This window comes from Mirounga angustirostris, unplaced genomic scaffold (assembly GCF_029215605.1).
Source record: "Mirounga angustirostris isolate CCGP_5_RB_7025 unplaced genomic scaffold, mMirAng1.0.hap1 SCAF_4, whole genome shotgun sequence".
Lineage (NCBI taxonomy): Eukaryota > Metazoa > Chordata > Mammalia > Carnivora > Phocidae > Mirounga > Mirounga angustirostris.
The window spans coordinates 42,345,234-42,633,591 of NW_026991712.1; the positions used below are offsets into that span (position 1 = coordinate 42,345,234).

General features: G+C 38.5%; 1 protein-coding gene and 1 long non-coding RNA gene across 2 annotated transcripts; both read left to right on the forward strand.

Moving 5' to 3' along the window:
- The first annotated feature begins 35,793 nt into the window (after window positions 1-35,793).
- On the forward strand, window positions 35,794-148,151 carry LOC123860512 (uncharacterized). The gene is made up of 6 exons (XR_008507661.2): window positions 35,794-35,973; window positions 116,923-116,998; window positions 122,418-122,511; window positions 124,213-124,303; window positions 144,348-144,449; window positions 146,318-148,151. It is a non-coding gene; the product is annotated as an uncharacterized LOC123860512 (long non-coding RNA).
- Window positions 148,152-153,813: 5,662 nt separating this feature from the next.
- Window positions 153,814-155,010, forward strand: LOC123858582 (cytochrome c oxidase subunit 7B2, mitochondrial-like). Its single transcript, XM_064587444.1, has 2 exons — window positions 153,814-153,834; window positions 154,729-155,010. Exons 1-2 carry the CDS (start codon window positions 153,814-153,816, stop codon window positions 155,008-155,010), a joined length of 303 nt encoding a protein of 100 aa, XP_064443514.1.
- The last annotated feature ends 133,348 nt before the right edge of the window (window positions 155,011-288,358 follow it).

Sequence of the window (288,358 nt, forward strand, 5' to 3'; positions counted from 1 at the left end):
ATCAGTGAGATCATATGATAAATGTCTTTCTCTGATTGACTTATTTTGCTTAATATAATACGCTCTAGTTCCATCCACGCCATTGCAAATGGCAAGAATTCATTTTTTTTGGATGGCTGAGTAGTATTCCATTGTATATATACACCATATCTTCTTTATCTATTCATCTGTTGATGGACATCTAGGCTCTTTCCATAGTTTGTTTATTGTGGACATTGATGCTATAAACATTGGGGTGCAGGTGCCCCTTTGGATCACTACATCTCTATTTTTGGGTAAATACCCAGTAGGGCAATTGCTGGGTCGTAGGGTAGCTCTATTTTGAACTTTTTGAGGAATCTCCATACTATTTTCCAGAGAAGGCAAGCTTTTTTTTAAAGATTTATTTTATGTATTTAAGAGAGAGAGAAAGTGGGGGCAGGGGAGGGGCAGAGAGAGAGGGAGAGAGAAACTCAAGCAGACTCCATGCTGAGCTTGGAGCCCCATGTGGGGCTCGATCTCATGACCCTGAGATCACGACCTGAACTGAAATGAAGAGTCAGATGCTTAACCAACTATGCCAGGTTCCCCAGGAAAACAAACTTTAAAAAGAAAAAATTACTGTCCAATTCACATATAAATGGCAGAACTGGGCTGTGAACCCAGCTAACCCTGGAAGCTCTACTCTTTTTTTTTTTTTTTTTTAGAGCTGGGGAGAAAGTGGGGGCAGGAGGGGCAGAGGAAAAGGGAGAGAGACAGGCTCCACATGAAGCCTGATGCAGGGCTTAAGCTCACAACCCTGAGATCATGACCTAAGCCCAAACCAAGAGTCCTACTCAGTCGGTTACTGAGCCACCCAGGCGCCCTGAAGCTCTACTCTTTTAACTCTATCATGTTTCATTTTAACCTAACAAATAGCTTATTTTCCTTTTTGGTTCTCTTTCCAGATATCCAATGCCTCTCTGATTTTTGTTTTCCCTGCTAGTTGTGGAGATCTATTCCTGAAGTCTGACTATAGTCCCAGAAATAAAGCCATGGAAGAGAGAGGGGGCCTGTGTGCAGACCCTAACTGGAGAAAGTCGGTGGGCAGTCCTTAGAGACCCCCTTCTCCCTCCTAGGCTAGAGCCCAGGCTACACGGCCCCTGACCCCTCACCCGCCCCCTGATGCAGGGCAGTCTCCCTCGGCTTCTCTGCAGTGCCCTGAATCTGTAGATGCTTCACCCCCACAACCTCAGGCCCTCCTCCACCGTCCTCTTCCCCTTCCAGGGCCCAGTGCTTTTTTAACCTAGTTCTTAGTAAAAATGACTGTTGATGTCCACAAATTCAGATCTAAAATCCTCATGGCAATGGAAAGAGACTAAATAGATGCAGTCCCACCTCCCAGAATTTCAGGCACAGGGAAGAGAGGTGGAGAAGGGGACCACTATATATGTAATGATTGAAAGACCCGTCTTCATGTGTCCTTTTACAAGCATGTTTCACATCGAAAACCTGGTTTGGTGAAGACCGAAACTTCCTAGAGTTTGAGGCTTCAGGCCGAAAAAAATTCCCCACTTCATCATTTCAGAAATTTGAAGTTAAATGGAGCCAATTATCTGCCTCTCTCTTTCTCCCTCTCTCTCTCTCTCCACACACATACACACAGTCTGTATCTGTATAATATCTAGGTATATAATTTGTAAAATTACAAATCTCTATATAAATATAGATTCTACATAAATATAAATCTATATATACAATTTGTAAAATTATAACAAAAGGACTCTTATCCAGCTGGCTTTATCCAACTTAAAATGTGCCATGTGGGCTTTAGAGGAGAAATCAGGATGAGATGTTTAGCTGAGGTCTTTTTTTATACTAGAATAGTGGAATTAAAATCTCATTTTTTTGAAATGAAAAAAGGATAGATTTTCATCTGTCTGAGATAATTTAATATACCCTACCTGGAGGCAGAGGAGAATGGAGAGAATGATTCTTCTAGTCATTTCTAGCTCTATAATTATATTTTCCGAGGGAGAGAATAAAGATTCCTGCTGCTCTACACATTATTATACATTTTGAAGAGGATTCAGAATTTAATATTTGTCAGTCAGCCACTTTCCTAATTTTATGTCTAATTAGCCAAGAAATTGAAGTTTCAGAAACATACTTGATTTGCCAAATTCCCCTATGTATTTCAATTCACAAACATTTAGTATGTTCCTTCTAGGTGTGAAGCACTTTGTTGGGGAGCCAGGGAAAGAGGCTGAAGGAAGAGGGCACGGGCTAGTCTGCGCATGTCCAGAGTCCAGTGAGGAAGGAGGACGATTCAAAATGAGTTGCTAAGTTGGAGCTATTGTCCTTTAACAGAAATGCAGAGGTGGGGTCACTGCATTTTTTGAGGTGGGAGGAACACTGAGGAAGCTTCACAAGGAGCTGATGTTGGAACTGAGTCGGGGGTAAGCAGAACCTCACACAGGGTGCCTGAAGGGAGGAAGGGAGGGGAAAGGAAGGAAGGAAGGAAGGAAGGAAGGAAGGAAGGAAGGAAGGAAAGAAAGAAAGAAAGAAAGAAAGAAAGAAAGAAAGAAAGAAAGAAAGAGAAGAAAGAAAGAAAGAAAGAAAGAAAGAAAGAAAGAAAGAAAGAAAGAAAGAAAGAAAGAAAAGAAAAGAAGGGAGGAAGGAAGGAAGGAGGGAAGGAAGGAGGGAAGGAAGGAGGTGGGGGGAAGAAGGATGGAGGGAGGGATGGAGGAAGGAAAGAGGGAGGGAAGGATGAAGGGAAGGAGGGAAGGAAAGAAGGAAGGAATAAGGGAGGGACAGAAAGAAGGAAGAAGAAAGGAAGGAAGGCAGGCAGGCAGGAAGGAAAGTTTCTTTGAGGCACCTCTCCACTGAGACCTTCCCCTGGCCTATCGTGACTAATGTTCATCTATCGTGTCTACTGTGTAGAATCTGGGGGCTCAAGCATGAAAGGCCCCAAGCTCTGCTGGGTTCTTCATTTCCAAACTACCCCATGATTACTTCCCACCTGCACTGCTGATAAGGAGGTAGCACAGGACTCCGCGCTTGCATCCGATCTGGGTGTTTGTGAGTGAGGGCTGTACTGCATGCCACAGGCTCATGGCCCCCTAGCCAGCATGCTAGCTCGCAGGAACCCCAGCACTGCAGTGAATTCCCACGGAGAATGCTCTCCTTCTCCCAAGACTGCCTTGTCTTCCAAATCTCCAAAAATAATAGTACTGTTTCTGTCAAAACTGCTATTTCCGTAGAGATGAATCTTCCCTCCCACATTTGTCTTATTTTGCAGGACATTGTTAAAAATATCTTTTCATAACTAACTAATAGTATTTATTTCTCCATTTCACAAGCTTGACTCTCAAGGGTATTATAATGCTGCAAAGGACGAATGTTTTTTTTTTTTTTAAAGATTTTATTTATTTATTTGACAGAGACAGAGACAGCGAGAGCAGGAACACAAGCAGGGGGAGTGGGAGAGGGAGAAGCAGGCTTCCTGCGGAGCAGGGAGCCCGATGTGGGGCTCGATCCCAGGACCCCAGGATCATGACCTGAGCCGAAGGCAGTCGCTTAACCAACTGAGCCACCCAGGCGCCCCAGGACGAATGTTTTATGGGATTTGTTGCAAACAGACCACAGCCCCACGCTCAAAGCCAGCACTCATTTCCGTGTGAAGGCCTTGAATTTGAACCTCAATGCAGTTCACCTCCCTGTGGCGTCCTAGCCACCCCTGTCTGCTTCTGGTGCTCAGACTGGCCCTCTTGCCTGCAGCCAGTTGTCAACTAATCCTTCTGGCTGTGAATCCTCAACTGGAAATGTTGCCTTCTGTAGAGACACATTCTAATGATGGAATCACAGGCACAGCCATGGGCCTAAGTAGAAGCACGGTTGGGAAGGAGCTGCTGGCACAAGGCTGGACTCGTCCACAAGGAGCCTTAGCCCACATCCCCCAAAGGTGGTGGGTGCTGCCTTCTCTGCACCCACAAATACCTGTCAAAAATGTCTGGACTTTCTAACTTCTAGGTGCTGATTATTGGTGGCCTCTATGAATGAATCCCTTCCCCCACTTTTCTTGGGTCTCCAGATATACAAGCATCTAAGACACTGTTTCTTAGTTACAGACAAAATAGAGGCTCTTAAGCTATGATTTTCCTCATCCTTCTGCTTCTCCACTTCAGAACATCAGTCTCTGTGTCCATCTGAGCATTTGTCCTGCTCCTCTGACTCCTTTACCCAAAGCGAGCCCGTCTCCCTGTGTTCTGGATTCCACCCCATGCCTCTTGTTTCCCTGAGTTCCCTTTCTTGCCTATGACTTCAAAGCGTCCCTCTCTGTGTTCATGGGAGTCCTTGACATCACACAATGTACAAATCCTTCTTACCTGAGAACCTGGCTTCCTCTCTGTCTTCAAGTCATGACAAGCTGGTGTTCTTCCTCTCCAGTCGGAGGTAACTTTTCTTTCTAACACCACTGGTAATCCTCTGATGGCCAATGCCACAGATACTTCCCAGGCATCACATTTGATTTCCCTGCAATATTTACTGCGGCTGATGATGCCATCCTTCTTAAATTTTCTTGATTTCTTCGTTGAACTCCTTGCACTCCTCCTTGGTCTTCTTTCCAGGTGTCTCTTCTTCCATAGCCCATTTCTCTTTAGTCCTTCCTGGGCTCTCTCATTTATTCCCAGAGCTTAAAATCCATCTTTCTGCTGTTGACTGTGAGCCCACATCTCCCTCTCAGACCTCTCTCCTATGCCCCAGATATGTATGCTCAGATGTGTGATGGGCATGTACACCAGGCCAATCCAAACACCTCAGATTTGCTCCATCCCAAAGTGTGTCTCCCCCCACTTCAACTCCCTTCACCTTACCCTCTCTCCTGTATTTTCCTAAAGGTGCCAGGTACCACTATGCACACATGGGATTCCTGGATTTATTCCCTGCCTTCACCCCACACAGCTAACTGAATGATAAGTCTTATCAGTTATACCAGCCCGTGGGTCCATGCTCTCTTCTACTTCCTATAGCTCTGCCTGATCCAGGCACCCATCAGTTCTTATATGAATTCTTCGTGCTGCTTCCCATTTCTAAGCTTGCTTCTCACTACCCCTCTACCACAAACACCATCTATCCACCACAAATCTGAACATGTCGATGCTCAGTCAGAATTCTTCAAGGTCCTTCTTGGCTTAGAACAGGGAAAGCTTTGGTGCATGGGCCTAATGTGGCCCATCTTCTGTTTCTGTGCAAACAAAACTCGTGTACAGACTCAAATCTTCTATTGCATGAAAGTAGCCATAAACAATGAAGAACACTTGAGTATTTGTGAAAGAGAGTATAGGGTCTGCAAAACCTAGGATATTTCCTGTCTGACCCCTTTACAGAAAATATTTGCTGGCCCCTGGCTGAGAGGATTAACCCAACCTTCTTAGCATAGCACAAAAGACCCTCCAAAATATGTTCTCTCTCTGCTTGTTTAGATTTCGTGTTCTTTAACTTTCTAATAGAAAGCAATGTTGGATTTTTTTTTTTTTTGTACATGAGGTTATGTAACATGATGATTAAAGGTGGGATATACGTCAATGATACCTGGATTGAATCCTGGCCTTGCCACTAATTATCTGTGTGATCTTGGGCAAATTACTTAACCTCTTTATGTTTTAGTTTCCCCATTTGCAAAATGGAAGGTCCTGATTCAAACTTTTCCTAATTCAGAGAACTTTGGAAATATTTTATTTGTCTGTAACATAGAGCTAATGAGATTGTCTTTTGGGTGATAGTTCATGGCAGTAAGCTGTACCAAAATGTATTTTTGAGAGCATTAAACATTAAACTATTCCCACTTGAATACATCAACTCTCTTATCCCAACTGATTTATCTGACATTTGGTAGGAACAGAAATTCACCTGTCAATGCAAAAGGCAAAGAAGTGAGAAAAAAAGGGGGGGTATTTTTGAGGAATTTTAAAATTTAATGGAAAAGAGAAAGACTCCCTCTTTAAAAAAACAATTATTCCACCCTGTATGTGAATGTTACATAAACTGAGAAAGACCATGTATACATAAACTGTTATGTTTAGACTTCAGTGCTCACCCTTATCTGATTCTCTTCATCTAATTTCTGGGAGAATGATAACTTTTTGCCCTTTTACAGTTAGGTAAGATCTTGCGACTAGTTTGGTCGATAAGCTGGACCACTCATTACTTCCTGGTTGAAGCACTGAATTACTGGTGGGAGACTAGCACTTTCTTCCCATGCTGGACAGAACAAAGAGGACAATATTCCAGATGGTACATCTACAAGATGGTGGCACCTCTCTTAGCCTAGATTACTGAGTCACTATATGGGGGCAAGTGGCTCTGGAGTGTTGCCTGGACCCACAATAGATTTTTTGACTGTGGGCAATGAACTTCAACTGGATTCAGTCATAGAGATTGAAGAGTTTGTAATTGCACACAACCTAGTCTATCTTGGATAATGATTCTATAAGAGAATAATGCCTTTTTCTCCCTTCATGCTCTTAGACAGCAGAATTAAGTGGATAGAGCAGGTTTCCCAGTACTAAGTCTTGTGTGGGGCACTAGAAGGAGTTGTTCTATTGTTCTATACTGATGAGGAAGGGCCGCCCCTTTGTGATCGACTCCTGGTTGTTTTCCCTCTTTTAATTAGCAGTTTTTGTTATTGTACTTGGGAGGCGAAGCTTTAGGAGCAAAGGCCATGGCTTTAATGATAAATGCCTCCTCAAACATTTCTAACCTGAAAATAAAATAACATAAAACCTCTCAAATGAATGTGGGAGCAAGCTGCAAATGTCAATTCTGCCATTGTATGGATTTAAAATCAAATGTAAACAATGTTTGAGGAAACACTGACCTGAATCAAGTCCTTTTTTTCACACTAGTAATTAGTTCTCCAGCAGCAGGCTCAGGCTGAAAGCTGGGTCGGTGCCCCTTTCCCCTAGGAAGCCGAGAAAATTCTCACTGCAGCCAGACCACAAGACAAGGCCCCTGGGGATGTTGTCTGCCGCGGTTGCCTTTTGGCCCACTTCTGGTAAAGGGCAGGTTTCTTGGCAAATGCACCCCTACCTTGATTTGCAGGGAGTGGATAGAAATTCTTTCTTTCTTCAGTGTGGACAGTAACAGAGTGGAGAGGCTTGAGTAGGGATGATGGAGGTTAATATTCTAGAAATCAGACGGCAGACATAACCAACATTGGGGATGTCGGATATTTTAACTAAAAAGAAAGGTAAATGGCCACAATATTATAGACCTTTGTTCATACTCTGGAGCACAGCACAACTATTAAGTCAAATGATCTGAGAGTTTCTTATTTTGATTTTTATTCTGCAGCTTCTTCAATAATCAGAACTTTTGATAACGCATTTTCCTGATTCATAAGGCAAACGGGGTAAGGATGGATGTTTTTTAAAAAATTTGAGACTGAATGACTGGTTTACATTTCCCACAATGAACATCATCTCTTTAAGTCCAAGAAACAGATACCAAATGGTGTGTAAAAAGTACAAACCAGCTAATACATGAGAACTTTAACCTCTGGAGCTATTACTCAGAGCTAGAAAATTCAGACATGTCCTTGTGAACATCAGTGCCATTTCCAAGTTTATTTGAGAGCCTTTGGTCAAGAAAACATTTTCAGATCATCAAGATTATCTTCTATGTTTCAAATTCACGGAACTAAAAGAAAATAAGACTCTACCTAATGAGGTGGAAAAATCACTTAAAAATCAGATAAATACCAAAGACTTCAGTATTAACGATTTATTATTATGGTATTCACTAACCTTAGGCAGGCTGGATATAAATGTTCTCTAAAGTGCTAAGTAGAAAGAATTTAATGATTTCAGTTTAATTCCCTGTTGCACTGCAGTCCATTCTGGAAAGAAAAAATAAAAACCATCAACGTACATTATATTAAAGGTCTGAGTCTCAAAAGGAACTCTAATCTTTAGCTGGAAAAACAAAGTATTTGAAAATGCATCCTGAGTCTAGTGAAACTTCATTGCTCTGGAACAAGTCTGCTCTTATCAATGGCCAGTTCCTCTGTTATGACAGTAAATTAAAATACCATTCTTCGCCTTAACAAAAAAAATGAATAGGAAGAATAAGAAATTTAAATGACTTTGCTGAATCAATTCTTTGGCTTGTTTTTCATATCTTCTTCCTTTACTGAGGCCTTAAATCTGATATCCTTTAAATAGGCAGGACAGAGAAGAAAATGGCTCTTACCTGTCTGCTTCCCTTTCTCTCTCTCCTGATGCTTCTGGTCTTTGTTCATCATTTTTTTCAGGTCATTACATCCCTTCTGGATTAATTTCTTTAATATCCCATTGGCTGGGCTGCCAACACTCATTTCTTCATTACTGTTCTTTGCTTAAGGGTAGCAGTCGTTGAATCCTCTACCACATCCCCTTTGATCTGCCTTGGATTTTTTTTTTCCCATAACATCTATTTCTTTTTCCTTCTTTGTTTATCCCAGTGGCAGAAAAAGAGGATTAATTATTTCTATGAAGCCAGCACTTCTCTTTGTGTCAAAGTGCTGGCAAACAGAATACATTTGTCTCAAGAAAGAACGTTTCTCCATCGGTTGCGATTGGGGGTTCTATACATTGGACGTTGGATTCACTGAGGGCAGGGTCTGTGTTTGTGGATTCTCTTGGCAGAGCCAGGCAAACAGTGACAAGTATCTGCAGGTCGAAGTCCAACTCCTTAATAAGTCTCCTTGTCTCTAGCCATATGTGCCTCCAAACCCATCCCGGAGTAATCTTCCTGAAACACAAATGGAATCTGTTATTTCCTGGCCCTGAACATTTCATGGGCTCTCCACAGTCTTCAGATGATACCCGAACTCTTTAGAATTGCATGACTAAAAACACTGTTTTTCTCCAGCTTACTTCATATCTCCCCATTCTTCCCACCATCTATTACATTTCAGCCCTACTGAAATAGATGGGTTTCCAGACAGAATAGATGGGTTTCCATCTCTGGGCTTTTGACCTGTTAGTCTCCCTCTTGGGAATGCCCTCCCCTCCTTTACCTACTTGGCAAAGTCCTCACACTTTTTAGGACTCAGTCCAAGGTCAGCCACTCTTTGAACCTTCTCGCATTTGCCCAGGACCCACAGGGACACTGCCCCCAAGGCACTTTATGTTCTAGTCCGGTGTCGGGCTCTTAACGTTTCATGTGAGTGTCTACTTGCCCGGATCATCCACTAGGTTTTGAGCTGCTTGAGGATAGGATCTCCGTCTTATTTATCTTTTGGATCTCCATGCCCTATTAAAGAGCCAGTATTATCATAGTGGCTCAGAAATATTACATGCTCAGATAAATGAATGAATGAATGAGTGCGTAGTAAAATAACTCAATATTTCTCATTAGTTGCATGGCATAAATTATAAATCACTCTAACTTTATTTTTTTTTCTGGTTGGCAATAAGAATATTCCCACATGCATGTATTTAGTAGTTGTTATTATTCTGATTCATTAAGATGCGTATTTTGAATAATATGAATTGATTATATACACAGCCTGAATTTATCAGGAAATTGTGGCTTCCTTTTTTTTTTTATAATTTTATATAGTTTCTCATCCTTTTTCTTGGTAAGCCACCCTTCTGTTGGTTTTCTGTAGAGTAAATAGGATTTGGACCTGTTCACTTTAAGAATGTCCTCTTTCCTTCTAAATCCCAAAGAAAAATTGCATCAGTGGTCTGAATTTATCAAGATAGCATTGAATTAAAAATTGGGGTCATACTATACATACACAATTGTTTTCCTACATTTTCTATATTTCATTTTATTGTTTTGTTGTGAGCACTGTACCATGGTATTAAATATTTTAGGTAAGTATAATTATCAACTGCATAATACATCAGTTTTTGGTTGTACTCTTTCTTCATTTCTACAGTCATCACTTACTGCAGTATTATTGCATTGTGTGTGTGTTATGTGTATACTTTTGTATATAGGTTTGCATATTTGTACTGTATTGCAATGTAAAACATATTTCTTATTATAGATTAGGATCCAAAAAGTTTGAGAGCCAATGGCTTCCTTATAGACTAGTTCTGAGACCACCTATTCCTCTTTAATATTTTTTCTTACAAAGGCAGATCAGGTTAAGATGAACCTCAAGGAAGGCAACTTTGAAAGGTTTAACAAATATAAAATTTGTGAGTAGAAGTTAGAATAGTCCTACTGTAGAATTAGGTGAGGAAAGTCCTACCAGAGAATAGTCAAACATGTGATAGATAAACATATTATGCTTGATTTCCTTGTGTGACTTATGGGAGCTGTACTCATTATTTTTAACTTCACTTGCTCTACCTACATTAGGTCTCTTGTCTTATTCTACCTCCCTAAGTCCCTCTCCCTCTGCCATTTACTACAGCAGATCGGGGACCCCTCAAATGAGGAGCCCAAGGCTATAGACTCAGTTCAACACGGTCAAGTGTTGTTTCTACCTTTGGCCAGCAAGCCTGGGCCCTCTGCTGTCCTTCCCACAGTGCTCTCTGTATCATCAAAACTGAGGCATGTCTTAGGAGTGAGAAGTTTCAATTAAGGAAATCAGGGTGGCGGTCCCCAATTTTAAGAAGTCCATCCTACCTTCCTGCACTGCAGTATGATTCTTGATTCAGAAGATGGATAAATTTCAGAATCTTACATCTTATTTTCCTGCATTAACACCTAGCACATCCCACAGACACGTGGGCTGGTAAGTCCTCTTGTGTAAGTTTTCCACAATTCATCTTTGTGATTCACCATTTCTAATGTTAGTAATTTACAGTAATGAGCCATGAGCTGACACCCAGGCTGGATGAGACAGAGGCAACGTTCAATCTACAACAAGTGGCAAAGAGTACTTGAGGGATACATTCTCTGCATTCTGAAAGCATCTTAATGATCTTAAGTGCTTTAGATGTTTAGAGGAAGTTCAAAGGCACTGAATCAATTGTGCATCATTAAAAGAATACAATACATAAAACTTGGGAGCTGGAGGAGTGGTATGTATTTTCCTGTTTCAGAGACTGCAGAGACTGAGGAGGTAGAAAGCTGGGAGACCGTTGAAGTAATGCTTTTGTTTGCTGGAAGCATAGGGTAAATGCATGTTTCCTTATGTGTTCGTGGCTGGGTTCCAAATGGGCCTAGGTAAGACGAGTGAATTCAGGCATGTTTGGGAATCACGGAACCTATCAATCTATTGTTTTTCTTTTTTTCCAGATGTCTTTCATTCAGCAAAATGCCAAACTCTTCAGCTGAACACTACTTCATAATTAATTTTTAAATTGATTCATATATATGACAGGATGGAATTTACATATTTCCAAAGATTTTTACATTTTTTACAATAAGGGTGGTTGGATAACTTTGGAACTGTGTCTCTTGTAACAGATTACTTATTTTGTGATAACAAGAATGAAAAATGTGTAATATTGGAACATAAATATTGTCCATTGCATGCAGATGGACACCCCTCAGTTCAGAAGGTCAATTTCTTAATATAAGAACACAAGCCATTAATTTGATGAATTGCATTTTCCTTTCTCTCAGAGTAGGCTTTTTAATATGAGTCCATTATTGAATAGGGGAGAGAATTCTAGTGCCAGCAACCTCCTGCCAGCTATTTTTAGATTCATATTTATGCTTTCCTCTAGTACCCACGGAAGGCAGCTGAGTATCTACAGAGTGGGAGAAACATGGCCATTGGCTTCAGACAGCACTGAGTTTGATCTTGGCCTTGCCGCTGATTGGTTGAGTGGCCCTGAGCAAATTACTTCACTTCTTTAAGACTTATCTTTCCTCCCTTGTGGAAAGAGCACAGTAGGGTTTCTGGCTGTGCTTCTGTGAGAATTAAATGTACGTGCAAAATGTTGAACATAAGGCCTTCTGGAAATTGTAGCAAGGGGCTCAGAGATGCTGCCCTCATTACTCTCCTCAGTTGACAGTGCTGAGATGGATGTGGAGGTGGGCTGCTTTCCTCACCTTGGCCACTGTTTGCTCCCTGACTTGCCACCGTTGACTTGTTTTCTAGCCCAGCCCTATTGCAGTTGTGCCCTTTAGATGTCAGCCAGGCCTAAAGCCTATTCAGAGTCCACTGTGTCGCCCTTGATGGCCACATGGCAAAGCTGTCTTCTCTGGAGATCCTAGAGTTTTCCAACTCTACTTTCTTTGCCTTGCTTTGTTCTCCTCACCGTGCATCTCCCGTGCATGCTGTGGACAATAGTCTTTCCCTTCCTGTGCTGAAGGACGTGGTAGTCTGAGAGGGAATGAAGTCCTTGTGTAAAATACATTCTTGTTTCTCTTTTTACATTGGTTCCATGCCCACAAGTATTATATGGGTAATGAAAGCATGGAAGTCGGAATTCAACTGTGTCTGCCTGACAGACAGACTGGAGACTGAATGCAGAAGCAGAGATTGGTGGAAGTCTCTCTTGCCTACCAGTGGGTCAACGTTTTCTCACAAAGCTGGTCTTTTTTTCTTTTGTCAAGAGATCAGGGATGCCTGGGTGGCTCAGTTGGTTAAGCGACTGTCTTCGGCTCAGTTCATGATCCCAGGGTCCTAGGATTGAGTCCCGCATTGGGCTCCCTGCTCAGCAGGAAGCCTGCTTCTCCCTCTCTCTCTGCCACTCCCCTTGCTTGTGTGCGCTCTCTTTCTCTCCCTCTCTTTCCCTGTGTTAAATAAATAAATAAAATCTTTAAAAAAAAAAGAGAGAGATCACACCTAAGAGCAAGGTCATTCTTATGATATGATATGATTAGGTGATTCTCATCATTCACAGATTCCATCTTTGTGAATTTGCCTACTTACTAACATTTATTTAACTCCAAATCAATATTCTTGTGCCTTCCCCATCATTCACAGACATATGCAGACTGAGAAAGATGTGAGACCCCACTGAGGTCCAACAAGGCATCTCTCTGTTTTTGTCTCTGTCTCATACAGAAGGGAGCAGAGAATGGAGACAGGAGGGGGCTGTGCAGTGTAGTATGAGAAGCCCTGGCTCTGGGGCCCTTGGACCGAGTTTGAATCCCAGCTCTAGCATCTGTTAGGGGAGTGCCTGTAGGGAATTCACTCAACACTTCTGGACTTCATTTTCTCTTTTGTAAAATAAAGAAAATAGAATCCACTGATCAGAGTCGTTTTTAGGATTTAAGATTATGATCTATGTGATATAGCTGTATATGCACATATATACCTCCAAGGAGCAATGGTTCAGTATTCACGGATTCAGTGTTTGTGGAGACTTTGTAAAATATAACTACCACAAATAATGAGAATCAACTGTTATATGTATATTGTGTGTGTGTGTGTGTGTGTAAATATTTGTCAATATTACTCTTCCAATCTACAGTGGAAGAGTAGATGGGAAATAATAACTAGACCTTGGATTCAGTTCCATTTCTATCAATAGACTCTACTGATGTGTGGACTGAGACAAGTCACTTTACCTCTGTGCCCTATAGATTCCTGATATGTAAAGTTAGGGTCAATGTGTCCGCCGTCCCCATAACAAGAAATAAAATGAATTTAATGGTCATGAATTTCCTTAGTAACTTTTAAAGCACCCTAAAAATGGAAGGTAGTGTTTTTATCTGGCTCCTGTCCTGGAAGCAGGCGCCATCAGGAGGCTGGAATGGTGATTCTGCAGGGTCTCTAGTCTACAGCAGACTGTTCTAATCTAGAGTTCATTTATCCCTTGATTTGTTTATTCAATCTTTCAATGAACTTGTACTGAAAATTGAGCATGTGCCCGGGCCTATGCAAGATGTGAGGGATACAAATGAATAAGCAAGACCCATTTCTCGAGATGCTTACTGCAGGAGACAAACATGCTATCTGGATTCTAGGATAGGGGTATACCAGGCTCCCATTCTTATACCAGGCCCAAATTCTTCACATGGCCCTGGGTCTTCATCTGACCATGCCAGTTGCATATGTGTGTGTACTTGTGAGTGTGTGAGACTGGGTATGAGTGTGTCCAGGGACAGAAATGGGGATGTAAAAATCCCCTGACATTTTCTCTAGGTGCAGTCTCCTCCATGTTCTTCTTTCATTCACACTCATCCCCTTGGAGTCCCATGGAATGAGCGGTGGTTTCTCTGGGATCTTAGTCATAATCCCCCACGCTACAGATGACAGTTCCTGAGAGTTAAATGCATCAGCTGAACAAACTGCATGCACTTCAGATGTGCTCTGTGGGAAGCATGTTGGGTCCTTTTTGTGTTCAAAACCCAGAGACCCCAGGATAAATAAACCCACTAACATGATTCCCTATGAGGAATCATTATGTGTCTCACAACTTCGATTCTCTGATACTGTATGAAAGTAATTCTTAGATAACATGCATGTATAGGAATCCCCCTCAAGTTGTTTTAAGGGTCTATAATTTTGCAACTGCCCTTTCAAATTGTCTTGATGATGGATGTAAAATAGGGAGAAAAATTACAGACTTCCTTGGAAATTGCTTTGACACAAGATTTCAGTGGACATAAAACCGATCTTAAAAGGGCTACCAGAAAACACAGTAATCATATGAGCCAAATCCTTTCAGAGAGAAGGTCTGGAGTGGTGAAATGGATATCCTAATTTTTGGATTGTTAGTGTGAAAATGTAATGCAATTTAGTTACAATACAATATACTTTACATCTCTTCCTCTAGCCTTCTCTTTGGTTTCTCCCTTATCAATTTGACTAGTGATTCTAATCAAACTATCAGCACGAATCATTCATTCATTCTTTCATGCATTCATTTATTACTAAGAGTGCATTAGAAGCCTGTAATGTTCAAGGCACTATCAGGACTAAAATTCCTTTCCTGGAACATGTCCTGTGGGGATAAATGAAATAGATAACCCGATGCGTAGCATTTTTCTGGATAGTTTTTCAATATTACATGTTTATTAAATTCTAGTAGACTCATTCACTTCTATTAAAGGTCTCAAAGATTTTTCTCTCAGTCTGTAAAAGGTAAAATCACCTCAGCCAAAGTATAGTGGGGGTTTCTGTCCTAATAGCTTTTAAGTTCAAGCTGTCCAGCTTCCGGCAAGATAGTGAGGAGGTTAAGAACGTGGGCTTTGAAGTCAGACTGCCTGGATCCAGACTCTGGCTTTGGTGTTTTTCTACCTGTATAAATTTAGGCAAGTTACCTAACTCTTTTACACCTCAATCTTATTATCTGTAAAGTGGGAATGATGATATCTACTTCATAGGGCTCTTCTGGGTATTAAGTGGGAGGTCCTATAAAGCACATAGTAGAGCAGCTGACTCGTATTAATCACAGTAAGTACTTGTTAGATGTCAGTTGTTATTGTTGGTATTATATCATGGAAGCCATTTGTTTGATTCCTGGATTGATTTGCTAGCACATTGGATGTTCTCTGCCAGAAATTTTCCATTTCCACTAACATGACATATGATGTTTGTTTGGATAGAGCCCACAAGTTAATTACTGCTAACGTCATAAATGCAAGGGTGCAGCTATGGGATTGATGGGCCTTACGTCCTTGAATGAGGGTTGGGAAAGATACATCCTGTATCCATATCTCTAGGAACAAATGTACTAAACTACCAAGACTGTGGCTAGGAAAATGGAAACCTAAGGAATAAATCTGGTGGAAATTTCACTTGAATTCTTAAATTAAGGAATAAACTGGTGGTTTTTACAAACTTAGACTTGATCAGAATCACATGGGAGATTTTTAATAATACAGATTTCTGAGCTCCAATTAGGACCTAATGAATTGGAATTTCCTGGAATTTCTATTTAACAAAGAAGTTCCCACCAGTAATTTGCATGCAGCTAGCCTGACACCAGCATGTGAGAAGCATTGGTTTATGTTGTAGTGAGTGGTTGATATCTAAATGCCATTATTAGGCAGACATTCTAGACCAGGTAGAAGAAATTAATTTCAACCTTAATTTGGTTTACCTTGAGGGAATCCTAGGGCCCCTGTGCTCTCACTTCTGGACTGGTGACATCAGGGGACGGAGGAGCAAAGAGGCACATTGAAGGGCTCTGTAATTTGAGTGGCTATCCTTTGTTCTCTGTGAATCCTTGGAACTCCCTCCTAGAGCTTAGAAGAAGAGGCCTCACATCTCACCCTTTGACAACAGTTCCTGGGTTTATGTGGAAAGCCTCCAGCAAACATGCAGCTCATGGTTATAATACCTGGTTTTTCAAAAACAAAAACAAAACAAAACAAACCTCCAAAACACAAAACACCGGGAAGCTGAAAAACAGACATAAAAATTTAAAACACCAGCACAGAGCAAACCACCATTGCCTCAAGAAAGCAGTTGGAGGCTTAAACATTTTAGACACTACATTTTGTAAGTGAGATTGTGGCCCTTTTTGTTTCGATGCTAGAAAGTGCAGAGCCAAGTTTACGGCTCACGTCGCACAAATACAGTTTGGGATGTTTTGCCAGGAGTCTCCCTCTTGGACTCTTCACATGATTTTTCCCACCCTTATTTATAAAACTTTATCATTATTTCCTCAGTGAGGTTTTTTTTTTTTTTTAAAGATTTTATTTATTTATTTGACGGAGAGAGACATAGCGAGAGAGGGAACACAAGCAGGGGGAGCGGGAGAGGGAGAAGCAGGCTTCCCGCGGAGCAGGGAGCCCGATGCGGGGCTCGATCCCAGGACCCTGATGCGGGGCTGGATCCCAGGACCCTGGGACCATGACCTGAGCCGAAGGCAGACACTTAACGACTGAGCTACTCATGTGCTCCCCCGAGTGAGGTATTTTTAATCCTCTTCTACTACATATGGTACAATGCATATAAAATCATTTTTGGAACGAGTTGGGGATTTGAACGTAGAGATATATATATAGTAGGCAGTTGACACCTGAGATATCATTTCTGTCCTAATTTACGCAACTTAGCAGTCAGAGAGTCATAGAGACATAAAACAACCTGCAGCGTGGTTTTCTAGGTGCTCTGAAGGTGCTGTGGACGCATGCTGGTGGTTGTCCACAGTGGAGGAAGCATCCCCCATTTGCCCAGGAACAATTATTCTGTGCCTGTTGTATGCCAACAATTCTCTTAGGCCCCGAAGATAAAAACTCCCTGAGCCCCAAGGAGTTCAAGTCGATGGGGAAGACAAATATGGAGGCAAATAACTATGCTATAACGTGATTCATTCTAAAACTGAGTATGTATAAAACGCTGTGAAAACACAGAGGAGGGGCAATTAATTATATCTGGGAAAGGAAGTCTCAAGGAGAGAGCGCTACGGAGAGGTGATGACATTTCAGCTTGATCTTGTGCATAACAAATGACTTCCTATAAGGTATTTTCCACCTGTTTTGAATTAACTAAAATGATTAGGTCTTAGAATTTATAAAGGTCATCTCTGCTAGAATGGGAAAAGTGGATCACTCTTGTAAAATAACCATTTAAAAGGCACCAGCCTGATTCTGGATGGCTACCAGAACTAATCAATGCTAAAATGCAGGAGAAAGAAGGTTTTTGAAACTGAGATGGGGATTTATTTGATAAAAAATAGCACTAATAAATAATTGCATGTAATTAACTACAAGCAATGTGATATCAAATAATTATGTCTTCCTGCTCCAGCCACAGTGCCTTTTAGTTTGTGTTTGAATGACTGAGGCAAAGCTACAGGGAGAAGCCACGGACTAAGGAGACAAATAGGAGCGCGGCCAACGCTCATGACGGAAGTGATGCTATATGTGCTCCCAGTCCGCTTCGTTTTCTCCCTGGGTCCGTTGTGAAGCCCTGTTTTCTCTTCTCTTTCTTTCTCTTGCTGATATCCGTCACTTCCAGAACTGGCCTGTAAAAATCTTCCACGCTTGATCTTTGACTCTCTCACTTTCCCTTCCGTGGAGACCACAAGTGAAAGACAGGGGCATCGGGAGACGGACGGAGCTTGGGTCCCTTGGGCACGCCTAGAGGAGGGCTTGCTCGGAAAGCGAACCAGGAACGTCCACACTGGCTTCTGCCTGAGCGAGGGCGAGTCGTACGTCGTGCAAGGCCGCTGAGATTGCGATTCTTTGTTATACAGTGGTTAGTCTGTGCTCGCACACCCTTCATGAGATGATGTCAGCACTTTTCCTTTCAAGTTACCTTCTTTCGAAGAAGAAGAAGAAGAAGGTAGCGGGAGGGGAAGAATGAAGCGGGGGAAATCGGAGGGGTGGACGAACCACGAGAGACGATGGGCTCTGAAAAACAAACAGGGCTCTAGAGGGGAGGGGGTGGGAGGATGGGTTGGCCTGGTGGTGGGTATTGAGGAGGGCACATTCTGCATGGAGCACTGGGTGTTGTGCACAAACAATGAATCATGGAACACTTCATCTAAAACTAATGATGTAATGTATGGGGATTAACATAAGAATAAAATTAAAAAAAAGAAAAATTGGATAAATTAACATTAAAAAAAAAACAACAACAAAACAAACAAACTGGGGGTTCTAGAGGGGAGGTGGGTGGGAGGATGGGTTAGCCTGGTGGTGGGTATTGAGGAGGGCACATTCTGCATGGAGCACTGGGTGTTGTGCACAAACAATGAATCATGGAACACTTCATCTAAAACTAATGATGTAATGTATGGGGATTAACATAAGAATAAAATTAAAAAAAAAGAAAAATTGGATAAATTAACATTAAAAAAAAAAACAACAACAAAACAAACAAACTGGGGGTTCTAGAGGGGAGGTGGGTGGGAGGATGGGTTAGCCTGGTGGTGGGTATTGAGGAGGGCACATTCTGCATGGAGCACTGGGTGTTATGCACAAACAATGAATCATGGAACACTTCATCTAGAACTAATGATGTAATGTATGGGGATTAACATAAGAATAAAAAAAAAAAGAAGAAGAAGAAGAAGGTAGCGGGAGGGGAAGAATGAAGGGGGGGACATCGGAGGGGTAGACGAACCATGAGAGACAATGGACTCTGAAAAACAAACAGGGCTCTAGAGGGGAGGGGGTGGGAGGATGGGTTGGCCTGGTGGTGGGTATTGAGGAGGGCACATTCTGCATGGAGCACTGGGTGTTGTGCACAAACAATGAATCATGGAACACTTCATCTAGAACTAATGATGTAATGTATGGGGATTAACATAACATAATAAAAAAAAAGAAGAAGAAGAAGAAGGTAGCAGGAGGGGAAGAAGGAAGCGGGGGAAATCGGAGGGGTGGACGAACCACGAGAGACGATGGACTCTGAGAAACAAACTGAGGGTTGCTGGAGTGGGGGGTGGGGTGGGAGGGATGGGGTGACTGGGTGATAGACACCGGGGAGGGTATGTGCTCTGGTAAGCGCTGTGAATTGTGCAAGACTGTTGAATCTCAGATCTGTACCTCTGAAACAAATAATGCAATATATGTTAAGAAAAAAAAAAAAGAAGAAGAAGAAGAAGGTAGCGGGAGGGGAAGAATGAAGTGGGGGAAATCGGAGGGGTAGACGAACCATGAGAGACGATGGACTCTGAGAAACAAACAGGGTTCTGGAGGGGAGGGAGGTGGGAGGATGGGTTAGCCTGGTGGTGGGCATTGAGGAGGGCACATTCTGCATGGAGCACTGGGTGTTGTGCACAAACAATGAATCATGGAACACTTCATCTAGAACTAATGATGTAATGTAAGGGGATTAACATAAGAATAAAAAAATTAAAAAAAAAAAAGAAAACTAATACAAGAAAGAAACAAGGTAGAGACTCCCTTGTTTATGGCATGTGAACTCTAATTTCCTGCTGCCTCAATGAATATTTTGTTATGTAAACTGAGGTAACCACTGTAATCAACTATTATATTGCAATCCTTTTTGTAAATCTGCTCTTCACTTCTCCTAAGTTGCAGATTCTTGACCAATGTAAAATAAATCCACCATTTATTGGGAAAAAAAAAAAAAAATAAAGTTACCTTCTTTCACCCCCCTCCATCCATCCTCAGAATCACATAACACATGGTGGTTAATTCAATACATGTTTACAGAATCTATGAAGTAAGGTTTTCAGGCATTGAATAAGGTTGGTACTGTAACTCCAGACTATCAAGTATGCATAAAATAGGTCCTGAAAATAAGCAGATCTCACTTCTCAGAGGAGCTACGTCACGTTGGCTGTGATTCATGTAGCACACGTGTGGGACTCCTTGAAGTCTGAGCCCCTGTGTCAGGCCCAGGGCACACACGGAACGTAAGGGGAACATGTTCCGCTGTCATGGCTGTGAACATACTTGGAAGAGGGCCACCCAGCATGTAAAGAATGAGTCGGGTCACTTGTCCTTAGTCCTCAGAGGCTTAGATTCGTTTGGCAAAGCAGTAAGGTTTTTAAATTAGCTGTTTCCATGTGTGAGTTCTGAAGTTATTTCTGTGACATTCTAATGTACCCGAATGAACAATTTATTCAATCAAGAATATTTTGTAAGCATCTCCTGCATTTCAACTAGGCATTGCTCTAGTTATTGGGACGAACACAGTGAACAGATGGGCCCCTGCCTTCAAGAATCGTATAATCTAGGAAGGAGAAAGAGACATTTAAAATATAGTGATGAGTGTTTTCGTGGAGGCAAAACAGAGTGTGTTGCATTTATTTTCCACATTTTCTCTTCTTTCTGGACAAAAAGATATGTTAATACTTCTGTTTTTTAAAACCAAAGCAACACCAAGAATTTTTCTATGTGCAAAATCTAATTTAATTACTAAGGTCTGTAAATATGTTTTTTCTCCTTGGTCATTATGGGTGTGGTATGGGTAGAGAGTTGGAGTTAGTGGAAGGGGTATTTTTGTATTAAACATGCTGATTGATTTTGAGACTCTGATGAACCATGTATATGCATTTATCTGTGAATAGGTGGCCATTCATAGGTCTCTATGTAGGAGCCACAGATATACGAGAATTTCCTTTTTTATCGCTATCACTAGGTTGCTCAGTGGCAAAGGCCTAATTAATTCCTGGAATTAGTTAACTCCTTAATACAATGTCAAAAATAGTGAATTATTGAACCTGCAAGTATGTCTGGTTTTCTTGCATTCAAATTCCCATGTCTCCAGTGTATCCCTCGCATGGCTCTGAGATTCATTTCCCCAAGCTCATCTCATTGTACCTATTTACCTGTTGAAAACACCCTCAGGGGCTCCCACTGCTTATTGAATTACCCCCTACTGCATAGTAGCATTTCATGCCCTCCCGGTCTGCCTCATGTAGATTGCTAATCCCATTCTTAGAGCACTCTTCTGGTCCCTCACTGCAGGTGCAAAGTCCTGAATGTTCTTTCAGTTCCACATACCTCTTAATGCTGTTCCTTATTCCTACTTCTTTACAGTATCCCAAGGCTGTCCCTGGACTCCTCACCCAATGTGCTTCTTGAGCGCCAGTTTCCTGCAGAAATGCCTATTTTCAGGGATTGGAGCTGGAGTAGGGTGGCTGAGCTCAGCAGCCACAGACTGGTCACCAGAGGAGACCGCTCCTGTGCTGTCAGAGGGCATCTGTGGATCTTCAGATAAATGACAGAAAGGAGGACCTTCTTAATTCCACCCTGTCTGACCTCTCCCTAGAGGGTCTCTGACAGTTCCTTAAGGTCAGCATCTTCTGATCTGCTGTCTTCCAAAGAATGGGTGTGGGGGGATAGAGGTTGAGCCAGTGATGCCTAAGGAATCAGAATCTGGAAGTCTAGCCTCTTCCTTATGGCTGCCATCCATCACCCGCCTCGGCAATCATCTGAAAACTTTAAAATGCAGAATCCAGGCCCACAACAGACCAACCAAAGTACATGAGTGGTATAGCTCAGACAGCCACAGTTTATTTATTTTTTATTTATTTTTTAAAGATTTTATTTATTCATTTGAGACACAGAGATACAAAGAGAGAGAGAGAGAGCATGAGCAGGGGGAGAGGCAGAGGCAGAGGGAGAGGCAGGCTCCCCGCTGAGCCAGGAGCCCAATGTGGGGCTCGATCCCAGGACTCTGGGATCATGACCTGAGCTGAAGACAGACGCTTAACCATCTGAGCCACCCAGGCGCCCCAAGACAGCCACAGTTTAAATAATTATTCTGTGTAGGTGACTTAAGTCTGACAGCCAGCCTCTACAGATGGGCACAGTCTGTGAGAAAATCCTGGTATTCGTCCCATTACTGCCACTCTCAAAGTAAGGGTTAATTGGCTTTCATTTTTTGTTTGTTCACATTAGTGTCTGGCCTCCTGGCTGCCGTGTGGATAGCAGGAAAATGGAGTCCAAGGAGTGGGGGAGTGAAGGCAAATCAGGACCATACCTCCTTGTGGGGACTGTCCTTGACAATCACAAGGAAAGGAGTACAGTATTATTTTGGAGGGGTGGGAATTACACGAATAATCCTCAATGTCCACTCATGATTTTCCTGAGCATTAGGTACTGGGCAGGCAAACGTGAAGGGTCTGCAGACCCTGATGCCTCCTACTTCATGTCCCCACCCCTATCTTGTCCTATTTCCAGAACCTTCACCCTCATCTCTCAAGCTTGGCGACATTGCTATAACCAGTGCTGACATATTGGAAGAATAAAAAAGAACATAGATTGTATTTATTTATTGTTCCTTTCTAAGTTTTTCCTTTTGCATGAGTTTTATAATGTATATGATACATAGTGGAACATATATATTCATAAATGAAAATACATACGTTCGCATGATACATATAGTCACTTTCTTTAACTGATCCTGTATACCTTTAAAAAAAACCCTCACTATCAGCTATCCTGACAATGCAGCAACCTGATCCTCTAAGTTATAACCAACCACTGGCTCTTCTTTCCCAATGACTCTCTAAGGTCTGGGAATTTTGTATTTTGGACTCTCCCAGGGCTTTAATGAATTTCCTTTTGATGCTTGTCCAATGGAACGAGCATTGCTATTTGACATTTTGAATTTTTCATTTCAGTATGTGACCTTGTAGGGTGTTGTTTTGAAGTAACCAAATCCTGATCTTAATCTTGTGAGTTTAACCCTTGCCTGTTTCTCTGCCAATGTCATGGCCAATTAAATGCTTTGGTAGTCACATAATGCACCAGAAAATTAAAGCTGATCCTCAATTAAAAGTCCATCCTCTTCCACCTGTGACCTAACTCAAATTATTTTGTGTGACCTTACAAATTTGAGATACACAAGGTTTATATTCTTAGCTTCTTGAACCTCCACCAGTTAAATATATAGCAAATACCTGTCTCTCTCTATAAAGTGCAGCGTGAGTGTGTGTAATCCAGAGTCATTTAATTTCTTTTTAAGTTGGGCTCTTTTCAGTCCAAGGATCATTTTTTTTCATAATAGATCTAAATTTATACCAGTTGGTACTATTTCCAGGACAGCCTTGTCACTGACATAAATCATCTCATTTCAGCAGCTACAGTAAATAATTGGGCCCCTGAGACATTGTTTTCCATCTTCTCTGCAGAGAGCTCCCTACAACCTCTGGGTTCTCCCCCGGGTGTGCAGGGTGAGGGTGCCGTTGCCTCTGGCCTTTTCATTTATTATTTATTTCATTTATGGCAGGACTCAGAACAAATTGGAATTGGCAAAAAAATGGAGAGAGAGTCTGTGGAATGATAATGTCCAAGGTTCTCATGATTACCAGAAACTGTGGGCAGAGCAGACAGGGAGTAGAGAACAAGAGAAACACAAAATGCACTATCATTTCAAATCAGAACACCTAAGAAAAAAATACTTGCAACTGTGTGAATTGTGACGTCTTAATAACAAAAGGCTGGTCTAATAAAGTTTTTTGTGTTGTTTTGTTTTTAGAAGTCAAATGTAGCTTTCATGGCTAGAAGGCCAGGCGAGTGCTGGGTCCAGGCCAGGAGCTCCAGCAAGAAGGTGACAGACTTGCAGTATTGCCTCCCTGGGGCTAAACTTCTCCCCTGTAAGCCTCAGTATTTCAGGTAGTAAACACCCAATGGATTGATTACTTTTCCCGGTCCCTGGAGTATGAAAGGGTCAGCTCACCACTAGGTTGTAATAAAGCTTCCTCCTTGGTTTCTGGTTGATGAATACTTTCCAGCTTTTGCACAAAGATTAAAATTTGCTACAATAGAACTTGATTACATTTCAGTAGCTTTTTATCATACAGCTTTCATCTTGGACCAGTTCTTAAAACAGGGAGCCTTTAAATGATATGATCCTGATTGATACCAAGTAGGATTTTACTCAAAGGCAGCCCAAAATGTGTAAAGTATCTATCTGGCCTAATAGCCAAAACAGAGTAAATGCTTAATAAAGGAAATCTCTCCTGTCTTTTATTATGTGTGTGTGTGGTGTTTGTGTGTGTGTGTGTGTGTGTATCCGTTCTTCCAGAATTTCAGAGTTTGAATAGATCCTAGAGGTCATGTAGTCCAATGATGTATAACCTCAGACACAATAATAGGTAGGTATTGTTTTTACTTTTTTTTATTAAGTTTCTAATTTTAATTCCAGCATAGTTAACATACAGTGTTATATTAGTTTCAGGTGTACAATACAGTGATTCAACAATTCTATACATTGCTTAGTGCTTATCAAGATAAGTGTACTCTTAATCCCATCATGTTTCATCCATTCCCCCCACCCCACCTACCTCCCCCCTGGTAACCATTAGTTTGTTCTCTATAGGTAGGAGTCTATTTCTTGGTTTCTCTCTCTCTCTTTCCTTTGCTGGTTTTCTTAAATTCCACACATGTGTGAAATTATATGGTATTTGTCTTTGACTAACTTATTTCACTTAGCATACTACTCTATAGCTCCATCCATGTCATTGCAAATGGCAAGATCTCATTCTTTTTTATGGCTGGATAATATTCCATTGTATATATAAACCACTTCTTTATCCATTCGTCTATTGATGGACACTTGGGCTGCTTCCATAATTTGGCTATTGTAAATAATGCTGCAATAAACAGCTTTGAATTAGTGTTCTTGTAGTTTGAGGGTAAATACCCAGTCATGTGATTACTGGTTTATAGGGTACTTCCATTTTTAATTTTTTGAGGAACCTCCATACTGTTTTCCAGAGTGGCTGAACCAGTTTACATTCCCACCAATAGTGCTCATCCTCACCAACACTTGTTGTTTCTTGTGTTTTTTATTTTAGCCTTTCTGACAGGCCTGAGGTGATACCTCATTGTGGTTTTGATTTGCATTTTCCTGATGATGAGTGATATTGAGCATCTTTTCATGTGTCTGTTGGCCATCTGGATGTCTTCTTTGGAGAAGTGTCTGTTCATGTCTTCTGCCCATTTTTTAATTGCATTATTTGATTTTTGGTTGTTGAGTTGTATAAGTTCTTTATATACTTTGGATACTAGTCCTTTATCTGATATGTCATTTGCAAATATCTTCTCCCACTCCATAAGTTGCCTTTTAGTTTTGTTGGTTGTTCCCTTCACTATGCAGAGGTAGGTATTATTACTATCCTTATTCTTCAGATGAGGAAACTGAAACCTAGAAAGATGAAATGATTTACAGAATCATCTAGCTAGGATTCAAACTCAGACCTAACTCTGATAACTCTGTTCCTCACCACTATCTTAGATGCCTTTTAGGTCATATTTAAACTCATGCTATCAAGTTGAAAGTATTAGTTGTCTGTTGCTATTTTACAAACCCACCCCAAAACTTAGACGTATAATGGCTTATTTTCTTGCATGGTTTCTGTGGGTCAGGAATTCAGGAGGCTCTTGATGAGGCAGTTCTCACTCAAGGTCTCTTAGGAAGTTGCGGTCAGATGTTGGCCGAGGCTGTAGTTGCCTGAAATCTGGACTGGGGCTAGAAAATTCACCTCCAAGGTGGCTCATTCACATGTCTGACAGATTGGTGCTGGCCACTAGCAGGGGTCTTCCAGTGCTCTGCATGTGGATTTCTTCACAGGGCTATTGAATGTCCTTACAGCATGGTGGCTAGCTTCCCCTATAAGGTGTGATGCAAAAGATCAAGGCTGAAACAATAATGCCTTTCCTGATGTAGCCTTGGAAATAACATACTGTTATTCCCATCACATTCTGTTGGTCACACAGGAAACTCTAATTCAGTGTGTGAAGGACTATATATGGGTGTGAATACCAGGAGGCATGAGTCATTAGGGGTCATCTTGAAGGCTGGCTTCGATCGCAGACCACTACTTACTCTCTTCTTTCATAAGCCCTTTCCAAACCTGACTCTAGTCTAACATTCTTAGCCTTTATCAATCCGTTATAGACATTCAATTAATATTAGCATATCCAATGAACTCAATAAATATTTTGGACCTAGGAAAGTGAAGAAACCCAATTTTTTGAGCTGTTGCTAGAGGAATTACATAACTTGGGCCTTCACCAATGACTCACTTTTTTCCATCTGCCTTATCCTTTTCAGAAACTGCCAGCTTACCTTCCCTATAAGCTTATAATCTAGTGATTGTGTAGGGAACCTCATAACTGAGGCCGTTCCATCTGATCCACTGAGAGACACAAGAATAGGTTTGGCCAATTGGTGCTTCTCAACTAATCAGTCTTCTCGGGGATAATGTCCCTGAGAGAGCTTCTTTAATAGCTTCTAGTCCTAGAGAAAGCCATGAAGCAGGTCTCTTAGATACTCTATTTCAGAGCCAACCATGAGTAAATTCTGTAATGTATAAAGAGCTATAAATATCCTCATGCATTAATAATGCTGGTTGTTGGTATATAGAAATACAGTATAGTGAAAAATGTTTCTTTGGGAAGAAGGCCATTTTATTTGTCATCTCTAATTTACTAACATTTTCCATCCTATACATTACTTAATGAGGGTAAGCCACTGAAACACTAGTTAGGACAGGAACTGTGTTTTTCCAGAAGCGGTGCCTGGTGTGATGTTTAAAAATACAATGCTCTTCCAGTCCCTGCTTCTTTCTTGTTCCAAGGATGTCATTATCAATACTAATATAAATTTTTCATTGCTTGAGCCATTACCATATACTGGGAATAGATTTTTCAATTTTTCAAGTTCCATCGAGTATATTAGCAAAATTATCTGTCAGTGGGCGTGTGATGACGCCAGTAGCATCTCTGATTTTGATTGTTCTAAATCTTTATTTTTACAGGTCTCCAGTAGAGAAAAGGCCAAGGATTTATTTGCAAACCCTCCTCCCCACACTTTCCTTCTGATCGCTTTCTCTCATACCCTTTATTCTCTTGTCTGAGTCTTTGAGAAGATGAATACTAAAAGCAATCTAAGAGAAAGGGTATGTATATTTCATTGGTAAGATTGTGAGCTTTTGCAAATCATGCTTCAGGGTGCTTTACTTTATTATTTTTAATATCCCAAAAGTTAGAGCAGAGAATTTGTTAAAGAGGAAGTTCTTGACCCATGCAGAATCTTACTATGCTTTAGGTACAGAGTCCGAATGGAGCCATATTTTAACATTCAGTGTAGGGACTATTCTGGACTCCTACACAAATGACCTATGGCAGCTTGAACCCTGTTCTTTTGTAATCATCATGAGCTACAAGTGGTATGCATGCCTTTAGAATGAATTTCAGACTTCAGTGTAGGGTGTTATGCAAGAAGAACCTAAGACAGGGTCATGGTGGGAGGGACAAATTAGAATTTATAAGCATTCTTTTTCTTTTTTTTTAAGATTTTATTTTTTTATTTGAGAGAGAGAATGAGATAGAGAGAGAGAGAGCATGAGAGGGGAGAGGGTCAGAGGGAGAAGCAGACTCCCCACTGAGCAGGGAGCCCGATGCGGGACTCGATCCCGGGACTCCAGGATCATGACCTGAGCCGAAGGCAGTCGCTTAACCAACTGAGCCACCCAGGTGCCCCTAGAATTTATAAGCATTCTTAACTGAAAAGGTGAAGTCACTCGGGTTAAGAAATAGAATGATGGGGTCATAGAATGGTAGATTTGGGAGGTAGCTCCAGGATCTGCTTCTCAGTTCCTCTTATATTAGAATGGGGAAAGAGAGGGCAAGTACATGGCCTAATGTCACATGGCTGAAAAGTGGCAAATGGCCCTCAGATCAACATCCTTGACTTTCAGTCATGAACTTTCCCCAATATGTCACATTATTTCAAACCAAAAAGAAGATGAGATTAATTTTCCATGGAATTTGCTTTCTTTAAATTTAGATTGTTCAGAGGTAAAGACTAAGATTTTTTTTGTTTGAAATACCTGACTTGAGTAACTGCACAGATCAGGTTCAACAAATGGTCTTTTATTATTGTGTGTTGTTTATATCTATCCATTGAGCTTGATCTCGCAGTGTAATGTCAGTGGTACTCCATGGTTACATCATCGTGCAGACAACCTGATCAATGGACCTGAGTTCATTAACATCTGTATTAGTTTCCTATTGCTGCTATGAGCAAGTTACTGGCCCCAAACGATTCAACATAAATTTATTATCATAAAGTTCTGGGAGTCAGAAGTCTGAAAATAGGTCTTAGGTGGCTAAAAGAAAGGAAGGTGTTGGCAGGGCTAGTTCCTTCTGGAGACTCTGGGGAGAATCCATCCATTTCCTTTCCTGTCTTCTTCCTCTTTTTTTTTTTTTAAGAGAGAGAGAGAGAGCAGTTGGGGAGGGACAGAGGGAGAGGGAGAGAATCCCAAGCAGACTCCGTGCCTGAGCGACCCAGGCGCCCCTCCTTTCCTGTCTTCTGGAGGCTGGCTGCATTCCTTGGCATATGGCCTTGTTCCAGCAATGGCATCATTCTGACCCCTGCTTCTGTCATCAGACCCCCTTCTCTGACTCTTATACTCCTGCCTCCCTCTTACAAGACTCCTTGTGGTTACTTTACGTTGCTCCTCTCTAGATACTCCAGGATAATCTTCCCATCTCAGGATTGTTACTCACATCTACAAAGTCTGTTTTGCCACAGAAGGTAAAAACTCACGGGTTCTGCAGATTACAACAGGGACATCTTTGGGGGGGCCATTATTCTTTCACATCTAAATTTAATATTCAGTTTAAAAAATTGAGTGTGATGGTGAGATCCTTGCAAGGAGTCTGAAGACTTTAGTTGGAGTCTGATTTAGAACACATCACCTGCATGACCTTGGGCAGCTTACAGAACCTGACCAAGCCTTAGTTTCTTTTTTTTAAATTTTATTTTATTATGTTATGTTAGTCACCATTCATTACATCATTAGTTTTTGATGTAGTGTTCCATGATTCATTGTTTGTGTATAACACCCAGGGCTCCATGCAGTACGTGCCCTCCTCAATACCCATCACCAGGCTAACCCATCCTCCCACACCCCTCCCCTCTAGAACCCTCAGTTTGTTTCTGAGTCCATAGTCTCTCATGGTTCGTCTCCCCCTCCGACTCCCCCCCTTCATTCTTCCCCTCCTGCTATCTTCTTCTTCTTCTTCTTTTTTTTCACATATATTGTTATTGTTTCAGAGGTACAGGTCTGTGATTCCCTAGTCTTACACAATTCACAGCCCAAGCCTTAGTTTCTTGATCTGCACACCAATGGATAGAAATAAGACCCAAAATATATTACACACTTGGTGTATTCACTCATTCGCAATTTTTTTTTTTTTAATTCTTGCATACCTCCCTCATGCCAGGGAGAGTGCTAGGTGCGGAGGACACAAGGATGAGCGAACACTGACACAGGGCCTGTCTCAGGAACCTACGGTCTCATGGAGAAGGCAGTTCTTTATCACATTTGCAGTCATACAATGTATTCTAAAACTTCAGGTAGGACAGCATTCTACTGTAGAGGGGCTTGTGCCAGGGGGGCTGATAATGAAAGATTTGGTCTACGAAGGAGCACGGGGGAGACTCTCCTGAGGCGGTGTTTCCTGAGGTGAGATGTGGAGAATCTGTAGAGGTGAAGGAGGCAGAGAGGGAAGGGAAGGACATTGAAGGCAGAGGGACCGGCAGGTGCACAGGGAGAAGGGAGCCCAGTGTGTGCAGAGGATCTGAAGAAAGGTGTAGTAATGGACCCAGGAGAGTACATATATCCCAGGTACTGGGCCAACAGCTTAAAGGGCATGTTCCAAACACTGGCTTACTTTCAGAGGTGACCTCAGGCAAGTCATTAAACTCCGCTAAGCCTCAGTTCCCACTCTGGTAAAATACAAAGAACAGTTGTAGCTCTTAGGGAGTTGCAGATTAGATAAGAAAATACCCATAATTGCAAAGCACTGGAATTTTAGCAATTTTCCTAATCATTAACTCCTTTATTCTTGCATCAACCTGATGATGTATTATTAACCTTATTTTATAGATGAAGAAACGGAGGCATAGAACATTAAATAACCTGTCCAGGGCATACAGCAACTTAGTAGCAGAGTGGGGATTTCAGCCAAGATCCATCTACCTGCAAGGAGCTGGTGCTTCCCACCACAGTGTCACTTGCCCCAGGGGGTGGCTTCAGGGATAAATGGGATAACATGGGCATTTTGTAAAGTAAATGTAAATCCATAAATAAAAGGCTTATGATTATTCATATTATCCTCCCGACCATTATGTTTCCTTCCATTATTACTCACATTACAATAAAGGGAATGTAAGCTGCCTGAGCTGATTCATTTTATTTCTTCCCCAATTCATTTTCTCTCTAAATAAATTCCAATAAAAGCTACAGAGAACAAGAATTAAGTGAGAGATGCAAAGTGCATTTGTGTCCTCACTGATTCTGTGGCCTTGTTCCTTTTGGTCCGGGTGCCAGAGCTTATTTCCGAAGGAATAGGGAGACAAGAACAGCTTACTGTCTGTTATGCTCTTAGATTAGTAATCAAGTGTTTGGGCAATTAAATATTCTGGTAAATTGAGATAACCAAATTAACCATATGAGGTTTACCTAATTTCGAAGATTTAGAGTACAAAGATATATTTAACACTAAAATGTATATTTAATCTTCCTTTAATAATTTCCGAACCATGCTGGTTTTCTGGATTCCCATCAGTATGTCAGTTATCTTTGCCTTGATGAAGCGCAGGAGTGACTGGCTTAATAGTCATTTGTAGTCTGTAGGACGCCAGAGAACCGTCCCTTACAAGAAATTGTCATAGATTGAAATTTGAATTCAATTGCTTCATTAATTCTGTAAATTTAGAACAATGCAGGGAGGGTTTTGCAATAGTCTCCTTTTAATTTCAGCATTAATGCGAAACAATAAAAAGGTTTATATCTTCAGTGGAAAATCCATAACCCTCAACTGCTTCCCCAAGCCAACCAAACAGATGCAAAATGTAGAGAGAAGGTTACGGATTGTGTTTAGCATTCATCCAGATGTCTGACGATGTCAGAACACAAGTCTTTAGCAATTCTGATGCCAGAACGGTATTCAAGGGCAGATCTATTTTCATAGACACCCACAAAAAGCATATTTGCTTTTTTTGTTGTTGGTCTAAGATCGTCTGGTATTTACGAGGAGTCCAACATGAATCGACACCTCTTAATTTCTGTGATCCTAGATTTCTCATCGCTCCTACAAATTCAAGGCAAGAATGCAACTAACAAAGAGTATGGCATGAATCATTATGATAAGATATATCTGACTGTGAATTTACGGATTCAGAACCTCTGGTCATGGAATAGCTGGGTTTGGGTCTAAAGAAGTCACTGACCGCTTGGAGCAAGGCTCTCAAATTTGGAGCCTGCAGCGTGTCTTCTGCATTGACGGAAACAACTCAGCGAAATTGCTTTCTCTCTTAACAAGCTTCCTCCCGTCACGAAATTCCCTTTGCGATGCTGCAACCTCAATGTAAAAAGGAGAACATGTTCAGATATTGAAAAACTGTAGGCCATTACCTACTTTATCACTCATATCAAAGACACTGAAAAGATAGCACATGTACAATTGATGGATTATTCTCATCATGAAAGTCTGATGACCCCACTTGGGTTTTCAAACAAGGCATTTAATAACCACTGCCTTGTTAAAAGGTAGAAAATGATCTGGCTGGTGGCCTGATAGGACGAGGTTTTATTGATTTTACTGAGGCCCTTGACTTGGGAGATCACAGGCTTCTTAAGGGCAAACTTAAAAGGAAGCATTAAGATGGATGAGTAATTACCTGTGTGATGGATGTCATTCTGTAAAAACATCAGGATTGGGTAGCTTCTCCTTTGGGTATCACTTGATGGGGGAGGGCAAGACCATCGACAGAAGTCTCATTTCAACCACTTTTAGTCCTTTGCATATATATGAATTAGCTTTGTTCTGTTACAAGTATTGGGTATAGATGATTTTAAAGACATAGGCTTTGTTTTATTCATTGAATGTTAGTGTACAAGGAAGAATGGATAGTTACAGGTGCTAGAACAGCTAAATGATGTTTCAAATGTTACTGAAAAAAAAAGAAAGAATTTTAGTGCTCATAGTTCCGAATCTACCCTGGAATAAGGATCTCTGAAGCTTGGGACTCCCAAGGGGCCCAACTGGGCTGGAGACCAAGTCAGAAAAGAGAGCACCGCTGGCTGACTGGGGAAGGAGGTACTAAGTTAGACTCAGTGCTAAGTGAATGTGGAGGCTCCATATGGTGCTGGAGAATGGAGCTGATGATCAGCACTCTGAGCAGTAGGATAGGCATTCAGGACCCCAGGGAACAGAGCTCCGAGTGCATGATGTCCTGTGGACTGGAAGGAAGATGGCTATCTGAGAGATTGTGCAGTGGAGTTCTCAGGCCCCCTCTCCTTTGTCCCTTGCCCTCTTTGAATCGGTGTCCCTCACTGAGTTGCCAAGACTATCCTCAGGGTGGAGAGGGAGTGGAGGAAGAGGATATGTTTACTGGAAACCACTGGGCTACTGAACCTGGGTGAGGCATGACTTTCCTTCAATGTTAAAATAATCATTTATCTATCATTCACTAATTCATTTATTTATCAAACATCTATTGGGCAAATATCATATACCAAGTGCCAGAATCACTATATTGTGTAATAGAGATCGACAATGATTTAAACATGATTATTGTTCTCAAAGAGATTCTAGTTTAATAGAGACAGTCACATATGTAAATAATTGCAATATTATTATAGGTGCTGTCATAGAGAATATACCGGACAGAGTGAAGACATAAGGAAATGGAGTGATTGAATTTTCTGACCAGGGAATGGAGCTGGGATGACTCAGAAAGGACGTAATGCATAACCGAGTCCTGAAAGACGATTAGCCAGGAATGTGGTTTGCAGAGGTGGGCAGATGCCGAGTCATGAGGAAACTTCTCATCAGGGGGTGTCTTTGTGTGGGGGATAAGAGGGTCTTTATAAAAGGTCTGGGGTCAGAGAGAAGGCAGGTATCTGGAAAACAAGGTTTCCTTGGGTGAAAGATTATATGCACTTGTTGCAGAGTTCCTTCCAAAACTCCAAATTCTACCGGGAAGAAGAAAGTGTGGTCTCGATTTTGACATCTTTGTCTGTTTTACTGATCTTGGGCACCTAAGTTTTTGCCTTCTTGTGGGGCTCCCAAATGGATATCATCCCATCGTGTTCATATAATGTCCTGGGCCTCCCCTCTGCTAGGAGGGATGACTTGGCTGTTAGCTAGCACATCCTCCGAAGCCATAAATGAAACCTTGTTCTTTGCAGGTATTTCTGTTGTAGGAGATACTGAATCTTCCTACTCATCCACGCAGACAGGAAGTTTTTGCTCTATATGCAGTTGTGATTCTGCTGGCTTCCATTTTGTGGGTTAAAGAACAGAGTTTTTCTGTATCATAAAGCAAGACAAGTCAGCCACCCTAAGAGCTCACTGTGACATGGGAATTATTTGTAAGATATCATACAGGTTTAATTTGATTTATACTAGATGAAAGCATTACCACAGCATGTGTGAGCTTAGAAGAGGAGAGGAAATCCCTTGCTTTATTTCCTACTTGGAAATACATTTTTTAAAAGGTCAGACCCAAGAGTGAAATCATGGAGGTGAGGTGCTAAAAATATGTATTAATTCTATCATTAAATGAGCTAATCATTGTTATACAAAGAAAAAAATGGATGGGATAGCACTTGGGAAAATAGTCTGCTAAGTATTATAATGACAATATTGCAATTAGATTCCAGCGATGTGATATTACATAGTAGAGAAATATTTGGGAGGTTATATTTCTGTGTAAAGAAGTACTCAACGATTACATTTTTCATTACATGAATTTTTATATATTTGTATACATTGGCTTTTTTCCCAGAGAAAAAATTAATACGTAAGATATTTCACTTTGTTAGAAGCCATCTCTAGTAAAGGACTGTTAAAAATAATGAATGTGTGTGAAGAGTATTTGAACTTTTTTTTCTCCTTGTCTCTTCTAAATGTTATAAAGTATAACACTACCACAGGGTAACCTGTATTGGGAGAGTAAACTACCAGAAATTTCTTGATATCACACAGAAAAGAACAGGGATATCAGAGACCAATTTAATGTATTTCTCTTATTTTCATTATTCCTTTAAATTTTAAGCCCACTTCTCGTTCTTTGGCTTAGAACTTCAACTCCAGTATACTCATGAATTCTTCCCTAATTGTTAATATCTGTGGGGTAGAATTCATCGGAAGGCCTGCTCCTATGGCTGTGATTTAGCTCTGGAAACTAATTCTCTACAATGGTTTATTTCATATATTGTTGATGTGAAATAGTGCATACTGCTGAAGGGCAGATCCTATATTCCAAATGTGTTCATGAGTACTAGTTCATTTCGGAGGACATCTGTCTAATGAACGTGTTTTGGGGGGCAAGTTTTATGTACACTATTTGAATTTGAGCACGTACATTAGTTTTATGAATAAAATTATATATTTTTTCAAAATAGATCCACAAATGTTGGAGTCTTTTTTTTTTTTCAAAGATTTTATTTATTTATTCATGAGAGACAGAGAGAGAGGCAGAGGGAGAAGCAGGCTCCCAAGGAGCAGAGAGCCCGGTGCGGGACTCGATCCCAGGACCCTGGGATCATGACCTGAGCCGAAGGCAGACGCTTAACCATCTGAGCCACCCAGGCACCCTTGGAGTCTTTTGTGTGATGAAAAACAATGTCTCCTAAAAATAAGTAAGGCTTATAAATGAAGGTGCTCCAACTAGCTTGACTGGAAACATTGTGAAGTCCTAGGGAGAGCCCCAGAGACTTTGCAGGAAGTAAGCCTGAACTCAAATATCGGTTCTACCATTTGCATGAATTATGTCATATTACATAACCTCCTAAGCCCCTGATTCTACATCAGTAAGATGGGGTTACTAATATCTAATCAAGGGATATTTATTAAGGTTCTTACCATTGCCAGTCGCATTGTGAGTTTTAATAAATGATAGTTATTGTCATTAAATGTAAATTCATGAGTAGCTTTGGAAGACTATCTTCTCTCCTATGGAGGTGAACTGCCTAGATTGTCTGTAAATATAACTTAGTTTATTTTCAGAATATCCCTGACTTGAGGATCTCTGAGAGACTTGTTTTCATATAATCTGTTTAGGTGGCTGTGGTAATTTCACTGGCAGCCCAGCAAGGCAGTTTCCAACATGGTTGGGAAGTTGACTTGAGCCACATCATGTTGACTTCTGACAGCTAGGGCATCAATGTTAAGAAGTACCAGACCAAAAAAGGAAAAAGAAAATGTATATGCAAATTTAAGTATCATACTCCCAAATGTCGTTACATGACATTCAAATATTTTTCTCACAATGTGTGCTTACTGTAGAAAATTTAGAAAATACCAATATAAAAAAGTTTCTTTTACCCATTATTCAGATGTAATTTATAACTGTTAATATTTCAGTATATATCTATCTAGTTCAGTATATATCTATCAGCATATTTTTCCTGGCAGAAATGGAATCACGCTGAACATATTTCTTTGAAGTATGCTTTTTTGATTTAATGCTTTATTATGATCATATTTTCAAGTCTTTAGAGTACTCTAACATATTTTAATGCATGTATGATATTCCAACATACTTTAATCAATCCTCTCCTTTTGGACATTTATGTTTTACCCAGAACTCCTCACTCTTTGTCTGATTGGTGAGCTCAAACATGGGAAGTCACAGGGAATAGTCGTGCAGCAATTGGACTAAGTCAAGGCAGCAACCTGATCAACCTGTTCACATCTAATTATGTGAGTCTGTCATTTCCTCATTACTAAAGCAGTTTGCTTAGGGGTTTGGGTTACTTATAACCCAACGTGTGGCCCAAAGAACAGCTATCTGGTAATCAGAACTTGAAGATTTTCATGCCTAAGATTCTGATTTTAAGACTTTTAAAATCATAAATTCCTCCCCCCCCGAGCTGAAAATTCATACTAATTCATTTTCCTGCAAGCAAGTGGTACAGCATCTTGGAAAATATGCTAAAGTTTATTCTGCCCTGCATGAAAATGAGCTTATGACCAAAGTATATGGCAATCCATGGATCTTTTGTATCACTGTTCTGGGAGATGCAAACTATCCTTTCTCCAAACAAGTTCTGTTCATTGCTATTCCCCCCTCCCCCACCACGTGTCTTTATTTACATCAAGGCTTGGTTTAAAAAGAATTAGAACTGGTTCCCAAGGGTCCTGGGTTAGCATTCCTTCATCGGCCATTAATTCTCTGTGGTGTTAATAATTCATTAAGTCTCTGTGACCTACTTTCTTTACTTGCCCTCCCTAACTTACAGTGCACGTATGTGGACAAAAGGAATTAATAGGTTCAAAATTTCTTTGAAAAAAATACACAAGTACTATCCATTTATTTTTTATCTTTAGCCTTGTTGTCTTGGAAAACTTCAGTTTCAGTTGCCTAAATTTCAGTAATTGTAAGTCATCCTCCTGTGGAAGGTGACACTTGAGTAAAACACTGAAGGAAATGAGAGATATCAGAGGGAAAGTCTTGCCAGGCAGAAAAAACAGCAGGTGCAAAGGCCCTGGGTCAGGAACATGTCTCAGTAATTGCAAATTGTTCAGGTGGGTCTCTGCTGCCTACCACATGATGCCTACCATTCTTTTTCTCTTCTACTTTGAATCCTTGTAGCCATGTCTTCCATCACTGCTGATACTCAGGCCACAGGTATGCTAAGGACACACATCTGAGCACTACTGTTAGTGCTGTCCTCACAAAAGCCAATGCCTAAGGACTGATGTCATGATACTCTTCCATAGGAACTCTGATGTTTGATTTTGAATGTGCAGAAGATATGGCCATTGCTACCATCATTTGTCAGTGACTCAGATAACACAAGCACCAATCCCACTGAAACATCTCACATATTGTTCTTTGGCTCTAAAAATATTTTCTGTTCCATCTCCCCCAAACTTACTTGACCCTAGCTAATTCTTATTCTTCCTTAAAATCTCAACTTAAATGTCTCTTCTTCCATTTGTAAGCTTCTCTGCTCTGTCCCTGTCCTGTCATTTTTGAGATCATGTATTACTGAGCTCATGTCACTCTTCTGCTCAAACACTCCGGTGGCTTTCCATCAAGTAAGAATAGGTTACATTAGCCTATTGGGTCCTACCTGATAGGCTTGCCCTCACCTTTTCTCTCTGGCCCCACTTTCTACTATACTCCCATCTATTCATTCTACTGCTCCCTGCACATACCAGACATGGTCCTGACTCAGGGCCTTTGCACCTGCTGTTCCTTCTGTCTGGAAAGCTCTTCCCTCAGGTATCTCTCATTTCCCTCAGTGTTTTACTTAAGTGTCATCTTTTCAGGTAGACTGTCTTTGACCAACTTATCTAAAATTTCAATGTACCTCCTTAGTCTCGTATTCCCTTCCCTGATTTATTTGTTTTCCTTTAGAACTAATTACCTTATAAATATATTACACATGTTACTTACATATATTCTCTCCCCACTACTCCCCACTCCCACCAGATTGCAAGTTCAGGGTGGGCAGGGATTTGTATCCTTCGTTAATGTAACTGCTGTATTCTCAGTGCCAGGAACTCACTAATTACTTGCTGAATGATTGAACATTGCATCTATGTATGCATTTCTGTATGCATTTATTTTCTACTTACTTATTAATTTTACTTTGTTTTATTGAAGATTCCTTTTCTCAGGACCCAGGCAGGAGGCCAAGAAGGCTGAGGCAGGGAATGATCTGAATGAGGGTTGTCTTGCTGAGCTCCTCAGAATTGTTACTTACCCCATTCTAAATCATAGTGTCATTCAAGGAAGCTCTTGATTCCATACACCCTGTCCCCATAATCTTCCAGGCATTTTCAGGAACACCCAAATTCTGGGATATAAAGCTACTGAGACCCCTTGTGAATTTAAGTTAATAGAAATGAGTGAACACTCATGTATGGTAGGGATAAATTTCTATTGTAACAAAATTTAGACATAGGATAGCAACTAATTCTGACATTCTCATCAAACTTGTAAAAAGAATATATATTGGGATATATAGATGAAAAAAAAAACCTCTTTCCCTAAATGTTAAAAATTCCTTTAATAGTGAAAAATCAGCACACTAGGTCTTTTATTCCATTTAAAGAAAAAACTTGTGATGCAGGAATGAGAAATCTAGTATGTTAAAACTTATAATAATATATTTTTTAAGGCTTGAACCATAGACTTTTTTGATGGATATGGGCAGGTTGTGCCTTTCAAACAAAATTTTAAAAATTCCTGTGATGTTAGTGGGAAATTGCTCACTACTTTGCTCTTCAAATGGCATCCTTAGCTCTTGAGAAAGATTTTTGAAAGCCTTTATTTGATTCTTGACAGCTGTGCGTTCTTCCAGGCTTCCAGATGAGACTCTATCTTGTCTAAATGTAAATACCTGGTTACTTGACTCCCTGTCATGGAGGGCAGTTTATTCTTTTTGTAGGAAGCTTTGATTTTAAAGAAAGAAGAGACCGAGGGCCTTTCATTAGCAGGCAGGCTTCAAACTGTTTCCAGACCCTGTGTTTACTCCTATAGAGCTGACTTTGTTTTCATGCCCAACAAGTTTGAGAAAGCAGTAAAAGCCATCCGGTAAATGGGTCACTGATAGAGAAGTGGGAGGTCACTCTGGTCTTGCAAAGTACAAAACTGCTGCTCTCCCAGGAATATGGACACCAGTGGGTCAGTTGGGGAGGGCTCCAGCTTCCTCTTTGTCCTGGGCAATTAGGATCACAGGGTATTCAGGTCAGTAGGTGGGGAAGGGCAGCGCTGGGAGGAGGAAGGGTTTTGACTTTGTCTTAACGTCTTGAATGAGGGGACCTTAGAAATGTCTCTAATAACATACACAGGCACACGTCACACACACACTCATAAGGCTATTAAATGCTTCCCCCTCTTTTGGCTGTCGGGGTGGGGGTGGCCTGAAATTGCACAACTGATGCTGTCATTTCTGCAGCACTTCTAGGGAAGTATCTAGGTGTTTCTCCCAATATCTCCACTGCAACTTCCAAATCATAGTCTTCCTGTGTTAGCTGAAAGCATTAAAACCAGAAATTACCATAATAGTGCTATTTACCCCTCATTTCTGGAGCTACTAGTGCTATTTTTCCACTGACTTTACAGAATGCATTTCAACTGGCAGTATTTTTGGTCTGGTAGATGAAACTCAATTGTACTTAAAAAACACGGTTGAGCATTGTACCTGAAGACGAAACCAGCAGGCTTGTCATTTCACAAAAGGGACTTCTAGAGGTTGCAGTCCCTGTAATCGGAGAGTATTTCATTTGGTGTTTGATGCTGTGGACTAATGCCTTATTTCACAGCTAATCATCTCCATGTGCTTATGTAACTGGACCAGCATTTGAATGAAGACCGCGCACTTCACTTCAACAGCGCTACAAACCAGGTGTAAGAAATTTGGTTTTGCTTTATGTAAAAACAGACCTGAAAGTGAGGGTGAGTGGGATATCAGCCCTGGAAGATCTGTACCAAGAGGTTGAAAGAAAATAGTGGTGTGTGTGTGTGCGCGCGCGCGTGCACGTGATAACCCCAAGGTTGTTAGCACAGATTTACTTCATTGATCTTTTATGCTCAGGCATAGCACTTGGAGACTCTCTCTGAACTCACAAACAGCCCTGATTATGGCGTTTGTGACGATGCCACAGGGTCTTTGCATTATTTATCCCCGTCTGCTTTACTCATCCAGCTTTCTGGGAATATTTTCAGATGGAATCACTAATTAGCACATATGTGGAAACTTCTCAAAGCAGTTTGGCCCCCTCCTCATTACTTTTTAATTTTTTTTTTTCTATCTGCCTAATGTATGTCAAAGATAACATTTTACATGGTGGGTCGGGGAAATTTTCACATTGAAATGCACACGTTTTGTGGAAAAAAATTAGTCACGCAGGGGACCTTTTAATATGATCAGAAAGAAAGCAGTTCAAATGCGTACTAATGGAGAATGGTGTTAGTTTGGTCCATAACGTGTTCTATGGAGTATTTTATTAGTTGACCTCTAGGAGAGCTTTCTAAAATTGCCTCAGAAATATGTTAACAGTCCTGTAAACTGTGCCTTTATCGATCAGTGCACATCCTGACTTTGCTAGATTACAGTGTGACCTCCTTCTGCTTCCCAGGCTTTGAATTTTATACATTTTTGGGGCACAGTATTTTCCTAGTTAGATCACAATCCACATGTGTAAGGACATGGGTTTTTTTTGTTTTTTTTTCTTTTTGAAACACCAAGGACTATGTGGAAACGAGGTCTCCAAATTTTTGTATCTCCTTTCCCAGGTTTCTTCCTATCACTCTACATCAGAAAAAGAAATATTTCCCATGTCTTACAGCAAACACAAGGCATGAAATGTGAATTCTTAGGCAATGGCATTTTTAAGATGACAGAAAAATCTAGGTTCAGCCAGAAGAGAAAATATTAATACTGGAAGAACTAAAAAAAAAAAAAAAGAAAAAACCCCGAAAAAACCCATGGGGATATTTAAAAATAAATCATTAAAATAAAACAGATCTCTTAACCAAAAAATGTAAACTTGGCAATGCTATGTTGAATTAGGCAGGATGTTATTTTCTGTGTAACATAGGCCTACCGAATATATATTTTGTGAGTGGAGCCGCAGGATGCGTGTGCGAATCATTGGATTGTGGTCTCTAAGGGATCTGCTACACAGTTTATTTATTACAGTTGCATTTGCTTTCTGAAGAACTCAGTGTAAATGTGGGTGGAAACCCTTCAGAGTGTTCTCTGCAGAAGTCCAAAACACCATCCAAATACAGTCTTTTAGACGGTGCAGTTTAACTTCAGGCATGAAATGTCTAGTCATTTGGTGAAGTGGCCATGTTACGATCATCATCTACAGGATCTAATAAATGATATTAATTGAAGAGATTTTTTTTTCCTTTTTAACCTACTGTCAATGGCTCTTATTGCATTTCTATCTCTAGTATCCTAAAGTCTAGTGTTTAAAGCTTAGTCTGGAATGGGGACTTAAGATTCACTTATCCGCTGTAGTCTTTTTTTTTATTTATTTATTTATTTATTTATTTGAGAGAGAGAGAGAATGAGAGACAGAGAGCATGAGAGGGAGGAGGGTCAGAAGGAGAAGCAGACTCCCCGCCGAGCAGGGAGCCCGATGCGGGACTCAATCCCGGGACTCCAGGATCATGACCTGAGCCGAAGGCAGTCGCTTAACCGACTGAGCCACCCAGGCGCCCTGTAGTCTTTTTTTTTTTTAAGATTTTATTTATTTATTTGTTGGAGAGAGAGAGAGAGCACAAGCAAGGGGAGAGCAGCAGAGGGAGAAGCAGGATCCCCGCCGAACAAGGAGCCAATATAGGACTTGATCCCAGGACCCCAGGATCATGACCCAAGCTGAAAGCAGACGCTTAACTGACTGAGCCACCCAGGTGCCCCTATCCGCTGTAGCCTTAAAGCCTTGCCCAGGTATCTGGGACAACATGTGGACCCATCTTCTATGCCAATTCCATTCTCTGAGAGTGGCAGCCTATAGACTTAGTGGGAAAGTGTGTTGGGATCTAGAAGTAATACCCATAGTCATTACAGTAAGGAATTTGTGATAGTAACAATGCATATGCCAGGCATTTTCCATCCCTCATCTAAAAATTGACATTCAGTTGTGTGAGCTTGCTAACTTAACAGCTGATTTACAGATGAGAAAACTGCACCACATTTTGTTCCAAACTCAAGCTAATTCAAAATGTTCTAAATCTGTGCTGTCCAATATGGCAGCCATCAGCTACATGTGGGTATTGAGCACTTGGTATGTGTGGCTAGTCCAAATTGAGGTACACTGTAACTGTAAAAATACGTATTGGGTTTTGGAAACTTGGTATGAAAAAGAGAATGTGAACATCTTACTAATATTTCTTACATTGTTACATGTTGAAATGATAATATTTTGGATATATTGGGTTAAATAAACTATGTCATTAAAATTAATCTCACCTATTTCTTTTTACTTCTGAGAAATGTGGCTACTAGAAAACTTAAAATTACCTAGGTGGCTCACATTTCTGGCTCACATTATATTTCCATTGGATCATGCTGCTCTCAATTAACATGTCTTCTCTTCTGTCATTAGCTCTAATGTTTAAATATTTTAAACTTTAAAGACAGATTGTGGTTTCTTTTCTACAAATCTGTAGAAAGAAATTGTTCATTTTTTCCCCCCAAAATATTTATTTTCCAGGCTGCTTTATGCCTTTGGGCCTTTGCTCTCATGTGTTCTTCTGTCTGGAATGTCAACATGCCCCCAGCCAGCCACCTAGTAAAAGCCCACTCACTTAGTTTTCAAGATTTACCTCAAGTATCACTGTGGTATCATGCCTAAAATTAAGGCCCAGTACGATGTGCTGTCTTAATGCCTAGTGAGGTTAGCACGGCCTCCAATGGCCTAACCCCAAGTTCCCCTCCTCACTCTGCTCCTGCAGAGAAGGTCCCCGAGCCAAAGAGCCCTCCTTGTCAGGGGGACCAAGCGTAGCTCCTGCTTATCCTTGAGTAGTGGGCTTCACTTCCCTGCCAGCCACAGAATTACTCAAACAAGCCAATCACAACCTCCTGTGGGAACCAGGGGTGCCCCACCTTCTTGGTGCTACAAAGCCTGCCTCCCACAGTCTCGGTCATCCTGCTCCAGAGTGCAAGGCTGGTATGATCTCACATCATATGTGGCATCAGATGCGGCACCTTCCTCCCCCGGGATGTGAGTCCATGTGACTAACAAACTGTTGTCCACCTAGCCTGTCCAGGGTTGGTGTCATGTGTTCGGAAATCCCATTAACCCGAGGGTGGAATCTCTTCCTCACCAAGAGGGTGAACAGGAGGTGATTAAAACAACTGCCTTCTTGCATAAGCCTTCCCTCATCCAACTCTTCCAAGGTAGAATTGGCCATCCCTCTCCTTTGCCATACTCACTGTACTGGGTGTCCCTCTATCTCTTGCTTGCACTCATTTGCTTATGCATCTTGGTCCTTGTATTAGAAACTGAAAGCTGATTGAAGGTAGAAGAATTTCTCCTGTGTGTTTATATTGCTGGTTCCGAGGGCAGTGCTGGTACATAGCAGGCACTCAGTAAATATTTGATGAATGAATAAATTCCGAAAGCCATTGTATAGCTGATGCTGGTATTAGGAATTTCCTACTTCTTAAACACAAAGAAAAAAATTGAATTTTCCTCAGTCTAATAATTGCTAGTGGAGGGACAGGGAGGGTATCTGCTTATGCTGCAATCTGCTAAGGAAAAGAAGAGGTAGTCTGAGGTAATGGGAAGAGAGCTAGTGACTTATACCTCTTCTCCTCCTGAAAGCTCTGTGAGTGGTAGAAAGAAGAGGATGATTTTGGAAATAAATTCAGAGAAACATCATGTACATAAAATTGTTTGATCAACCACACTCTATTTTTTAGGGAACCATAATTTAAATAAAAAGGTATTCTTTTTAAGTCTAAAAGCAAAGAGGGGCGCAGCTGGTTAAGCATCCCACTCTTGGTTTCAGTTCAGGTTATGATCTCAGGGTTCCGGAACCGAGCCCTGCTTCTGGGTTCGTGCTCAGCACAGAGTTTGCTTGAGATTTCTTTTTTCTCTCTCTCTCCTTCTGCCCTTCCCGCTCGTGCTGCCTCTCTCTCTCAAATAAATAAATAAATCTTTAAAAATAAATAAATAAAAGCAAAAAAAAAGTGCTCAGTGTGATTATGGATAACTCAGATTTGTTTCAGAGGAGAAGTCCACGTCCGTGGAGGGAAGAAGCTTAGAATAGGTATGCATTTGGTGGGAGAATGATAGGATGAATCTAATCTCATAGAAAGAACTGGGCTGAATCCAGTGTAGTTGGCAAGCCTGGGCTTGTAACTGATAAAGCTTTTACAAGGCTAGGTCTTGCTCTCAAGCTACTATGGTGCCTGTACTCTAGGGACATTAGGACCTGCAAAGTCTCAGATGGAAGGAGTCCCACTGAATCAGTCAGTAGCCTTTCTCTCAGCCCCTTCCAGGGCCAGACATCTGGTCTCCCACTGCTCCTCTATGGCCCTTGCCCAGAAGACAGGAGGCGCATCCAAGGCCAAAAACCCTGTTGCTCTGCTATTTCTCAGTTTTCTCAAATGTTCCCAGTTGAATGAAACAGTGATGGCATTATTTTCTCTTTGCAATCTGATTCTCTCCTGTCACTTATCTGTACAAGCTGGACTTCTCCAATTAATAAATGACTATTAACAATTAAAAACAATCGAAACTGTAAGATAAAATATCACAGTCTGGTTTAACTGCATTAGAAATTAATAGTGAGATGACTTATATTTTTAAAATGTCAGTAGTCCTAACTGACAGCCCTAACTATCCTAGTTAGGAAGGACTTTCTTTTGTTTCTCATTTTTATCTATATGTATTTTTCATGTTGAATTGTCCTATCCTTTACACAGTTAGCATTATAGTAGATAGTAGATTGTTTTCATGTCTTCACTTAGCAACAACAGCTAAGTGGAGTGGATTGTGGTCTCTAAGGCCATTATATTAGTCTCTAAATGGCTTTGGAGTATAGCTGGTCTCCGGCAACCTTCGTCTGGACTCACTGTTTCCTGACGGAGCTGCCGGGGCTGGGGTAGTATAGGAGTGGAGATGTGGCAAACCAGTAAACATGCCCCCAAAGCCAGAAGGGATTCAGTAGCTGGGCTCTCTCCTGGCTAAGTTTCAGCTCCCAAATACTCTATTTCGCTGATATTCATGGCCTCTGGCCCAGAGGATCTTCAGGGTGGGAAGATAAAATTTGGGGTTTATATGTCTGAGCTTCAGTTTCTATCTCAGCCTGCAGACTGCCCTCCATTTAGAATTAAATTAACTTAAAAAGAGAGTGCAAGTACCTTGTTTGAAAATCTGTTCAGTTTGCATGGTAATCTAATTTTCAGCCCAGATAGATTTGGCCTCCCTGTTGGATAGTGTCTGGTTTTCATTTGCCGGGTGTTGTTCACAAGGTCCCAGGACATTGCAGGAGGCTGCCAACAGAACAGCAGACCTTGAAAGGCCAGACCCCATGCATATTTTTTAACTTCAGAGTCATAAGACTGGCCTCCAGCTCTGCTGCAATTACCCTGGTTTTAAGAAGGAAGGCATGCTTTCTGTTCTGCAAAGCATCTTGTATTATTTTTTAAACATTTTTCTTTTGATACATACCCAAGCACCACACATTTTTCCCCCTTAATTTTTAAACCCACGTACACTTCAAGGGAAATTGAATCCATATGTTTCTGATTCATTTACACACAACTCATCAAAATATTGTTTTAAAAGAGCTAGACTCAAATCCCACAGGGGCTGAGCGGGTTTCAGACTTGGCTGAGGGCTCTCGCTTCCCTGGTCATGCTGGATGTGAGCAAACCCAGCTCTGGTGAAATGGGAACCCTCACGCTTCCCAGAATCGGCATCTTCCTTTGAGGTTCTGATAGAACATGGTGATTTCTTCGCCTGCGGTCGGCTTTCATTTGCACAGTTGCTATGACCCTTGGTTGCCTTAGCCCAGACAGTGGGGAGCAAACCAATGGGAAAAGTCACTCTTTACATCGTTCTAGCCAAATTGGAATGATCAGAAATCTTCTGGGGAGGCTATTGATGTATATTTTCCTGCCTGATTATAGACTCATAAAAATCATGGAGCTGGTAGGGATCTTGCAAAAATCATTCTCCTACCTTCACATAGGCCTCACAAAACTCCTAAACGAACAGTAAAGCTCTCCTAATTATGGTCACCAGTACTGTTAGATAGTAAATGCTGGTTCTTATTTCCTTTTGATCAAAGCTCCACAACTCTCAATGTCAGTAACTCTGTTAAATTTAGATATATATACAAGGTTTGTATGCTTGCCCTCAACTAAATTCTTGAGGTTCCACTAGTTCTCAGATAATGAACTGTGAAATTGTGCCATTTGGTTCCCAATAACCGTTGAAGCGAGCATGGAGACTGGCAAGACAGCCAGCAGTGAGAAGCTTTGTCTGTGGTTAAGAACTGTTCTCTTATGCCTGACTTAATCAGGAAGCTCAGTTGGAGGAATGGTTGAAAGAGCTGTCAACATCTGGACATCTCTGCCATGAAAATTCCCAAGGCGATCAGAGCATAAAAAAACAGTGTTTGGGGGTCCATTCTTCCATTGCCGATACAGAAGATAGGAATAGCGACGTTGCAGGCACCATCGAAAGGTGAGCAAGGTGCCTGAGATGCCCAGAGAGGAGTAGGAGTTACTGACCCTCCAACAGGGTTCAGGACTCCGAACGCAGTACATTTGTTAATTGGCAGGGGGGCTTCCGAAACACAGGGCATCTCTCTCTGCTACCCTGAAAGAACAGGTGAACTTTTCAGTAGATTTTTTGATTAATGTCAATTAATGTAACCGCTCTGAAATGGTGGGGCCTCATTAGTATCAAAAAGTTCTGTGAGTTGGCATTAAAATGGCATCAGACATTCAGCTAAATTCCTGCTTTCCTCAGGGGCCGCCAGCTTGTTCAATTTGCCTGGGGCTTTTGACTCAACAGCCTCTTCCCACATTAAACAAGTGAATCCTGGGCACTCTGGTGGGTTCACAGATCCTGACAGATGTTTCTTCACAAAAACATGCAGGCCCGACATCCCTTGAAAACCTGAAGTAGATGAGGTTCTTTCTCTTTCTTCAAACTTTCTCCACATTGCTCGTTTCCTCATTTTACTCAAATCCATCCGAAGGACTCTGCCGAGCCTGGCCCCAAAATAACATTTTGTGTTATGACATAGATGTGTGGGGGCATTTAAAGATGTGTTTATTCTTATTTTTATTTTTCTCTCAGTTACTCAAGTGTGAGAACTGTTTATTGGCCATGGATTATTCCTCTGGGTGATTCTTTTCTGGCATCATATTATGATCTAAATTTATTATGATTGGGTTGGTTGGTGTAGCTAAAAATAAAAAAGGACAACGGGGCATATCACCAGGGCACACTTTGTATAGGCTCTAGAAAGCAGCTTTTAAAATCAGCTGAATCGCTTAGCAACTGTATTAGAAATGAAACACATCCATTTCTAAGTATTCAGAATCTGGGTAGAGTACATGATTTTCACAAGACCTTGCTATGATCAGGGTGTAGTTAGGCATGAGATTTGTGTCCCAGACTTTCTTTTGAAGAGTACTACTAATAAAAATATCAGCAGCTGCTGCCTTTGGCGCCCAGACATGTGTCCAGTCCTACGCCTAGCACATCATTTACATTACCTGATCAGATCACGACAAGCAGGTGAAGTGCTCATTCTGTAACACCCATTAGACAGATGGGGACACTGAGGCTTATAGGAGTTGAGTTGTTGTCTCGTTTATCCGAGACAACAGGGCTAGTAAATGGAAGAAGAGGGACTCAGATCCAAGCAACTTTGATTCCAAAGCCTATAGAGAAATGAAAAATAAACATGAAATGAGAGAAAATCAAATAAAATGGCCTCAGAAGTAGTAGGCAGTACTATTAATTATACTTTATTTTAAAACATTACATAAGAAAAGAGGACTTTTGGGCGCCTGGGTGGCTCAGATGGTTAAGCGTCTGCCTTCAGCTCAGGTCATGATCCCAGGGTCCTGGGATCAAGTCCCACATCGGGCTCCCTGCTCCTTGGGAGCCTGCTTCTCCCTCTGCCTCTCTCTCTCTCTCTGTCTCTCATGAATAAATAAATAAAATCTTAAAAAAAAAAAAAGAAAAGAGGACTTTTGCAAAAGTTAGGTATTTTTCCTTTTAGGTGACTATCATGCAGAAGAACAGGATGTAGTGCAGAAACCAGCCTTCTGTGACCTTCTCCCTGCTGTCCAAGCCATGCACCCTGTCTTTCTCCCCTGCAGAGTCACCTCCCCTTCCTGGGCTGTATCTTTCTCCCCTGCCAGACGGTATTGCCCTCCGGGGAAGGGCCTGGGTCCTCCGGTACTCCCCGTGCCCGGCACACTGCTTGGCGCGACTGTGTGCCTTTCAGTGGGTGGTTAGTGAACGGGGATATTGAAGAAGCTGAGCAGCTGCCCCTGAAGCCGGAAGGCCGTGGAGAAGAAAGAACAGGACTCTAACATGAGCCATCTTCTACGCCAAAGCAAAACCATCTTTAGGTAAGACCTGACTCAGGCTACCAGTTAGCAGCTCCGGCCTACCTTCCACCGGAACAGCCTCTCTTAGAGGTATAGTTGGTGCCATTTGTCTTTATTTTATTATCAGACAGAGTTTTCCAGCATCTTCCTACGTAGATGGTTTCATACTTTCCCCCCTACTATAAAATAGGTGTGGCTTTTATGGAGAAACTTCTGGCTAACCTTTGGGCTGTGTGGATGCTTAAGAAAATCATCAATGTTTATTAAGAACTTACTTACTTAGACAAAAGAGATCAAAACCCTGCTACGCCATGCTTTGTTCAAAATGAAAGCTGTTGGCTGGTCCCAGCACAGTCTCTTGGTACAATCCAACCGACACCCCTCTCCTTTCAGAACACAGAACATGACACAGGCGGACAAGCAAACATAATTAAACACTGGCCCAGATAGGGGTTTTCTTAATTAGTTGTGAGTTTCTGTAATGAAAATACCTGGAGACTTATCTGACTTCAAAGTCCCACTAAAGCTGTGCTGCTTCTGTTGCTTTGAAAATTTGGGAGTTGAGGACTCCTCGCCTCGTGCTTCTTAATGATGATAATTATATGATATGCTTAAAAGGGCTTTTGATCTTGGCCTCTCAAAGCACTCAAGTGAGGCATCAATTCCCTCAACCCCACTCTGAGGCAGGCCTTCCTTGTTTACGGACAATGCGGGCCGACATGGACGTCACAGGTGTCGCTGCCTCGCAGAGAGACAGCGGCAGCCCCCGGGGGGGTGGGGGGGAACGCACCTTACTCGTTGCGATCTCCAGCCCAAATAATAATCCGCGGGCGTGATGGCAACCCCTCACCCACGTAGGGTGTTTTAGATAGCTTCTAATCTCATTTAAACAGTAACAAAGAATTCTTAAAGGAACCAAGTAACTCAGCACCCACCACACCTGTGGCATGGGTAATAGAATTTCTCACTCTGTCTTTTCTTCTCTTTTCTAACAGTTTCTCAGAAGGCAGGGCACCAATCAGGTGACAGGTGTGCGGAGTAAATCTCATCTCGGGCTGCAAGGAGCGATTCCCTACCTTTCCTGCAGTTCCTCAATCTTGCTCATGAAACAATTGGTAGAGTCCAGCCTTACACATCTGTAACTGATTTGGTTGACTTTGTACCTCGCTAGCATGTTAGCTTCTAGGGTCATCATCCATGGAGCAGGTGACAGACAGACATTAATACCTATTATGGAAAACTGAGTTGAAAGTTATGGAGTTAAAGCTGGGTTTTGGCACCAACCTTTCCAAGGAAATAAGCGCTATCGTGAGCAAGTTGAAGTTGAGTGAGAGTCTCTCCTACATGCAACAGTTTGTACATTTCTTTACCTAAAGTGATTAAATAAATCTTCGATCTGAGCAGATGGCCCACGAGTCTAATTTGGGTGGCCTCTCAAGATCCATACAGAAGAGAACTTGATAGAGTGGAATAAAACATGAAGAGCATCCTTGCTTGCTCATCAGCAGATCCTAGAGTACCATGCCCTCACCCTATTCCTACCTCAGAGGAAGATGACCAAGGATCCAGTGACATCAGGGATGAGTGTTATAAACACATATAACCGGGAACTTTGAGTGCATTGGAAGAGAGGCTTAATGTCAGCAAAGCACCCCCATTTTGCATACCCAGATCCACGGAAAGGCTACAGAATCCAAGAAAATCAACAGCAAAATAAATGAAACAAAACAGAACAAACCTAGATCTTATTTGAGAATTGTTAAAATTAGACCAAGAGTAGCAATGTTATTGGAATTACCTTGAACATCCATATAAAATGTACATTTTTTAAAAAATCTCAAAGACCGTGGTGCATTATTTTCTATGTGGTGAGGGGGTTTGTAAAGTTAAGGAAAAGGAACAGCAGCTGATGTTTATTATATTCTTTTCCTGTGTGCCAGAGTTGTTCTAAGTTCTTCAGGTGTAATCTTCACATAAGCCCTACAACGTAGGTGTTGTTTTCCTGGTTTAGAGATACAGAAACTGAGATTCAGGAAGGTTAACTAACTTGCTAGAGGACAGTGTTAATAAAAGGGCCAGGATTATTACTCAAAACTGTCTGACTCCAAAGCTCACATTCTTATCCAGGAGATTATTCTGCCTGGAGGATGCAATTTGAGTTGGAAGACAGGGGAGCTGGGACCAATAATGTTAGCACAAGAAAAATCCATCGCATCATCTCATATATTGTTCCTTCTATAGAGAGGTAAGCACACACATACAAACACACACACGCGCACGCCCACACATATGCACACAGAAGAGAGAGAAAGACATAGGTCATATCATTATATTTTCTAAGTCTGGGAAGTCTTTATAGATTAGCCTAAGGTCTTAAAGTTATCACAGTGGGTGTTAAATAAGTACTCAAAATATAACCAATAATCAAGCATTAGACACAATAATACAGACACTATTTTTTTGGCCATTCTGGTCTTTAAGAAAGCAAAACCCTGTGTTGGCAAAGATTATTTAAGTTTTGGAAATGAGGTAAATGCAAGTCCTTGCAATGTCACACTGGAACATTCTGTACCAGGCCCTTTTCAGGGTTAAATCTTTGCTTATCTCCTGTTTACTCTTGGTGAGGGCTCAGACTCTATGAAAAGCATAAGTCAACTTCGAGATTCTCATTCGGGAGAGATGGAAATGATCCTGTCCACAGAGTAGATAACCCTAAAGCTTATGACTGTGTTGTCCTGAAGGACATTGGCCAGGTCTGTCTTTGAGCAAACCCATTTTAACACACCTTAGCTGAGTGATGAGATGAAACTCTGGTCCTCAAATTTGCCTTTGAGCCAGACTTACCCCCCCACCCCGTTTCCCTCATTAGCAAGTCAAGTGAACTTTTGACATATGCTAACTTTTTATTTGTATAAGAGTCATGCACTTTTACTTGTTCAAAAATTAAACTCTGATGTCTGACAAAGCTGAGTAGGTGAGTGAGATACATCTGAAATGGGATTTTAATGACAGGTGCAGTACAGAAGACCCCAGATAAATAAAAGATAGGAGATCAGGTACATTAGAAATGCCTTAAGCCTATATAGTTGAGACCTCAACACTAAGCAAGCTTCCATCTCCGCTCGGGCAGGGCCTAGCGTCTTTGCTAGAGAAAGCTGGCAGGGGCCAATATATCTAATGTGCCCCCATTGAAGAAGACGCAGACTTGATATCTAATCTTTTCCCAGGTATGTGAAAGCAGAACAGAGCACACTTCTGCCATCTCTTATCCTCTAAGACTGAATAGATCAGAGCGAGCCTGATGTGCTACATGCATGCCAACGGAGAGGGATAAAATGCTCAAAGTTGTTTCGGGAAGTCAAAGGTCAAATTATTCCGGCAGTTATCTGCGATGATCTAAGTGATATATTTTAGAGAAGTGTTTCTCAAGTAGGATATGTGGCCTGCTGGAGAGCAGCAATTACCCTCCTAATGGACCACAGACTCATCCAAAATGTAAGACATTTTTTGAGTGTGAATGAAACACAGTTCTTTAGAGTTCCTCTTTTATATGTGGCCAAACCTACTTGATAGCAACCTATCAAGTTTTAATATTAAGAACAAAATTAAGACTCACCAGAGTTTACCAAGGACTCAAAAGTAGACTACATCCTGCACTTACTTGGCAATATGTCAATTCTGGGAGAGGAAGGGCTTTGCTCTGTTTACTGCTGTATCCCCAGCACCCAGAGGGATGCTCAGCACAGCTAGTAGGTGCTTGATGAATGAGTATGGACTGAACTATTTGAAGAGATTGGGGCTCCTCCCTCACATGTGCATAGGCGTCAAGTTTTATTTCCCACAATTTTGGGGAAGGATACATTGTTACTAGAACATCCACAGTTCGTTGTGATTTTCAATTGCTGCTGATCTTGCTTCAGAATTATAAATTACTGTTAGTTTGGCTTCATCATGACTAATTTTAGTATGATGTGGGTTGTTTGGCTAACCCTACAATATGTAACTCTGCACATTTGCATCAACATTATTTTGGTCTATAATTTTCCAATAACTAAATTTTAAGGCATGCCTGTGGTGAGTTCAATAATGAATCATCTATATATCTAGAGATAAAACAGATACATGCATCATCTGCCAAATTGTGTTGCTTTCACTAGTTATGTGCTGTCTATCCATTTGCTCTACTTAAATAAAATGCACTATCAAATGTAACAGAAGTACTAGATTATTTTTAACTTTGTGTCATTGTTTTATAATATAAAGCTGTAGTAAGCTTATAATTAGTTTCTGAATTTTGCTCGTCATCTTCTCTCATCAGTCACTGGGTTCCTGAACACTGAAAGTTAGGAACAGGTGGGAAAGGAGGGTATGTGTCCTACCTACGTGGGCCATAGTGTCCCCCGGCCCACCTAACTGTCTGTGTTCACCGAAGAGTGAGAATCACTATTTTGGAGCCCAGTGCTTATGTATGTAGACACTGGCCAAAAGCACCATCTAAAAAAATACCAAAGAACCACAAAGTCTTCAGAGAATCCCTCCAAGCTCACCTCCCGCCTAAATCGATGTTCCTTTTATTAGTTTCCTCAGGCTGCTGTAACAAATCCTCACAAACTAGCTGGCTTAAAACATCAGGAATTACAGTCCTCATAGTTGTGGCCAGAAGTCGAGATCAAGGTGTTAGCAGAAGTGGCTCCTCCATGCCCTTCTCCTAGCCTTTGGTGGTTGCTGCCCAACCTTGGTGTTCCTCAGCTTGTAGACACAACACTCCAGTCTCTGCCCCTGTATTCATGCGGTGTTCTTGCCTGTATGTCTCTGTCTCTGCGTCCAAATTTTTCTCTTCTTACAAGGATAGCATTCATTGATATTCTTTTTTTTAAACTATTTTTTTAAAGATTTATTTATTTATTAGAGAGAGAGAGAGAGAGAGCATGAGCAGGCAGAGAGGCAGAGGGAGAGGGACTCCCTGTTGAGCATGGAGCCCTACACCGGGCCCCACATGGGGCTTGAGATGGGGCTGGATCCCAGGACCCTGAGATCATGACCTGAGCTGAAATTAAGAGTGGCCGCTTAACCAACTGAAGCACCCAGGTGCCCCTCATTGATATTCTTTTAATGACACCAGTCATTGTTTTAGGGCCTGCTCTAATCCAATAGGACCTCATCTTGATCATATCTGCAAAGACCCTATTTGGAAATAAGGTCCCATTTACAAGTAGTGGGGATTAGGACTTGAACATATCTTTCTGGGGGACACATTTCAACGCAACAACATCCTTATTTATTGTGTTTTTTTTCCTGGTTATTATTCTCTTGGCGGTGTGTCTTGTCTTCTTCTCCTTAATTAACCCCTTTTGTACTTGAAGGTCCCTTGGAACCTTCTGGCTTGACCCCCATCCAACACCCTGCAGCCCACACACCTAAGATGGAACTATGCTTATACAAAGCAGGCCCTTGATGAATATCTGCTGGCATGACTTAGTGGCTCCTGAAGTCTCCAAATGATAATTCTCTTATTTGAAAGAATCAATACTCCAGAATGCCCAAAAAATGATCACTAATCACAAAAATGACAAGGATTTAAAATATATTTTAATTTTTTTTTCACTGAAAACAGCCATATTCTAATAGCCATTGGAGAAGACAAAGCATGTGTTGTTGGTCCACTAATACACTTCTCCATGGCTTGGTGCCTCATAAGTTCCCTAAGGCATACCTAATGACCTGTCATATGACATACCTTATTGCATCTTTTTGTTGAATCGCGCTCTAGACAAACTGAGTTAAAGCACATACATGACTTTTTAACGTGTGACTCGAAGGGCATTTTTATTTCTTATGTTCACTGGTATTTTTTAAAGTACGTCTAAGTTAATCTAAATGAGTCTGTTGAGAGCCCAGAGAGTGGCTGCACAGTGGAGATTGGACCGTCTGTAGCTAATTGCCTTCCTATGATCATCAATGTGCATAGAACGTGGATGTTCTTCTTGGAGAAACACTGGCATTCTTCCCCAGGTCTCGTAGAGCCACATGTTAGAGAGTGACCTCAGCAGGAGATTTTTATCAAGTGCATATAGTTATCTTAGTATTTGCCCTTTATACTAGAATTACCTGTTTCTAGTGGTCTGTACACTAATTTTGGAGGTATTTTAGCAAAAGAAATCATGTCATATTTAATTTTGTATTCTTGGTAGAGTGGTGTGTGAGTCGATTAATAACTGTTGAAGTAAGTTCAACTACTTTCAAATACTTTATTACTCTAGATGAAACAGAGCAAAGCATCATCCAGAGGCAAAACGGCCCTCCAAATGTTATTTTGTCTAAAGAAGACAAGATCAAAGAATAACGATTAAAGAAAAGGTTGAAGGTAAAGCCATGAAAAAAGTATACTGGATAAATATGAGGTAAAAGAAAGTTGAGTACAGTATAATACCAGAAACATAGATTTAGTAAAAGCAGTAGTCACATTGAATTTAATTAAGATAGATTATTAGAATAACACAATTAATAAGCTTTATGTAGTAAGTACAAATTCAGGGGCACCCGGGTGGCTCAGTCGTTAAGCATCTGCCTTCGGCTCAGGTCATGATCCCAGGGTCCTGGGATCAAGCCCCGCATCGGGCTCCCTGCTCAGTGGGGAGCCTGCTTCTCCCTCTCCCACTCCTCTTGCTTGTGTTCCCTCTCTCACTGTGTCTCTCTCTGTCAAATAAATAAATAAAATCTTTAAAAAAAATAAAAAAATAAGTACAAATTCAGAAATTCACATTCTTTTCAAGCATATGTGGGATATTTCCAAAAAATTACCATATCGTAGTCCAAAATGTAAATTTTAACAAATACCCAAGAATCAGAATAATTAAGATCACTTTTTTTTACTATAATGGAATTTTACTAGAAATTAAAAATAAGAAATAAACATACAGCCAAAAGAAGGCCATACATTTGGAAACTAAAAAACACACTTCTAAATAATGCATGGCTTAAAGAAGAAATCATTATGAAAAGAAAGAAAGTATTTAGAAGGAAAATAATAGAACTATCAACATCAAGACTTGTGGGATGAAGCTAAATTAGTGGTTGAGGGTTATTTATAGTTTTAAATGTCTATCGAAGAAAATCAGAAAAATTGACATTTACAAGCTAAGCTTTCAACTCAAGAAATTAGAAAAAGGGCGTCACAGTCACTCTAAAGAAAATAGAAAGAAGGAAATATAAATGAGCATAAACTAAAGAAAAAAAATTTAAAACAATAGAAAAGATTGACAAAAGCAAAAACTGATTTCTTTGAAAAGACTAATAACAGTAAGAAACTGCTGGTAAAATCAATCAAGGAAGTAAGTAGAAAATAGCAAGAAAGTAGAAAAGAGTAATGTTAGACATTTAAAAATGAAAAATAATAAATAAAATAGAGATGAAAAACACAAAAGAATAGTATTCACGACTTAATGCCAATAAATTTGACATCAGTTAAATGATTTCATAAAAAATTACAACAATTGCCAAAGTGAACTCAGGAAATACTGGAAAATGTGAATACATAAAGAGTTTATATCAATAATCAAAAACCTACCATGAAGGCGCCTGGGTGTCTCAGTTGGTTAAACGACTGCCTTCGGCTCAGGTCATGATCCTGGAGTCCCGGGATCGAGTCCCACATCGGGCTCCCTGCTTAGCAGAGAGTCTGTTTCTCTCTCTGACCCTCCCCCTTCTTGTGCTCTCTCTCTCTCTCATTCTCTCTCTCAAATAAATAAATAAAATCTTTTAAAAAACAAAACAAAACAAAAACCTACCATGAAAAAATACCAGAGGCAGATGATTTTATAGGTGAGTTTTCTTCAAAAGAATAAATAGCTTATATATTATACAAATTGTTTCTGTAAACAAAAAAAAGCTGGGAACTCTTTTTATGATGTTGTATAACCTTGATACAAAATCCAGACAATACAAGGAAGGAAATTTATAAACTAACCTCATCTACAATAATAAAGGCAATAACCTATATTTAAATTGAATACTTAGTATGGTATGAGCACTTTATGTGCATTGTCTCATTAATACTAGCAACAACCTTAAGAAGTGAGTAGTGGGTGCTATTTTTGACTCTAATTTCCAGCTGAGAAAACTGAAGCATACATTGTCAGAACTTGGCTTTTAATGCCAAAATCATAATTTAAGGGAATCAAATCAAGATGTACACACATACATATATACATAATCTACAATATGAAGTGACTAAAGATGGAAAAACAACTATATTCATGTTGAAAATGAAATATGACACCTGTTATTATCATTAGTGTATGAATCAACATTGTACTAGAAGTTTTTTCCAATATGATAAAATAAGGAAAAGGAATGAAATATATATGAACTAGAATATAAGAAATAAAAATTGTTCACACATGATATGATGGCCTACACAGTAAAACTGAGAGGATCTGCAAACTATTAAAACCAGTAAGAGTCCAGCAATGATGACAGGTATATAAACTATAAATAAAAATCAATGTGTGCCCCTATAACCAGGAATACTAGAACAAAAAACATCATTAAAAAAACATAGCTATTAAAAATCATGATTGTAAAGAATGTTTAATGACGTAGAGCAATGGAAAGATAATGATGATGTCATGTTGAGTGAAAAAAAGCCACACAAAATTTTATTTATTCCTACATCATCATTTTCTTTACAATACATTATAAAACTCTATCTTGCACAGGTTTTGGTTGTGATTCCCTAATATATGGATATGAAGTCCAGTAACATGTCAAATGAGTCATAGGAATTGGTAGGATATTTTTTCTTCCTATTTCCTGCATCTTTCATGTGTTTGTGATGCGCTATATTTTGAAAATGAGTAAAAATCTTATGAAAAAGTTTTAACTGAATGTGCTGAATAGAACCTAAAGAAAAGTCTTGGACAAATGCTTTCGGTGAAGATGGTCATAGTTCTTGAAGGGAAAGAAGAAGACTTAATTGGGATGCCCTTATAAAAGCTGGAATTCCGGTGTCAAATCAAGGCAATGGCTTTGGGGAAAGGAGATTCATTGGTACCCTAATTCCTTGAAACCATTCATTCCCCAACACTTTCTAATGCCTGCTAAATGATTCCGTGCCCTGGCCAAAGCCTGCATTGGAAAAAGAAGGAAATGGTCTAATAATCAAGGTAATTGATAAATCTGTTGTTGGTTGTGATTTAAATTAAGTGTAAGATGGACACAACTGCACCAAATCTACACAGAGCTTTCCCTCTATCAAAGTTGCAAGTCTTAAAAAAAAAAAAAAGATTTCATTTATCCATTTAACAGAGAGAGATTGAGAGAGAGAGAGAGAGAGAGAGCACAAGCAGGGGGAACAGCAGAGGGAGAGGGAGAAGCAGGGAGCCTGACATGGGGCTCGATCCCAGGACCCCGAGATCATGACCCAAGCTGAAGGCAGATGCCCAATGGACTGAACCACCCAGGTGCCCCAAAGCTACAAGTCTTCTAATGGTTTAATTCTCTGGTAGGTACCTGGTCACAAAAATAAATTTATGAAAAACTTTTTAAAATATTTTAAAATATTAAATGAAACACAATCTTACAGGAACTCTAACCCAGTATTTCGCATGGAGATTTTACATTCGGTCCTCTTGCATTGCTGATGTCAGCATGTGGGGCTGGGGTTAGTGAGGAGATCCAATGGGGCCCTCGGTTTAAAATGTGTAAGGGCTGGGATGGTGGAAGACTTTTGTGACGGTAGGATGCAGTGGACGGGAGACCTTGCTTCAGAACACCTTGAGTCTTATTCAGCCACTTTCCAGCTGTGCCACTCTGGGCAAGGCACTTCCACTTTCTAAGCTTCAGTTATCTTACTTGTAAAATGGAGATAATGAGAATACCTGTGCTGCAGAATTGTTGTGAACATTTGACTAAAGAACATAAAGAACTTAGTGTGACCTTAATAGCTTAACTATTGTTACATAAACTAAATACAGATTTCCAACCTTCGTCTGGTAGTCAATTGTCATAGATGGGTCAGGTCATAAAAAAATCTGCCAGTTTAGCGCCTGGGTGGTTCATTCGGTTGGACCACCGCCTCTTGATTTTGGCTCAGGACATGATCTCAGGGTCCTGGGATTGGGCTCCATGCTCAGTCTGCTGAGGGAGTCTGCTTGAGGATTTTCTCTCTCCCTCTTCCCCTACCGCCACCCACTTACCCCACTCTCACTCTCTCAAATAAATTTTAAAACCTTTAAAAAAAATAACTGCCAGCTTAATTGTCCTTTCCAGACACTCCAATCTTCAACAAATTCCCTTTCTCTGAATTTATGTATTGCAATAGCACTCAGAGATCAAACCCAAAGTTCCCTATTCTTGAAGAAAATGAGCAAATCCTGAAGGCTATGTGGACTATATAGTCTTGTTCTCTGATTTAGGTTGAGAGCAGTCTTTAGGAAAGCACTCAGAAACAGGAAAAGTCCAGAAGGTGTGCGCAAGCCAAGTACTGATGAGATTCAAAATGAGGCAAACTGACTAAGCTCAGCTTGAGTACATTCCCAGAAAAGAGAAACAAAGCCAAAGCATTGGGAGCCAGCCGGCTTCTGGAAACAATCTGGGAGAAAAGCTAGAGGTTCTAAATAAAACCGAAAATACTTGGCTGGCTGGCTGGTTTACAGACTGATTGATTTTTGGCCCCAACTTCGAGGTGAATATGCCTCTTTTGGGGACTCCAAGTAGGGTGGGCAATGTATTTCTTTAATAGCTGTCGACTATGAACTTGTTTTTGAAAGAAAAAGAAAAGTCAGTCGCTATCACAATCCGGAAACCAGATTACAAAATCTTTTATCCTCTGCTTATATGCTGCTGTGGCCCTCATGATAATAAGTATGGAATGGTTAGAAGGCGAAATTTTGGGCTGCTGGTCTCTGAAGGAGAGAAGTGAAATCATTGGAATTTTGCAGGAAGCATTCACAAGAGTTCTTATTTTGTTCATCTCCGACTACTTTGGAAGTTGCTTTTTTGCCTGACAAATGGCATTGGCTTTGCACACCCCTCCTCTTTGATAGTTGAGCAAGACACCTTTGACCCTAAGAGAAGCCAGAACCCCAGAGCCATAGGGGAAACCATTCCTGGGATATTAATTACCTATCTGCAGGCATTGGAGGAGAGTGTTGGAATACATACAGTTTTTTGTCTCTGGTTGTATGGACTTAGAATTTAGACTTAGGCAGAAATGAGGAATTTTAAGTGTCTTAGTGATAAAAGTTTTAAGGAAAAGACTAAATTTATCATCATAGGCCAAAAAAAAAAAATCTAAAACATAAAACACGGTGAGGATCTAGAAGACTAAAGAAGAAAAGTCTGAGTAGAGGGAATTTTGTACCACTAACAAATGAGAATATTGAGTGAAAACAAGGACTGGTGTGTTTGCGGTCACTGTCTCCTATATTAGAAGACTTGTAGCTTTGGGGCACGTGGGTGGCTCAGTCCATTGGGCATCTGTCTGTATCCACGTAGACTGCTTTTCCACTTCCTGAAACAGAATGACAGAAGTATTCTTGCCCCTTCCTCAGATCAGTGTATAAATAACTAAAAAATCACTGTGCTAGAGTCCAAATTTACCTTGGATTAATGCCCCGGTTTTTTTGGTGCCCCTTTAAAACAAACATCTGAGAAGACTTGTCTGTGTCCTGTCTTCCCTCCTGTCCTCTCTAGCCCAACCAGATTTTGTTCCCACTGCTCTGCTTCACTTAGGACCCTCATCTTACCAAATCCAGCAGTCTGTTCCCTCTGGGGTGTTACTTGGCAAATCAGCAGCTTGTTCTTGACTGCAGGGACTGCCCTTTCTTTTTTGGAATATATTCTTCTCTGGAATCCCGAGACATCACCCATCTCCTCATTCTTCCTCTTCCTCCCGACATGAAATGGTGGACATCTCCAGGGCTCGATTCATAGTCCTATCCACTGTTCTGTCTGCCTTCTCTTTGTAGAGAATGTATTTCATTGAATCCCCTGGTTTTAAACATCACATAACACTAAGCAATCCCAGTTTATGCTTCTACCCTGACCTTTTCTTGGGGGCACCAGACTCATGTATCCAATTGCCTACTTAAGATCCTCACTTTAAGGTCTCATAAGTATCTCAAACTAAACAAAGCCATAATGGAACTCTTGATCCTTTCATCTTGATTTTTCCCCAATTAAAAAAAAAAACAACCAAAAACTAAATTAGTCACACTATCATCAAACCATTCTCTCCAGCCCAAATCCAGGAGTCATTCTTCCTTCCTCTTTTTCTCCCACTCTCCCATCCAATCCAGCAGCAAGTGGATTGCCCTAAAAAAACATATTTGGAAAAATATATTCTCATTGCCTTCCTACTGTTCAGGTGGGAGCCACCAGCATCTCTGACCCAGACCACGGCACACCCCCCACCCCCCACCCCGCTTCCTTCTTGCTCACGTAGCCTGTTCGATACACAGCCGAGTGACTCTTAAAATGTATCTCAGATCATGTCATTTTCCTGCTCAAAACTCACTGCTTCTCATTTCATTTTGAATAAAACTCGAAATCCTACCTCGGACACACAGGGTCCTGCACAAATTCGTCCTGCCTCTATCTCTGCTCTTGTTTCCTCCCACTTAGGCTTAGGACCCTCCTGTAGACGTTCGACTTCCTGTTGGGGGGGATGAGACACCCTCATGTCTCCTCTGCGGGTCCCTCTTCCTGGAGGACTCTGCCCCCCCGGGCCTTTGCACAGCTAGCAGCGCTCACATCTTTGCTCCAATACCGCTTCCAAAAAGACTTCTCAGGCTGCCCTAGGGAAAGTCGCGGCACGCCCTCTCCTATCGTTCTGTTTAGTTGTTCATAGCACCGTCACTAGCTCAGTTCATCTTTTTTACTTGTTTACTTGTCTTCTTCTCTCACTGGAATGTAAACTCCATGAGGACAGGGGTGTCGTCTCTTTTCCAGTTGGAACCCCTGCATCTTGAAGAATGTCTGGCACATAGCGGTAGCACTGATAACTCGTGGCAGGTATAAGCAAAAAGAGTGCCTCTTTACACACCTACAGCCAACTTTCTCTTTTGTAAGACAGAAACCTTTTTGCAACGCTTAGTGTGAATCTCTGTCCCATCCCTGGAAAAAAATGGGTTAACATCAGGCAGAATGAAAGATCATTTTGTTTTCCCTTTTCCTTGTCACTGCATGCATTAAAGCTAATAGGTAGATAACCAACAGATGGCCAACTTCCAACTCAGAGAAAAAACTCATGACTCGTTTGCAAGTCATTAGCCAAGTGCAACCATGTTTTCTTGTCCGGTGGTGGTTCCGTTACTATCGCTTCCTTTCTTTCCTCTGGTGCTCCTGCCCCCCACTGCAGCTCGTTTGGAAGTTATAAGCCCATAGACACCAGTGGCAGGTGGCTGGGGCTGACAAACCACAGGTATTTTGCCCCAGGGCACCCTGTAATTTAATGTACCAGTAGAACATGTCTACTGATTTATAGATTGATGGATCACAAGGACTGCGAGCGTAGATATTGGGGAGGCAACATCAGAATTCACAAGGATGGCTGTCCTCAAAGCACAAGCCAACATCATTTAATTAATGAAGCGAAGTCCTGGTGCTTCTTTCCACTCAAAGCCAGAACCAAAACAATCCCACAGTCTAACAACCAAAGGTTTGCAGAGCAGAATAAGATCAGGTAGCTTTTTGTCTAAATCACTCTTATGTGTAGATAAGGAATCTAAGGTAGGAAAGTTATGAAACTTACCCAGAGTCACAGACCAGCCCAGACTGCCCACTACGTGTTGGATCACATACGAATCGTTGGACACCATGGTCCCTGTCTAATGACTGGCTTCCACCAGAATGTGTTCCTATTGGAATTCTATGTCCCTGAACTGTTATTCCCCAATCTATACCCACCCCAATATTTATGTCATGTTAACTGTATCAAATACTTTGACTTTGGGTTTCATTAAAATAGACTCTTGAGACCTGAAAGAAATTGTTTGCTCTGGTCCTCATTTCTATAGAACTCTAGTAACATCATGTTTTTCATGAGGTTTGTAAATAAAATCCTTCCTCATAGTGACCTCATGTGGGATTTCCTTCACATTCATAAGCAAAAATAGCTCTGCCGAATTCATCTTTATAAATGATGTCAAGCCAGCCTCCATTTGCATCTGACTAGCTAAGAAGCAGGATGGTGGGAACAGGCGCCCTGGGTCACATCTCAGGGCCCTATCCACTTTTGATTGTCAACATTCACTCGCTTTGTGATCTTAGGAAAGGTACTTAATCTTTCTCTCTGTCAGTTTTCATATTTATAAAATAAGGATAATAATACTTACTCATAGGATTTACAAGGACTAATTGACTTAATGAACATAAAACATTTAGAACAATGCCTGGCACATACTAAGTGCCACATACATGTTACCAAAAAAGGGAAAATCCTTAGATGATGAAATACTTTCCAGAAAGTCTTCATTTTACTGCACTTCAACGTTACTACAAGGAAGGTGGCACATTGTATTTAGATTGACTTTCCCAAGATACAGCCAAACAGTAAACATTACAATTACTGTTTGTAAAGTTTGTAACAAAGTCTGGGACAAAGAAATTTGATTATAAAATTATCCTACTTTTTGCTCCATTACCAAAACCAGAAGTGCAAACATAAGGCAAAAAGCAGCAATTGAGGCAATGTACTAATTATTTCAACACTTAGGAACTCTTTGAACAATTTGGAAATTGAATCCTGTGTAATATTTTAGCAACAATTTAAAAAGCAATAATAATGGATGTTTGCCAAATCATCAGAAGAGTTGCTTTAGTAAAGGAATAGCTTAATATCTGACAAGAGTTGTGGCTATGTTTAAATTTTCTCCAAGTAAGAGTTTAGTAAAATAACACGTAGAATTCATTTACAATATTCTTTTGTTAGTTTGTGAAAACAGGCAACAAGGAAGCCCCATTTCACAGAGAGAGTGTAAGAGGGAGAGAAAGTAAGAAAACTTCTTACACAGAAAGGAAGCTTTTCTAAACTCATCATTTGTGAAAGAATCAGATCTGGGGCTCAGAAAGCCAAGTCGTTCTCAAAAATGATAAGCAGACTTTGACACCAAAATTCCTGCCTTCAAACCCTAGCTGTGGGACTTTAAACAAGTCACTTAACTTCTCTGCCTCGATTTCCTTTCCTTATAAAATGAAGATAATAATAGTACCTATATCTAAGGTTGTTGGGAGGATAGAATGAGTTAATACATGCAAAGCACTTAGAACAATACTTGATAAAGGAGTGTTCCATAAATCTTAGCTCTCATAAATTTATCAATTTCTATGTCAGAAGTTTATTTGTCAAAGGAATTAGGATGAGAAACTACAAAATAGAGAGGGTGGGAGAGAGGAAGGAGGGGGATATAGAAGGAGAAGAAGAAAAGGAAGGAGGAAAGGAAAGAAGGAGGGGAGGTGGGAAGCCCAGCACATTCCAGGATTTCAGAGGTGGTTGGGTTCCCCAGCAGCAGACCCTGTGCCAGAAACTTAAGAATGTGCTCCCAGGAGACCCTGGAAAGAAGAGGGAGGAAGCAGAACCAGATAGGGCAGGAAGCTGAGTGAAGGTGTGAGTCCAGCCAAAGTCCAGTGTGGGCCTGACCCCGCAAGGGAGCTGTGGAGTCTAAATGCCAGTTTGGAGTTTGTCCCAGCTCGGGCAAGAGCTTTCATACTCCTCTACCTGTCAGTCCTCAACTGGCACGCTCCTGCGACATATAACCTCAGGCATTGTTTAAAGCCCTCCATGCAAGCAGAAGGTTCCAGTAGCCCAAGATAATTCTCCAGACTCTCCAGTCCTAGGTGGGGCATTGAGAAGGCATACCCAAAGAGGACGCACAGCAAGGTTGACTTGGCTCTGAGGGACTCAGATGAAACGCGAGAGGGGCACACAGGGTTGGCCCCAGTCATTCTCCCAACGAGAGGCTGGTGATGAGCCTGGAGCTTGAAAACCAGTGAAGGTCAAATGCAAATAGAGGGAAGGCCCAGCTGAGAAAGCAGGTACTGGGCACTCAGTTTTCGTAAGCATAGACACCTAAACACAAGCATGTCGATAAATGCCACAGGTAGTGATCGGAGTGCTTAACGTGGTTTTCACGCTCTGTCAGAACAATGAAAACTTTTAGAAACAAGCAAACCAATATGATGTTTGATTTGCAATGGGTTCATTCTCCCACTTTTTAATAGGCCCAGTTAGGGAGTGGTGTTAATTTTGTCTTGTGTATGGCATGTATGACATTTCACGGGGCGATCTGTCATGCTTCTCACACTCTACATAGTAACAGAACTCATGCAGGCTGCATGTTTTGGGATTTAGGAAGTGGCATCTATATTTACATATTACTATGTATATACAAATATGTATGTGTATGGATATAAATATACGTGCATCTACATACTTCTCATTTGCATACACATACACGGATACATGGGGAGACGTGACACAGGCCAGAGTGCAATTCAAGATGAACTTTCTGGATTGGGCATAGATAGATGGCACAGAGAGATGCATAAAGATGCACAATAATAGATTACGGATGCTCTGCATTCTGACATTCTTTACCTAACCTAGACATTCAGCAGGCAAATTAGAAGAGCAATTAGTATTTTCCTTTACATATATATAAAAAAAGTATTTTCCTTTATGGCCAAGAGTTTCTGGCAAACTCTAAAATGTCAAGTCATCAACAAGGTAAGAAAATCTAGTTTCAACTTAAACTTTTTGCCATCACCATGAAGATGAGATTAAGTTTTACTTCAGTGACATCAGGTGAAGATACTTACGTAAATAGTTTCATCATCAGGGAATAAATATTTCCTTTCCTCCTTCCTTTTCTTCTTCTCCTATCTCCCCCTTCTTCCTCTCTGCCCCCACCCCCAATTATGAACTATCAGAAACATGGTTATAAATATACTAGAGTAGAAGCAGAAGACCTAGGTTGGAATTCCAGCTCTGACACCTATTACTGATGTGACTTGGGTTACATCCATTTCCAGAGTTTCATCTGTAAAGGGACAATAACAACATGGAATAATTGTTAGAATTAAATGAGACGGTATATGACAAGACACTTCATGAACTGTCAAGTGTGACATGGTTGTAAAGTTTCAGGATCACAGTAGCCATCATCATTATCGAGGTCAAAGTGATAATGGGGATAGAAGATAGGCAGCTCCTGATTTTCACTTACTTACATTCTTCAGGTAGAAGCTCCAATATTGTTAGATCCATTCATTCTATCTGAACATAGACAACACTGCGGATTTATAAAATCACAATGAAAAGAAGTATCTTCAAAAATTTGAATTATTTGTAGCATTTTCTAGCATTCTATGTCTTGTTATTTCCAAAGTATATCTGGTAAAAACAGTACCTGTGTCTATTTTTTCCCCCTAACCAGTAAGAACCTTCTGGAGGAGTTATAATTTCAGTATATGCTTAACTAATTTATCTTGATGCAGGCAAATACTCTTCTACTTGCTAGAATCTGATGCAGACAGCAAGGGATTTGAGTGATAGTTTCCCAATATTTGGGGGCTGTGGGGGTTTTAGAAATGGACGTGAACAGTCGCACAAGGTTCAAACACCAAGGATGCAAGGTCCTTCAGTATTTTTTCTGAACTTCTGTAAACTCATCAGCCACCACCCTCTTGCCCTGCTGATTTTCTCAGCCCCAAAGCAGTGTGGTATTGGATGGGCAGTATCTGTGTATACCTGGCCAGACTAGTAGGCTCCTTAACTTTCAATTCCCTCACCTGTAACCGTGAGACAATAAATATGCACCTCACAGGGTTATATGCTATAAATGAAAGGGTTATCTTGGTCCTAGGCATTTAATAAATGTTTCTTCTATTTCTTCTTCCTCCCACTTCGTGCCCTCCTCTTTCTCATTTTTCCCCCTTCATTAAGATTGGTCTTCCGCATACTCACTCTTCACCCTGTATTTGCTCATTTATTTTAAACCCGATATTTAAATCTGTCATATCTGAAAATCAGAAATACTCTAGGATACTCTGGCTTATGACCTAGGTGTTCCCTAGCTGAAGGGTCAGGGAGACCCTGCAATTATTCTTAGAAGAAAGCAACAGTGAATGCTGCCCTCGAAGGTCGAGATCCCTCCTTCAAAGGGCAGTTTGAGTGATGTGTCAGAGAACACTTCTCTTTCTATGCCCAGGGTCCTTGAGAAGGGTGACAATGTTAATAGCGGATTATGAGAAAGCTGCTTGACAACACCAGGGATCATTCCATCCATTTATCTCGTGTCAGCCGTCACCAGTCCCTGGTCGAGTATTGATGTCAGGTTTAACCTTGAAGCATATCCTACTCAGGTGAAAACAATGGAAGGCACTGAGATGAATAAATGAATATGCTCATCATCAGGTGGGAAGGAGAAAAATTTAGAAGACTGTTCTCTGCTTCCTAAAATGTCAGTCAAGAAGAAATTCTTTGGGCTGTGGATGGGATGCCCTTCCAAAGTGTTTTATATGATTTGGACAACTAGTTCCTAGTTCCTCAGAACAAGGAGGAAATGCATTATTTTTGTGATTCCTCCCCTGATTTTCAGCAGGTCTGCCTTAGTTTGTTTGGCTTTGGTCCCATGATTAATGCTATAACAATATTCAGAGAACCATAAAATCTAAGTATTGAAGGGATTTTTGAGGTCACTTAGTCCACTTAGTTTAAGACATTTTTTTCTAAAGCATTTCTGGAAAATGGCCAGGCAGCTTGCCTCATATGCTCCCATAATCATATTCTCCACTATATTGATCCATGATCTGCATCTCATTCAAGAATGGTTCCACATCCTTGGCTTTTAGAAGAGAAAGAAAACTTAGAGATGATGTGCATCTGCATATTTCAATCTTTTTACTACCGGGATCATCCTTCTCTGTCTCCTGTGCCTGCTTCCCCTCCCAAACATACTTTTCTTGAACCATGTTCTCTGGTTCAGGTGGTGGTACCAGCCATTGACCAAGTCAGAAATTTGGCAGACTCCTTCAGGTCCTCTTGTTTGGTTTTCATACCTAACCAGTATATGGACAGAACTCTGGAAATTCTTGACACATATCTGGCAAGTAACATTTCAGGACTTTAGGTATGAAGAGGAACCTAAAATGGAGAGTGGGAAAGAATGGTCAGAGAGGAAGTGAGCCCAGGAAGAACAGGCCATACAAGGCAAAGGTAGAGAGAGTGGTTTGCAGTGTAAAATACTGCAAGAAACTCATTTTTGATGAGGGCTACATGGTGTCTATTGAATTTTGTATTATAGATGTCATGAGTGACTATTATCGAAATTGTTGCTGTGGAAGTGTCCAGTCAGATGTTAGTTCAAAAGAGCCAAAGAGTGTGGAAATAGAGACACAGAAAAAGCTTTAATTCTTTTCACAGGAGCTTGGCTAAAAAGAGAAGTAGAGAGATAGTGTGGTACTCAAATCGAGATATACATAGATGTCTGATATATACTTATATTTGTAATTAAGTTGTGTGTATTTTATGGAAATTAAATGATATGTGTGTAAATCAAATATAAATATATAAATATGCACATATGTTTTTAAATTAGATGAACTTGTGCCCATTTATAGACTGAAGGAAATGGGTTCAAATGAGGAACAGTTTAAGAAGAGAAAATAAAGTATTTGAGGATAATCATGAAAGTAAATAGTAGCTACAAGAGTTGACAGGAGTGAAAATCCCTACTAGTGTGAGGCTGGAGGGAAGGAATAAAAGATAGTATAGATATAGATTATTTGGCCTTTAGCTGAACAAAAAAGAGAGAAATAAATAAATTTCCTATTAATTCTAGAAAAGTTTCATAATTCATATCAGAAGAATTAAATTCTCAATAAGAAAATGCCTTGATGGCCTCTTGGTATGAAAAAGATAGACATCTAACACAGCATGGCCTGGGTGGTTCTCAAACTTTGTGGTACCAGGATCCCTTTATATACTTAAAAAATTGCTGAAGACTCCAAAGAGTTTCTGTTTATATGGGTTATAAGTATATGTGTTTAGCAAATTAGGAATTGAAACCAAAATTTAAGAAATACATATTTTAAAAATTTATTTAAAAATAACAATAAACCAAATGCTAACACAATGACATATTTTTATGAAAAATAATTATATTTTCAAAAACATTAGTGAGAAGTGTTTTACATTTTTGCAAATCTCCCTAGAGTTTCTCCTAATGGAAGACAGCTGGATTCCTATACCTAACTCTACATTAGTTTATTGCAATATCCCCTATCATGCAGCTTCTAGAAAACCCAATATACACTATCGAAAAGATGACAGTGAGAATGGCAAATAATTTCTTAATTACATTACGAAAATAGTTTTTCCCTTACAGATCCCTTAAAAAGGTCATAGTGACCCTACATGTCCCCAGACCACACTTTGAGAACTGATATTCCATGGTTAAACCAAGTTAGAGTGGAATTACTCTGCATCACATATAGAGAGAAAGAGGAATGTGGAGTTTCTGAAAGAGGCATTTTTGGAGAGGAGAGTTAGAAAAATATACCAAGGAGGGCTGGTGTTCAGGATCTGAGGAAGTATTTGGGAGAAAACCCTGAGAAAATGGCATCAAGCTGGGTGGTTAGGGGGCTTGTGGCCAGTAGGAAATTCCAGGTCAGAAGGAATGGCCAGTGAGTGGTTAGGTTAGTAATGTCTAACATTCAATTTTAAGAATAGGTCCTATTGTTCTTGTTCCTAAACTCATGAGTACATGTTTGTTTTACAGCAAAGAATGGTAACCTCGGGAGTGAGAATAGGTTTTTGCGGTAGGAAGAGAGTTTCCGTGTGAACAGTTTCAAGGGATACATAAGCCATCACCACCTTGGTAAACCAATTTGGTATTTATCACAGATGTATAATTGGGGTTAAGATATTTTTCTTTAAATGTCAAAGAAAGATCTTACCTGGGCAGCAGACACCTGGGTATGAGGTAATCAGAAACAGGATGTAGGATCGTTGAATCAGGTCAGGCTGGATTGCCAAAACTTCCTGAGAGCACCAAGCAACGTATCCTGAAAGTGAGAGAGATGGTGACTGAGAAAGTAGTTGAGGAGAATAACAGAGATTTTTAATAGTTGCTGAGGGATATATTAGTCAGTGTGCTATAGAGGAACGGAACCAGTGGGACGTATATATAGAGAGAGACAGAGTGAGCTTTACTTTAAGAGATTGGCTCAGGCAATTGTGGGGAATGACACATCTGAAATCTCTAGGACAGACTGGCAGCCTGGAGATGGGTGGGAGAGTTGATGTTGCAGTCTTAAGTCCAAAGGCAGTCTGGAGGCAGTATTTCTTCTTCCTTGGGAGACCTCAGTCTTAAGGTTTCCAACTGATTAGATGAGGCCCACCCACATTATGGAGGATAGTCTGCTTTACTCAAAGCCTACTGATTAAGCAGTTAATTACATCTAAAAAAATACCTTTACAACTACATCCTAGTCTGGTGTTTGACCATTGACTAGCCAAGTTGACAAGTTGATAGTATTAACTATTACAAGGGCTATCGATAGGTTGGACCAGGGACCAAGAACAAATAAAGGCATGTCAGGTGATAATAAGGGCCCAGATGAGGCTGGGGCCCCAGTTTCGTTATCATTATTCCATATGGTTGCTGGGCTTTTCTCAAGTTAATACATGGGCTAGGAACATGCTGGCTTGGAGCTAAAGAGGTGACCATGACAGAACTTGCTTGCACCCTCATGGTGCTTGGGATTCAGGAACATTCTTAATTTCTTGATTTGAGTCAAGTACAGCATGTACAAAGGGGAAGCATGAAAACCTTGAAAAGGTATCAGTGACAATGCCATGTGAGTTCAGACCTCATTGGAGGCACTGGGCAGGAGGCTGGAGGCAGAGGATCTCCCGATTTCACAATTCCATTAGTCTCTTTCAAGCAACATTATATATTGCCTCAGGTCTCAAACTCATCTTGTGTATCTGTCATGATATGCCCCAGCAAAACCATGACACTGGGCACATGGCCCTTTTCCATTCAGGTAAAGGCTAACTGTGAGGACGGCAGGCATCACGGGGCTGGAATCATGGTTCTAGAATTCAGGGGAGCTCTCCAGAGAACAGAATGGCCCCTGATCACATTAGTCAACATGCTTCTAGGTGAACTGGCAAAAGAGGAAGGAATTGTCAGCGCTCAGGATGAATATGGGAGAAAACAACATGGCGCGTGTTGGACAATTCAAAAAATAAACAGAGGTATTTAAACAGCACCCCTCAGGCAGTTCATTTGGTGAAGGAACATGAGCCTCAAGTTCCATGAGAACTGAAACAATTATCAGCATTGATCCACTGAGTCTTCTCCCCGCTCCATTTTTCTTTCCTTTCTCTCCTTCCACTCAACATTTGAAGATCTTACCTGTTTCTTCTTTGTCCCATAGAAAGAAATACTTGTAAGTCTGACCAACTCTTCGGTCTTTCTGAGCCAGACCAGCATGGCCTGTCCAGTCTCCTTCACCCAGCCAAAAACGGATGCTAGGCCCAGAGCAAGTGGCTCCTTCTCAGTTCCTTCGGGAAGCAATTCATTCCATGAGACTCTTAAGGGATAATCTTTACACTCTTTTCTGTGTGCCCTTCATCATGATTCTATTGTCAGCCATGTGAGTTCAGCTGTTAACTGCTCACTTAAAAAAAATGATCTCTCCCCACCCTCATTTTTCCCAGTAGCAGCCTGACAAGCAAACAGCACCTGCCATTGCTCACAGAGACAAATACAAGAAAATGGAAAACTAAAGGCGCGAAGCATGAGAATCCCACTAACGCTCGATGACTGATCTTGTTAGCACGCATACTGCGTCCTCAGATTTTTCCAGAACCTTAGAGCTCTCTACTGAACAACCCACAAACCCGCACAAAAGCACTTTGGAGCAGGCTGCATAGCACCCCACTCCCCCCCACCCTCTGCCCGGAGCTTGATTGTCAGTCTCATACACAAACCCAGACAATGCTCTCAATAGGCGTCTTTGGGGGAGACAATCTCAGAAAGCATGATAACGGGATTTGTCACCCTGATGTGGTTGCTGTTTCAGCAAGCATTTCAATAATGAAAGAAAGTTTTACTAATTGTAAATGTGAATGAATTTCAGCTGTCTCTTAAAAAAATTCTTTTGGAAGAAAGCCAATTAAGATCATCTGTCTAATGCATCTATTCACCCCCACTGCAACAATATGTCAGTTATAATAGATGTCTCATAAACTCAGACTTCTCAGGACAGGCTGCTGAGCATGCTGAAACAAGGGAGAGATGAGAGCCTCTACCTCCAAACATTTTTGTTTGGAGGTAACTGATGAAACTTTTCTCTGTAAAATTTTAGTCCTTTGGGAGGTAGAGCTAGGGGGTGTTTATAAGAGGCTAACACACCGAGATGGCGTGGGTTTCAGAACAATGATCTGTAGTGTCCAGAGCCAGTCTCCTTCAGCCTGGTGCCCGAACTGTCATCTTGCCAGGGAGCTGTGGAAGCTAGTTGTCAGATCTCGGGCCTGGCTACCCGATGCCTACTGTCTTACGGGCAGACGGGAAGCATTTATGTTCAGAAGAATGCTCAAGTGCCTCCAAACACTGAAGTCGAGGCAATCATGCTGACAAATTCTCTTGCATGAAAGATCTTCACCTGCAAGGATGGAACTTTCTCTCTTACTATGTCAGCTACTCCTCTAGGCTGTTCCACTAGCTGGCATGACTTGTTGAAGGCCAAGCTGTAGTTAGTCCAGTGAGGGCACGCTGGTCTCTTCTTTGGGGTCACTGTCAGGGTACTCTCTGCACTGTGATGTGCTGTGTGTGTGTGATGAACGGCACCTGCTTCAATAGTGTCCCCAGTCTTGTTATTCTGCTTACGTAGCCCTACTACTGACTTTGCCAACGTCAGCGTCACTTCCACCAGCACCATTTGCACGAATACCATGAAACTTGTCAACGTTGTGGCTACCACCCACAATAACATCATTGGCATCCTCGTTACCAGCTCCACCGGAACCATTAATGCGTGTGTGGTGAACTCCATAATGGCCCCCAAAGATACCCAGGTTTTGATCCCTGGAACCTGTAAATATTACTTTATATAGCAAAAGACACTTGGAAGATGTGATCGATGATCTTGAGATGGGGAGGTTATCCTGGATTATCCAGGGCTTCCAGTCTAATCACAAGGGAGATAGAGTTTCTATTTCCCAAATGACACTGACATTGTTCTCTACCAGGGGAAGGAGGAAGTTAAGATTAGCAGCCTAGATATTTGTGCAGAGGTCCTAGATAGTGGTGCCCCTTCTCTTTTCAGTCGCAGATTGTTCTATGAGTATGGTATAGAATTGATTTCAAGTTTACATAAGGCACCTATTCTGGAAGCAAAGCGTAAATAGGTCCTGGCCTATACATTTTTCTGCCTCAACAGTTCAAACCTCAAACAGGAGGTAAAGTCTCCTTTTTTATCCAAATTCCCTTGACCTATGGTTTCAGCCACGCATGGCATATGATTTTGAGAATATTCAGTTGTGGGTGGGTTACATGTATAAAAATCAATAGATACAGGAATGCTGTCTCAGTCTGTTTTTCTTGAAAAGAAACCTTGAGGAAATTATCTGATGCTTCATATTCCCACACATAAAAAGAAAGCAGCTAAGATAGGAAGAAAATCATCAATTTTGTTTATTACCATTGGCAGGATTTACTAACCATCTATTTGCACATGGCTGGGTCCTGGGCAGGGTGGCCTTGCTTTTTTAGAGCTACAATGAGCCTGAATAATTTAGATTAGGTGACTACACTAATTGAATTTACCACATAATTAGCTCACGGTTTTCACTTCACTTTGCCATGCAAATCCTTTCTGAAAGTAAAACCCATTCTAATTTAACTATTTTATAAATACTTCAAATCTAAGCTTGGTCAACCAATTTATATATTTATATAAAGAATATATCTCTTTTGAGTTATATTTTGAAGATTAAATGTAGTATTGATGTGATAATTTATTTTTTCCTTCATAAAAGTACTAAGATTACATTATAAACAATTTGGAGAATTGGCAAAAAATATATAATCTTATGCCTCGGACATAACCATTTGTAACAATTTGACATTTTTCCATTTATTTTTTCCTCTACTTATAACTGTCACATGGAGTATAGGATGGGTGGGTAGAGTTTAAAACACTTAAATAAAATATTTTTAAATGTTTGCATTAGTTTTCATTGAAAATTATGAACACCGGAATGGACACGGAGTTTGGAACTAGCTGTTTGGGTTTATTTGGGTTTAAATCCTGGCTCTGTGCTCACTTGGTGGTTATTTAACCACTTTGAACTTGATTTTCTTCATCTGCTGAAGCAAAGCAACATGATTGTTACACAGTGGTTTATGAAAATGTATGATCTTTGCAGTAGACATTGTTCTAGAGCTGTGCTGTCCAATGTGGCAGCCGCTAGCCACACGTGACTATTTAAATTTAAATGTCTTAAAATTAAGTACAGTAAAAAATTCATTTTCTCAGTTAGTTACGTGTCAAGAGTTCTCTATGTGGTTAGTGGCGACCATATTGGACAGAGGAGATACAGAAAACGTTTCCAGCATCACAGGAAGTTCTACTGCATAGCACTGGTCAGAGCATACCTGTTATGTGAAAAAGAAAGTTGTGCATCAAAACATGTCGGAAGCAGTGAATTAAACAAAGTGAAGCATATTTCTAACCGCAGCATACCTCGCAGCCTTTGGTATGTGTAACTCGGACATCCCAAAGAGTGACATTCTGGCAGAAACTGCTCCCTGTTTGCTAAAACTCCTGGTCTCCCATCTTTTTTTTTTTTTTTTAACAAACATGACCCCAATTTTGTTATTTGGGATTCTGTTTCCTCACTATTTTAAAAAATGTTTGTAATGTGAACATATTACACATATGAGAAAAAATAAATTATTTATTTGGAAAAGATTCTTTGATCTCAGAGAAGGTGGGTCCAGCTCTTGGGCTGAGAGCGTATTTGAGACTCAGTTCTGAAATCCTAAGAGAAATCTGGTACATTTCTGGAAGAATTTTCATTCCTGATGGAAGAGATGGACCTGCTGTCCATACTTGATATAAGCTATAATAATAATTTTTAATTGCCCATTGATAGTATATAGAAATACTACTGCGCGCGCTTGGTATTCGACGTGACCTTTCCGCTCTGGCCGCCCAGAACGCTAACTCCTTCCATTCTTGGGGGGCGCTCTGGCCATGACTCCCCTTGCTGTTTCCCTGGTGTTTGCTGTTTCCCCACAGCTGTTCACCACCTGGCCTCTTGGAGTCTCACCGTGAGATTGTGCAGATGGATGTTCAGCCAAAGACTCAAAGGGACTCCTGTGCAGATCTCTGGAACCTTTCCTTTGTGAAGCCCCCTCTTCTTTGCTTCTCTGTCCGCCGAATTGGTGCCATCTTAGCCTGCTCGTGCTCGTACCCCGGCTCCCACCCCTCCGTGGGACTTCTGTCCTGGATCTGGGCTCCCCCTCTCTGCACCACAATTCAGAAAGTGCCTGCACGCAGAGCCGACTCACCTCCTCTGTCCCCCCTCTCTCAGCGATCACAGTGCCGCGCTGCCTGCTACCTGATGTGAACTGTTGTTTCATGTGTTTTCTTCAGTCTCCTGGTTTGTAGTGAGAAAGCGGGTTTGGTATTAGCTGGAAGCACAATCACTTGTCGACTTTTCCGATGTACACTGTGTTGACCAAAGGGATGTGTGCTGTGTGTTTCTGTAGTTGTTGATGCTTCTGCGAAGGGCTGTTGTTGTCATAAGGGAACTGTTTATTAGCGGCCCTATTAACTTTGTGATAACGAAGCATTGTTTTTAGTATTTTGCATTCTAACAGTATAGTTTTTACTTCTTTATAAGTGCTTTACTATTTTTTAGTGAACATGGGGAACTGGTTTGGGGTTTGGGACGAAAATAAAATGCATTATAATTTTCCTACTTAAAATAATGGGAAATAGTTTCCTTAGCCAAATCACGCACAAGGTCTGAATTTCAGACATGACTCCTGTTAACTCGAAGGTGCCTTGATGTGAATAAGGCATCAGCTGTTCGTGTACCCACCTTGTATCTGTCGTTTTCACAACCATATCCCAAGGACCTAGAATAGTTCCTGGTGCATGGGTGGGGGGCACCATGAAATATTTGTTGATTAAGTGAATGATAGGTGTTCAAGATGGAATCTTCTATGATGATGATGATGATGATTGTAAGTATGATTATTATACAATCTCTTTTGGATATTAGTTGCTATTTTAATTAATGAATCACATTGAACCACTCCATATGCTAGGCTGAGTTAACTAACTTAGGGAGCCATGCTCCTTTTCCATGAGATATTAGAAATTGAGAAAGGATAATATCCAGGCCATAAGCATATTTAGGAGGACTTAGTAAAATATCAGTCAGGTTCAGTGGAGCTATTAATTTTATCATTTAACTAAATATTTAGGGGAATGTCTAAACTACAGTCAGCTCTATCATTGTCAACCTTCTCAAAGTGTGGAAGTGCACTAAATTAATGCTAGTGTAGAGATAAGGACTCATTCTCTCAGGGCCCATGAATTTTTGGCCCTGTCTCACCCCTAACATTTGTGTAGCTAAGGCTAAGAGTACAAACAGAGGCCCACAGAACACAGGTCCAAATGAGAGTTTTATTTTTTTTTAAATTTTATTTATTTTATTATTTTTTTAAGATTTTATTTATTTATTGAGAGAGAAAGAGAGAGAGAGCACACAAGTGGGAGGAACAGCAGAGGAAGAGGGAGAAGCAGGCTCGCCGCTAAGCAGGGAGCCCGATGCGGGACATGATCCCAGGACCCTGAGATCATGACCTGAGCCGAAGGCAGACGCTTAATGGACTGAGCCACCCAGGCGCCCCAAATGAGAGTTTTAAATCAGTTACTAAACAGTTCAATAAAATATGTCCTGTCCTGCTACCTTGATAGGTATATTTATATGAGGACTGGAAAACCAGGTTTGAATTTAGACCCCTCAGTGTTTATAGCCCAAGATAGGGGGTCAGTGTATTCCCATCCCACAACCTGTCCCCTGCTTTTTTCCCCCCACCCGTGGCTCTGTCCTGCCCTATGAGGATTGTTGGATACACACTGGTAAACACCCCGCTTACACGTCTAAGCTCTGGCCACACTCTATACAAACGCCTGTCCCTTGGTCACCCCTCTGGCATAAGGGCATTTACACCAGTGATGAATTGAGACTTCAGAAGCACTGACCCAAGGACTCCTTAGTCATTCGGGCAGATAATTCCTTGGCCTAAGCTTCAGGGACATGATCTGGCAGGGGTGGGACTATGGCTTCCATGTACACCTCTCCCCTCAGTCCAGTACAGTCTTTTCCCTGAGAGAGAGAGAGAGAGGCATGGAACTGGAGAGTCAAAGCAGGCTCTCTAAAGTCCCAGGGCCAGGGTCCCTCTTGGCTGGACCTAAGACATTGGGATTATAAGTATATGGGAAAAGGTAGAAGTTGAGAGGTTAAGCAATTCACAGATGGTTTCAATGGCAGGCACTTCTAGCCATCTGACCAATATCTGCACACCCTTTTTTCCTATAAATAGAACCCCAATTTTGTTTAGGCAGCAATATCCCTAGCTAAGAAGCTATATCTCCAAGAAGTTCTTGCAATTAGGAATGATCATGTACTACGGCTCCGGCCAATGAAGCTAAGCAAATTTTTTTCTGGGGATTTCTGTGAGAGTTTTGTTCTCTTTGAGATAGTCTCTGCCCTTCCCTTCTTGGTGTTTTCTTTTTCTTGTTTGGAACACGTATACGAACTTGAAGGTGGAATGGCATCTTTATAATCATGCAATGAACTCAAAGATGAAAGTCACATGGTAAAGCTGACATAGCAGAAACATGAAAGAATCCTGGAACGTCGATGACATTCACCAGCCTTCTTACGTTAATATAAACCCTTATTTGCTAAGCCATTATAAGCAGGTCTAATAAATGAGTCCAAAGCAACTACTAATAAAATGCAATCAATTGATTTTATATAATCCCTACTCTTCAACAAATGTGTGTGTTTGTGTGTTGCTTTTTAGCTTACACCAATAACGGGGAAATAATCAAATTTATGAATTAAATTTATGAATTATCTTTTTGTCCACTAGATTTTAAGCTCCTTGAACATAGAGGCTGAGTTTTATTTATTATTTTCCCCAGTGCTTTCCACATAATCTGAAATATAATCACATCAATGACACAAAGATAGAGAAGTGTTAAAATTTGAATAAAAAAATTAACTTCTGTAATCTGAGTTATTTCCATTATTTAGGATTTTATTAAATATCTTAGCTATTGTCTTTTTGGTGATAAAGAGGCCCTTAGTATTTAGAATTATAAGTCACATATATTTGCATAAAACGAGTATCCTGGATATTCTTTTCTTTTCTTTTTTTTTTAAGATTTTATTTATTTGACAGAGAAATAGAGAGTACAGACAGGCAGAGCAGCAGGCAGAGGGAGAGGGAGAAGCAGGCTCTCTGCGGAGCAAGGAGCCCGATATGGGGCTCGATCCCAGGACCCTGGGATCATGACCTGAGCCGGAGGCAGACGCTTAACTGACCGCCACCCAGGAGCCCCTGGATATGATTTTCTACAGAAAAAATATAGCACCTTATTGAAAAAGCAGCATACACAATGGCAGAATTTGGAATCTGATAAAGGAGATTTACCAAGAAATATAACTTTCTTTTATTTAATTCATTGTATCTTTTATCTTTTTTTAAAAAGTCTCTAATCTTTGATTTTGCATCAAAGTCTTATTATATATATACAAACACAGAAAATATATCTGTAAGATACATCCATATTTTCACTTGAAGTTTCCTCTGTGTCTACTCAAAGATCCAAATCATTTTTTGAAAAAATAAACAAGATTATTTTCCCTAGTTTAGAAAGTCTTAGATAGTAGCTTAGCAAAGAGACTGAATGACTGGGTTAGGAGTTGGTCAGACTTAACATTTAGATTTTCTTAGCAAGGGTACTTGAATATGAAATCAATTCTTTGTAGAAAGAAAGGTTTTCTTTTTTCATCTTACTTTTCTTTGAAGGGAGCACAGTTGATCCGTCAAATTCTGGTTCCTTTCTGAAATGCTCTTTGTGAACACCTGCCTGCCATAATACTCCAACATATTCAGCATTGTACAGTCAAGATGATACCAACTTGGTATGGTATTCTGTTTCTACTGACATCCACAAGTTTCTTCTCCCCTTTTCCTCTTCCAAATTAAAGGTCTAAGAAATACTGTCAAGTATCATTTATTACTTATTTCCTCAGAAGGTCTGAACAGAAACTATTATCTCCTTCAAATCTTTTGTGCTATCTTTATTGAAAATTTTCAGGGAGAACTGAACCAGTGTACTTACTGTTGACCTCAGAGCTATGGTAGCACATTTTTTGTGCTAGAAAAATATAAAAAATAAAAGAGCTAGAAAGGTACACATTCAAGATTACAAAAGAGAAAAAGCCTACACTATGTTCTGAATAACAAGAATTCAACATGTTGCAGCAATATGTTTTAAAAAAACACTTAATAAATGATGTAATTTCATATTTAAGTCACTATAACCTATGGCATGATGTAAGAATGTTTTCAAAGAAGAAAAACTAAAATAAAAATAAGCTGTTTTCCTATAGGCATAAACATATTAACATCCATAGGAAATTAAGACTAAAGATGGGTTAAATCTTGTGGTAAATATCAATCTTTGTTTTTAAGCTTGTATTAGTTAACTGAGCACTAATTCTGCATCATCTTATACTGGGAAAGGGAAAACTTAGTTGTTTCCTCCTGCTAGGACTGAATGTTCATTTATTCACATACTCATTCAATAAGCATTTTTTCAGTGCCTCTCTATGAAGAGGGTCCTACAAATAAATGCAAAGCCCTGATCTATGAAATAATATAGGTATGTGTAATTCGCTTTGAAGAAGCAAGAGATGACTCTTGAACTGAGTCCTGGATCAGGATGTTTTGGAATTGAGCTAGAAAGGATGCCTGGCCAGACTGGAAACATTGGAGACGAGAGGTGTGACGAGGGTAGAAGAAATAAGGAGTCAATCATTGATTTGCTGTTGGGGGTGCAGGAGAGAGAGAATTCTGGTACCAGCAACTTGATGAGTGGTGTTTCTATTTGTTGAAAGGCAACAGTCTGAGATAGCAGATGATGAGATTTGTTGAGTTCTAATTGCCTAAGACACATCTGAGAGGAGATTCCACTAGGCAGTTGGATCCACAGGTCTGGAGCTCATGAGAGATGGTGCTGGAGCTAGAAGCCTTTAGCAAACAGGCCATCTCTGAAGCCTTCGAGCGATGGCTGCCTTAGAGAGAATGAGGGGGAGAGGAGAGATGTGAAGACTGGGATGGCCCAGATGACTGTTAGACTGGAGCCTAGCATGAGCAAGGAGAGCAGAATGAGGGGCTGGAGTCAGAAGGTCTTTGAATGCCAGGCTGAAGGAACTGGGTTTTGTCTTCTAGGTTCTGTGGAACAATTGGAGGTTTTTATGTGGTTCAGTCGGTTGGTCAAACCTTGGTTTCAGAGGATTAATGGGGAGTGAAAATAGGCTAACGCGAGATGACCCAACTTGGAAGCACCAGTTGAGGCAAGGTACTGAAGATCTGAGTGGAGATCTGGAGAAGGTATGGGGTGGGACACTTTCCAGGGGTAACTTCTCTAGACAGGGTATGGGGGAAGAGCCATGTGACTAGGAAAACATTAAGTACCATTGAAAGGAAAGAACGCTGTGCTTGAAAAGAAGATGGTAGGATGGATGTGGATTAAGGTTTCATATTTAAACACGTTGTGTTGGAGGGGAGAGGAGACTCCACACAGGCTTAGACACCTGACCACACACAGCTCTGACACAGAATGCTGTCAAGGAGGGACTGGCAGAATCCAGTCCTCTGAAGAAAAGCGATAGCTGACTCGGTGAGAATGTTTCCTGCCAGAGAAACACTGCCCACAGTGAGGGGTGTGGAATAAAAGAAGATACATTTAAAAGAGACTCTGAGGAGACAGGAAGTGGTTTGTGTTTCAGTTGTCATGGGATACCTCTGGTTTATAAGAAGTATCAGGAGGATAAGTGACTTTTTTGGATTTATTGGTAACAGTGTTAAACTGAACACCAATCCTGAACTTTGTATTGTTTCCTCTGCCCATGCTTTTAAGATAATTATTTAAAAAATAATTTTCTTGAGTTTTTTAAAAAAATATATTGTTTAACTCAGGTTTGGCCTTCCAAACAGATTTCCTGGTAACACTGTTGAGGACAGACTCATCTAAAAAGCTGGAGCAGTCCTCCAGCCAAGCCAGTTAAAGGCTACCCGTTTCCCACTATCACTTGGGTAATGCACACACAATGCCTAATGTATTATTAACTATTCAAAATGTTCCCTGGTTCCTGCCGGTTCCACAGAACAAGTATGGCAGCCTGCATTGTTTTGCAAAACAGCTTTCAAAACTGGCTCCCAGTTTTGCCTTACCTGCTGACGTTTAAAAATAACAGAGTTGTTTACTCTGTTTTCATTTCTTGGAGCAAATAAAAGTAAAAAAAGATACTGTGAGCATTTGGGTCCTAGAGCCACAGTTGGAGATGATTTTTTTTCTCTTTCCTTCTTGAATTTTTTTTTTTTTTAATGAAAGGTTGTTATTTTTGTTGTTTGGCCAATTAGAGGAGCTGGTGACTGCTACCTACTTCTAAGACCTGATTCTATTATAAAACCTCAGAGGCTAATGCTGCTTCAGTCTTGCCCTAAAGAGACATAAAAGGATACACTTGCAGTTAAGTCTCCCAGCAGATGAAGGAGCATAAACCATTGATCACAATGCGCAATGCTGAAAACTGAAAAGGAATCCAATTTATTTTAAATAAAACTACTCTGTTCTCCAGTGACAGATTCCAGAATCAGACAACAGAAAGGAACTGACAGCAGATGTTTTAGAGCCAAGACACAGAGAGACTGAGTAATAGTATAGAAAAGAAATTGCTTTGAACTTCACCCCTGCTTTAAATACTTCAAATCAATAGGGTCACAGAGCTCTTTAATAGAGTGATGAGGTCTTGCCCTAGCAGATCTGCACAGTGACAAGTTGATGTGCGTCCTAGCAGCAGGGTCATAAAAATGGCAGGCTTCTCCCTGAAAGGGGGCTTTGTGTGAGCGGGGTCCATTTGGAGTGACTCCCCTGTATGGCCACTCTTGAGAGCCAGGCCCTAATAGTCTCCATCTAAATGGGACTGACCTCATGAATTACCTCAGGAAACTTAATCTATAAACTGGCTTCTTCTTATGCAGACTGATGAATTCTTGTTTATTCCTAAATGGCTGTCACAAGACCTATTCATCAAACTCTTAAGGGGGGAAAGGAGGCTCACAGAAACCAGCGTCAAGTGCAGCACCGTTAAATAATCATTAGGCTTCACGGCTGGTCTTGAGACCCACTCCAAATCCACAAAGCGGACTTCTTTTTTATTTTTTAAACTATTCATCAGAACTGCATTTAGATGAGATTCTGACCTGATAAAGAAAAAAAAAAGAGTGCTTTTTGTCACTATCAGTTTCATGGCTGTGTTCTTTCTCTTTTGAGAGTTGTTTTTTTTTTTTAAACAAAAGTAAAAGAAAATAAAGGCAGATGGCCAACTCTTTTCAATATCCGTTTGCTTTATTTGAGCAGTTTAATGTAGTGAAACAGAGTGAAATGTTGCTACTTGCTAAATGGTAAACAACACCATTACCCAGAATTCTGCTGTAGATTGGTACAAAACAGGGTGCTGGTGATTAATTAAACTGTTGTTGTAATTGTAATGCATGATACATAATAGATAGTGTGCCTGTGTATTTTAAAAGCAGCAAATTAGCAAATAATAACTTTCCTACATCGCACATCTCCATTGCTTGCCACTAATGCATAAATAATCAAAAATAAAAGGCTATTATGTAACTACCTAATAAAACGAATGTTTCTGATGTTCACCAATCTGTAAACATGTGCTAGTCAAGCGACACATCATGGCTGCTGCGGGTCACATGCCCCTGCAGGCAAGAGGAAGAATTTTCTCCCTTGTGGACTTCCCGGTACCTACTGAATGTAATGTCCCCCATCCTATTAACAGTCAGACATGTGGTGATCTGCTCGCCATATATTATGTTTTTCTGGGACACCAGCCTGGTTTATGGAAATGGCTGCACAAATACCTTTTATACAGAAAATACAAAATTTTAAAAATTTTGTATTTTCTTGTTCACATTTTGTCTAGTTTTTCACTGTCATAATTTTTTTAAAAAAATGGGAATGTCAGACTGATCATTTCTCCTTCCTGTTCTTTCTGTCTGAAGTTCTCTCACATTCGGTAAGCAAAGAAAGAGACCCAAGAGAAGGTAATTTAGGCAAACAAGTGCAAGCGGGCCACTCGTTTGGGGATGACGGATAAAAATGTGCGATGGAAAGAAGGGGCTATGTGATCCGTATGAACACGAGAAACTTTTAGCACATGGTCTTTTCTCCCTCCCCCTCTCTTACTTAGGCTGAATGATCAACCTTGGATTTCTTTCTTTAACAGCTTCATTGAGATATAATTTAAATGCTGTAAAATTCGCCCATTTTAACTGTACGATTCAGTGATCCTTAGTAAATTTACAGCGCTGTGCAACTATTGCCAAGGTTCAATTTTAGAGCATTTCTATCGACTTCAAAGGAGTCCATGTGCCCACTTGTGGTCAATCCCTGTTCCCACCGTCAGCTTTAGGTAACCACTTATCTGGTCTCTGTCTGTCTCTACAGATTTACTTTTTCTGGACCTTTCATGTAAATGGAATCATACAATACGCAGTCTTTATTGTATGGCTTCTTTTATTTAGCACAGTATTTGTGATGTTTACCTATGTTGTAGCATATATCAGCATTACATATATATTCATGGCTGAATAGTATTCTGTTGCATAGATATCACATCATGTTTCTCTGGTCACCGATTGATGGACATTTGAATATACTTTTTCATTTCTTTTGAGTAGATTCCTAGCAGTGGAGTTGTTGGGCCATATGGTAGATTTATTCAACCTGGGATTTTAGAATTATCTCTATTTGGAAAATGATACTGAATTCTAAGACTGAAGAGCTATCGGTCATTTCTAGCCTGGTGGGACTGGGAGATTCTGGGTCTGCTTGGCTGTCCACCATTTCCACCCATGGGACCACAGCCACAGTCCTATTGCTCACTCTGCTGTTCCCTGCAGTGTGGTTTCCCTTGAATTCCCAAAGGTAAGAGAGAACTCAGGTTTGGTTAGCACTGTTGTTTGGGGGATGTAGATTAGCAGATTTGCATGGATGATAGTTTGGCACACAGTTGTAAGCATGCAGACCGGAGGCGGCACCCCCATGTCTGGAAACGGGGAGAGGTTGGAACTGGTGAGTCTCCTCCTTCGGCCCATGAGCGAACTGCACTAGCACATGGCCGATACAGGAGCTCCCTTATGTGATGCTGTTTGAATGGGCTTTTCTCTATCAATTGCATAAATATATTCCCAGGAGGCCTGGGGCTCCATGTTTCCCACCGCACTCTATCATTTATTCCTGGTGACTAAGGAGGCCTCTGCCTGGTCCAGTGGCTGGGGGTTATTTTAGGATCCATGGCCACCTCTGTGCTTTCTACTACCAACCTTTGGCTTAGAGTGCTGATAAAACACACTCCATTCTACCTACACTCCCTGTAAATAAACACAGATGATAATTTCCCTAAGTGTAGTCTAGCAAAACTCTGATCAATGCTATAAAGCAAAATGTAGTTGATTGCTGCCTGGCATACAAGTAATACATTTCAACACTCACTCTCTTCCTTTAATAGTGTAGGTAGCATTTAGTCAATAAGAACTTGGGGTGTGTGTGCATGCGCATTCGTGTGTGTGTGTGTGTGTGTGTGTATTTATCCTTCCTTTCCTTGCCAGACACAAGATTCTGCTCCCTGCCCCACCGGGGGATTCAGTAGAGCTCAAAAAATTAGCCAAGTGAAACAAGGACATCCTGGGAGCTGAAAGCAGTGTAAATCCCGCAGAGTGAGCTCCCCCAACTTCGGCAGGATTCAGAAGTTTCATGGAGCATAGACACTTCCTGGTGGGAGCTGAGAACATTATGTACACAAGTAACTCTGTTTGCACAGGGTGTGTGCCACGCAAGGTTCTTCCTGCTGAATTTGTTTCTTCCCTGTGACAGCATGATTTTTAGAACAGCGTAAGGGCAGAGTGATGCTTTTACTTACCTAAGACTGTCCAAGCTGGGAGCTGGAATGTGGCACAGAGAGTGTCCTGGGGTGGTGATGGTGGGGCCGAGGGGGACGCACATGCGCACAGAATAGCGCCATTGGGCAGTGGGCAGGGGGACCTCAGTCACAATAATGTCAGGTTTGCAGCACATCCCTTCCATGTGTCTTTCTGTTGCAGCCCCGGCAACGTAACCAAGCACTAGGATGTACTTGGGGTGAAAATCGTACCAAAAACATGAATTAATTTGTTTCTTTGGGTCGGCTGGATCTGAGACTCACGTAAGCTACTCTTGCGCAGAGGAGACTTATTTTAAGAATAAATGTGATGAGAATTGGAAGTGAAAGACCATCCAGAGCCCAGGAAACGCTAAGGGTATATTATTTAGGGACAGCTCAATATCTCGGTCTTAGAGATCAACAGTCTTTCTGTGTGCCCCGCCCATTCTCCACCCATTGCTGACTGGTCAGTTGGTGTGTCTTCTGCAGGACAGAGGAGGACAGAACTTACCTGACTGGCCACATGAAAACCATCATCCCTACTGGGTTGAGTACTTTGCTACAGGTCACCTCATAGATTACTTGCCAAACTGTGGATGATTCTTGAGCTACTTTCATCCCTGTACAGTCATTGGACATTTCTGTGCAAAGCTGGGCAAGCACTACCTTGGTGAATTTGGAATTAAAGCTGTTCTTTGGAGACGGGGGAATAGAATAGGGTGTGGAAGTGGATTAATCAGCTCAGTGTAGAAAGCAAATAAAAGGGGATGGTTCATGGTCTTGTGGCAAACAAGTAAACCAAACAAAAACAGAAACAAGAAAGGATTTGGATTTGTGGCAACTGTTTAAGAATAAATTCAGGGGCACCTGGGTGGCTCAGTTGGTTAAGCCTCAGACTCTTGATTTTGGCTCAGGTCATGATCTCAGGGTTATGAGATCAAGCCCACATGGAGCTCTCTGCTGGGCATGGAGCCTGCTTAAGGATTCTCTCGTTCTCCTTCTCTCTCTGCTGTTCCCCACCTTGCTCCCCCACTTTCTTGCGCTCTCAAAAAGAAAAAAAAAAAGAAGAAGAAATTCAATAAATGTGAACTGAGTTCTAACTTGTATAATACACTGTGTAGGTCCTGACTATGAAGGAAATAATAGGGGAGCATTAGTTGAGTACCTAGTAGTACTAGGAATGATTTGCGCATCTATAAATGAAAAGCCTGAGGGTCAGAGAAATTGAGGCTTGCTCAAAGCCAAACAGCTGTGACCAGTAGTGTCTGAACTTGAACCCATGTTTCTAGGGCTTCAAAGTCCATGCTCTCTACCAGACTGCCTTCCAAAGATGGAAATGGCTGGTCTTCTCCATCTAGGAGCTTAAGTATGAATAGAAAAATAAAAGGTAACTTCCAGAAAAGAAAATTAGTTATCTCTCCTGAGAATGCATATGTCAGAAATATTTTCTATGTGTGAATTTTTTCACTTTTCACTTTATAAGTACAGGAAGCCCAAATGCTCAGTATAGACTGTAGAGATTACTTGTTTAGTATTTACCGTATGTAGTTTTTGAATTTGTTTTCTTGGTGTAGCTGTGCATGAATAGAGCCTCTGACACAGATGTCATCAACTTTGGGATGGCCTCCATCTAATCTGCATGGATTCCATGACTCCACAAAGCTCTGAGCATTTATTATCACATTTTTATTTGTTTAAGAGTCACTTCATTTAACAATAACCATCAATGGCTTTTACATTATCTGAATAAGACAAAATTCTATTGCCACTCTTTATTAACGTAGCTAATGAGACAATTTCTAAATGAGAAAATAATTCAAAGCCCACTAAACTGAAATGACTTTTTAGTTGTTTTTTCCTCTTAAAAACAAGAGCTGTTTTCTTTTAGTAGATATGCAAAACTCAATTTTTCTGAGATAATTCAAAGAATTTGTGTTTAGATCTAAGGTAACTTGTAAAAAAAAAACTCAATGTGAAAAAAATGTAAAAAAGGAAAAAACCTGCAAACAACTGACATGATTCACCTCAGCAGTGTGACCACTATGTCTGGGTGCCCAGATCAGCCTCCCAGCGTGAGCGCCAACGGCAGCTCCTGACTCCTGTATCTCCACCCCCTGGAAGTCCGGTTTCTTTGCTCATCCTGGTGGCTGGGCTCATCTTGGCCTTGTGCTTTTTGTGAGGACTCTGCTCACAGTGGATGTGATGACCTGGGTCCCCTCTTTGCCAAGTAAATAACTCACTAACGATTTAGAGCTATTCTTTCAGTGTCATTGATGTATTTGAAGACTATCCCTCCCCGTGGGCAGAAGGTGTGATTCTCTTGTCTTCTCCTCCTTCCTGTGCTGAATGTGGTGGCTCTGTCTGGAACAATGTTGGAAAGAACTGGGTGCTTTCTTCACATGCTTACATAGTCAGTGAACTAATAATGATCAATTTACCCAACAAGAAAGAAAGAATTTTTTTTCTTACCTAGAAGAATCTGTGCTAAATGTGAGGAGCATGTTGCACACATATTTTCCTACAATTCTCAGCCTGCAATAGTCAGTCTTCATTATATCCTTTTCCAGTTACGATCAATCAGAATGTGAGATTCTCCTAAAGTAGTTTATGCCTAGAGAAACTGTAGTATGTTACTAGAAAACTAGTAACCCACATGCTTTGTTCGTGTGTGTGGAGTTGCTTGAGCTCAAGTCCGGTTTTCTCTCTCAGAGCTTTTTGCCCCAATATTGCTAACTTGTATTAACTTATTTTACAATATTTTATTAGGTTTATTAAAGTCATTTTGATTTATTTTTTAACAATTTTATGATGCTGTGGGGTATTATAAAACTGTGAAAAATATTTTATTCGAATTATTTGTTCTTGTAAACTGTAAAAAGTGGAATGAAAGTCAAAATGAGCATGGAATGGAAATAGTCTGCTTTACTTGGAAGCCAGGTTTTCCTCATAACTGTTGGCTGAGAATAATGTCCTGTGTTCACAAACTTGTTAATGGAACATCTCCATCCCTTAACATTGTATTAATTAATAGAAATTCTATTTAAATTGTATTCCTTCCACCAGTGAAGAATTTTATAGGCATGGTTTCTATATTACTTTTACTGATCTTGACTATCATCATTTTGATTGCAATTATTAGGCATTATAAGAAATTGTTTCTTCTTGAAATTTCTCTAACTTCAAGTTTTAAATTTACTTAGAAAATATGAAAACTATTCTTCACTTTAGTTCAGCTCATTATGGTTTATAAAGCTGTTTCAAATTCAATATGGTATCTGATCCTCAAACCAATCATTTGAGAGAAGTAGATGGAGAGCTTCTGACTTTAAATCCATTAGAGAGTAAGTGTTGAAGCTGAGATGAAAACTCAGTTTTCCATTCTCTGACTTTCATACTCCTCTTTTCTAAGAGTCAATATTATTGAAAAACAGCATCTCAGAGGCAGGGAGTAACTTAACAGTTCCCACACCATCTCAGTCAAGAACCCAGTGTATAGGGAAAGTTATATATACCGACAGTCTGGGGAGTTATCGAGGGAATAACAGCTTGTGTTCCCATTATATGTGTGCAGACTCATCATTTTTGGTCAAAGTTGTAATCCCAGCATGATTTCCCCTGGACGCTCTGGCTCATCTCTCTTTGCTCCCAAATGATCAGTGTTCAAACACCAAGTAATAAGAATAAGCCAAATATAGTTAGGAAGAGAAATTTGCTGTGAAGAAATGTAAAAACCTGTGCCACAGAAGTCCTTGTCCAGAGCTTTGGCTACATTGACAGGATTGATCATACTTTTATTGGTTTCTGCTCCCCCTTAAAAACTTATGAAATCTATCTCATGGGACATCAGTCTTCCCTATTCACAATGATTCAAGCATAAGTTAATAAAGACTTTTTCGTGGGGAGGGTGGCTAGGAGGAGCACTCATAAAATTCTGTACTCCTTCCATGATGGAGTCTTTATGGTCTTAGGTACATAGGTTTAGGCTGAACAGACAGAGACTGGTAGAGACTCCCTTGCCTCCCACCAACACAACCCAATAAATTTTAGTTCCCTGTATTTGACTAGAAATAAGGATAAGATTGAACCAAAATGCAAATTTCCACATGACAGATTTTGACCTGCCGAGAAATGAGGAGTCATTGTAGTATGGCCGAGTAGGACTTTGGAATGTTAATTAATGTATACGTTTAGAGTTCACCAGGACCCCTTGGCTTTTGAGGTTCAGAATCTTAAGTCTCAAGCAAATAGGAAGGATTTGTATACTTAAACGTAACTGTGGGTGAATGTATTATGGGGTTATCCCAGATTGGTAGTGTGGGGGTGTGCGGGGTGGGGAGGAGAACATAAAGGTGAAACAAAAAGTGAGGATATATTGTTGATTCCTGAGAAAGGAGACCTCTCAGCCTAGTTCCTCTACCTCCTGAAGGCAGTATTATAGAATGGTTAAATATGGCAGCTGTGAGAGGGAAGATTTAGTGGGAAATGAAACTGAAAACTTACTTTTATAAAGCACAGAAACCCTTGAGGAGATTATAACAACCAATACCACAAAAATAAACAACTGTTGTTGAAAAGAGACCTGGAATTTGCTGAGCTCACTACCTGGACCAACACTCCGTAGATTAGATTAGGACAAAGGATGCAGTATTTGAAAAGGATGATGATGTCTTTAATTGTATTAATCTAGATATAACTCTCTTTTACTTCCTAGGTCAATGATCAGTTATGGTACCACAGGGTAGCTACTAAACATTAGGTTTTTTCCTATATATCCTTCAACTCCAAACTAACCAAAAAGGAAGAAATTTTTGTCAGTTGGAGTTTTTGGATGCCAGCAGCAGGAAGCGGAATTTGGCTAACTAAAACAGAAAAGGCAATTTACTGCAAGATTATGGGAAAATTTCAGGACTGAAGACGAGGCTGAAAATAAGGCAAGGAGAGGGTGGGAGCCAGGCAGCTTCAAGGGACTCAGGATCATCACTAGTGGAAGGAATTACATGACAGTCTTTTCTAGGCACTATGGCAGGAATGAGTCACATCCAAACATATTCATTCTGTCATTCGGCTCATGATTTGTACTTTAAAGAGAGAACTTGAGTCACACACTTGCCACTTGGATAAGAGAAGAATGAATTTCCCCAACTGACAGTACCACTGAGCTATATTCAATGGTATGGAGGGAATACCCCCCAAAGGAAGCCAGTTCCAGTATCCAAACAAGAAGGACCTGGCGTCACAAAGCCAACCAGCAACCCACATTCCCTGTAAGCTGTATGCCATTTTGACATTAGCGAATAAACAGCAGACATACCTCTAATAGCTAGGGAACAGTTCCACGTGTTTCTGTGCTTTCTGGCTTGCAGATTCCATTTGCACAAAGGATGTCAGAATTGCTCTCAAGTGCCAATTGCCTTTCAGAAGAAGGAACAACTTAACAGATTCTGAGATGCTAAGACTGGGTCTGAGCCAGAGATACTAAGTGCTAAGCATTAATATTTGGCCAATGACCATGAGGTCTCCTATATGAAGTCATATATCTCCTCTTGAAAGAGAGTGTCCTTCCCAATCAACTTGAAAAACAACCCCAACACACCCATTATTTAATGTGCTTTTGTAAATACCTTCTGCTGACAGAATGCTCTTCTGTTGTAAGGGAAACTGCTACTCCTTCGTTCATTGCTCAGATCATGACTAGGAACCTAAATATTTGGAACATCTCAATCCTCACAGTTCACAATTAAGTTAACCCTATGTCTAAAGTAAATGATATATTTTATTTATTAAACTAAATAATCACCTGCATTCATGCGCAAAGAGTAAAAAATGTGCACTTTTCATTATGGTCTAAAATTTTCAGCCTGGAGTGATGACCTGACTTAAATTATGCTTAGCAGTCTGCTGAATTTGGTGCACCCATATACAGGGTCTTTCAGTTGCACTAAAGACCTACCAATTGCTTTCTATATCGATGCATTAATCACTCATTTATTTATACCATTTATTAGAAACCAATTATTATAGAATACTCAAAACTCACTTAGGGACCAATTCATTTAAAAAATCAATTACACAGTTAGGTTGTATAATGTACCAATTAGCCTAAATGATTTTAGGCTTTTGGAAACTATCTGTAATTTACAAATATATCTCACTAAGTTAATAGAAATGATACATAAATAATTCAGCAACCTGCATTTTTATCCACGTAATTTCTTGTGACAGCACTAGCTATATGAGGGTGTGGAAAACACAACTCATTACTTCTACCTACTTCGCTGCAAACAGTACTTGGGGTAGGTGATAGAAATAGCACCTGCTATGGGCTCCTTCCTTCACGTAATCTAATCTGGAGGCATGAAACTAGAACAATTGATTTCAGGCCCAGCTGGAACACAGACACAACATACAGACATATACAGACCCACCCTCAATGGACACATAATATGCACACGCTTGTAGACACAAAGAGCATCAAGGATCTCATCACACCAGGCCAAAGGAGGCGATTCCTGATTATCTGTAAGGATAGGCTGGTAAAACCCAAATGATAATGCAGTTCTCTGTTTCAGCTTCCTGTTTGTATTGCTTCCACTGTGGTATTCTCCACTTTCAGAGCAGTCGTTCAGCTGTGGGTTTTTTTAAAATAAAAATATCTGAAAAAAACCCACCCAGTTTAATAATGTCATTTTATAGTAGTTTCTACTGTGCCCAATTCTTTTCTTTTTGAAAGAAACATAGAAGAATTCACTGGTGGTTGTTGTTGTTGTTGTTGTTGTTGTTTTCAGTTTTGGCACCTCCCCTTATTTCATCCAGTAGAAGTGTTAATGAGAAACTTCGAGCTTCAGAGCAGGTGCTGATGCAACAAGGCAAGAGTCCAAAATCATTCACAAGTTGAGTCATCAGCTACTGGGCCCTGGGGAGTAAGTCCTCTCCCGAGTGAATACTCGAGTCCTGCAATGTCCCACACGGTTTTTCCTCCTCTAAAAGGAATCTGAAGTGAAATGCAAGCCACAGCCAATTTGTAGGAGAAAATAACACCAGATTTATTCAGTGTATGATAAAAACCACATGTATGTCGAAGACAAATTTCATGCTCAGAATCCATGACATTCCTGATATTTTGCTCAGATATTCTATGAAATTTCTGGAATCTTGACTATTTTAACCACTTTAAGGCAGAAGCTACTGTCAAGCACATGGGCCTTGGCACCAATTACCACACCTCTTTGATTTGTTTTTACCTTTTCGGTGCCACAAGAGCTCCAAGGAGACATCTGAATAGATTGCTGGCAATCAGAAAATTGAAATACTAACAAAGTAACCCCACACACTACTCTATTTCCAAAGTAAAACTTGGATTGTTTCAAAATATATCATTTTCTCAACTTTATAACCTAGACAGCAGCAAACTTTCATTTTGAAACAGAAAAAGTGTATGAGGACAAAACAAATCCTAGAGGCAAATGTTTGTATTTGCATACATACATTTTTAGAATCATTATCATTCGTCACAAACAGTTGGAAAGCCTTTTCTAAAATTCAGTCCAGCATTATTTTTCTACTTAAGTGGGTATTTATTTTCAGAGTTTCAAGGTTTTTTTTTTTTTTCTTTTTTTGCCAATATCATAAGGCCAGTTTTTTCTTACTTTTTCTTTCTTCTAAAATAATTAACCAACAGGAATGACATTGGATTTTCCATCTCTTGGTGATACCACAACTATGGTGGAGTCATCCAGTCTCCAAGAGATTTGTCTCATAGAATGTTCCTTCTAGAACATGGTTTCATGAAATGAAAGTTGCTTCATTTTCAATGGGATTAATTTACAGGGATGATGGATACGGTTCAGGGGATAGACATTATGATTGGGAAAATAAACCACCATGAGCTGTTTAGTAGACAAAGTGGAAAACTTCGGAATGAAATCATGCCCTTTGTAATGCTCATACCAAATAATTGGTCATGTTTAGGAATTAAGTAAATAATGTGCTTTTAAATTAAAAAAAAAAGTAGAAAGAAAGGAAGACACCTGGCAAATTAACGAAATATGGGTTGCCAGATCTGCTCCCTTGTCCCTCTTAAATGTGTCTAAAGAACACTGGGTCTAGAATCTCCTTCCATTCCAAGAAGAACTTGGCACTGTGACTCCCAGAACAGGGTTACAATGTCCCCATTGAAAACACTGAATGCTGAGAATGTAGGAGGACCACTGGGGAGAATAGGGGTGGGGGGCAGGGAAAGGAAAGAAAAAAAAAACGAGTCCCAGTTCTCAACCTGCACATACTGGAGCCCCTGGAAATGAGCAGCTGATTCTTTTTCAACCCTGTTCAACATGTCTAAGCTCCCCAAGTCCTTCCAAGGTACCGGGGTGATGACTGCAGTAAGCTGAGACTGGTTCAGGGACTAGTACTTCGTTCCTAAGATTCCCATTTAAAGGAAGTTCGTTCAGATGGAACACCAGAAATATAATTAGCTGAGTAATTCAGATGCAGGTGGTTTTGCTTGAACCACAGATGTACAGACAAATCTGCCCATGGCAAAGCACAGCCATTCCTAGAGGCAGGGAAGTTGTTTGGTTCTCTAAAGTTCCTTTCCAGTTCAAAGGCCCTGTGGCTTCCTGCAGAAGACTAGACAGATGGAAATACCACAGGATGATAAATGGTTATCAGGATTTTGTTATTGTTATCAAGATTTTGAGTGGACACATTATATGCATTGTAACTAGAACCCAACTCCTTGTTTGCCTTGCAGAATCCATAGTCAATAAAATAAGTTATTGCATAGTCAGTAAAATAAGTTATTGCATAGAGAAGAGGGTTTAAAGCATTCTTTTCTAAATTCTTATTTTATGTGTATAGGAGAGAAAAGTATAAAGAACTTAAATTATTTTTTAGTTATTTTCCATATTTTGAATGACTATGATTCAGACTTAAAATAAAACTTCTTGGTGCGCCTAAGTGGCTCAGTCAGTCAAGCTGCTGACTCTTGATCTCGGCTTAGGTCATGATCTCAGGGTCGTGAGATTGAGCCCTGCATCAGGCTCTGCACTGGATGTGGAGCCTGTTTGGGATTCTCTCTCTCCCTCTCCCTCTGTCCCTTCCCCTCTTCACTCCGTCTCTCTCTCTCAAAAAAAATAAAAATAAAAATAAAAATAAAAAAATAGATAAATAAATAAAAACAAAATTTCTAACTTTTAAGTTGGTCAAGTTTACTTGAGCAGCAGTTCTGATTTTCTTTTTTTTTTTTTTTAAAGATTTTATTTATTTATTTGACAGAGAGAGACACAGCGAGAGAGGGAACACAAGCAGGGGGAGTGGGATAGGGAGAAGCAGGCTCCCCGCAGAGCAGGGAGTCCGATGTGGGACTTGATCCCAGGACCCTGGGATCATGACCTGAGCCGAAGGCAGTCGCTCAACCGACTGAGCCACCCAGGAGCCCCAGTTCTGATTTTCAAAAGAATAACAGAAACATTCCTTTCTTTCCTCCCTTCCTGGTTCAGGGTTCAGATCTATACTTCCTTAGTACCTCAAAAGATGGAAGAGATGTGTTATAGCCTGAGGGTTGTCAGATTTAGTAAATAAAAATACAGAATGCTCAGTTAAATTTAGCTTTTATATTTAAAAATGCATAAGTTTTAGTATAAATATGTCCTATGCAATATTTGGGACATACTTACACTAAATTTTTGTGTGTGTATCTGAAATTCAAATGTCATTGGGTATTTTATCTGGCAATTCTGCCTGGCCTCTGCCTGTATTTTGTTTCTGTGAGTGTCTGATTAGACAGACAATGTTTTCTGTGCTGCTTATCTGAGAGAGCTAGTCAGAGAGCTAGTGCTTGTCAGACCTTTACCCCCATCCAAGCTCCTGTGACCTCTGGCTTCTCTCGGACACAAACCATTTTGCTTCCGGTGACAAATCATAAAAACAAGGGGAGGGGCACCTGGGTATGGCTCAGTTGGTTAAGCAACTGCCTTCGGCTCAGATCGTGATCTCGGGGTCCTGGGGTCGAGCCCCGCATCAGGCTCCCTGCTCAGTGGGGAGTCTGCTTCTCCCTCTCCCTCTGCCTCTGCCCCCGACTTGTGCTCACTCTCTCTCTCAAATGAATAAATAAAATCTTTAAAAAAATCAAAACAAAACAAAACAAACAGGAGAGTGTAGGATTCCAATGATAAACATAAAACAACTTGTTGCACTGATATCTTGATAAAATTCTCATTGTTTAGAACTTTAAATACCAGAGAAAGAAAAAGAAAGATCTTGTGTACCAAATCCTCCTCACTACAGCTTGGCCACTGAGATCGTAAAGCCTTGGATTTGAGTCCAAAGTCTGCCACCTACAAGCTGTGTGAATAGAAGCCAGCTATTGAACTCTGAGTCTCAGCATCCCTGCTTTCAAATTGGAGATAATGACAGATGATAATATTAGACACCTCGAGAGGAGGATTAAATGAGATAAAACATATAAAGTATCGAGCACAATCCTAGGACCAGCTATTTCTATTAGGACTTTTACCATCACTACCTTGACAACTATTACTATCACTAACACGATGTGCGAGGCCTTGTGGCAGACAACATGAGGCAGTTGTTAAAGAGCTCACAGGCTGTTTTGGAAATAGACCAGCTCCTAAAGAAATAAAGAACAATACAAGCCAGCAGGTCCTAAGTGCCAAATGAGGGTCACAGATGGATAAACTACAGGAGCTCAGAGGAGGAAGGGACATTGGCCTCATCCCTGGAAGCATATGATGATCGAATGGTTTGTGTCCTACCATTTTCCCCTGGGAACTTTCCTCTTCATGGACACCTTCAAATGCAGATAACTGATTACTTGTTAGAGCTCCACCAGCTGCCTCTCTATCCTCCAATATTACCTGCAATGCCTCAGGTCTTCTCACCAACAAACACAAGTGTTCTCCCTAGAATCACCAATAACTTTCTCCAGGGTGAATTCAAAGGCTGTTATTTCTTTCCATATCCTTCCAAAAAATTGTTTGACCATCTGTTGATCATGCATCATTTTTAACATTCTTTTTAAAATATACTATATGCATTTACTTCCTTGGCTCTCTCTTCTCTACCCTTTGCTTTGAATGTCAGTTCTGTGACTTCTCTTTTTTACTCTTTTCTACATGTTTTACCTTTTAGCTCATTTATGCAAATGGTTACTGTCGCTCATTTTACAGGAATATTTTGTCCCTCCTAAGACCACCCCTGCCCATAAATCACTAAAGCAGTTCAGTCTCTATTATCTAGATTCAGCATAATTGCATAGGATTGAAAGGAGTATATCCCGGTAATGTGGTACACTTATGAGAATATTGGCAAGACTGTAGTCTTATACCAAAGATGGATTCATAAAATTGGAATTGATATAAAATTAGGATTGCATTGAACTGAGTAAGGTTGACAGATGTCCACTCGACTTAATTAATATTTCCAATGTAATTGAATCATTTGGCAAGTTTCCTGGGCTGACACAAAATTCTCCCCCCGCCCAGCCCCCAAAAGTGTATTATTAGGTTGTCACTTCAATAAACATTGAGAAATAGTGAGCTTTCTGTTTTTCTGTTTTCTTTTTTTTTCCCACAGTGACACCTGTTGACCTGCTCCTGTCGTTTTGTGAAGCAGGCAGGCACTGGGGACCATAACAGTAGAACAACAGAAGGAAGTGCAATATTGGAGGTGGTGGAGACTCAGAGAAGGAAGGTTGTGGGGAAGTTTTCTAATTAATCAACATAGGAGTCCTGGAACATTTTTTTTTAAAGGATTTTACTTATTTGTTTGAGAGACCATGTGCACTAGTAGGGGGAGGGTCAGAGGGATAGAGAGAAGCAGACTCCCCACTGAGCAGGGAGCCCGATACTGGGCTCCATCCCAGAACCCTGAGATCATGATCTGAGCCAAAGTCAGATGCTTAACTGACTGAGCCACCCAGGCGCCCCTGGAACATTTTTTTAAATAAAATAAATTGTGCAGCCTTGACTGTACTATAGAAAATAAGATGTTCAGCTACTGAAGGGCAAAGCCTTTCCATAGCACCCATTATGTGTCTGGTTCTCATGGTTCAAAAATAACTATAATGCAAGTCATGACCTTCATCCAAGGTCTCACATGTAGCATGAGAAGATCTTAATGATATTGGACTAATAAAATGGCCTAGCTGAGCAAGATATTGGTTGTTTTACAAAACTAACAAATCAACAGAACTGCGTGATTTAGGTAACCCACTCTAGAAAAAAAATTTTAAAGACCCACCATGAGAAAGGTGAAGTACATGGCTCTGCCTGGGGACTAAAGAGGATTTGGACATTAATGAACAGTAAAGTAGCTACCAATCAACTTATGACAGATCTTTTAGAATTGAGGCTCTACCCAAAGACATAGTTGATGAGCCACTTTCTTCAGTCATTTTCATATAGAAGGTTATTTTTTTTCTTAACAGGATTAAAAATGTCTATAATTCATATAAAGCTTTGTCATTTGTGAAGAGTTTCCTTGCAGACATTATGAAGGGGATAGGGTCAACAGTCAGAGGACATAGGTTTTGGTTTAGACTTTGCCACTTTCAAGGTCATCAGTTTTCCCACCTGGAAAAAGGGAATGCTGATACTACTCAGAATTATTGAGAGAATTCACTGAGTTTGCCTAAAACATTTGTCCATTGAGATGCATATGAGCATAAGGAATTAACACCTCTAGTACCCAAATTATATAAAAATAATTGTTACTATGATAATAAAGTATACTAATTTTGGAGCAAAAAACAAATGGTTTCCTCACATTTGTCTGTCATTCAAGAATGGCTGTCAGTGAAATAAAGGATTTAGCTTATCAATAAATTACATACATATATGTGAGCATCTTGAACATGGCAATCAACAAATACTTGCTAACAGATTATAAGATGACACTGATGAATATTGAGATAAAAATTTCACCAAGTAGCTCTGAAGTTTTTATGTGGATAATATGGAAACAAAAGCTCTGCTTAGCATTATATCTGGATTATGTGACCATTGTGATAGGGCAGATTTTGTGCTGATATACCCCAGAACAGGCTTATCTGTCATTTAAGGCCAACATCCATTATGACTGGCTGATGTTCATGCCATAGGTGATAAATATTTTTAATTTCACCCCTATTTATAGTTATATAAAGATGTTTTCAAAATTGCAAAAATGGTTGATATCTAATACAATCTCACCATGCGTCATCATTAAAGAGATTCACTATTATTTGTTATTTAATTACCTCATGGGAAAGATCTGTGCTGCTATTTTGTCCCATTTCTTAAACAACATGCATAATAAACTTACACAGAACATCTGTAGTTGTGGTAAATATTCCCATCCCATGAAACTTTCTGTGTCTTAAATGTTCTTGTTAGTTACATCTACATGGTCCTAAACATCTAGATGAAAATTTAAAAGATATTAAATAAAAATTATTCAGATGCTTGGAAACATGTTCTATATTTCTACCTTTGTTTATTGGTATTATTCTTTGTATGTGTTTTGGGAATATCTTGAATAATAAATTAATTTCCATCCTCTGTTGGCAAATAATTGTCGATTGCCAAATGTTTGTGGTGTGTTGACTGATTAGCAAATGTGCAAGCAGGTAGTTGTTCATATTGATGATTGGAAGTCACCAGAGGATCACTATTACTGATTTTTCCTTTTGCCTCAGGCTCTGGTATGACTTACAGCAGCACCTGTTGCTGATCCTATGTCATTTGCAATTTTGATATTTTGTTTGTCATGGATTATTTTAAAATTTATTTTGACTGTGTAGCGTTGATGGAACCGTAGACAATAGGTCAATGAAACAGAGTAATGAACCCAGAAATAGACACACATAAATATCTTCAATTGATTTTTGACAAAGGTGCAAGAGCAATTCAAGGGAGGAAGGACAGCCTTTTCAATAAATAATATGAGAGCAATTAAACATCCCAGGCAAAAATAAATGAACCTCGGGTGCCTGGGTGGCTCAGTTGGTTAAGCGACTGCCTTCAGCTCAGGTCATGATCCTGGAGTCCCAGGATCGAGTCCCGCATCGGGCTCCCTGCTTGGCGGGGAGTCTGCTTCTCCCTCTGACCCTCCTCCCTCTCATGTGCTCTCTCTCTCATTCTCTCTCTCTCAAATAAATAAATAAAATCTCTAAAAAAAAATGAACCTCAACTTAAGTCTTATATCTATTGCAAAAATTAATTCAAAATGGAATTAAATATAAAATGTAAAACTACAAAACTTTTTAGAAAAAATCAGGAGAAACCTCTGGAGTCTGGGGTTAGACAGAGTTCTTAGACTTGACACCAAAAGTACAATCCAAAAATGAAAAAAAAATGATAAATTGCACTTTATCACAACAACTTTTGCTCTTTTAAGATAAGTTACAGACTGGGGGGAAATAGGTGCAAAACACACACTCAACAAAGTACTAGTATCTAGAATATATCAAGAATTCTCAAACTCAACAGTTAAAAAAAAGAACCCAATCCGATTAGGAAACGGGCAAAAGACACGACAAGACATTTTTCTGAAGAGGATATACGGAGGGGATATATGGAAGGCAAATAAGCAATGAAAGGGTGTTAAATATCAGTAGCCATTAGGGAAATGCAAATCAAAACCCCAAATTATCATATTACTGCACACCTATCAGAAAGGCTAAAACGAAAAACAGTGACAAAGCCAAATGCTGGTGAACATGGAGAAAATGGACCACTCATACACTGCTGGTGGGAATCTTTAATGGTACAGCCACTCTGGAAAACAGTTTGGCCGTTTCTCAAAGACCTAAACATGCAACTAGCATATGACCTAGTCATAGCATCCCTGGGCATTTATCCCTCCAACTTGAAAACTACGTTCACACAAAAACCTGTACATAAGTGTTTTAAGGGAGTTTACTTTATAATAGCCCCAATGGGAAGCCAGCCAGGGGTCCTTCAATGAGTGAATGGTTTGATAACCTGTGGCATATCCATCCTACAGAATACTGCTCAGCCATGATGTTGACGTATGCAACAACCTGAGAACTACATGCATAATATCTTTCTCTTTGTGCCCGCAAAAGTTCTCTGGAGATGATGTATGCATCTCCAGAGAACTACACTCAGTGAAAAAGAAGAAACAAAACAAAACTTAAAAGGTTATTGTGGTGTCTTTTCCGATTGGATGGGGGCTCCCAAATGTGGTGTGACTTTTGGATGGAAGCAGGTGGTGAAAGGATTCACATGAGGCAGAGCAAAGGAGTAGAAGTTTATTGGCCCCACCACAAGGGAGCGGTGGGCAGGACAGCAGAGACAGGACTGTCTGCCATGAAGCGGTGGGTGGGGGCTGATTTTAAAGGAGGAACGTGAGGGGACCTGTGGAATTTTCTCCTTTTTGGTAACTGTGCCTGGTTGTAAGTAGCCCATTGGTCAGTTAGGGCTTATGGCTATTTTGAGGTGGGTCACCTGCTGGGCCTGTCTTCAGCCAGGGGCTTGGGGCCACTGTAGGCCCTTCCGCCTTGGTCAAGTTTCCATTGCTCAGGCCCTTCCGCCTTGGTCAAGTTTCCATTGCTCAAGGCTGTTGTCCAAAAGCAGCCTCTACAGTTACATAAAGGTGCGATTCTATTCATAAAACATTTTCAAAATGGCAAAACGATTGCAATGGAGAAGAGATGAGTAATTGCCTAGTAATTGCACTTCTTTTCCCTAAGAATGGGAAAGAAGTGAGGGTGACTATAAAGGGCCAACATGAGGGACCCTTGTCCTGATGGAAATGTTCTGTATCTTGACTGGATCAATGGCAATGTCCTGGCTGGGATCTTGTACAATAGCTCTGCAAGAGCTATCATAATTTCCATTATGATAACCACTGGAGGAAGCTGGGTAAAGGGCAGTGGTAGGGACATTTCTTTATATTATTGCTTACAATTGATCTCAACATTGAAAAAAATAATCAAAACCAAATTTTAAAAATATCTGGCATTGAAATATTATTTATCTTGGTCATGGAGTTTTTTGGTGTCCCCTTAAACTTCGCATCTGAGAGGAGTGCCTTTCTTGCTACATTCCAGGGGCAGCTCTGAAAAGTGAGAGCCCCTGAGGGGGAAAGTGGGATGAACAGGAGTGACAAGGACCAGTCCGAAGTTCCTATAGAGTATGCGCTTGCGTATTGTGATAGGATGCTTTAAAATCTTAGGGAAAATAAGGCAAGAAAGAGTGATAGTGGAGAAGACTAGAAACCATGCATGGTTCAGGAAAAGTTGAAAGGCACAGAGATTGGAAAGAGAATCTTCCTCACAGCCCTTCCAGGCGGGCACAAAGAGAAAGAGATCTTATGCAGACATGGATATTTAGAGGAATAAAACAAAACAAGGTTTTTGTTGTTGTTTCTCCCCCTTCCATCGCTCCCTCCCTCCTGCTGTGAATCTTGCCAAGAGGAATCTTCGAATGCTAATGTCTTGGTATTTGACACAGCAGTGATAATTGCACAGTGGCCAATTGATTTCTGACTTGCCCCTTGTAGATCAGCCCTGCGACTTTGCATTCATTCCCAGCCTCAAGGAGGTGATCACAGCAACAGCATAGCCCACCTTCACCCGCCAGATAATAAAGTTTAGTCATGCAGCTTAAAATAAAATAAGCAAGAAGCAGATGGCAAAAGGACAGAATGTAGTGTATTTAATCTGTCCATGTTTGCAAGGAAGCAATTGTCTTCTTAGCTCCAAAAAAAGCAAGACAAACAGGAAAGCATCTTTTTCCTGGGCACATATGATAAGTGTTTAGAGAGGTGATCTGGAGTTTGGGATAATTTGGCCCCCATCTTGCTGAATTCTGGTTCTCAGAACCAGGAAACTGAACTGGTCCACTTCTGGTAGGCAATGAATGCAGCGGGTGGGCGAGGGGAGGTGGCAAAGGTTAGCGGCAGGCTGCTCAGTAAACAACACTGATCAAAACGATCATACCCAAATGAAGCCAATATTGGATCAAGTGAACCTCGCAACACCAGGGCTGGTCATCCATAATAAAAGAGCAGTCAGAACAAATGGGCACGTGTTAAATAGTTCAGTGTAAGCGATTAGGCTGCCGCCACTATGAAAACACAAGCAGTGAAGCAGCTCTCCGGAGCTTACTCCAACTGGCTGGTTTAGAATCACTGCAGTGCTGGAGAGAGGCTCTGGAAAACATGACTGCCTACTCCACACAGAAATCTGGAAGGCTGGCTTGAGCCCTTCGCCTGCAATTTATTCTTATTCCAGTTCAGATGGCGTCTGAGTGTATTTCAGTGATGTGTCCATTAAGTCGTATTGCTGACTGCTAGAGCGGAAGCATCAGTAGAAATCTACATACACGAATGAGCTAGAGCTGGACAGCTACAGCATATGAGGCTATGCAGAAATGGAAAGAAGGGTGACAAGATGAACCAAAAGGAGGTCTAGGCTACTTATGCTTTCCATTATGCTTAATCATATGACAGGGAAACATTCACATAATCTGCATGCTTTTACAAAGGATCCATTCAAATGGAAGGAATTTAGGAATGATCAAGAGGGGAACTGGCAGCTGTAGGTCTGACTCTCTCCCATTGTTCAGCATCTACGTCCTTGGAGAGCGTGAGGTTCCAAAGAGGGGAAAATGCTGTGTGACCTTCCAGTAGGGGAAAAGTATTCCCCTTATCCACACAAGCTGGCTTTGTGCTTTGTCTTCTAGTCCTAGGCTTTGTAATCTACCCCTGGGTCAGGAGCTGAAAGAGGAAGACAATAAAGGACCTCTCATTATATATCTATTCTCACTATTCCAAATCTTTGCCAAGTCCAATACATTTCAGTGTATCTCCTTCTCTGAGTTTCTATCCCACAGAGCAGATAGCACACATCTCAACAATGAGCTTTCTCATGTTTTCATTACCATTTACCTCATTCGTTCATCTGCTTGGCCAACTGGGTCTTAGCACTATAGGGGTAACGTGGCGCGCCAAATAGCCATGGCTGCTAATTTCACAGAATTTAGCATTGGGCAGATTTTAATCAAAGTTCCTTCAAAACAAGGATCTTCCCTGCATTCCCTGCATGATTTCTCAAAGAGAATGGAGTATGTTTAAGTGGTTTCATCTGAAGATAAGTAATCTCAGGAATGCACTGAACTCATCAGCATAGATGGCTCCGAAAGCAGGCTTTTGTTATAAAATTACAGATGCTGGGCACATACTTCTGATTATTTTCTGAGAGCAAAGTATGAGACTTTTTAAAATGGGGTTGTTGTAAACTCGAGTTACATTACGAGCAATACAAAATGAAATGGCACCTGTGGGAACAAAATTAGAGATTGAGACCTGCCACTGACTGTGGTTCTAACCACACAGACAGAGTATAAAGGGAGAAAGCTAGTCAGCCCAGGGAGCAGGATGAAGTGGACACTCAGAGGAGCGTGCCAAGGAGGGATGGTGACCAGCTGTCCCAGTGTGTCTGTACTGAGGGGCTTCCCAAGGCACTGATTGGACTTCCAGAGCTAAAATTAGGAATGTTCCAGGCAAACTGAGATGAGTGGGCCATGCTATTAGGAGTTCCTGGAACCCAGCTTTGTTCCTGCACTTGATTCTATGAGAATTTCCTCTCTTTGTTTACACTTCTCTGATTTGGGTTTCTGTTGCTTACTTGCAAACTAGGATCTTACTGAAAAACAAGTAGGTTGTATTTTCTACTTTATAAAGAATTTTTGAAACTTTTTAAGATGAAGTAGATGACATCCCCATCTTAGTGTGGAGAGAATGGATTTGGAATCCTGGGAATATTTATTATGATCCTATAGCTAATGGGTCAGGGAGCAAAGCTGGGTCCTCTCTCTCCTATCAAGGGAGGTTTGTACTTCTAGGAAGGCTCCTTCACAGTGCACAGGGGTTTTAGCATCCTGCAGAATGGATTCTGCAATGCATGCACAATCCATCAGCTCCAAACTGCCCTCTTAAAGAGACACCCACAGACACCTCTACTTTGCTATGTCTGGCAGTTGCGTACATTTTCTATATCCTCCATTGTTGTAAACTCTAGCACTGTGACCCCTTTTCCCATTCCTGGTCTTCACCGCAGCTTCACTGCATGAAAAAGCATGAAAGTAAGAGTAACCAAAACTCAGGGATTACCTCTCTTTGGGGCTCTACATACATTATCTAACTTAATTGTCAAGGCAGTTGTGTAACATAGGTTTTACTATTTCTTTTTACAGGTAAAGAATCTGAAACTCAGAGATTATTAAGTGGCTTGGTCAGGGTCACACAGCTATTATCCTATGGATATATGGAGGGTCTTGGGGGACATTTACAAACTTTGTCGCCTAGCAATTTTCATCAGTAACATGATTCAAATCCAAAGCTTCTGACTCCAAAGCCCATTCTTTTTTCCACCACACATAATGCAACTTCTAGGTATGTAAGTTGCACTATTTTGGAGTATACACTTTGCTTCTTGGAGGAGGACTAAGGAGAGTCTTTGCAAACTTTCGGGATGGAGAAAGGCCAGTGAGAATGTCAGGTGACTCTGGATGCCCAGTCTTCGGGCTGTTCTATGTAGTACAATTCTAGAAGTGCTAGAACAGGAGAGGCCCCAAGATGCATGTTAGTTTCTCTTCACAGTTCATTTATACTCACTCTGGAATTTTCCCCTGCATGTATTTGGAAGGCCCTCAGAATGAATGTTCCTACGAAGGAAATAAAACATTCCAAATGAGGGAGAAAAAGAAATAGGTGCAATCTTTTGCTTAATGTCTATTATTTATTTCATAAGTAATAGGCGTTTATTATAAAATTATAATAATTGAATTGTAAAATTATTAAAAATACAGATGAATAAAAGGAATTGCAAAAACTCATCTCTAGGAAGACTTCGCTATTTAGTCTTCCAGGTTAAACACACACACACAAACACACCCACTTTTTAACCAAAAATAAAATCATATAAAACTGGTTTCATAATCAGTTTATTTCTCTCTTAACCATAACTTGTGAATGCATGTACGTGTCAATGCGTAATAATTTTTATTGGTTTTTTTTCTAACCGCATAGAGCATTCATAGCTACCCAAACAGATGCCACAGTTACGTTCCCGTATCTGTTTTTTCCTCTTCCCCTCCCCCATCGCCCAAATTCAGGCCCATCCATGAGTCATGCAGTGTCTGATGAGCTGAAGTATTTAGTAAGCTAATGTTCACTGTCCACAGCAGGAGCCCCGCACAGCTTGGCTGATGAGAAATGAACTGCCTGAAGCGACCTTTTAATGGCAACTAATTTCCCATATTTGATTCTCAGCTTAGCCAACTAATATCTAGTTCAAGCGTGACAAGGCATTTGCAGTTCCTTTTAAAAGTTCTCTATCTGAGAAGCCGAACAATGTGTTCGGGGCCATCGTGACCTTCTGAGATCGTGTCCTGGCTTTTCCAAACCAAACTTTGATCAGCCAGGGTCAGTGATCTTATTCAAAAAAAAAAAAAGTTTAAGGATGGGTGTCTTTATATTGAGCCCTTTCTCTTTTAAATTCTATTTTCAGAGATGTTACTGATGAAAATTGTTAGGCAACAAAGTTTGTAAATGTCCCCCAAGACCCTTCAGAGACACCACACATCTAACCCTTAAAAATACTGTCATTTTCTCCATTTCCTCCCAAAGATTTGGTATCAATCAGTCTTTTTCACTCTTTTTTTTTTTTTAAAGATTTTATTTATTTATTTGAGACAGAGAGAATGAGAGAGACAGAGAGCACATGAGAGGGGGGGAGGGTCAGAGGGAGAAGCAGACTCCCTGCCGAGCAGGGAGCCCGATGCGGGACTCGATCCCGGGACTCCAGGATCATGACCTGAGCCGAAGGCAGTCGCTTAACCAACTGAGCCACCCAGGTGCCCCAGTCTTTTTCACTCTTAATGCATTTAAGATATCTAATGTGGATTAAGCTCCTCTATCCTTGCCTTAAACAAATCCTATTACTCTGTGAGTCTATCCCATTACACAGTGATTACTGAATAGAGCTCAACGTAATTGGATCTGATCATGCCCTGGTATGTAGAATTATCAATCCAGGAAAGTTCGTATTTTTAGTTACATTTAACTTTTTCTCCCAAATCTACAGAAGGGTTCATTAGCACTTTTGTAAATGGCCGCAAAAATTCTTAATGTTTTAATAGCGAGAGTATGGCCAGATTTAGGGGAGAATATATCCAAGGATCACTTGGTCACAAGTTTTATAGGAAGGGGGGCGACAGGGTAGCACGGTGAAGACTGACAGGACTTAAGTAAAGGTGTGTGCATGTGTGCAAATGTGCACACATGCGTGCATACACACACATGCTGAAGCTTTTTGTGTCATCAAAGGAAAGTGCCACCTTCTACTCCCCCACCTCCCACCCATGACCTCCATTTCACATCCCTGCTTTCTGGAAACCAGAATTATGAATATTTTTATTTGGGACTAGATCACCATTTTTCAATTCTGAGACAGCCTTGCCACTTTATTTACACTTCAGCAAGAATGGCAATCCCAAATGGTACTATAAATCATTTGCAAAAGCCCAGACTGATCTAAGCAGCATTGCAAGCCTCCTAGAAGGGAAAAATCAGGAGGCTGACAGGGAGCATGATGGGATGTGGGGCCTCACCCCAAACTGGTGAAGGCATGACTGTGTTCCTGTCAATGAGCTTTTCCCGAACTGTTTGTTTCAGAGAATTAACTTTCCCACAAAACTAGATGCAAGTGGCTCATTCCATTCCAGCCCTTTAGGAAGAAGGGATACCACTGTTTGCCTTAGAGGAAGGTCAGTCCCGATACTCATTTGTCCCCTTAAATTGCCCAGGAAGCAGTTCACCTATTCACAGACTCACTGATACTAATCCACCGGCAGAATGGTTGTCTAGCATGAAAACTTTTGCTCTTCTGTGAAACCTAAGAAATTCCATCATTTTCCTAGAATATCCTTACCTTGAAGTGGTACAAAACCACAGCACAAAGTGGTTATGGAGGCAGGCTCTGGAGTCTCACTGATCTGGCTTTGAACTTCAACTCTGCCACATGTTCTTCCTATGACCTTGGACAAATTATGTGGCCTTTTGTAGTCTCAGTTCTGCAGTTGGTCAGATGGGGAAAATAAGAACAAGCATCTCATAAGGCTGTCGTGAACAACAAATTACATAAAGTATGCAAAATTCTTAGGTGATGCCTGAGACATAATAAATGATTAACTGTTGTAGTTCCTGTATTATTATTACTATGTTTTAGTAATAAACTATGTTTATGTCTTCAAAGCCCAATCACGTTAGGAATAATTTCTAGGTTATAAGATTTTAGGTACTTGCTTAGGTCACAGACTCTGATTCCTTGATAGTCCATCTCAAGTAGAGGATTCCCCTCATAACTAATGCCCAACCAACATTCAGACTGTAGATATTAAAGACTTCTAAAAAGTTCTGCCTATTTCCTTGTTTGCTTCTTTGGTTTCATCTTGCTTTTAGGTTGGATTTTAATAAAGAGTACCTTAACTACAGACTTCAGTGTCGTTAAGAAACTGTGCTGTTTCTTAGCTTATTTGGGGGACAAGGACGAGAAGAAGAAATGGCTTAAAAAGTTTCAAAGACTGCCCTGGAAAGGGAGGATTGGCACTGACTCTTTGTAAAGGGTAAGAGCAAACAACTGCAGACAGTAAACGATGTTCATAGTCTATGGTGCCCAGTTATTACTTGATAAAATGTTTGCTTTTTTTCCCCTGCCTAACAGAGCGGCCTCTAATATACCATTAGTTTCATGTGTCTCTTGAAACTTCAATTAAATTAATTAAAATAAAATTTAAAAAAATTTACTTTCTGAGTTCTCACTAGCTATACTTAAGTGTTGAATAGTTATATGTAGCTAGTGGCTACCATGTTGGACAGCGAGAATTATGGAACATTTCTATCATCACAGAAAGTTCTCCTGGGCAGTGACTTTCTAGAGCACAGGGAGAAAAAGGCCAGCTTCTAAGTAGGTGGAGGCTAATGTGCTGATCCTTTCCTCTGTCCTATGGTAATCACACTATCTAGGCTAAGTGCCTTGAAAATATACCCCCTCCTCAAATTTGGAAGACAAATCTATTTTTGACCCAACCACTGGAACTTGGCCTAGCCTAGAAGGGAATTTGTTAGATTTAGAAAACGTCAGGGAAACGGGCCTCAAGGGCAATTCTGTCCAGAATAACTTCAACTGGGTTGGGTCACCTGTTACCTGGTGGTGAGAGAGGTGGGATCCTGGTTGTCAGCCCCACCAAGTGGAGGTAGGGATAAGATACTGAATAGACCAACACTAACAGGTGAGATAATCCTGCCAGGGTTCACCTTGACCAGGCACCAGCACCTGCACGATTTCTTTAATATCAGCATGATTTACTTCATTTTAGTACTAGTTAATACTAGACACAATGAATAATAATGATCGAATTCAGTTTCCACATGAACAAGACTCATATCTCCATTTTGAGGAACTGTGATTTCGTGTTTTGTGACTTGCCTAAATTTATATATCTGGAATTGACATAGAAATTTTAATCCAAGTTTTCTGATGACAAATCCTAGGTTTTCCCCCATAAACTAGGATACGTTGGAGCTTTAATAATATAAAGTGACTGGTATCTTTTTGTCAGAGTGAGGAGAGAATTTATTTTCCTCTTGGACTAGTGACTTATCTTTTATTAGCTTGAACATCCCATCCACACATGGAGACACATTTCTAATAAGAATGTCACAAATGTAATATAACTATTATTTTATTTTTTCAAACTTGGGTGCTATGGGTGCCAAGCCAAAGTGTGTTTGTCCTATTATTTCTCAAAAGCTCACCTGGCATATGCCAATCAGGTAATCGCTTGTGCAAACGGATCATTAGGTGCACAATTACCTCATTTGAAACGCAAATTCAGGGCTGAGTGGAAGCAATCCCTGTAAGGGCAATTTTGTGAGTGTACTCATCATTACACCCAATATGGAAAAATTAGCCCTTAAATTCTTTCCCCACCTATGGCTTTCTGTTTCCTTAGCTGATGACATTCATTAAAATCAAACAAACATGATGTGTGTTCTGGACATAAACAATTAGTCACTTTCCGTCATGGCTTCTTGAGTAAACATGTACATAAAACCGAGTTGTGTATGCAAACGTCACCTCGTTCTATCCAAGTATCCTACCAAAGGGTAGTTTTCCCTTTACCCCAGGCTCCCGCTGACATTCTATTTCATAACTGTTTGCATGGAAATGATGAAGGCTTTATTTTATTTTATTTTTTCTCCTTTCCAAATACATTTGGCAAAATCTTCCAAGCTGTCTCCTTTATGGCAGAATATTGTCCCTGGCCCATTTATATGCTAATTGCTGAAGTGTTACCTTTTACGGACAAGTATTTACATGTTAATTAACTTTGGAAGGAGGGTTAGAAATACTAGTTTGCCCTGTTTAAAGTGATAAAGGGGCCGCTCTTTCCTTTCAAGAGGAGAACAAAGACAGTATCATAAAAGGAAATTATTTAATTACCTCTTACTAAGAATTAGAAATATGTTTTCCAACCTTTCTTTCTGTAGAGGAATTCTCCAGATTGTGACCCGAGGTAGAACAGGAGCAGGGAGTAAACATTCTTCATTTAGTCTGAGTTCCAGGTGAACACATCTGGTGTGCGGAATCTAGGTCAGTGATAGTGAAGAAGAAAAACAACAGAAAAGAAAAAGAAAAGGAGGCTTGGAAATGGTTGAAAATACACGAGAATAAACTGATCCCACGAAAACCTCTGCAAGTGAAGGAGAAATAGTCTCTTGAGCTCTTCCTTGATCTCCCTGGTGTGTGTCCTAGCATTCCACGATGGAGGGAGAAGAGGTGGGTTGTGATAAAGAAGATGTCAGGTGAAAATACTGGGGCCAGCTACGAGAGAGATGAGCAGTGTAGGAGTCCGAAATGGTAAAAGAACTAAAGTGAAGGGCACTTTAAATTTAACAAACAAAAATCTTTTCTGTAAAGTGCAGGCAATCAAATGGGAGCATTAAAAGATAAACGGAGGAATATTAAAATTTTTAAGTGTATATTTGAGCCAAAGTCCACAGAAATAGGGCAGTGCCAAACCCAAAGTGGTTAGGAGCATTCCCCTGCGAGCTCGGGGAGACACTTCCATAGACAAGAGGAGGAAAAAAAGCAAGGAAGTGATTTGATTGGTTATGGCTTAATGAGATGCATTATTGGGGATCGGCTAGCTGGCTGTTTGTGATTGGTTGTCCTTAGGGTTTAATTACAGGCTTGGGTTTTAGTTTGCTTATGCCTACTGGCCCCCTTGTTTAATTAATTTAATAGGACCAAGAAGTAGAGAGACACAGGAAGTCACCATGGGGGAGATCATTTGGGGGAGAGATCGTTTCATAATGGTCAGTCCTTGTAGTCTCTAAGTCTTATAAACTCATAAACGTCCATGTTTGCTGGACATTCATGGAATTTTTTGAAATATTCAGAGTTTCAGGTGAAAACCAGCTGGCACCCAGGATTGATGCAGAGAACAAAGGCAAAAGAAATACAAAAAATTAAACTTTACAACTTACAGCCCATTGTACTTACTTGAGACAGGCAGGGTGACCTTCTTCCAGGTACTCAACTGCCTGAGTGTTACTACTTTGCTAAAGGCAAAAGGTAACTTTAGCTGGACATTAGCCCCACTCCTAGGATCCTATACATCTTCTTTAACGTATAAAAAGCCCTTTGGAAACTTCCTTTATCTCTACCCTCCCCACCCCCAAGATATATGTGAGCAATCATCCTCCAAATACATGGCCCACTGATATACATCTGAAGGGTCTCATGACTAAGGTTTACTAGACAGTAGTAAATGACCCCTCAAGGTCCTGGAAACCTCAATTCCAAATTCCTTAGAGACTTACATTATCCCTAACCCCCTCCCAACTTAAAAGTATATAATCAGCCACTCCTCTTGACCCCGATGCAGCTCTTTCTGCCCATAGGTTCTGTCCCCATGCTTTAATAAACCACCTTTTTTGCACTAAAGATGTCTCAAGAATTCTTTCTTGATTTTTTTGCTCGTGGACCCCGAACAACATTTCACATCTGGATTACTTGTCTTTTTCATCTTCTGGATGTTAGCTCCAAACCCAGGCAGCAAATCCTAAAGATTTTACCTCCTCTTTGTCTTTAAAATATGTCTAGCCCCTGTTCTCCATCTCTGCTACCTTTTTAGGTCCTCCTCACTTACTTCCTCAATATCCTTAAAAAATCTACCTGCTCTTACCAGTTCCAGCTGGCCCGGTTTCCAAATTCATCTTCCACACTTCAACCAGAGTGATTCACCAACTCTTGAGTTCACTGATTTATGTATTTACCAACCATTTATTGGGAATTTTTCATATCACAAGCTCAGTGCTAGATATATTTTATGTGGCTTCTTCCTCTAAGATATTTGAGTGGATTTGATACACGAGTTGCATACCTCTTCACCTGCTAATTGGTAATCATTTTCATAAAATATAATAAAATGTAAGAAGATATGTTGTTAGCTGTGAACTTTGGTTTTGAGTTACTTCATGTGTTTAATTCAATGGAGAAGATGGAAATGTTTTTAATTTTCTTTAAATTTAAGTATTAAAATTTACACCATTCTTCTCTAATAGCATAGGTCTGTCTTACTGATAGAGGTCTCTTTAGTGAGACTACTGCTCAGGAGAAAGGGAAAAATAGAAAGTTGCATACCATCCTCTCCACAACTTCTCTGTTCTTCAAAAGGTGAATGATGTAAAAATGGTGAGGTCAGTTTGGGGAGGGAAGTGGGAATTTGTGTACATTAATGCATAGAGGAAGAGAAATAGGAGGGGTAGACAAATGGTAAGCTCGAGGAATGGTGTGTGAGGGAGGTGGATAGTAGAGGGAGAAACAAGGCAGGCTATAAAGAGGGAAGAAAGACAACAGACTTCTGATTTCAAAACAGAGAAGTAGTCCCTGATAAAGAACATGAAGAAATACGGAGTAAATGTTTTATATCCATTCAGCATACTGGTAATAGAGATTAAGCTCTGGTAATAGAGATCACTTTGCAACTGAAGGTGATATGTTCCCTTTGAAAGATTCTTAGCTATAATAAGGAAATTTGGTGTGTGCCTAATAGGGTTTTAATTGTAAATCTAAGCAGTGTATGATGTCTCAAACTTCTGGTCAAATGGAATAGAGTGTATATCAGTATTTGGTAGGAAGAAATTTTCTGATTATGTTCCACACAGAAGAGTACTATTGCCCTGTTGATTTTTCTTTTTTAATTCCTTTCACATTTTGTTTGATCTTAAGCCAAAAGAGGAAATAGAGTCTGAGTGCCAAAACTTGGAATGATAATTAGGGCCTTTCCTCCAACTGGCTGGCTGTAAGCAGGCAGTGAGAGCTTTTTTTCTAGGAAGTAGCAATCTGTAAAAGAAAAAAGACCAAATGTTTTTTGTTTTGTGCCAAATGTAGCTCTAGTTCTAGCAGTATTTACACTTCAAAAGGGCTCTTGTCTAGACACAGGTATTCATGGTGAGATGATATAACCATCCTACCCAAGCCTGGGGGAAAGCCATGGGTAGAGAAAGATTAAACAGTGGTTGGCCATGGTTGAAATTTAGAGAGAATGACATGTTGAAAAAATGTATTTATATATCTGTTCAATAAATACTTGATGACATATTAGGTATTAGTGACATAGGGCAGACCCTGTCCTAGGTGATGCAAATGCATTGATGAATGAACCAAATCATCCACCCTCGTGGAGCTACAGGCTGTTGGAACTATAACTACTTGTTTGTTTGTTTTTTAGATCTTGCTTTATCAATGTATCTTTCAAATAGAAATTATTACTAGTTACTGGTTATGTTGGGAAAACAGTAATTGTTCCCATTTAATAAGGGGTAGAAGAGCTGTCTGGTCCCCAAAGCCCTGATTAAGCCGCACCTCTCAATAAGCATTTGTAGAAGTATATTCTAATTACAGATGATATATCAAGGAGAAAATGAATAAATTCATTTATATTCTGCTTAGGAACCCAAATCTAACAGGTAAGACTAAACATAGGAACAGACTCATAGGGAAAGTTCTACATTAAAAAAAATAAATAAAATTTCTAGAACACCTGATATTTTGTGAATGTTCCTTCATGATCCACACATACATAAATAGCACATTGGAATCTTCTCATTTACTGTTCATATTTACTTGAAAAACTAAATATAAAAAGGGAAAAAAAACAAAACTGTTAACTTTTCCTGAAACTTCAGAGGCTTTTGAATACAAAGGACAGAAAACAGTTTGCAGTGTGTCTTGTCAATAACTACGGTAATTATTTGGTATGATAAAGATGCTGTAAGATGTGAAATAAACAAACAATTGTCCTAATTTTCAGTAAACATTATTATTTTGGGGTCTCTGTTTCTCAAGTCGTCTATTGTTCAAAATTTTATTCCTCTTTCCCTTTGAATACCAGAGCTAATGACTGAAGTGCTCACAGAATTTCCCTTTAAGTAGCCTTCTCAAACCCCACCGTTCAAAGCCACTTGAAACACACATAATTATAAAAGATGAGAGCCCAATTATTATCTTCTCTCCACCCCCTATCCTCACAGGTGCCTGGCTACTTCAAGAGTACGAGCTAATCACAGGGAAGATTCATTCTCAGTTCAGCTGCCTCATTTGATCAACTCAAGTCTGAGTCCAACAAAAGTGGTGTATCTAATGAAACTAATTTTCATTTTCTCTCCTTAGTTTATAAAAAACTGAGGATATGAAAGGACAAAAGAAATTGTGAAGAATGACATTTAAAAAATAATCTTCTCTGACCTTTTATTTGACCTTTTATTTTCTTCTTTTACTTAGTTATTGTGCCTTTTTTTTTTCCCCCTTTCTCATTCTCTGGGGCTTGTCTTTCCCTGCTTTTCTCCTCTATGAGGAGGGAATTAAAAAATTAAAAACACCATGGCCTGAGTGCTGAGATGACCTGATAGGGCTCCAGGGTTTCAGCTCTGCCGGGGACCAGAATGCTGTGCTCGGTCAAGGAGGCTGACATTGGCACAGTCGTCCCAGAAATCCAGGGGAGTCTTTGCACAAGGACAAACGGAAGGAGGCAAAGTTAGAATATGTGTGTGTGTATAAAATTGTGTAATTGGATATTTTTGCTTCACATATAATAATTATACATTGCTGCCAACTTTTCCTCTTAAAGGCTGCTATTATGTTATTCAAAATTCATTGCCTAGTAAAGCTGCAATTCACCTAATTCACCTGTTTTGTTTACTGTAACACAAAAGAGAAGAAATTGAGTAAGCCTTCTCTCCTTTAACACCAAAATCAAAATAAAGGGAATTTAGAAAGAAAACAAGGACCTTGCGCCAGATAGCTTTTAATTGCAAGTAATGGAAAATTTGAGTCCAGTTGACTTTTAAAAAGGCAGGGCAAGGGCGGGGGAGCGGGTGTCCTATAAAACAAAAAGTCCTGAAATAGGTGAAGATTAATCCCACGGATCAACAATGACCCCCAAAGAACACATTTCTTCCCTTCTCTCCTGTCTTCTGTAATCATAGGCTGGCTGCCCACAGCCAGTGGGAATTATTTGCTCCTTATTCAGGTCCAGCAGGAAAACACAGCGTCTAGCACAAGTTCTCCTGGGGGGTCAAGTAAACTTCTTAACATAAACCCTTAGTAAGTGTCTGGTTGGTCCAACTGGTCACATTCTCTGAACCAATCACCATGGCCAGGAGGATGAAACTTGAGTGCTGATTGGCTGAGCCAATCAGGACCCGCACACGGAGGTGGAGGTGGGGTCAGTGCACGTGCTAGAAGGGTGAGATACCGATGCCTGAATGTTGAAAAAGCCAAGCAAAAGGGTGAATGGACTCTGGGAGGTTCAAAATAGAACATACTCGTCTCAGAGTTGACAATCAGACGACTCGGGCAATTCTCAAAATGTCACTCACGAAGTGATGAGTAGTGATGCAGTAAACATTAATTAAACAATGCTAAAAAAATCTAGTAAAATGAGTTTTACATATGTAAGATGAATTTTTACAGAAGGTGAGTTTTACACATGCGCAGTGAATGTATTATATATATATATTTTGTATTCTGTATATTATGGTGTTTTTTGAGATCTTAAAAAGCCTTTCTGACTAGGGAGAGACTGGCCCTCCCTGGAACAGCCAGTTCTTAGAAAAAGCAAGGCATGCCCTTGATTAGCCAACTAACCAATCTAGAGCCACACCTCATCTGTCTGGCCCATACACCCTAGGAGGGAAGAGTCCTCTACCTTAATCATCCCAGGGCGAGGTACCAGGCACCTAGGGACCACTCCTATATTTTAGAGCTTCCTGAAATGATTCAAACTAGACAGTCTTCATCTGTTTCTCTGCCCTACCTTGCCTTTCCCTCAGAAACCCCAATAAAGGCTCTAGCTGCAGTTTTCCCCTTGCTTTTGTCACCTGACCAAAACCTGGTGCCTCCCCTTTGAGCTTGCCGGGCATGGAGGCACCCCTCTCCAGAACCTCTGACTACAATTAACATTTTCCTTAGCCTCTCCTGTGTCTCCTCCTCTGGTTGCATTTGACTGGCCATCACGTAAGAAAACACAGAATAGTGAATTAATAGACTGGTTTTATATCTCAAGAAGAATAGACATTCAGGTACCTGGATTGTATGAGAATTACATCTTATTCAGTTATCCACAAATTATGTAATGACTAGTCATGCCATCCCTGTAATGAAGATCAGTCTGTGGGTATGAGGTATCCAGGGGGGGACTGAGGACAGCAAGCCTGGCAGGGCCTATTGCCCACCTTATAGCTCTCGAAGTATTCTAACATAGACCTACAATGGTGCTGACTTTAACACAACACAGGGTCCCCTTTGTACATCAGAGAGAAAGTTCTAGATATTGGATATGTCAAAAGATCTTCAACTTAAACAATGATTTCCTCATTGTAGTAAGTAGAGTGTGTGAATCTTACTCTACAAATCTGAAGATGCAAAAACAATCACATTCCTCTATTTTTTTTGAAGCAAACTAAATCTTCTTTCTTCCAAGATGACAGAGAATGTCATCTTAGATATTAGAAGATTTTTCATGCTCACTTTCTTCTCCTTCTCCTCCTGACCTTTCTTCTACATTTACCTCTATCTGTTTTCCACAACCATAGTCCCTTCAAACTGTTCAGTCTTCCAGAATTCATATCCCAGTAAATTTTTATTATACTTTGAGATAAAGACCTTCAATGCAGTAATAGAGTATAAGGACCTAACTACTTCATTCAACAGGAAAAAAGGAAATGCAATGAGAATAAAACACAAATTAATGATTCAAATCATACTGCCACATATTACCTGGGGATATACTCTAAGAACGGTTATAAGTTTCAAGTTTCCTGTAATTTTATATTGTCCCACTCCCTCCCCCCTCCCATCCTCCCTCCCTGCTAAAAACCCCAAAAAACACTAGACTAGGCTGTCAAGGGAAAGTGTGTAAAATTCTTCTCTGGAGATCTTAATGATAAGCCTGACAACTTCCTGCCCTGGATAGTTTAGGGAGGGCCTTTCAGTTCTCCAAATTCTTTGCTTCTCTCAGCCTGTAGACCTTTATAAATGCCTACCACACTCTCTGTGAGGAGTGCTTCCCCACCTTCTCTGTCCTGTCTTCATCTCATCAATGATCCCAGCACATTCTGTGCTTTTCTTTTTGAGTACATAGAGTTTGCAAATATAGTTTGTATAAGATGTTCTATCTCAGATTCCAGCACAGTGCCTGTTAGAAAATAAGTGTTACATAAATGTTTATCAAACAAATGAATGTCTCCCCCAGTAGAAAGAAAATGGCTTAGAAAGAAAGAAGGGAAAAAACTTTTTTTTGGAGTGCTAGGGCTATGCCATGCTTTTTGTTCTCACAGTGACCTGAAATGGTAGATAGCATCATCTCCATTTTGCAGATGAGAAGCCTGAAGCTTCCGAGATTGTTTAACTTGCTTCTGATCCCAGTCAGCCAGTACTGAGAATATCTGGCTTCAGCTCTTAGTATGTTCTTCCCTGGTCTCATGATTTGTGTATTCCATCCGTAGCCTCTGGGGCAGTGAAAGTGAAGAATGGGAAATATTATTTTTCCTCCTTAGAAGGAATAGACAGAAAAGGAATCATTCGAATAAAAAGAAAAAAGGGAAGAGACATGTAAACGAGTACTGAAAATCTAAAGGGAAGCGTCTCTTTTTCGGCAGACCTGCTGCGCTGCCCCTGCCTTCCCCGTGGTCTGGAAACCAGCAGTGAATCTAGATCGCCACAGAGGACAAACAGGTACGTAGCAGGATGTTCAAGGTTCTCTGATGGCCGGGGTGCTTATTTCGGCAGTCAGAGGACCATTCCCTATGTGGACACTCTGAACTCAACCAGAGATTTACTTTCAGTCCATGAAAGTCATTTTATTAGGATGGCTTTTCTCCACACGTGCCCTGTGGCAAGTAGAGTAGTGAGCGAGGTTCAGGGCCGCCGCTGGGCTTGCCAGCACCAGGAGGGGGGATTTCCAGCTCGTATGCACATAGGCATTCATGGGCCCCGGCAGCGCCCCTCCAGTGCTTGGGCAAAGTTCTCCCGCCTTCAGGTCTGCTTCAGCCTTTCCAGCAAACAAAAGGACCATTTTTAGCGGTGCCCTTGTCAGCTGTTTCTCGAAGAATAGGGCCCTTGATAACATCCAGAAAAAAAGGAATTGTGCCACTGCCCCCCTCCCCGCTTCATTTACATAGCTGAGATTGATGATAAGGGAAGGAAAGTGTTTACAGTGCAGGAAGATAGGAATTTCGGGATTAAGTAGGAAGCAAACCAAAATGAGCTGTCTGGGGTACTTACAAAACACATATTTCATATGTTTTCATTAGATATTGCTATTCTACTACACAAGGCAAAGGAGTTTGATTAAACTACGGTTCAGTATATAAGTGTATGCATAAATTACAGCAAAAGCAGTTACTTCATTACATTTCAAGAACTCCTCAGGGACATTAAGTGAGTAGAAATTTCGTCATTAGATATATTGCATCGGAATCACACCGTGGTCAGGCGAAGAGTATGGAGGCACAGAATGGGTGACAAGGGTGCCCACGAGGCAGAGCCCAAAATAACCTGATGATCATGGATTAGAAAGAAAGAAAAGCCAAGGTGGCAATATGGTACACAATATGAGAAACCGTAAGAACTTTGGAGCTAACACTGACGTCTATTGAGAAATAATATCCTTAAAATAATCTTTACCTAAATCTTATAAAATACTTTACCAATACCCACTTTTTTTATGTATGCTAGTTGTACCTTTTTAACGGCCCAGGACAAAAAGAATGGCTCCTCCTTGTGCCAGGGCATCTTTGAGCAAGTGTTGGTGAGCTACTCTTATTCCTCAGGTAGTCAGAAGTGATGGTCATTGTTTCGTCTTCCCTGGATGGTTATTTGTCCATGAACCACACCCTCATTTGGTCCTTCGGAGGCTCTGCCTGAGTCTTGTCTCAGAATAGAGTCAAAGGAAAAATGGTTTTCTTCTGGCCCCCGTCATAAGCTTCTCTCTCCTCCTCAAACACTTATTGCTAAAGATTTTCCTTCATCAGCCGCTGTATCAAACTGAAGTGATTTATTATATTCACTCAACAAATATTCCTTCTGCAAATATTTGCCTACTAAGTGAAAGACAGAACACTTTACTTTCCTAGGGCTGCTGTAACAAATTATCACAAGCTTGGTAGCTGAAGACAAAGTAATTTATTGTCTCACAGTTCTGGAGGCCGGAAGTCCAAAATCAAGGTGTTGGCAGGTTGGGTCCTTTTGGAAGATGTGAGGATGAAACCATCTCATCGCTTGCTCATAGCTGCTGGTGGTTGATGGCAATCCTTGGCTTACAGACATCTCCACCTCTGTCTTTACAATGCTTTCTTCTTTATGTCCTTGTTCCTCTCCTTTTTCCATGCCTTAAAAGGATACTGTCATTGGGTTTAGGGCCCAATGGAATCCAGTATGATCTCATCTTGAACCTTGTCTCAATTATATCCGCAAGGACCCTTCCTCCAAGTAACGTCATATTCTGAGGTTTGGGATGTACATGAATTTTTGGGAAACACCATTAAACCCACTACCCAGATTAATTTGGACTTGGCTTGAGAAATTATCAGAGCTTTAAAGATCACAGTTCAGAGTTTATTTCATGTCCCACAGAGGTCTAATGTGTTAGCAATCGCATGAAGGAAGTCCTGATTGACACTCAAGAGGTTTGGCCAAATTGTCAGAGCAACGCCTTCAGACTGTGTCCAGGGGATTCTAGGTTTTGGATGAAGCATCTATTAGGACAGTTAGGGAGCCTCTATATAAATGATATTTCAACTAGAGCAGCTGGGCTTTTTCCTGTTTTATATATTGTGGTTTCATGTAGGAATTTATTTGTAAAAGAGGATCCACTTCAGCAAGGACTGAAAAATCAGTGGCCAAGAATTCCATTGCCCCAAAAGTGTGTTTTCAAGTAGGGAAACACATTGCAGGTTTCTAAATGTGGCCCCAAATTAACTCCAGCACCTCTCGAGTATCTGAGGGATGGCTCACGGGCTGGTTAGTTTCAAGAAAAGAGATAGCTGTCAGGGAAGGTCTAGACCATAAGGTGCTACTTGGATGGGGGACCTCTTTTCACCACTCTTTTGAAACCAGCAGCTTCAAATAGGACTGTAGACTATATTCTGAGAACAGAGCAAAGCATTTCATAAAAGGCTCTTCCCTGAATGCTTAGGGAGTGAATGTTCCCAGCTTAGAGTCAGGCTCATTCATTGCCCTCATACTGGCAACTGGCTAGTAAGCATGAATAGTATTGGGTTGAGAGAAGTAGATTCAGGTCGAGGTATGGTGGTGATTATTCAGGGAGTTGGGGAAAGCTTCTTTAACTCACATTCAGGCTTCTAAGCCCTTCAGCACCCCCAGAGCAGTGAGATTGTTGAAATTACAGAGGCTTTCTGGACTCTCACATCTGTTTATGAATAACCCCAAACCCTAAGCTAAGCAAATCTATTTAACTCAATGTAATTATAAATATGAGCCTTTATTATTCAAATGAATTCTTCATATGCCAGGAAAACCACCTTGCAAAGCTTATTAGGAACCACAGAACAAAAATCTTTGTTCGCAGAAATGGCAGATGTCTTAAAGCAAAACAAAGCAAAATAATAATAAAATACCCAACCTCCCCCAAATGGCAGCTTTTTATGCTAGATGAAGAATAGATATTTGACCTCCAAACCAGTGAGATGTCTGGAAGGGAAATAATGGTTGTTTGGCCACTTGCTGCTTCATCTTGATTAATAGGCTTCTACTTCTGTTGGTTTGGGATGCTCATTATGAAGCATTTCCTCTGAGATCATATGGAGTCAACTCTGAAGGTCCCCTTCCTCACTCCCTCCACTTCCTCACCCCACCGTTACTACCAAATAAAGAGCAATTCTAAAGTTTACATTCTCTGACATTACTTTGATCTTAAGGGCATGCTGGATTCTCATTCTGTAGTTTCTAATTAGTTTTGTTGCCTCGATTTAAATTTGTTTCTTTGGAGATGGGACTGGAAAAGGGGAGGGGGGCAAAGCACATGCTTTTGTCAAAGCATTCTCTATTTAGAATGATTTCAACCATGGGCATGGGGGGCGTGGGCATGGGGCTGTGTATGAGAGTGATGGCACAGAGATGAGGGCTTGTTTTAAAAAGTGGGGTGCTGGTCTTCAGAGGGAGTCCAGGTAACTGGTAAAAGGCACAGGTTCAAGAAGTTGACATGAGAAGGTTAGAAAGGAAAGAGCATCTTTGCTGGAGTATAGGCGGGAGGGCAGAGGGTAGGAAATTAGGTCAGGGAGACAGGTGGGGCCACATCACGAAGGGCCTTGCAGGCCATGTAAGGGAGTTAGATTCTCCCCACATGTAATGAGGATCCACTGGAAATGACATTTATGAGATCTATGCTTTAAAAAGATCCTTTGTTTATTGTGTGGATTATGAGCTCGAGAGAGACAGAAGCAGAAGCAGAAGCAGGAAGGCCAGTTAGGGGGTCAGTGTCATGGGAAGAGCACAGGGTTTACAATTGGAAAATCTATGTTTGAGCAGTGTGGTCATGGGTAAGCTTTCTGAGATGTGCTTTTCTCTCTCATTCACAAACATAGGAAACAGTAATAGCTACTTTGCAGGGTTATAAGGATGAAATAACATACATGGAAATGTTTGGTGAACTATAAACAGTAAACAAAAACCAGTTCTTAAAAATATTTCTATGACTATTACCTAAAAGTGTGTTTTTCAATATGATTCTCAGACCATCTGCATCAGAATGACCTGAGGCCCTGGTTAAAAGTACAGAGGTTTTAGTTCAGACTTCTAAATTTCTGCCCACTTTTTCTGATCCCCGGCGCTACTGTGACTAAGGCATCGTTGTGTGGTGATGTAGTTTGCAGGCTGGGGCAGGACAGCCCGTTTTCAAATGCTGGTTCTGCCTTGACAGTTTTCTTGACCTCTCTGTGCTTCGGTTGCATCATCTGTAAAATGGGAATGATTAGTCACTTTTTAAATTGGATTTTGAAGGGGCAAGTGAATTTGTGCTTACACAGAGAGATACATAGAGATCAACTCATGGTAACCACTAAGAGAACGTTAGCCATTGTTACCGTCCAGGAAGGGTCTGATGGGGAGCCAATGTCAGTGTTGGACACAACCATTCAAGACTAACCTTTTCACATGCAAAGACACAGTCCTTTGCATGTTTGGGAGGTGCTTCCCTACTTGCAGAGGTGACAGACATACGAGCATATCCATACATGGTGATGTGATAATTGGCACAATAAGCATTAAAAGAAAGAACTGTAGATAACAGAAAAGTCATGCTGGTGACTTTGGGTTTTAATGAGCATTCCATGCTGATCTCTTTTTTTTTTTTTTATTAGGCCTAGTATAGTATTCTTCTATCTTTAAAACTGTTAAACCTGGCTAGCTTAAATGCCAGTTAAAATACTATTTAAATATTTGGTTCTGAGAAATGAGCCTTGCAGAAGAAAAAGAATTGCAAAAGCTTTATTCCCTTTACTTTTCTCATAGGCTCCTCCTGGTTTGTGTTCCAGTAAACATTTATATTTATAGCTGACTGAATAAGCTTGCTTCAGTTTTAAAGAATTCAGTGCAGCCTGGCTTTGGATGTGGAAACACTAAGAGAGCTAAGAGCATGAGTATCAAGCCGAGTATAAAATGAAGGCTTGGATAAAGGATTTTTGAGTTTTTACTTTGGGTGTGGACTTTTTAATTTGGTGTTGGATCTTTGATGTATTCCATTAAATAATTTATTAAGTACTCATATAAAATTTTACATGATTTCCAGGAGGCATAACATACACAAAAATGCAATATATGTACCACGTGGGCTATGGTGGGGCAAGGCCCATGAATACTGTAGACATTTAGAAAAGGAAAAGAGTCAGGAGCAGCTTCATGAAGGATGTGGTTCTTGAGCTGGGCCTGGGAGGAAGTTTAAGAAAAAAACATATTTGATAAAGAGATACTCTAGTACTTGGTAAGTATAGGATACCTAACCAAAGTAAGTTGCTTTCCTTTATAAGACCTGTTATGTAATGAGAGAACAATTTTGAAGTTATAACATATTTCTGGAACTGATTCTTTCATCTCGGACAAACCATATTCTATGCTTATTATTACTTACTTTTTACAGTTTACAGGGACGACACACATTGGCATCAGGAGTGTGGGCTCCAGAATATTGCTTGGGGATGAAATATGGGCTCTACTGTGTCAATGTCACCTAGGTAGGTTAACTTTCTTAATTCTCATTTTTTCTAACTTTCAAAATGAGAGTAATAATAGTACTCATCTCATGGATTTTTTTTTTTTTTTTTTACTGGTGAATGTATTGATGGCATATTTAGACATAGGATTCGGTAGAAGTTGTGTTCAAATCAATACAAATGTTTTCTCTATATTTAAGAGCTCCACTCAAGAAAAGAAGTAGATTACATTTTAAAAAAAATACCACCAACATAAAATTGAATGTCAGGTAAGTAAATGTCTTCCCAGATTTACACAGTGAGTATTAATTCAGCCAAGCTAGAAATAATATGAGAAGGGTTTCCCACTCTATAATGCCATATTTTCCTTCCAAATGTGGTTCATGGCTATCTAGATCATGTCCACCTCTTCACTGCCAATTTAATTCTTGCTTAGTCTTGTTTCCATCCACATCTACTGTGAAAGGCTCTCAGAGGTCAACAGTGCCCTTTGAAAAAACAAGTCCTTTTTGACCTTGTATTGCACTTGACATCATTGTTCATTTCTTCCTTGAAATGGTTTCTGATGGCTTCCTTGATGTGGCACAATTGGTCTATGGACTTTTTCCATCTTTTTTTTTCCCCCCTGTTCCTGCATTCTGCCTCACTGTGATTTAATCAAGAATTTTCTTTAATGCTTACTTTTAAAAACTAAACTAGATCTATTTAATAATTAGGAAAAAACCAATGCTAATACTATAGCAGAAAAACCAGTATCAGTTGCCATAAACAGAAGATGGCTATTAAGATAAATAGGATTTGAACAGAACAGATTCTTAAATTCTAGACACATTTCTGCTAAAAACTTTGATCCTAAAATCCTTACTTTTTTTTTTTTTTTGGCTACAGAGGGATGCTAATGATTTTCAAAGAGGTGTTTCAACTCTTAATGCTTAATGGAAACTTTCTCCTTAATGTAATTCCAAGGATGGGAATTGTGTTCTCTCCATATGGCTAAATGTTACACAAAATCACATCTGTGTACTCTTCAAAATAATATTTTATGCACTAATCATCCTGGCCTCACACTCAGAACAAGCATATAGCATGAAACACAAATCCCTCAGCCTGGTGTGAAGGCCATAAGTAGCTCTCAGTTCTTTTCTTGAGCATTGCTATTATCCTTCTGCATACACCCTGTCCTGCAGTGAAATTGGACCACTGCCTACACATATCTGGAACTTTCCATATCTTGCTCATACTTACTTACATACTCTACTTAAAATGTTACCTCAAATGTTCCATTCTCTACCTATTCTCAAATGCTGCTTGAAGCCTTTCTGGATTTCTTAACTTGAAGCATTTGTTTTTTCGAAGATTCAGGAACTTATGCTTCCCTTGGGCTACCTCATCATTAAACTTATCATTCAATATTGTAATTATTGTCTGCATTTTTCTCTGGTAGGGGAGGCTGCATTCCTTAAGGACGTACTTACATTTACTCATCCCCAGCAACTAGCAGATGGGCTAGTACACAATAGGCACTTAGAAAATATCTATAGAATTGCATAATTAGGTTGGGTTTGGGCGAATCTGGCTTATAGTAATCAACTGTGTGCGGTATGATAGAAAAAAAAGTTACCTGGGAATCAGGATATCTGAATTTTCATTGTGAAACTGAGTGTCAATGGACAATTAGTTTTTCTGACCATTCAAGATAATATCACCTCTGTCTCTGTTTAGATAGAAGAAGAAAAGTTTAGGCATTGGGTACTTGAAAAGACTGGAAAGAATGCCACTGAGGGAGGAAAGAAGACTGAATGGAGTTCCAAAGGTAAATCCTGCCCAAAGAGGCCATTGGTCATGATTTGCTCTGAGTACCCAAGGCTCTTTGTGGTGGATACCTCTTTAATAAGAACAAGGGTATTATACACTCTCCCTTAAGAGACAAAACACTTGTACTCTGAACTCAATTTAACTGCATTTTTCATTCTTAAACTTCCTGTTCCTCATCTATAACAAATGAGATGTTGTGTGAAAAATTTAATCAGTGTTGAGTAGTACAAAGCAAGTGCTCAATAAAATATTAGTTTATGGGACTACACCAAAATAAAATTTTTTTCACAGCAAAGGAAGCCATTAACAAAATGAAAATGTAACCTAGTGAGAAGGAGATCATTTGTAAATAATATATCCAATAAAAGGTTAATATCCAAAATATTTAAGAACTTACACAATTTAACACCAAAAAACCAAATAATTCAATTAAAAATGGGCTGAAGATCTAAATAGACATTTTCCTGAAGAAGACAGATAGATGGCCAACAGACACATGGGAAGATGCTCAACATCACTTATCATCAGGGAAATGCAAATCAAAACCACAACAAGGTATCACCTCACACCTGCCAAAATGACTAGAACCAAAAAGACAAGAAATAAGGTGTCAGTGAGGATGTGGAGAAAAAGAAACCTTCATGCACTGTTGGTGGGAATGTACATTGGTGCAGCCACTGTGGAAAACAGTATGAATTTCCTCAAAAAAATTGAAAATAAAAATACCATATGATCCAGTAATTCCACTACAAGGTTTTTACCCAAAGGAAATGAAAACAATAATTTGAGAAGATATGTGCATCCCTATGTTTATTGCAGCATTATTTACAATAGCCAAGATAGGCAAACAACTGAAGTATCCATCAATAGATGAATGGATAAAGCTATAGTATATATACTATGAAATATTATTCAGGCATAAAAAATGAGATCTTGCCATTTGTGACAACATACATGGACCTAGAGGGTACTATGCTAAGTTAAATAAGTCAGACAAGGACAAATAACCTATGATTTCACTTATATGTAAGTCTAAAAAACCCCAAAACAAATGAATGAAAGAGCAAACAAAGAGGAAACACCCATAAATACAGAGAACAAACTAATGGTTGCTGGTGGGGGAGATCCTGGGCAAAATGGGTGAAGGGGAGTGGGTGATGCCTGCTTTCAGTTATGAAATGAAGACATGGGGATAAAAAGTACAGCAGAGGGAATTTAATCAATGGTATTGTAACAGCATTGCATGGGGACAGATGGTAGCTACACTTGTGGTGAGCAGAGCATGATGTATAAACTTGTCAAGTCACTATGTTGTGCACCAAAACCAATGTAACATTGTGTGTCACCTGTACGTCAGTAATTAAAAAAAAGAATAAAATGGTTCAAAAAATGAGTTTATTACTCTTGAATATTAAACTGCATCTGAAAAACATATGAACAATTCGGATCAAGCATAAGACATATAACTCAAATGTTACATACTTTCTTATAACAAATAAAATTAATTTGGTTGGTAGAATTTGCTTTTGTCCCTGTTTGCGTAAATCTCTGCCTTCCCTTCCCCTCATCTACTAAACTGCATCTCTTTTCATGGTTTCTGATATCAGTGAACAAATGACCCCCCAAGCACTTCTCACCTGCAATCAAAACATTACTTTCCTTCATAGATTTCCATGGAAACAAAGCCATAGGGAAAGGGAAAGGGGTGGCTGGGGAGGGAAAGGGAGCAGGGAGGATGGGAGGAAGACAGGCTTGTTGTGATATTTCCTCTGGACCTTAGGCACCTTGTGTGCACCTTGATTGCTTTACTTTCTTTATCATTTTAATCTCACCCATGACTATGTGTGCTTCTCTTCTAAACAAAACTCCATATTTAAGGTTGTTTTTTGGCCACTCGTTCTCATGTATATATAGGTAGAATGAAAAGACATAGGATTCCTTATTATCTGTATTTGATTTAGCCACTATTCTCCCCTTAGAATTTTGCTTCTGTTGCTGGTCTCCTTTCTCTCTGTTCCTGTTCCACCCCACTCTTCACTTTGCCCATAACCATTTAGATTTATTATCAGTTCCTTGCCTTTTTGTTTGATTTGATCTTCAGTTCATGGTCTATGCCGAAATTTGATTCATGAGTCTTCTTTCTTTATCCCGTCTGATTTCATTCCGTGATACCTTGCCCCCACTTGTGATTTCTCTGCTATCTCCTGTCTCATTTCCTTCAACAGCTTCAATAAAATGTATGGCTTCTTCTTCCATTTGCTCTAATCACTTTTAGGCAGTCATTATGCTTAAATATTTAGCCTCTGTTGATTTTCACTTGCACATCACCTTTTAGTTAAGACTGTGATGTCAAATATCCTTTATAGCTTTTTTATTCCTCTTTTTTCCTTGTCATGCTTCTTTGCTCCTGCATAGAATTTCCCCAGAAATTTTCCTGGAGTGACTTTCTAAGATCTGCCTCTATTTTTTTTTCCTTTGTAGGCTATAGGCTTTCCATTTCAGTGCTTAATATTTTTTCCTCTTCCTCCGCTACGTTAACTATCACTTCTCTCATTCCCCTCTCTCCTTTTACTCACTAATGAGCATAATTGCTGATTCTTAATACAATATTTGGATTTAAGGAAGCTGATGAGATGGAGGACAAGGAGGTTTTCAGCAGCAGCTGCTCTAAAATTTCTGTTACACTGAGGTAACCCTGAACAGAAAGCAGAAAATGTTACTTAGGTAATATATGAAAGACCAATATGCTAAGAAAGCAAAATGTTAGCCTTATAAGAACTGTGGCCATGAGATTGTTAAGGAGTAAAGGTGAATGCCGGCGTGTCTGAATTTGGGAAGGTGGTGTAGTAAAGAGCTTTGCTACTCAGAGTGTGGTTTGTGGAATAGCCCCCTTGACAGCAACTAGATGCTTGTTAGAAATGCAGGATTTTTGGTTCCATCTCATATCTACACAATCAAATCTGCATTTTTAACTGATATTTGCACATTACAGTTTGAAAGCACTGGTATGGAGTAAAGCATCCTTAAAATTCAGGTCAAGTTCAGTTTAGCACTCCCTAGGCAAATTTGAAGTTAGTGACTTGACCTCTTTGAATTTCTGTTTACTCACTCATGAGCTGTGAGTAATAATAGCTAACCTTTAAAGTTGTTGTAGGGAATAGAAATAATGTACAATTCTTGTAGCAGACAATAAATAGTAATGGCTCTACTTGTGGATTTCCTAAAAGACAGAACAGGGAGGGGATTTTAGGGGATGTAGTGTGACTACATTTTAAGTTTAGAGTCATGAAAAGGAGAAAATACCTGTGTCCAAAAATATTCCCATTTTTCTCTCTGCTGTCTGAAACAAAACCCCACATTTCTCAAACCGTATAGATGAAAGCTTAGTTATTTTGTGAATTATAAAGGCATCAACCCATAAGCAAATGTTTAAAATTGTGGATATAAACCAGAAAAATGGATTAAATTGGATTAAATGTTCATTCACCCTTGATACTGTGTCAAGAACTTCGCCTTTGTAACAAAAGTAATGATCGGACTTGGTTTTGAGTCTCAGTTTGCTGACTAATTCTGTATGCTTGGCCAAGTCACAGACCTTTTGGGGGCCTCAATTTTCTCGTCTGTAATATGCAGGAAATAATAATTCAGACGGTTGCTTTGAGAATCAAATACAAATAATGTGATAGATTTATTATGGATTTAATCTCCCATTCATCCACCAATTCATTCAACCAACATTTACCAGCTGCCCATTATGTTCTGGGCACTGGGAAGGGCACCAGACTTCTAAACGTGAAGCAGACATAGTCCTTCTCCCGAGGCACTCACTCTCTTCAAAAGAAGATATGTAAAACCTAGCTCTGACCAAGAAGTAGTGAACACAGAATAAATATCAGGCACCATACTAGACACACAATGGTATTTACTTGTTTCTCAGGACAACTGAGGCTTCGTGAGGCTAAGTAACCTCTCAAAGGCATGCAGTTAGGCAGCGGCAGACACGAAATACAGTAAAGCCTCCTTGTATAAGCTTTGGGCGAGCACTATGCAAAAGGTAGCTGCTATGATCCTGGCAGAGGGCAGAATTCAGAACGAGATTGCTTTATTGGAAACTCCCTTGCCCTTGGGATTCCCTGTTCTGCATCTTTTCCTGAGAAAAGAATTCCTTCCACTCTGTGCTGTTTCTCTTGTACAGATGCATCCCAGCTGGAGCTGAGACTGAGACGTCACCTGCAGAATACTGAGTCTCACTCACCTTCCATCCCCATTAAAAAAAAAAAAAATTCTGCGGTTACATTTCATGCACCTTTTAACTCTCCAGTGGCCATTTGGTCTATGCTGTTTCTGTTTTGTGGATACATTTATTTTATGTGTTATTTCCCCTTAAATTTTAAGGACATGTATCTTCATGAAAAGAACAAAGGAAGAAAAACAACTTGTAAATTATCACAAGAAAAACCCCTGCTAAAAACAATAAGTTTGCTGACAGATGGCAGAATCAGTTGAAAAGCGAGTACCATATTTACTAAGTCTAACCCATTTAGTAAGCCAAAAAAGTGTTATCTAATTCTATCCCCTGTGTATGTGTGTGTTTTGGAGTAAACAGATGCCTAATGAGGAATGTGTCTAGTGTAGTTTTGAAGGAACCTGGATAAACCCAGGTTCTGATTTCGGGTTTGATTTTGACAAATATATAAGTGTACAAAGTCAAATCTATTGTAAATAAAGTTGTCAGAGCAAAAACAGCATTAAAATGCTGTCAAAGCAACATTATTTTTTAAAAACAACACACCCTAGAATTATTGTACCACATAAATTTGCTTTTAGAAATCTATTATTTATACAGTTTTATAACAACTACAAAGTACTTAAAAGGAGGACACATGCCCTGTCATCATTAGAAAACCTGGATGCGTGCCCGGCCAGTATAACAAGTCTGAATATTATCAAGCTTTTTATAAAACGGTATTAAACAAAGTGGAAATAACTCATCGAGACATACATTTGTTTATATTGTGTAGGACATGGCTGAGACACAGCCTCCCCACCCTCACTTTCTTCCCTCCAAAACCCAGTTTTCTAAAAAAAAAAAAAGAAAGAAAGAAAGAAAGAAAAGAAGTACTAATCCTACAATTGTCTTATTTTGAATTATGAGTTTTGAGACTATGTATTCAGATGATGTTTCAGGATCCAGTCTGAAGCATGAAGAATAAGTAAAGTTTGGGATACTGTATACATAAGTAGAACTGAGAATAGAATAGACTCAATTCTAAGGAAGCACACGTACTCTGGTTTCTAGAAAGTGGACTTATAGGTTATTATCTAATGCCTCTGTGAGTTTCTTCAGGTGAAACATCGAGAGCAGCAATTTGCACAGGGTTAGTGTGGTGTAGATATTCTTCCCCAGGTAGCCAAACAACGTGGAGAAAAATATAAAGGATTCCTTTTCTTTTTGGCCTTCTCTCTTTTAATAAAAAGCATGGAAACATGAATAAATGATTAATCAAGTAATATCACCCAAAGTAAACTTTAAAACAAGGAGTATTGTTAGAGATAAAGAAAAACATGTCACAATGATAAAAAGGTCTATTCACCGAGAACATATAGTCCTAAATGTGTATGTATCTCAGAACTTCAAGGTACATGAAGCCAAAATGACAGAAATAAAAAGTCAAATAGAAAAAGCACCCAATCATACACAAACAATGAATCATGGAACACTACATCAAAAACTAATGATGTAATGTATGGTGATTAAGATAACATAATAAAATTAAAAAAAAAAAAGAAAAAGCACCCAATCATAATTGATGATGTTAATGATCCCCTCTCGGTAATTGATAGAATAAGTAAACAGCAAAGCAGAAAAGATAGACACGAACAACTATCAACTGGACTTTCTAATTGATTAATAGAACCCTACACCTAATGATTGCAGAATATACATGGGTTTCAAGTGCCTATGGAAAATGTGCTCTTATTGGACTTTAATTTTCATCTTGTAACTAATGAGCATAGACATGCTTTTATGTTTATTGGGTATTTGGCTATTGCTATAGATGCTGTTGGTGCCCTGGACAGACCTTCTTCACTAGGACAGTGCAACTCTGCTTCAGCTGCTAATAATAGCAGAGGATTGCCATTGGCTGATGGGGGCCACCACACCCTGTAGAAGCCACCTTGCTTGGAATTTCTAGAAGGCAATGCCACCCTACCCGAGGCAGCCTGTAGCTAGTGACCGGCTGATGTGGGGGTACTATAGGTCAACTACTTTGTGTCTGGGCAGGACAAGCTGTGGGGTACAATTCATGTTCCAGAACTCTTTATAAAATCAGGCTGAAGCTAGACTTTAAAAAACAAAAAAAAGCACAGTACTTGGCTTTTCCTCTTTCCCATGCCTGCCAGGGCGGGGGAGCTGTGTGTGTGGAGGAAGGCAGTTAGGCAGAGAGCATTGCCAATACTTCCATTTCAGTTCACCCCAGAGAAGTAGGGAAACAGACTCAAGTCCGCTCACTTCGGTCTTTGTTTCTTTAAGACATAAATTGCCATTAGTAAAAGGAGAGAATCTGTTGGCTGCTTTTTATCAGAATGATGACACACTGAATTATAAGAACAGAATGACTTTGACTTCCTTGATTTGAGTCCTAAAATCTTTTTAAATCCAGGGTTACCGATAAGGTTGAGTTACCGATAAGGGTTACCGATAAGGCAGAGTTCATCCTGTGGAGCCTGTCAGTAACACAGATTTTCCAGGTGGTAGCTAGTGTTTTTCCCTTTCCTTCCTAAATATGAAAAAAGTTCTAGTTCACGGAAAAGTTCCAGGGAAAATTCTTAATTCCCTTCTGGGCGGGTTCAACCAAGATTCAAGTACGGAGTTCTCTCTTTCTTTCTTTCCAGTAATTTGCTGAGCTGTGCTGTGCTGTGCTGCTTGGCAAGCTACTTAACCTTTCTGAACCTGGATTTAGAAAACTCCAAAATATTTGACACATGTCTCCAGAGGCGCCAGTAGAATTAGTGAATGATTCAGCAAATGTGTTTTACGATTCCTGGAAAAGTAAGCTCATACTTTTTTATAAGTGCTGAGTAATGTCAAATAAAGCTTATCACACACTTTGCCAACTATCCTAATGTACTCTTTTAAAAGAATACTCCAGTTTTTCTTTATTTATGTGCTTATTTTATTTATGCCTTCCCTCTTTTTTGGAAGTCCACCTATATAGCCTTCATTTGGAAGCAAAATCTGGAAACGTTAATCATTGAGTATACTACACGAATTATTTCTTTCTCATTTTTATTCTTCTGACTGAAAAACTAAAATATATTTGATTTTTTTTAAAAAAAAACTTTGAATATACAAATGTATGACTTAGATCAGAGGCCAGATTTGGCTTAACTGTAGTTGCCAACCTGTGATTTAGCTCATGGAAGAATCTTGTATTCACGCCACCCAATATACAAACTCTCTCTCATCCATTATTTATTTGTGACTTGGTTTATATGCTTGAGGAGTTTTTTTCTTTTTCCTATATTTATTAATCAGCAGAATAACCTCACAGAGAATTTATAACATTCAGCTGTAGGATAATAATAATAGTATGAGAGGTAATTTTCTCTATCTGACTCCTCTAACCCATTGTTGCCTCCACCCCCAACACAACGGAGTCTTCCTAGCTTTGTTTTCAAAATTTAAAATTTTATCTTTAGTTTTTATCTTACGTTTACCTTCTCTTTAAAACTGTTTTTCGAAGTTTTTATTTTCAAAAATTTCAAACCCACAGGAAAGTACAATGCATAGCTGTATAATATTCATTTGATTTCACCAACTGTTAATGTTTTGCCACCTTTGCTTTATCTCTTTCAAACACAATTGCTTTGCTGAAATATTTGAAAGGAATTTGCAGACAGGCAGATACTGTGGCTCTTGACTTCTTTATACCTCAACATAAATCCTCTTAGAGCAAGGACGTTCTTTGACATGAACACAAAACCACCGTCACACTTCCAAATTAACAGTGATAGAATAATATCATTTAATATACAACTGTCCCCAGACATCTTTCAGCTGACCCTCCTCCACTCCCCAGCCCGAAATCAGAATCCAATTAAGGATCACACTTGGCATTTGCTTGTCATGTGTCTTTAGCCTTTTTTAATACAATAAGGCCCCTTTGCCTTTTGTTTTTTATGACACACTTTTTTTTTTTTAAGAATATAGATTAATTGATGTGTAGAATGTCTTCAAATCTGGATTAGCCAAATAGTTTCCTCACTACTAGATTCAAATTAAATACTTTGGCAAGAATACTACATAGGTGCTTTCTTGGACTTTGCATTCCATCACATCAAAGGCATGATGTCTGTCTGTCTGTTTCATTATTGGTGATGTTAACTTAGATTATTAAGTTAAGGCATAGCTCCCACCTCTCTCTTTGCAACCAAGAAGTACTCTGTGGTATAATACTTTGAAATTATATGAATAACCTATCATTAAATGATGTCCCAATCTTGGTGTGTGAGCAAAAGGATTATTTTCTAATTTTTTCATTCCTTCCATGTTTATTAGTTATTATTCTTATTTACCTTCTTTCTCACCCCTTTTCTTTAAATATTATTATGGTCTTATGGATTTTTTTTTAATCAATGTGTTATAATCTATCACATCATTATTCATTTTTGATGCTCAGATTGTCAGTAGTTTGACCAGTCAAGCCCATCAAGCTGGCTTTTGTCTTTTAGACATATCTCTCTCATCCTTTGAGTACTTCAGGGCAGAATTTTCCAGGCTTACTTTGTGTTTTCTCTGCCTATACTTGGAATCAACCATGTCTCCAAGGAGTTTTGTTTTCTTTTAGAGAGAGAGTATTTTAGAAACCAAGATTTTGGTACTAGAAGTCCTTATTGCTACTGGGATGTCATTTCTTCTAGATTATTTTGATGCATAGCTGGCATATATCTTTAAAAACATCATGAGGTTCATATAGGTGCCTCCAATTTAAATTTATCACCACAGAGCTCTTCCTCTTCTCCCCACTCCATTTATATCATTTCTCTCCCATAGTGAGAACCCTGATTCCAAACTATATCATTCTATTTACTCATGTGTCCTATAGTATTGAAAAAAATGTAGGTTATTACTTGAACAATACTACCACTACCATCAGCAAACACACTATGTAAGGCTTAAATTTCTTTGCAGTTCTTTATTTTTTGGACTATATCTACTAAGATTTTATAGTAAAGGTGCTATTTTTATAAATTATTTTTTTCTGTGTGGTTGTGCTACCAATTGGATTAAATTTTGGTTTGTTTCTGTTTGTATTTAATTTTAGGGTTAGATTTTTGCATCCTTTTTGATTTAATAATTTTAATTAAAAATATATGGCTCAAATATGAAAGCTTTATTTAAAAATAGAATCAGAGACATCTCATTCCTGTTTCATACCATCTACCACCTTCTTAACTACTCCTACAGTAATAATTATCATTGTTGTATAGTGCAGTTTTAGTTTGTTTGTAAAAATTAGCAATGTCTACTCATTTGCAATATATATTCCTATTTCTTCATCGTTCTATGTATTCTCATATGCATCTTTCTTCACTTGATAGCGTAAGCTTGAAATCACTTCCTGTCACTTCACAAGATCGAGTTATAATTTTGTACAGCTTATTCCATTGTGTTTTCCTACAGTTTATTTAATCTGTCTTCCATTAGGCATTTAGGGTATTTGCAATGCTTTGCTGTTACACATATTTCTGCAGTGATTAATCATGTGTGTGTCTGTGTGCATGTGTTGCCTTATATTTAAGAGGGATATTCTTATCTTGAAGACCTAGATTTCATTGTGTCCTAGGGGATAATAAAGCTCTCTTAAGGGGGGGGGAAAGAGAGGAAAGGCTCAGTGGGATTGAGTAAGAAGTGAATGGTAAGGCCCCAAAGAAAAGGGTTGGATCCCATGAAACTGAAGAAGGGAAAAGATGCTAGATTAAGTAGTTGGCACAGTCCTGTGGCCAATTCCATACAGTGCTTCAGAGATGGCAGAAACCGTGTAGGATAGACTTGTGGAAGGAATGGAAAGGAGCTATAAGGGCCCAGGTGTTGAGAGCCTAACACATTTCCGATGGCCAAGTAGACTTGGAAGGAGTGGATTCTATGAGCAACAAAGCTACCCACTCTCCAAAGTACCATCCAAGTTTGGGCAAGTTTCATCTCATTGGTGGTCATGATGGAAGCAAGGACAGAGGTTATTCCCAAAGTTTCATGACTTTTAAGCTCCCAGAACTCTTGTATAATCTTAGGAAAAAAGAGAAACACTCAAAATATTTTTGAGATTAAGTTTTCTACCAGCACGAGAGACAGAGAAATAAAGATATAGGATGTTTCTTTACCTCCACTGTTGTGAAACAAATCCATTCCTATTCCCCAAATGATTTAGTGTGTGTATGTGTGCGTATGTGTGTGTATATGTGTGTGTGTGTGTGTGTACACCTGTTTACAGAAATGGGATTGTAAGTATATACTGAATGGCATAACATTTTCTTCTAGGACTCATTTTTCTCATTTAACAAAATATATTGGACATCTCTCATTTTTTCAACACCGGCATGATATTTCACTATATGGATATATGCTATTTTGTTCTTGATATAGTGCTAGTGGGGTAAATAAGTACTAAGATATTCAGAGAGTATTAGATATTTTAGAAGCAGAGTTTGCAGCTGATTATGCTGCTATAAGAAAGTTTTAGCTCTAAGAAAGTTTGCATTCATGTTTTTCATAAGGAAAATAATTATACAGTGTTCTTTGTATTTTTTCAACATTGACAGATGGTAAGTGAACAGCCTGGGAGGAGGAGAAATGACCCAACTTGCTTCTGCAGCATTAGAAAAGATATCAAAGCAAGAGGCAGACACTCCCAGTGTCAAAGACTTTGTTTTCTTTCTCACTCATCTTATTCAAACTGATCACAAATTGCTTTATTGCATTCTACTGTGTCAAAGTAATTCCTTTTTACTTTCACATTGGAGAAATGTCTTAGCCTATGATAAAATGATTTCCTCAGATCACTTGAGGTTGGCAGTAATAGGTAATGAAAATTGTTCAGAAATCTGTCATAGTCATAACAACAATATATGGAAACACATAATATATCAATGCACTATTAAATATGAAAAGGCAAAAGAAAACTTTCCACTGAGCACTGTCCTGTGGGCTGCATAAAACATACCAGCCTAAGTCAGGAAAATTTTTGATGTGATTTCCCCCAACCCACCCAAGTGTATACCAGAATTGTAATGCTTTATCCAATGCCAGATTTAAGTTGTTGGTTGATTAAACAATAATATTCAGAACATTCTGCATTGCCAATGGAAATCTTTTGTCTGTTTTTTCTTCTTGTTTAGCACATTTGTGGAACCAGTTAACCTAACAACCTCAAAGATAGAAATTCTGGCACCTAATTTGCATATATTCTTTTTTTTTTAAGATTTTTATTTATTTATTTAACAGAGAGAGAGAGCACAAGTAGGCAGAGCGGCAGACAGAGGGAGAGGGAGAAGCAGGCTCTCTGCCAAGCAGGGAGCCCGATGCGGGGCTCGATCCCAGGACCCTGGGATCATGACCTGAGCCGAAGGCAGCCACTTAACCCACTGAGCCACCCAGGCGCCCCTGCATATATTCTTGAAGAAAAAATTCTGAAGCATATTAAATGGCTTATACTAGTGCAGGCGTGGGCACAGTGGAGCTCTACAGAGATAGCATATGAATGATAAACAACCTATATACTTAACTTCTGTTTTCAGATATCTCAGATACCAAAATGAGAAGGGAAGCATGGACAGCAACAATGACTGAAATGTGCTATGTAATAGAGTACACAAATTAAAGTCAGAACATTTTAGCTTTAGTTCCAATTTTGTCATTAAATATGTGACTATGGGCAAGTCACTTTCAGCGATGGTATTTGACAAAAAGGGTATGTGTGTGGGAGTACTGGACGAGATGAGTAAGTCCTAATGATTATTTTTGCTTCTCTTGGCAACAAGCTTTGCACAAAAGTAACATGTGTTTAAAATAATGTAGTATGATTTAGCGGTCAAAAACTTCTGTAATATTATGTAGTTGTTTTTATTTATTGATGGCATATTCTGGGTAATAGAGTATATTTATTTCCATAGTATAGGTGGTGAAACCAATAATATTCATAAACTTTCATTTTTCCTCAAAGATCAGTATGTATACTATACATATATAACTATCATCCAGACTCTCTGAATACTGATTTTATTCACTAGAGATGGGCCAATATGTATTGAGTATTTACTATGCTAGGAAGTTTGAAAGCAAGGATTCTGGAATCAGAAATGCCTGAATTTTAATCCTAACTGAAATTTCTTAGCTGTGACTTTGGACAATTTATATGACATTTGGGTGACAGAGAGAAGTTTGTGAGGAAAGCTTCAATTTTCTGAAGGTGAAACATATCTACTTAAATACTTTCCATGATTCCATTTCTGGAGCAAGGGTACTATAAAATATTTATGAATCTGGATTATAATGAAAATTATTAAGTAAAATGTCATTTATAATAATCAGAATATATATTAAGCTTATCTTATAAATTATCTAAGTTGATGGCAGAAAAGGTCATTAGCTAACATGATGAGTATACACTGTGGACTAAGACAGTCCTTAGAAGGAAAAGATATTTGGAATACTAAGTAAGAACCAATTCTCAAGGTAGGAAATCTTAAGCACTAAGTGAGGGATTTGGAGGCTCTGCTAATAGATGATGGACAGACAGGCCATTGAGCCCAAGATCCCACTGATAGAAGAGTGCAAGATATATTACACTCATTGTAGCAAATGGAAACCTTGAACAACCAACTAGAAAGATACTAGCTTCTAAGAGGCTCTGTTCCTGGAAATGCCATGGGAAGCATTCTGACTTTACAGATCTGCCTAGGAATCTTGGATAGCTGTTCAAATTGTTTTCATTGGATGTATAGTCTATGAGGATCTCTGTCCTTTAAGCCAAGGATCAACAGAAAAAGCCAGGCACATTTTCCCTCCGTTTCTCTTTTTGTTTCCTCTGCATAAATAAAAATGGGAAAAATAATCTTTTAAAACTAAACCTGTGGTTTTTATTTTTAGTTCCTGGATAGTTTTGAGGTAAAAAAAAATAATGGGTATTGGAAATTTAAATCCAACAAACAATTTAATTTTATATCAAAATGTGAAATGGCAATAATAGTAGGATCTCCTACATGAGACTGTTACATGATTTAAATGAAATAATAGATGAGTAACTAAGATAGAACTTAGTTACCTTGAGACTGGTCTCCACTTTGTCATACATTCAAAAGGAAAATAAATATGAATCCACATGAAATCTTTAAAAATTATGAACGTATTCTCTGAGAGTCTCTTGAAAGCACTTTGGAGGAGGTTAGACAGAAAACAATAATTTCTCTCTTTCTTCCCAAAGTCAAAAACCCCACAAGGCAGCTGCCCCAATCTTTTGTAATTCTCCTTCAACACCCTTCTCTAAACTATTCTTTCTTTCCTTCATCTTGGTTCTTTTCTCTTTTTCCCCCTCACCTACTGTGGCCCACTCATTATCCCATAAAGCAATCTGGTCTTAGTTCCCTTCAACTGAACTCCAATTGAATAGTTTTTTCTAGTGATTTCCTCCAATCCCATGACCTTATATAACATTATATAACATATATATGCTAATGACCACCAAATTACCATATTCAACAAGTATCTACAGCATCTGATAACCACTACAGACTCATATCCAACTACCAACTTGGATGTTATCTCTAATTAACATGCCAAAAATGTAACCCTTGATTCCTGTCATCCCAAATGTTTTTCTCTTCCATTTTTCCCTATATCAACAAATTGCACCATCATCCATCCCTTTCTTAAAGGGAAGAGTTGACTTATCCTTTCTCTTAACCCATACGTTGAGCCTCTCAGGAAAGCCTTTTATTTCTAACTCAAATATGTCACAAATCTATCCACTTCCATCATCCTAAATCCAGACATAATCACTTCTCAAATGGTCTACCATAACAAATCACAAACTGGACTCATGATCATTGACACTTGACAGTGGTCTTTTAAAACAGAAGCCAGAGATTTTTTTTTTTTAATTTATATCATGGAGTTCTTCTGCCTGAAACTCTCCAATGGCTTCCATTGCATTTGGAGCAAATCCCAAATTCCTGCAACTCATAAAGTCTTACAACACCTGGTTTCTGCTTCCTACCCTTACAACCTCATTGCTTAGCACTTCCCCATCTCTCACTACCCTCAGACATCTTAGCTTTCCTTTTGTCTGATGCTTCCAGCAGGGACTTTGCAATCGCTCTGGACTCTTCCTCCTAGTTCCAAATGACTTCCTTTTTCATCCAGGGTTTAGGTCAAACATCACCACTAGTAAGAGCTTTTGCTTACCGTATTATCTTCCTTCAAATCAGCTTACCCTATCTTATTTTATTAACATTAGTCATAATTCTCAGGAATAATTTTGAAAATATATATGTATGTATATTTGTTTATTTTCTGTCTTCTGTTGGTTTTGCATATGTCTTATTTGAAGGTAAACGTCAGGAGGACAGGGGCCATATTTTTCATATCTACAGCTATAATTCCGTAGTCCAGAATACTTCATGGCAAAGTAGATATTTAATAGTTGTTAGTTGAGTGACTGACTGGACGAAGGACTTTAATTTTTTTTTAATTTTATTTTTTTATTGTCACTCACTTCTGCAGTGAATTGTTGTGGCCTCTAAGGACACCCAGGATTTCCTTTAGAAAACCTTTCTTCTCTATTTCCTGCTGCAATGAGAGAGATATTCAGATGCTGTTAGGCATAGTGTGGTCTTTCTTAACTGCATTGTGTTTATCAAAGTTTCTTCTATTGCACCTTGAAGCCAAGGAATTAGAAAATGTTTTTGGGAGAAAATCCAGCAGCTTAAGACTTAATAGTCTCAGCGCTCTTCATGGTCTATGTCTATAATGAGAGAAGGAAGATGGGTGCCCAGTGAATTCTTTTCCTTATGTGTGTACCGCTTGCCACTAGTGAAATAATCACAAGTGTCACCAACCCCCAAGCACTGGACTGTTCTGCATTTGTTAGTGAATTGCATAATACATCCAGAGATCTATGAAGCACCAATAAATCAATGCCAGGGTCTGTACAGAAATTCCATTTGGGACCAAATCTGGCACAATGAAATCAAAGAAGCCATCACATTCATTCATTCTATTTCCTCTTGCATTACCCTCTTCATATTACTGCTGTCCCTTTCCCAACTCCTGCAACAGTGTCTTACCTGGACTCCCTGCATGTGCTCTTGTCCACCTTATGCAATGATTTTTTCAAACCTAAAATGTGACCATGTCTCTTACTTGCTTAAACATTTTAAATATTTCCCATTGTTAGGAGTTAGGATAAAGACCAAAATCCCTAGTAAGGCCTTTGAGTAGGGTGATCACATAATTTCCTCCGCACACTGGAATGCATTTAGGAGTGAAAGGGTATGTTATTAATTACACGGACAACAGGCATCAACTGAGACTGTTCTAAACTTACTGGGGCATATGTCTTTCTACTCTAAACCTCTGCATTTGTTTGTCCTCACCTTTCCCTCCAGCTTCATGTTTCATCTTACTTGCTCTTCCTTTTTACCCTTAGTCATACTCACCTTCTCCAAATTTTAAATTCTGTGTCATTTTAGCTGCAGAAGCACTTTTCCCTCTGCCTGGATTATTCTCGCATCTTCAGCCCCGCCCTTTTTTTTGCATAGCTAATTACTTTTCTCGAGTGAAACCCTACTCTAATATCATGTGTCAGCTAATGATCATTTCTTCAGCAAACTTTACCCTGCCCGCCTCATTTAGCTAGTTCCCCCATTCCACAGTCACTGTACCAGATACCTCACTGAAAATGCACTTACACTCCTCTGAAGTTTACATTTATTGATGTGGTTATTTCATCAATTCTGTTCCCCCAGCCCCACCAGACTATGGGAGCAACAGAAGGCTTGGCACTATTTTATCTCTGCATCTAGAAAAGTGCCTGAATCTCTATATGTAGAAAGTGCCCGACACATCATAATGCCTGCTGAATTACGAGTTGAGTATATTAATTAACACAGAATTTACACAGGGGATCTACATCTATATCTATATCTATATCTATATCTATATCTATATCTTAATATATAAATACACAGTACACTGGTAGGAATCATCACTATTTGCCTGTGATTATTTTAGAGTGAATTTTTCTTTCTCTTTTAAAAAATGTTGAATTGAAGAAATCCTAGGTGCTTATCTATATCTCTTATGAAACCATTTAAATTTCTGCCTCTTTTAGAAGAAAAATGGAGGACAGTGAATGCTTTGGTCTGCATAAGATGAGGTGACCAGCATGGGAATTAAAGACTCATGGTTCGGGCGCCTGGGTGGCTCAGTTGGTTAAGCGACTGCTTTCGGCTCAGGTCATGATCCCGGAGTCCCGGGATCGAGTCCCGCATCGGGCTCCCTGCTCGGCAGGGAGCCTGCTTCTGCCTCTGACCCTCCCCCCTCTCATGTGCTCTCTCTCTCTCATTCTCTCTGTCTCAAATAAATAAATAAAATCTTAAAAAAAAAAAAAGACTCATGGTTCAATAACTGTATTCCACATTCATAAAATGAATAGTCTATACTATATCCAATATTTTAATTTCAGACACATTCACAATCAATACTGATCATTACAGTCCAGTCAATTGTTCAGTGATCCATGTCAATCATGATGACAGCTGAAATTCATTGATTGGGTATGTCCTACACAGGCAGAGTCGCCATTGGGAAAAGCATTTTCCAGGAAGCAAGACCAGGCCTCCACCAGTTTGTAAAATAACTGGCAGTTGTCCCATGAGCCCCCACGTGGTCTTGTACCTTCAGACAATTCCTCCAGCTCAATTGCCAAATTCTCTAGATGCACCAGCCATCATTACCAAAACTTACTTTCTGAAAATTATCATACATATATTCTCCCTAATATATCACATATATATTAGGGAGAATTCTAACTTCAGTTATAAAAACTTCAGAATTTTAAGCATCATCTCTTAATATGCTAAAGGAATATTATGGGATTTGACATGGGACTTATGGGCCATCCTAAGCGCCTTAAAATAAAACCTATTGAGGGCTGTGATAAAGAATTAGTCTCACTCTCCAGGAAAGGTTACTGTACATTAGTAATTTCACAGTCAAATTTAGAATACCGCTTCCATTCCTTAAGATTTCAAGCATCTCTGAGTTAAAAAAAAATTTTTTTTTTCTGTGTGAGGAAGAATTGATAAGTGTAACATGAAATAGCCTCAAATAGTAGTCAACCAATATTGTTTTTGGTGCAAAATCTTACCAAAGAAAATTTCAGGAAAATCTTCAATTGATACAGAACTGCTTTTAATAGTTTAATGATTACAGTTCCTAAATTATTCCCTCTTAGAACTGGCTACACTCAAACTACATGGGGTCAATCTTAGCATAAGCCATTTGGTCGGGGGGGGGTCCAGATGAAATTTTTATCATCGCCTTCCTTCATCTTACCGTGTGCATGGGCACACGTACTATACCATCTCTTATTGCATTAAGTACAAGTCTTGTCCTCCTTTGTAACTTAGAGGAAAAAATAATAGGCCAGGTAAAGACTGATAGGAAACAAATCACAAAGAGTCTATCATACTTTGTCATAGCAAATAGCAGCTATCAAAAATGTCTAGAAACAAGGAAGATTTTATTGAGAAAATATAATTTGTATGTTTTAGACTTTTGAGATCCCTATCAAAGCCCTGCAGAGAATCTTTACTTTAATAGTCAGTGTGGTTTCTCTTGGTAAGTATGGAAAGAACATAATAAATAGCATTAAAATCCTGCAATATTAGAATGTGCATTATGAAGAAGAGTAAAAGAAACATAATATGCTTCATCCTATGAAATACAATGAGAGTTCAAAGACAAAATCAGTAAAACAGTAGAATGAGATGAGGAAATTGAAGAGGCAAGAAAACAATCGAAAGCCAATATACAAAACTAAAGAGAAAAGCAAAGACATGAAAGGAAGGAAGGAAGAAAGGAAGGAAGGAAGGAAGGAAGGAAGGAAGGAAGGAAGGAAGGAAATGAGATAGAAAGGGCAAGATAAATGGATTCATTACAAAATATTCAATTTTCTGACAAACTCTTAGGATCATCACAGTGAATACAAAGGAAAAAGGCAAAAGGAATAAAGCAATAACAGTAGATTTGAAAGATATGATGAAAAAAGAGAATTCAACATAATATATCATTGATATCTTTAGAATAAATAACCCAATAGAGCATAAAAAACATACAAAATTAGAATGAAAGATAACTCCCCCGCAATGAAGAGATACATTGAATCTACACAGTGAGAACTCAACATCTCAGGAACTCTGAAAAAATGACACAGAACTACATCCTGGTTAATTAAAATGAATGGCAAAAATAGGGAAATGATATTGTAAGCACCCATAAAAATTCTTTAACTAAACGAAGTGGGGGAGATCAGCCTGATTTGGGATTTCTACACAGTCACTGTTAGAATGTGAGGGAGCAATGCTCAAACAGTTTGAGGAAAAATAGTGTGACCAAAAAATATTAGCCAAGATGTAATTTAAGCATTAAGGCAATAGATAGATATTCTGCAACATACATGACCTCAGAAAAAGAGAAACGATGAACTCCTCTTGGAAAAAAAAAAGGAAAAAACCCACATATATTTAAAGATTTTTATTTATTTATTGAGAGAGAGAAAATGATAGAGAGAGAGCATGAGAGGGGGGAGAGTCAGAGGGAGACGCAGACTCCCTGTTGAACAGGGAGCCCGATGTGCGACTCTATCCTGGGACTCAAGGATCATGACCTGAGCCAAAGGCAGTCGCTTAACCAACCAAGCTCGCAGGCGCCCTTAACCCACATATATTTAAATCATACAAAAGAAAAAAAAAGAGTTCATAAATGTTGAAACTGGTAAAAGAACTGTAGCTGTTTATAATTATTAGAAACTAAAGTATAAATTATTTAAATAATTCCTAAATAATAATTATTTATAACAACATAATATAAATTATTAAAGTTATTGAAAGTGTAAAATTGTTAGCCTAAAAATAATAATCCAACTATCCCACATCAGGAAGTGGGGAAGTGGGGAAAAAGTCTGACTGTTAGCTTCACATATGTCATAAGAAACAGCTAAAATGTAATGTGCAAGTAAAAAGAATTATCCCAACAGCTTGATGATTTTCATAATCTTTTTTTTGAAAGCATATAAGGACTTTTGAAAAGTAGTTTCCCTGGTGATTAAAATTTTTTATTTAAATTTAAGCATTACTTTGTCACATTAGTTTCTTTTTTCTTTTTTCCTTTTTATAATTTTTATTTCTTTTTTCTATTAAATCATACAAACTTAACTTTTATAATTTTTAATTTAAAGGTAGCATGTATAATTTCATCTCATCTTATAAAAATATTTTTTTCTAATTCCCCATTATTCCTTTGGTCCCTGTGATCATCTAGTGTTAACAATTATTATTTCTGGGTAGTGGTATTTTTTGTGTAATTCTTTTTAATTTGTAGCTAACAGGTTTGTGGTTTAGAGTACTGATTGATTAGAATTTTTAATAGTAAACATACATTTTTTTTAAAAGTGCAATCAAGTTATTAATCTAGAATAATAAAAAGGCAAGTTAAAATATCTCAGTAATTTGTAAGTTGGCATACTTTCTTTTTAGGAGGTCAGAGTACATTTTTCTACTTCTCCTATTTTTTTCATTTTCTTTACTTGTGCCCTGATGTTCATGGATGGAGAAGTCTGTTGAAATTCTTCGCCAAACATTAGTCTAATAATCGGTAATTCTTATATTCATATTGTTTCTCATATTTATATGAGTTCATTCACTCATAATTCTTATTTCCACTTGTTTTTTTGTTGCTTTATTGGTACAAAATTGGGCAGTCCATGGGCCCAAGAACCAGGAACAACAATGTCCACATGGACCGGAGTCATCCGCCCACCTTGGACAGCTCTAAGTCTCCTCCCTAGTCTGCACCAAACATTGTAAGTAACACAAATATCCATCAACAGTGTATTGAATAAAACAATTATGGTCTACTCATACAATGGATCCTATACATCAAATAGAATAAACTATTGCTAGTTACTATAGCATAAATAAATCTTTCAAACACAATATTGAAAAAGAAGTCTGTGACTATATATATATAACTAAAATGTGATTCCATTTTTATGGCGTTCAAAAACAGGCAAAACTAATCTATATTTTTGGAAGTCAGATTAGTGGTCAGACTTTAAGAGAATCAGTGACTGGAGATGAGGGGGTCTACTGGGGGCTGGTAATACTTTTGTTTCTTGGTTACAAAGATCACACATGTGTTATGTGGGTGTGGTTACAAAGGTGTGGTTACACAGGCATGCATTCACTTTGTGAAAATTCATTGAACTAAACACATGCGATTTGTTTGCTTTTCTGTATATGTGATACTTGAATAAAAAGCTTGCTAAAAAATGTTTTTGCTCCAAAATCTTTTATTGCATAGCCCGTCCTTTCTGCACTGATGTTGTATTGTCAACTCAAAAGAGAGAGGGAGTCAATCATGGCTGCCACAGCTCCTGGAGCGCCCCCCTCCTGAGGGGAGCCAGCCTCATCCTGAATCCTAGCTCCTGCCTCCGCATCTTGCCAGTGGCCTCAGGAGCACAGGCTCATGTCTCATCTTTTTACAAACTGCAGGTTCTCTTTTTCTCCTTCTGTTTCCTGACACATGATGACCATATGCTCAAGCACTGGAGTCGGACGTCCTGAGTCTGAATCCAGACTTTGCCACTTGCCAGCTTGTTTGAGCTAGATATTAACCTTCTTTAACCCTCAGCTTTCTCACTGGTAAGAGGAATAATAGTTTCTTAATGAAAAAATTATTGTGAGAATTAATTAGATAGTGTGCATAAAGCCCTTAGCACTGCGCCTGGTACACAGTAAACTCAGATAAAAATTAGATATGATGATGATGATGGTGATGATGATGATGATGATAGACCTTCCACTTCCCTTGATTTCTTTTTACATTCTCTTTCTCCCTAGACTAGAGCACCATCTACTTAGATTCTTATCTATCCACTTTCCTTGTTCTCACCCTCCGTCCACCACGCTACAGACCAAAGTAGATGGTGGCAGAGTGCCCAGATACTTTTATGATCTCCAAGAATGCTCTCAAAAGCTATCACACAAATTGAATAGAAGCAATAGCTTGATCCAAAATGAGAAAGAGAGTCTTGTGTTCTCACATAATAGAGCTAAAGCCTTAAAACTTCTGTAGTACCTAGCACAGCATTCTATAATTAGACTTGGTGTTTAATAAAATGTTTTTGACAAGGATGGTAAGAAGAGCACACCCACTTCACATATGAGTTTGGGGGGCTAGGATACAATGTGGTTACAAATACCTTCCCACAGGTGCTTGCAGACAGGATGGCTCTATGAGATTGGTGGTGGCGTGTGTCATTTATCACCTGTGTTATTTACTCTTTAGTCTTTAGTTTGTGAACTTCTTGTAGTTATGAAGCTTCATGATTAAATAGAAAGAGCTTTGTTTCTGTGTGGTAGGGATACCCATTTAAAAGTTATTCTTTTTCGTAAGTGATGTTAACCTGTTTATTGAGTATGATCTGCTTATTGAGTTATTTACATAGAATCTCACCTGTAAATGGGTATACTAACATGTTGTTATTATAAAGATTTTTAAAAATATATAAAGTTCCTGGTACAAAGTAGTTGCTCAAAAATGGTAGATTCTTCTCAGGTCAGATTAGTGTTTACCTGGAGGTGTGTACTGAGCACTGAGAACGGAAAGGAAGGAACACTGAATTTACTTCTTCACTGCTCAGAATAGTCTATCTCCTTTCTCTTTCAGGGCTGGAGAATGGCCTCAAGCTGGAGGTGGAAAAGACTGGAATGTGGTTTTATGCCAAGCTGTGAACTCTATAAACCACTTCACCAGGAAGCCATTTCCAAGTCACATAGTGTTGGTAATTAATGCTGTATTAGTGACACTTCTGTAAGTGGGTTACAGATTGTTGCTGTGGTGTGTATAAAGCTTATTGGATAAATGTCTTTAGGAAAGGGAAAGGCATTAGTCTCTTGGTGATCAATAGGATAATAAATTGTGTTTTGTTTCTCTACCTGGATTTAATGTTTTACCTTTCAAATAAATGCTAGCTTGCTCATTGCTTCTCTGGTTTTCAAGGCTCATAGTATCTTGAAACACTTACAGTTACTCTCTCCACAATCAGAAAATCCCTAGCTTCTCTGCGGGACAAACAGTCACAGGAGTGAAAAGAACAGAAAATGAAAGAAACTAAAAGTAAAAACAGATGACTTAGAGGCTAAGTATGGAGCAGAGCTTTGATAATCTACTCACTAAGCAGCATGTCAATTCCATATAGAACCAGGTTTTCAAATAGAAGCATCCTCTTCCACCCATCAAAAACAGACCCAAATTTCCCCCTCTCACATGCTAAGGCCTTTGTGACATTCTTTTGGAGAAATTTTCCCTTTATTACATTGTGACATGTTTCTGGCCACCTAGCACTTAAGAGTGAATACAAATAATGTTTTAAATTAACAGCAACTTAACTATTCTCTTCAGCTTTCCCCAATTCAAATATGATCAGGACTTAAGATTCTGCAAGAGCCAAGGTGGAAATGCCCATTGTTAGCAACAGGATTAAAAGAGAGTCTTGTTGGTGTAGTTTCTTTTCCTCTTTGCCTTCTTTTATCTGAGTTGCTCCTATGGAGCCAGTTTCCTAATGTCCAAAAAGGTCATGATTCAGTCACAAAAGAATGGGAATAGAGAGGATGTAAAAAAAAAGGAGTCATAGTTTCTTTCCTTCATTTTACTCCCAAATGACTCATGCTGCAGAAGAGAAGTAATTTATTATATTCTTTATCCCAGTTCAATCTGGGCAACTGGCAGAAACAGAGGAGATTATCTCCTCCACCCCTTCGCCCCCTACCAAAGAACTTCTGTCCAGTATTGGTTGCATACCTAGCTAATCAATGACAGATTCTCTGTAATCATCATTACAATTCAACACCCAAGGTTAACGAGTAGTCCTTCCAGACGAGTATGTATCATGAGGCAAGACATTATTCAACAAGAGTTAATGGTCTTCCTACTATGTGCTGGGTACCCTGCTAGGATCTTGAATCGGAACTTAGCTCTTGAGAAGGAATGAACAGTTTAAAACCAGGGAGGAAGCCAAACTGCAGAATGGTTTTATTTTCCTCACCAATGCCATAAAGAATATGTCATTTTACCACCTCCCATACTGTTGGGCGTGTTGATGCGTGAGTGTAGATAAAATGTGTGTGGCTTGCAATGGGTCGCATTTATATGCCTTGTTATTCCTACATAAATATGCCCAGCCCAGCTTTTGTTAATTGCTCTTTAGAGTGATGGTGATTAAAGTAAATACAGGAGTACAAATAAGAATGCTTTAAAATGATGGTGTAATCATTACTAATTCATTTTATATTTATTGTGGTATTAATTCTAATGAACCTTCTTGATATTAATGTGGGTGTTATAAGTACTCAGATTGAATTTTTCACTTTGAGTCAGTATTAATTAAATGAATGGTTATTATTACCTGTGTAATGGGCCTAGAAGGGATATTATTTTGGTGTTTATAAAAATCAATAGTAATGCTTTAATAATAAAAGCTTGTTTTTATTCTTTCATGTTGATTATGGGTGCTGCCTGATTAATGCATGCTTATTGTACAATAATACAGTTAAGTAGATTCCAAGCTCATGATCCTAAGTTCCTGTCAGATCTTCCTTACCCACCAAAGAAAGAGCAAATCCTATTAGAGATTTTGTTTTTTTCTAACTCCTTGAAATTGAGAGCTGGTGTATAGTTTGTATCGAATGCTCCCGATTAATCAGATTGTTAGAACAATCAACATAATTTTCTAACAATAAGTTAAATGAGGTGATATAAAAGGGCTTGAAAACTATAAATTATTACTTTCTTAACCCTGCACTGGTGGAATATTTTATGGTATTCAGAGACCTTTTATGACCGTTTGCCTACTCTAATTATTATTATCATCAACAAAATTTTTAATAAGAAAGTGTATTTAGTTGAGTGCCAAGAATAGTTAAGAAAGTAATTGAGCAGGACAGAGAAAATCTTGCTTTTGGGCTTGAAGCCTGGCTCCAGTGCTTACTGACCGCATGCCCTTCTAAGGCTTAGTGTTATTCTTTACAGAAGAGGAGTAACACGCGCAACCACCTCAGAGGTTCAGGAAGCACTGCACTCAGTGACTGGCGCAGCCTAAGCTCCCCATTTGGGTTAACTACTACAATAATAATAGACAATTCTGCAGGGGATGAAGGAAGCTGGAGCAGGTCTGGAGCCACCTAAAGTTAAAGAAGAGGTATTTAGGTGATATTTTTTTAGCACCAGGGAAGGGATGTGAAGAAAGACGTGTGGGTCGGGGAAGGGGGCGAGGAGCAGAGTCCCAGGTAAGAAAGAGGGTGATGAGGCTGGGTGCTGAAGCCGCTCAGACACAGGCAGGAAGGAACCAGCTGCCAGAGGCCAGACCCTGGTATTTTCCTAGGACTTGCCTTGGAATGAGAAGAGCTGGAAGGAAGCACACCATTGAATCGGTTGAAGGGGTCAGAAACAAGCCTGGGACACTAAGAAACGGGACCACACAGTCTACACATTGTTAGGAGGCAACATCAAAAATGAACCAAACTGGGGCGCCTGGGCGGCTCAGTCGGTTGAGCATCTGCCTTCCGCTCAGGTCACGATCCCAGCGTCCTGGGATTGAGCCCTACGTTGGACTCCTTGCTCAGCAGGAGCCCGCTTCTCCCTCTCCTCCCCGCTTGTGAGCTCTCTCGCCATCTCTGTCACTATCTGTCTGTCTCTCCCTCAAATAAATAGATAAAATCTTTAAAAAACAACAACAACAACCAAACTTTCCAAAGCATTTGGCACCCTTGGGAATTTACTGCCAAAAGTGGGACTTTTACCAAATTTTATATATCTGACAATTAGTTGATAGGAAATACTGGAAGCAAAAAAGTAGTCATTCTTTCGTTTGTACGTCTCTCAAACTGTGTCTCGCATTAGATAAGAGTAAGATGGTTGTCAAAATGTATAAGATATATAATTTTAATGATTTGTTAGGATTAAAAATTAAAATCTATATCAGCCTTATATCCATGTGGCATATGTATGCTCATATATATATACCAAAATAAGCACTAATGTAAAATATTAGAGATTAGTTTTCACTTAATGTGAAATGACACATCTGTTATGTAGAGGTTTTAAATGTAGAAAATGTGTCCATTAAAAAGCAAAACACAAATTTTGATAATTATTTAATAGTACACAAAATACATTTATAATCTCATTAGTTGTAATAAATTGCTTTTGTATTAAAACATAAATTAAAAATTTACCATATGTTTGAAAAATTAACCTTAATGCATCAAGTATTGTTAAAATCTCAATACATGTGTTAAATAATGACTGTTAATTTATGTTTCCAATGGTTTCAATACATAGTGGCTTAAAGCATAATTTGAATCATGGTGTAAACTGAAGTACTCTTAATATCTAAGCACAAAGAATCAAAAGAAAATGTGGAAAATTTCAAATGGAGAGAAAATTGGTCAAAATATATAGGTTAGGCCATCATCAGTCACAAAACAGTTCCTGGAACGCTGAACACTCCCTAAATCTGCCAAAATCTAGTATATATTTTTATTTTTTATTTTACTCTATTTTATTTTAAATAGCATATATTTTTTTAAAATACTGGTATAAGATGTGCATGATATTCTGCTGAGTTCTAATATTTTCTTCCTCTCTCTCTCTCTTCCCTCCCCACCTGCTTACTGCCCTGCATCCTTGGGGAAAAATAATTCAAGGGGGAAAAAGTCATTAGGTTCTTTCTCTCACCAGAACGCTTAGTTCATAAATAAAGTCAGTATTTTATTTTTTTAAAAAAGACTTTATTATTTACTTATTTATTTGAGAGAGAAAGAGAAAGAGAATGGGAGGAGGAGCAGAGGGAATGGGGCAAGTAGACTCTGCCCTGGAGACGGGAGCCTGAGTCTCCATCCTTCCATGCCACCACCTGGGATGACGACTTGAGCAGAAATCAAGAGTGGGACTTTTAACAACTGAGCTACGGAGGCGCCCCAGTCAGTAATTTAAATATAGATAAATTATGTGTATCGGTCTGCTCATTACAGGGAAGGATGGATGGTGGAAAAATAGAAGGAAGGAAGGGGGAAAGGCAAAAAGGAGGATAGAAATATACAAGATACACAGAGAAGGAAAGGAAGTGGTGAGGAACAGTGCGTAATACAGGGGAAGGAAGGAGAGGAAATGTAGAGAAAGAGTGGTTCGGGGCGCCTGGGTGGCTCAGTTGGTTAAGCGACTGCCTTCAGCTCAGGTCATGATCCCAGGGTCCTGGGATCGAGCCCCGCATCGGGCTCCCTGTTCTGCGGGGAGCCTGCTTCTCCCTCTCCCACTCCCCCTGCTTGTGTTCCCTCTCTAGCTGTGTCTGTCAAATAAATGAAATCTTAAAAAAAAAAAAAGAGTGGTTCAATAAATGATATGGGGATAATGCCGGGAGTTCACCCCGGGCTTTGGAAATTATGAGTTGTGCGATCTAATCTGTATAGTTTCCTCTACCGTTCTTCATCACGCCCTACTGATTGGAATTGTGCAAGAAATTATGCACCAGGATTGCAGATCACAGAACACTGTGGAACTGGCTTGACAGATGGAAAACAAAAACCAAAAACCAAAACAAAAAACCCAACTGGGACAGAGTGAAGTTTTCGGACCCGTGCAAGGCGCAGCAGTGTTTAGGTACGCTTCAAGTCCTGACACCACTTGCGACTTACAATAGCGTTCTCCCGCAGCGGAGGAAAAAGGAAAACGGAAGAACCAAACGAAACAAAATACCGGGGCCTCTCTCCAATTATTAAAAACAGCGGTGGCATCTTTACCTATCTTCCAGGTAAGACTAAGATCCTAAGTGATTCTGGTTTCACTTCATATCCTGAATTATTAGAATCTCACTTACGCTGTCAGGAAGCCAGTCCTACGTTTCTCTTTTGATCCTCCCATCTCTCTTTTGTTTTTTGTTTTGTTTTTATTTTTTTAAAGATTTTATTTATTTGAGAGAGAGAATGAGATAGAGAGAGCATGAGAGGGGGGAGGGGCAGAGGGAGAAGCAGACCCCCCGCCGAGCAGGGAGCCCGATGCGGGACTCGATCCCGGGACCCCGGGATCATGACCTGAGCCGAAGGCAGTCGCTTAACCGACTGAGCCACCCAGGCGCCCTAAACATTCTTTTTTTTTTTTTTAAGATTTTATTTATTTATTTGAGAGAGAGAGAGCATGAGAGGGGGGAGGGTCAGAGGGAGAAGCAGACTCCCCGCCGAGCAGGGAGCCCGATGCGGGACTCGATCCCGGGACTCCAGGATCATGACCTGAGCCGAAGGCAGTCGCTTAACCGACTGAGCCACCCAGGCGCCTGTCCCATCTCTCTTTTGAAGTCAAACATGGCAAAGAGAGAACCTAAACGTCCATGTAATCAAAATAAGCTGTGGCTGTTTTAAAAATAATTGCTTCCCAGGGATATATGATTCAGTAATTATCTGCATTAAGTTTTGGATTAGATATTTGCTTCTTGGATATAGGGGATATTTGATATTTAAGAAGCATGGATATTGCTATTGATAAACAAAATGAGGTCTGATAGGATCACTTAAGGGAACGTGGTCTTGACTCCGCAGCTGCGCACCGGATTGGCTCTGCGCGACAGTGACCACGTGCCTGGGGATATTCCTTTTGATTTACTCATCCATCTTCAGGGTTGAAGGATGTAGAGTCAACACCAAAAATATCAGTAAATAAAAAACTAGAAACAAATCTGTGTCTATTCTCTGGGTTCTAGATTGCTGAGTTTCTAAGTTAAATATACAGAAAAATACTCTAAGCCACGCTTGTTCTTGGTTTCCTCTTTGTTTCCTTCTAACGCTCATATTTCATTTTTCCACTTGTCAGACATACAATACCTCTTCCCGTCATTCTTGCTCTTTACTATGTTATCGATGGCAAATTAATGATGTAGTTGGAGATTTTAAGTCTCTCCCTTATAAAATAGGTAAAATGATTCTGCCTGACATTTTTTTGGTGACTGCCAAATGAGCAATTATGTATATTCTTTTGGCCAGTGCCTGACACATGTAGGTATTATTGTGCCTCCTTAGTTTGCATTACAAATGTACTTTTATATAATTTATAAACAAAAAAGAGCCTGTAGGCTATCACTGTTTCTTTCTTCTACCCTGAGAGAATTAAAAGAGCCCAGGTTCTAACATAACATAATAAAATATAATAAATAAGTAAATAAATAAAAGAGCCCAGTTTCCTTCATCAATCAGGTGGAACAGCTGTATTCAATAATATCAGATTATATAGGGAGATTTACAGTTTGCAATGTAACTCCACATTGCTCCTTATGCAGATCTGATCTTCGAATCCAGTGTCTCCAGCCTCATTCACCATTGCTATCCACCCTGAGTCCCTCTGTTGCTGTCAAATGGCAAGATTCCGTATTTCACAAAGCACATCATAGACACTGGGTCTTTGATGCCCCCTGTTAAGCAGTTGCTTGGACTTGAAAGACTCCACACCATCTACCTTCTGATGAGTTGTCTCTGTTTTAATTGGACCTGCTTGGGTGGAATCTTTCACACAAAAAACTGGTAATTGCTGTGACCTGCAGAAAGTTTATAGATTCTGCTTTTTATTCTTTGCACAATAATTTCATTTGTAACTGTCAAGAGGTAAACTGAGGCACACTGAAATTTTCAAGAGTCTATTTGAGCAAAGGTGGACTGGAATTGGGCAGTGCCAAACCAAAAGCAGTTAAGAGGATTCGGGGCACAAAAGCTAGGGAAAAGGCTGTATGCAGAAGAGGAGGAAGCAAAGCGAGGAAAGTTATCTGATTGGCTATAGCTTAAGTGGTTGTCTTATTTGGGAAAGCTTAATGGCCATTTGAAGTTGGTTGTTCTTAAACTTAGTGCTTTTTCGGATATCAGTGCATTTACAGAAATTAACTCTGGCGTGGGTTTTGGTTTGCTTATATAGGCTGCCAAAGCATTCGAGCCAATTCCGTGTAATGGCCTCCTTGTTTACCTACTTTAACATATTATTTTGTTTTGTGAATTATCCTTTCTTTCTCTCTTCTCACCAAGTAAGTGGCAAACTGGAGAGAACATGTCATGTACAATGCAGGTCAAGCAATTTATCCACAGGCAGAATTCACTGGCCATTGTTTTACTAATTCTCTTAAATATAGAGTAATGGAGATACAGAATTTTAGGGTGAGAGGGGCATTGAAAGCCTAAATCTACTCTGTTGATCCAGTGATTAACTCTCCTTCTATGAACGCATGCCAAGTAGTAGTCTGGCCTGCATTATGCTATTCCAGAAGCAACCAACACTCCAAACAACCCCACTCCAGCTGGTCACCAAGAGATGACCAATACATCTTGTGCAATCATCAGGGATAAAATGGTATCAGGCCATTTTATTCATCCCTGAAAAATGTTTCCCATAGCTCTCAATTTAAAAATTCATGATGGCACACAAAAGATGAAACCTCATAACACTAAGAAACTGAAGCCAGCAATTTATTAAAATCTGAGAGGAATTTTCTTTAGCTACAGAACTAATTAGTTCCCCTTTCACTTTTTTAAAAGCTTGTTTGAGCTGATTTGCTGAACAACATCCATGTCCCATGGACATTTTACTGTCTAACATAAAACCATGGAACTGAACAGGTACCATGAAAGGAAGGGCTTCTCCTCACTGTTTGACCCTGTCTTGGATACGTAGGATATACACAGATTGCAAAACACCATACTTGCTCAGGGGTGTTCAGACATGGCTGGATTGGTACTTCCTTTTTTACAAACATTCAAAGATCACAACTCTTAATAGATACTTTGTGGGAGGTACTGAAGGCAGAGAGACACACACAGAGTAGGGAGGAAAATGAAGACTGGACACTGTTCTTTGTCGTTCCGCAGGGTTTGTTCCCTCTGCATGAAGCCTTAGGGTAGCAAACAGGGTAGAATCTTGCATGCGTACTATGGCGTCGTTGGTCTCACTCATGTCTTCCACTCTTTTCTCAAGTCCGGAACCTGAATCTTGAATTTTCTGAGGAGAGCATCTGGGCTTCAGAGTTCTTACCAGGTCTCTTTACAAAAAAATAGACTGACAGCTGCAATCAACGGCAGTCCTGTTACACCTTCATCACGTTTCCCTTGACCAGAAATGCACTAAATAGGTTCAAGATTCGAAGCATTCAACAAATTAGGTCAAGACAGAGCCACGAAAATCATTCACAAGATTTCCATGACGAATACGGTAACACTGTACTAGCCAGTGGGACCACTTTCTGTGTTGTTGCATGGGTGTTTATAGCCACACAGATTGGAATAGAATGGAACCTATCTCCTGTCGGCAGAATCGCTCCAAAAGAGTGGAATGAGTAACGATCAAAGGTACTGTAATACAAAATTGTTTCAAAATCAACTTGTCATTTAAGCACTCTGCTGCTCATTAAAATATAGCATAGCTGAAGAAATAAAATACATTTGAAACCTTCAAAAAAAAAAGAGTTAGTACGGAGCTGCTGTTTGTCTTTCTGAGAACTCTGGAGACTTTGGGAGAATTAATCAACACAGAGAAGAGCAGAGTCAGATAATGGAGAGATGGATTACCTGCCTGAAGCCTGATCTGGCCGGGACTTCTCAATTCCTTGAATCAATCACTGCCCTTCTATGGAAGGCTATTTGCTAGAAACCTGATGACAAACAAAATATTCCTGATTGATACATCATCTCTCTCGGCTCAGCTTAAGCATTGCTTCCTCAGGTGAACCTTCTGTGACACACTGCAGCCCTAACCACCTCCTTCCTCTGCCTTCTACCCGGCTGCTCTGGTTCCTTTGTTCTATGTTGTTCTGTGCTCTCATGAAATGGTTTATCTCAGCATGGGATTTGACGTTTGTGTATGTGATGACGATTAACCTGAGTCTTTCCTCTAATAATGATGCTGGTGATGATGGTGATGGTGATGCTGTACATATTGAGATCTAACCATGTGTCGGGCATGGCTGCAATCATAGTGAACATGAATTCTCATACTTGAAAACTGAGAAGCAGAGGTGTAGATATTCCTACCTTGGACCAACAGATAAATACTAATGGATAGTGGAAATTGCACTGGGGGATGGGGAAACCAGTCACTAATTCATCAATTCACCCATAACATGAAATCTGAGAATGGAACTAGTAATCTACGAGCATCGAAGTGGGTGTTAAGAGCAGGGGCAAAGGCAAGTTAAGAGAAATCTGTGAGTTTTATATATGTAGATTCATCCTGAATCAAGAGTAAATTAAAAAAAAATACAAATCAATAACATGGGGCCTTTGGGGGAAAAAGTCTTTGGCGTAAGAAAAATAGAGTGTTGTATGAAAGACTCAGAGGGAATCACACAAATGGCTTAGTACAGGAAATAAAAAAAAATAGACTTCTTATTTTCAATAAGAGAGACAAAATCATGACCTGCATAGAAAAATAACAACAAAACATCATAAGGAGAGAGCAGAATAAGGTTGTAAAAGTTAGGTTGACATACAGAATGAAATAAAAAAGCAGATGCTTGACATGCCAAAAAATATATGGTGATAAAATCAAAATTAAAAAAAGTCATGGAAACCAAAAAGAGAAATCACCAGAATTAAAATCTGCGTTGGAAACACAAAATAATAGAATTAGTTCTGGAAAACTGGCTTAGCTACATAAAGGACCGATGGGAAAGCCTCTGCCAGGAGGAAGAGAGAGAGCATGAAGGCAGTTGGGGCAGGCACTCCTGGTGGTTGGCCAACCCCACCCACACCCCCTTTCCCAGCACCTACCAGCTGACAGTGACATGTGACCATGTCTGGCCAACAGGCAAAGAGATAGTCCTGGACTATATCCTTTCCAAATAAGACAGAACCATCACTGGGAGAAAGCCTCCTTTGCTTTCTGTTCCTGCCTCCCTGTTTCCTCTTCGGAATGCAGGTATGACTGTAGTTGCAGCGACCACATTAAAACTAAGAGGCGGGCGCCTGGGTGGCTCAGTCGTTAAGCGTCTGCCTTCGGCTCAGGTCATGATCCCAGGGTCCTGGGATCGAGTCCCACATTGGGCTCCCTGCTTGGCGGGAAGCCTGCTTCTCCCTCTCCCACTCCCCCTGCTTGTGTTCCTGCTCTCGCTATCTCTCTCTCTGTCAAATAAATAAATAAAATCTTAAAAAACAAACAAAAAACAAACCACTCTGCTTGCTCCGTCCACAGTTTTCTGTGGTTTACACCTGAACATATTCTTAACCCATAAAGACTAAAAAATTACAATGGTGAATATAGAAAACAGGAGGGTGAATTTAGTAATACCAGAAGTTTTCCAATTAAAAACCAGAGAAAATGAAATAAAAGTAACAAAACAAAATGTAAATAGAAGATTTTTGGCCTGACAAAAGATATTTGAGCCAGCTGGTCTAAACGTGTCGTCATCTATCAGGCCAAATCAATAAAGGCTGACTCACTTTAAGGCATCGATGAGGAAGGAACTTCTTTTTAGTTAAAAGGATATATTAAAAAAAGCTCTACATGAATCAAGTTAGAAAAGCAGATCATCTAAAAAAATAAACATTAGGAACAATCTCTAGCTTTTCATCTCTCCAGAACCAAATTACACCAAAAAAAAAAAAAAAGTAGCCATATTAAGAGTTCTGATTCAAATTCAAAACCAAGGCAAAATTTCGTGTGTGAAGACTACAGAAAGATGTTCAGATATGTACGGGCTTATGAAAAAAGAAGCCAGCCTTTATCATTATTAAAGGGAAAATAATTTTTTTTTTAGTTTTTAAAAATTTAAATTCAATTTAGTTAACATATAGTGTATTATTAGTTTCAGAGTAGAATTTAGTGATTCATCAGTTGCATATAACACCCAGTGCTCATTACATCATGTGCCCTCCTTAATGTCCATCACCCAATTACCCCATCACCCCACCCACCTCCCCTCCAGCAACCCTCAGTTTGTTCCTTATAGTTAAGGGTGTCTTATGGTTTGCCTCCCTCTCTGTTTTTATCTTATTTTATTTTTCCTTAAAGGGGAAAAATTTTTTGCAAGATATATTACATACCAGATGAAGAGAACTAAAATGAAAAGTAAGAAAAAAAAAAAAGAAAAAAGAAATTGGGAAACTAGAATAACTCCAAATAAATAAATACGTAGAGTAAGGCTGGAAAGTTGTGAGAACACATCTGATTTAAAATAAACAACCTCAGTAATTTTGAGAATTACTATTCCAAATGCAGTTTCTTGAGCAGAACCCTACATCCCTTGAGAGTGAGGGGTTGGCCATGTATCTGTCATTCAGGTTGTTTGTCCTCCATCTGGGGAGAGGGACAAAGGTTTATGCCCCTGGGGCTGCTGTAGTTCTCTCTGGCTAACACTGGCTCACCATCGAGCTTCCCAATATGGAAGCATCAAAATACTAGCTTGTTCTTGAAGCTCAGGCATGGGTGCCTATGGTGGTGCTCATCTCTTTTATTTTCTGTATCTTGATGCTTTGACACTTGGAGCTTTGCTGACCCTGGAGGGGTCAGCCAGTTCCTTGAGTTAACAACTTGTCCAGAAGCACACCTTTCAAATACAAAACTAACCGATCCAGAGCCCATAATCCCACCACTTCCTTTATCCTGCTTTTACACTCCTGCCCTAATTGCTCCAAGACCAGGTACCAGTCAACTAAGGACAACTCCTATACCCTGCTGAAATTATTCAAACTAGTCCATCCTAAACCTGCTTAGCCTCCTTTATGTGTTCTTTCCCATGGTAACCGCATCAGAGGCTCTTGCTCACTCACTCTGCCTCTGACTGACCCTGGTGCTACCCGATGCGTCCCCGTGTATGACACGCTTCCTGTTTCTAGGGATCTGTGAGTCTAATACACTTCTTTCTTTGTAACAGTCATTTCTGTGGCTGCATGTCTTACCATACCTAAACCAAATCCTGATACCCTTAAAACTCACAGGGACCTCCTCATAGAACTCCCTGATGTGAATGGCACACTCTCTGGCTGACCTTTGGAATCCCCCACTTCTCAACCTCTTACTGCTGGCATCTGCTAATCTCTCCTGGCCTCCCTTTTGGGTAGGGTCCAATCACGAGGGCTTGAGCCAATGTGACAGACACACTCCACCAAGCCAACTGGCACAAGTGCAGGATCCTCCCCATCGCAGCCCTTGCTTTCACGTGTAGCTTCCGGCAATCTCAGACCTTGTGTGGGAGCTCACCTGGTGGAACACAAACACCAATCTCTGTCCTCCAGGGACACATGCCACTCACAATACTTATTTCCTGGCTCATGGTGGCAACTTCAGGGCCCAGCCAGGCACAGATTCCCGTGTTGCCTTATGCAAACCTTAGACAGTTCTCCTCACCCTTTCTCCTTTGGCTAGGATAGAAGGGAAATGCTACAGCTGTTAGGTCCATAATGCTCAAACCCAAGAGCTCTTTTCATTCCCTCTGGAAATGGAGGTGGGTGATGGGAATGATGGGTACTGAGTTCTGATAACTTTTTAATAAATACACAATGGGGGTGCCTGCTACTTCTACTTAGAATATGGAAGCACTTCTGCCTGATTTCCTCAGCTTTGGGGAACTAAGCTAAAATGCCAATGCATCAGGAAAAACCTCTCTGTGTATCTTGCATTCCAGCACTAGAAGAAGAATCTCCATTGTGGGAAATTTAATATAGTGAGCTTTAGAGCTACTGAAATCTTAAGCAAGTAGTTTCTGCTTTAATCAGTTCCCTAGTACCAGTGAAATTTGAGGGAATTTCATTTAAAGGTCCCAGGGCATTTTATTCTAAAGTTGGAGAATATAGCAATACTTCCCTATGATCATATTAAAATGCACTGCACAATTCTTTAATTACCATCTCCATCTAATTTTCTAAGAAGTTTGTCCTAATTGCATTATTGCTATGCATGGATGCAAATAAGATGTTGGTAGTTTCCCTTGTAGCAAACGACTGCTTCCAATACATACAGGTCTATTCTCTTGTCAGAAAGGCCAATATGGTTCCATGTAACCACTGAACGTTGTTGCCCTATCACAAATGACAATAGCTAAACCCAGAAACCAAAGAGCACATTGCTTCCCACCAAGCCCAACCCCACCACATACATACACCCACACATAGAAAAGAAACGTCCACAAAGAAAGCAACGAAAAGCAGAAAATTCCCTGAAGACTGGCAAGATGGAGGTGCGAATTGGACATTTGTGGAGTGGCACTAGCCAGAAGGTATGTGAAACAAACAGCCCCCAGCTGCTATGCTTTGCTTTCACAAAAAGATTTTAAGGTTGGTTCACAAACAGGTGTGAGAAGGAAGAGACCGAGGAGAAGAGGGAGGGGGTGATATACGGGCAACTGGTAACCACAGATAGCCTTGTTGTTCTTTTAGAGATGAGAAATAGATGCCTTGGTATGGGGGTGGGGGTCATCTGCCTCACTCCTCTTAGCTGTTCCCGTTGATTCCTGGAAGGCACACTGTAGTTTGAATAGGTGTAGGCAGGTGCTGGGGGAAGGTTCACGGGTGGCTCTGGTGAGGGTCTGATGCCTGGTTAAAATGCTTTTCTCTTTTCCAATCAGCTAAATGGAAGATTTGTCATTTGTAAAATTACCTTTCCTTAAAGTCACATTTATATTCCTATAGGACATAAGTAAGAATAAATATTTCTATATATGAATTTTTATATATGCACACATATGGGCACTTATTTTAGTTGATTTCACTTGGCATATTTTGTCCCTCTGCAAAAAGCCTTTGTTATGGAACACCTTATGCAAGTGTACTATAGTGGTAAAACTCGGAAATCTGTATTTTTCCAATCTTGATGTGTGCTTGGAATTTAATTTTGTAGATTGGATTATCTAAATGGCCTAAATGAAATTTTAAGTTTTGTAGATTAGGGATGAGATCTGGAGTCAAGAGGTCAAACTGATCAAATTGTCCTCTCACTTCTGCTTGAGGGAGCTTTGGGTGGTGACACTTATATTTACTTGTGATTCTTTGTACGTCAGTGAATTTTTTCTTTAGCTAAATGGGCAATTTGGGATAGATACACTTTTTTTTTTTTTCACTGAAAGCTCCTGGAACACTCAGGTTTATGAAAACAAAGCCCTTTATTTTAACATTCGGAGAAGAAAGTGACTTTGTAGGTAAATGAATCTCTTTGGCAAATTTTGAAATAAGTCATGCTCTCTCCAAATGCTTTAAATATTAGGATTGCAAATTTGGCATATTGTCAGCATGACATTAGTTTATCCCTTGACTATACTGAAGAGGTTTCTTAATACCTTGGATGGTACTTTCAGAAGGACAAAGAGATATACTGGCTTCTTCTCTAGCCTACTCTTCACAGTTATTTAAATTTTGCCTGCTGAGCACCTATTCCCCCTTCTGTAATAGCATTCACATTTTCCTTGATAGAAGCAGCTTGTTTAGGATTGCCAGTTAAAATACAGGACTCCCAGTTAAATCTGAGAAAGAACAAATTTTAGAGAAACAACAAATAACATGTCAATGTAAACATGTCCCAAATATTGCATAGGACATACTTACACTAATACAATATTCATTGTTTATCTGAAATTCAAATTTAACTGGGTATCTTGTATTTTCATTTGCTAAATCTGGCAACTCTAACTCTCTTCTACTCTCAGTGCATTTGGTCAGGTGTGGCTGATCCCACTGCTCAGTTTCGGGGACAGGCATGTGACCATATTCTGCCAATTAGAGTATGGCCATAGTGATTGATTCGGGAATTAGGTCTATCATTATGCCAGGTCAATAAGAACACTTCTTGGCCCTTTTACTGGAACTTTTGGGGGGAAAGAAGCCTTCTTTTCCATTGAGATTATTCAGGAAGCAAACCTAGAACTGCTGGAGAATGATAGGTACAAAGAGCCTGACTAAGAATGAAGTTAACACAGAGAACAAGGGACATAGAGTCAGAGTCAAGAGACATAGAAAGAGACTGAATCTTGACATCATTTGAGTTCCTTGATAAGGCTGTGTCTGAAGCTCAAAACCTTATTTGAACCAATAATTTTCCTTTTTTATTTAAGCCCATTTGAATTTTGTAGGCATTTTGAAGTCTTCAGTCTTAGCCCTCTGTTTTCAATTTGTATATTCTTGTTCCGCTTTCATGAAATGTAAATGAGATGAATTGCTTTATGACAATTTGGGCACAGCGAATCACACATTTCTTTATTTGTAAAATTAGTTCTAGGTCAAAACCTCTTCTCAAATTTTTGGGAAATATCACACCTTGGAGACTCTTCTTATCCTTCCCTGAACAGTAAAAGAACTAGAGAGGAGAAGGAATAACATTCCCTTATATGGATATACCATATTCTGTTTATCCATTTATCAGGTGATAGACATTTGGTTTGTTTCTACTTCTTGGCTATTATGTATAGTGCCTCTATGAAGATTCATGTACAAGTTTTTGCATGGACATATGTTTTCACTTATCTGACATTGCTTCTTGCTATCACTTGGTGTCACAATTAGGCATGGTCTTCTCTTAGGCCTAGGGCTCTAACACATGACAAGGAATGGCATTTCTGCTCATTTTTCTTTTCTAATTTCTTCTATCTAAAATTCATCCATCACTTTCAAGAAGACCTCTGTAATTACTTTATCAATCAATGGTTCAAAACTTCTCATAGCCTTCCATTGTCCTCAAAATAGAGCCCCAAACTTTAACTTTTAAGATTTTCATTAATATGTGCTTCAACTCCAAATAATATTTAATTGCTCCCCCTGGACACGACAAAATCTCTGGATGATCCTCCTAGATTGTCAAGATCTTCCCTAGTCCAGTAGCCAACCACATTCATTTCTCTATTGGACTCGGCTTTATATTCACTTTCATCTAGCCATCTTCACTTATATGGCTTTCTTCCCTTCTGTGAATTTTTCTAAGTCCTAAACATCCTCTCTGTTATGTAAATCTATGGTAGAGTACTTTGCCTTTTTTTGACTTCCAAAACATTTAATGTCTATACCACTCGTGTTTGTATTTAATCACTAATTGTCTTATATTGTTCTGTAACTGCATAATGGGCATGTGCCATATATCTCTAGCCATATGAAAGGTCCACAATGGCAGGCATTGTGTCTAAAAGGAGGCAGATGTAAAAATATAAAAAGTCCAGTGATGGCTGACTTCTGATTCTAGTAATAGATGGTTGGGTAATTCAGAGCAACCTTTCCAATGAGGATTATTTGAAAAACTGGGCAAAAATATTTTAAGTCTGACTTAATCACTGAACTAAGATACCTGAGTTTGTGTAAAAAGGTAGCACTGTAGTCTTAAATATATCCTGAGACGTTTTGATATTTATTGGAGCCCAGACCTCGCATGATAGGCAACAAAATAAAAATCCTAGATGGACTTTAGATCTAAATGTGAAAGACTAAAAAATAAAACTTCTAGGAGATAATTTAGAAAATATCTTAATGGTCTCAGGATACAGAACTACTTCTTAAATAGTACATAGAACACACTTAGCATAAAGGAAAAGATTAATAAAACTAAGAATTTCTGTTTATCACAATAGAAGAGTAAAAAGGGAATCATGGAATAAGATATTTCTCATACATAACCAAGAGCTGATAACCAGAACATTAAAAACAAAACAAAACAAAAAAAACTCTTATAAATCAATAAGAAAGAGACAACCAAATGGAAAAATGGGCAAGCAGCTGGAATAGGCACTTCACAAAAGAGATACACAAATGGGTTGGCATTTTCTACCAAATCATAGAAATGTGATACACATTCAAGTATGTTCACAGCAGCATTATTGGAAATAGCTGAAAACTGGAAACAATTCAAATATCCATCAATAATGGAATGGATACATATATTGTGATACCTTCATATACTATACCTACCACCATATAGTATACAACAAGGAAAATGCACACAGTGTAGCTACACCTAAACATGGATAAAACATAGTTCGAGTGAAAAATGTCGAACTCTATGTGTGTGTGTGTATATACACACACATGCAGGCAGGCATATATATTTGTTTATACACAGGCACACATACACACACAAATACAGATTCTATTTATATAAAATACAAACTGTCATAGTCTTTAGAGTTGAATGCTTGGGTGGTAAAAATGGAGAGTAAAGGAGGCATTGCCATATCTTTAAAGATAATAGTTACTTTTTGTGGGGAATGAGGGGAAAACAATTTACAGATGATACTAAATGGGCCTCTGGGGCTCTGGTAATGTTTTATTTTTTGACTTCAGTGATGGTTATGACTGTATGCTTCTTAAACTTTACCCTAAAAATAATTTAAAAGAAGGAGGACGAAGAGGAGGAGAAGGAGAAGAAAGTGTGAGGGACTCTCCCCGCCCCCATTTACTTTTTTGGTGACCTTAGGCAAATTGTAATATCTCTTTGAACCTTTTTGCTCATCTATAAAATGGAATTATGTTACCTTATTCACAGAACTTTCATGCGAATTATGAGATCCTGCATGTAATAGCAATTGATAAAGATATAAAGCACTTTATAAATTTTGAGAAAAATAATAGTATTATATTAATATCTAATGCCATTCTGGAACTGTAATAGTCATAACAATAGTCAGGTTTAAATAGGTCTTCAAAGATTACTCTGTATATGCATCTGAAACCTCAGAATAGAATTGAGTTAGGAGGAAACATAAAGTTGATTTGTAATAAAGTTGATTTCTTCCAACTTATAAATTTTTTATTTATTCTGTACCATGAATAATGGTGGTTCTTCCAGAGAGAAACTCAGAGAATTCCTGAGTTGATCATGACACAACACTGCTCCCCAGATCCTTGAATAAACATTCCTTGTAATGTTCCAAGTCTTAGACTAATTTCCAGAGTTGTTAAAAAATTACTTTTGACAATTTTTATCCATGTTCCCATTGCTTTTATGGAAAAGTGGGTTTTCAGAGGCCCTTAATCTACCTTTCCTGCTGATGTCCTTCTAATGTCCCCAATCCTGACATAGCTTCCTTTTCCCATCCTGATGACTTGCCACTTAGGGATCTTCCATACAAAGCCTGACACAAGTTCTGCCAGAGTTGCCCCATTAAAATAAATAGCTGATAGCCACTTTCTGTCAGTACCACTCATTGCTTTGGAGACAATAGTTCTTGCCTATTTTTTTTTTTTATGTTATGTTAATCACCATACATTACATCATTAGTTTTTGATGTAGTGTTCCATGATTCATTGTTTGCGTATAACATCCAGTACTCCATGCAGAACGTGCCCTCTTTAATACCCATCACCAGGCTAACCCATCCTCCCACCCCCCTCCCCTCTAGAACCCTCAGTTTGTTTTTCAGAGTCCATCATCTCTCATGATTCATCTCCCCCTCCGATTTCCCCCCTTCATTCTTCCCCTCCTGCTATCTTCTTCTTCTTTTTTAAACATATATTGTATTATTTGTTTCAGAGGTACAGATCTGTGATTCAACAGTGTTGCACAATTCACAGCCCTCACCATAGTACATACCCCCCCAGTGTCTATCACCCAGCCATCCCTTCCCTCCCATCCCCCACCACTCCAGCAACCCTCAGTTTATTTCCTGAGATTAAGAATTCCTCGTATCAGTGAGGTCATATGATACATGTCTTTCTCTGACTGACTTATTTTGCTCAGCATAACACCCTCCAGTTCCATCCACGTCATTGTAAATGTCAAGATTTCATTCCTTTTGATGGCTGCATACTATTACATTGTATATATATATACCACATCTTCTTTATCCATTCATCTGTCGAAGGACATCTTGGCTCTTTCCACAGTGCGGACATTGCTGCTATAAACATCGGGGTGCACGTACCCCTTTGGATCCCTACATTTGTATCTTTGGAGTAAATACCCAGTAGTGCAATTGCTGGATCATATGGTAGCTCTATTTTCAACTTTTTGAGGATCCTCCATACTGTTTTCCAGAGTGGCTGCACCAGCTTGCATTCCCACCAACAGTGTAGGAGGGTTCCCCTTTCTCCACATCCCTGCCAACATCTGTCATTTCCTGACTTGTTAATTTTAGCCATTCTGACTGGTGTGAGGTGATATCTCACTGAGGTTTTGAAGAAAGAGAAATTAAGGAGTCGATCCCATTTACAACTGCACCCCAAACCATAAGATACCTAAGAATAAATCTAACCAAAGAGGCAAAGAATCCGTACTCAGAAAACTATAAAATACTCATGAAAGAAATTGAGGAAGACAACAAAGAAATGGAAAAATGTTCCATCCTCATGGATTGGAAGAACAAATATTGTGAAGATGTCAATGCCACCTAGAGCAATCTACACATTCAACGCAATCCCCATCAAAATACCATCAACTTTTTTCAAAGAAATGGAACAAATAATCCTAAAATTTGTATGAACCAGAAAAGACCCCACATAGCCAGAGGAATGTTGAAAAAGAAAAACAAAGCTGGCGGCATCACAATTCCGGACTTCCAGCTCTATTACAAAGCTGTCATCATCAAGACAGTATGGTACTGGCACAAAAACAGACACATAGATCAATGGAACAGAATAGAGAGCCCAGAAATAGACCCTTAACTCTATGGTCAACTAATCTTCGACAAAGCAGGAAAGAATGTCCAATGGAACAAAGACAGTCTCTTCAACAAATGGTGTTGGGAAAATTGGACAGCCACATGCAGAAGAATGAAACTGGACCATTTCCTTACATCACACACAAAAATAGACTCAAAATGGTTGAAGGACCTCAATGTGAGACAGGAGTCCATCAAAATCCTAAAGGAGAACACAGGCAGCAACCTCTTCGACCTCAGCCGCAGCAACTTCTTCCTAGAAACATCGCCAAAGGCAAGGGAAGCAAGGGCAAAAATGAACTATTGGGACTTCATCAAGATAAAAAGCTTTTGCACAGCAAAAGAAACAGTCAACAAAACCAAAAGACAACCGACAGAATGGGAGAAGATATTTGCAAATGACATACAGATAAAGGACTAGTATCCAAAATCTATAAAGAACTTCTTGCCTATGTTTTTTTCTGCTTTCCTGATCACATTCTCTGTGTTTTTGACATCAAACTCCAAATGATCAGACTATTTGGGTAAGATTGCATTTCTCAGTCACTCTTATTAACCCTATTTTGTTTAAATTTCTATCTAGACAGTTACAGTACATCTTACCCTTTCATTCCTGACTGTCTAATTTTAATATCTGTATGCTCTACCAAGTCTTGGTTTAGATAACTATGTTTCTTTAGGCTGTGGCCTCTGTGCTTTTCACTCCTACACTACATTCCTCAAAGAGCTCTTTCCTTCCCCTGGTGTCGGCTGCCACAGCCATGCTAATGATTTATGAATCTCTCCAAGCCTTCCCTGATCTAAACTCAAGTCATATATCTCTCAATGTCTTTAAGACATTTCCACTTTGATATACCTCCATTAACCCTAACACAACAGCCTAAATGGAACTCCTATGAAACTGGCACATCTATAGTCACATTCAAAAATGATTTTGACATCTAAAACAATTTTAAAGGTAAAATAGCAATCACTACAAAAAAAAAAAAAAGAACCAAAGGACAGTTTCCTAATAACAAACAGCAAAAACAAAACAAAACAAAAAAACAACAACAACCCCCCCCCAAATTAATCCCTTCTTCAACGTTATCTTCTGAATCTTTTGAAATCGTATCATGGCAGCTAACCAGATAACTCTCCCTCTCATTCTTGAAACTCCCCTAAACTCTCCCTTAAGCACAGCATATGCTGGATATTGCTTGTCTTGTTACTATTCCCTCCACCCCCCGTCTCATGGTCTTATCTATAAATAACTCTCTGTCCTTTCCAGTATGAATCAATCAGATCAGGCTTCTTTATTCTCCCTCTCATGCATTACCTCAATTCTACACAGTAAAGCCTTAGAAATTAACCTGGCAAAGATGGAATTCTTCTTAGAGCTTAAGGGAGGAAAAAGATAATGTGAACAATCACATGTTAATATTGTTTTTTTCTATTACATCATGATATTCCAAACCAAATAAGCCTTTCTATTTCCTTCCTCAAATGACACCAGGCACTGGTCTCCTTGGTGATTATCATGACATAATCTTTAAGTTTTAAGTGGCTCCTTAAGACTTCATGTATGAACTTAGAAGCAATTTTGAAGAAAAAGTGCTATTATGAGTTGTACTGATGCTTTGATTTTTTAATTTTTTATTATTTTTTAAAGATTTTATTTATTTATTTGAGAGAGAGAGTGAGAGAGAAAGAGAGAGCACAAGAGGGGGCAGCGGGAGAGGGAGAAGCGGACTTCCCTGCTGAGCAGGTAGCCCGATGTGGGACTCGATCCCGGGACTCCAGGATCATGACCTGAGCCGAAGGCAGTCGCTTAAACAACTGAGCCACCCAGGCGCCCATGCTTTGATTTTTTTAAATGGATTATATTATTATAATAAGACAGAATATCCAAAATAACCAGCCCTAAAGAAATACTGTCATGACTATGACCAGACCAGAGAATAAGGATGCCTACTTGTATTCACATTATTCAATAAATTACTGAAATATTTACCATGCATTTACTATTTGCAAGGATGATTCTTTGAATTGGCAGTGAAGGGAGACTCAGCAAAGGCTTTTGAAGAAAAATGGGCTTTGAAATAGTCGAAGAGATTACAAAAGCTACAAGAGTAACATCTATGTATGCCCAGCATCAAGTATGTTCATTAGACACAGTGAATACTGTTTGCTATAGGCTTGGACACCTGAGAAGGAGGACAATGTCTAGCACGCATTTATTCATCAGGAAGCATTTCAAAGAATTAATTGGATTTAAAAAAATAATTAATGGGATAGTATAAAATACAGAAGGAATGAGAAGTTAAGGCCATCCAGTTGATCATTCTGGGAAGCTTACACATTTTTGGGAAGCTATAAATAGTAAATATTTTTTTTTAAGAAAATGCTTCCATTTTATATGATAGGAACCTTTTCATAAATTAAAATCTGAAGAATAGTGGGATATAGTGAGGACAAGCGCTCCTATCCATGTATAGTTTTTAGATTTACTTATGTCTTCTTCTTTTTAGGCAAAATATTAATCACAATAACATGGATTCATATACAAAAGAATAAGTGAGGGAAAATTCCTAATTATCATTTCAAAGAAAATAAAAATGAGTTCATTAATAAAATGTGAACAAAATAATTACTGCTCTTAGTTAATACTAACCCAATATGGCTCCTTTCCTTCTTACCTTTATGTTTCTTTCTCCCCTTTCATTCATAAATCCTGAATATTTTTCCTTTGAAATATCTTTTGTGGAATTTCTATTATGTGTTTGGCTACAGAATTCAGCATCCTCTTCTTTAAAAAAACAGAAATCAAGCAGAGACGATAACAGGAAGTTAACAACAACAACCCCAAAATAAAAACCAAAGGAACCCATTTTAATAATCTAGAAGTAGAGCTAATCTTCAGACACCATTATGGGATAAGGGATGCCAAAAGCAGCTAGGATGGAACCGGACCCATGTGAGTGTGGGCAGCAAAGAAAAGAAATGCAGAAGGTAGGGAATAGACTCAGTGCATCAGATCTCAGAACATATCTTTATAGAGGGCCCTCACCACTCTAAAACAAAAAGTATAATTTTATTTTCAAGAATGAGTCCAGAACTAGGCTTCTCCTTTTACTCATAAATACTGTATTTCTAGCTCTGCCCCAAAACTCTAGCTAATTTTCTTTTTTTTTCCTATCTGAATTGTACTTATCTTTCCAAAATTTACTCTTATGCAATCTCCTCCAGAAAGACCCGAATTCTTTACTTATATGTTCTCCTTGTTGTATGTAATTCATTAGTTACATATAAGTATCATGGCTCCGAAACGTAAGTTTCTGGGGAAAAAAGTACATTCCTTCTTTGCTGCCTATGCTCCTTGGTCAAATGTTAAACATATTTGTGGTGGGAAATCAAGAAATAACTGATAGATTGACTAATATATTTATGTACAGTGTATTACACGTGTAATTTACATATAATGTAGATTAATGAAATGGCATTTAATTAATTTCTGCATCAAACCAAAGCAGGTATCTTCCTAATCGACACTTTTGAGGTGTTAATCGGTCTTAGAATTGGTGTCTATTAAATTATGACTTGGCACCTCACTTTCCAGGAGAAACAAGATAGCACACTGTCGTCATTGTTGCATTGAGTGTTTATTAGCGAAAAGATTTTTCAGGCATCCGAACAGAAATGTGTATCTTTCCATTATCAGTGTCTGTTGCACACTCTGAGTTGGAGATTATCATTTAGGAAGTTTATTAGGAATGTTTTTGGGACCAATCAACACCCTTGAAAGGGATAGGAAGAAGCAGGATTGGCCCAGGGAGGAGTCAGGCAACGGTGGGGCAAGTGGAGAGTTCTGAGGCCCTTCAGATGAGTTTTCAGTTGGGTGTAGGGGCCAGACTTGATACCCTGTATAAATCCATCAGTCACTGGATGCAGACCGCCTCCAGAAGCAGGCATGCCCTTAGATGAGTCTGCTTTATTTAACAGAGGTGGGGTTTCTGCTCCCTGGAGAAAGGTTCCATCATGCTTGAAGAGGAATCTGGCCGGTCCATCACACATTCATTACAGTCAGCATTTATGTGTTATTGTTATTTCTTAGGATTTATTTGTTGGGGAGATTTCTCCTCCCTCATTTAGATTACTTTGTGGGTTCAAACCATATCTTCTATATCGCGGTCTCTCTAAAACCTGGCACAATGCCTACTCATCATGGGTATTTATAACTGTTTGTGACTGATAGTCATATATTAAAAGCAAGCTTTATCTTAAATTCTTGTATTTCTTTAAAACCATTTCATTTGGCCTTAAAATGAAAACAGGCTTTTGAATCAACTGCCTGACAAAACTTCATTCAGAGAAGGGTTTGGGTCTGAATTCGGCAGAAAGAGGAGGGATGGTGGAGGCGTGGAGCTGCTCAGTGTGGATTTGATACGGGGCAATTACAGGCCGGGATGGCCGCTGTCAGATTTCAAGGAAGGACTTCGGGAGGGTCCTGACCACTGCGGTGTGATCACTCACAGAAGAGTGCTTTCATGGGGGGCTCTTTCAGATTCACTGAATTCTCAGTGCTTCCAGCAATGCTGAGGAAGGTCAAAGCTGCAAACCACCTGCTTATGATATTAGCTGAGGCATTTCTCATTCATTTGGACCCATAGTTTATTCATCCAGTGTAATAATGTAGCAACTGGAATTGCTTTTTTTTTTTTAAGTAAGTTCTATGCCCAGTGTGGAGCTTGAACTCATAACCCCTGAGATCAAGAGTCACATGCTCTACTGATTGAGCCAGCCAGGTGCCTAGAATTGGATTTTTTGGTGACCAGAACATGAAGCAAAATTAGCCGGAGGAAAGAGATCTGAATTTAATTCTTTATGGATATGTAGCTTCAAGGTGGTTAAGGAGAAGGCATGGCTTTGGAGTCGCAAATATCTGGATTACACAGGGCGGGGCACCAGGGTTATTTAATTGTGATGCTGTGTTCCTGTCTGACCTGCCTTTGCTACCCAGCTCCTGCCTCTCCATTTACCTGGCACCTGTTCTGGTAGGATTAATTTTGGCTCCAAGCTCTGATGCCTGATCTGAACAACCAGCTGGGCCTCTCAGGCTCTGAAATTTTGATCCACTTCAAAGCTGTTCTAAATATAAACTTTTCTTTCTATATCCAAACCCAAAATGAAATAAGATTGTGGAAATTCTAAAGAGTTCCGCCTTCTTCGCTTGCCTTTATGTGGCCATTACACCACGTACCACATGGTATGATGTGTTAAGGTTTAGGTCACCCACCTCCACGTCCAAAAAAGCCCATAAATGCATATAAAACGCACCTTAAATTAAACAAGCATCTTCCTAGGACCCGAATCTTAAAGACAGCCTCTCATTTGAAATTCTTTGTTTCATTTCACTTTAAAAGGCAAAGAAAAGATCCTAGGGCTGTTAAATTCAGGAATAATATAAAATGTAGAAGGAAGAAATTGTATATTCTACCTTTAATGTTAAAGATGCGAGAAGGCATCACAAAAAAACATGAACCACGTTCTGACCCTGATTTGAGAATAAAGAACTCCTAAATATTTTGCAGTGAAACACCAAACTAAAGATTGTGAGGGTGGGCAAAGATCATCCATCAGTCTGTGAGTCAGAGCAGGGCTGTGTACCAAACGCCTATCTGGTGGCAAGAACTTAAAAGTCCAAGGTAGGGGAGGGATGGGTGTCTGGGTCCAGCAGAGTCTCTTAGGTAGACCCAGGGGAATCCTGGGTCATTTAAGTGCTTGGGACAGAAAACTCCTTCCCACACTCATTACACTGATTTTAGAATCCTCCCTGGTTGGCTGAGGAAGTTCCAACCTCAAAGGGAGAATTCTTTTCCTCTCACAGGCAATGTACCTAAATAGCAAGAGAGAGGAACAGTGATCCTTTTTTTATGGTGCCTTCTTGGGTTCTCCCCTCAGGCTTTCCAAAGTGTCTCAACACCCTTCTTAACAGTGGGGCATCGACCACATCTGACTGCATTCGTCACTAGCTATAATGTGTGAAACAGATCTTTCACTTTCATTGCCTTTTATTTTAAAAAATAAGAATGGGATTTACATATGATAGATAGAAAATCCACTAGCTACGAGAGCATAGAGAAACAAGCAGGTGTTAATAAATTTCCAAGAAACATTAATCTGTTTCTGCAAATACATCCTGCTGTTCATTTAAATGAAATGATACTCTATAAATTTACCACTTCAGTCACTCTCTGAGCTATCAAAATGTAATATATAACACCTTCAATGATCAAAGTGAAAGTAAGTTTAGAAATCCAATTTGTTTTCTTCACCATGTATGCTCTTTATTTAATTTTTGTATTCCAGCCCTCATTTTAATCAAGCTTCATTTCTGTTTATGCACATTTTAGGTATACTTTGAAAGTTGTCATGAAGTGTTGCAGTTGCCAAAAATAAAGTTCCATTCTAAACCAAATATATCTATAAATGAGAAAAAAAATCTCTGATACTGTCACACTTAAGGATTCAAAATAACTTACCATTGAGCTATTTGTAATTCATAATTTGATCATTAGGATCTCTTGAATCCAGATCTCATTGAGGGAACCAGAGGAGGTGTGTTCTTCATTGGAGGAACTGTGAGTAGGTGTGTCTTTCTTGGAAAGATACCAAAGGTTCCCCTTTGTCTATGGGATAAGGTCTAAACCCATCTGAATGGCATAGCAAGCCTGTCACCATATGATTTTTCTCATGTCTAAGTTCATCTCTGACCACTTCTCCCCCTGCACGTACATTCTGACATTCAGAACTGCTGGGGGTTCACAGTTAGCATCATAGGGATTAGTGGACACAAAAAGAGATGAATTTGGTGTGAGGATTGTATTGCTAAGGTCAAGTCAGGGGGAAGAAAGAAAGGGTGGAGCAAAGACAGGTATGATAATCATCCTTGTGATAGGAGCTGTAGCCCCGTGGACATACCGGAGATCCATGCATTTGTTCTGCTGGCACTCAGACTGGGAACTGTGTGTGTGCCGAGGTTACAGGTATTTAATTGCTGGCCAGAGGGAGTCCTTCAGAAATACGGTCTGTAGTCCAAGATGATCCGGTTTGGAGAATTCCAACGTATCTGAAAATTTCTTAAAATTTTTTTGATTGTATTGGCTGTTGTGAGCGGGCCCATGAGCCAGGATGACCACAGCCCTGAGACAGTGGCAAGCTGTAATAAAATCAATCCAGACATTCTTCTAGGAACAATGGTGGGGCAAGGTGAAAGAATAAATAGATTTGGGCTTTTCATAGGGGTTCTTATTTCTCACAAAGGCATTGCAAATAATCTCTCCTGTTATCTTGGGAGAGGATTTGGGTCCTTCCCAATCTTGGTTAGCCTGATTGGTGCTGTGAATGTCCTCACTGTTCTCGCTGATAATAGAAGTATCTGTGCATCCAGCACCTACCACCTGAGAAATACAAGAAGAAGTGTCTTCCCATCCAGATGGCACCAGAAAGGGCCTCTTCTGTACCAAGAGTTGCACTTTCATGGAATGATCAATGGAGAATCAATTAACAAATGATTGCTTTCTTGTGAGTGGTAGATACCCCTAAAGGGCCAGAACTTGACTCATGAAATTCTCTGAAAACACCAGAATATGGATATCTATTCATGGAACCTGCAATCTTCATCCACAATTTTGAGAACCAATCTCTAGGCATGTGACCAAAAACATTCCAGAAGAAAAAGACAAGATGTGGCCTACCTGGTTTACACTGGCTACTATTGCCCTTCCCAGATATGCCCATTTGGTAACACAATCTTCTTCAGATTGTCCACTCCTGGCCATAATAGAGTATATCTATTTTCCCCACCATCTGAATTATTTACTTTTGGAGATAAACTTTGAGGTTTGAAATCCTATTACTATAGGATGCAATGGAAGTGCTGGTCTTAGGGGCTGGTCCTCTAGTTCAGTCTGAGAGACTGTCCAACACAATGCTGGATGTCAATGTGTCCTAGATTGGGACATCCATGTCCTCCTGAGCATGATTTAATTTTGTCCAAGGTCTTAGACGAGAAGGAAGGAATTTATAGTTTAGTAATATGCATTTCACATTGGAATGATGACTGAATACCATGAAAGGCCAGTGACTTCTTATTATGAGTTAATAGATGCCTCCTGGAATGCCTGAAGAATGTTCGAATTCACCCCGAAGTAGACTCTACCTCCTGTAATAACCAGCCTCTCACTGGTCTTATCATGTGTCTGGGTATGAGTAGAATTGCCATCTAGGATGGTTTCAGTAATGAACTGCATGACTACAATGGATACCAGTCATACTGCAGCACAAGTACCTGGAGCCTTTTGAAGTTGTACATTAAATAGCCTGCAAGGCTACATGTAGTGACCTTATAAACTTTCTTTGATTCCTGTCTATGGACTTCTGAACCCCCTGGGCCTTCACGAAGGTCATTAACAGAAAATGGAAGCAACAGTTTTTCATCAAACTGTTTCAGGTGCTCATAGGGAATTACATTCTCCCTCATAGTCACTGTCGTTCTTTCCAAAAGGAGAAGCTCTTTGTTATGAGAAGAGACAAATGGTTTATATAATGGGAGCAATGTCAAGTCTGCTTACAGGGTTCTGGGAAGAAACTGAAATTAGGGTCATGTTAAATTAGAAATGAGAATACAAAAGCAGGTAATAAGCTCAACTAAGAGGTGTATCAGGGAGCCTTGGGTGAGGATCAGTTCCAAGGGATAATAAGAAAGTAGTGAGGGGTCGACTCGGAAACAGCAAAAGCTATTATTCCTGAAGGCTGAGATCAGGAAGCAAGTATTGGATGAAGTTTCAGGAGAATGGGACCTCTGATGGGTTAATAAGTCACTCAGATAAATAATTTCTTTCTCTAGGTCTCTTTTTTTGTGTGTTATATTTTGAAAGCATTTGCAGGTGGCTGACATTCCCTAGTTTTCTGCCTTTTCTTACCCGGTTTGATTATGCTGCCTGGTTTACGATCCACATGACTGTCCACTCTGCTTTGTGTGTACGAACCTGACACCAGGGCATCTGTGCACTCCTGTCCCCAGGCATTTTCATTTTCATGACTCAACTTGCAAATGGAGCCATTGTTCCCATGGGACAGAAGAGAAGGGCAATCTTGGGATGTTCAAAGGTCTCAGTGGCTCCTAATCCAGTTCTAATGCTTGGTGTTTGATGCAGTTTCCAAGGAGAGCTGTGACACAGGGCATTAATCTACCTCGTGACAGCATGGGGTTTTAATGCATTTTTTGAATCTGAAGAAAGAGCCTCCTATGGAGGTGGTAAAAGGAGTTATGGTGAAATCAATATCTTCATTTCGTTGGGGCACTGACAATTTGTAGCAATGATACGAGGGATCACTGCACAGGGAGAGACTGTTGGACAGGATCTAATGTACAACACATATACTTTTGAAAATCAACACAATGACTTGCTTCGTGCGTTAAAAAAACAAAAGTGAGTGGGCTCCACGAGACATTATCTTCATAGAAATATGTAGATAACTTGTAAGGCCAATGACATGATTTTGGAGCAATGAGGTTTTCATAATGACTCCGTTTTGCAGAAGGCATGTTATCTCAGAAGATCAATTCCATAAAGCATGTTTAGAAGTCAGTGGAAAATATCCTGACTATACACTGAGCTATCCAAATAAAAAATATGATGCTTGATAGTCTACTACAGGTACAGATGAACCTAGAAAACCATACACTAAAATGCCAAGAATCGGGCCATTTGGTCTTGTCATTGATATTGATGGAGGAGGAAAGTTAGGCCGCCTTCAAAGGTATTATGGGATTAGAGATGAGTCAGTGTACTAACTAGACCAGACTCTTCAAGCCTTTTTCAACCACAGATATTAGATTTGAGGTTAATACCAGTGCTACTAGAAAATGAAATTTAATGGCCAACCACTGATGTACTTTGGTTCTTTTATCTTTTCCTGGGTACCATTGTTCAACTTACCCTGATTTCTGTGATATTCCGGTGTTACACGTACACTGCTATAATTAGCAATGATACTTAAGTATATAGATACCTACGTATCTATCTGATATCTCCCAAATCGACAGATAAGGATGATGGATAAATGCACATTTTAAAAGATAATTATGCATTGTTTTGGTATCTTCATAGCTCCCACAAGCTTGAAATATATACAGGGAAAGCTTATTTATACCTTACGTGTGTGTATAATCTTGTTATCAAAAGGACTCACTTATCTCATTCTATATGTACATAAAAATAAAATAGGAGTGCTTAATTTTTCTGTACTTCCCATGACATTTGTTGTTTCTTCTTTTTAATTTTTCCTGACAACCAATGTTAAGGAATAAGAAGGCCTTAATATCAGGGTGTTTTTAAGATTCTTTTTTTTTTTCCTGAGTCATAAAAATTTTTTTTTTTACCATGTCTTTCAGATATGGTGGCTATTTCTAAAGTAGGGTAAAGACAGAATACATTCAAGATGCGGATATTCAAGAAAATACAGTCTGCTGCAAAATTCCCCAAACTTGTATTTTGTGGAAAACTAGTCTCAAAAGAGTTCCATCATCAAATAAGTTTGGAAGATGCTGCATCGTATCTCCCTTCTTGGAGATTTACAGCAGAATTGAGAGTATTTAAAGCTTTGGTGAATTCTGCAGAAAAGAAACTGGTTTAACAAAACCCAGCATTTCTTAAACTTACTTGACAATGAAACTCACATTTAAAAACTCATGAACTATCCATTAATGTTCTGTTTAATTGTGAAGAGTTTGCAGAATTTTCCCTTACCCATGGGCAGGGTATCCTGTACATAGACTCTTGAACTTTCACGTAGATGGTCATTACTGGGTAATGTCCTTGGCAGATGAAGGTAGAAGCAACAATGTGAATCCCTCTATCCTCCACCTTCTTTAATGACTTCATCCCTTTTCATTACCTTCTACATTATTTCATAAAATTGCTGTGAAAAATAACCAACTCAATGGTCATTTGGCTTGTCAAATTAAATGCTGTATGAATGTTCTAATAATAGCGACCATTAATTGAGCACCCGCTGCATGGAAGACAATGAAACACTAGGTCAGACACTTAATATAAACGTTCTCTGTTTCACACAACCACCAGTAGCAGGAGAGAGATTGTGTCCTCACATACAGTGAGAGGAGACCATCTTGGAGAGGTCAGCTGTCTTGCCCACATTCACTTGCTGTGACAAGACGAAGCCAGCATCACACAATGATCTGTTTTGTCTCCCAAGTCCCTGCACTTTCACTATATCATACTGTCTCTCTAAATAGCATGAATTCAGCCAGTCCCAACGAGATAATAAAATATGAAGTGATAAGAATAATGATGCCAACAGTGGTAATTAATAACAATCAGAAAGGTATTAAAACTACATGTTGTCGCTGGGTAAAATTTATGGTGGTGCAATGTTTTAATAGTATAGAGCCTACTCTCCTTTCTCCCACCCCCACATCCAATTAATCACAAACTCTGGCTGATTCTTTTATCTTTACAATCCATCCACTGCCACCGAATGCTGCTCAAGTCACCGTCTTATCTGCTCTGGATTTTTACTCCAACCAACGCCTACCTGGTCTCCTGCCCTTCCTCCAGTTCACCCTGTGCACGCAATCACAGTGCTCTTTCTAAAATACAGATCCGATTCTCTGACTGTTCACTATTCAGTCTGAAACCTTCCCATTGATAGTAGGTTAAAGGCTGAACTTACAGGTTCCCGGGTACTGTCATCTTCTGGCCCCCGTCAACTTTCCAGCTTCAAACTTCCCACTCTCCTACTGCCTTCCAGGCCTTAGAAATATCAAAGCAACAGCCTCACTGGTTCTAAAATGCACTTTGATTTCATTTCATCACTTTACACCTCTGAAATAAAAATGGGTCTTACAATCGGTGGTTCATCGATGTAAGGGACAGCATTTTCCCTTTCTTGGTGGTATAGAAAGTGAAGGGCTCCCCGACAATTGTTAACTTCGTAGATTTAGTGGGATGCTGCCTTTGGGTTTCCCTAATGCCTGGCACTTTCTTGTTTGAAAGGATGGTTCCCTGGTTCTTCCTTCTGCCTGGGGTGCTATTTGAACTCCTCTCCACCACCATGACCTGTCTCAGCTTTCCTGCTGAGAGACTTTTAGGATTCTCCAAGCCTGGTTTAAGGATGCGTGTGCAGCTGCCATAGCTTTACTTTATCACATGTGTGTGGATGGTGGCTTGAAAAGATGTCCATCATTCCTTGATGCTCCTTCCTTTTCGATGTGAAGCCTAATTGCCTTCCCCTTGAGTGTGGTCTGTGTTTAGTGACTGGCTTCTACAGGATAGAACTTAGTAGAAATTACTCTGTGTCATTACCCAGATTAGGTCATAAAAAGACATTGTGTTTTCCTCTTTGGTCTCTCTTGGATTGTTCTCTCTGGGGAGGCTGGCTGCCATGTCATGAAGATACTCCAGCACCTCTATGTCCTCTGTGGAGAGGCCCATGACAAGGAGCTGAGGCCTCCAGCCGAGAGCTGTGCAAGGGTGCCATCGTGGAAGCAGATTCTTAAACTCCAAACAAGCTTTCGCATAACTGCCACCCTGGCCAATATCTTGCCTGCAATCTAATAGAGACCCTGAGCCAGAACCACCTACCTCAGCTGCTGCCAAATTCCTGACCCACTGAAATAGTGAGATGATAAATGCTGGTTGATTGGAGCCTGGATATTGCAAGTGAATTGTAACACAGCAATAGATATCTAATATAACACTGAATTGGAATTGTTTCTTTTCTTGTCTGGATGTCTCCCCTGGGACTGAAGGGTCCTGAAGGACAGGGTTTGCACTTTGTTGTGTTACCTCTCCAGTGTCCAACATACTACTTGGCCTGTAACGTAAGCTCAAAAAATTGTGTTGGAGGAATGTTTACATGTAAAAGAATTCTGTTCTGGCCAGTGCTTCATTTTAGGCAACAAATCTTTCCATTTATCACCAACAAGTATTTGCAAAACTTGATATACAAGAACATTTATTCGTTTGTTTATGGTGCAAAGAAGGAAGGAGTAAGTAATTCTTAAATTTTTTTTTTCTTTTTCCTTTTTGATGCTTATGCTTTATTTTCCCTACTATAGCCAGAGTGACCATTTAACACTGTTCTGCTCTCCACTCATAAAACATTCGGTGGCTTCCTACTGAATAAAATTCCACTCTCTTCTTAGAGACCACAAAGTCTCCATGACTCAGCCCCTGCTTCTGACCTCACCTCCCACCATTCTCCAGAGACTCTAGTTTTCCTGTTCCTCAAAGACACCAAGCTATTTCCTCTTCAAAACCTTTATTCACTCCTCCCTTTGCCTAAAGTTTTCTGCCTCTATATTTTGCAAGGATGGATCTATTTTATATAAGTCAAATTTATAGATTATGCCAATTCTTCAAAAAATCACCCCGTCTAAATTTGCCCTCCACCTAATGAGTGACTATTAGCCCCGATACTCTGATGTATTTTTTCCCTGTCAGAAATTACTCTATTTGTTCATTTGTTTTCCTTTCCCATTCCTTAACCAGAAGTAAGCCCAGCGAGGGGACAGACTTTGACTCTCCTGTAGACCGCCGTGCCTCCGAACACCCAACACACCTTCTTACATGCGGTATATAATAAATAAAACCTGTTGGGTGAGTAGATAGACGGAAGGGTGGGTGAATAAATGATAGACAAGTAGTGGGTGTGAGAGACAGAGACGTGCAAGGGGTGTCCAGAATATGCCTCCTGCCTGTATGTCCCCTTCAACTTTATTGGAATTGCTATTAAGAGAGAGGTCAGGATTAGGAGAGGAAATTTGTTTTTGACACATTTTATGGGACTTGGCTCTATCCGAGCTGCTTCATGGCCTAGGTGACCTGGGGTGATGAGAGACAGGGAGGGCCATTGCATCACCTCAGCATGAGTGAGGGACCTCCACTTGCCTCTACAACTTCAATGAGGGGCAGCTTTGGAAACATTAGCGAGAACTCCGTTGGAGAGAATACCAGCCTTCTGAGGCTGGGCCTTGCCAATACGGTCAGCAGGGAGAGTCTTCCGGCTCCTTGGAAGGCAGTAGAAATAGATGGGAGTGGGGATAGGGAGGAACAGCAGGGAAAGTTGAATAGAGCAGGTAAGTCATGGCAAGTCTTGCTGGTAAACTGTTTTGTGAGTACATGTGAGCCAGTCTTTCAAGGATCCCCAGGTATATTCTGTAAGGATGTGGGGAGGGAAACTTCTTAGGGAAGAGACTGGAGGTCCTGTTTTAGGAAAAAACTAAAGAACAGAAACATGTGTCTTCAAGTTTATCCATAGGCTAACATTGGAAGCTACTGTTGTAGAGCACTGAAACTGGAGTTAGAAAATTAGAGTTTTAGTTCTGGCTCTTTCACATTCTAGCTGTGTGGTTTGGGGCAAGCTCCATAGTCCTTCCAAATCCTATTTCTTCATGGAAATACAGGAATAATGACATCTACAGGAGAACATTATGAGGATAAAATGAGGTCAAATTTAAAAATATATGTGAAAACACTTTTGTAAAATATAAAGTACTATTAAAAATTCATTATTTGTCATAGTCCCTTCGGAAAGATGTGCTTGTCTTATACTGATTTCCTCCAACCCTTAGCTGCTTCTCATTGACATAATCAGACACCTCAGGAGTCATATTTGTTCTTCTGGATCCTGCCCCTTGGCCAGGGTTTGGAAGACTAGGAGTGGACATCTGACCTAAGCTTGCCCAGTCATATTTTTCTTCCAGGAACTTTAGAACTGGGACCAAATTACTCTAGTTCAGTCTATATTTATCTTTTGAATGACAAAGACCTAAACTCAGAAGCTATGGTGTGCCATCATCGATCCACATGTCATTGCAAAGCCAAGAAAGGCTATCAACAGAGAGAAATGATAAAGCAGATTTGTAGAGAGAAGCTACCTGTATTCTAGGTGGATTTTTGACCCCTCAGTCCAGTCTGATTGGATACCTCTGTGTCTTAACTGTAACTTCTGTCTTAATTATAAATGGCCCTTTGAAATTAAATATAGTTAGCTCCTGTTTTGTTACAACAAAGAATCCTAATGCATTTATAAATATATACATAAATGGAGATGTCTAGCTCTGCAACGGAGTGGTAGTTCTGGTTAAGGAAAAGGGGTGCGTTGCAACCTTGTACACATGGAGCTCATTTCATAAGCGTGTGGTGTATCTGTTTTGTGGAGTTGTTGTGGAGATTAATATCTGTATCGTGATTTAAAGTTTGCCAAAAGAAGTATTATATGAAGGTGATAACTATAATAATACCAATAATAGTACTTAGTAAAAAATCAAAACGGTTTAAAAACTCTACACATGATTGTTGTGAAATGTTCAACAGCAGATTATTATAATATGGGTCATCATCGCAGACTTACTTGGCTGTTAGTCATACAATCTAGACAGTACTTTCATATGGTAATAGCAGGAGCCGTTGCTCCTCTGTCTGCACTCCTCTTACCTTTCTTATTTAAATGAATTCCATCTGTTTGGAAACATTTTTCCTTTCAGAAGCTTGCAGTGTGCATGTTAGTAATAAGACAAAAGAAATCTTTTAGTAAAAGAAAATAATGTTTACTCCTATTATTTTGTCCAGTCATCTTCTGGAATGTCTACAAATGTCCATACTGATCTTTGACTACTATAAAAACTTTCAAGCAGGTTGTGGCTTTAATGCTTCAAAAACCCATGTGTTAATGAATTCCTAGGAACACATGTTACCAATGCTATATCTAATTTCCATCTTGCTCCACATAAATCTACTGCACAATTATTGCTCATACAACTGAAGCTTGCTCTCTTGGAATGCCTATTGTTTTAGTAACAGTAATTGAAAACCAATAATATTTTGTTAAAGAAACTCATATATACATATGAAGCTCCAAATATGGACACATTTGGTTCTGAGTCTGACAATACATGGAGTCAAGACTGTGTTGAAGAATCTGAGACCTATGTTGACATAGCATGTATACAAAACTGAGCTTTATGATTTGTAGGGCCAGCATGAATATACACATATCTTGTGAGTGTTTATGAATACAGATAAAGGGCCCTACATTTTATAAGGGCCCTACAAAGTGTACAGTTCAATTGTTCCCCAAATATTTTACAGTGGTACGATTACCTCCTAAAGCTTATTTTGATTAAGAACGTCTTTGATTAAAAATGTTTGCACACCTGAGTAGGCTGAACCTAGCTTCGTTGATGCCTGAATTAAGAAATCAAGTATGTATTACAACCTCACGAATTTGTAGGACGATATGTATGAATTAATGAAAAAAGTGTGAATTATCTCATTTTATGTAATAAATTACAGTAATTTATTAAATTAACATTCTTTTCAAGTTTGCTTCAATGAGTTACAAATTTAACTGTTAAAAAGCCAATTCATTGCCAACATGAATATGCTAAGATACCTTAAAATACTTCCTCTCTGAAGTAGATGTTTTATAGAAATGGTGATGATGTTCATTTTAAAATTGACACCCTTGGTTATATGGTGTAAAGGCAAGTAACTTGGTCCAGGCTGTCCCTCCCAACAAAAAAAAAAATGGTGTTTCCCATAAAACACTGGGTCTATTTCCATCATTTCATGTAACATATTTTATTTATCAGTTTGCATATCCTTTTCTCCCTAGTGGACTACAAACTTCCTGAGGTTAGGAATGAGTCTTATTGTTTTAATCAGCAGTGCATGGCACAGTGCTTTGCATGGAATATCTGCAACAATAATCATTAACTGAATGAAAGACTGAATGAGTCAGTGTGTTTGGCCTTCAAATGACAATTTTCATGGACTTTTTTCTCAGTGGGGTAAAAGATTATTATTATACACTCTATAGGGCTCAGAGGGGTTAAGATTCTGCTGGATAATGAATCATCTAAAATGACTGTCAACATAGATGCTTTAAAATCTGCCCTCAAACAATTGGTTTTCAATCAATTTATGTTTATGGTTCTAGGACCCAGAAAGTTTCATCCCATGAAGAATGCTAGAGAAACTTCATCAGAAACCAGGAAGAAAGATAAATTTTGGAGGTTGAAGCAAGACCTCATAACCATTCTGTGCTCTAAGGATTTCCACTGCAGAGAGCCCTTACAGCATTCTGGAGTTGAGTTTTCTGATTTTAACAACAGTAGTATTTTGATGGATGACACATTGCAAAGGATGGTTCTTTAGTGAGCCCGTCTGAGAAGCCCCATGTTGCTGCTCTTTGTTGTTCAAAGGGTTGGGAGTACAGGACAGAACTTACAAACTTCATTTTCAGTAGTTGTTAGTTTTGCAAGAATGGGCTCCTTTCCCTCCTGGGAACACTTACATTTATTAATATCTTTAAGGGCAACCACTAGTGGTTTCCTACAATGACTTTGACCACCACTTTTTCCAAGTTTTTTTTTTTTTTTTTTGATGCTGTTAAGTATCTGGAACTAGAAAAGATTGGTTCAATGTGAGCAAACCACCAATTTGCAGCATTTATTTAACTTCCACAGGCCTGTATCCATCCATAGCTGTGTTGACATAATGTTAACTTCCCATTGGATTTGGTGACTTTGTGTCACCCTCAGCATAAGCAGAAGGCAGTTCGAGCAAATGATTCCAGAGGTGGTCTATGTGTTGAATCTGTTGGCTGCAGTCTCTCTTTCTCGACATGTAGCATCCATTTGTTCATAGACCTAACAACCTCCCAAATAATTGCCCCACTGTCAATCTCTACTCCCTTAAAACTAAGAGATAGAAAGTACCAGAGCTTTACCCTGAAGTCCTTTTTTTACTTGGCATTTGAAAAAAGTGACCTGTGTGTTCCAGGTCAAGCTTGATTCTCCAGATCGCGTTGTGTGTTCACAAAAACAGCTCTTGAGTTTCAGCTCGAGTCTTTTCACAAGATGACCCAAGTTTCTTTATTGTAGGTTCTTTGGGGATTTTGCCTTTGTAGCTCTTTGAGAGCACTTATCTGCTAGCAGTGAATAAGATAGCAGATCTCCTCAATTCCTCTCTGCCCTTCTAAGGCAGCTAATGAGATCAGAGCTGCTCCATGTCTTTATCTACCCTTCTAACGTATCACAGGAGATAAGATATCAGGGTTTCCCCCAAAGCAAACCAAAGGGAAGCACAAAGAAACACTGAAGGATGAGGAGACAACACGGGACAGGATAACCCATGCCTGTAGCCTACCTGTTAATTAATCGGAGCCACGATCCAATCATATGTCATGAACAGGAGCAGAAAGCAAATGAATTATAGTCACTTCAAATTGGCTCACTCAACAGGCCAAGAGCAAGTTAATTCTTAAGCATTGAATTCAGTCAATTGGCACTCAAACAAGGAGAGGCAGAAACAAATGGTGTAGTCTTTGTAAGGTTGTTAACCTGACCCAAGCTCATAAGAGTAAATTAAAATTTTCAGTCTTCTCCAATTCTCCAGTCTGGAATAGATACACATTTTCAAATGGAACTTCACTGTCTTACTCTATGGGCTAGTCTCAGATCCGCCACCACTTGCTTGGACCATTTACATAAACTTTCTGTGCCTGAGTTCTTTTCTGTAAGATGAGGATAGTAATAGTAGCAATCTTTATAAGGATGAAGTCTAATAATACATTTAATGCATTTATTAAGTACTCAGTTGATACTGGCTGTCATTATTTCTGTATATTCACATTTGAAACACTGATAAATAGGAGCTTTTCAAATTTTTACATCATTCTTTGCAGAGGTTGGTGTTCAATCAGGGATGGGCACTCTCCTGTCCACATTTACCGCACAACAATACATTTTCATGAGTTAACATCATCATCAACCTATATGGCATTTACTTTTTCTACTATATTAAAATTAGATGTTTGTTATTATTTTACAATCTTTTCCTCCTTTTCCTTTATATAATTGATACCAGTATTTTACCCTCTTTGTAAGGGAAAAAAAATGTTGATCTTTGCATTTCTGCACTTTGTAATTCCTCTGAGAACCGTGGCCCTGATTTCCCTTCTGCAAAGTGCCATCTGTGTGCAGGGAATCTTTTGTCGGCTCCTTCTGTGATTCACTGTGACTCCTTATTATTGCAACTGGGATGTCCTTTTTTTTTTTCCTCTCTCTCTCTCTCTCTTTCCTAATAAGGAACAGAACCAACACGACTGGGATCACTTTGAACACTGGCATTTCTTCTGAATACAGTTCTAACTAGATTTGTATTTTTATGCTGTGGGTGGAAATGCCAGATAAGAAGAAACAGATGAAGACAGATGAAAGGAAGAGATGGAATGAGGAGGTCAGTTATTTGGATTTCCTTAGGTGGGACATTTGTTGCAGAAATGGCAACCAGCTCTTGAAAAAAAAATACACTGGAGTTCAGTACCATTAACAATAGATAAAGAAAGGAGGCAGGTAGCTCCATGGCGTTCATCTCACCCCTCACAAATAATGGCACCAGTGACATTTGACCATGTGACAGATGAGTGAGTGGAGAGCCCTGGGACTGTGATAGTGACAGTTTTCTTTTTCTACCCTTGTAAATTATTCAGCATTGGCACAGCACTGGGAAAACACAAACCTGAGAAAGGGTAAGGGAGAAAAGGAATTCTATTGCAAATGAGAATGGCTGCTGACAAGTCCATTAAAAAACAACAACCCAGCATTCAAGCTGCGTCTGCTGCCTTCCAAATGTCCTTCAAAGGTTCAGTTCACTAACCTTTTTTAGACATATAAGAAGGAGTTAGAGAGGAGAGGACAGCCCCTGTTAAAAGCATCCCATATTGGTGTCTCTTTCTGAGTGTGTCTGTGTCATCATCAAAGATCGGATGGTACATCTCCTAAGATCACGTGGGTTATTAAAGCCTGATGTCCTAGCCACTCATTTCCATCCCAGTAATCGCATTCTGTTGACTGGATGCTCCCTGTTGTTTTTGGTAGATGTGATTACCTTCCATCCCTTTCTCTCTGCTGTGTTAAAGCTGCCACCCCAGTAGAGGTTGTTTTTCTGAATGTGGTTATAAAATTTCACAGACAAGTTGTAAAAATGCCATGGGAAAAAAAATGCCATGGCACACTTAAAAAAAAGTTGAAATATATTACTGTTTTTCAAGGAATTTAATTATTTCTCTTTTCTCCACTTGGGAGGGAGGCAGGGCAGCCTTCCCATCTAAATACCCCCAGCCGAAATGGAGACCCAGTGAGAGCTCTTGCAATGAGGCTGTGAACGAGAATTCTAGCGCTGAGTCAGACCAGTTGCTCTGCCTCAACCTTCTCTCCCAGGAACATCTGCTGTGCAGCTGTAAGGCTGAGGAACTGATGTTTTTACATTGACTGTCCAGCAAGGGGGGCTAGAAACTACAATTCCATTCCTGTTGGAGGCTATTCCCCCCTGATAGATCCTGCCAGAGAAAAATCACTGGTAACATCTTGTATTTCTATAATAGATTTTATGTGACATTTTCAAAATATTTTACATTAATGTATGAGGCTTGCCTTGGTAAGGTATAATAAGCAAGCACTTCATCTCCATTTTCTGGAAGGGTAAAATGATACAACAGCAGGCTCGGTGAGGAATGAATCTGCTGCAGTATCGTGGATGGCTCCCAGATGTTCTTTCCTCTGCCCCCTCCTCCCCACCGCTCGAACACTGCTTGTCCACAGTTTTCTTTCTACAACAATGGTATGATTTTCAAAGCATGTCCTTTATCAGCCCTTTCCTGCCAGGAAATGACACCAGAGTGTACTAGAAACATCACAGGAGGTCACATGGTTTCATTTATGGAGTCGTGGTGATTAAATGGTGGCCTTTCCACCCTTCCTGAGAGGCCCGCATCTTATTTTAGGCTAATGTGTCTCTCTTGAGTCCCACTAGAGGGGCATATCACTAATCTAGTATAGTGAGGGTCTGAAATGTAAACCTCCTGAGGTTTCAATCTTTTAAATTTCATTTGCACTACTGACTTTCCACTTCCTCCCCACTCAGCCCCACACACTCACACTCTCCAACTTTGCCCCTAAACAGCCTAAACAGATTCCACTTAGATCTACAGAAACACGTCACTATTATTTCCTTAATGCTGGAACAGGTTAAGCAAGCAGATGTGAAGTTCCTTTTCTGATAAGCTAGGTCCACCCAAAGGCAAGCTGTTGGACAAAATGATCCAAAAATAGAGGCAATGCAACCTCAAATCTTAATCTACACATTCGTGACCACGATTGGGGTCTTCAGGTGAGGCATTTTCTTTCTTTCTTTCTTTTTTTTTAAAATATTTTATTTATTTATTTGAAAGAGAGAGAGACAGAACACAACCAGGGGGAGAAGCAGAGGGAGAGGGAGAAGCAGACTCCCCGCTGAGTAGGGAGCCTGACATGGGGCTTGGTCCCAGAACCCTGGGATCATGAGCCGAAGGCAGACGCTTAACCATTTGAGCCACCCAGGCACCCCAGAGGTGAGGCATTTTCTTTAGGTCTATATGAGAAAGTATCTCTGCCCAGATCAACTCCAGTAAAGCTGATCCTATGATTTTTATCCTCTTACTCTAGATTTCTTTTAGGTTCCTATATGATTCTTGTTTGCCAAGCTCACTATTTAGTGAGACAGAGTATGGTTATAGGAGAACTGTGTCTGCTTTTTGTAGCTACAAACATTAGTAGTTGATATGCCTGTAGTCATTATCTATTAGAAATCAAAAGCTTTGTGGGGTGCCTGGGTGGCTCAGTCGTTAAGCGTCTGCCTTCGGCTCAGGTCATGATCCCAGGGTCCTGGGATCGAGACCCGCATCGGGCTCCCTGCTCTGCGGGAAGCCTGCTTCTCCCTCTGACCCTCTGCTTGTGTTCCCTCTCTCGCTGTGTCTCTCTCTCTGTCAAATAAATTAAAAAAAAAATCTTAAAAAAAAAAAGAAATCAAAAGCTTTGTTCATTGAGGGTTTATACCTCAGCTGAAAATTAAATGCTCTAGATGATAACAAGGGTTAATTGCAGTTTTTCTGTCAGAAACTATGTTGAACTTGGGAAATCTCTCAGTGACTATGCATGGGCTTAATCTAGATCCGTTGTTCCACTTTGGAAACCCTCCTATTTACTTTGGTGTCTACTGATCAAGTAAATGGAGTATCTTACTTTAATTGATTGGCATATAAGTATTAAAATACACAATAAAAGGTTAATAAGCACATAAATAGAGATAATTAGGCCACAGTGGCAAGTTGCCTGTCCATTCTTCCAGTTGTTCATTCTATTCTAGCAAACCATTGTAGACCAGATGATGCATTAGTTTCACTGAGGGCAAAACCATACTCTTGTTTTTCCAATCAAAAGTGAGACAAAGAAAATGTTTTAGAGAATATCAATTGTATAACTTCTTTATAAAGAAAAAAAAGAAAGGTGTGATCTCATTTGACAGCTTACATGGCTCTGGCATTTATCCTTTTAAATTAGCAAACTGAATTTGAAATTTTCATTCTCTAGAAGCTGCTGAATCAATCAAGTTAAAAAAAATTCTCCAATTCTGCAAACACAGTTGACTATTTCCTAAGTTGAATAACAAACCCTTCATGTGGCTGTCAGTCCTGACCACTGCTGAGAGCCTCACCTTTGTTCTTCCTTGAGTGACTACATAAATCAGGAAGGAACTTAGTTGCTGGGGACGGTGACACAGGTAGAGAGAGTAATACCAAAAATATTACTCAAACTAACTTCAGAAAAATACTTTCCCCTAAAATATAAATGAAAAAAAAAAGTGTTTTTTATAGGCATACTGATCCAAAATGCACTTCTTTGTTCATTTTAGATTATATCTGTGTGGGGGGACAAAGAGTTTTTCAAGGAGATTCATGGCAATGGAACTTAAAGAGAAATACAGAGTAGAGACCTGGCTAAAGCTTCAGAAACCAGCAGGAAGAGTTCAGTGTCTGATCTGCTTGTGCAGATTCGCATTTTCCACCAGCTTTATATTTTTATGAGGTTTGAGAATTGGGATACTGTCCCTGGGCTGAATGGGTGGTGTCCCTCATCAGAGGTTTTGTTCAAGAGAAGACAGTCAAAATGGCAGTGGAAGTGGTGTTCCTGCTCCCTGATGTTGTGTAGGGCAGAGGCTGTTTTGGTGGAGATGAGGAAGTAATATGTGTGTGTGTGTGTGTTGAGGGTGGGGATGAAGACTGAGAAAGAGACAGAGTAATCCTGAAAATTATATTATCAGTAATTCTGTCATCATTTTTCTATTGTCATCATTTTCTATATAATTCTAAAGTCATTTTTGGAATGACTTTATAGCTCCATAAAATACCCTAGTTTCACCCAGAGTTACTCTTTTTAAGTTTAGCCCTGAAGATTTGCCTTGGATGGTATGGAATTCCCACGTTTTAATGTAATGTCTTGATTGGCACTTGGGTCCCTGTGCTATATATATTCGGGGCTTAGCCAAGTCATCTGGCTACCAGAACTTTGAGGAAGGAATGGATTTAGAACTTCTCAGAGGTGGCTTAGAGCCTGGGAGTAGGATGGGTAGTTAAAGGCTAGATGTTGTTCTGAGTTGTCTCAGATTCCAAAGAGTGAGAGGCATTGCTAATAGGAGAAGGTCTTGGCTGCTGAGGATTCTGGGACAGATGGTTGCTTCCACTGCCAGGAAGTCAATGTCCAGGAATTATTGACAGATTAAGTGCTAACTCCCTCAAGAACATTTCAGAGGCCACACAGGGAGTGTTCACTTACTGAAGCTTATATAGTATCTGCCTGGAACTGGGCCTCTGCACTTCTCTGACATGCCAATACATCACCCTTGACCTTCTGGTACAGATATTTGCTTCTAATTGTATTCTCATTGAAAATAAAGAGTAATCATTTCACCATAACAAAGTTCATACATTCAGACCTAGACTTGGAAGTCTGTGTCCCACCAATTACATAGACCCAGACATCTGATTCTCCACTGGATATGCAGGTCAAGAAAAACTAGATTCAGAGTTATGTAAGAAATAATATTTTTTGAATTATATTTTTAAATTCATTAGGTGTGCATCAAGTTAAGCTGTGAAATGCAACTGTCAGCTGCATGTCATTTGAGCCCCTCTGATGACTCCAGAACCGATCTTGAATCTCTTCACATACAAGTTCAGGAGGTTCAACTTCACCACTTGATTCTCAGCCCTTTATCCTACTCTTGTCTATGTCAGTGTCAATGCTATGTTCCGATTTCGGTATTTAGGCTGTATCTCAGATCCAGCCTCACCGACATTCATTCAGTTAACTAGACCCCTGCTTTGCGCCTGCCTTAGTGACCTGCTTCAGGTGCCTGAACTGACACCCTGTGCCCTCAATTTACATCTTCTCTTTTGTCTTTAAGTTTTGTGTTTCTAAAAGCCTAGTGTGAATTTTGGAATATTAACTATTCCAAGTTCCTCTTTGGATGAGTTTTGCCCAATTACACAGATGCCTCATATGTTTTTCTGCTTTTTGGAAATAAAATGAACACAGACAACCCACTTTGGTATATATCTAATCAAAGTTCTTAGAGTTGACATCTGTGGTGTTTCCGTGTTTTTGTTTGTTTGTTTGTTTTGTCACCCAGAAAACATTTCCCTTTCTTCTAAAAATGGTAGCTTCATCTTCTTCTGGGAGACTGTCTCATTCCAGCTGTTCATTCCATGTGGGTTGGGGTGATGTTGAGACCATCTTTGCTTCCACAGTGAGCAGGTGACCCAATTCAATGAATATATCCAATTTCCTGGCCAAAATGATTGGTTTGGGTTTGGGAATGTGACCCAATTTCGGCCAATAAGAGAAGAGTCAGAACTTTTGTTCAAAGTATGAACTCTTGTTCCAGGTATTGCTGAAGGTAGGTGAAGGGGAACTCTTTTTCTCTGGACTTGGCACTGGGGGGAGGTAGGGTGGGAGATGTTGGCAGCCATCTTACCTCAAGTGATTTAGGGAGCTTGTGCAAGAATGGAGCAAACAAAGGAATGTAGGACAAGGAATATAGAGATTCTGAGGCCTGTTGACATCATTTGGGTGCCTATATCCCATATATGACAGAACTACACTATTTCTGTTTTTTTTTTTTTTTTTTCAGCTCATTAACTATTTTTGTCCTTGTCAATTTGCACTGAGTTTTCAGACACCTAAAAATCATTGACTATTTCAGGTCTATTTTCCTTATGACTGATGATATGATGAGAGTCTCTTCTTACAGTTGGTATATGGGGCTTAGACTTACTATTCAGCCACATCAAAGCTATAGACATAGGATGGAAATGCAAGTCATAGACTGGCCACAACTGTTGCAAGATGAATTATCCCAGGGAGTAATGTTCCAGACAGTCTGCTAGAGTAAAACTAGGCAGAGAATCTTTTTTCCTTTGTGTGTTGAGAAACCAGAGCACTCCTTATCCTACTTCCACTCCTCATAAATGGTATGTCTGGAATAATGGATAGGGGATGGTAGAAAATGTAAGACACAGGCCTGCTTTCTCCATTAGACCATAAAAGCTCCTTTAGGAAAAGTGCTCTATCTAGTTTCCTATTGTATTCCTAGAAATTAGACTAGTACCTGGTACAGGGCTGGTATTCAATTAGTGTTGGCTGACTGAATAAGTAGAAAATGTGTAAAATAGTGCTGCTTAGAAACATAAATTGCTCCTTCTCCCCCCACCCCCAATCCTGTAGACAGGGCTTAACCACTATCAGAGTTGCCCCAGCACCTGGGGGGCATTTGTGTGACATGCTTATCAGTCAAACTCACAACCACAAGCTAGTTCAGAGGACCCAGGACAGCAAGTATCCAACAAGGTCCAAGATCCACAGAAATGAATTTTCTAAGCCACCCGTATTCACAGGCTCCTGGGTGCTGTTGATCTGGGAGGCACTGTCACTGTATCAAGCACTGATACAATGAACAAATTTCAGAGGCATGGCCTGAAGTTAAGTGATGTTTAACTCTCTGTTGTCTATCTGGCAATGGGGGTCTGAAGGTTTCTTCCAGGGTCCTGGAACACTCTCATATATGGTGCTTGTTCTAAATCTAGCCAGCTGCAGGCTATGGGGGCTTAGCATAAAGGAAAAAAGATGAGGACTGCTTCTATTTTGTGGAGCAAAGAAACTCAAGGCTCCTGCAAGAGGGATTACCGTGCAGGCACAAGAAGTGTGAGATGAAGTGCAGAAAGACCGTAGCTGGGACTTAGCCTCCAGCTGGAGCTGCGGCTGGCTCCTCGGTGATCAAGCTTTCACGGCAGATCATCCATTAACTTTGTCAAACCAATCATGATGCAACCTGGGTTATCCACACTGAGAGTGAGGCAGAACTAATTAGGCAAACACAATCTCCAGGCATCCTGAAGACCACAGACCCTGTAGGGCCCATTAGTTCCCTCTTACCCCAGCCACTGTCTCCAGTTTGGATGGTTATATTGAAATAAAGGAGAGCGGAAGTCAGGACTTGTGCAGCTGAGAGATGTGCCAGGGCTGGGACTGGGCCCAGAAATGCTGGGGCTGGGTCCAGGTGTTCAGCTAGAAGTCTTTCTTGCTGGGAGGTCAGATGGAATGAAAAGCCAGCTTGAGTTGCTCAATAAGAAGTGCCGGGCCTTTTTGTGATGGGAGGTCAAATTGAATGAAAGCAAAGTATTCCCCCCTTGGTTCTCTCTCCTCCTCTTGTGTCCTGGCAGTGAGCATCTAACTAGGGAAAACCAGATTATCAGTAACAACCTAAACAATGGCATTCCTCCAAAACATGATGAAACCCTAGGGAATCCTTTTCCAGGACTTCAAGTAGTTCCTAGGGCTAGAAAAAGTGCACTTATCTAGCAGCCCTGTTTTTTCTAACTTACAGAAACTCTCCTTAAAAGTGATGGTGATCACGGGAGTTTTGCAGAGACCTCACTATGTAAACACACGTGACCAAAGGGTCTGCTTGGGATGTCACAGAGCCTGCTCTGGCTCCGCTCGGCATACCGCTGAGACAGGCTGCAAGCCAGTCATGTGAGAGTAGAGGTGGGCAGCCACTGCAATTACCTTCTCTTGGCAACTCAGTTTGCCACCATGTTACTTGCTGTAGAATTTAAAACACTAATAAGAAAAGAAAAAAAAAAAACCTTAATATTTAATGTTCAAACAGGATGTAAAAATTAGAGAGAGAGAGATTGAGAGAGAGAAAGATGGCAGGGAAAGAGAGAGAGAATACTTTTTTTTTTAAGGATTTTATTTATTTATTTGACAGAGAGAGAGAGACAGCGAGAGAGGGAACACAAGCAGGGGGAGCGGGAGAGAGAGAAGCAGGCTTCCCGCGGAGCAGGGAGCCTTATGTGGGGCTTGATCCCAGGACCCTGGGATCATGACCTGAGCCTAAGGCAGATGCTTAACGACTGAGCTACCCAGGCACCCCAAGAGAGAATGTTTTTTAAGAATGGCTCTAGAAAACCCCAATGCCATGGCTAAAATATTTTAGATATACTATTTCCTCACATGAGCAAATAAACAAACACAAATTGTTAAGGTAAGAGGGTAAGAGTCAATGGAGGCACCCTTGACCTTGAATACATTATTCAAATCACCTGGATTCTCTGCAGAAATTGTGTTATGAACTATTGTTTCAATGGCCGACATGATGCATGGCTTCTCTTGAGTCTTTGAATACTCTTAATCTCATTCTCTGAGTTCCTCTTCTAGTCTATCTGGTTTCAGTCCTTGGCTTCTGTTCTTCTCTCAGATTCTTTCCCTTGGTGGATGCATCCACGCACTCATATTTAACTATGTACACCTTTCTATTGGTTGTATTTCTGTCTCAAATCTTGTTTTCACACTATTACCTCCTATCTCTTTAACTGCTTAATGGACATTTCTACCTGAATATTTTGCTATCATCTTAAAATCAACATACCTATGATTAACTTATCATCCCCCTTGTCCCAGCCCTGGCTCCTTCTCTGATTTCTTTCTTTCTTTCTTTTTTTAAGATTTTCTTTATTTATTCGAGACACAGCAGGAGAAAGAGAGAGCATGAGCGAGGGGTGGGGATGTGGGGGCTGCCTAGGGGCAGAGGGAGAGGGAGAAGCAGACTCCCCATTGAACATGGAGGATGTGGAGTTCTATCCCAGGACCCCGGGATCATGACCTGAGCTGAAGACAGATGCTTAACTGACTGAGCCACCCAGGCGTCCCTTCTTCTCTGATGTTTATTAATCATTTTGTAATATTCCTAGGTACCCAGGCTCAAAACAAAGAAAAACTTTGATTTGGTCTTCTTTATCTCTCACTGTAAATTATTTCCTATTAGTTCTTCTTTGTGTCTTTTCTTATTTCCATTTCTTGGTACCCCACTCTAACTGCCATCCCACCATTCATCTGAGTTATCATTCAATTGACTTATTAAGTTGAACCATATGAAATTGCCATTCTCTTCTGGCAACACAGTGAAATAGTGGCAATTTCAAATGGTTCATTCTAATACAGTAGCCATTCAGAGCTGTCTCCCCGGATTTATGGGAAATTAATGAAGTTTAGACTCTGGTTCTTTAGGAAACATCTCAACCATGTCTTAACTCTCAATATTTGAAGCATTTCCTGGTGTGTTCTGGAGTGCATGGAAAGATCTCGGCTTTCCAGTTGCGCCTATGTAGTTTAGGGATTCTTGTAGTCATGTTTCTTACCCACCCCTGGCCCCCACTCCCCAATTTGGGGCAGGAGGCCCTGAGAATATATTTCTGTGACACCACTTCAAATCCTCTTTGTAAGTAGCAATGGAATAAATTTTTAATCAGTCAACCAGGGCTTTAATGCCTATACTTCACTTACTTGCTTCTGCCAGAAAGGAAAGATCTTTCAGGGAGGGCGTGTGACTCTGTTTGTTTTGCCCTCTGCTTTGACATAGTCAGCTGACCTTCAGGGCACAGCTTAAGGCCCATCTGTTCCATCAGGCTTTTGCCTGATTGACATGGGAGAATCATCCAGGTGAGGGGGTCCCTTAGATTACCTTCTTCTCTGTGTACATGCACCCAGACACCCTGGTGCTGCAGCCCCCTCCAAATGACCTAAATGAAAGAATGCATAAATGATTTTTCTATAGCAATTATATCTGTTCTGAAAACCTCTTTCTCAAATCCTTTGTGGAACAAGTCAGCATATAAATATATACATAAATAATAAATTTAAAATATTCCAATTCGTACCCTTAAAAAAATTCTCTCTGCTTTGAAAGCAAGACATTTTATATTTAAAACAAGCCTTCCTATTCTCTTTCCAGCTGAAAAGATGACTTTGAATGTTTTTTTCTGCCTAAGTATCTTTTAAGTTTTTATTATCCAATATATACAATAGTAGCGAGACTAGTATAATGAACCTTCATGGACCCACTATCTAGCTTCTACAGTTATCAACACTTGGACAATCAGGTTTCATCTATGCCCCCCCCCCCCATATTTTTTCTTGGAATACTCTAAAGCACACTAGTTCACTTAGCCTGTAAATATTTCAGTATGCATATCGAACTGATGAAAGCATATAAAAATGTGGTCACCATGCCATTTCCACACCTAAAAGTTTAAAAGCAATTGCTCATCTCACTGAAATGCCCTGTCCACATTCAATGCAAATAATGTCTCCCAAGCCCCTTTTGTTAACAGTGCATCTCCCCCCTGACCCCCGCCCCGTCTTTTTCTAAGCCACTGATTTGTCATTTGTCCAGCAGCACTTTTTACTCTGAATTTGACTGATGACTTTGGATGGTGGTGTTGACCTTATTACTCCATCCCTCATATTTTCTGTAAACTGGTAGTTAGATCTAGGGACATTTTAGACTCAGGTTCAATTTTTTAAGCAAGGATGTTTTGTAGATGATGATGTAGATTTCCTATTTCCTCATATCAAGAGGCATACAATACCTGGTTGTCTTACTTAGTGTTGCTAAGATTAATCAGGGGAAACATCAAGACCTCCATTTCTCATGCATTGCAAAGAAAACCTGAAGTATGTACATGATCATCCACACTTTCCCAGTCAACAGATATTTCCAGAAAACAAACTCCAGAGTCCTGTGTTTAGTACTCAAGGACAAAGGAGAAGTCCAAGAAGTTTAACATAGAGCATTTGCCTTTTAGACATTTATACGCCCATGAGAAAGATAGACAAAGATATGCACGAGATGTGAGTGAGCAAGTAGCAATGTAAGTTTAAAAAAAAAACTGTACAAACAAGGTACTACATGATTAAGAGCCAGAAGAGTTTTACAGATGCTATTTGGTGTAGGAATACAAAAATGGAGGAAGGAATGTGGTCAGGCAGTTTTCAGGCAGTTTTCCCTCAAGAAGTGGCTCTGAGCTAGATTTGAAGGATGCAGGATTTACCAGCAGAAAGAAGGAATGCGATGCAGGTACATAAAATGACCTAGCTAAAGACCAGTGGGAGACAAACACCCAGGGGGTTCGGGGCATAGTACTTTAGTAGAGTTTGTTCCATGAACACCACTTCCTCATTAACTCTGTACCTGAATAAGTAACTGTGTAAAAGGGACTCAGCAGGCATCCAAAATGACTGTGGCTGTCTGAGTCAGGTGTGGTTGGTGTCAGGGTCACATGTTTTGGAGGATGGGTTGAGAAGTGACCTCATTTAAAGCAGTGGTTTCAAAACCACTCAAAAAAAGCTTATTAAAAAGTAGAGACTCCCAGCCTGAAACCCAAGGATTCTGGTGTCTGGGGTTGCAAACCAGGAATCTGCACTTTTTACAAGCACCCTAAGAGAATCTGATGCAGGTAGTCCAAGAGCTACATGTGAGAAACACTATCTGGGGGGATGAATGCCTGGGGTAATAGCAGACAGTCTGCTTCAGGGGATGGTGAAAATTTTCTGAGCCTGCTTTAGTGATGATGATACTGAGCATTTATGTGCCAGGAGCCATGCTAAGCTTTTCATGTGGTTTTTCATATTGAATTCCCACAAAACCACCAAAGAGATAGGTACTGTTTATCTCCCCATTTAATTAATTAATTAATTTATTTTTAAAGATTTTATTTATTTGAGAAAGAGACAGAGAGAGCACAAGCAGGGGGAGGGGCAGAGGCAGAGGAAGAAGAGCAAGCAGACTCCCCGCTGAGCGGGGAGCCCGATGTGGGGCTCCATCCCAGAACCCTGAGATCATAACCTGAGCCAAAGTCAGACGCTTAACTGACTGAACCACCCAGGTGCCCCTATATCCCCATTTTAGCAATGAGAAAACTGAGGCTTAAAGGAGCTAAGATCACACAGCAACAGGGGAAATGACAATTTTAATCTAGGTATATTTGATTTCAAAAGGGAGGTCTTAACTACAATTCTAGCTTGACATTTAAACATATAAATGGTGACAATGTTTCTCCTCTCCAATAGCCACGTAGATTCTATGCCACCATTTTAAAGGCAGGGGCTAACTCTCCTAGTGCCACAGGGCTTGCTGTCACCTCTGACAAAGGATTGTGTTTTAACTTACGTGTTTGCACATTAAAAAAAAGAAAACTCTATTCCATGACAGAAATGTAAATTCTCAGGTGAGAGGTGTAAAATGAAACAAAGTATGAGCTTGCGGTTTGTTTACAGGCAAAGAACACCCCCAATTGCCCCATTGACTCCTCCTCCCTAGTAGATGTGTATTCTCTTCTCCAATCTACTTGCAAGAGGATTTGCAATGATTTCTGTAGGGGTTCAGTTGATAGCCCAAATTAGAGTGTTTCCAAAGATTAAACTTGCTTTTCTCACACATGGTTTTAGTTAAAGAGATGGAGCTGGGGTTGAAAACTGTAACTATTTCAGGACATGAAATACAATTTTATATTTTCATGGTGTCTGTAAAATATAGCTTTCTAATATTTATATGTGTTTATATGTATACATATATATAGATATATATATTTAAGATCCTTTGAAATTTGTGCTATACTTCCATTGGATAAAAGCTACAAAGAGGAGAAGAATCCTGTACCTTTGCAAACATCTCAGTTCCTAGTAAGTGTTTGATAAGTCTCTGTGGAATGTAGAGATCTGGGAGGTTGTGGGGCATGAGGGTGGGTGGAGGGTTGTTGGATCACTTATGACAACTTTGACCAATAATTGGTTTTAAAACATCTACAAAAATGTCTGGAGAGAAAAGAACTATATAGACTTGCTGGGTTGCTTACCTTGAATGAAATACTACGATTTACTTAAAGCGAGTCATTACTTTATATATTTACTATTTATTTTTTGTTATCTAGTGAAGTGAATAAGAGCTTGGGGGAGGTCATTGATTTCACAAGATGGGCTGGATTTGCTCTTCATATAAAATAGGAAGATGCCTTGAACTGCCCAGTTCTGGCATCCCCATGCAGAGAAATACGCTTTAACTACAAAACAGCATGTTCTGAGTCTGTGTTTTCTCTGGATAGTAGTAGCAGGAACACAGTGTTCATTTAAATTAAACCAGTTCCTTGGATAATAACAAAGTAATTAAAGAAACCACCAAGGAAAAAGAGCCAATTTATTTGAATCCTGTTCATAAAAACTACATCAAGAGCCTGAAGGTACAAAATAATGCGGATAAGATGGCAGATTGATGATTTTTTAAAATTCTGCGTGGGATGCATCTTGATATTAATTCAAATGAGTATCTCTCATCTGAAAATAATACAAGAGGCAAAATTTTTTATCCTTCTTAAGAGAAATGAAATTCTATTAAAATACCCAGATAAGAAATTGCTGCATAGCTTGAAGTCCACTTGACCTCTAGTAATACCTTAACATCAGAACATTATGATTTATTCATATTTTCTACATTCCCATTGGAATAGAGGGGCCTTTGCCTTTAATGCATTCAAGAGTTTGAAATTCATACTGATTTATCCAAGATGATATTACCTGAATCATAAGAAGATATTTTCGGGCATCAATGAGTTTCCTATTTTTGTCTGTAGCAAAAATCTAAATGGAGTTGAAAATGTGTATTATGTTTTCACATTACCATTAGACAATGAAAGTTGTTTTAAAGGAAAAACACACCAGTAAAATACTTCTCACTTTTATACTCCCATCAGTGCAACAGTAAGAAATTAAATCTAGATCCCCAAGCAAAATTTCACAACTGCTCTTTGTGCATTTTAGCAGAATGACTGCTCCTTTGGAGAACAGTATTCTCAGCCATGCTCTGCTTCTCCCTCTGAAATATGGGTCCACTTGGATTGCCTCTATGTCAATGAAGGAAGTGAAGAAAAGCAGATACATTAGACTGTCTGTTGACTGAAGGATGGCAACCCTGTTTTTGAAGAACAACCTATAGAAAATTGTCAGTTTTGAAGAACTTAAAATGAACTAACTCTATTAGAAAGGAAAGATATACATAAAATGTGTAAAAAGGGCTCCTGGACCCAATTCCACCATCAAGGGTATGTTCACCCCACACTAACAAACAATTCTGACACTGTCTACTCCAGTCCACTTCAGACAGGTGCCAATTGCAAGCCCAGGTTGTTACCTGTACTTTTAACCAATGTCTATAAATCAGAGGTTCCCATGACCCCCTCTTTGGGTTCCATTAATTTGCTAGAGCAGCTCACAGAACACTAGATTACTGGTTTATTATAAAAGGACATAACTCAGGAACAGAGGGATGGAAAGGATGCATAGGGTAAGGTATGGGGAAAGGATGTGGAACATCCATGCCCTCTCCAGGCACATGGCTCTTCAAATCCCTACTTGGTCACCAACCCAGAAGCTCTCTGAACCCAATCTTTTCAGGTTTTAATGGAAGCTTCATTGCATAGACAAGGCTGACTAAAAATCATTGGCCATTGGTGATTTATTTGATCTCCAACCCCCTCTCTCCTCCTTGGAAGTCAGGAGGGTAGAGCTAAAAGTTCCATCACAAGGTTGGTTCCATTGGCAACAGGCCCCACCCTTAGGTATTTCCAAAAGTCACCTCATTAACAAAACAAAGGACACCTTTATCACTCTCAACACTCAGGAAATTCCAAGGACTTGGGGAGCTGTGAGGCAGGAATTGTGGACAAAGACCAAACATATTTTTAATCTGATTGACTAAATATATGCTATTTATAAATCACAGTATCACAATGTCCAATTTGACCATTAACTGAATGAAAAGCAAAGAACTTAAAACTTTATTCCATCAACATAAAATAACAAAAATATACTTCAGCTCCTTATTATGGCCAGTTCAATAGGAAGAAAGAAGCAAGCAGAAAAAAAAATTGTACATGGCAATAAAGGTGAGAAAGAGAAAAGGTGAAAAGAAAGGAGTGGATTGGAAAGGTAGAACAAAAGAAGAAAAACAGTAAGACTTAAATTGGGCAAGAAAACCTAGGAGGGGCAGAGTATCATGGAGCAGGAAGAATTCAGTGGGCTTTCACCATCCTTGTCCTGCTCTCAGCCATTCCATCTTTTGAATCTGGTTTGCCATCCCTTTATGCAATCAATGGATCCCCTTTGAGACATCAAACTCTCCACTTTCAGAGTCTTTAATGCCCACGGGTTTGCTCAGTCTTAATTTACACTCAGCCAGTTGGGAGGGATTCCTTCAAGTAAAGTGTGGACAGGAGGAAGCTTTGCAGAGATTTGACCTACGCTCTGTTTTACTTACGGAGCTTTGTCCTTTCTAGCTGGTTATGCAGATTTTTTTTTTTTTTACCTCAAATTAGAAATAGTTAAGACACTTACTTCTAGAAAATTCGCCCTGGTTGACACAAAATTCAGCTAAGTGCAGGATTTAGTATGGTTGCCTACTCATTCTCTTACACTTTTTATACATTTTGAGGGTTTCAATGTTATAGCTATTTTGCCAAAAATAAGTTTTATGTTAGATATCTCTGTTAATTTCCTATGAGTAATTTTTGTTGATTTGTAAGTATTTATAAGAAAGCTTATATTTTAGAGGACCATACTTGTGATAATTTCTGGTTCAATATCCTGGGGTTTCTTTGTTTTTCTGAATGCTAGGACAGTGGCTACATCTATCATGGATTGTATTTCTTCCTACCTTGTTTATTGCTCTTTTAAAAACAAAGTGAACATGCTGCTATGTCCTAGAAGATATGCAGACATGCTAACATTCTCTTGTTGGTAAGAAAGAAAATTTTTAGAAGTAGGTTTGCCAACACTCAAAATGTCAGTTGGGAGAGTCATAGAGCTGTATTTTAAAGACAAATGGAAGAAATCTCAGAGCCTTCCAAGGAGATCTCCTGAGCAATGAAACTATGTCCATGAGATATTTTTCTGGCTTATAGTCAGTCAGTGAACAATTAATCAACTTCTACTAAGTTCAGTGAACTGCATTAGATTCTGGGGACTTAAAATTGAATTTAGATGTAATTCTTACTGTGAGGGATCTTAAAACCAAGTGAAGAATTAATTGAAAACTCATTCCTAATTCTTCTAACTGATCGTTCTTTGTTTCTTTTTAATGTACGTTATGTTCTAACTCAGATTCGTGTCTGCAAACTAATTTTGTCCACACTAACTTTTGCTTCAATAACTGGGCATCCAGCCCTCTACTTGGCTTGAATTAGGACTTTGCTAAGTCATTGTTGATGTGACAGCTTCTAGCAAACATCCTATAGGATATGGGCAAGATAGAACCCTGACTTTGTCCCCTATTTTTCTGCATGGTTGTAGATATATCATTTCTGGCATAGTGATTAAGAACGAGAGTGACTGTCAGCAGTGAGAGAGTTTCAGAGAGATGATTGTGACGGAATGTGGGGAACCTTAAGAAGAGCAAGTAATCTGTATGCCATACAAATAAGTTGTGGTTGATTGATCATTCTTGATTTAAAAAAAAATGTTAGCAAAATGGATCAGATGTCATGTATTAGAGGTTAATATATGACAGGTGAAGATGTCACTTCTAGAGATCTGCCATCTATTACCTATAATCCTGGGCAAGTCATTGAACCCAACGTGGGTTATATAATGGGAATGATATTTAGAATCAAGTGGATGAATGCCAGTAAAGTATTTATTATGTGCCACAGAGTTAGGCACTATGAATATTATTTTCTCCCCATTCTCAGATTCTTATTGTATTTAACTGCCCTGACCTTAGGGTAAATAATGTTCAATTGCATTATCCCTGGATTGGATTATTTAGATTCTTATATGTGCATTGTCTTAGTTTCCTACTGCTGCCATAATAAATTACCACAAACTTGAAATGATACATGTACATGATTTACAGTTCCAGAGGTCAGAAATCTGAAATAGATCTCACTGAGCTAAACTCAAGGTGTCAACAGGGCTGTGTTCCTTGTAAAGGCTCTCGGGAAGAATTAATTTCTTTGCCTATTCTGGTTTTTTGGGGCTGCCTGCACTCCTTGACTTGACTTGACTTCTTCCATCCTCAAAGCTGGTAGTATAGCATCTTTAAATTTCTCTCTGACTCTAGCTCTCTAGCCTCCCTCTTTCGCTTATAAGGACACTTGGGATTAGTTAGGTAATCTGGGATAATCTCATCTCAAAATCTTTAACTTAATCACATTTGCAAAATCCCTATTACCATGTAAGGAAACATATTTGTAGATTCCAGGGATTAAGACATGGACATCTTTGGGGGACCATTATTCTGCTTACCATATATATTAGAAAATGTCTGGAATAATGTTTATATACCCCCCAAACTGATAAACGTTACAACTACTGCTTCCATAGCATGGAAAGAGAGAATTAGGTAGAACAGTATTCATTTGATTTTGTATTATTTTAGCATTTATTATGTGCATACATTACTGTCATTCATTCATTCACTCATTCATGCAATAAACCCTTGCCTAACAACTTGACCTCTTTAATTAACCAAGTCAGCTTCTTCTCAGTTATACTGCAGAATCTATAAAGTAAGAATCCACGTGAGACTATTATAATAACCCAGACTTAATCCTTGTCAAAACACTTCAAGGGTTTGAGTATGGTCCTTGTATGTTGTGCAGGTCTATTGCTAATAAATGACCTCGAGCTAAAGAAATTTGAGCCAATCATCATTAGACCCTCTGATTTAAAAAAAATATAGTGACAGTTTTCTTGAGATGTAGAAGTAGAAGAAATTAAACTTTATTTGTTTAATGGGTGAGAAGGTCTTCACTTTGGTATTTCCAAATCAAGCAAGTATTATTATCTCAGGGAAAGAACAGCCGGGCTAACTTACGTACTTGGATTTGGTGGAAATTAGGATGGTGTTAGCGTTGTTGAGAGAATGAGGTTGGGAAGCCAGTTACCATTATACAAGTCTCAGGAGGCTGACGTTCTTGTTACAGGTTGGGTTTGGTTTGTATCATGTTAATATTTAAGTACCTGCTAAACAGTTTTTGTTTCAAAGAAAAGGTAGTGGTCATTTCTACCAGGTTGCCACCTTAAGTTGCCTGGTGCTTTAAGAATGTAGATGCCCTGCAATATAATTTCAATATCTGAATTAATTTGAATAGGAAGAACAGTTAAATATGGATTGTTCACAGATTATTTCAAAAGGCAAGACCTTATTATTGCTAGCCCACATGTCACTACCTGCTGAGTGACACGGCACATCACATTTCATGGAAATAAAAGGAGAGCTCCTTTGTTGTAAATTCATTCATACACTCTTGGGAAATTAGGGCACACAACAGATGTAAATCAGCCTTTAATCCAAATCCCAATGTGGACAGTGCAGAAGAGAGAAGTGGCAGGAGTCAGGGGAAAAGAGAACTATAATGGTGTAAAGAATAGAAGAGAACACCCTGTTTCTTTGGTCAGGCTGGACCATTTATCTATATGTACACTCAGAGACTAGTTTATCTCTACATTATTGAATCCTCTCCTCTTTTTCTTACAGGAGTTGGAGTGGAGGCTGACCCTGGTTAGAGAAATCCCCGGCAGGACCTTCCTGGTTTAAAACACTAGGGCTTCATCTTGCAGAGGGCACTTCTAAGCTGTTCCTCCTAGAGGCTCTGTCTAATAGGCACAGGATTCCTGCAGAGCAATACACTTGGCAGGTTGTAGAATAATGATTCATAGATTCCCTTAAAAATCCCTCTGGGTATTGCACATTGAAAGGTACACAATTCCCAACAGACTCAGGACCCTTTGGGGCTGGGTTTTGAAGTTTGCACCCTTTTCCTGTACACCTTGGGAATCCTCTATCCCCCTTCTTTAGCTGCCTCCTCACACGCTTGTTTCTGCATGAACCTCTCCTGGGCCAGGTAAGGGGGAGATAGTGATGCTTTACTGCTTCTGTTCAGCAGCTTGCAAGATAGTGAGTCTCCAAAGCAATGCCTACAGATTTCCAATGCCATTCTATTAGCCTAATCACAGTATAATTCTACTTGGATACAAAATTAATAGCAGAATCATATTTTACTTCTAGCTGCTAATTGGCAACAGTCACATGCTTTTATTAAACTATTCCAATCAAGTCTTCCCAGCATCATACATTCTGCTTATCACTGGGCCCACCTGCAGCCAGCTCTCTTCTTTGCCTCTTATCAGCAAAGCCAATTACTTTCTCCTGTGCTTGCTTTGTGGTTTTGCTTATAGACTCCATCACACCTCCACAACTAAGCCCGCAAGGGTATTAGGTAAATTCTATTCCTGGGGATCCTCCCTCCCCACCCTACATGAGTTACTACCTTGAGGTGGTCTGTGAGTTCTGGTCTGTCTTCCTTTCTACAAAGAAGTGTTCACAGCCTTACTTTCATTTACATGCTTTCTTGCTTTTCTGGGTCTGTTTGGGGTTTCTATTCTTTCTTTCCTTCTCTTTAGTCAGGTTGCCGAAGTCTTTTCTAACTCTCAATGAAGAATGAGGTTTTTTTTAAATGCAATAATTACTTACAAATTCCTGTCCCAAACAACTCCACTTTTTTATTAATTGCTGTGTTTGTCTACAGAGATGGTATTAATTAATGAGAAAAGGCCCCTCATTCATGACATGGAGAAGTTTATGCTCTCTTTAGCCACTGTGCTCTCTGTTTCTTCATCTTCCCAGTGGGATGGTTATGTCTCCTTGCAAGGATGTGAGCATGGCCTGAGCTATGACGTGGGGTCACGGAGACCTGTGAGCATCGACTGTGTTAGTTTTCTTCCTCTTGAAAATTTAGTAAATTTTTGTTTGTTTGTTTGTTTTTAAAGCAGTCAAGTAGATTGGACCAAGAAACTTTGGAGGAATGCAAAGATGAAGAAAATTATGTGTCACTTGGAGGAGTTTATAGTCAAGTGAATAAGACGAGAAGAAGCAAAGCCAAAACCAGATCTAAGTAAAAACAGAACCCTACAAACCAGGCACTTAATTGACCTAAATCTCAAATACATTCTAACCAGAAGTCTATTGCCTTCTAGTAATAAAATCATACAACTAATTTATTTGCTCCAATTTGTCCTCTCCTCTTTACCTGCGATCTACCCCTCAAGAAACCATACAATTAACAGCAATAATATCAACAGTAACATAATTAATATCAGTGAAGCATGCTGAGGCAATAAAGTGGCATAGGAAATCAAAATGGTATCTATGTAATATTCATATTAAATTTAATAACTATTTAAATATTTATAAATTATCTGGCATTTTATATTTGCAAAATGCATCACAACCACTTTTTATTAATTATTAGATACCACTTATCCCTTGGCACTCAAGTTTCCAGAAGCAGCAGTGCTGATTTTTTCCTTCTTATTATTAATCTTAAAGAAACATTTAGCTTTATCAATCACTTTTCTAAGTTCTCATATCTAAAGTATTGGGTCACATGGAAAAATAAAAGAAATCACAACAGAGATAGACATTATCTTTGCAGCGTCTGATACCATCATTTTAGAGCTCAGCAAAGTGAAATGACAGCCAAAGTCACAGAGCTAGTCCTATTCATGGTTGGGCATTTAAAAGTCCTGGGCCAGCCTCGTCCCTGGAGTTTCACCCTATATATATGGAAGTCAGAAAACCGTGGCTGTGCTAATTGGATTAGTGAGAACTGTAATTTAGTGACCACATCTGAGTGTTGTGCCTGCATTTTCCCAGGGTCTGTACAAATCTGCCCTGTGTGACTAGAATGGTGCCTAGAACTGCTCAAGTCCAGATTCACCTAAAGCCACGAATATGTTCCCACTAAATGCGCTTCCCAATATAGGTCGTGATGCCTCAAGATCAGTCTCATTTATGACTTTTCTCCTTACTGTCTCTGATCTCTAAAGCCTTTGTTCGTGCTCTGTTAGAATGTGGTTACATGGTGGGGCGCCTGGGTGGCTCAGTCGTTAAGTGTCTGCCTTCGGCTCAGGTCATGATCCCAGGGTCCTGGGATCGAGCCCCGCATCGGGCTCCCTGCTCAGCGGGGAGCCTGCTTCTCCCTCTCCCACTCTCCCTGCTTGGGTTCCTGCTCTTGCTGTGTCTCTCTGTCAAATAAATAAGTAAAATCTTTAAAAAAAAAAAAAAAGAATGTGTGTTACATGGTAAGAGGTTTGTTTCATGTTCGTCTACCTGCACTAGATAATAAACTTACCAAAAAAACAGAGACTATGTCTTACTCTCCTTTATGTTTTCCTTCCACCTGGGCAATGCCCGGCATATAGAAGGCAAATATTTTCTTACTTCACTCTTGCTAGATGACGAATCCTAGGAGGGCAGGGGTATTGTTTGACTCATCTTTACCTTTAGAGTAGTGCCTAGTACAGTGTTTTATCTACAGTAAAGGTCTGACGCAGATTTACTTTATGAAGGAAAAGAAATATAGTCAGACATTTATTTGTTATGATACTTATAAATATCAGTTTTATAATATCATCTGTTGAAAATCAAGAAAGCAATGATGAATAATATTTAGTAAGTAAACTTTCCAGCATGCAGAGGTCAAGCTGGGAGCCATCAGAAGCTATCAGAAGCAGTTTCCAATTTGCCTTTTATGCATCTGAATGTAACATAATTTTTTAAAATTATTTCTTTATTGTGGTAAAATACACGTGACCTAAAATTTACCAGTTTATCCATCTTAAAGTGGCATTAATTACATTCACAAGGTTGTGCAGCCGTAACCACTTGGTAGTTTCAAAGAAGCACAATGTTTTTGTGGTTTATAACACAGCTGTCTTACTACATTCGGCGGGTGGGGAATCAAATGTACAATAAATACAGTTCAGATCTCAGAAATAAATAGGAACTAATTAAGTCACAAAATTCTTTTTTTTTAAAGATTTTATTTATTTATTTGAGAGAGAGAGAATGAGAGACAGAGAGCATGAGAGGGAGGAGAGTCAGAGGGAGAAGTAGACTCCCCGCCGAGCAGGGAGCCCGACGCGGGACTCGATCCCGGGACTCCAGGATCATGACCTGAGCCGAAGGCAGTCGCTTAACCAACTGAGCCACCCAGGCGCCCAAGTCACAAAATTCTTCACTAAATTTCACCTTATCCTTATATTAAATTGCAGCCTGATAGAACTATTGGCACAAAAGAGAATAATATAGGGAGAAATAACTCTGGTCAGGACACCATTCTTTCAGGATGCTAGTGACTTATCCTGTCTGCTTGAGCCTCAGGTCCTGGAATACAGCTGTCAGTTGGGATCTAACCAGCTCATGTATCTTCACCAGGAACATTGAAAGGGGTCTCTAACTGTGGACTTCAGGAAGGTGATTGTGTGTTCCTATAACCCACCCTAGAGTAAGAACTCTATACAATTTAGTAGACATTTAACTGCAGCATAATTACATATCCACGGCAAATACAAAAAATATAGCATGGCTCTGGCATTAACTGCCAAGCTTCATCATTATGAACAGGTGGAAATTTTACCCAGGTCTGCTCAAGGGAACTAACTAAACATTATAATTGTCTGTGTCCCATACAGGTGATGAAAGAGTGATTGTTTTCATGCATCTTTAACATTAAACAAAGAGCAGCCAGGATTTGCTCAAAGACCTGATTTCAATGGGAAGTATCTTCCTCCATGAACTATTCCTAAGAAATTTATATTTCAATACACTGTGCAAAAATCTAGTTCTAGTCTTTCAGAGTGGTGAGTTAGCTCTGTCCCTGTATGTCTTTGATTTTCTTCTGAACACTGATGCATCCATCAGTGGGAATAAGCTTTGGACCAGCATAAAGTCTTTTAGATTGAATCTGGTATTAAAAACAACAACCCTCTTCCACTGTTCCAGTGAGAGAAGGTATAATGCTTTCTGTAAATCAATATTAAACTTCCCTTCTTTACAGCAGTTGTTCAGGATTTTACTGTTTAACAAATTCATTGCCACTTTTGTGCAGACCAATAGTTCTCAAATTTTGGCTTGCATATGAGTCACCCAGGAAACTCAGTGAAAAATGCAGATTCTTAAACATTACTCCTAGAACTTCTGCTCTGGTAAATCTGGGATAGAACCTTTAGAACCTGCATGTTCCTAATTCCCCAGGATAATTGTAATGCAAGTGCTCTAAGGACCAGAGTTTGAGAAGCAACCTATGGATTTGTTGACAAAAGGGGCAGCAATTTCAATGCTATCTTAACATTAAGTAACAGAGTTACATGAGAGCTCACCTGTGAACGTTCGTTTCTTTATTCCTAGCATCTTAGAAGTTTCCCACATTAATAGCTTAGGTTAATTAAACCTTTATTCTGTAAAATGGGGATATAAAACCCAGGGTTCTCATAAAGACGCACCTGGATAATTTAGGTAAAGGGATCAGTAAAATGCCTAGCATTCCCTAAGCACCCAATAAATAGTTTTAAATTGTTTTTCCTTAATAATATCTTATCACCATCATCATTAACAGCAATAGCGTATCAGCATGGAATCACCAAAATAGGTTTAGGAGACTGATTATCCCCATCCAGACTTTCCATTCTCTTTTCCTTCATGGGGAGTTAAGGTTATCTGAGTTCAAATTCAAGGTCATTAATCCTGGCTTCCACCCCATAAATGACATGCCATTTGATTCTGTGAAAATTACTCCGGGACCTCTGATTTCTTACAGCCAAGACATAGAAGAGATGTGACCTAAATATTTAAGAAGGATGAATTAAGAAATGTGATTTTAGTCATAGGACAGTCTGGTGAGATTGTTGAGTGTGGCCTTTGGGAATAGAGAAACATTGTTCTTAGATATTATTGAATCAACAAACCCTAAAGTCTGATTCTAGCCTTGCCTGTTAATTTTTATTATGTTATACAGTTATTGATAGCTTCTCAATGACTACTGTAATTCATGGTATTTTGTAGGGAGTATCTGAGTACAAAGGCAGATGTTAACCTTCCAAGATTGTGACCACCCTTCCTGTGGGGTCCCTTGGAAATGTCTTGATAATTCCTCTTGTAAAGACTATTTGTTATCACTAAAAAGAAGGTAGAAACTATAGAGAGACAAAGATATTGATGGGGAATAAGTCTTCTATTTGTATGTGTTTAGGCTTTAAGTGTTATCACATATATTAATCTTTTAGGAAGGGAATTGAAATTTAACTATCTGATGTGTGAAGGTGCTTTGATTCTACTTTGTTGCCATAGTACTGCCCTGGATAGAGTGGCCACAGCTTTTCCACAAGTGTGTGTGTGTGTGTGTGTGTGTTTTAAAGATTTTATTTTTTATTTGAGAGAGAAAGAGAGAGAGAGAGAGCATGAGCTGGGGGGAGGGGCAGAGGGAGAGGGAGAAGCAGACTCCCCACTGAGCAGGGAGCCTCATGCAGGGCTTGATCCCAGGATCCGACCCTGAGATCATGACCTGAGCCAAAGGCAGAAGCTTAACCAGCTGAGCCATCCAGGTGCCCCTCCACAAGTGGTTTTATAAAAAGGAAAAATTGTTTGGATCTCTTTTGAGCTAATGACCTTGCAACAACCCCAAATAACTCCTTCCTTCTCACTTGGAAAAATGTACAGAACACAAATGTTCAGCTCTAAGATTTATGTCAATGCAAACACCCAGTAAAGGAATAATTTAGGAAAATAAATAGAACATTACCAGCACTCCAAACACCGACCCCACACCTTGGGCAGCTCTTCTCAATCACCACCCTCTCATTTCCTCCCTGCCATAGATGACCACTGTCCTGACTGTTGGAGTAACTATTTTTGCTTTTCTTTATGGTTTTAACACCTAAGCAGACATCCTTCCCACTCCCTCAATGAAAAATATTAGTTTTCCTGATTTTTGAATTTTGCATAATGGAATCATAAATATATAATATTTTGTGTCTGGCATTTCTCACTCAATATTAAGTTTTTGAGATGTATCCATAGTGTTTTGTGAAGCTGCAGCTGGTTCATTTTTATTGCTTTATAGTATTTCATTATTTGAAAATACCACAATTTATTTTTCAATTCTACTCTTTTTTTCAAAAAAGGATTTATTTGTTTTAGAGAAAGAGTGAGCATTAATGGGGGGAGGGGTAGAGGGAGGGAATCTTCAAGCAGACTCCCTGTTGAGCATGGAGACTGAGGGCATGGGGGGATCTCACCACCCAAGAGATCACAACCTGAGCTGAAAACCAAGAGTCAAGCCTGAACAGACTGAGACATCCAGGCATCCCTCTCAATTCTCAATTGATGGACATTTCCTTTCTATACTTTTTCATGTTCATTTACTATTTGGATATCCTCTTTTGTGAAGTGCCTGTACTAAGATTAAAGAAAAAACCCAAAAAGCTTGGTTTTTCCAAATGCTTTGTTGCTAAGTTACTTGTGATTGGCCACTGTTTCTATTGATCACAGAAGGGGATCTGCTACCATTAGTTCTAGTTATCTAGGATGTCATTTTAAAAATTCCTGCAACTAATGGGCACCTCAAAAAGTCTAATCCCTTAAAATGTGCAATGGAAAGAAAAGTTCATGACCAACCTCCTTGGGAAATATCATATAAAGTACTCACTTTGTGGACATTTACAATGAGTATTTATAATAATGAAAATTCTAAAGAGGATTGGAATAAAGGAACCTTGGCAACATTATTTAATCCAACTTTTCTGAAACATATTTGAATTCAGAACACCTAATACAATCTTCTGGAACAAATGTTCTATCAAGCACATTTTGGGAAAACCTGGTTTATAAGAGTCCCCTCTTGTTGGATTTTAAAATCATAGGTCAGCAAGTGTAGAATTATGATAAAAAAGCTTCAAAGAGGATATAATTATCTCAGAAATAAATTTACAAAGGATTGAAAATGGAAAAATGGTTCATTTAGATTGGTTTTCTGTAGTTTCTTTAAATATTTGAGTGATTAAAAAAACTAATAACTAATACTAAAGAATTTGATATAGAAATGATTATAAAGGTCAGATTTGCACATCAGAAAGCAGACAAATGCAATTATATTTCCCAAATCTATTAATGGCTCAATTAGTTCATAGATCAGATAATTAGGTGTTGTTCATTAATGTTTAAAGGCAATGACTTAGGATGAAGTAGAGTTGAGTGTACATTTTGTTTTAACACTTCTTTTGTGGATTGTTTGGTTTGGATATATACAATAATTAGGTTTTCCCAAATTTCTCATTTGTAGATAACAACATTTCCTGAAGTGCAAGGGTTAACATTCAACACAAAATATTGTCAGGTTCTTCTTTATTCTTAAGAAAAAAAAAAAGTTTAGAAAGATTAACTGCCTAGAAATATTATTAAAGCAAACTGTCAAAAAAAAAATGGACAGAGGCCTTCTCTTCATAGTCACTAATGTGCTCTTATTAGGAAGAAATTTACCACTCTATTAATAAGGTAGGTTAGTTATTACTGTTAGGTTATTTGTTTCTATTTTGATAAAACAGCAAAATAAATGGGGTCACTAAATTAGCCATCACCTTATAGCTCCTATGTCCCTAAAATGTATCTACTATCTTCTGATTACTCATCTGTGCAAATTACACACACCCATTGGCCCCTGATATAGAAAACATTAGAATGAACCTAGAAGAAATCCTCTCTGGCTGAGAGTGATTGGAGATCGCATTTTTTTATCTCTTTTAGCCTCGAGGCTCTTGGCTTTCTTTGCCCATCACTCAGGGCAATGGTTAGTTGCTGTCAGAACACAGCTATAATTGGGAAAGGCACTTGCTAAACACAGAAGTTTGAAGGAGGTGAGAATTCATATCCAGCCTGGAAGTCTGGGAAGTTTTCCAATCCTCCATTGCTGTACTAAAGCACAAAAGTAAATTGAATTTTATTACTTAGGTGACATCAAACCATATTTATACATAGAAGCTCATTGACAACATCCTTCTTAGGAACTCAGAGCAATGAAACTTTTTTTTTCCCCCAAGCTGGTCTTAAAGTTTGCATTCATTTTGGAACCCCTCCCATTTAGATTCCTTACTTTTTTTTATAGAAAATTATAACAAAATTATAAGCCCATATTATTATTAAGAGGAAAACTTTTGTGATATAAATATTCTACAACCATCTGGAAAAATAAATGCAAAATTGGAAAGTGTAACTAAACTAAACATTGTTAATGATGCTAGTTATTAAAATTGATGAGCCTCTATACTGAGATTTGAAAACTTTGCTTTTCTTGCCAAAATGGGGGGATATTTTGAACTTTAGAGGCTAGGATTTATGATTAAAACTTAATCACGGACTGCTATCATCAGTACTCTCCAAGCAACTGACTCTAATTTATATAGGATGGTTCTAGGCATTTTTTTCCTAGCTGTATAGAAAATGAAATCAAGGAGTTCTCTGCTTCATTTATCAAGGATATTTATTACTTCCAGATAAAAGACTTGTAAAAGTTTAGATCCAATTATTTTTCTCTCTTCAAAATATTTTGTATTAGGACTTGTTGCAATCTGGGGGTTATGAACTGTATGTGCTCCTCCTCCTTCTTCAGGCAATTTACCCCCCTCTCTTCCTTTCTGTGGTACATTTTTATGTGATTATTTCCTGTAATCCCCTTCAGGTAATTAATTGGAATTTTCTTCTTCTTATTTTTAACTTAAGACCCTATTTTTCCTGTACCTTTTGGTATTTTTCTCTCCTTTCTCTTTCATCTTCTTGTAATTTTACATCCTTTGACATAAACAACCCAGCCTCTACTTCTCCTGTTGCTGCTGCAGCTGCCACGCATGGTAGGCTGAATAATGGACCCTATGGTTATTCGGGTCCTCATCCCCAGAACCTGTAAATATTACCTTACATGGGACATTACAAATGTGACTGAATTAAAGACTTTGAAGAGAAGATCCTTCTAGACTATCAAGGTGGGTCCAAAATGTAACCACAAGTGTCCTTATAAGAGTGAGGCAGAGGGAGATTTGACACAGAAGAAAGCAGTGTAACCAGTGAAACAAGAGCCTGTGCTTTTGGCTTTGAGGAGGATGAGCCAAGAAATGCAAGGAATGCAGCTCTAGAAAGTGGAAAGTCAAGGGTATGGATTCCCCACTAGCGCTTCTGGAAGGAGCTGAGCCCTATCAGCACCTTGGTTATGGCCCCTTGAGACTTATTTCAGACTTCTGACTTCAGAACAATAAGAGAATAAATGTGTGTGGCCACTAAGTTTGTGGTCATGTGTTGCAGTAGCCACTGAAAACTAACAAACCAGTCAAGAATTTATTGAATACCATTTTCGCTCAAAAACTATTTTTGGCACCATAGAATAGGAAGAAACATAAACCAGGACTCTGCTCTTAAGACTGCCTTTATAGACTGATTGGAGACCCAACACTAGCGGAATTTTGCTATTTTAGGGTAGACTGTACACTAAATACTACTGACCATATCATAGATGTAAAGAAGAGAGATGCTACCATGGTTGGACATGTAAAGATGCTTTAGGGCAACAACAGCCTGGTTCTCAGAGGTGGAGGCAGGGCGTAGAGGTGGAATGAAGGAAGAACACTCTGCATGCTGGTCTGACTGTGGTAGGTGTGAAGAAGTGCTAAATGGGATTAATCAGGGAAAATGGAATCACAATGTGGAGGCCTTACCAGCCAAGCAAAGGCATGGTGCTTGATAGAGTGGATAAAACTAATTTATTATAGGTTCCTCCAAAGTAGGAAGGAGTATCAGGTATTTTAAAGCTACTTGCGTTGGGGGTGTCTGGAATGCGGAAAGTTTAGCCTGATACTTGTTACCTAATTCCTATGAGAACAACATTCATCCACTTATCCCAAGTAGACATTTATCCTGAGTAATATAGCAAAGGCAGATTTCTAGAGTCAATTCAGAAATTTGTGTATTTTGAATACATATCTCTTTTTGATTAATATTTGTGCTTCTCTGGTGCAGGTATTATTGACAGAACTACATATCAACGGCTACTGGAACCTAGTATAAATTAATTATCTCTTCCAACTATAAATTCTACAAATTATTTCTTCCAACTTTTTGTTTAAATTTCAAATATGTACAGCTATATATCATTTCTTTGAACAACTTCATTCTGCCAGTATTAAAATATGAAGTATTAAGGAAATGACTCCTTCCATGTTTCAGAAACATATATAGTTAAGTCAGACTTAAAAATGAAAATTTCAGATTTCTGAAGCAGGTAATAATTATAGCCTCCAACCTTAAGGGTTACTTACATGCTTTATTTTTATTTGCGTAAAACTTGACTGGAAGAATGTGTTTCTTCAGTGAGCAGAAGATGCACTCAAGTTAGTCTCTTGGTAACATGGATCTCATTGTTTTGGTTTAAATATTTTTTAAGTATATATTTATAAAATCACACATATATACAATCATACATATATACAGAAAATCATCTCATAATTTGTATTATAAACCATGAGCCATCATTATGAACATGATTTCTTTGAATGTTTCTGGCAAGAGATTAAATCAGGTATAATTAGAAACCTCCTCAAATATGGCCACTAAGTTACACTACCAGAATTACCTTAATAGAACTAGTACCTCAAGAATGGTTTTTACTCCATGGAAGGTAAAGTTGGTATAAACTGACACCACTACCTCGGGTTAGAAAATACATTATCATATTTGTCATAGATAAGGAGACATCCTTCCAACTAAGGGAAGTCACAGCAGCCTGGGCCAAAGACTCTTCTAACAATTTCTTAATTGCAGTCCCTGCAGTCTTGCCTTAGTCCCTTGCTATCTGAAAGATTATTGCCATCTTTTGATCAGCATCTTCCCCCTCTGTGCATCAAAGTAGTACAGAGAAATTCAAGTGAGGAAGAGGATAGCCACATGAAAAATAAAGCCGAAGAAAATGTTCAGGTTTCACATAAGATCAAACAACAAATGCTTAAGGGTATAAAGATAGAACAATGGCATGCAGCCATGATGGTCCATGCATATGGCCCATTATGAGAGATATCTTCATTCTTGGTCAAGCATATGCATTCAGTTCTTGTGAACTTTCAGGAAGACAACACTATGATAGAAAATTGGGTAGGGCAAAGACTTGGCTCATCAAGTCACAGTCTTAAATCTCTGTGATGACATTTCCAGTATCTGCGACTCTCTGAATGCATAATTCATTTGTGTAAATACTCAATAAACTTGCTAGTAGAGATTCGAATTTCCTAAGTTACTTCTTTTCTTGGTCTATTAGAACTACTGTGTTCTTTTCGTGGTAATTTCTTCACAACAAAATCTTTTCTTTATTTTAATGTATACCCTGTTGCACTGGGGCTTGGAGGTTTTAAATGGTTTTGAAGATACTAGAATTTAACTGTAGACCTGCAAGGCATTTTTAACAGTGGTACACTGGGTTTGGAAGAAAAGTGTGTTTTCTCTTCTCCATAACTAAAATGGAGACAGATTTTGGGTCATGGGTATGTACTTAACAAAACTGGGGTGGGATGGAGTGGGGCATGGGAGTGGGTATGGGTTGGGGGAGGGGTAAACGTGAGGGGGGAGGGGTAGATGTGAAGAGGGAGAGAGAGAGAGATTTTTTCGAGCATATGAAACACTAAATATGAAATTCAATATAGATAAATGGAATTTGTTTTTAAAGTTTATTGGGAAAAAATGATAGGACCTTTTTTTGAAATTTTAAATTCATCAATCTAACATACTACATTGCCTGAAACTTCTGTTTTTGATTATTCCTTTTGGCCTGCAATTTTCTTAAACTTATGAGTATTTCAGAAAGGAATACTACCTAAAAAATCCATTCAGTGAAGTGACATCTACATTTCCTGGCAAATCTCACTGTCAAGAAGAGAGCTAAACTGCGAATGTGGATTCTAAGCCAGGACAGAGGACACTGACCTCTCAGCCTCTTCCCACCAGGACCCACCCAAACCAACAGGCCTGGCCACACAGCTTTCCCTTTGCTCCCATCTGTGCGGGGTGCAACTCATTTAAGTTGCTGGAACTTTGGAACTTCAGCCAAAATCATCATATCTGTTCCTGAAAATTTCATAAATATGTGATTTAATTGCAATTTCTGTTTTCTAAAAAAACTACTCGTGATATTAGGTGAAATAGGACGTTAATTAAAAAGACAGAGAAAGAAAATGAAAATCTTTCATTCTTATTGCTACACCACAGACCCAGAGCAGCAGGGAATGTGTAGACTGAAACATAAAGACTAAAGAAAGAAAAGACATAAGAGTCAAGCAGTGTTCCCAGCTGGCTGCAGCATGTCCCTGCCTTGCCAGCAGGTGTGAACCAACAATTATTTGGAAAGAATGGGAATTATTAACAGGAAGAAATCGACTCTCTTAGGTCTTCCAGGATGGACATAATAAAAAAATAATTACCAGCTCCCTGAAACATCTTTCATCCATGGATCTCATGGTATTTTATCTAATAATACTTAATTAAAATTCTTACTACTTTTCTATTTGAGGGAGAGAGTTGCTGTATTTTATAGATTGAAAAACTGCTTTTCAGAAAGGTTGAGCATCTTGACTACACTTCAGTTACAGTTAGAAATTGAAATAGACACCATTGCCTTCTTTCTGCTGCTAATTAGAGTTTACCAAACTAAGAAATTAAAATATAAAGTGGAAAAAAAAGTTTTTTTTTTCAGTCTAAATGACACAAAATGACTAATGTTGTATTTGGGAAAGAAATTATTCCCCCTCCTTCACTGAATCGACTGGGCACCTTAGTAATATTTTTACAAGCATACACTTTCCATTTATGTTCAGTCCTTCTGAAGGCTGGAAAATATTAGAAACCTCTCTCGCATTTCTGGGTTTGCTGAGTACGTATCCAATTTTTGTTCTATCTTGATCACTTTACAAATCACTCCTTGCCTACTCTGAGCCCCTCCATTCTTTTTTTTTTGTTATCATTTTTTAATGAAGTGTTATTAGAATAAAATGCCTCCAAACAGAGAGATGCAGTGGAGTTGATAGAAAAGAAAATTTAAAAGAAAGAAAATAAACATTTGAAGCATTAGTTTGTATTTGCTATAATTAAAAGAAATTAATGACGCCCTATTTCATAAAAAATGTTCAGTGTGAGCTTAGTGAAGTCAGTTGGATTATTCCTATGTAACCTATCCCTCGTATTTTCTTCTGCATACAAGAGAAGTGGAATATTAGTAATAATAATCATGGTAACATCAACAACAGGGATAATATTGGTAAATATAGGCCAATTTACAGTGTTTGCTTTGTGCCAAGCTCTGTGCTAAGCACTATGGGGTTCTCCTCTTCTTTTAGCCTCACCTAGGGGTCAAGTACTACCGCCCTTGGTGATGGTAATTCTACCACTTACTTACTAGCTTTCATATCTGGGGTGAGTTACTTTAACTTTAGATGCCTTTGGTTCCTCATCCACAAAATCAGGGTGATAAAAGGTTATTGTGAAGATTAAACAATTAATACACAGGAGATCCTTAGACGAGTGCCTGACATGTGGTAAAGGGCTCCATACACATTAACTTTGGTACAAATGAGGGCACAGATTCAGGGATGTTAAAGTCAGTTGTCACTGGCCGTTGGTGTAGTAAATAGAAGAGCCACAATTAAAAACCATGCCTTTCCAACTCTAAAATTTTAGCTACTATTCTTCTAATAACAGATTTAATTCAAATTATTGGTAGCCCATGATAAATTCTGAGTTTCTTAAGAAAAGGGCTGTAACTATGTATTTTTATGGACTCAGGCCTTACCACATTGCAGAACTGCTATGTTGTACTGCTTAGCCTCAATTTCAAATAAAGAGTAAGGCTATGTTTAATGAGAAAGGACATACTTTTTTACCAAAAGAGCATAGATTATACTTCTTGGCTGTTCTTCTCATTTTCTGTTCTTCTGTCAATAAAAGGCCTGGCTATTTACCTGGTGACTACTGTCTTAAATGCAAGTAGAGAGATAGGAAGAGTTAATTCACTCCCATGCCATTAGCTAGCTGTACACCATTTATCTTAATTCAGTGCAGGAAAGGTTACACTGATAATTATTAGCTAATTCTTCTATACAGAGACCAATGTTATTTTCATATGATCCTGAAATCCTTTATCTTTTGCATGGACTGTTTGAAAATAATATTGCCTATTCATTCTTGATAGCCATCTCAACATCTTTTTTCTCTCATCTATAAAGTCTTTCGGTACTGGCCAAAGAAAATGAAGGTGGTAGGAGTTCATGACAGTATTGAAACATCATTATTGCAAATATTGAAATATATGAAACATAATTCCATTTTGAGAGAAACCTCAAGAGATTAAGCTCTTATCTTCTATAAGACAAGATCGCATAAAAATCATCCTCAAGAGATGAGTGTGCAATTGATTAATGGAGAAACTTCCACAAACTCCCTCAGGCATTTGGTTCATCTCCAACTTCCAGAAAGTTTTATTTGGGTCAAAGTTATAATGTCCATTTTTATGTTCCATGGAAAGGAAATGAATTTGTCTGAACTGTCTTTTGAATTTGAATATCCATTAAAAACATATCATTAATAACAATCCATAATTTCTGTTTGTGTGCATCCTATAACATACGTATGTTATAGGATGCAAACATATGTTGTTTTAGAACTTTGATTTTTTAATGAAATGTCAACTTTTTTGAGACTTATGAAAGAATCTGGCAAAAACAATAATAATAACAAAAGCAAAAAACAGTAGGTAAAATGAAAAGAAAGGAAGTATAACTGGCCAATACATATGTTTTTTTCTCGAGTGTGTTAATAATCCTTCAGTGCAATTCAAATGAGCAAATTATTGTTAATGCAGAACAACAGCTAGGAAAAATAGAAATAGCTTCATTCCCCATAGAGAGACCAGTAATGCTCCTAGAGAATTGCTTCTAAAATGTGTGGTAATAATTGACCTGAAATCACTTCTCTAAGTTATGTGAGTTAAGTTGTCACTGCATTTTAAATTGTTAGTACTAGAGATTAAGATTTTTGTGATACTTTCCAGTTATATTACTCATTTTAAATGATTGTTTAAAAAATTATTTTCTGGCAGATATGGATTTATTTTTAGCATGCTTCTTTGGCCAGACAAAGAAATAGGTGGCTTTTGATAGTCAATCTTGGGTTTCTGAGATTGGGTATTGCAGTGGAAAAACTAAGGACATCTATGTTTTGCCTCTGGTTCTGACATCTACTAATGTTTTCAATTTTTTTTCTTTTATTATCATTACTTTTTGGCTTTATTTTTACCTACAAAATCATGGCGTTAGACTAGATAAATTTTTTGTCTTTCTAAGAATATTATAATATATAGAGCAATTCAAACTTGTTCAGCATTGTCCAACAAAACAAAATAAAACTTTTTTTTCTAGCTTCCAGTTTGTAAATTTTCTTATGATTAGCCACATTGCTGATGGATGGGAGGGATGATTCTTCATTCCTTGAATTTGTCCTCTACTTTACTTCTAAACATTTTTGCTCATGCTGTGTCTTCAACCTTAAAGGAACTTTTTGCCATATTGCTGGAATTCATATTTCTTATTCAAGATATTGGTCAAAAGTGTTCACTTTTAAATGCTAATATCTGGATGTTCTCCCTTTAATGGACTATAAGTGATCTATTTCAAAATGATTTCTAAGGTATGCCTTGGTATTCCAAATAAAAATCCAGAGGACTTTAGGACCTAGAGACTCAAACCATACAGGAAGTCAACACATAACTAAAGCTTGCATAGCCTCACTAAAGGAAGGTCAGATGATTTGGGTTTCCAACAACTGATTTCTTTTGGTAACACACAGTAGTCTCCAAAATGGAAGTCTGGGTCCAGCCATGGAAAATGATTCACAAACACTCAGGATCTGCAAGCCTCCACTGGTCCTTTTACATACGCCATACCCCTTTACAATGAATGATGTTATTTGTGAGCAATTCAGTCTTCTCATTCTTGTTGCCACCTATTTCTGGCTCTTAAACACTTCTTGTCACGCTGCTTCATACAGAAGTCTTCCTCATTATAGCAACCATCATTTCATGGAAATGAGATTTTCATGGAGATTCAGAAGCACATTTGCATTGTAGAGATGTTGCTGAACTTGCTATTGGGTAAAAGGGGATCTTCAAAAAGGAAACAGAGTCTTGAAAAAAGATTATTTTTTATTTTTTTTAAAGATTTTATTTATTTATTTGACAGAGAAAGACACAGCGAGAGAGGGAACACAAACAGGGAGTGGGAGAGGGAGAAGCAGACTCCCTGCCAAGCAGGGAGCCCGATACGGGACTCGATCCAGGGACTCCAGGATCATGACCTGAGCCGAAGGCAGTCGCTTAACCAACTGAGCCACCCAGGCGCCCGAAAAAAGATTATTAATCCATCATTGTGATTACTGTGTGGACTTGATGTGAAAAGATGCCGGAGTGAGCAAAGACTTTCAAAGAGTCATGCAGGAGTCAAGGAAACAGTGTTAGCTTGTTTTCCTTATTTTACTTAGCTGAAATCATGAATTTCACTAACCTTAACCATGTAAAACTTTGAGTGTCTGAACTGTGCAAGGTGCCCTTATGCTTTAGATATGTATGTCTATGTCCCATGTCTCCTTGCTCTCTTGCATATGGAAGGATCTCAATAAGGGCTTGTTAAGTAAATCGATACTGGGGCCTTCTCCCTGTGTAATTGTAGAAGCCAAGGACAAGGTACTCAAATTTTCCCACTCCTTGTTGTCACAATTAAATTATTTCTAATAATATGTATAAACATCTATTACTACATAGGTCTTAGAGTTCCATGAGGTAGTGCACTACCTTGACCACATGTGAGAATTAACTGGAAAGCTTTAAAAACCACTGATGCCTGCATCTGAGCCCCAGAGATTCTGATTTAGCTAATCAGAGATTGTCATTAGTTCAGGCTGGGCATCCGTTTTGTTCAGCCAAGGTTGAGAACCAATATTGAAGAACAACAATGGTAAATAATTCCAGGGTAAATGAACAACAAAATTCAATACTATAAACTACTTATGGACAAAACTCTCTGAAAAGCACACAGGTAAGTAAGGTCTCAAAAAACTTACAATCTGGGGCATATATTATATTATCACCATCATCATGGGTAAAAGAGTGTATTAAGTGTCTACTATCACTGTACTATGTCTTGAGTTAGATACAAAGACTTGGTCTTTTTGCTTCTTTTAGTGATTATTTTAAGGCATTGGTTATTGTCCACTATGGCATAAAACATACAGTTTCTTCAAATAAATGGAGGTGGGAAAAAACAAAGTATTCACTGAATCCCCCACCAGTAAATTTATGTAAAAAGAGTCAGACAGCCACCTCTCAGACCCGAAATGTCAAGCTTGTAAAAATAGTATTCTTGGGAGTTATATTTGATCATTTGTTAAATATGGGGATATAAAATGTAGAAATCCATGTGTAATGCTTCAAATCCCTAATCTGGTTTAAAAGGTCAGTTGAAGCCTAAAAGGACTTGACATTTTACCTTTAAAAGTCTGACTTTTGGACTTAAGACTTAACAACATTTCAGCCTGAATGACCCTGAAGGATAAATACAAAGCGGGTTTCAATTGAACTATTTAGAAAGCAGGGGATCTTCTAATTTGTAAGATAGCATTCAGAGAGCTTTTTCCATTAAGAACTCAATTGACTGAAAAATGATTTCCTTGGGTATTCCACAATCTTTCAATGCTTGTGTAAATTTTACGCAGGAGGTGGGCGGTGTGTGAGGCTCAAGATATAAAACACCATGGTACAAAGGAAGAAAATCACCTTATGAGCCACAGAAAACTGGTGATCAAAACTGTAAGCAATGTGTATTGCCTTTGTTTACCAGTTTCTCCCTCAGGTGAAACACAATTCACGTACCAGATATTCATTATAGTTTCATTTCTTGGAGCAAGTTCAATGGCTTTTTCAAATTAATTATCATTAATTAATATTAATTGAGCACCCACTGGGTACATATTATAGAATGGCTGGTAGGCTATTATACAACAAATGTCTCACTATAAATTATACTTCATGTACTTTTATTATATTTTCATAGGACCAAGTGAATGTCTCTCCCATTTGTATAGTTACTGCTAAAATGTCACTCATGTGAAAGCAACCAAGGATTAGAACTAGAATTCTAGAAGTACTTTTATGTGTTGTTTGCTTATATGTGTGTGTTTGTGTACGTGTGTGTGTAAAGCATAAAACATAAAACTTAGGGGTGCCTGGGTGGCTCAGTCGTTAAGCGTCTGCCTTCAACTCAGGTCATGATCCTAGGGTCCTGGGATGGAGCCCTAAGTCCGGCACCCTGCTTGGCGGGGAGCCTGCTTCTCCTCCTCCCGCTCCCCCTGCTTGTGTTCCCTCTCTCGCTGTGTCTCTCTCTGTCAAAAAAAAAAAACAAAAAAAAAACTTTAAAAACATAAAACTTAGGTCAACATTTATTGGGATAATGTTAATTATGTTGTATCATTTAAAAATAAACTCTATATATTACCTCATTGGTAAGGTCAGTAAGTACTCTTTTAAAAAATGAAAATGTAGGGAGAACGAGCCAAAATATAATGATGAACTATCTCATATGTTCTGAAAATTACCTTTTACAACATAAAAATGAAGTTCTTCATAGAGTTAGAATTTCTCTTCTCTACAAAGACTATTTCAAATTGAGACTTTTGTGAGAGTATTTCCAAGGATTGTCCAAATACACATCAAACTTAATTACATATTTCTGTCTTATCCTGATACCTCTAGGTGAAATTCCCAAACTGAAGAAACATTTCATTCTTCTTACTTAGCATCATGTCCTCGTTGGAAGGAGAGTCTGAAGTGATCAGGATTCCATGTAGCTTGCTCAGATCTCATTATAAAATAATAGAAATTTCATATTTTTGTGAACATGATTTTTTTTAGTCATTCATTTTTTGAAAATATACTCTTATACAAGTCTCTAACTCTTTAGGAATGCAAAGATGACTCAATACTTATCTTACCTTTAATATGATTTTCTAAATTACCATGCTTTATAATTTCCATTATTTTTAATTTTTAAACTCTATTAACCTGGGAGCCCTTTATAAAATAATGCTTGTAGACATCTATAATATTCCAATTTCCAAGTGTGGAAACTGCTATTAATCTGTAGCAAAGACAAATTATGGAGAACTGAGCTGGCCAATGTGAGACTGTTCCAACTTTTTATGTTTAAATGTTAAATTTTCAGCTGTCCACTACAGTAGGGGTAAAAATGAAGTTGAAGAGTATTGTGTTTTGTCTAGACTTCAGAGAGACCCCATGAATGCTTTCCAGGGCCTCATTCAGTGGAATTAAGCTAGACATCTAAGAGTGAAGGAAACACACAGGCTGGTGTCCTTAATGGAATGCACCTCTATTCTGGCTCTCCTCAGTGAAGCTTGGTAACATACTTAGAAGGAGAGTGAGGTTCAGATACTGGGATGGGGTGGGGGGAAGAGTAACAGATGTATAGAGGTGCTCTGTGCTTATTTCATTCAAGTCTTTGAAGGTGTGTGTCAAAGTGCTAAAGGGAAGCATAGATTGGTAAATAAATCCATAAGAAATGAATTGGACCATAGCACATCAAATTCCATTTTTAAAAATAATTATGTCAAAATCAGTCAATTGGTGTAGCAGAAATAAAGTCATTTTCATAGAACATTATCACAGGATCAATGTCTCTCACTTTGAAAAAATAACCGTTTCCCCTTCACTTCGACACTTATTTTTGATAAATGCTTCAGCTTTGCCTCAGTATTAATTTCTCAGCCAGGTACTATTATGCTTTGACAACCTTCTATTCCATTGTCATTGTGTCAGGTTATTGAAAAGAATAATGAGTAGATATATTTGCCTTTAGAATGTTAAATAAATGGCATTCTTATTCCTTATTTATCTATAGTACTTCTTAATTTCAGAGAATGGTTCTAGTGATAATTACTAGATTTTTACATTGGTAGAAAACTGAAGTATATGTTAATAGTAGCATAATTTGATATTTATGAATTGTTTTCTTCTACAAATATAGAAATTTAGTAATCATCATTAAGAGTACTCTATTAAAATCTGAAAACAGCACATTGTTGCTTTGAGTAATCTGGTCCATTATCTCTTAAGTAATATAGCTTGTCTTATAGTCATACAGCTGACAGTCAATTTAAAAATCTGTGGTCTATAGTTTCCACATGATAAAGGTCTCCCATTCTGTTTCTAACAGTTTCATAAAGAACAGTATCTAGACAGTATAAAACAACCCTCAAGATACTATTTAGTGTCTGATAGTTGTTAAAATCAAGAAAACAAAAAAAATTTAGAGATGACACTGTTTTGATCCACAAATAGTTTTGGGGTATTTTTTCTGTTATGCAGTTGAGAAAAATGAGCAAGAATAGCACTGAACTATGCTGTTGAAATCCACCCACCTTTTGAAACAACTTAAGCAACAAAGAAAAAACATCTCATACTCATTAGATTTGCAGAATTTTTAGCTTAACAATAAATGAAGATGAAGATGTGAGGAAATATAAACTCAAATATATCTTTGCTTGGAATTTAAATTTGAGAAACATTTTTGGAGAGTAATTTGGCAAAGAATAATATAGCTGAAGATATGCACACTATTGAATATCCTGTAGAGGTTAAAATAAATGAACTAGATTTACATATGTCAACGTGAATAGATTTTAAAATAACATGTAGAAAGCATATTGCAAAAAGATAACAATAAAAATAGTATTTAGTTAACTTTTTAAACCATGCAAACTAGTACTTTATATTTTTTGTGGATACATATTTTTAAAAATAGCTCAGAATGAGGCATACCTGGAATGATACATTCTAATTTCAGAAAAATGGCTAGTTCTCAGCAAGAAAGAAATAATATGATTGGTGAGGATAAGGGAATTTCAACATCGTTTTAATGTTTATTCCTTAAAGGAAAATAGTTCTCAAGGAAATAAGAGAGAATACTAATACTTGCAATCCTTTGTTGTAAGTATATGGATGTTTGTAAAATTACTGTCTGCTTTTTCCTTTATGTATTAAATATTTTTGATACCAGAAAGTACCTTACTAGTGAAATGTACAAGTTGCATCTTTTTCTATACATTCCTCTACCAGTATATTCACTAGGTTAAGTATTTTCACATGGTCATTCTTTAAACAAATGTTCACCTAACAACTGCAATTCTCCAAGCACTGGGCTACATTCTAGCTATTCAAAATCAAATCAGATGCCTTCAGTGGCCATACAGTTCAGTTAATGAACTACATAAAAACTCTTTAACATTCCCCTATGCTCATCAGTAGTTGCTTCTCTTCGGAAATGCATTCTTCTACTAAAAATACTTTCCCTATATTTGTGAATCTCTGCCAGTTTAATTTGTTGAACTAGAGCTTGGCTAATGACTAGAAGTTACACTTATACAAATTAGGCTCCTTTGTGTCAATAGGGTTGCATTTAAGACATTCTAGCCACAAAGCCCTGAATCAGTGGTTCATAGCCCTCTTTCTGGGGTTCATACATCAGAAAAAAGCTTCAAAGAATGAGAGCCACTTAAAAGAGGGTGATTAACATATATTTTGCTCTAATAATATTACCACCTACTAACACTGTCATTTCATAGAAAAAAATATTATAATATAAAAACCCTAGCAATATGGTCTTTTAAACTAAAGGCACTTAGCTTTTTGATAAATTTGCTACTGTGTCATTTTTTACATTTTACTGTGAGTCAAGTTTTATCATGGAACAGCCTTTGAAAACTACTGCCCTAAATGATCCTCATGCTTTTGACTTTGTGTAGCCATATGGAATATGTGAAATATTGGGAAATAGACACATTTTTGAAAAACTTCTAGCGGGTTCGAAAGGGATTTCCTCTACTAACCACTAATAAAATTGCTGTATTGCTTGCAAGTATCCTTATCAGTAAAGGAAGATGAATTTAAGATGAATAATTATTTCAAAAGAATATATGCTTCCCTCAAAAATTAACATGGATGCTGATAATAACACTTTGAATTTTTACCAGGCTTTTATTGTTTTTAAGACCCCTATACATTATCTCTCTCTAATGCATAATAGTGATAATAAAGCGCAAGAGGAAAAGAAAAGAACAGGTGGGATCCTCTTTAGGTGTGAGATTCTATATGCCCTTGTATATGCACTGAGCATTCAGAGTCCAGGAACCAGAAGAAACTTTCTTAAAGATGATTCCAATCTTTACTCACACCTGCTTAAAGTCATTATATATTACACACTTCAAAATCATAGCAACATTTCTCAAAACCTTCTCTTCCTCCCCAAATCTCCTACAACACATAGCTGCTCCTTAGTCTCCCTGGAGAATCTCTAGTCGGTTCCTCCTGAGCACCTTGCTCAGGAAGGGTCTAGGTCACTTCACCCTGGCTCTTTCATGTGAATGGCATTTGAGCCGCCTGGAATTCTGTAGCATTTCTTCTCTACTTTCCAGTGATCCAGATCCACCTCAGTAGAAGAAAGTCTGGACCACACCCAGCAATCTACAACCCTTACCCCCTTTTTCCTCTCTGTTTCTGTATCTTTCTCCCCAGTCTCATGATTCAGCATTACAAAATGCCTGAGGAACAGTCCGGCAAGTCCAAAACTGTCCTTAGGGGAAGAAGCAAGTGGGGATATTGAGTAGAAGATAACATTTTCTTGGCAGGGGGGAAACTGGGGAAGGCTAACAGCAGGTTAGTAGAAGTTGCCCAGATCATCAAAGAGATGAGAGCAATAAAATAAAACAAAGTGAAAAAGGCACGAGGAGTTGAGGGCATGTGGTTATCAAGGCAGAACGTCAGCCTGCCCTATCAGGAAGGTGATCCTGCTGCTCCTAGATGGATATGCCTCTGACACACTTATGTGCACAAAGACCTTCAGAGCCATAGCCCGGTAGATCAGCCGGCTCCCGGCAGAAACATTTATCCTGTGGAGTTTACAGGATGGAAATACCCTCCTCTTCCCCATTTAACTCAAACTTTCAGCTAGCAAAGTGACTTGTTCTCTTTGACATATCTTTTCGTTTCCTATTCCACAGGTGATGAAAACTCCCATGGGAAGCTACAGGACGTGGGTAATTAATACTTGGAGCAACCGTGCAGGTAGACTCTTGTTTATTCTCAAGATTATTGGGGTCATGGGTCCATTTAAAGATCTGATGGAAAGCTGCAGAATTTCAGGGGCATAACGGACCACAGATCGAGGATAAAGATTTGTTTCAGTCTCATTTATTTTCCAGTCCAGAAATGGCACATCCTGCCAAGACTTTTAGCCCTTCTAGGCTTCTGTTGCCTCGTACACAGATGAGAAGTGGAACTGGTCCCTTCAAATACCAAATCTTAATGACCCGGAGCTTAACAGCTATTTTTTATTCTCTAAAATTAATGGTTGTTTTTAACCACAAAGATGCAGATAAATGATATAGCTCTAAAGCTAGTCATAATCCTAAGTGCAAATGATGCAAACAATGTTAAAAGCAGAAGGGAAAAACATTCCAAAAACCTTCATCAGAAAAGTCATAGAAATATAATATGGGGGCGCCTGCGTGGTGCAGTTGGTTAAGCGTCCAACTCTTGGTTTTGGCTCAGGTCATGATCTGACGGTGGTGGGATCGAGACCTGGGTAGGGCTCCACTGCTCAGAGGGGGAAATCTGATTCAGTTTCTCTCTCCTTCTCCCTCGGCCCCTCCCCACTGTGTTCTCTCTCTCTCATAAATAAATCTTTAAAAAAAAAAAAAAGAAACATAATATGTAAGTTTTTTTTTTTTTAATTGCTAAATGTCTTTGGAAATGTCCTGCATTAAAGCAGCCACCTGAGTCTTACCCTGTGTTTCTCCTAGATGTGGTGGGTCGGGGTACTATCAGGCGCTTCATCCAGATGCATTGCATTTTAAAGCACTCTCAAGAACGTTTTGAAGTTCGCCTGGTACTACTTTACTCATTGACTCATGTTTAGATTAGAGTAACAAATGATCAAGCTGAAGCTCATTCTGAGACAAAATTCCTTTCCCCCACAATATAGTGCATAAACCGAGCTGCAGCCTTTGCATTTTTTGCCATCTGGCCCACAGTGTGAGATGATATTAGTAGCATGTCAGGGAATTTTCCCTCTCTTTTCAAAAAAAAAAAAAAAAGAGAGAGAGAGAGGAAAAGAAAAAAATAATCCTAATCTATAGTATGAAGAGTATTAAATGAAACATCTGCCTCGCTGAATGAGTCGATGAACTTTGTAGACGGCAAGCTGCTGGCCTTTGTGAAGTACATGTTTACATTGCTGACTGCTGTAAATTTTCAAGATGGTGACATGAAATTGACTTACCAAAATATCTTATTCAGATCTCTTAAAACACATGTTTCATTTGATTTTTTTTTCTTTTTTTCTCCTATAATGTCCTTATTCTTGATGAAAGGCATTGCCAATTGAGACAGGGAGAGGTTGCTGAGAATCTAGTCAAGCTGAAGTCACTGAGTAGTTGAAGAAAAATTACATCATAAAATCTGCCAAGAGTTAACACGAACCTCTTGTTAATGTAGAACTCGAATTCTAGATGCTAAACAATACCAATGAAAGAGTCAGAGAATTTAGGCAAATGCTGTGAAATGAGAGCCAAGATGATGCTTCAATAATTTTAAAGGAAAGATACTTAACAAATAATATCTGCTGGATAGATTACCATAAACTCTACTAAATTCAGCCCTACTCGGTGACTGAAGATTAAAGGAAGAACATTTCTCAAAATCTGCCTAAAATAGAATCACTTTGGATAAAGACCCCTTAGCTCAATTAGGGATTTGGCTTCACTGAGGAGAGATCTTAGTCTAAGTTTCAAGTTTCTTCTTTCTTGAGTGTAAATACCCCATTTTCTCTATCAATTCTACTGTCATCATACACACACCAGAAACAAGGATTTTTTTTTTCCAACTTGTACAATATGCAGAACCCAGAAATGTTTATCAAATTATCCCTCTATAAAGACTGGTAAACTTTTATTATTCTTGGGGGAAAAAGTACTATGCTGCAATAGAAGGCCTAGAGAATAAATTTAAAGCAAAATTTTAATATCATAAATAGAGATAAATCCACACTCATTCCACTCTCTACCCTTGAATGTAGAGAAGGCTGACTTGTCAACTGAGCTCCAATGAAATATCGTTCTCTGCAGAATAGTGTGTTTTTAATGAGATGTACATTCATCCAGGGTCTATTGCGGCCATATTATTCCAGTATTGCCTTCTGGACAAATAAGGATGGGTCTAACTTCCACTGCCTTAATCTCTTTCCTTCCTTCCTTCCTTCCTGTCTTCCTGCCTTCCCAAAGCATGATCATAGTCTAATATAGATAAATAAACAAATATAATGCAGAGCAATATGCACTGCAATTGGGATAATTATAGGGGTCTGTGGGAGTCCATAGGAAGAGTGTTTAATCTAGAGGTGGGGGTCAGAGAAGGCCTCTAGGAACAAGCAACATCTAAAGAGGCCCAAGCAATAAATTAGCCAGGAAATGAGTGGAGTGGAAGACTCAAGGTTCCAGGCAAAGGTGTAATTCAAAGGAACAGAGTCCAGAAAGAGCATGAATCATCAGGAGATCTGCAAGCAGTTCAGCACAGTTTTAGCATTTAGGGTAAGAGGAGGAATTGCAAGAGATGTGTAGAAAGCCACCTAGGGATGGGGTAAGAGATAAGACCTGTGTCATCCAGAGTTTGGCTTTTTCCTGAGGGCAATTAAAAGCCATTGGAAGTTAATCTGAAGGATGACATAATCAGACTTTCACTTCTGCAAATGCTCTTAAGTGGCTCTTCCCTAGGGAGAGTAGATGAGGAAATAAGGGGCGAGACCTAGAAGTGGTGAGAACATCTAGGATGCTATTATAGTAATTTAAATGGAAGGAAGAGGGGGTAGATTTGAGCCACCTGAAGGGACAACATTTGCAGGAATGATTGAAAGAAGATGAAGAAAAAGGAGGAAATAAATATTCTGAGACAGCTTCATCTTGTTGCTATTCCCATGTCACTGGTATTTACTTCTCCCTTGAGTGTTGAATGACCTCTTGTAGCTACTGAGCGGCACATGGGAAGCAAGATTTCCTTGCGCTGTGGTCAAAACCAAGACACTGGCCAAACTCTGACCAAAAGACCTCATAAACACCACCCCCTAGGTATCCTTCCCACATTCACTTGCTCTTCAGGTCCAGTGCAAAAGCCAGCCAGGGTCCCACCGTTCAGAACTGATCACCCTTTCAACTTCACATCTATGATGTCTGGCATGTATTTTGATTATATATTTCTATTTAATTTGGCTGTTGTGGCATGTCTGCATTTCCCACAGACTGAGAAACACCCAAGAGCAGAGACTTCGTGTTTATATCTCTTGTCCCTAGCAAGCTTCCAGCACAGAGACGCGCACATAGTAGGTGCTCAGCACAGGTTTGCTGAATTGTTTCATGTCCCCTCAGACCACATGTTCCCACAGCTGTTTTTAGAAGCAGCTTGCTCTTTGCCTTGTTTTTCCATCCAGGGTGCTAAAGAGCAGAGAACTGAAACCCAGGACTGTGACAGATGTGATATTGCCTAAAACAATGGCAGAAGCAAGATAAATTAAGGGATTTCATCCACTCACTTCGGTTTAATTTCTATATTCTTGGAAAGTAATGCTAGTAGCAAACATGAACCTAAGTCAAGCAATGAAAGAAATAGGAGGTACTAATTATTTAGCAATGATCAGACTTCATATTTATGGCCACTATATCCTTTCCTTTTAAGAGTCAGATTTACTATTTATGTCTTTTCTGTTCTAAGAAGGAGGATTAGGAAGCTGCTATTTAAAATAATGGCTAGTCTCTTCATATGTGGATAATGCATTAAAACGCTGCATCCCCTCAAGCAAGGAAATCTGAAAGAGGCAAAGTAACCAACCAGGCTGCTGATTCTTTAAATTAACCTGTTGTCTAGTAAAACATGTATGTGTTTCTTCACATAACCAGTAACTTGTAGAGGCAGAAAATACTTTAAAGACAGCTGAAAGTACTCAGTATTTTCCAGTAGTGTACCATGGAGTCCTAGGGGTTCAAGGGAGTTGGATCTTGGGCCGTCAGGAGAAGGGTGAGCTGTGATTGACAGGGAAGACAGTGGGACTCCCACCATCGCTTCAACCAGATTACTAAGATTTTATTCCATATCTTTGTTCCTTCAAAAAAGGAATTTTGAGGCTTAACAAGAGCCAGACCGAGATGGAAACCAGCCCTCTCATTTACAGATGAGATACTAAGGTCCAGAAAGGACAATATAGCTAAGTAGCATGATAAGAGTCTATAGCAGAAAGGCCTAAATTCTAATTCCAGCACTATTTGCCCAGCAAGTGACCCTAGAAACATCATTTCTTGAAATTTCAGATTCATTTTCTGTCAAATGGGTTTCTGAAAGGATTTGATGAAGGGATTTAAAGAAAGCATTTACTACAGTGACTGGCATATGACAAATGTTCAGGAAATATAGTCATTGGTGGTAGTGGTAGTAATAGGAGCAGAATCCTAACTAGAATGTAGATCTTTCTACTCTGCACTCAGTGTTTTTTCCCGTGTGCCTCAACAAACAAACAAAATCCTCTGCATTATAGCTTATGCAAAGGGAAAACAGTTTATTTCAGGAACAGTGATGCTTTTCATTTTCTTCTCAGGATATATTTGTACTTTCACATCAGGAAAGAAAGGGATTTGGCATTAGGGATATAAAATATATAGCTTAATATTCTGAGGAACAAATGTCTTGAAATGACGTGTAGTGATTTGGGTGACAGATAGAAATACATTTCTTGGAAAAAAACTATTAGCTTATATCATAGAGTAACACAATGTTGGTTTGTCTTTTAACAAGAACATATATTTTGGTCTCTAGGAAATTAATTTTTACAACATTGAATAAAATAAAACTTGTAAAAAATGATTAAGAAAATACAGAGGGCTTTTATTTGTGTTTAACCCGCTTTTTAAGTTAATTCCACACCATTAATTCATCACCATGCATTCTTGCCACAGGATTACAACTTAACGTTGGTGAAAATGAATCAAGTTTCAGGTTTTGAGAAGAGTAATTTTGAAGATTTGGAAACCCAAAGTTCATGCTTGATTCTTTTCTGGATTTTAATAAGGAGTGCCTATATTACTTACAAAAATGGATTAATTTTGTCATATAGTCATGGACTCCATTAGCAATCTGATGGGACAAGTATTTCTTCTGCCCTGTCTTTTCAAGGCTTAGTAATATGCTTTATATAACATATTTAAAAAGACCAAATAAAGATGATAGTTTAAAGAAAATACTTTGATACATTGAATGAAATATATGTAATTTCTCATCCTCCCAAAGAGCAAAAAAACCCCCACAAATTTGTTGAGTTTATGTACAGTTATGAATAAAATTGGTATAATTAAGCTTTAATCATATAATTAAGTTTTAATTGGTATAATTAAGTTATTTTTACACAAAATTTGAAAATTCTTTTTTCATGAGGAACCAAAAATATATTTTAAGAGTGTTGTTTTCAAAGACTTTAATGGGGCAACACTTGGCATACAAAATTTGTTACTCTCAGTGGAAGGTAAAAAGTAAAGGTAAGAAGTCTATGTTTTTCTTCACAAGGTCACTTGCTTTCTGATATTCTTTTGTCACTTCTATAAATGACAGAAGTTGCCAAATAAAACCAAGGCCTGTTTCAGTGTTAACTCTGAGTTCAAGCATGACTGCTGGGCTCTGATTTTGCACCTTGGTCATCTCTTCTACAAAATAGGGTTAGTAACAATCCTAATGATTTGAGCCATACTAATGAAAAATTGCTTTAAAAGCTTGGTCCATTTCAACTATGATAACATACATGATGAAATTTTGTTTTCAGTGGAAATTTCAGAGAAAATTATTTTTACAAAATAATCATTTTATACAACATTCATTTTATACAATATTCAACAGATATTCTTCCAGGACCAAGTATGTGACTAAGCACTGTTCCAGTCACTATGGATATAGCAGTGGACAAAATAGGCAAAGACTCTACACTCTGGTGACAATAAGAAATAATGAATAATATAATAGCAGCCAGTGATAAAATTCTGAGGAAAAATAAATCAGCGTAAAGAGATGGAGAAGCAGTAGATCTTCAACTAATGGGCCAAAATTAATTCCAGATGAATTAAGCAATTTAATTTTACTAATAGAGAACTGTAAAAGAAATCCTATAAAATGCAAGTAATTTTTTTGATCTTAGAATGTATAATGTCTTTATACGTGTAAAAGCAAATAAAAAGCCCCACAAATGAAAAGATCAACCCATTAGACTACATAAACATGAACAGCTTCTATCCACTAAACAAATTAATAAAACTAAAAGTCAAATGGAGAAATGGGAAATATTTGCCACCATTACGAAAATGGAGAGGTGGTATTAAAATATAAAAAACACAAACTAATGAGACAAATCTTCAATACAGCATATAAATAACTCCTGAACCAAACAGACGACAGAAACTAACTTCCTAGAAATCAAGATATACAAGTTAAAATAACTTCAAATACAAAGACTAAAATGTATTTTACACTATCGGCAAGTCTGCAATGAGAGGCTTACTTATATACATAATGCAAGTGTGAGTCAGTGACTCTGTCTGAAAAACAAAGATGGAATCTGCTAGGAACCAAACAAGCTCTTATTTATTTATTTATTTATTTGAGAGAGAGAAAAAGAGAGAGAGCGAGGGTTCAAGCAGGGATAAGGGCAGAAGGGGAGGAAGAGAGAGAACTGCAAGCTAACTCCTTGCTGAGTGTGGAGCCTGAACTGGGGCTCAACGTAGGGCTGGCTCTTAGGACCCTGAGCTCACGACTCTGAGATCATGACCTTGAGATCATGACCTGAGCCGAAAACAAGAGTCGGACGCTTAACTGACTGAGCACCCAGAAGCCTTTATACATTGTGCAGTTTATTCTTAATGAAATAAATAATGCTCTATAGATGGTGTGGAGAAAAAAAATTGATTTATCTCCCATTCCAGTGTTTCTGTTACATTTTATCCCTTCATTCAATAGCTTTACGTTCCAGGGATTCACTGTTCTAGGTACTGAGAATACAGCAGTGAACAAAACAAACAAAAGCTTTTCCTTGAAGAACAAATATACTTCAGAAGAATACTAGAAGTTATTCCTGTGAACCCTGTAAAAATTAGTAAAATTGAATCAGAAATGTGAATGATCTGAAGAAATGATTGGGGAATGGAGTGTCAGTGATAAAAGGAAAGTTTGACCCAAACTTTTTAGTTTAAAAAATTTGCACATGGTAGATCAGTTTATTCTTCATCACTAATTTTCCATGATTAACTTGAAAAGGATCCAGGAATTGAAATCTCAATTTTCCCCCAAACTAAGGTAATCAAAAGAATAATCTCAATAGTTAAACTAGCTATAGGAAGAGTTTTTAAAAAAATAGCATCCAAATCAGTATTCTTTATCTTCTCTGAGACTTCCAACCAGAAGCCAGGTTGGAATAGAATGACTTCTACTATGACTGAGGATTCTTTCTAAGATAAATACCACAAATGTAGCCTTAAAAATCTCAAACACATGAAATAGCAGTGATCCTGATTCTCTGCAATACAAACAAAGGTTTTAGCATGTGCTGAAATGTTCTGTGATATAGACTACATTTTTATCAATGTTTCATTATTTAATAGTACAAAATATGTATTATTGAGTACATTATAATAATAAATATTAAGACAACACTTTATTCAAACCTTTTAAAAAACATTTTTGGTTGTTTAGGACATAAATCTTGATTTAAGTACTTTAGGACATTAGATTGAAATTTCTGTTTATGCATTTTCGCATTGTAGCTAAATCTCTGCACATAACTAAACAATACTTCATTTGGAAGTTATATGTATGCTTGGGCACCTTCAGAGTGTCTTGTGTTATCAGAGTGGTCCCAGCTAATCCTAAACAACAACAAAAACATCTGCTTCAATGTGGTGAGGAGAATGAATGAACAGACAGAAAGTTCTTCATTTGGTGCCATACCCTAAAATCCTGGGAGCAACCAATTCAAAGGGCTATGCTGCTAACTGACCCGCTTAAATGAAGTGTCAGTCAGGAAGTCCAGAACACTCAGTGACTCTACAAAATATCCAAGACATACTAAGCTGTGTACTGAGGCCAGCTAATATGGGAATTCAGGTAGGATTTTTTTTTTTTAAATCACAATAATAAATCATCATATCATCAACAACAACAACAACAACAACACACACACACTAAAAAATCCTTGATTTTCCTAGGTGTCTAGAACCTGAACACAAGAGAAACTGCTTGAAAATCTTTCCAGCAACCTTCCATTTTAAACAATGAGAAAAACAGAGTTAAATCCTACAAAGAGATTTCCCTCATTACCCGTCTTCAGGTCTTCAGAATGACTCTTCTATGATGTATAGCTACACTCTCAGGAGTAATCTGTAAAATTAGCTCAAGGGGATGTGCTATGATCTTTGTACTGTTAATTACTTTTCAAAGTGTGGTTTTTTGGCTGGGTCTTACTTTTTCTTAGAAATTTTATTATTTTCCCCATAATGAGTATATGTCTGATTTGTGATGAAAGTGGATGAGATTTCAATGTAGAAGCAAAGACCAGTCAAGAAAATCCTCATTCTAACTATCTTCTTCCTTCTACTTCTATACCTTTTCCTTCTTGCTTTTTATTGTTCTTTCTGGTAATAAAATACTTTTTGTAAAAAGTATTTAAAAAATACAAAAATATATGAACAAGACAATTAAAATCCCCAAGAATTGTACAGTCCTCTGGATGAATGCTTCTAAATTTGGGTATATTTTCCCCTGTATTTTCATGATGATTTTTTTTTTTTTTTTTTTTTTTACGTCACCAGTATTACTTAAGTAGCCTTGCCGGGCCAAAAAGAATGAGCTTGTTTGGGGCACCTGGGTGGTTCAGTCGGTTAAGCGTCTGACTCTTGATTTTGGCTCAGATCATGATCTCAGAATCATATTTTTTCTTTTATAGCCTTTGCTTTGGAGTCAGATCCAAAAAATTCTTGCCAAGACTGATGTGAAGGAGCTTACCACCTATGTTTTCATCTAGGATTTTTTGTGGTTTGAGTCTTTCATTCAAGTCTTTAATCTATTTTGAGTTAATTTTTTGTATAGTATGAAATAGTGGTCTAGTCTCATTCTTTTGCATATGGCCCAACATCATTTATTGAAGAGACTGTCTTTCCCCATTGTATAGTCTTGCTTCCTTTGTCACAAATTAAATGATAATATATGTGTGGGCTTATTTCTGGGCTCTCTATTCTGTTCCATTGATTTATGTCTGTTTTTATGCCACTACCATACTGTTTTGATTACTATAGCTTTGTAATATGGTTTGAAACCAGGGAGCATGATGCCTCCAGCTTTGTTATTCCCCCAAAGATTGCTTTGGCTCTTCAGGGTCCTTTATGGTTCCATACAAATTTTAGTATTATTTATTCTATTTCTGTGAAAAATGCCATTGGCATTTTCATAGGGTTTGCATTGAATTGATAGATTGCCTTGAGGAATGTGGACATTTTGACAATCTTAATTCTTCCAATCCATGGGCATGGAATATCTATCCATTTATTTGTGTCTTCAATTTCTTTCATCAATATCTTATAATTTTCAGTGTACAGTACTTTCATCTCCTTGGTTAAATTTATTTCTAGGTATTTTATTCATTTTTATGTAATTGCAAATAAAATTGTTTTCTTAATTACTCTTTCTGATAGTTTGCTGTTATTGTACAGAAACACAGAACTTTGTATGTTGATTTTCTACCCAGCAACTTTACTGCATTTGCTTATTAGTTCTCACAGTTTTTAGGTGGAGTTTTTAGGGTTTTCTACATATAAAATCATGTCATCCACAAATAGTGACAGTTTTACTTCTTCCTTCCCTACCTAAGTATAATTTTATAAATATATGTGACTTTTCAAATATAACATTCTTTTTTCTTCAAATATAATATTCTTAATGAATTCTTAATAGTATAGGGAAGGAAAACTTTTCCTTTCTTCCCATCTGGGTCCTTTGGCTGGCCTAATAATTATATTGACTGGCAGATTAACAGGAGAAAAATAATTTTAATTTTGTACATATAAGAATGGGTCATAGGAAATATGAGACCCAAAGAAGTGACCAAAGCAGGTAGCTTTTATACCTTTTAGACAAAGAAACAATCAATTTGTGAAGAATTGACAAGACAAAGAAGTTTGAGCTCCGGGTAGTAAATTAATGAAGAAGTAACAAGGTTTATTTTTTCAGCCTTCTAGGCTCTACATTCTCTGTATCTGGTGATAAGGATGTCTGTCTCCTGGTACAGGGAGGGTACCTTTCACGTGGGAAATTTATTTCCTGCTTTCCTGGGGACAAAGGAGGGTCAGTGTGTCCTTCTTGCACTTCTTGCTGTTTAAGTAACTTTAATTCAAAATAATCAATATGCCAAAGTGGCATATTTTGAGGCTGAATCTTGAATCCTGTGAGTTATAAAATAATAAAAGAACATATATTTTACAATTAGGTATTTTGCGAATAATAAATCAATGGGACTAAAATTGGAATAGAATACTAGGCTAAGGGAAAATGTTCAGTTTAAAATAAATACCTCTTCCAGTCATTATTCCCTTCAAATTACTGGAGTTAGATAAAGACCCTGATAGTTGCTCCCTGCAAATTTAATGCTTCTCTGGCAGCTTGCACATATCATGTTAGATAGTAAATATTTCACTAAGGGCAGAGTTTTCTTAGTAGACTCCATTCAAGTGGCTGCCGCTTTGAAAGTTTATCTAAAAGACACATTATAAGAAACCTCTTCCTTGTACAGGAATTTTTCTGTATTGTTTACATAGGTATCACAGAGTGATGTGCTTGATACAAATTGTTTCAGTTGGAAAGAGCTCTGCCAAAGAAAACAGACAGGCAGCTGTTTGCATAGTGCATTTTTTTTTTTTTTGTTAAATATGGCTGCACCTGTGTAAACACAAACTTTATTTCCAAGAAGTACCCCTGCAGCTGCAAAGACTTTCAGACGTAGCCAGAGCAGCTATTTTTATTGTACTGTGTAATGTATGTAATAGGTTTTGGTCAGTTGTCAGTCTCAAAAATCATATAAGAAGGTTCATTTATTTTAATATAGACATTTTATTGTATTTTTCTAAAACCTTAATATGAAGTTGACTTTATTTCCTATTTGTGCTTCATATTGACTTATTACAAACATTAAAATTAATCAGGGAATAATGTTCCAGTCATGCAAAGCACATCAGAAAGCAGCTTTCTTCATCCATTCATTCATTCCTCATTCACTTGTACCTTCTTTAATCTTTATTAATATAGTCAAGAAATACAGTAATTATACAAATGACTGGTTGACACAGAACTTATTTCAAAAAAAGTTTACTATTATTAATGGAGATAACCCTAATTACATAACAGAATTATAATTGTGAGATAGCCCAACAGAAGAGAGGACATTCCTTTCCCACAGCACTGCTGAAGGATTCCCCAGAACTTTCTAAAACTTCACTCATATGCAATGAGTTGTGCATCAGTACTAAATGATATTAAAATACTAACAAATAACTTTAATTTTTAAGTTTACCACATTTACTTATTACAACCAATGTAAGTAGTCTTCTTAATATATATAAGTATTTTCATCCTTTATATACTTTTAAGCTTATAGTCACATTCAAAGAAACTGAAAGTTTATCTCTTGTATCTTAAAAGAAGATGGAGGAAGAGTCATTATTTTACATACTTACAATGAACTTGAGGAATGGAAAGATTCAAAATGTTTTTTGAGAACTTTAAGCATTCTGTAGGAAGCACATCTTATGCCTAAGAGCCCAGGGCAGACAGAGAGTCCCTGTGGGCATTCAAAGAGATTCCCAATCTGCTACTTGCGAAACAAACTGCTTCTCCCTCCCACAGGGGTGTGGATTGATGAGTACAGCAATTTCATGAAGAAGGTACTGGTAAGTCAATGGTTCTTAAAGTGTAGTTCCGGTACCCTTAGAGGGTTTGCAAAGTCAAAACTATGTTCACAATAATATGAAGGTATCATTTGCCTTTTTCATTCATTCTCTCATGAGACTACACTGAAGTTTCCTAAAGTCTACATGATGTATAATGGCATTTTAAAATAAAACGTGAAAATTTGGAAGTTAGTGAACTAATATTTTTCAAATTAGCATTGTGGGATGTTATAAAATCATCTGTGTTTTTTTTTTTCTTTAAAAAAAGTCATTCAAAGCACTGGAAAGACCAAAGAGTTTTAGTGTAACAGAGTATAAAATACCCATTGATATGGTTTCATATTCCACATTACGATTAACCTTTAAGAAATTACCACTTGTGGGGCGCCTGGGTGGCTCAGTCAGTTAAGCGGCTGCCTTCGGCTCAGGTCATGATCCCAGGGTCCTGGGATCTAGCCCCACATCAGGCTCCCTGCTCCGCGGGAAGCCTGCTTCTCCCTCTGCCACTCTCCCTGCTTGTGTTCCCTCTCTCGCTGTGTCTCTCTCTGTCAAATAAATAAAATCTTTAAAAAAAAAAAAAAAGAAATTACCACTTGTTAAGTTTCAGTAGAGTACCAAAGAATAATATCCATAATTTTCTGAAGGGACAGTTGAAGACATTAGTGAATAATGACATTTGAAACATTATTTTTATTTTCCTTAATGTCTGACTCAATAGAAGGCAAGTGGATTCTTATATCTGTGTCTGCATTCCATCTGTTGTGTTATGTTATTTAGTTGAGGCATATGAAGAAAATCCTGCCTCCTCCAGATTTTAGAAAAGGGAATATTTTTGTTTGTTTGCTTGCTTGTTTAGAAAAATGACATTTTAACATGTACTGAACCTATTATTATTCTTTTGAAATAAATTAATAATTTAATAATTAACAAATTATTAATAAATTAATATTTTAAGAACTTAGCAGCAATTATCAATAAATATATATACATAGGAAAAATTTCATTGGTGTCCACAACACTTATTTAAGATTGTAAAGGATTCTTGAGACCAAAAGAGTTTGAAAATTGGTGCTATTGATCATGCTTTGATACTCTAAAGAAATATGAAATGACTGTATGAAAATATAGAGCACTCAGTTGACTTTTTTTTTTTAATGAAAAATAAGTGCAGAACCCATGAACATATGCTAAAAGCTGAATTGTAAAGTATGGTTTCATTTACATACCCGTGGCCCTTCCTCATCCACCATAGGTTTTTCTCCTGTGATGTGTAAGAGTGTGGTCACATATCTGTGACTTTACTCTGCCTGTGGATACCTATGTATTCAGGGAGCATATGGAAGTTAAGTTTTGCACCACCTCCTCTCACACCACATTAGACAGGGCTTGACTAAGCAATCAAAATAGATAACCATCTCTATGATACAAACACAAATGTTCCTAATATTACCCCCCCCCAAAAAAAATCATGGAGAAAGTACCTAATTCAAACCAATCCCTGCTTATCTTTTCATTCAGTCCAATATTCATGGATCCAAGCTCTGTATTAAGCCCAAGGACTACATTGTGAAATATTCAGCCAAGCTTAGAGGGACATTTCCTTCTACAAACGAAGGCAGATGAGAATCCCTGACATAAAGACTTAGATGATCTTTCCCTATTCTTGCAAAAAACAAATGTGTTTTAGTAGACTTAGAAGTTATTAATAATATTTTAACATGTTTTATGTATTTACTCATATATTTCTTTGTAAGCACAATTAACAACCTTGTCCTCAGGTACAGAGTCCAATAAGTAGGCCCCAGAGAGGACAGTGCATAGTTGTCCATAAATGATTATTGGTGGAAATGTGCTCTTGGCTCCTGTGGATGGGAAGACCATGGCTGGCTCTGGAGGATGCATTCTCTGTAATTTGTTGGCTTCACTTGTATACTCTAAAATCAGATTTCCCAATAGGGAAGCTGTCTCAGTCTGTGTAAGGGTCAATAAAAACCTTTCTATGATGAGAGCGTACTCCATATGTTTAAGTGTTATACCCAACATCTTGTCTTGTGATGCTCACATTATTTCCTATGTTAGTCTTTTCCACGTTGACTACAGTTTACCACTTATTCAGACCCAGTAGTTTTTCATATTTTCATTATCCTCTCTGTGATGATCTTTTCCTTCCATTTCCTAATGTTCTTTTTCTCCTTCAGCATTTTCTGCTGGTTTTCATTTTTCACGAACTTTCATTTCATGCTGGCAAAATCTTTTAGTGACTTCCAAAATGGAGTGATTGCACTTCAGGAGAGTGTGCAAGGTAATTCATTAAGGTACAGAAAGAAAATACTAGTGCAGTGCTACTGCTCATTCTTTAAGAATTTCTTTTAATATATGTAATATAATGTTCATAGTATCCTAGTGCAGAAGCCCATGTGTGTAATTTATAATAAATATCCATATAGTGGATGCATGCCAGCACTTATTTTCAGTGCTGTATGCCATCAAAAATGTTTTTATATCACTGATTATATTTCATCTATTCTTAAATCTCCATCCCATGGTTTCTTGGAATCCTCACACAAACTTCATTTTTATTCTTCCCACAAATTTGAAACCTTTGATTAAGTAAACAAACACTCTGAACACCTAACACTTCTAATTGTATTTTATTCAATCCTTTAAACACTTCGATGCATTCCTCATGTTCAAAATAGATGATACACATTTAGCATTAGAGGTGGTTGGAATTCAGATGAATTAAAGAAAAAAGTTAAGTAAGAAAATGATGAGAAATGCCCACATTTTGATAAATGGTCCCTATTTGCTTGTCCCCTGTGTCATCATTGGTAATTACTGTTGTAGTTTTTGTATGGCCTCCAATGACTACCCATTCTTTGGCATTAGCAATTACATAGTAATTGCTCACCAACCCTTCCCACCTGAAACGTAAATAAGATAACTAATCATATATCTAGTGCTATTTTATTTTAGGTCCAATAGTCTTTGTACCATGAGTAAGAAGTGCCCTAAAATTTGTGCTGTTCTGAAGGGGATAAAAATCTTTAGTATCACTGGAACTATAAATGTGGCTTTTACTAAGAATATTTATAATATCAAAGTGCTCATCATAACCTAGTCCTAATTTATTAGAAATAAAATGGTAGAGCCAAATGCAACCTCAAAGATGATCTAATGTCAATTCCTGGCTTTACCAGTGGAGAACATATCTCTACTGTATTAAGAAACTTGCTAAAGTTACACAGCTAAACTTGTATAGCTGCTTAATAGCAAGGCTAGGACTTGAACCCAACTCCTCAGTTCCTAATACAATACACATCCACTAATTCAGGACTGAAATCTAGAGCATTTGAAGAATAGTGTTTGAATATTACTTGGAAAATATATTTCATTTCTAGTTTATTGATTTATTCTCTGAATCACTTAGTTATATCTACAATCCAATTAGGATCTTACAATGTTTTTGAAGGAATGAATGAGACATATCATAATTATAGCATTTTTCCATTTCAAAATAGACCCAAGACGTTTGGTATATTTTTTGCTACAAGTGAATCCTTCTGCTTATTATTAGGAAATTGAATAAAATTTGAGAGTACAGATCTCTTCAGATTCATTGTAGTCTCTACAACTTGACATAAACCTGGAAGAAAACACTGGAGTGGAATAAACATGTGTCTGTTCTTCCCTCCAAAGGCTGTTTACAAACATTCTCAGTCCTGAAAGAAGGATGTGGATTGTTATTTATTGAATATCACATCTCCTACAATAGGCATTTTACAATACTAAGCTCTATAATAGTATTAAGTACTAATAATGGTCTCATTGAGTAGCCTGCTTGTGGAATAAAATGGCTTTTAATGGGTTCCCAGTCTTTTTTTTTTTTTAAATAAATTTACTGGAAATTCAACTTATAATAAATGCAGATTCATTTCTTTTTATAGTTTAAAAAAAATACAAAGGTGTGTCCCTGAGCTCACATTTCAGAAGTTTTAAATGACTCTCTGTATCTGATTTTTATTGCACTGTGAATGTTATAGCAATTTTGGTTGCAATATATAAACTGGAACCTGTTTTATGCATAAAATCATGTAGCTCAATCTCCAAATACATTGCCCACCCATGCATGATAATTAATTTTTTATTGAACAAAGCCCTAAAATATAAAGCATTAGTTGATTATGTGTAACCAAATGATGTTAGATGTCCAAGGGCAATTATGATAAAATATTAAAGCAATTTTAAATCAAGAAAAAGATAAAAATATACAGCCACATACTCCTGATTCAGTTACTTCCAATTTTTTTGCACATTAAAAATGTATTTAAGAGCTGTCAACTCAATTGCTTCAAATATGAAGTTAGTTTAGTTTTGAGAAACTCCAAGACTGTTGAAATGCATTTGAGACACTAGGAGTCCCCAAAAGTAACTGACGCTAAGCCTCCCCTAAGCCAAGGCAAGCTCATGATCCTTTCTTTAATAATAAATTTAGAATCCTTATTAGAAAATGTGCCACACTGTAGCACTCAGAAATAAACTATGTTGCAGTAGTCTCTCTTGAAAAAAGATAGAAATAAGTCGCTTAATAAAGTCTAAATCATTCCTTAGGTTAGCTAATAGAAGCACCCGTGGTTATAGAATTAATCAGTCCCTGCTATTACAGCAAATTGGTGAAGATTGTATTGACACATCTTCATCTGCATGTCTCATCAGAGGTGTCCGTGCCATTTAGCTACGAAACCCTGGAGGCTTTCCTCTGCACAGAATCTTATAACACTTCAATTAAGGGACACCAAGCTGCCAACCAGACAGCGGCACATTTATTTCTTGATGACTCCTTAAGTTGTGCCACAGGCCTATCATTAAGAGAATATTTTTCACAGCAGGTTGCAAAGATCCTCGTGCCATTAAAAGGAATTGAAAAAGCATCAATTTGTTGTTTCCACCTAACACAGATATTTTTCATTGCTGGAACAGCCATTAAAAACAATCTGTTTTATTGCATTCTGAAAAGATCACATGAAGTACACATAATGATTTATTTTAAGGATGACATTAGGATTAAAACCACTGTGAAAATGTAGTATTTGAAATAAATATTTAGGAAAACACAGCCTCAAATATGCTTTTCTTTTTTATACCAAGTTATGAGAAGAAATTTATCGATACCTTGAATGATAGTTTGAACAGTGCCAAAGGAATGTCTTTTAAAAGAGGATGAGGAAGAGTGTTTCTGGAGAGGTATGTCTCAGGAGAATGGAATGTCTTAAAATTGTAAGTGGAAATTCTTTGAAAATTAGTAAACTGGAACAGAACGCTTTAAAAACATAATGGATCAAATCTTGCTTTGGGGCAATTCTCTGGGGAGACTTTTGGAGGGGACGAAGGAGTTTAATGCCATTGCTACATTGTAGAGTATTAATATAAAATACTAGCTTTTAGTCACCAGAGTGGAGGGCATCACCTGATTCTGGTTATTTATTTATATTATGACAGCTGCTGACTATGGGTACCTACCAGAAGTTGCAGTTTGACATAGTGACTTATTTTAAAATTTATTTTCTTAGTACCAGAGTTGGTCACTCATTATTTGACAATCTGCATCAGCAATAACTTAAGACAAGGGGACATTTCTTTCAAGGAGGCTTCTTAATGCTACTGCTTAGGAAATTCCAGAAGTTTTTCGTAAGTTATTTTTGACAAAACCAACTGGTTTCTGACAAAACCAAAGAACACAAAATAAAAATAAATCATGCAATCCAGTAATGATTATACAGTATTTTGAATTCATCTTCTAAAGAAAAACAACAACAATAAAACCACCTCACAGAGGAGGACTTGATTCTGTCTTTCTGCTTTAAAATGTTGATCACACTCTGGTGTTACCAAAGTTGAAGCACCCTACGTTAAAACTGACCTCGTGGAAACCTACCAGGATCTCACCATGATCGAGGGGACAGGGTATAAAATAAGAGCTGTAGGTGTACCGTCAGATCACCCTGCAGGACTGAGACATTTCTCCTGTGGCAGGAGTGTTGGCAGTTGGCAGGTCTCAGCTGAATTCTTTTTCTGGGGATTGCTTGGAGCAGAAGATAGCCTCTGTGTCCAAGGTCACTCCTCCTGCCCAGAGATCGTTCCCAAACAATGACTGGTCTACAGGGGGATTGTAAAGGCACCCTCTCCTTGCTGCAGAGCTCTACAACTCTGGGGGACCATCTCAGGTCTAGAGCTCCCCCTGTGGGATTGTGAGGGCCTGTGTCATAAACGCATTGCAGTTCGAATCTTCCCTCTGCCCAATCCTACCTTCCTCACTGAGCCACGGTGTCAATCAACTTCCTACATGCAAATCTTCATCCCGCATTTGGTCCCAAAGAATTAATGTAAGACAACAGTGTCCTGTGTTTAATGTCTATAAGATTTGATTAGTTCGTCTGAATAGGTTATGCCCACAGGAGGAAACACCAGGGAATTATGGAAGTCTGAGGGCACCTGTTTAAAAACAAACAACCTTAGATACCCTTGGAATGCCTGAGATATTCAGAGGTCAGTTTTGGTAAAATAGATCTCTTGAATCCATTCTCACTGACACCACCTTCCTAAGGTCTTCCCGCCTCCAGTTTTTCCCAATTCTGGATCATTCATTCTCTTTGTGGCTGACAGAATTATCTTCCAAAAACTCAGATTCGATGTAACTCCCTTGTTCAAAAACTCTGGATGCTTACACATTGTTTCAGTGTAAAATAGGAGGTTTTACCCCTTAAAACTCTTATTCTGGAATTTATGTCCCTTCACTGACTATAACATCCCTTCTCTGGTGACCAATCCCAGAGTTCTTAGTATAACCCTAGTACCTCTGTTACAGATTCTTTGAATATCTTACTATTTCCAACATATGTCATGTCCTTCTGTGATTCAGTGTATCCTTCTAAACCTGTTGATCCTAAATGTCTTTTTCTCTAGCACCTTATCTTGTTACTAAACTTCTATTGATCCTGCAAGCCTCCTCAAATCTTCATTATCTTTTCAATTGTTCCCTGATTCGCCCACCAAAATAACAGCCCCATATTTGATTTCCCAACTTTATTTGTGTGTTTATTTATCACAAAGCTTTTGTTGTATTATAATTTATTATGTTTATACTTTTTTGTACCCCACAAAACAGTGCATTTTTAAGAGGCAAAGGCATGCTATTTAATTTGTAACTCCCAGCATTGCCCATAGTAAATACTTAAATAAATAAATGTGGATGTCTTAATTTAGATTTTCCCCAAAGCAGAGCCTAAAACAGGATTTGAGTGCAGTAGTTTATTTGAGAAGTGAATTTAAGAAGCAGCAGTGAGTGAGTAGGAGGAATGAGACGAGGAAGGAGGGAAATTCAGTAATGGATTCGTTGGTTATTGGGTGGTCACCACTGTGGATAGTGGGTCAGAACCTCTGGGAACTTTCTAAGGCCAGGGTGGAAAGCACTTCCAAATTGCCCCCAGGAAAGACAGGGAAGATGGAGGCATTTATCTCCACACTCCATCACACACTGGTTGATGGTTGCTCCAACCATAATTAACTCCCTCTCCCTTCCAGACTGGGGAGGGTCCTGGGCTTTGGAAAAAGTCTTGAGGGGAGAATTGGTGAGAGGACGCTGACAGTGTGTGTAGAACTGTCCACTGCGGCTGCAACTGAAATCACAGGCAGGTTGGCAAGATAGGGCCTAAGGTACAAGAGCATAGCTATAAGGGATTACTGAACATTCTGAAAGTATTAATTTTGAGAGAGCAGCATTGGACGTAATCATGCACTCTGATTTAAAGTGGAAAATGTAACTAAATGCATTTTCATGGCAACCAAACTGAAGCTTATATTTATGACATGGATTCTTATTCCCTTAATTGTCCCAGGCTCTCTTTCTTTGTTATCTTCTTTGTTATCTCCTTTATGAATAATGGAGTGTGTATTAACTTGACAATATACTCTCTGATCCTCAATTTTCTCATGCATAGTGAGAGGATAAGACTCTATTTTATAAAATCATTTTCCATGTATCCATTTATTCACTTATTTATTAAACAAATACCTACTGAATACCTACTATGTGCCCGTCACCACTATAGGTAGGGCTATGGATATAATGAAGAATAAAACAAGACAAAAAAACCTGCGAACCGACAAAAATTATTTACCAGTCCTTGACATAATGGATTTTGTGAAGGAGATACACTGAACAAATAATCATACAAATAAATATATTACAAAAAAAATTTGGTCCATGACAGAAAGAAAAAGTAAAATTTACAATGTTCACAAGGGTGTATAACAGGAGTATGTAATTTAGACTGGTGTTTACTCAATGGTTTCAAACTGTCTGACTGTCAAACTAAGACCTGCCTGAAGAATGATCAGGAGTTGGTGAAATGAGAAGATGGAGTGGTGGGGACAGCACTATAAATGAAGGCTATGAGGCAGAGAGGAAACCATGATACATTCTAAAGAAGGTGAGATTTCTCAAGATAAAGTGAAAGAGGTGGGGAGAGTCAGTGCAAAGTAAGGCTGGAGAAGTAAGCAGGGACAAGAACACATGGGAGCATGAAGATTCCTAGTCATCATCAGGAGTGGGAAGGGGGAAACCTTTGAAAGAGGTATGTAATGTGACATATCTCTGGAAGATTGCTCTTACTTCTACATATGGATTGAATGAGTTTTGGAATGCAGACAATGGAAACAGGACCATAGCTCTACTGAAGGATACTGATTTCATAAAGCAACCAATGTACCTACATGGAGTTGATGGAATTTATTTGCATTCTCCTTTTCTTGTCTTCTATTTTCCTTTCTTCATTTTTTTCTTTCCTTAAGTTTTCCCTCTATCCTAAAAACTTACTCTTAGCATCTCATAAGAGAACTTTATTAAGAGAAAGAAGTTATGTTTTTCATAACCAATGGCCCATCACACATTTTCTGTCATGTTTCTGTGTGATTTGTGCTGCTGAAAAAGGCAAAAGGGGATGCCAAGCCAGCTTGCTCAGGATTTATGGGGCAAGGAGAAGGAATCGTGGTCTTCATGGTGTTGTTAGAAGTGAAGGAGCAGAGAGAGGTTAGGAATCATTTGACAGATGAAATTATATGTAAAAAGAGGTCAAGGGTGTTGGGTAAGCTAAAAGAGGTGAATTAGAGATGAGAGTAACAAGGATTTATGGTAGAGATTTCTGGATATCTGAGCAGCAGGGGAGGAACTGAACATACTCAATTTTAAAGAAGCATAATACAATCCTTTCATGATAGAAAAAGGAAAACATGAAGAAATTCAGGTAACAAGTATGGTAATTTTGGTATACTAAACTGAAGTATCTCTATATGTATATATGAGTTTTAATTCTTATAAAGCCCCCTAACAGAAATTGATAAATGTGAATTTATTTTTGTAGAGAAATAGCACAGAATCAAGGAAATTCCTAGGTACAATGTATATAGGAATCACTATCCTGATTATTCAAGGAGAGTGATTTCCTTTTGGATATTAAATCCGAGCTTATTAATAATAACGATAGCACTTTGCATTTTGTTTCTTTCAACTTTATGGAGGCATACTAAGTTGCACATATCTGAAGTGTGTATTTTGATGACTTTGACATAGGTACACCTCTGGAATACTGCCGTAATTGAAGTAATATACAATTCCATCAGCCCTAGCAAGCACTGATGTGCTTTCTGTCACTATGCGTTAATTTACATTTCCCAGCATTTTAAATAAATGGAATCATACAGTATGATTCTGGGTTCTTCTACGTAGCATAATTGCCTTCAGATTCACCATATTGTTGCATGTATCATTAGATAATTCTATTTTATTACCTAGTAATAATACATTGCATGAATATACCACAAATTTTTCATCAATTTGCCTATTAATGGACATTCAGGTTCATTGGACATTCAGGTTCCATGTTTTATCTTTTACAAGTAAAGCTCCTATGAACATTGATGTACAAGTCTTAGTATGGACATACACTTTTATTTCTTTTGTCTCAATACGTAGAAATGGAAGGGCCAAATAATATGGTATGTGTATATTTCAGTTTAAATAAACTTCTACAATATTTCCCAAAGTAATTGTACTATTTTACATGCTTACCTGTCGTTTAATATAAAAATTATTTAGGTTGGCATTGCCTTACACAAACTTAACAACAATACACCTGTAAGCTCAGTATTATTTTCTTTTTCTTTTTCTTTTTTTTAAAGATTTTATTTATTTATTCGACAGAGAGAGACAGAGAGACAGAGAGAGCCCCGCCGAGCAGGGGTTTTTATAAACCAAGGACTACCTCTTGCTTTAAATAGATGTGATTCTCATCTGCTGAGTTTCTAGCCCCTGCTTGACTTGGATAAATGGATAGAATGGGAAATTATTTTAGTGCAAGTGATGGCTCATTGGCCAGACAAGGTCGAGGTATAGCTTTATATGGTTGACTGGAATTTAAACTTGTGACCTGCCATCAGTTGGAGAAGATATATATATATATATATATATATATCCTTCCGCTAAACCAACAATCTTCTTAAGAGAGCAGCTCCAATTTAGATGAAGTGCTACTTAAATCAAGAACCATAGGCATGCTTTCATTGGTTTAATGGCTTTTTCTTTTTACTGTTGATTTTGTTTCAAAGAGCAGATAAAGATGCAAGAACTGCAAAGCAAAAAAACAAATAAGAAATACAAAACCAGCTGGGAAACAAAGAGAAGAGGATAAAGCACCTGGAGGAGATTAATGGACGGAAGTACTTTCTCTTTGTTTCCATTTTTAATAAGACAAACGCATTATGTAAAATTTAAAATGTGAGAACTGTACATAGATGTATGAAACACAGCCTGCAAGAGGCTCTTGTGGTTTTTGATGCTGCTGTTGGCAGTGTTTCTTTACTGAGGGGCACTTTGGTTTCTATAATGTTACTCTCAATGCAAGGCTCTACGGTAACTTAATATCCAGGAGACACGACCATGAAATAACTGCTTTTGCCTTGGAGATGAAACATTTTAGTACTGAGACTAAAACCAATAGAAGACTCAACTCTTTTCTTTTTAGAGAAGAATTGGGTGGAAGGGTGGTCTGTATTTAGGAGTTAGTGACTGACGGTCCAAAAAGTCAATACTGGAATCACTATTTCTCAAAGCCTTTCATTTCTTTCCATCCCTACTGTCATTAACTGCAATAGCTTCCCAACTAGTTTTAGCAAATACAAATATAGGACTCAGAGATAAACTTAATTTTCAGATAAAAAATAATTTTCTTACTATAATAATATCCCATGTAATATTTGGGACATACTTACATTAAAAAAATTCATTGTTTATCTGAAATTCAAATTTAATTGAGTGTCCTGTATTTTTATCTGGCAACCCTACTGTCAACAGACTTAACCTCCTCTTTCCCTCTGACCTCTCTCCTTTCACTGTCAATAAAATGGAATATCAAACTTTACTGAAGAAGTAGAACATCTAAATTTAACAGGAGGGTGCCTGGGTGGCTCAGTTGGTTAAATTTAACAGGAGCCACAGAAGATGGAAACATTTCAGTGCACTCCTTCAAACATTCAAAACCAGTCAACTACAGTGTCATCTATTCATACACACATAGCATCAATAGTTTGAGTGATAATTTCAGTAATAAAGTCATTTTGTAAAACTCAATACACTTATTATTCAAAAATAGACTGAAAAAATACACATGAAAGGACAATACTCAACATAATAAATAACCTAATATTTAGTAGCTAATATTATTGACTTCTTTCTATGTGTCAGCTAAAGTAACAAGGAAAAGCAAAAACTTATGAGATGGAAATAATAACTATTATTCCCATTTCCATTCGACAGGCAAGGAAACTGAAGAATAGAGAAGTTAAACCATATGCCACAAAGTACACAGCTAGTGATTTATGGGGCCAGGCAACTTCAAAGATCATACTCTAAGCAACGACACTAAACTGTCATTTTTCATAGCAACAGTAATAAATATGCATTTCCTAGGAATAATGCAAATAAAAGATATTTGGGACTTCTCTGGAAAACAGTTAAATGGCCAGGTATATGTTTCATTTTTGAATGAAAGACAATGTTTATAACTTTCTCAATTCCTCCAAAATTCATGTACAGCTAGAATGAAATATCAGTCAAACCTCAAATCCTATTATTGAAGAAGCTGGCAAGATTTTTCTAAAATTAATGTGAAAGGATGCATTAGAAAAAATGTTTGAGTAAAGGAGATTATGTAGAGGGAGGTTTGATCTAAAAAATGGGATAGGAAGAGTAAATATTGTAAAGATATCAATTTTTCCCAAATTAATCCTTAAATTTAACATAATTCTAGTAAAAATCCAGACAGGTTTGTGTGCATGTATATAACTTTTTAAGCCTATTATAAAATTATATGACTGAGGTTAGTTAATACATTTTTTCCATTTCATTTAACAATATTTAGCATGTCTAAGAGATAAGGGCTCACTCTTTTTTTTTTTAAACATAACTAGCCACCATGATATCATCACACCTAAATACCTTAATATTGTCAAATATTGTTCAAACTTCCACTTGTTTCATAAATGTAAAAATTGTTTTACAGTTCATCTTTTTGACTCACGGTTCAAGCAAGGCCCATGCATTCCAACTGTGGAAAGTCTATATATCCAGTCCCACCCCCACCCCCAGTGTTTCTTTCTTGCAATTTACTTGTTGAAGAAACCAGGCTTATCCCGTAGTTTCTCATGTTCTGGATTTTGCTGATTGCATTCCATGTTGTAGTTTAATATCTTCTTCTGCCTTCTGTATTTCCTATAAATTGCTAGTAGCATATGGAAATTCGATAAGATTTCTTTTTTGGGGCAACACTACTTTCCAGGTGGTGTTCTTCCATTTGCAAGTACACAAAGACTCTCTTTTTGAAATGTTAACAGCCATTGGTCATTAATGACTGCATCTATTAATACAGAAGAGATTGCAAAATAGTGATACTCTAATGCTCTAATAATAATTCTTCCACATTATTAGCTAGAATGCTTCTATAAAAAGAACCATTTCTTCATCTACTCTTTAATTACCCAGAGTATAGTTTGAATAGAAAAGGCAAGATAAATGCTCAATTACTTTAGCTAATACAAATTTGATAAATAATAATAAGGCAGAAAACTCATTTTCTTGGGTGTGAGACTCATTTTAAAGTTTAGTAATTAATGTCATCTGGTATTGGTGTAGACATATAGGACAAAGCAATGGAATGAAATAAGAAGCCCAAAACAAGTATTTATTAAACCATTGAAATTTTTTATTGAATTAAGCAGCAACCAGATAAAGATAAGAACGTTATCAGCCACCCAGAGACCTCCCTTTTGGGACCTTTTGGTCATTACTCTTTCCCAAAGATGACCACTATTCTGATGTCTAAAATTATATGTTGGTTTTGGCTGTATGGTACTTTATATAAATGGATTCATATGGTGAGGACTCTGTAGCATTTCGCTTTTTTTGTTCAATATTATATTTGTGAAATTCATTCATGTTGCTGCATGTGGTTAGAGATCATTTGTTCTTTCTGTATAATATTCCATTTTGTTAAGCACTGCTCTACGTACTGAGAATAGAACAGATCAAAAAGAGAGTCTCTGTTTTAATGGAGTTTACCTTCTAGTGTATATATAATAATATATGAAAACAGGTGTATTTAGGGAAGCTGCACATATGCTTGAATTGTTGGGCAATTGCGTAAATGGTGCTGGGGCAATTTGTTATCCACTTGGAAACATATTAAAGTGGAACTCTGTGCCATACAGACTCAGAAATAATTATAAGAAATTTAAAGTTCAAAATGTAAAAGGTAAAGTTTTAAAATAAGAAATACTAATTTATTAATTACCAATATTTATTAAACATCTACTCCTCTGGGTTTCAAGGACACATCATTAAAAAAACAGCATACCAAAATCCCTGCTCTCATGAAGCACACATTTAATGTGGTGAGACAGACAATAAAAACATAGACAAGTAAATTATATAGTATATTAGAAAATTATAAGTGTTTTGGAGAAAAGTAAAGGTAGTGGAAGTAGAGGTGTAAAGAGTGTCTGGAGGAGAGGATAGGGTTGCAATTCTAGGTAGTTTGGTCAGGGAATACAGAAGAAAATTCTTTGTGACCTTCGAGTAGGGAAGGGTTTCTGAAATAAGACTTAAAAACAAAAACAAAAACAAAACACAGGAAATGCCTGATTAATTCTACTGGATTGGAGAAAAAAACCTTTTATACAACAAAAAACACTAGAAAAGTAAAAATGAAGTGAGCAGATATTTGCAACCCATATAATCCTCCAGGGATCAGTAACCAGAATATACAAAGAACTTTCACAAATTAAAAAGAAAAATACAAACAACCAATAGAAAAAAATATAGACAAAGGATATGAATATGTAGTTCACAGAAGAGGGAACCCAAATTATGACTAAACCTATGGAAAAAAATGCTTAATATCAAGGAAAATATGACCTTAATCCATAATGATTTTTCTTTAGTATTTATTTTTATTGATCTAATCAAATTATTTAAGATTTGAAAAGAAGACTTTGAGATGGGTACACCCATGAATGGTTGCTGGATCAGAGAGAGAGCACTATTCTGAATTTGACCAACTGCTTTCCTACCTGCTTTCAGAATCATGACACGCTTTTGGGTTACAATTGAGATGAGAACCACAGATCTAGGAGGCAACTGAATCCTGTTTCTATCTTGCCTCTTTGAGCACACATAATATTAACATCTCCCTAACTTTTATAGTAAATATAAACCTTTTCCTCAAGGTTTTGAGATCTTTGAAAATGAAAAAGAGGAGAAAATGGTATTCATGAACCAAGGGAGATTGAAATGCCACCCAGCCAAGGTGATGTCTAATTACTTAAGAAAAAGAAATTCAATTTGTAGATGACCCAGGACCCTTGTTTGCTATTTTTCTTCCTGATGCTCAGTTAATGTCCATTTCAATTCAATGCTTACTGAAATCCTATTAGAAGTGATATAATTCAAATTTGTCAAAAAATGTTGCTCATCAAAACTGATGTAAAGATGAACTATATCCTGTGCATGATGCCAAATTGAGCTTTCTAAAATGCAAATGTGATCACTACATTCCCCCATGCACTCTGTATTCCAACCTTAATCAATGACTTGCTCTTCTAAAAACAGAAGATGCTTTTGTTACTAATACAACCTGTTTCCTCTATTTTCTATTCAACAAATATTTATTGAGCACCTATGGTCTGCCAAACACTGTTATAGGCACTGGGGTTTTACTTATGAATAAAAAATAAACTTTCTATTTTCATGGTGCTTATATTTAAGTGGAAGAAAGACAATAACATGAAAAATATATAATATGTTAATATGTCTGGTATTCTGAGAGCAAATTTTTAAAAAAGGATAAGGGGACAGGGTGATGGAGCAGTGCTTTTTTGGTATTTTGGTTTAAAAAAAGGCTCTCAGATGAGAAGAAATTTGAGTAAATGCTTGTGAGAATTGATAGAGAAAGACATACAGGTAACAATGCTCTGTATTTGTCCACAATGCAACCAAAATAGGTTAGTGTTATATCAATTTAAGATCTGAAATATAAGTGGCAAGTCCTAGCATCTGAAAAAAATATGATTTTTAAAATACTCATACCATATCAAGGGATATTTTTCTCTGAAGTAAAGAAAAAATTATACAGCTTTTTGAAATTCTGTACACCCTCTTGCTAATTGAATTATCAAAACTGTAAGCCTTGGACTACAGAAATGTTTAACTTTTGAGACTCAATACAGACACATCTTATTCTTATAAGAATTTTTGTAGGAAATAAAAGGGTCTGATATTTGATGTAATGCATACATGTGACTTACCCATTTTTACCTAAGATGATTCTTTGTATTCTGTGTATATGCAAGGGGTGAGTCATGCTCTATATTCTATCATTTCCTGCTATCCCTTCCTCAAGTCAAGACACTGAGGTCTGTAGGAGGATTACCAAGAGGTATCTGGACACTCTTGCAAAATTCTTTAAAGAGTATTCCAATTACGAATTTAGTTTAAAAATGTAATAACTATATCTGAACTTTCCTGGGGACGTTTAAAATACAAGTGGTGATTAGGGAATTGGTTGCCATAATTTTCCAGGTGACCAAACCAGCCTTTCCAATAACCCTGCTTTCTCAGGGGCTCATCACAGGCTGATCTAAGCTACAAGTGTAACCATCACTCCAAAAACTTATGGCTATCTCTATGCCCTCTACCCAGCCACCTAGACACATAGTTTACTCTTGAACCATTCTGTCTTCTGAGTTTCTAAAATATACTAGATATCTTAAGCCCAACCATTATTCATCCCACCAAATCTTTCCTGGTAGGACATGTGGGCAAATGAAAGGGAAAGAATACCAAAACAATCATTTCTGGTAAAATGAAAAAAAATGGGATAGAAGGAACTTTCAAAGACACTCTGATCACAAATGAAACATGTAAAATAGCCATGGAGTGCTGGGGAAATAAAATGGCAAATCTGCCATTTGGAGATCGATCAATTGATTGATTGATTTACTTATTAATTTGTCTATCCATCCATCCATCCATCCATCCATCCATCCATCCATCCATCCATTAACTCATTCATTATTCATTCAATAAGCACTTCTTGAACATTTACTGTGTGTTGACTTCATGATAGTATCCAGGATTAAACAGTTGTTTCAAAATATAATCACTGTTCTTGAAGAGCTAGTAGGTCATATAAACACATAAATTATTACAATTTGGTGAGTGTTCTCTTAAAGGTTTATGCAGTCAACTTAGAATGTGGAAGGGAAGGACTAAAAGCCATTCTGAGTTGGGGAGACAAGAGTGTCAAAGAAAGCTGCTCGGAAACATTTTTTCCTTTGAATTTGAGGAATGATTCTAGTAATTTAGAGTGTCAAAGCCTAGAATATTCCCTCGCCATAAACACTACATAGATTAACAAGTTCCCATTATTTGCACATGCTTATATGCTTTTCCTTTAACTATGTCATCAGTTATATAAAAACAACGGGGGTCACCACCTTTTCAGGCCATTCCCAGAAATGCTCACCTCCTCCTCCCCTCTCTTGGCCAGTGGTTTTTCCAGGAATAAATGACAATATGGTCTCAACTGCTTAACAGTATATGAAACTGCAGGGCCATTCCTGGAAATACTGCATTTAGGGATTAACATATGATCAGAAGCCTGAACAGGCAAAGATTTCACTTGTTCTCTTGGATCCCTGAAAATTATCTTTCAAAGCAGAGACATTCGTCTCTGGAGGGAATTTGACCAGACTTCCAGGGTAAGGAAATATTTCAACTAGTTTAGAGGGTACAGTTGATTTCTGCACTGATTTCCTCCTAAAGAGTAGATGAGCATCAATAAAGGCTCATTCATGCTGAACTTTCAGTAATCAACGCATAAAGAACTTTAATGTAATTTGTTTTTACATAATGCAGGCTCATAAAATGCATCATTTTTCTTACCCAATTCATAGTTGGAAGATTTATCATTAAGAGGTTTTATTCAAGGCCAGACTCTTTAAAAACATCTGAACATTTTTTTTCTCATTCTAGCAAAATCCTCCCGTTAAAGAACTGAAGTGCTTCAAACACCCTAGTAATGGTACAGTAAATTACATTTTCTCATTTGGAACATTGTAATAGATTTCTCTACAGAGTGATTTATCATGCAACAATTAGGAACCCAAGGGAATTAGATGACCATTTTAAATTTTATCAGCTTGTTTCAATAAACTGTTAATGTGACCCTAATGTTTGGGAAGCACTTTAATATAATCAGATTTTGGTTGTTCAATCTACTGACATTAATGGCTACCTCATTAATCATAGCATTCTCGCTGAGACCTTGGAGGCTGAGCTAAGTTCAGTGGACCAATTCTTACAATAATAAAAACAGGCAATTTTCGACAGGGAAATATTCTCACTTTAACTACAAAGTGCGTTTTGTTATTTCTTAGGAATTGACAGGGGTAACTAGAAACTCTAAAGGCTTACAAAATAACAATTAAAGACCCTTTAGACTTAATTCCCAAATTGGTCAATTAAATCAAGACCTCCTATAATCATTACCTGTAATGATTTTCTATTATTTAAAAGTGTAGAGCTATACAGCAAGACCTAAAATAGGCCAGACAACAAATACATAATAAATGTCTGTCTCCCAAGCCTGGGTAGCATCTGATGGCTTGTACAAATCTTGCAGAGCTGAAACATGCCTTCAACTTTTAAAACCCTATGGTTAATACCTCAGTGGTCTTTCAGGAGGGATATGAAAAAAGGTACCAGAGTGATTTATAAGATTTCAGGAAATTGTGTGTAAATGTAGAGGTCAATTTTAGTACTTCTGACTTTTTGTTCATTGTGATAACAGACACTCTCAGTCTCTTAAATGTCTATAGAACTGAAAGAAACAAGATCTTTTTTAAAACCACAATATCACTGTAGTTTCCTGCTTCGGTTACCGTTATAAAACGCCTTTGTATTATATGTCATGACTGGAAAAAAGAACATAGTACCATCTGTTTCTAAAGTTATAGTTTTGTTTTATTAATTTTTCTTGTTAAACTTAATAGAATGTGATTGTACTGGAAACAGAGTTTATAGAGACATATAGTTAGCTGGAAACAGAAAAATCAGATGTTTTTAAGTCAGGCTAAAATGCTCTGCTTTAAAAAAAATTTCATTTTTCGTTTCAAGGAAATTTCATCATTAAATGTATGGTTTGTATTTTGGATTTTATATTATCCTCAAAGATTAAACAATAGAAAACACAGTCTTAAAACTCAAATATAAAAATTCATAAAAATGCAACCAAATACATCTTCCCAAAGCAGAAATTTTTTGGAAATGTAACATGACTGAATCACGATTGATAACTTTTTTTAGTTCTTAACTTTTTACTTACTTAACCTACATTATTTTGGATAAATATTTTAAGGTAGAGATGTTTAAGTTTATTGTATTAGAGAGGAGGAGAGCCCTCTAAAAATGTTCTAGTGCACTATGCCTTCCTAAGGTGACAGAATTTCATTGCACAGAATGGTGCCAGTTCACTCATTCAGTCACCAAATGCCATTAATCACCTTCTATTTTATAGGTGCTATGTCTCCTAGGCTCAGGATTCTGAAAATAACTTGCTGAATTAAGCACGTGTTCTGTGCATAATAGTATTTTAAAGGCTGGAAAGAGATGACATCTACTCTGCCTGGCATTACTAGGCACTTGCTTCACTCCTTCATGCTTGTGAAATGGATAAATGCATACCAAAAGTAATAAATTCTAAATACTGTGAACTACATAATTCCCCATATAGCCCGAAGTCCTTCATTGGAAGACTCCCTGTTTTAGGACCGGTTACTTACAGTGAGGGATTATGCTGGGAAAGCAAAGATAAAGGTGATTTGTTTTTTAGATCAGTTAAAAGAGCTGGCTCAATTTATTGTCTGCCGGGTTAGAATTTTTAAGAGTTCTTTAAAAACAAAGCTTTTCTCTATTTGGAAAATGTGAAGACCATGGAAATGCACTGCTCAGATCTCCTGCTGAAAGAGCAGAGTTGAGTGACAGACCTCACCACTGCCCCTGTGATCAATAACCACTGTTTGTCCAAGGCCACGCTTCCTCCAGGCTACTCCCTGTTGGGATAAGGTGCAGGTGTTCACAGGAAACAGGAGTCCACTGGAGGGCAACTTTGTCTTGGGGACTGCATTGGCCTGGCCCGAGCTTTCTTAGGACAGTGCTGCAGTCTGAGACTGCAGCCAAGCCTCCTCCCTTCCCTCTCTCCTTTCTTAGGAGTCAGATCAGCCTTGTGGGCTGCAGGATCTCCCTGCCTATTCATGCTGCCTCCCCTTTATCTTTCACACAAGTTGCCCCCAGGAAATCTCCTGTGTGTCAAATCCTACCTTGTCCTGCTACTTCTCAGAGGACCCAAATGCAGAAAATTTGTTCAGCAATCCTTGCAAGCTCTTTTAACATGTATGGTAGATTAATTCCAAACTCATTTTGTTTGAAAGAGCACTAACTGTTATTGGAAGGTGGCAATCATAATTATTGCTCTCTTTCTAAACGTGTAGAAGAAAAAGCTCTATCATTCACCTTACACTTTTGTATCCCGTTTTCATTAGTGTGAGACATTTTCTCACTAGAGGGAATTTGAGAGCGTTGTAGACCAGCATTGGCAGCTCTTAGACAAAAGAGGAATACCATTTTATGCCGTGTCACAAGTCACAAGCTTTGACTCTGTTGCTCGGTTTCAAGTTATGAATGGGTGATACACATTGATGACATGTTGCAAAAACACATACGCTTGCCCAGTATACGGCCCAGATGATGCTTTGAATTAAATTATCTTGAAGAGTACTATAAATAGAAGAAAGTGTATTCTCATTAGATTCCGCTTTATATTCTGCTAATGTTTTATGCCATAGAATTTTTACGGGGCAACATTTTTCTGATTATTCCTCCAGCTTATTTAGTCCAGTGATTTTCAAATATTTTTTTTTCTTTAAGCATGAATTTTTTTTTCTCAAATACTTATCCATTAATTTATTTAAGGGCCAGAGGCTCAAGCATTCAACCTCTCTTTCTCCAGAGCCTCCTAGAATTCTACCTTGCAGTTTGAAAACCACCATTTAGATTATTGTAATCTTTGGGATCACAAACTAAATTTATACCCTCACATGCTGTAGGAACGTATTTACGGACCTTGTTCCATATGGTGTCTTTTTTCAACTGTGACAGAACTTTCTATGAATGACAGTGAAAATTACATATCTGAAGCGGGTGAAAAATTAATCTCGCTGGCACCAAAATTTTTCTTGGGAGATAATTGTCTTTGTTTAGGAAAATACTTTGATATGTCTTTTAGAGTGGCATCTGAGATCCTCAAGTCATAAGTTTTGAAGACAAATTTAAAAACGATAACTACACTGGTCTGCCAAACAAATGTGTAGGACATAGAGGGCTGGAAAGGAGTAAAGAAGGACTAGGGGAGAGAAGAGGCAGCGAGAGGGAGGCAAGACGGCGAGGGACAGAAACCCGAGTTATATTTGTAAAAGGCAAACTGTATAATATACTCCATTAAAATCTCAATTATTATATATCATGATTATATATGGCTCCCACTTTAATGAACATTGGTTGTTGCTACAGATGCTTTGATGCTTTATGTAATTTACTTCTAATCCACACAACAGTCCCATAATGTACTGTATATTCCCAATTTACTGATAAGGATGAGTAAGACCAGGGCTCTCCATTTACATATTCATTCTATCAGACACATACTTATTGGTGACTTCCTAGTTGACACACGGCACGTTAGAGGCTAGGGATTTAGCAGAGAATAAAGGAGGTTGAAGTTCCTGGTCTCAGAGAGTTTACGTTTATCTGCTTTATGCTGGTGATGAAAGATTCAATTCTAAGTATATATATTTTTAAATAAAATACACTCTAATAAGTCAAATTCTTTAAACAAGGCCACTCTTTAAGAAGTTAGCAGTCTTGGCTTTTCTACTTTTTCACATCTTATAATAGACCCGAGGTGGGTGGATAACCTACTAGATCTGCACACCTTACCATGTGTTACTGATTACTTCAAGCCCCTTCCATAGCTACTCGCAGGACTTGGAACAGTGCTCTGAATTTAAAATGTCTTCTTCTGTGCTTGATGTGCCTAATTATGTCAGCACCAGCTGGAAGGAGATATTGACAAGAGAGTACAACACGGCTATGTTCCCTACATAATTCAAATTCAGTGGCAGGCTTCCACCTCCGTCTCGCCTTCCACCTCCATCAGCATAAAGTAGCGAGAGCCTACTGCTCCATATTTAAATGCACAAAAGAAAGGGCATGAACAGAGGTTTTGCTATGCTTTCAGTACTTCAGTATCAAAGGTCTCTAATATCAAAATTATCATCAATAATTAAATTACATAATAGCCACAAGAAGTGGCCCATGTTGGGTTTCAAATGATGTTTCAGTGCCTTATTAATTTATACTTCTGATGACAAATTTTGATCACTTTCCTTCCCCGTCCTGGAGTAAAGCAGTAAAATATCCCATCTGCTTTCATCCTATTGGGAGCATAATGTCCTTAAGTCTAATAATGACTTAAGTAGATATTCAATAGAAGCATTTAGTTTCTGCCATAAGCATAGAAGTAAATGTATCATTTACAGTCCTTTAACAGGTAGTTTTATATGCTTGTTTATTTTTTACTTCTGTAATTTAACAAATATTTATTGAATGCCTACTATCTTCCTAATAATGGAGAGATAAGATATAGGCAATAGAGTTCTTCTCCTCTAGAAGTTTATAAGCTAATGACAGACACTGACAAGCAGGCAAATAAGGTAATTGAATAGACAGAAATCACAGAATGCTTATGGGAGCATTTGGGAGGACAACCTAGACTTTGTAGGGCTTTTTTTGGGGGGCGGGCTACTTAAAAAGAAAATGTTTACATACATTTCATCTGAAAACAAAAACATCATCTATTCAAATAGAATAATACCTAGAGAATCATTTTAAGTAAATGAACAAAAACTCAAACTGTGACTGCCTAATGCAATTTATTAAATATAGATTTTGTAATAACTGAGAAAACAGATCACTTTCCTCATAGATGTTATAGCACAATGGATTTTTAAGAAATTCTATATCCTTAAACTTCTATAATATGAACAATGCTCAAATAAGAATATTGTTTTAAAATAAGGCTATAATAATAATTATAATGTTACTATATGAAATTAGCATGGAATGGTAATGAAGTGTTATATCCATGTAGGTGCTTCATATATGCACTGTTCACAGAAGTATACTCAAAGTTCTTTCCATAGATTAGATTTGGAAAGCAAACAAAAAATCTCGCTATGGAATGTAAGATTGCCCAGTGTTAAAATACTGTAAATGCATTTTTTTCATTATTGAAATAGGTACACTAATAAACTACATTAATGTGGTGCATATTTTAAGTCCCAAAGTTAACAATTTTTTGGTGTTATTTTGGTTCTTATATAGGTTCTTTTGTTTGCAAGGAACAGAGATTCATTCAGGTCACCTCATATAGGGAATCCTATAAAAATAAGGAAAACAGGAATCTTAGCCAATCCTCAAGGAAAGCCAGAAAAAAAAAAATCTACTCTAAACAAGAATAAGAAACACTGAACAATGGGGCCTTGTGACAACTGGAGTGAAACCTTTGAAAGTCAGTGCAACTGTGGAGTGACCTCAGTGCTTCCTCACCTGCCTGGCTCCATCTCCTAGGTCAGCATCCAGTTTCTACCTGCCTGGGTGTCCTTTAGTGTTTTCACTTCTGCCTCTACCACCAACGAGCTCCCTCCCCACATCGTCAGGATCCAATCCCACCCTGGAGGGAGGACTGATGAGTTTGGGTATCCGTGTCATTGTGAGGTTAGACTCTCACGTCATGCCATCTCAGAAGCCACTGAATGCCCTGGAGTTAGGTACCCAGGCTGATGAAATCGGTATGGCCAAAATGGCAGGGTCAGGTGGTAGAGGTCAGTAAGGTAGGGTCACCCATGGTTAAGCTGCTGCCTGGAGTTCTCTCTACAGGCTGTTTATTAAATTACTATTACTTAGTTCTAACACATCCAGTGTGTGATGCAGCTTATTTGTCATTACTGATATGATCACTAAATGCAATAAAATGATGGATTATTCTCAAAGGGCTCCAATTTTCTCAGGAAACAGGAGCATCGTGTAGACAAAATTGAAACCAAAAACAAGTGTATTACTTTTAGCATCAAACAAATAAAAAAAAAATAACATTCAATATCTGGCATTATAAAATTCCACTGATGAAATAAAAATAGGGCTCAAGGCTCTAGGGACTTACCAGATAAAGCTTTACCAACACAAAATGAAACAGTTGCCTCTCTGAAATAACTAAGAGGAGGTCAAGAACTATGCACTGAAATCAATCTGTTTCCTGTGTGTTCTGGTATTGTATACCTATCACTTAGAATGCTATAAATGTGCAAATTCAGGCAAATTATTATTAATAATTAAATATGTCTATAGCCTGATTGTTAGTATTTATTGACTGCCTCTAGAAAACAGTATGGAGGTTTCTCAAAAAACTCAAAAAGTTAAAAATAGAATTAGCCTATGATCCAGCAATTGCACTACTAGGTATGTACCAGAAGGATACAAAAATACAAATTCAAAGGGATACATGCACAGCAGTGTTTATAGCAGCATTATCAATAATAGCCAAATTATGGAAAAAGCCCAAATGTCCATCTATTGATGAGTGGATGGACATTTGATGAACGGATAAAGAAGAGTGGTATATATATAATGGAATATTACTCAGCCATATAAAAGAATGAAATCTTACCATTTCCAACAGTGTGGATGGAGCTAGAGAGTATTATGCTAAGCAAAGTAAGTCAGAGAAAGACAACATATGATTTCACTCATATGTGGAATTTAAGAAACAAAACAAGTGAACATAGGGGGCAAAAAAAGAGAGGACAACCAAGAAACAGACTCTTTACTACAGAGAACAAACTGATGGTTACCAGAGGAGAGATGGGTGGGGGGATGGGTTAAATAAGAGGTGGGGATTAAGAAGGGAACTTGTGATGAGCACTGGGTGTTGTATGTAAGCGTTGAATCAGTAAATTCTACACCTGAAACGAATATTACGAATATTACACTGTATATTAACTAACTTCCCAAAACCAAAAAAGCCCCCCAAACCCCCACATTTATTGACTGTTCATTATGTTATTATTATACTCTGCTAAGTTATTTTGATACGCTAACTTATTTAATATCCCAGGCAGTGAATTACCAAATCTTAATTAGCTCTATTTACAGATGAGGAAACTAAATCATAGATAGGTTTAATTATTTTTTCAAGGTCAGTTCATAGCTTGTGAGTGTTGGGCCAGAATTTTGTGAGAGGCACTTGGAGTCCAGAGCCCATACCAGCTCCTGGAGAGAAGCGTTTAAAGGAATAGATTATCTTGACTTTGGAGGAAAATTTTACTTCCCTGTGTGATCCTGCTGAGAAAGTAAGTTTTTCTTTTGGCTTTTAAATATCTAGGTGGCCAAGAGTTCAGGAAGAAGAAAAAGAAGCTCTAAAAAAGGCAGGAAAGAGAGAAGTTGATTATGAGGATTGGTTCTCAGGAAGATTGGGTTGGTCTGCCTATATGAAGACTCTTCCTAGTTTTTCTACTCTAGACACATATACACATTATTTCATCCAAAGTACTTTCCCTCTATTTTTATTATCTAAAGGTTCTCTCATTTTAGCTGTTGTTTTAAAAAAATTATCTTGGGGCATCTGGGTGGCTCAGTCAGTTAGGCATCTGCTTTTGGCTCAGGTCATGATCCTAGGATCCTGGGATCAAACCCCACAATGGGCTTCCTGCTCAAGCAGGGAGCCTGCTCTCCCTCTCCCTCTGCCCTTCCACCCCACTTGTGCTCTCTCTCTCTCTCTTTCTCATGCTCTATCAAATAAATAAGAAATCTTTGAAAAAAATTAAAAAATCATCTTTTGTACATGCCAATGCCTCTGTCCCATCGGATCTTAGTATTATGGGATTCTGTGTTCCTCAACTTGTGGAAAGGAAGATGACTCTGGTTAAATTCATGTTAGGTCCATTTTGAGGCACAGCAATTGGGGAAAGAAGGAGTGAGCAAGACTGTAGCTGTAATTGCATGTATGTGTGTATGTGTGTGTGTGGAGGGGGTCTCTATGTAGTGTCAGGACTGAAATCTAGTTGTTTCAATACAATACCAGTGTGCCTTGATTCAAGCACTCTGAAGCTTACTTGGAAGGCAAGAGTAAAAGAAGCTGTCAATACTGTACATTTTATACAAATCATTTTTCTATAAAAAACTGTCTTTCCTGTCTCTGGGGTAAAAGAACTCTCTTCAATGGTCAGATTATTTCTCCTATTGCTGCTGGAGTATTGGCTTTTAGAAGAGATTCTCTAGCAAAACTGAGTCATACACAAACAAGACTGGCTACTTTAACAGTATTTTTGTCTTCATGCCTATCTGAAATCAGATGCTCTGAGGGGCAATGTCTTTCTCCACTCATGGTTTCCATGATGAGGGATTTTCCATAAACACACACCAAAAAAACAGAGCTGGAAAGATGCAAAAAATAGCAGCATAGTTTGCACCAAAATTCGTCCTTCACCAGATTTCTTTTTCTTTCTCCTCATTTCTGTCTCAAATAATCTTTAACCCCGGAAATGGACTTCAGGCTCATTAAGTTCGGAAGCAGTGTGGCTTCATTAAATTTTTGTCAGCTGTTCTTAGAACCTACTCACCTACAAAGCATTCAAGTGTCTTGAGATATGTTCCTAGCCTACCTTTACTGCTAAGATTAAATCTAACCTCAAATTTTTTGTACAGAAATACTCCAAACTTCTAGAAAAATGGAGCATAATACCCATGTATCCTTCATAAAAAATAAATGAGTGTTAACATTTAGTGGTGTTTTCTTCTAATTATTCTTGTAAGGAAATAAGATCTTCATTCATTCAACAGGTATTTTTTGAGCACTTACTTGAGCCAGCCACTCTTCTTAGTGTTTAGAATTTATCAGCAATCAAAACAGACCTCAATAGCTGCTTAATGGGAAGCTTACACTCTTTGTAAGTTATTTTAAAACGCTTTAGAGGAGTGAAGCTTACTGCCCACTTCTCTTTCCTTCTATGTGGAGGTAAGTCATTAACACAGCGGTGTTGGCCCCTCTAGCCTTTTGCCTCTCTTCTGAGGAGAGCCCATTTATCTGGTTGGTGAGTCTGGGAGAAGGAACTGGATCTGGGCATTTAGCTCCTTCTTTTCAGACAGTAGAATCAATGCTATTGCTGTCCAACAGCACAGTTTTACAGGGAGAAGCTCTGACCCTATGAGAATGGTCTGTGTAAGTCCAGAGCTGCTGGTGACTGTCTAGTGTCAGTATTAAGAAGACTGTTCGCAACATTCCTACACTATGCTCCTCAAAATTGATCAAAATAGAGGCAATATTTTGCTCTCCAGTTTGCCAATTTTTTTTTTTTATTGTTTTTTACTTAGTCCTGAGGTAAGTAAAGGAGAGAGTTGATTATTAGGACCTCTCAAACATCCCAAATCCTATTCCTCTTCCCCTCTCCCCAGTGCTTCCTAATATTGGTGCATATTCTCCTGGTCTATGGTTTTGTGGGTTTTTTTGGACTACATTTGTATATAACCATAAAAATTCGGTGTTAGTATTTTTAAATTTTACATAAATATTCCACATGATAAATTATTCTATAGATTCTTTTTTACTGCATTTTGTTATTAAATTCTACCTGTACTAATCTGTGTATAGCTAATTTGTCCATAATTACTGTATAATATTACATCATACAAATATAACAAATTTTTTACCATTCCCCTGTGATGGGACTGCCTTCGTTAGCCCTATGTCTTTGCTCCAGCTGTGCTTCATTTCTCCTGTTGCATAGAGAACTCAGCTCTGGGCCTTTGCACCTGCTGTTACTTCTGCCAGGAATACCTTCTTCTATTCAGCTCATCCCCAGTCCCTAACCCTGGTGCCCACCACCTGGCTAACTCCAATATTTAGGACTCAGCTCAGACATCTCTCCTTCCATGAAGTCTTTTCTAATCTGTATACTAGGTCTTGCTTTTCCCAGACTGTGGAAGGGATCCACATTTCAAAGTAAGACCTAAATTCAAAAGTGTTTTATAAAACTAGATTGAGTTCTATACATAAGTGAAATATCTGTAAGGTACATTTTTCGTAATTTGTAAATTCTCTGCATGAAATCGCAGCAAAATTAAAAGTAAAAGTAAAAAAAAAAAAAGTAAAAGTAAACTTTGCTTGGTTGATGGTTAGATCTGTTTTTCCAAGACTAGATTAGAAAGCTTAATTGGTAATGGAGACAAACACGTACCTCATATTTTCTTTCTATACATCCCACTGAATAATTTCCAATTATAATAGAAAAGTACCCACCAATTTAAATCTCTCAGTGATATTAATGCTGGAGAACACACAGAAAAGCAAGAAATTAGTCTTTTTTAAATTAGCAAGTGGGCAACATTTTGTTTTAAATAAGGGGCATTGCTTTGCAAAATGTACTTTTGTTCATTTATTGTGATGGCTGTACTCTAGTTTAAATTATTTATAATGATACTTTATACTATATTTTATAGTCTGAGTAATATGAGTCCTTACTGAAGCTCTTTGCTATTAAATCTTTCCTAAGAAGCATTCAAGATCACTAGTTTTCAGAGAGGATTTCCAGAATTAGTAAAAGAATTAGTATGTTTTTTGTGTACATCACACAAATTAAATTCAGTTCTGAGGAATACGTATCTCTATGCATGCCTAGGCAAGTTTTATTTTTTATTATTTTTTATTTGGGAAAAAGATGTTTTTGTTTCTGATGCACAAGGTGTTTTGTGGGTGACACTCATTAGGGTTAATGGGAGTAAGATGCAAAAATCTCTCCTGCTTTGTGAGAAGTACAGGCCCCATAATGTTTCCAGGAGGAATACTCTGAAACCTTCATAAAACATTTATATCAGTGGGATAGACAAAAAAAAAAGAAAAGAAAAACCTCCTTTAATAAAACATTTGCCCCTATTACTCCATGCTGCCGTTAGACTTTTATTTATTCAAGATCGTATGCAATAAATTTGCATTACATGTACATTTTGCAAAGAATGAGAGCACACCAATGCCCTCATGTTATCTAAAGAAAGATAGCCTTCTGAGCAATGAAAGTGAGGATTTGGGTAAAAATTTGCATGTTTCCTGACTGTCCTGGGCTTATGTGTATGGCATTCCTAATTTGGGTTCTAAGATCTATGTTCAAGCTATTGGTCTCAAATTAATATGATAAAGAAGTAGAGAAAGCTTATACTTATTTAACTTTCTAAGTGAGAGGTTAATAAAACTCTAAAAATAAAAAATTTATAATGGAGAAAAATAGCCAATTAAAAAAATTAAACATATTTACAGAATAACCATCCACTAAATTTATTTTTCAGTATTATCTTACTCTGATTATATGTTGAATGTCATAATTTAGCTGGAATTTTGGAACAAAATTTAAACGTAATATAATTTTTGAAACATCTAAATTAAAAAAAGAAATCTGGAAAATCACAAAAGAACTGTATTACTGCATATATATATGCATAAGTTAATAAATTCTGACAAAATTTTTTGGTCAGCTTTTGGTAGAGCAATGCACAGTCAATGTTTATATATCTTAAGTGAAATATGCCACTCTTTTTGAGGAAACATTAAAATGTTGAACATCTATGCTCTCCACAAGTAAATAACACATTATATGGCTACATTATGACCAGATTATATCTATTAGTTACTGCTGTGCACCATGTAAATCTCTAGATTCCCCTGGGAAATGAGGAAATCATTTCAGACTTCAATAACTAACAATCAGTTATTGCTCTGGGCAATAATAAAGCTGAATGCAATTACCTAAAGTGAAGTTAGCAGTGTAACAAATGAAATACAGATTTTTTTTTCCTCTCTTAAAATAAATGTAGCATCTCCTCATCCTATACTACTGTGTATTATAATAGGGTCTTCTAAACAGTATATTGTCTGCACAGCCTATTTGGGATTTAAAATATATGTGATTAAAAGTTATAAAGTTATTTTCTGTGGTATCACTTAGATGGTATGTTATCACTTGGTGGGTGCTCAAAATAGCAGTAATGATAATAGCAAACAAAAATCAAATAATAAGATCCATAAAATTGCAAAAGATAAAACATTTATTTTATTTAAAAGATTTATTAGACTGGCTTGTGTCCTTAAAATATTGAATCTTACTAATGAAAATGTTAAAACTTCTTCCTAGTCTTTGTTCATAGAGCAAAATGACTAGAATAAAAAATGGTAAGATCATTTTCAAGTTAGCTATAATGGGCTTACATATATATTATTACTCTACATTGTTAAAGTGTTTATTGAAATGAATGTCAAAAAGAAAGAAGTGGTTCACAATAATGGCTAGTTTACAAATTTTACTCTTAGAATTTCTTTTTTTTCTATAACATTATTTATTTATCCAAAATTGATTTCTAATTCATTATTTGCATATATTTCCTATTTGTCACAACAGAATGCAATTATACTGAAACAGATTTCCCAGTAGAAAGTTAATCCTGCTGTTTCACATTTTGTTTAACCACTTTTTATGTATAATTGTAGTCTGTGTTTTGGCATAGACCACTCCTGAAACAGTAGATTTTCTGGCAATTTGGCTGTTAGCATACATTTGATGGTGAATATAGCCTTTCATTAGCTCTGTACTCAAATAGCATTGCCAAAGTATTTTTCATGTTCTTTACTCATTTCTGTTTATAATAAATCCTTGGAAGCTTGAAGCTGACATCTGTTTTCTGAAGTAATCCTTTCTCTTTCCTCTGTATGGGCACATACTGACTTATTATTGTAGGGTTGTTTATTAGAGTTCGGCTGCTAGCAATTATTATTATTTAAGAAAAATGGATTGTTTTGTGGGGAAAAACACATAGGAAAGCTGCATGAATAATGTTATAAAAGGATATATAAAAATTGGCACCTACAAACACTGACAGCATCTGCTTAACCTCATATTTATATTCTGTAGTTTTATTATATGTTAAGTAATTTGAGGGGTGCTTCTATTTCGTGGACCACACAATATTTTAAAATCAAATTCATGCACTAGAGTAAAATCTTTGTTGAATTTACTTGTCTAAAAATCCTGTTTTAACTCCCTTATCTCATTCAAGTTGGTTCTTCTTCTCTTTCCTTCCCAATCTCCCTTTCTACTGTTGTCCTTTATTCTGTTAGAGTTCATTAAACACATACTGTGTTCTGGGTCACCGACAAAGGCAGTTCAAAGGTCAGTAAAATACAGTTCCTGTCCACAAGAAGCTCACCATCTACTAAGGGAGACAGATATAAAGGGACAATGATAATTATTTTTTCCAGTTTTATTGAAAAATAACTGATATACATCACTGTATAAGCTTAAGGCATACAGCATGATGGCTTGATTTACATATATTGTGAAATGATTATCACAATAGATTCAGCTAACATCCATCCTCTCTTATTGATAAATAAAAAGAAAAGAAAGAAGAAAGGAATAAAGAAAAAAAATTTCTCCTTGTAATGGGAACTCTTAGGATCTACTCTTTTAACAACTTCCTATATGCCAAACAGCAATGTTAGTTGTAGTCATCATGTTGTACATTATAACCTTAGTACTTATGTATCTTATAACTGGAAATTTGTATGTTTTGACCACCTTCCTCCAATCCTTCCACCCTACCTGTAACCACAAGTCTGATCTCTTTTTTTCTATGAGTTGTTATCCCCCCACTTTTTCAGATTCTACATGTAAGTGAGATCATACAGTATTTGTCTTTCCCAGTCTGTCTTATTTCACTTAGCATAACGTCTTCAAGGTCTATCCATGTTGTGTATATATATGTATATCATGACTTCTTTATCCATCCATCAATGAACATTTAGGCTGTTTCCATCTCTTAGCTATTGCAAATAATGCTGCTATGAACATGGAGGTGCAGATAGCTTTTCAAGTTAGTGTTTTTCTTACCTTTGGATTCCAGAAGTGGAATTGCTGGATCATATGGTAGTTCTATTTTTAATTTTTTGAGGAATCTCCATACTGTTTTCCATAGTGGCTGTACCAGTTTACAATCCTACCAACAGAGCACAAGGATTCCTTTTTCTCCACATCCATGCCGACATTTGTTAATTTGTTTTGTTTTTGATGATGGCTATTCTAACAGGCATGAGATATCTCATTGTGGCTTTAATTTGCATTTCCATAATAACTAGTGATGTTGAACATCTTTTCATATACCTGTTGACCTTTCGTATATCTTCTTTGGAAAAATGTCCTTAGGACCTTTGCCTATTTTTGGTGTTTTGCTATTGAGTTGTATGAGTTCTTTATATGTTTTAGATATTAACCCCTTATCAAATATATGGTTTGCAAATATTTTTTCTCATTTTGTAATGTCTTTTCACTTTGTTGATTGTTTCTTTTGCCATGAGAAGCTTTTTAATTTGATGTATTCCTATTTGTTTTTTTATTTTGTTGCTTGTGCTTTAGGCGTCATATGCAAAAAATCATTACCAAGACTCACATTAAGTAGTTTTGTTCCATATTTTCTTCTAGGAGTTTCATGGTTTCAGGTTTTACATCTAAGTTTTTAATCCATTTCAAGTTAATTTTTGTGAACAATGTAAGATATGGTCCAGTTTCCTTCTTTTACATGTGAATATCTAATTATTCCAGCACCATTTATTGAAGAAACTGTCTTTTCCTCATTGAGTATTCTTGGCTCCTTTGTCAAATATTAGTTGACCATATATGCTTGGATTTTATTTCTGGCCTTTCAGTTCTGTTCTATTGGTCTATTTGTCTGTGTTTATGCCAGTATTACATTCTTTTGATGACTATTGCTTTAAAATACTGCTCAAAATCAGGAAGTTTGATACTCCCTATTTGCTCTTCTTTCTCAGGTTTTCTTTGGCTATTCAGGGTCTTTTGTGGTTCCATATATATTTTAGGAGTGGTTTTTTTCTACTTTTTTTTTTCCTGTAAAAAATGACCTTGGAATCCTGATAGGGATTGCATTGAATCTACAATGGCTTTCAGTAGTATCAACATTTTAACAATATTAATTCTTCCAATCCATGAACATGGGATACCTTTTCATTTATTTGTCTTCTTCTGTTTCTTTCATCAGTGTCTTATAGTTTTCAGTGTAGAGATCTTTCACTTCCTTAGTTAAATTTATTCCTAAGTGTTTTACTGTTTTCAATGCTATTGTAAATGGGATCTGTTTATTTCTTTTTCAGAAAGTTCATTGTTAGTGTATTGAAATGCTACTGATTTTTGTATGTTAATTTTGTATCTTGCAGCTTTACTGAATTCATTCATTAGATCTAACATTTTTGGTTGAGTCTTTAGGATTTTCTATATATAGAATCATGTCATCAGCAAATAAGGATAATTTTATTTTTTCCTTTCCAATTCTGATATCTTTTATGTATTTTCTTCCCTGATTGCTCTAGCTAGGACTTTCTGTATTATGTTGAAGAGGAGTGTGAGCATCAGCACACTTACCTTATTCCTGGTCTTAGAGGAAAAGCTTTCAACCTTTCACTATTGACTATGATATTAGCTGCGGGCTTGTCATATATGACATTTATTATGTTGAGATATGTTCTCTCTATGCCTAATTTGTTAAGTTTTTATCATGAATAAATGTTGAAGATGAATGGATAAAGAAGATGTGGTCCATATATACAATGGAATATTACTCAGCCATCAGAAAGGATGAATACCCAACTTTTACATCAACATGGATGGGACTGGAGGAGATTATGCTAAGTGAAATAAGTCAAGCAGAGAAAGTCAATTATCATATGGTTTCACTTATTTGTGGAACATAAGGAATAACATGGAGGACATTAGGAGAAGGAAGGGAAAAATGGGGGGGGGGAATTGGAGGGAGAGATGAACCATGAGAGACTATGGACCTGAGAAACAAACAGCGTTTTAGAGGGGAGAGGGGAGGGGGGATTGTTAGCCTGGTGATGGGTATTAAGGAGGGCACGTACTGCATGGAGCACTGGGTGTTATATGAAAACAATGGATCATGAATCACTACATCAAAAACTAATGATGCATTGTATGGTGACTAACATAACATAATAAAATTTAAAAAAATGTTGAATTTTGTTCAATGTTTTTTCTGAGTCTACTGAGATTATCATGTCTCTTTTCTTTCATTCTATCGTGATGTACCACATTGATTGATTTGCATAAGTTGAAACATCCTTGTATTCCAGGAATAAATCCCACTTGATTGTAGTGAATGACCCTTTGAATGAGCTGCTGACTTTGGTTTGATAGTATTTTATTAGGAATTTTGGCATCTATATTCATCAGAATATTGGCCTGTAGTTTTATGTTCTACTAGTGTCCTTTTCTGGTTTTGGTGACAATTATTTTTTTATGTTGGGTTAGAGTCAAGCCAAGTAGTCAAAATGTTACTAAATAAAACCATATTGAATAAACATATATGCTGTTTAATTAGGGACTTTCTGTAGTTGGGATACTGTGGAGACTGTGCACTGCCCTTCTCTCTAACCTCTACTGAGTGATCAAAAGTTCTGAAAATGTAAAGTTCTTAGAAAACTTCTCTTAGTGTAACTTGGACAATTCTGAAGAAATGTAGCAAAACCAGTTTGGGTGATTCTTTTTGTGTATGATGTCACCTTTCTCAGCCTCTCCTCATGTTCCCTTTACACACAGAGAGAGATCCACTACATTGGTGTTTTTCAAATTTAGAATGCAGCAGAATCACCACAAGGCCTTGTGAAAATGCAGACTTCTGAGCCCCAACCTCCATTGTTCCCAGTTCAACAGGTCTAGGGTAAGGCCTGAAAATTTGTTTTTCTGACAAGTTCTCAAGTGATGTTAATGCTGCAGACTTGGGTATTACACTTTGAGAACTGCTGTATTATAACATTTGGTAATATTTTCTACCCTCTGAATGAGAGGGTTTAGCAAAGAAACAAACCTACTGACAAAATGCTATTAGAGTTCAAGATTCAAGTCAGTGCATTACCTTGTTTTTTTTTTTTTAAAGACTTTTTATTTATTTATTTATTTATTTATTTATTTATTTATTTATTTATTTGACAGAGAGAGACACAGCGAGAGAGGGACCACAAGCAGGGGGAGTGGGAGAGGGAGAAGCAGGCTTCCCGCAAAGCAGGGAGCCCGATGTGGGACTGGATACCAGGACCCTGGGATCATGACCTGAGCCGAAGGCAGACACTTAACGACTGAGCCACCCAGGAGCCCAGTGCATTACCTTGTTAGGAGATGGTGAATTATTGCTGTTTTGCTGTCTGCTCTGGTACCAATGTACAATTAATGGCAAGCTTTGAAATATATCTGAATTTTGATCTAAAGTTAAGGAATAAAATAATCAGAATTAAAGACCAGGAAAATTTTTCAATAGTTTGTGCAGTTCAGTTAAACCATTTCTGGGGGTGACCAAATGGAGCACTGGATATTCATAATTATAATGAAGAGTATGCTTTCCCAAAACCACTGTGTCCATTTGCAACTACCACTTCTCCCTCCAGTTTATATATTCATAAGATGGCACATGGACCAAATCTTGGACACTCTGCTTAACCTGACCACCAACAAAGATATTTCAAACTGTGCATTTGGCTGGACTTAGGATGTTTTCTGACACAAAGAAAAGACAGAAGAGTAGTCATTTTGAATGCAAAAAAGTTGGAAGAAAAACAACAACTTTGCCCTCTCAGCAAAGTTCTTGGCTCAAGACTTACAGGAGTATGATTAATCCATCCAATTTCGAGACGCCAAAATCAGCTCATATCTCCTCCTACCCATATCTAATTTCTATCACATGCCCCAGCTTCCTCCCCCCACACCTCACAATTTCTTCTTTCATACCTCTGTGCTAGACATCTACTACACACCCTCTCTAGATATTTTTCTCCAGCTTTTGAATATTTCTCCTCTCACCCCACCCAACTCTCCATCATCCACTTCTAGCTTCCACTTTCAGCATTTACATATATTTGGTTTGATAAATTTGCAGCTTCTAGTAGAAACGTAGTGGGCAAGAAAATGGGCTTTAGGTTTAGACTAAGTTTGAATTCCATCTCTGATAGTTAGTACTTGTGTTACTTGAGTCATTTCCTAAACTCTCTGGTTCTCAGTTGCTTCCTTTATAAAATAGAGTTTATTTCTATGTTACAGTTTTGTGGTAATGGTCCAGTGATAAAACATTTGTAAAGTACAGGTCAGTGTTTGGCACAAAGTAAATGCTTAATTGATGGTGTTCCTCTTGCTCCTTCCCTTCTCCCCCTCCCACAAGCTGTGCCTCGACCAGAGAGCTACATTGCTAGGATCTTACTTTCCCATCCCTTCTATCACCCTCTGACAAGGGAAGGGAACCTGAAAGTGATAATAGTATTCTCTGATGATACTTTCTTCAAAAGGAATAAACTATTTTTAACCTAAAGCTTATTTTTTTAGTTGCTGTGTTAAACTACCATCAGCTTTTCTCATTTGCATCTTTCCTAGCAAAGACATTATTGGTATGGGGCAATTTTTATAGTTAAAATAGGAAGTATGGTGTAAACAGGTTTCCATTCACTTCCACTGCTTTAGATCAGGCAGTATTGTTATTAGATCTAGGCAAGAGGAACAAGAGGAACCCCTGTATATAGAGGGGTCACTAGACACACACAGTACACACACACGCACACACACATACACACAGAGCTTATTAAAGACCACATGGACACCTATGATACTCAGAATCCTTCACTTGGCTTTGGCATAAATTGACCACTAACCTGAAACGTCCCTTCCTGTAATACCATTCAGGTACTCGTGAAATACTAAGCTAAGATATATTATGGGCTATGCCATAGGCTACATGCTTCAGAGTGCGTGGAGAATTTGTGTAGCAAAACCACTTAGGTAAGGAAAAGTTGAATTAATTGTTAAATTCTTCTTTTCAAATAGTATGAATGTGGTAAATACTTGCACAATAAAGTATTATTTTCTAAGAATCCAAGCACCCATTTTTTTCTCTCATGTTTCAGTTTGTTTCTAAAATTTTTCATAAATTAGTACAATACTTCCAATAGTTGCACATGGTGGCTGGCAACATTTTACAATATCAAACTACTTCTATTACTCTAAAATTTATACACACACACACACACATATATATTGTTTTATAGAATAGGACACTGACACACTGGCAACTAATGGTGTTAAAAATAAAATTGCAGGAATGCCTGGGTGGTTCAGTGGTTAAGCTCAGGTCATGATCCCAGGGTCCTTGGATCCAGCCCCATATGGGGTTCCCTGCTCAGCGGGGAGCCTGCTTCTCCCTCTGTCTGCTGCTCCCCCTGCTTGTGCTCGATTGCTCTCGCTCTCTCTCTGACAAATAAATAAATAAATTTCTTTAAAAAAATAGAATTGTAAAGGTTTTATCCTTCTAAAAATATTTAAAAATTTAGAGATTTAATTACATTTTCAAAAAGACATTTTAAATTCAGCTTTATTTAAAGTTTTAATTTAAAATTTATATGTATTAGTTATAATTTTTATACTTTTAAATTTCAATAATTTTGAAAATTTTAAAAGAAAAATATCACTTTGAACATATATTAAAATAATTTTTAGATTTTAGCTACTTTCTTTTATATTTGCATATAAATTTCTATACTTTGAATATAATATATTTTTTAAAAATTCCTTAATATTGTCTACAATATTAGGATCCATCCATCACCCCTCTAACAAGTGAAGGGAATGAGTATAAGTGGAGAACATGATAGAAACTGAAACTATAAAAGTGGAATTCAGAAAAGGAAAAAAATGTATAAAAAATGGAAAATCTGCAAAGAAGAGATTTCATTAAGTTTTTAAAACTGGAAACAAAGGAAGGTGGCCAATTTTCACAATGTGTAACACATCATCTTCATATGTAAAGCATTATATATTTTTTACTTAATGGAGATTTAGTTATTGCTCAAAACAATGATGAGAAAGAAAATTATGTTCATCAAACTGTAACTTGAATTGATCAGTTGAAATCTCATTTTGTTTACTAAAAGAAGATTTAAATGTTGGTGAACAGTGAGAATAAAAAATTATTTATATCAAATTCGCCACTCAGAAGCAACAATTCTAATTCTGGCCTGCCTATTAAAAGATGAAGAGAGTAACATGAACGAAGCCGAAAAACTGGAGAAAACTATCTCTGGACTTCACTGTTTGCATTTGGTGATGATCCTAGAATGATGGCCATCAAGACTTTCTAACTTCATACACTATTTCTAGCAAAATATGATCCAGTTCAAACTAGTAATTACAATGCTTCATTGGATAAATGTTTACCAACTTCCATTAAAATGGAGAAAGAAACTAGGATATATAATAATTAAATGGTCAGAGACTACATATTTTTTAACTTTTGTCATAAGTTTCAAATTAATAGTCAAGTCTGTTAGTGGCTAACAGAACAAAAACACTTAAGGTTTCAATTAAAACAAAATTAAAATGTCATTTGCACACAAAACACAAGCCACTACTAGAGGTATAATAAAGGTTTAATAAACAGCAATAGCTAGTATTCAACAAAGAAAAGCAAACAACACTGTGTATTGGCATGATGGTTGTAAAACAATAATATAATAGACTTGCTAAAGCCATGTGCAACAATGCTTTCTGGCACTAATAGCATAATATTTACAAAAAATAATGAAGCACTTATAGGTTTTGTAAAAACAATTTTAAAGTGTGATGTTAGAAAATTCAAACATGTAAGACTGGTAAAAATAATGGAAGACATGATTACTATCTAGAATGAAAAATTCAATATGAGATTACTAATTTAAACAAATCATACATGAAATTTTAAAAACTAAATATTGCTCAATCAACCAGAGTGTACCAAGGACAAAAGTCAAATTTAACAAGTAACATTTATTATATGTTTTATTGAGTTAGCAGAAGAAGAAAAATAATTCAAAGTTAATGACTATTTCATTAGTTTCACACTTACTACAAAACACATTTGTTTTGACTCAAGTAAAGAACTGAGAGAAAAACAATTTTCAATTTTAGGCAAAGACTGTTGAATCTATGATAGTAACTCTGAAATGGTTAATAAAGAAAAAGGTAGACTTTGGCCAACAATCTAGAAGAATTATTTATGCCATAGATGGCACATAATTTGAATTTATTACTAAGAGACATGGCTTCAGCTATGCTTATTGTGATAATATTCTTTCAAGTATCTAAAAAATTATATTTGTCTGGGTTTGCTACATCTTGAAAATATGTCAAATTTCAAATATGACTGTACCAGCACTCTTGAAAGCTGGAGGGAAATGCCTACCAAATGCTGTTAACGCAATTATATTTGTTTATTCAACATTTCAGATGCCCCAGAAGAATGTGATCTGGCTCATATCAGTATGCTTATTTTCTCTTTCCCTTTCTCTCTTTTTCTCTCTCGTCTCTCAACCTCTCTCTCTCTCACACACACACTCACACACAGAACTCTGAATTTCATTAAATGCTACTAAACTTTTTCTAAATACTAGCAAACTATGATCCTGAAGCTGGAAACTCATTCTTCACTTTTTTACAGCACCTCAGATGCCCAGAACATAGTAAGCACTAAATAAATACTCATTTGTGCTTGGATAAACCATGTTGTCTCATGCCTTTATGACTTTGAATTTGATAGTCCTACAAGTCTACATTCCTCTGCTAAAGACATATTCCTTTTCCTACCTGAGATATTCTAGTGGTTTCTAGAGACATTTCTGTAAATCTTTCCCTAAACTGAGATAGATGTTCTTTCTTCACTGTTCCCAGCATTCCCTTGGTTTTCACCTATTAAAACATACTAGCCTCTCTTGAAAATGTACTTTACTTGTCTGACTTTCCCACTGAAGTATGTACCTAAAAGTTGTTATTTCATTTTTGTAGCCTCACTTCTAAAATACTAACATAATAGAGTTTCAATAATTATTTTTTAAAATGAATAAAAACTAATAAAACTTACTATTTTCTTTGTGTTTGAGATATCAATAACATTTTTCCCCAAATGCTTTATAATTTTATATTTACCCATAACTGACCTTATGTTATACATAAAATCCTTGACCTTACACAAAATGAGGGAATTTTGTTTTTATCATGGTAGTTCTCTAGTTCCTGAGAGTCTTTGATGAGAGATATAAAATATAGAAGTTTAAGAAGTATTGATTTAATTTAATTTTCTGCCTTTTTACTGTGCTAACATTAACCCCTTAGAAATTTCCCAATCTCTTTCAGTAAACTGATCTCTTATCCAACACTCTTCTCTGCCAAATTGTCTTTCTTAAAGTGAATATAAATCCTCACAATGAAGCTTAAACCCATTTCCCTCTCTCTACATTTTTATTATAACACTGAAAATTAATGGAAAGAATTAAAATGAATATGGAAAGAGAATTAAAATATATCAATATTACGTAGGCTAAATATTTAATATTTGATTACATAATGTGATTATTAATTATTCATTCATTTATCCTACAAAAATTTACTGAGGGATTATTAAGGGCCAAGCACTGAGTTGGAGACTTTATATAGGATTGAAATATGAATAAATTAAAGTTACTGTTTATTGAGGTTTTAGCAGAAAAAGTTTTAGCCTTGGGCTGACTGAACCTTTACCTTTTTTTTTCATTTGTATTGATAACTGCTCTTGTTTCTCATGCTATATACCTTTATCTATCTCTATATGATCTATTTAAATGTTCAGAAAATTAATGCTGTAACTATTTAATTAATTTGTCTGGATTAATGGGTATTATAACATTTCTAGACTTCACTTTATTTCATTTTTGTAAGTACTGTGTTATTGTTGGAAATCATTTAATATTCTTTCTTGGTCTATTAGAACTAGAATTATTTCAGAGATCAAATTCAGTCAGTTAAGAGTCTCCCTTCGGCTCAGGTCATGATCTCAGGGTCCTGGGATCGAGCCCCACGTCGGGCTCCCTGATCAGTAGGGAGCCTGCTTCTCCTTCTCCCTCTACCCCTCCCCCTACTTGTGCTGGTGTCGCTCTCTCCCTCAAATAAATAAAAATATTTAAAAAAATAGAAAAAAAAACGTTGAAACCCAAAGGTCAGAACTAAACCCAGTTCTTAGACTCTTCATTCATTCTTTTTTTCATTCATTCTTTCACTCATTCATGCATCGATTGATTAACTGATGGATTGATTCATTCATTCAACAGATATATATATGAATCTACTATGTGTAGGTGCTAAGATACCAGGGCCTTTTCTTCAGTGCCCTCACGCCTACTTACTAGCACTTAAAACATCAAGGCAATAGTATCCATTATTTCAAAATCTGAGACTAAAACAAACACTAAATCTCACTTCTGATGACTAGATGTAAGGACAGAAATTGAGTTGCTTTTAAAATGACATAACATCGTTCACTTAAAAAAATAACAAATTTGTAACCTAGAGATCCAGGGTCCTTTAGCCTTCCATGGTTGATAAAGTTTGAGATGCCCTTTCTTTTAATACGTAAATAATATTTCTCAAAATTCTATCACATGTACTGTGGAAATACCAGCAAAATAAAATATTTTTGAGAATTTCACAGAGGACATATTTCTTTACTCTTTTGCACAATCCGAATTCCTAGTGCCAGTTTGTTTATTGATTTTCGTGCTACTATCTCACTTTCTGTGGACCTCCTCTTTCAGTTCCTCTCAGTTAATGATTCCTTAATACATTACTAGCAAAAGGAGCTCTTCGTAACATATTCTACTAAAGGTTTATAGGAAATGAAGGGAAATTACACTCTAGCACTGAAAGAGAGAAAATGTGTAATTGAGTATTGGTCATTAAAAAAAATTTTTTTTATTTACTTGAGAAAGAGAGGAGAGAGAGAGAGAACACAGGCAGAGGGGATCAGCAGGCAGAGGGAGAAGCAGGCTCCCTGCTAAGCAGGGAGCCTGATGCAGGACTTGATCCCGGGACCCCGAGATCATGACCTGAGCGGAATGCAGATGCCCAACCGACTGAGCCACCCAGGCGCCCCGAGTATTGGTCATCTTAAAATTATCTAATTGTCCTCAACATAAGGAATTTCTCAGTGGATACTAATGTTCATAGGCCTCATTCTGTATCCATCTTGATTATGTGCACCCCACCTCTACTGAAGTGATTTTCCCATTTTTCCATTTCTTCAACCAACACTCTACCTCTTCCTAGTTAAGAATTTCTATTAATTTATTTTTAAGATTAATTCAGTTTAATTAACTTACTATGATTAACTTAGTCTCAGTATCCACTCTGGTCATAATTCTATGTCTTTCTGTGCAAATTCACAAAGGTTGCTTATTAAGCTTTCTTAAAAAAAAAAAAAAAAAGACCAGTCTATCTGGGGTCCAAACTCTTGCAAGTTTGGTAATACAAACAAGTAGAATCTTTTTCCACAATTTAGAAGGGGTCAGGCTCTCACTTATTTCAGTATTTAATAAGTAACAACGATCTTATACTAATAAATAACCAGTATTGAGATGATTCAGAAAAGAATTAATCACAGTTCTTGATGTCAAGGTGGTAACAGTCCATGAGTTCATGTCACCTCCTTTGTGAACCTTTTTCTTATCAACCATTAAACCCATATACAAGTAGCTCCTTGCTCCTTGATATCCAACATGATTCCTCCCATGTTACTATTATAGTATCCATAGGACACCATACACAATTTTGCCCAAGAGCCTGTCTTGATTTCTGGTTCGAGTCAGTAGGCCACACGTATCAATTTACCTTCCCAAATTTATTGAAATAACAAAAAAATTAAAATGTCATAAGAACATTAGAAAATAATAAAAGGGTGCAATCAATGGACCAGCAATTTAAAAAAATTTTGCAAAATAGAAAACAGAATAGATCCAGTCAGTTAAGCGTCTGCCTCTGGGGTCCCGGAATCGAGCCCCGCGTCGGGCTCCCTGCTCGGCGGGAAGCCTGCTTCTCTCTCCCACTTCCCTTGCTATCTCTCACTCTCTGTCAAATAAATAAATAAAATCTTAAAAAAAAAAAGTGAGAAAAACTCCCCTATAACCAAATAAAGAATTACAAACCAGACTCCCAGATAATGGTAGGAAAATAGAAAGGAAAAAATATGGTGAGCAATAAACATTCAATAAAAATAGTTTAGTGAACTGTGACTGAAATAGTAACATAATAATATGGATTTTTGGAAGAGAAGGAACTTATTGTAATAGAAAATCAACAGTACTCTAGAATTAATGCTCTAATTTATCCAACTAAAGAGTTTGGCAGTGGGAACAGCAAAATGTAAATTCTAGGAGTACAGAGTTTTTGTCTGTTTTATTCTCTGCTATATCCTCTAAGCCTTACAGAATGGCTGGCACAAAAATTAAGTAAGTATAATTAAATAAATTAAGAAATAAGTAATTTATTCCATTTATTTTTGAGGTAATAACTAGTGCAATAAGATAAGAAAACTGGGTTATAAAAGACAAAATTGTTGTCATAACTGCATATATCAAGAAAACCTAGGGACTCAAAATAAAAATTTTAAAAAAGCTACTAGAACCAATGAGCTATTTGATAGGAGTTGGATTTTTTATCCCAGAAATTTAAATCTGAAGGGATATCCAAATCTCCACAGTAGTATATAAAACTAGAGGAGTTGAGTCACTCTTTTAATAATAACCACCCAGGTGCCCCAGTATTAATGATTTTAATAAAGCATTTGTAATAACTCAATTACTAAAAAATTATCATGGGATCTTGCTGAGTGAGTTTATAACAATGTAAATCACATCATGTCACTCCCCTAATTAAAATTCTTCAGTGATTTTCCATTGAACTTGAAGTTAAATATGAACGCCTTTCCATGGTCTGCAAGGTTTGCATGATCTAAGTGCTGTCTCTTTATTCAGCTTCAGCATGCACCACGCTAAACCTTGTCCTTCTATTCTTGATCTTGCTTCTAAAATCCCTGGAGTTCCTTTAATTTACGTTTCTCAATTCTATAATCCACTTATAAGTTTAATTTTTTTTTTTTTTTGGCTTGAGTTAATCAAAGGCAGTTTTTGTCACTTGAGATCAACACATCCTACCTGGTACAATAAATAAAACTTGATTTTTATGTCTTTTTAAATTTAAAAACCAATAATATAAACAGTTTTCTGGCAAATCTGACCAAAAAATTACAGAGAAAGCACAAAGAGAAATCACAGGAAATAAAACAGGAGCATCACAGTAAAAATAGCATCAATCTTAGTACCATAATTGAGTGAACTTCTTAGAGAAGCAGATGTTCTGGCTAATTTAATTTTCTTATTAATTGACAAAAAAAGTTCTCAACATTTGAGAAAATTTTCATGAAGTGTATTTCTTCATTTTGTTATTTTAACAAGCAATGTAAAGCACATAATGTACAGTTTCTTTGGGATTCCCAGCATTATGTTTCAATTTTACCACATTCTGACCAATATGGAATATTGTCCTAGCACTATTCTATTTTTAATTTATGTTTTTATGTATTGCTCTTTCATGACCTTAGTAATTGAGTTATTACAAATGCTTTATTAAAATCATTAATACTGGGGCACCTGGGTGGCTCAGTCAGTTAAGCGTCTGCCTCCGGCTCAGGTCATGATCCCGGAGTCCTGGGATTGAGCCCTGGATCAGGTTCCCTCCTCTGTGGGGAGTCTGCTTCTCCCTCTCCCTCTGCTTGCTGTTCCACCTGCTTGTGCTCTCTTTCTTTCTCTCTCTCTGTCAATAAATAAATAAAATCTTAAAAAAGTTTTAAACCTTTATTTAAAAAGTAAGTAAAATAAAATCATTGATACTTATGGCAATCTTCCCATTATTTGTTGTCCTTTAATTCTCTGATTTTTTTTTTAAAAAAACAAGATTAAAAAAAAAAGTATTTTCATGTAGTCAAATGTACATTCCCTGATGGTTCCTTCACTTTTATGCTTAACTGGTTCTGATTATCCAGATATTGTGCTGTATTTTATTCTGGCTAGTTGTAATATCTTCTAAGCTTTAAGTTTGATAAACATGGAATTTATTTTCATTTTTGGGGTGAAGTAGCTCTAAACTGATTATTTTAAAATAGAAACATTTTATAGACTAATCCTTCCTTTCCTGAAACGTAACATTATCTTTATTGCATATTAAATTAAATCCTCATGACTAAAGAGTTTGTTTATGGATTGTATGTTCTCTTTCACTGATTTGTCCATATATTTTTGCATCTGTAATGTACTAATTTTCTTAGTTTTTATTGTTCATCACTTTTCTAAATAAAATTAAGAATAATTTTTGCATGTCTACTGCCAAAAGTGAATAAATCACTGTTGTATTTTGGTTGGAATGGAACTAAAATTACAGATTGGGGAAAAGGGTTAGACATTTTTATAATATTCAACATGTATTCATCATATAATATTCACCTCCCCCAAGGTATAAGAAATTGAATAAGACATAATCTCTAATTTTGAGAAAGTTACAGTCAATAAAATTTGCCAAGTGTTCAGAGAGAAGTATCTTTTGGAATAATGAGAATACAAGGAACTGATGCGTGGGCCAAATGGATCTTGGGAAGCTTCTGGGAACAGATGATGTTTGAGATGACCAAATTATTAAGTGTTAATGTTACCCAAGTAAATGTTGGGGATTAAGTAGAACAGAGTCGATCTAAAACAGAATAATTTTAGATGTGTTAAATCACTGAACGAATTATAATACTTGAAAATAAAATTGACTTCATCGTTTTTAGTATGAAAGTAAAGCATAAAATATACCTAATCAATCCAGTGCCTTTTTGATTTAAATGCCAGAAAAGGTGGCATGGAATTTAAACACTGTGTATATATACAAACATACATACTTTTCTACTTCCCTCCTTCCTTTTGTGACAATAAAAAGGATATAAAAAGAATATGAATTCACCTTTGGGGATATAATTATTTTAGAAAATATAAATAAGTATGAGGTAAAAATAAAAATCACAAAGCTCACTAGGGACAGTCCCTGACTGTAATGACTTCATATCAGGTCCAGAATGTCTCAGAGACCAAAGGCCACCAATGGATGACGGGAGGCTGACTTATTAAATACCAGGCTATGCTTATAGATATGCCTGAAATAATACTTAAAACCTGTCAAACTTTAAACCCAGCTACGCTTATGCTTCAACCTGACCATCGTACTTCTATAGAGCATAACTGTTCAGAGGTTATTGATCTTGTTTATGCTAGTTGACCAGATTTAAAAGATGCCCCTATTGAAAATGCAGATGACAGTTGCCTTACTGATGGCTAGTTTCATAGAAAAGGGAATAAGAAAAGCTGGGTATGCAACAGCACTCACTCATGCTTTGCAATTGCCAAAGTCTTAAAAATTAATATTTATACCGACTCCAAATATGCTTTCCTAGTCCTACAGGCCCATGGAGCAATTAGGAAGGAAAGGGGATTATTATCAAGCCATAACTCCCCAATCAAATATGGGCCTGAAATTATGACTCTTCTTGAGGCTGTACACCTGCCTAAGGAGGTAGCTGTAATTCACCTCAAAGGACATCAAAGGATCTGACATTAGGATCTAAAGGAAACAATTCAGTAGACTGTGCAGCCAAGCAGGCCACACAAAATAAATAAATATTAAGTCTTTTACCAGTGTTAACTCTAATCAAGTCCATAAGTTCAGTCTATTCAGACTAAGAAGTTCACATAGCCCAGGAATGAGGATATTAAAAAATGCACAGGACTGGCTTGTTAATGAGGGAAAAATCTTTATACCCCAAAATAACCAACGGAAGGTAATACAGGGTTTACACCAGGCTATTGATTTGAGTAAAAAGAGCACAGAGGTGACAAAAACTTTGGTAAGGGAAATTGTCCCTAGATTTGGACTCCTTTGGTCCCTACAAAATGACAACGGACTGTCTTTTATTACACAAATTCAAAAGATGGCCCTCTTAAACTGAATAGCCCCTGATATCTTAACAACAATTAAAGGAGACCCAAGATTAGATGACTGTCTCCTAATGGGACCCAAGGGCTATGTAGCTCTAACTTGTGTCCATGGCTTCCCCCAGGCTGGATAGGCCACTCTACCCCGGGTTTTGCCTGAATGCATGGACACATTATTATTATTATTTTTAAAGATTTTATTTATTTATTTGTTAGAGAAAGAGGGAGAGAGCACAAGCAGGGGGAGTGGCAGGCAGAGGGAGAAGCTCCCCGCTGAGCAAGGAGCCCAATGCGGGACTCGATCCCAGGACCCTGGGATCATGACCTGAGCCAAAGGCAGACGCTTAACCAACTGAGCCACCCAGGCATCCCCGCATGGATGCATTATTAAAACCACTACCAACCCAGCCAACTTTCCAAATTTAAAATGATGGTGGACACGTTCTGTGTCTCATCAGTATGACCACCTAACATCTGTTTTTGTTCTCTCTTTGGGACGAGACGATGTTGTTTGGCACATGGAAGCTCTTAATAAGTACACGGTCAAAACCCTAAATGACAGTCAAGATAGCATTTCTCTACTAAATACTGAAGTAACACAAATGTGTAAAGCAGTTTTACAAAATAGAATGGCATTAGATGTTTTAACTCCTGTCCAAGGTGGAACTTGTGTTATCCTAAAAACAAAATGGTGTGTATGCATTCCAGATTACCACAAAAGTATTTCTGGGATTCTAACTGACACGGATACTCAAATTGGCACTTTTAAAGATCCCTCTCTTTCCTTTAATGGTTGGTTAAACTCCTGGACTGGAAGAGGAATTTTGTCAACTATCATAGGACTCTTATTTGGGCTTCTGTTTCTTTTTGTTATACTCATCATGTTCTGCCGTTTTCTCCCTCCTCCCTCCACTTGGTGCCGAGACTCCTTCACTGCCATAACTTCAGGCTGACAGATGATCCTTTCCACTTGGGGAGATCTACACATGCAGTCTCCCTTGGGCTCAGCTGCCTCTACTTTCCATAACTCATATATATATATAAGCCCCCAACTGACTGATATTGACCAACAGGTAGGGACATCGCTATGCCCCTATTCAGAAAGAAGATGTTACAGAAGATGAGCCCTTCTACCCTCAGCAATCTTAAAGATTTAAGGGTCAAAATTGTTTGGGGGGGGGCAGGAATGACGTGGGAAACAAGGCAGAAGAAAAATTATTAAATTTCCTTACTGTCTACAGCCCATTGACAAGTCCTTGAAACAGGCAGAGTGACATTCCTCTGAGGACTCAACTGCCTCAGTGTTAATACTTTGCTAAGGGCAAAAGGCAATCTTAGCCTGACCCTCAGGATCCTGTAAGTCTACTTTAATATATACAAATTCCTTTGGAAACTTCCTTTATCTCTACCCCCCCCAAGATACATGTTGGCAATCACCTCCAAGCATATGATCCACTGATATACATCTGAAGGTTCTCATAACTAAGGTTTTATTAGATGGTAATAAATGACCTTTTCCCAACAATAGCTAGCCCCCTCAAGGTCCTAGAAACCTGGCTTCCAAAATATCTGGGAGGCTTACACTATCCCTAACCCCCTCCCAACTTGAAAGTGTATAATGGGCCACTTCTTATGACCCCATTGCAGCTCTTTCTGCCCACAGGTCCTGTCCCTAGGCTTTAATAAAACCACCTTTTCTCACCAAAGATGTCTCAAGAATTCTTTCTTGGCCATTGGCTTTGAACCCTAATGTCTTCCTACATCATTGTACATTCAAATCACTTAACTAGAACTAGTTTGCTAGGTGTAAGACCACAAATACCTTTTCAGTAATTTGACTTCCCACATTACTCAGATATAGGGAGAAAATTTGCTAGTCATACAGAGAAAAACATCTGGTGCTCTTAACAATTAAATTACTACTCTAATTATTAGTCACTGTAGAGAATATTGGATTATTATTAATTTTAGTAAACTGACAAATCAAGGTTCCTAGCCTGTAAATATGAGGGGTTAGAACCTGGATTATGCTAATGGCCACCTTATGTGGCCTCTTCTT

Excerpts from the sequence above, each read along its gene's own strand:
- LOC123858582 (XM_064587444.1), top strand. The coding sequence starts at position 153,814 with ATGGAGATACAGAATTTTAGG. Across the intron at positions 153,835-154,728 it reads TGGAGATACAGAATTTTAGG|ACTGACAGCTGCAATCAACG; the intron begins GTGAGAGGGGCA and ends ACAAAAAAATAG.